At 41.7% G+C, this 286,523-nt stretch overlaps 13 protein-coding genes across 29 annotated transcripts; 6 read left to right on the top strand and 7 right to left on the bottom strand.

Annotated features, from left to right (window-relative positions):
* The first annotated feature begins 10,623 nt into the window (after window positions 1-10,623).
* Window positions 10,624-20,836, top strand: cmtr1 (cap methyltransferase 1). The gene is made up of 24 exons (XM_072361775.1): window positions 10,624-10,994; window positions 12,120-12,221; window positions 12,996-13,156; window positions 13,330-13,488; window positions 13,576-13,668; window positions 13,749-13,820; window positions 14,022-14,116; window positions 14,266-14,338; window positions 14,440-14,638; window positions 14,730-14,848; window positions 14,959-15,055; window positions 15,162-15,294; window positions 16,049-16,228; window positions 16,314-16,370; window positions 16,452-16,509; window positions 16,597-16,665; window positions 16,912-17,043; window positions 17,359-17,484; window positions 17,615-17,706; window positions 18,024-18,092; window positions 19,035-19,082; window positions 19,252-19,364; window positions 19,465-19,573; window positions 19,753-20,836. The coding sequence occupies exons 2-24, from the start codon at window positions 12,125-12,127 to the stop codon at window positions 19,886-19,888; spliced, it is 2,487 nt and encodes an 828-aa protein (XP_072217876.1). The 5' UTR covers window positions 10,624-10,994; window positions 12,120-12,124; the 3' UTR covers window positions 19,889-20,836.
* A 695-nt stretch (window positions 20,837-21,531) lies between these two features.
* Window positions 21,532-24,326, top strand: hebp2 (heme binding protein 2). Its single transcript, XM_072362506.1, has 5 exons — window positions 21,532-21,592; window positions 21,740-21,879; window positions 22,548-22,686; window positions 23,306-23,486; window positions 23,647-24,326. The coding sequence occupies exons 1-5, from the start codon at window positions 21,535-21,537 to the stop codon at window positions 23,831-23,833; spliced, it is 705 nt and encodes a 234-aa protein (XP_072218607.1). The 5' UTR covers window positions 21,532-21,534; the 3' UTR covers window positions 23,834-24,326.
* Window positions 24,327-26,835: 2,509 nt separating this feature from the next.
* On the bottom strand, window positions 26,836-121,314 carry nhsl1b (NHS-like 1b). 10 transcript variants are annotated; one of them, XM_072361776.1, is made up of 9 exons: window positions 120,768-121,314; window positions 46,236-46,388; window positions 42,693-42,820; window positions 40,474-40,678; window positions 38,177-38,308; window positions 33,267-36,581; window positions 32,080-32,212; window positions 30,216-30,254; window positions 26,836-28,791 (listed from the first exon to the last, which is right to left on the bottom strand). In XM_072361776.1, exons 1-9 carry the CDS (start codon window positions 121,084-121,086, stop codon window positions 28,116-28,118), a joined length of 5,100 nt encoding a protein of 1,699 aa, XP_072217877.1. In that variant the 5' UTR covers window positions 121,087-121,314; the 3' UTR covers window positions 26,836-28,115. The 10 variants fall into 10 exon arrangements, with proteins under 10 accessions (XP_072217877.1, XP_072217880.1, XP_072217883.1 ...); XM_072361779.1 differs by lacking the exon at window positions 120,768-121,314 and adding an exon at window positions 81,775-82,077; XM_072361782.1 differs by lacking the exon at window positions 120,768-121,314 and adding an exon at window positions 73,406-73,613.
* A 1,651-nt stretch (window positions 121,315-122,965) lies between these two features.
* Window positions 122,966-130,195, bottom strand: acbd3 (acyl-Coenzyme A binding domain containing 3). Of its 2 annotated transcripts, none has more exons than XM_072361787.1 (8): window positions 129,888-130,195; window positions 128,483-128,624; window positions 128,026-128,166; window positions 127,769-127,927; window positions 127,303-127,477; window positions 126,573-126,816; window positions 125,621-125,905; window positions 122,966-125,459 (listed from the first exon to the last, which is right to left on the bottom strand). In XM_072361787.1, exons 1-8 carry the CDS (start codon window positions 130,153-130,155, stop codon window positions 125,245-125,247), a joined length of 1,629 nt encoding a protein of 542 aa, XP_072217888.1. In that variant the 5' UTR covers window positions 130,156-130,195; the 3' UTR covers window positions 122,966-125,244. The 2 variants fall into 2 exon arrangements, with proteins under 2 accessions (XP_072217888.1, XP_072217887.1); XM_072361786.1 differs by having other exon boundaries at window positions 125,621-125,908; window positions 129,888-130,194.
* A 3,522-nt stretch (window positions 130,196-133,717) lies between these two features.
* mixl1 (Mix paired-like homeobox) lies at window positions 133,718-135,316 on the top strand. Its single transcript, XM_072361790.1, has 4 exons — window positions 133,718-133,874; window positions 134,010-134,230; window positions 134,357-134,483; window positions 134,717-135,316. Exons 1-4 carry the CDS (start codon window positions 133,778-133,780, stop codon window positions 135,292-135,294), a joined length of 1,023 nt encoding a protein of 340 aa, XP_072217891.1. The 5' UTR covers window positions 133,718-133,777; the 3' UTR covers window positions 135,295-135,316.
* A 138-nt stretch (window positions 135,317-135,454) lies between these two features.
* On the bottom strand, window positions 135,455-143,349 carry lin9 (lin-9 DREAM MuvB core complex component). Its single transcript, XM_072361789.1, has 15 exons — window positions 143,301-143,349; window positions 142,366-142,398; window positions 141,816-141,907; window positions 140,874-140,987; window positions 139,769-139,899; window positions 139,355-139,480; window positions 139,020-139,177; window positions 138,462-138,595; window positions 138,185-138,313; window positions 137,613-137,714; window positions 137,441-137,521; window positions 137,216-137,341; window positions 136,905-137,087; window positions 136,603-136,700; window positions 135,455-136,470 (listed from the first exon to the last, which is right to left on the bottom strand). Exons 1-15 carry the CDS (start codon window positions 143,329-143,331, stop codon window positions 136,365-136,367), a joined length of 1,644 nt encoding a protein of 547 aa, XP_072217890.1. The 5' UTR covers window positions 143,332-143,349; the 3' UTR covers window positions 135,455-136,364.
* Window positions 143,350-144,245: 896 nt separating this feature from the next.
* parp1 (poly (ADP-ribose) polymerase 1) lies at window positions 144,246-154,701 on the bottom strand. The gene is made up of 23 exons (XM_072361788.1): window positions 154,474-154,701; window positions 152,721-152,886; window positions 152,276-152,391; window positions 151,969-152,183; window positions 150,134-150,224; window positions 149,899-150,015; window positions 149,481-149,657; window positions 149,163-149,325; window positions 148,907-149,047; window positions 148,580-148,819; window positions 148,413-148,478; window positions 148,190-148,322; window positions 147,842-148,037; window positions 147,636-147,764; window positions 147,301-147,384; window positions 146,922-147,044; window positions 146,690-146,818; window positions 146,511-146,609; window positions 146,202-146,354; window positions 145,921-146,048; window positions 145,763-145,824; window positions 145,372-145,486; window positions 144,246-144,926 (listed from the first exon to the last, which is right to left on the bottom strand). Exons 1-23 carry the CDS (start codon window positions 154,594-154,596, stop codon window positions 144,845-144,847), a joined length of 3,048 nt encoding a protein of 1,015 aa, XP_072217889.1. The 5' UTR covers window positions 154,597-154,701; the 3' UTR covers window positions 144,246-144,844.
* On the top strand, window positions 150,409-151,892 carry adorb1a (adenosine receptor B1a). Its single transcript, XM_072362871.1, has 3 exons — window positions 150,409-150,549; window positions 150,725-150,738; window positions 150,818-151,892. Exons 1-3 carry the CDS (start codon window positions 150,409-150,411, stop codon window positions 151,890-151,892), a joined length of 1,230 nt encoding a protein of 409 aa, XP_072218972.1.
* Window positions 154,702-156,661: 1,960 nt separating the features above from the next.
* LOC140266892 (adenylate cyclase type 8) lies at window positions 156,662-168,424 on the bottom strand. The gene is made up of 20 exons (XM_072362018.1): window positions 168,269-168,424; window positions 167,330-168,058; window positions 164,993-165,142; window positions 164,598-164,728; window positions 163,736-163,847; window positions 163,503-163,636; window positions 163,127-163,279; window positions 162,598-162,829; window positions 162,290-162,460; window positions 162,073-162,173; window positions 161,108-161,309; window positions 159,771-159,863; window positions 159,494-159,654; window positions 159,245-159,326; window positions 158,954-159,112; window positions 158,560-158,706; window positions 158,314-158,406; window positions 157,892-158,006; window positions 157,584-157,786; window positions 156,662-157,450 (listed from the first exon to the last, which is right to left on the bottom strand). Exons 1-20 carry the CDS (start codon window positions 168,422-168,424, stop codon window positions 157,235-157,237), a joined length of 3,540 nt encoding a protein of 1,179 aa, XP_072218119.1. The 3' UTR covers window positions 156,662-157,234.
* Window positions 168,425-173,504: 5,080 nt separating this feature from the next.
* Window positions 173,505-198,080, top strand: LOC140266708 (protein EFR3 homolog B). Of its 6 annotated transcripts, none has more exons than XM_072361795.1 (24): window positions 173,505-173,685; window positions 174,118-174,259; window positions 182,325-182,401; window positions 184,332-184,459; window positions 184,898-185,048; window positions 186,923-187,044; window positions 187,342-187,491; window positions 190,391-190,525; window positions 191,747-191,825; window positions 192,056-192,191; window positions 192,288-192,449; window positions 192,603-192,714; window positions 192,874-192,925; window positions 193,174-193,346; window positions 193,441-193,516; window positions 193,710-193,871; window positions 194,033-194,164; window positions 194,259-194,326; window positions 194,475-194,602; window positions 194,748-194,839; window positions 194,951-194,999; window positions 195,315-195,421; window positions 195,511-195,560; window positions 195,715-198,080. In XM_072361795.1, the coding sequence occupies exons 2-24, from the start codon at window positions 174,253-174,255 to the stop codon at window positions 195,818-195,820; spliced, it is 2,454 nt and encodes an 817-aa protein (XP_072217896.1). In that variant the 5' UTR covers window positions 173,505-173,685; window positions 174,118-174,252; the 3' UTR covers window positions 195,821-198,080. The 6 variants fall into 6 exon arrangements, with proteins under 6 accessions (XP_072217896.1, XP_072217895.1, XP_072217894.1 ...); XM_072361794.1 differs by lacking the exon at window positions 173,505-173,685 and adding an exon at window positions 173,701-173,719; XM_072361793.1 differs by lacking the exon at window positions 173,505-173,685 and adding an exon at window positions 173,707-173,916 and having other exon boundaries at window positions 174,121-174,259.
* Window positions 198,081-199,604: 1,524 nt separating this feature from the next.
* Window positions 199,605-206,584, bottom strand: LOC140266875 (pro-opiomelanocortin-like). Of its 2 annotated transcripts, none has more exons than XM_072361999.1 (3): window positions 206,164-206,584; window positions 200,906-201,032; window positions 199,605-200,516 (listed from the first exon to the last, which is right to left on the bottom strand). In XM_072361999.1, the coding sequence occupies exons 2-3, from the start codon at window positions 201,023-201,025 to the stop codon at window positions 199,950-199,952; spliced, it is 687 nt and encodes a 228-aa protein (XP_072218100.1). In that variant the 5' UTR covers window positions 201,026-201,032; window positions 206,164-206,584; the 3' UTR covers window positions 199,605-199,949. The 2 variants fall into 2 exon arrangements, with proteins under 2 accessions (XP_072218100.1, XP_072218099.1); XM_072361998.1 differs by having other exon boundaries at window positions 199,605-200,549; window positions 206,164-206,580.
* Window positions 206,585-216,102: 9,518 nt separating this feature from the next.
* Window positions 216,103-255,213, top strand: LOC140266711 (tyrosine-protein phosphatase non-receptor type 14-like). Its single transcript, XM_072361798.1, has 20 exons — window positions 216,103-216,333; window positions 229,043-229,452; window positions 231,450-231,625; window positions 240,381-240,478; window positions 241,972-242,039; window positions 242,719-242,789; window positions 242,886-242,973; window positions 243,057-243,145; window positions 243,316-243,403; window positions 243,599-243,681; window positions 243,914-243,974; window positions 245,421-245,499; window positions 246,342-246,811; window positions 246,890-248,167; window positions 249,745-249,885; window positions 250,861-251,079; window positions 252,671-252,799; window positions 253,013-253,247; window positions 253,363-253,526; window positions 253,839-255,213. The coding sequence occupies exons 2-20, from the start codon at window positions 229,279-229,281 to the stop codon at window positions 253,965-253,967; spliced, it is 3,840 nt and encodes a 1,279-aa protein (XP_072217899.1). The 5' UTR covers window positions 216,103-216,333; window positions 229,043-229,278; the 3' UTR covers window positions 253,968-255,213.
* A 369-nt stretch (window positions 255,214-255,582) lies between these two features.
* Window positions 255,583-263,863, bottom strand: LOC140266712 (N-lysine methyltransferase SMYD2-like). The gene is made up of 12 exons (XM_072361799.1): window positions 263,653-263,863; window positions 261,881-261,944; window positions 261,091-261,201; window positions 260,950-261,010; window positions 259,536-259,657; window positions 259,356-259,423; window positions 258,776-258,878; window positions 257,893-258,003; window positions 257,663-257,783; window positions 257,123-257,297; window positions 256,659-256,767; window positions 255,583-256,387 (listed from the first exon to the last, which is right to left on the bottom strand). The coding sequence occupies exons 1-12, from the start codon at window positions 263,820-263,822 to the stop codon at window positions 256,307-256,309; spliced, it is 1,296 nt and encodes a 431-aa protein (XP_072217900.1). The 5' UTR covers window positions 263,823-263,863; the 3' UTR covers window positions 255,583-256,306.
* Between the last annotated feature and the right edge of the window lie 22,660 nt (window positions 263,864-286,523).

Consider the following 286,523-nt stretch of genomic DNA (forward strand, 5'->3'; position numbering starts at 1 on the left):
AAACTGCACATATCCTTAAACAATATAATTGAAACCAATTGTTATTAGCAATTAGTCATTACTCACCTCTTTTTTCTAGTTTCACTATGATTTCTTGTCCTGTCTTTTTCTTTTAGCGTTCCCTGTTTGTTTGAATTTTTTCTGTGTCATCTTGAAATTATTCATTAGTTTCCTTTTGACTCCATGACTGTTTTCATTTGACGTTTTTTCCTGTACCCTCCTGGTTTGTTTGCCTCTCTGACTGCCTGCCCATGCTTGACGTCTGCTGATTTAATAAACTTTGGACTTTGGACTCCAACCTGTCTGGTGTCCTGTGTTTGGGTACTTTTCCAAGAAAAACTCATACTGTATTTTATTAAGGTGACCAAAGGAAACGTTACGGTTGGAAACAATTGCATTATAATCCATAAATATCTTTATGCTACTTATAAATGCTAAATAGCTTAGATTTAAAGTAATACGTTTCCATCATCACAAACATGAGTCAAGAGGGGCTAAAAATCTATCTTCACCATGAGGCTGTACCGAGGTCTAATCTGACCGATTCAGCAATTACAGCTTGTCACAGTATACTGTATGTGTGTAGGCTTGTTCTGAAGGTGTGTTGCTGAGGACACATTAGTGACTCTTACATCAACCGGTCTGGTCTTTGACACAGCAGGACAGGTCTGACGGGGTCAAATCATCACGGAGGGACACAGCTTGGATTACTCAGCCTGCTTCTACAGTCTCACTCAGACACAGATGTACTGCACAGCTTAAACAGCTGATCTGAGCCTCCACACATGTCTGGGACACCGTCTGTTGTTCTTCTGCAGCTGGGTTAATCACATAAATACCCAATTGTGACTCACCAAGCTGTTCAAGTAATTATTTGGTTAAAAAAGAGGGGAATGCAGCTATAAGGTTGATTATCCTTTTTTTTTTCTCCCAACTCCACCACTTTTAAAAATGGACTTTCTCTACAGAATTATTTTCGTTTCCAGTGGCACAAAAAAACACAACTGAAATTGTGCCAGTGGACTGAAACTAATAGATTAAGCTTTGGTGACTACGTTAGGTTTTGCGGTGAGACTCGGTGGCTCTGGCACCGAATGTCTTACATAGTAAAACATAAGTGGCTAAACAGCTTAATGTTTTCTGGAATTATTGGTGGACACAAAAAACTGTTTGCTGCCAAGAAGTGTGAGTTCAAACGAGCAAGTGTTGCATCAGTAATGCTGTTTTCAAACTTCCAAATCCTAACCCAAAAATAAAAATGCATATCAGTTTCATGTTAACAACTGGTTATTGCTGCTCATAAGTAACCACAATTAAGTTACTGTAGGCTACGTGAATCCCATCAGCAGTCTGAATCAGCTTGGCTTTTTGGGGTTTTTTTACATATTACTCTCTATAACAGTTAACGTTCCTGTTGATGTCACACAGCAAACAGAGAGCGCCAGCTAAGATTAAGTGTGACGTGGTCTGATGAGATACACAGGTCATCACATCAGGACTTGTTAGCCAGGAACAAAGATTAAAGCTTTAATTATGTTCTCTGGCAAACTCACAAAGATGTTCCCTGGAGGCTCTGCTGAGTTGTAATGAACAATTTGTATCTGAGCAGCACTCTATGTCATTCTCCACGCATGACACACAACTTTTTGTATCTCTTTGATTCAGATTTGAGGTAAATTTACAAAACACACATGAAAATCAAGTTTAGTAGTCACAAAGATATTCTCTAATAGATTATAAAGTAGACAGAGACATGATAAGCCTGTATCTTACAACACTTAGAGATTACTCTTGAACCCTTTAACAATGGCACAGAAAATTTTAAATAGATGTATATATATATACATTTTATATATATATATATATATAGAGAGAGAGAGAGAGAGAGAGAGAGAGAGAGAAAGAGAGAGAGAGAGAGAGATACATTTTTGCCTTTAACATTTCACTCAGTTTACTCTGAATAATAAAATGTGTCTCTTAGTAGATTCAACATTGTATCTCCTTTTCCTCCTTTCTTTGAATTTCAATGGCCCTCCCCAGTTTTTCACAGAAGAGCTCATTAAACTGCTCTCTATCGTAGCCGTAGATAGGAAAATGACAAAAGGTCAGACACAGAAAGTGTGTGTGTGTGTGTGGGGGGGGGGGGGGGGGGGGGGGTGGTTGCAACAGTGCACCTTAAGCCAAGAAACCTGGAAAATACGTGCCCTTTTTACACATTTAGGCAGGCTTGAAAGTAAATGTGACACTATCCACAATTCCATTGGTCACTGAGGTAATTGGACACATTGTTCTGTAAGTCCTTTATTGCTTTAGTTTTATGTCCACCAGAGAAGATTTTAAGCAAGTAATACCAAAGACTTGTAATTACCTGGTTGAGCACAGTAAGAGGTACCATTTACAACAAGGTACATTTCTGTCACACCTCATCAATTGTGCACAAAGGACCTAAAATAGATTAGATGTGTCTTTGCATATAGACCTCCTCTTAGTGTTTGGGGACAAGCTACCAGGCAGGATCACACATCAACACAGTTGCTATTTCTCCTATTAGTTTAAGAATAAGACCAAGTCATGCAAAATTACATCCATAACGCAGCAGATGTAACTGATTGTTATAACTGTTTTTACAACATGTAATTACTTTTGCTTGCACGACGGTGTACTGAAAAAGATAATTAGCCACTGTGTCTTAATGAGCTCACGGTAGAGCACACATTTAAGACAAGACTAAGCTCTTCCGCTGTGGATGAAGAAGCATTTTAAAGGAGGAAGAATGAGAGCACGCACATACATATATATATATATATATATATATATATATATATATATATATATATATATATATATATATATATACACCCAAACAAACAAATCCACCTGGTTAAAAAAGTAACTAGACTTGAAATCAAGTCTTCCAGCTGAAGTCCTAAGAGTCCATCCATCCAATCCATACACACTTTATCCAATCCAGAGTAACAGGGCAAACCAAGTACAAGCAGGCAAAGCGGGGCATTTGTGGGGCTCACAATATACCCACAAGGCACAAATTGTGGGGCACATTTGGGCCACACATAATTGGGCCCAGGTGGGGCCTCGACTTGGACAATTTGGGGCCATGCTGGGTAGCCTACTACTGTGGCCCTTATTACCTTTGTGAAATGCGGGGAACATGTGGGGCCAAATTCTGCTTAATTAGGCTGTCCACTTTCAGCCCACACATTGGACTGTCCCACTTAGGCTAAATCTGGGCCCAACATCACAGGGCCCACATGTGCCCTGCATTTCACACCTCCAGCAGGGTCGACAGTGGGCTGCTCGTGCGGACTCAATTTTCTACCTACAGTGGACCCACAAGGGCCCAAAAGGGGTGATTTTCCTGGTTTTCTTGGTTACACATAAACACAACACGTTAAGATGAACATTTGTGCTTTCTTTAAACATTAACATCACTTGGTTAGGGTTACGGGAAATCATAGACGTCATTTTTAATCCTTATCCTGCAGATGCTCTCTGGACCACTAAAGATCGCATTATTCTTTGAATGTAATTATTGGCTCTATCTCCTGGCATGAACAAACACCTCAGGGACATGTTTTGGTTGTTTTTCTCTTTAATGTTCTATTCTTCAAAGCCTCATTAAAACAAACAACTGTTTAAGCAACGTTACATCAAATAAATCTTTCCAAAAGCTAAAAATCCCTTTTTTTAAGAATAGACTGGATTTCTATAACGCTGTTTAACCTTAGGAAAGTTTTACAAAGTATTTCATAATGTGTCTGCCATCGACTCATTCACACACTCCAGCTGCTGTAAATGTACCATGCAAAGTGTTAAACTATGGGAGCAACATATGGTTCAGTGTTTTGCCCAAGAGAGGGACTGGGATCAGACTTGTGGGGCAATGTTCAGTTAGTGAAGGGCTCACTTTTTAAAAATCATTATTAGAGATTAGAGTTTTTATTAGAGTAAGGGCCATCCCCAGAAGATACAGTAATCTTAAACATAGTAAAAATAAGGTATTTAAGACACTAGACTAAAAATGGGGGAAGCTAGAATAATAGCAGCTACAGCACCTCAAGCTAGGTAGAGCTGTAGAGTTTAATATAACAGCAAAACCTGTCAGAGATCAAGGGTCAAGTTCTGCGATGGAAGAGCCTCCCTGGTGCTGACAGAGGTTCAGTTTCTTGCTCAGGGACATCTCACCTTCTCTAAGATGGTTACTCGATGCTTGTTAGCTAGAACCTGAGACTTTGCAGATAATAGTGACACATGAGAGGAAAACTTACCTTTCTATGTGAATGGTATTCTATCCTGTTGCAGATCTAGTGCGCTTTATATGGTCATGTTTCTTATACTGTAGCTTAATGCAGCCTGCTGATTATTCCCGCTTGTCTTAAGTTGTGGTCTTAAACAAATTTTGTGATGACATGTTAGTTCATTTATGGAATGATTCTTCAGGCTTGAATCACCCTAGAAAATGTACAGTCTACCGCAGGTTCAGTCGTGGACCATACACTGGTAGATCTGAGTATTTTCTATCACTCGATACAAGTATGGATCTGTAAGGTCAGAATAACAAAGAGACTGGAAATACTTTTAGGACATATAAGTTGCATGAACACACACACTCACACACACATCTCCCTGGTTGAAAAGACATTCAGCTCTTTGTTGTTGCCTCTAAGGCACTGTAACAAGAGCCTCTTGAGGAGGCAGCTCTGAAACAGACTCACAAAGGACCTCTGTTTGTTGTGTGTTTGCATTTGTGAATATGGAGAGAGTGAAGCAAAGCAAGAAACACAGTTTGTCTGTGACTCCTCTCTTACCTGCGGCTGGGAACTTGATCCAAAAAAAAAAGAAAAAGCCCAGATCAACAGGTGTGTTCGCCTGTACAAAACGTCTTTGACGAGTAGTCATATGTAAGTATGTGTGTCAGGAAGTGTTAAACCACAGGCCAAATCCAGTCTTAATCACTTTAAGTGTAACTTTTCAGTATATTTCCACTCATTTTCTCTGTAAAGCTCTATTCTAATCTGTAAGTGGCATAACTGTGGCACCTGATAGGCTGCTACTTGGACACATTTGACCTTTTTTCCAAAGCAGCTTACATCTGTAATTGGGTCGAAACCCTGCGCCTAAGCCTTCACCAACAGGTGCTTGCAGCTAACAGGCAACACTCCAGGTGACTGATGAGCAGATCAGCTTGCCTGAGCTGAACGATGATGAATCAGCAAGAGGCTACTGTTATTTCCAATCAGCGATTAATAAACCACAAAAGTGATATACAGAAACTAACAAATTTGATTTAAGCACATATTCAGAGAATATTTGCCTTTTGGACTAAAACTGCAACATGCCAACTCTGTACAGAAAGGTTTCTGCAAAGATTCAAATCAAGAACCTTCAAGAACCAAAACACTCTCATGCAGTCTCTTGCTGCCTCAGTGTAAGAATAATGGCTGAAAGCCTATGCTGACATCTAGTGCATATAGAAGGTGTTCCCTTCCTCTTTTTATTAGAGACAGAAAGGTGTTATTCGTCACAATATTTGCCAGAAGGTCTAAGGAGACACAAACCAAAGCTTGTCTTAGATTTGACTGATTTATTAATATATAGAGAGCTGTTACATGACAGAAAATAAATCATGTATGTTTAAATGTGCTATGCGCCGCATTCAAAGTGCAATAACAACACAATTACAGTATCTTATGCCCACTATTTGTAAGCACTCACATGTCACCTCATGTAATTAAATCACAGCATAAAATCTTGACATTTTGAGTTCATTCTCACACAATTGGCATAAATATACACAACTCTCATTACAAAGTCCCAATGCATAGGTTTTTTGGTTTTTTTACAGCTGTAACGAAGACATTTTATGCCTTAGACCACAAAGGTCTAACCAAACACAAACATCATCCAGACAAATGGCTTTAAGATATGAAACTGCAACAACATTGAGTGATAGCAACAACACAATGTGTTCAACATCATCCTGATGTTAAGAGTATCCTGCATCCATTGAAACTCCTCAGTCATGCTCATGTCCCACATGTCTTTCAAGAGTAAGCTGGTCTTAAAAAAGACTTTTATCTTAAGAGGATCTTGAGGGCTCACTAATCTTACGGCATGCCTACTTGCTTCTCTTTCTTATTAATTCAAACCGCCATCATAACTTTTGATTACTTTAGCGACGAGGTTACGACCCAAGCGTCTTTACATTTACAGCTTAACTGCTTCTTTTCATCTACTTTCCTGATACATTCATAGGCTGTCAAAGTTAGTTTTCTCCATTTAAAAGCATTGTGCACAGCAAAAACATACAGCCACAATAATCTACTTATTTTAAGAGACCTTAGTGGTCATTCATCTACATTCATTTTATGAATGTTTGACAGTTGTGTGCAACTGGGGGAGATCCTGGTGGATTCACATGTTGGTTCAGGTGGTGTCCAGGGTGGCTGACCTGGTCCCTTTGCCTGGCAACAGCACAGAATTTCTGCTGGATGTCGCCCAGTCCAGCTCACAGCACAAGCTGGTAGCACTCCATGTCCTGTACTATTAATCTCATTTAGCATCCATTTGCAAGTGCATGACATGTGCATGACTATTTACAAGTTATATACACAAAAAGTGCAAAAAGTAGCATTGTTAACACTTCTGTTAGAATTTTTCCTGCTGTTTGTTTGTCTGTGAATTTTAGATGAATCGAGTGCAGCTTAACTGATTTTACTTGCTCTTGGGCTTTTGCTTCAAAGGAAAGATATATCAGAAAGTCATGCTAACTCTCTGAGATGCAGTTAATTCTGTCTCTTACTGTTTTTCTGTGATTTAAAAAACCCTGAAATAATAAATAATCTGATAAATCACAATGGTAGATTTTCACCGATAGGGGAGGAAATTGAGACGTCTGCGTTACATCATAGAAATTGCAAAAATGCCAGGAATGAAGCAGGGATGATTAAAAGACTGGATTGTGGAGGAGATTTCTCAAGACTGGCTCAGCTCTGTTTACTATATTCAAAGACTACTGATGTATTTAGGAAAATTACTTTAAAATACATTAGCAATTTCGCCTGTGAATCAGTTTTGACTAAATACTCCCATGATAAGGCACGGGAAAAGGGAGGGGCAGGGACTGTGGTCCAAGTGCAACATCAGCCAAGTTCAAAAGAAAAAAAACATTAGCTGCCTTTTTGTTAAACTGTATCAGTCATATTCAATAATAACACTGCACTGTGCTTATTTAAAGAGGTAGCTTTTTTGTGCTCTTTTTTAAGCAGACCTATAAGGCAATCATTACATTTTGTCAGTTCAAACACAATGAAATTATCATATATTAAGAACTCGGTTGATGTTGAACCCAAACCACATGGAGGGGATTAATAATGGTGAAGCACAGAATAAAACAAACAACTCAATGTGGTAGTGTCACTTCAGTCATTTCTGTTGTTTTTCACATTTCCTATGCAACATTTAGTTTGATATTTTTGGGAAATATTCTTATTTACTTCTGACAAAAAGCTGCCAAAGGGTAACAAAATCCCCCAACAGTATCTCTAAACTTCACTAGCTTGCTAGTATTCTATCTAAAAAGTGTTTACAAAAAATTACATTTTCAGGGAGTGCATCTTAATGGCAACCAGCAGCAAACTGGAATTGACTGGCAACTGCTAAGCAACTATCAGAATAAGCATATTTCCCAAAATGATAGGAATAGAAAAACCGTGCGTTTCGTCCATCCATCTTATCTGAAGAGATGACTCGATGGCTTGTGGTGCAGTGTGAGTTGGCGAGAGCTATAGCCAGACACGCTGATACCCATGAGACCAAGCAGGTAAGCCATTCCTGTCGTGGCAGGGCCCTCCCGGCTCTGCAGCATTGTCTGGGCTGCCTGAGTCTGAAAAAGAGAACAAGGGTCACCACCACCAACAAAGCCATGACAAGCATCACCGGGCACCATCATCACCAGAGAGGATGGCGACCGAGGCATAGGGTTAGCAATGTGTCTTCTGGCTCTGGAAGCAGTAGAATCCGTAAAGAAGAGACCTTGGTCACACACCTGCCTCATCCCAGCAATAGTTTTACCACAAGGGAACAGACGTACAAGAGTCTCCATTTTTGTAAAGTTTGGATTTACACTCAACCAACCCATACAGCTTTTGGCTTTGTTTCAGTCCTCTGATTGGTTTGAAATTATTCTCAGAATTATGAGCCAATCCAAGATATACCCTAAAGTCAGTTATTTTCTGAGCTCATAGCTGTTCTGTTAGTCACTGTTGAGTTGAAAGTATCTTTAATTTTTTTTCACATCAAAGAAAGAATCAAGGGTTCCCTTATGAACATCAATAAATATTAAAAATTCTAAAGATAATCTGTTAGATTTTCTAAATCTGCATTGCCTCAAAGCTAAATGCAAAACCACAATTTGTAACCTAATGAAAATGTGACATTTGTTTTAGATGAATGGGCCTCACCGGAGAGCAGCAATTGTCTTCTAGGTTTAAAAAATAAGAATGCTTCACAGTCTAACCTTTGTTTACAGAAACAAACCAAGAGACCTTTGTGGAATCCTATTAGAAACTTGAACATGAACTCAGAGACACAGTTTTAAATAAGCTGGTGTTTCCTATTCTTTTAAACCTCTTTAGATTTCTAAAGACACCAGCAGCAGGTGTCTGAAATACTTACCAGGGTGACTGGGTCCTTGGATTTTGTGCTGTTGCTGTGGAGATCCAATAAGAGTCTATCTACCTGACCTGGGGAGCTAAGACAGCTTAATTTCAAATCCTTTTAGACATGCTGCGGATGTCCTATACCCTGAATCCTGCTATGACTAACACAGGTAGCTATGAGTGCATAGCGCTCAGTGATAAGTCAGTGATATGATTTGAATTCCTCTTTTGGGAAGTTGAATAAAGTTAAAAAATGTATTTTCTACAAAACAACATCAAATTTTAAGTGCAGCATAGAGAGATGTGCAGGTTCTGGACTCAAGAGCTCAGAGGTTGTTATTAGAGGCTCTGGTGGAATTTCCTCCACTGTTGCGCCACTGCAGATCTCCTGTGATGTTAAAGACTAATCAGTAATCTATCTAAATGGAAAAAAATATTACCCTAAAGCATCTTACGCACCTGGAGGTATCTAATATATCCAGGGGTCAGTCGAGGGATGCGGAAAAACATTGTTGTTCACTCTGGTGCTTCACTGCTGAGATTTTAAAAAAAACCTCAGCAACAGGCCCTCAGGACTTCCTGCTAGGCAACCTCTGCTTCTTTGGCCTCTGTCTTCTCCACCAAAACGAATGTGGCAGCAGCTCTCCCCCTGTGTCCACACACACACTTCACTCACTCAGGTACATGTAACTGTACTGTGATGATCTCCCCTGTGGGCACCTGCTCTCTGCTGGTAGTATATAAAGCCTGGGCTTCCTTATGTAAGCTGGTCACATGGTGAGTTCGTGAGTGTCTTTGTTTGTAACTGCATCTGTGTCAGTGATGGATTAGCAGAGCCACTGGAGGTACAGTAGCTAATTATACTTGGGAGATGTTCTGTTGGCTACCAATAATTGTAACCCCATCAAGGGATGACAATGCAATACTGTTGTGACGTCTGGTAGGTCACTCTAAAGTAGTTTTAACAATTAGGAACAATTAAAGGTTATCCTCATCGCTACAGTGGTACAGAGAATTCTGGCACAGGTGTCACGCATACCAAAGGTAAATACAAATATTTAGCCATGACATTTATGCCATCAGACCAGATATTCAAACTGTACAATCATTCAAAAATTGCTTGAGAAGTATGGTGACGAAACAATGCTTAGCTGCCTCCACCGCTTGTTGGATCTCATGTAAACATAAGAGTATCTTCCAAAAGAGATTTTGCAAACCCATTGTCATTGTCATTTTTCAATTTTCCGGTTTGTTTCAAGCAGCATTAGAAAAGAATGAGCATCTGGTGAAAAGTTAAATAACCCAACAGTACTTATGTACCTTGTTGTGTTAACTTGTGTTAACTCTTAAAAAATAGACAGAGGGGAAAAGAATTTTCTAGGGAAAAGTACATTTAAGGTTTCGTATTAATTTGTTTCAGCTAATGTTGTCTTATGCACGGTCCGAAAATGCAAGTTCCCTGCACCAAATACTTCCACCAAATACTCTGGTTTACACTAAAGTAAAAATGTCATCTCTAGCATTAATTACTTTTATCTATGCTCTTAAAACATTGTGATGGCAGAAAAATCCATTTTTACATGGTACACAGAGGTGCACGTTGAACTGTCAAACCAGGCATAACTTCTCCATACAATTTTTTAGAGCACACCATAGACTGTAACAAAGATATGGACATGTCTTTTGTATATCTTTTTTGCAGCCTATGAACACACTGATGCTGTTTCAAATCAATTTTCTTTTTAATATTAATATTTGTAAGACAACAGCATAAATGGGTTGCAATTGCCTGGTTATGCTACAATAAAACTGAGAGTAATCCATTTAGTTAAGACTTATACAAAGTGTACAACAAAAACACAACGATGGTGACAAGCGTCACGAAACATTTTTAAACGGCAATCTTCTGGACAGGCCTGACGTCAATTACATCATTACTGTGCGTCGTCAGATAAAGAAGGACCGTTGTACGTTCTAAAAACAGAACGCGGGCTAATGTTAACTTCAGAAACAGTTTATGTATCACAAATTTCCCTACTAATAAAACTGTAATAGGAAAGTTTTGAAACACATGTTGAAGTACCGTTCTATCGATGTTGTCTTAGGCGAGTGAAGTTTTTCCTCCGAGCTGGTAAAAAACTTGCTGGCTATCGTAGCACGCTAATAGCTAACTTTAGCTACGTAGTTTCGTTTTTCCCGAAAACACCGACACCACCAACGGTTGGAGTCTGGTTACTCTTGTTGGTTTTACTGCAGAAATGTATCTCGGAGACTGACATGGGCCTGTCTTCAAGATATTTACAACATAACCAATAGGTAACTGTTCATATACACGAGTGTTTTCATATTGTAACGGTGCAACTGCGGTTCTGGCAGTGCGCTCACAGGTCATCACATTTTAGGTTGTGAAACCACTTTACAGTTCTTTGGCTTTAATGTAGTTACATGAAAGGCACTGACTGGGACTAGATGTTCAAAAATAATCAACTGAGTCGTTTATCTGTGTTGTAATACAAAGCCTTGTTGGTGATTTTCTTTTCTTTTGGAGGCAGTGGTGCTTTGCTCGAAATGTGACATCACGATTGAAAACAATTCACAAAACACCTCATTCAGATTTTATTAACCTGGAATAATACCCATTTACCAATAATAGTGCAAAACATGTTAATAGTTTTTACCTACTCTGTTTAGCTTAACATTGCAGATAATTGGTCATGATTTTTTCTAGTCTTTCATATTGAATATCCACGGTTCACATATTTATTATTTCAGTGCCTTAAACCTCTTACCAAGCAGCCACTACAACTGCAAACAAAAGTTGATTTTAAATATGTGTTTTTTAGGCGTTCAAAATGGATTAATTAAAACAGTATTTTCAGAAACACTTTACAAATGTTAGGTATTTGTAGTCATGTCTGTTTGATACATTTTGATTGTCAGTTCATCCTCATCAGTCTCTTACTGTTATATATTGTGCTGAAAACTCAGCTCATTGGCGTTGGCTGCACAGCTGTCATTGTATGGCTGCTGGTGTGTACTATTGTTTTGATGTGTACTTGAATATTGGTTCTTTGATACATCAGGTCTGTTTAAAATGACCTTAACGCACATATGTGGTATATCTGTCGCCTTCTTTGATTTTCTTCTGTATCCACTCTGGACTTTCTCACTTCATCCACCACATGTACACTATGATTTCTGCCACCAAGGAAGCTGCGTAGTTGGTTTGGTTTGTTTGTTTGTCTGTTTGGGAACATCCTTAATTCCAGAGATGAGGCATGGCCAAACTCAGAAGTGACTAACTTTTGATGTCTCTCTGAACTCACGTTGGATCTGGTTTCAGGATTTTATTTTATATTTTATATCTTAAGTAAGCCTTTGTGTAGATGTGCTGTCTTAAGATTTACTCTCCCTCTAATCGTCTTCTCTGCTTTTTTTCAGCCATAATGAAGAGAAGAAACGATGGAGTGTTTACGCCCCTGCAGGGGGCGAAAAGGCGGCGTGATGACAGCAGTTCAGGTGAAGAGTCGCAATCCAGACAAGGTAGATTAACTAGTTTCTTCATTTAAACAGCAACTGGCATGCTTTTGGGTAAAATTTAATGTTCTTATATGAAAACAAATTCATAAAATATTGTCAAACTCGAGCTACATTGAACACTTCATAATAATAGCATGACATTGCAAGTGCATGACATTTGTTCAGTTTCAGATATAAAAAATGAATGTCAGCACATTTATACCTCTATGCTGGTTGCAGTATACCCAGCTGGACAGGTTGCTGTTTGTATGAAGGTGATTAGTTATATAAGATAAGAAACTCGTGATAAGGTCATTGATCACTGGGCTGATTGCTTGTGCCATGAGGGAATTCGATGTCCTCTGTTCAGTTGGTAATACTTTAGTCACAACACACCGATACCTCAAATTCCTTTTTTTTTTATCCATAATTCCTGCAAAATGCAAAAGTTCTTCTTGTAGGTGGAGTTCAATGACGAAAGAGACATTTGCCGGTGGATGATCATAAATGTAAACAAAAGTCAAAGAATGCAGACTCACTCCAGGGAAACGCTGGTCTTCGTCTCTTGGTTATTTCTATACCTTTTGGTTGTATTGTTGTTGCCTTAAGACAAGTCAATCCTCCAAGTTTTTTCATATCGTTAAATTGGTCACACTCAAGTTTTGAAGTCGTGGTGTGTTCGCACTTCACGGCTAATCTCATCAAGTTGATGGCATCGAGGTTGTTTACTCTTGTTTACCCGCGCTTGTTTTAAATGACAGGTTTGTACATATGTATCTGGGGTTTTGTTCTGTGCAGACTCCAGTCAGAATGACTCCCTCAGTGACCAGGAGGATCACAGACCAGGGTTCTCCATGCCCTCCATATCGTCACCATCCTTTGATGCAGAAGACGCTGATGGCTCTAATCAGGCTGCCTCAAATTTCTCGATGTACAACAGTGTGTCGCAGAAGCTCATGGTAATGTAATCCAATCCGATCCACACCTGGCCGGAAACTTTCACGGTTAACTGTGTAGAAGTTTGTATTTCTATTAGTTTCTCTGTGTCGTGGGATTTTATTCAGAAGAAGCAAAGGCTTTTCTACTGTGTTTTATCAACTCACTTGTTTTCTTTTCACTCTTAAACCTCCAGGCCAAGATGGGCTTTAGAGAGGGCGAGGGTCTGGGTAAGTTTGGCCAGGGACGCAAAGAGATTGTGGAAGCCTCTACCCAGCGGGGTCGAAGGGGTCTCGGTCTCACCTTGCAGGGTTTCCAGGGAGAGCTCAATGTTGACTGGCGTGATGAACCAGAGGTCAGTGAAAGCTAATAACCACCATTTATTGTTTTCAGAAATGCCCCAAGGTGATTTTTTTTCCTCTGTGACTGTTTGTCTACACAGCCCAGTGCTGTAGAGAAAATCACCTGGTTCCCAGAATGCACCACAGAGATCCCGGATGCAGATGAGCTGAGGGACTGGATGATTCTGGGACCGGTAAAAACATCAGCCTGTGCACTCATTCAATGCTACACCTATGCACGGTCTTCATATGCATTTATATCTCTTGCTTACAGAGAAAACTTAAGATTGAAGACGAAACAGAGTTTTGCACAGAGGATCTTCTGCACACTGTGCTACGGTGCAAGGTTAGCTGCAACATGAATCATTTTCAAAGCAGTGAAGGTTCAAGAAATGCAAAAATGATGATGGATAGTTCTAACGTTACAATTAACTGTGTCTAATCAGCAAAACTGCAAACATGTTCTTATTTACCATCATTTTTTGAATGGCCAAATCGATAAACATGCTTTTTGTTAGTCTTAAAACTACTTTTTCATGATGCTTAGACGGTGTTCGATAACCTGGAGGGCGAGGAGATGAGGAGAGCACGAACACGCTCCAACCCTTACGAGACGATTAGAGGAGGTATCTTTCTCAACAGGTCAGTTTTTATGCTGTAAATTACAGACAGGACCAGTAATCACTGATTAATGTTCGCATAATGTGCTATTTTAGAATTGATTTGGCATCATGAGTTCTCCTCTTCTCCTATTCCTGTTTCTTGAAAACTCTTCTGCCTTTTGTATTCAGAGCAGCTATGAAAATGGCCAACATTGACCAGTGCTTCGACTTCATGTTCACAAACCCGAAGGATTCCGAAGGGGTGAGAGTTGAACGTCTGAAATGTGCCGTCCTGCACTTTGGCTGGATCACGACACACGGTCCTGTATGAACGGGTGCTGATTCAAAACCTCTCATTTTTAGAAACCTCTGACGAAGGACCGCGAGGGTGAGCTTCTGTACTTTGGTGACGTCTGCGCAGGGCCTGGAGGCTTTTCAGAGTACATCCTGTGGAAGAGGCGTTGGCATGCCAAGGGCTTTGGTATGACACTCAGAGGACCCTGTGACTTCAAATTGGAAGATTTCTACGCAGCCCCGAGCGAGCTGTTTGAGCCTTATTACGGTGTGTTAATAAAACCTGCCCATCGCAGCCTGGGGAGAAGAGAGACAGGTGATGAATCAGTCAGTCAAAGCTTGACCTCTGTGTGTCTCAGGTGAGGGTGGAGTGGATGGCGATGGTGACATAACTCGGCCTGAAAACATGACTGCGTTCCGTAACTTTGTCATGGAGAATACAGAGAGAAGAGGGCTGCACTTTCTCATGGCGGATGGGGTAAGAGCTCTTCTGGAGAGTGTGTTTAATTCAATTGTTTTCGGAAGGAAGAATTCTCAGTGTGGGTTAATTAATTGGAGGGAGTTTGGTGTGACCTCTGGCTCTGGTAGGGTTTTTCTGTGGAAGGTCAAGAGAACATCCAGGAAATCCTCTCCAAACAACTGCTGCTCTGCCAGTTCCTCACTGCTATCTCTACACTCAGGACAGGTATGTGCATGTGTGTAATTGAGTCATAGACAGTCAACAAACCTGTCAAACATGTATGGGCACATGCACTCGCTCAGTTAATTTAGTCTCTCTTTGTCTTCTTCAGGTGGCCACTTTGTCTGTAAGACATTTGATCTTTTCACTCCCTTCAGTGTGGGTTTAGTCTACCTCCTCTACCTCTGCTTTGACAGGATCTCACTCTTCAAACCCGTCACCAGCAGGCCTGCTAATTCCGAGAGGTGTGCTGCATTGATTTGTCTGTGTATTTGTGTGAATATGGTCAACATACAAGATGACTAGTTAGTATGAAGATATGTATTCGGGTCCAAGTAGAGTTAACAAAAGTTTATGATGTGTTAAAACTGCACTATAAAGCTCTGAGCGCTGGCCTTATAAAATGCTCTAAAATGTTGTTTTATATGACACTCGAGAGGTCATGTGACAAACAGCAGGTGGAGTGCTGGTTGCTCCGGTATCTTTGAATGTATCCTGTTTAAGTTAAACCCCAAACAACCAGCTCTGCACTGGTCGGCCAGCTGCAGTCACTCACTGCCCACCGTTACACAAGTTAGCATGTAGATTTTAAAAAATGAGCTCGTAACCAAAGCAAAACCATTCTAAAGTCGAGGAAATGGATGCAGAGATGGTATCCAGCTCCAAGTGCAGGGCGATTCCTCAGAATCGTAAAAGTTTTTTGGCAGTGGCAGCAACAGACGTTAGTGGCAAACACAAATGATCACAGGATGTGACCGGGAAGAAAGTTTCTATGTTCAGTTTTACTCTTCACTGCCAGCTAGAATGAGAGAAACTTTTTCCACTTTCAGATTTAGATTTGTCCTTATTAAAGATTTAAAGACTAAAGTTAAGTACTAACATTACTCAATGCTGTTCTCAAAGTTTCACACCAAATAAATTGCTCTGTGGATCCAGTTTGGGATTCAGATGATGATAAAGAAGCCGTGGAATGAAATTCTCTCACGTGGTCATCAACAGGTACATTGTGTGCCGGGGTCTGAAACCTGGTTCAGACGCAGTCAGGGAGTACATGTTCAAAATCAACCTGAAGCTGAACCAACTCAGAAACAAGGACACAGATGTTACAGAGGTGGTTCCGCTGAGTATCATTAAGGAGGATGCTGACTTCTATCAGTTTATGGTCAACTCTAATGAGAGGTAGAAACACAGTTTTCACAAAGTCTTCACCATGTCTTCTTCGAACAATGTGGCTGATAAAGACTGAATTGTATCGTCTCCGTAGCCTCTGTGCAGTCCAGATTAAGGCCTTGGCTAAGATCCACGCTTTTGTGGTTGACCCGTAAGTAAGCACTGCTGCACCTGTCTTATTATCACGGGGTGGTGTTTTTGTCTCAAACTAAATGTGTGGTGGTATCGTTAGGGCACTCTCAGAGCCAAGGCAAGCTGATATCAGGAAGGAGTGCCTGAAGCTTTGGGGGGTGAGTAGAAAAACTCCAACTGAAACTGATACTGCAATGTCGTCACACTTTGCTGTTTCAGTTTATACATTTTATGTCTACTTCCAGGTCCCAGACAAGGCCAGAGTCGCTCCATCTTCATCAGACCCAAAGTCGAAATTCTACGAACTGGTTAAGGTCAGATAAAGAAACTTAATTTGTGTTTTCAGCTTTCCTTTTAAAGCAATTACGTTCAAACAAAAATGCACCACTGAATCAGGGCTTTAAACCTTTAATGTAAATATTCTTAAACTACTAAATTCCTGAGTATGGGTAAATCGGTTTCTTCTTAGTAGCGACTTTTCCAGTGATGATTGTTGTTAGTTGTCTCGTGTCTCCGCCTGGTCCCCATCCCTGACCCCAACTTCTCCTCTTGTGCCGCAGAATTCAGACGTGGAGTCCTTCCAGTGTAAGCTGACCCCACTGAGCTCCAGCACACTAGAGAAGCTGCGCCACATATTTGACCACCGGTGCATTGTGGGAGGTGGAGAGCAGATCTTTCTTCTTGCGCTGGGAGTGAGTTGGTCTCAAGCTTTTTTTTGTTGTTTTTTTTTTACCACAAACAGAGAAAATGACTTTGTTAGTAAGACTGGTGGATGCTGAGGTCTGAGATTCAGGTGAGCAGTTGATCATTTGGAGGGTTAGATGGAAGGTTGCTGGGTGCTACCCAACACGAGTGTTGTGGGATGAGCTGTTTTGGCGGCATGCTAATAACCAGCAGCACTAGTATGGGGTTGGTGATGATCATATTATAAACACTACAACTGAAACTTCATCGACTGTGGGCACTGAGTCTGTTTTTTCATGCTGCGTTTGTGTTTCATCTTGTAGAAGTCTCAGATATACACGTGGGATGGGAAGCAGCCTGTGCGCTGGAAGAAAATGGAGTATTTCAAGCTGGAGTTGCCAAGAGACACACTTCTAAGCGTGGAGATTGTCCAAGAGCTGAAAGGCGAGGTGAGAGGAGGGACTGAAAAAATGGACCTTTGTCTTGACAGTTACAATTAAAAGTGTGAGCTGCGTTTCGCTGGAGATGCACTCGGATGGGACAGTGTTTAAACTTTGGGACTATCTGCTTGGTTCTCAGGGCAAAGCTCAACGCCGAATCAACGCAGTTCATGTGGTGGATGCACTAATTCTTAATGGCACTGACGTAAGAGATCGGCACTTCAACCAGCGGTAGGATGCTGTCACCTTCACTCTCTACCAGGAGTTACCTGACTTCTTTTTTTGAGTAGTTTCCCAAAGACAACTAAAGGAGGAGATAAATATTACATTACGATAGATTTATAAATACTCTCTAAATTAGAGAAATTATAATGATCCTTTAGGGGATCCCAACCACCAGACTGGAAATCACTGTATATCTACTTAAACTTTCAAGTCATGCCTGTCTTTATAAATGTAACACTTCGTTGTAGATGTGTCTGCATGAACACAGCAGTGAAAATCTTTCAAACAGTTTTCCTATATTGAAACACTCTCTATATGTCCAGGATCCAGATGGCTGAGAAGTTTGTGAAGGCTGTGGCTAAACCCAGCAGACCGGATATGAACCCAATCAGGTACTAACTTTCACGCATTTATCCAGTTTGGATGCTGCTGCGTGACTTGTCGGCAGGTATTTCAGTCTCTCAGAAAGCACCGGATGGCTACAGGGTAAGAAGTGGAAAAGCCCTGAGATAACCCAAACTAAGAGTGGCACATTCCCAGCGGTCAACGGGACATTTGAAACAGCGCCGACAACAACTTTAGTGGGAGCTGTGACACACTAACGGACATGCATACACATAGAAAATCTTTTTTTTGTTATCATATTTGGATAAAGACTTGCTGCAGGCATTAGGCTGTCGTTCCCAGCTTATAAATACAGCTACAGTCATCTGTTAATGTCAGTTGGTAAATAGGTTTGAACATCTGTTACTGAGTACCAGTTATACTTGAAGTGATCCTTAATGTCTGTAAAAAGGATTTTGAGTGTCCCCTCTCATAAGAACCCAAATGAATTTGTCCAAATGGTTTTAGAGCAACTCTCCGTGGTGAAAAAGACGCTTTCTGTAACTGTTCATTCCTTGGATTTATCTGCGCTCTCTGGCCCCAGGTATTATCAGGGCTCCGACTCGTCTCGCTTTGGCTCACATACTATCTAAAACCACCATGACCTCGGCACGAACTCGACAGCATGAATGACTGCTTCCCTATCTTTTCCTTCCATACTGTCAGCCTCGTCGGTGTCAGAATGCTCCCCGATAAGGTCTTTGTCAGAGTAACAGACAAGCGTTACATTTTCCAGTCACTTCATACATCTTCTCTGTGGAGTCTGAGTCAGTTTCCACAACATTTTCCATCCGCTTTGTCTACGGCTTGGACAGGTGTCGGTTTGCTGTCGTGGTTTATCAGACAGGAGGTAAAACAAGAGACTCTGTGACAAAATAAGGGACATGTAAATGCCCCCTTGAAGTTGTATGATGAAACATTTGAATGCATCGCTGTCTTTTTCCAAACAGAGTGAAGGAAGTTTACAGGCTGGAGGAAATGGAGAAAATCTTTGTCAGGTATGACAAAACAGCACTCGCATTAGATACCGTGTACTGTTAACAATAAGGCTGAGGTACCTGTTGTTATTCTGACAGTGTGATTAAGTACTTAGAGATCAGATCAAGGGTATTTTGTCTCTTATAAGAAAATAGTATATTGAAAGCTTCTGATTTATCTGATGTCCAGACTAGAGATGAAGATTACAAAGAGTTCAGGAGGTGTTCCTCGTCTGTCTTACACGGGAAGAGATGACCGACACTTCCTTCCCACCGGCCTCTACATCATTAAGACTGTCAATGGTTTGTATATGAGTTGCACATCTTTTCTGTGGTGTAACTGCAATTTTTTTTGAAAAAGTGCAGAATTTCTTTGACAGATTCTTCTCTCGTCACCCTTCAGAGCCGTGGACGATGGCGTTCAGCAAAAACTCCAAAAAGAAGTTCTTCTATAACAAGTTAACAAAGGAATCGACATATGAAATGCCACCAAACTCCGCTGCTCCCTTCCAGTATGTTTCCTCCTTTCTGTTCAATGATATGCGCACTACTACTGTGTCAGAACAGTTTTGTTACAGGTGTGGACGACTTAGATTGGTCATTAAGGGTCGTTAAGAGGACAGCGCTTAAGTATTTGTTGTGAAATGTTGTGATTTTTATGAACAAAGTGCATTGTGATTGTCTTCTTTAGTGTTTGCCACTCTGAGCGGCTGTTCTGGGCCTGGGTGGACGGGGTCATAGTTCACGATTCTCAGACACGGGTGGACCCTGAGAAGCTGTCCAAGGACGAGTTCCTGTCCTTCATCCACCGGAATTACCAGCTCTGAATGGGTGACCGAGTCCCCACGCTTCTGCGACCTGTACACAGGATAAAGGATATATTGCGGTTTCACGATCAATGTTTAATTTCACAGTGAAAGGAGGATTATCAAGACTTCACAGCCTTTTTTTTTTTCTTTTTTTTAAAAACACTTTTTATTGTCTGGTTGAGTGTTAATAAACAGCTAAATGACAATTATCAAGGTCCTTTATATGACGTTCAGATGAGTTCAAATGAGTCCTCGGCAGGTTGGGACGAGAGTGTTGCAGTTGAAATAATGAAACCATGTTTATGGCCATTTGTAGCAGTGACATGTGGACAAACCAGTTTTCCTCCTTGCCTTTTCCCCTTCCCTTTGCTCTGTAAACTGTAATGAATAGGACAGGCCTCATACGTCAGTATGGAGACAAAGAAAATGCTGCTGTTGTTTCTGCTATGCCTTGCATCTCCCTGTGGATCCAGACTCCCTCACTCGTTTCTATGCTCGGTTGTGTGTTTGTGTGTATCGATCACAATAGCCAAGGTAGAGGGGTTTAAAATAGTTATTCAGCTATGCATCCGTGCCCACAATGCAGCTCGCTTTAAACCTGCTAAAAGGACGACTCTTCACAGAGGCACGAGGGTCTGTTCGCTCAGCCTCTCAACACACATGGGAAGATATGTAACTGGATCCCCCAAAACAGCTACAAACATGCTCATAATCTGCTATCCTCGCCATCATTTCAATTCACCATACCAGATGTAGCAGCTTTCTCCCGTGCATACTTACAAGTTTGTAAAGTTTTTCCTGTTTTTCGGTGGTTTGTATACCAACATCTTCCTTCTCATTGTGCCTTGTTTGTTCTGACGTTTGTTTTAAATGCTGCACAGATGTCATAATTCTCTTGTAAAGTGAACTCTCAAGCATTGGGTGTAAATAACAACAGGAAATAAATGGGAGATGCTGATCCAACAATGTGCTTTCAACTTCTTGGTTAAAGCTGATGTAAGGTATAGTTTGGAAAGCAACCATGGTGCCTTTCAAGTATTCCAAGTAAAATGCACAAAGCATGTTACAGCTTCATGATATAATGTCTTTTACACATTAAAATGTGGGAAATATTTTTTTTTTGGTCAGTTTAGAGTAATTTGAATAAGGCAAAAGGCAGGATGGGGAAAATCTATTTACTTTGTGGTTGCATAATAATACAGGACGGTAGGACGTTTCTGGTATTTGTTTTGGTCAGTCTCCACCTGTCTGATGTCTCATTACAGACTTGTGGAAGGACGACATCAAATAGATATTTAAATTATTTCAGTGCTCTACCAAATAAATGCAAACTAGCACATTTTGCGCTTTTACGAAATAAATAAAAGAAAACTTAGAGGAATGTTGCTAAATCCGTAAACGGGAAGGTGTCATTGAGAAATCTTATCTTATAATTCTCTTTGCCGTTTGCTTGAACGTAAATCTTACGTCAACTGGGCTTTTCTGCATATTTTAATTTAATTTATCCTCTTCTTGTACTGTTGTAGTATTAAATGGGCGGTTGGGGAAAATACACTAAAAATGATTTAAAGATTGAAATTGAACTTTTTAGTGTTCACGGTGAGTCATTCTGAAGATTACGTCACTGAACCAATCAGATTTCATACATTTTGTGACCGGAAACGATGTTACGAAAACTCGCTACACGCCCTGTCACAGAGGAGCTAACGTGCGCATCCCGAGGTAATTGTGTCTGATTTTATTATTTTCTATTAAAATTTGAGTGAATCCCTCACCGAGTACCGGAACTGAATATACAATTATTAGAGTAGTAAGATGCGTTGACGTAACATTTGTGCGTGAACTTATTCTCTATCTGTTTGGATACAGACACCACAGCAGAAGTTCAAAAATATTTTTATAGTTGGAGGAATCTCACCAGCTGCTCGTCAGTCATGCTGAAAGCCATCGGACAAGCTTTGTTCTCAACTGGACTGCAGAATCCTAAATTTACAGCAGAGCAGAAAAAGGTAAATATTTCCCAGTTATCTCGTAAAAAACTGCAGACCTTTGGTCTGCTGTGAACTGCTCTGCTTGGCTAAATATCATGGGACCAAACACCAAAGTGTAGAGTTGGATCTCACATCGCGTTAGATTAGAGCTCAGTTATTCTGTGTACTGGTTTATCAGAAATACCAGATACTGGCCTACTTCAGATTTTCAGACCCAAATTTTGGGTTTTCTGTGTCTCTTTGCTTTGTGCGATTAATTCAACAGGTGTCTGCTCACATTTATGTGACCTTTGTTATTGCTCCATCCGCAGAACATCACATGACAACCAGTCCTCATGTCATTCACCCATAAATGGATTGTTTTAGCTTTGTTGAACATTACAATTTAGTTGATTAAAATGGTAACTGGATCCTACTTTTCTTGCCTAGTTGACCATCTAAAGTATGCCGTATGTGAATTTGTGACATTTGCCATTTAGACTGTATGAAAATATATGTTTTGCCTAAAAGTTTTACAGTCACAGTCATACCTGTGTCTTAAGTACTATAAATATATATGTTTTGTATTAGACATTTTCTGGCTCCTTTTTTGAGGATTTGAAAATAGATTAGTCAGAAATAATGATTAAAAAAATAAATAAAAATACAGTCAGCTGGAGCCATATTGAGTGTGTGTCTGTGTTTAGGAAGGACAAGATTATGAGATCCGCACCTACCAAACTACTAAGTGGGTGAGCACCACCCTGAGTGGGATGCAGTGGGAAGAATCCGCAAAGGCCGGCTTCCGCAGGCTATTTAGCTACATTCAAGGCAACAATGAAAACAGTGAGTTTTGTCCAAATTTCTTCATGCAACCTTTAAGCAGCAGGTGATTCGCTTTATTTTGTACCACTGATGCATTTTCTTTCATTTCCTATTTATTTATTTTTTTCAGCCTTTTGTTTTGTGGGAAAAAAAACTGTGGGCCTATTAAAATGAAATGACACTTAATTAGAAGTAGCCAGTCAGGTGAGTTAATGTTACAGCATCATTTCCGTTCAAGGTGCAGGAGTTGATGAATAAATGCAAGAGAAAGTGTTCTTTAGTTCCTGCTCAGCAGTTTGTAACAGCACCACTGCCTTTGTCTTACTCAGCAGTTCCCAGCGGCATTATTGATGAGAATATATATTGTCTGTAATGTTGACTACTGAGGTCTGCAGTGGAAGGAAAGCGCAATCTATAAACGCGATGTTCAATCCTCGTGGTTAATATGTCCACCATCTGTTCAGGTATCATTGTTTGCCTAAGTTTTGATCCACCAGCTGGCAACTGATTGTTTGTTTCAGAAAATCTGATATCTGAGCCTCTTACACAAGCCGGTCACATGACCCGTCCCTTCTTTTTATTTATGTGCTGTCAGCCCTTTGTTTTCTAAGCGCGCATTTGTTGCTGGGGTTTGTTTTAGAGGTCAAAGTGGAGATGACGGCACCCGTCACGTGCCGTGTGGTCCCCGGAGCCGGCCCCGCCTGCGAGTCTCAGTTCACAATATCCTTCTACATCCCCGAGGAGCATCAGGCCACCCCACCACCGCCGAGTGACTCGGATGTGTTTGTGGAGGAAAGGAGGGAGTTCACAGCATATGTCAGGTAGAGGACAACCCGATCAGGCTGATATTGGGCAACGGTTTTCAGACAGATAAAAGCTTGACACGTTTATGCTTTTACGAAGAAAACTGAGTGAATTAGGTCTGTAAATGCCCTGGCTGCAAATTTTGGTCCAACTTCTTCTCTCATCCTTTCAATTCAGGACATACGGTGGTTTTGCCAATGAAAATACGAGGCGGGAAGAGCTCCAGAAACTTCTGGAGAGCCTGAAGAGGGACGGCGTCGAATTCGTCGACCAACCGTATTACACCGCTGGGTATGACAGCCCCTTCAAACTGACCAATCGCAGGAACGAAGTCTGGGTCCTCAAGAAAGCAATGGAGCAGTAGAGAATCCAAAGGTCCCATCCTGACTGACCAACTGCAGCTAAAAAAAAAATGTGTTCAAATGTGATCATTTTATAAAGTCCACGGCTTATCAGAACCTATTAACGCTAAAAGGAAAATGGTACTTTTCTTTGCTTTGACAACAAGACCAAACACATCATTGCAAAAGCTCTAACAGACAAGTGTGGGTCACAATGAAGCAATATGTCCAGCAGGTGGAGCCAAGTGGTCAACGTGTTCCTCTCACTTGCTGTGCCTTCAGAAAAACCAAAAGTGCCTATTGATTTTTAAATTTTTTTTTTTAATGATTGACATGATGAAATTACACTAATTGTAAGCTTTTGTGCACCAAAAAAGTCATTTTGATAATGTAATAAACTTTTATTCACACGCAAATCTTAATACAGGCTGAAGGAAATGGTTCAGATTTTCTTTCTCGGCAGTCTTGTAGCAGCCATCTGCAGTGCTGTGTTTTATTAAACAGCAGTCACTGAAATTGATTCAGGTGTCCATGAACTGACCAAGAGACGGGGGACGGAGTCGTCATCGTCAGATAAATTCTTCATGAGTCTGTGCCAGGAAAAAGCCTTACTCAACATGAGTAATCGTTGAAATACTTTGGGAGTAAATATTCATACGGATTGTGTACATGTGTTCTGTTAGAATGAAATGTCGTGCTGCTTGAGTTAAATTAATAAAAAATTAATCTTGTACAAAATGTTGAGAAGGCTAAAATGATACGTTCGAGAAGGCTCTCTTTAGGTGCAGTCTGACCAGAATGATCAATTTCAGTGACAGCGTTTAGTGTCAGTCTTTTAACTTTGAAGGTTTACAGCTGTTTTTTTTTTTTTCTTACTTCTAAAGGTGTCCAGCAGTCTGTGACAAATCATCTGCTTTCAGATCCTTTGTGATTTATAACAGTAAATCGCATCTGTCAGGTCTCATCTATCATTTTTGTCTCAAACAAACGATGAATTAATGAGTGTGAAGATTAATGTACCTTTTTATTTAGGAGTTTAATAATGCTGTGTCGTAGGGGAATGCCACAACGTAGTTGAAGAGAAATGTAAGCACTGCACATATGGGATAACGGGAGATGGTACTTGCCTGTGAATGATGATATAGAAAGTAAAATGTATGACTATTCAATAAAAAAATGATCGGTTACTCTGAGAATTTATTGTCTCCATCTCATTTGACTTAGGTCACCTGATTGGTGATGGGAAACGTGACCTTAAGTTTGCCAAAGTGACATCCTCTCTCCAGTTTGCTTCGCCCTTGATCCCATCACCCCTCCTCCTCCTCCTCCTCTCTCTGCTGAGTCATTTATTTTATTTGTGGCAGGATTGTTCCCAATATCATGTTCAGACACTCAGCAGAAATGACATCTTTCCCAGCTATACAGCATGCACTCCGTCCAACATTCATCAGTCAGTTGGATGTGCTCGGTGAGGCCAAACATTGCTGCAAACAAGAAATGTATAATGAGGTTCCCAGTTTTAATCTCAACACCACAGTCGTGTATTTTAATCTAACTCCCTGCAGCCTGAGTGGATGTGGAGGATAGGGTGTGAAAGTTATTGCATACAGATAATTTTAACTGCAAAGTCTCACTGCACAGCATGCTGTGGCACCTTGTAATGCAAATTTACAGGTCGTGTGATTAATTCCTTTTCAGTTGCACTTATTCCCCCCCCACACACATTCAGATGCAATGGTTTGTTCTTATTTGCTTGTTGTTACATCTATATTTTTGGGAGTTTTTAGACATCTGCGTTACAGTCTCCCATGCTGCCTCTTCTTTCCAATTTTTGAGGTGATGGCTGGACAGCTGCAGCAGCACCTGTTGATAAGGCTCACACAGGTGGTCACTATTTCTGGCTTTTCCACTCAGGTCAATACACTTGATTTTTGCATTTGTTGTGCCTTGTAAAGATACTGCGTGGATGTACTTTAAAAACAAGAGAACACAGGAGCAGTGAAGTGTCAATAGTGTGATTATAGCTGGGAGGAGCTGACAGCCAGATGGAGGCTGTTTTTCATGGAGCGTTAAAGGACCGGTGACTGCTGAGTCGGGTGAAAACACCAGGAGGTGGTCTTCATTCTTGGTCAATTGAGAAATGGTGCGACAGTAAATTTTAAGCGGTTGCTGCAGAGCTGTAGAGAGTGTTGAGAAGCGGCAGTCAGGATGGTTCAGTGGTGCTTTGGAGGGGATATTAGTGGCCAAAGGCTGTAATTCAGTCCAAGTCCTAATAGGATGTCCTGAAGGAGACATAACTGATGACCCAAAAGGAGGGGGAGGGGTTAAAGATGGCCTCTGGAGCTTTCCAGGTGACAGACAAATGTGGGTGCCATGGCGACAGTGATAATGAGGCTATGATTTGGGGTGTTAGGCAGGCAGATGGCCGTGAATCACACACTGAGACGCGCTCTTTAAATATCACCTTATTTTTATTACACATACTTCCACAAGAGCGTTAGGAGCTTGCCTTGAGCTCCACTCTCCCTTCTTCTTCTTCTTCTATCCCCTCATCTAGTCACACTTTCCGGGATTGAGATGCTTCCCATCATGAGACGTGCCTGGACCCAGTGCCGAGTCGCGGAGGGGCAGGAGGCAGAGGGGTACACTTCGGTCACAGGTAATTGACCACCTGCCTGTCACCTTGGACTAAAGAGACCACATTTACTCAACTGTCAGCACCAGAGTGGGATTTACATGACTCAAGATTAAGGACAGTAGAAGGCTTGAGCATAAATATTGACATTATTGCATTTTTTTTTGAGCACCATGAAAATAATATTGGCCTGGTGAAGTGAAGCTGGTAAATATGGCCCTTTGATTTCTCTGCTTATGCACCCCATCCTTTTTTCTTTTATCCTCCACCCACTCCGAGCAGTTTACCAAACTTACACCAGCTATGTGAAAAATAAATAGTCTATAAAAAGAAACGAGTCCCTTCTGCAAACACAGGGCTCTAAAAGAAAGAGGCTGAAAATAAGCCACGTTACTTAAAACTCCTTTGTATTTACAAACAGAATCATAAAACCGCAAAAGAATCAACTCAGCAGAAATAAACAGTATTAAAAGAAATCATTCAAGTTCTTAAAAAAAAGAAAGGAAAAAAAAAGGTCTAGTAGAGCTCAGCAAACGCAACATCAGATGGACCAAATGCAGCAGGTGTAAGTCAGTCAGTCAGTCACACACTCGGATTGTTTTCAGATTAACATCCAGTTCTGTTTAATTTTTTAACTCTTTGGTTACCCACATGAAAACTAAAAGACCTGGACAATAAAATAAACTTTTCTGGCTTTACATTTATAGGTTTATAACAACTCATGACATAACCCATTAATTAAAACGATCTTTAAAACATACTTTTAAAGTCACAAACAACAACAAAAAAGACCTATGCACAGTGCAAAATCTACAAACAAAACAGATTTTTAACCAGACTTTAAATTCTCGTTGTTGAGTAAATTTTGCCGTTGGGTTCAGCCTTCGTGTCGCCCACTCTGATCCTATCACTAGGTGGCAGCACTGAGCCCTCCGCACTTCCAATGGACCTTTAAACACACCAGCTCCGCAAGCAAAACCACTGACGTACGAGCAGAAAGCAAAAGCCTGGTGATAACGCAGCTGAAGTGGTACCGTGGAGCTGACTGTCTGATGTACCACGTCCTCAAGATCTTCCCACTTTATGATGACGTCTGCAGACCACGGTGCTCTCAAACACTTTCCAAAGCCAACAGGTGAAAAGCAGAAACTGAAATTTCCTGAATGAGTGAAAAGCACTCTTTTACATTCCACTCTTTCCAACTACTTCAGCCACGCGTCACCACGGCAGAGAAGCTAACAGTTTGTGACTTTGCAATTCCTTCAAGTCACCTTAATTTGCCATCATAACTTTGTCCTTCAAAGAAACTAAAAGGATGATTTTTGTTTTTTAAAATGAAAGCAAAACAAACTAAAAAACACCAAATGTTAAAGAATCATTTTTAACAAAAAAGGGTGAATCACCAAATGGAAGGAGAATGAAATCGTGGGAGTCTTGAAAACTGGAGCAGAACCAGTTCTCCACCTCAGAACGCTTTCCACCTGGTCTGCGACGAGGCGAATGCTGAACTCGCATCAGGACCCGACATGTCCACTCCTACAGAGGCAGCGCCGAGGGGGCTGGGCTCAGGAAGGTGTGTCTGGGGGGCCTCCATCAGCCCCTCTTCCAGCCCCCTGCCTAGTTAAGACGTGCAAGTTCAACTCTACAAATCTAAGGAGAGTCTTGCTCTTTTAACCTCTGCTTTCCTCAGATAAAGTGCCATTGGAGTCTTTGAGCACATGGAGAGTCTGAACTGCTGGTCCAGAGCGACTTTCTGCAATGTCTCCATACTCGCTCTCAGCCAACTCCCCCTCGCGCTCGCAGATCACCGTCATTGGACTGCTGAGGATTCGGCAGCGAGCGTTGTACTTGCTGCTGGCAGCAGAGGGAGGCGTGCGAGAGCGCCCGTACTTTGTCCCGCTCATCGAGTAGGGCGATGAGGTCGGAGAGGACAGAGGTAAGGCGTCGTAGCGGCTCCACTCATCTGTCTCTCTCCTAAAACGGCCGGGGGAGCCGGAGGGGCTGTGTGGCGCTGTCGGTGAGGAGGGTGAAGTTGCGGGGGAGTCTAACGCCGACTCAGAGCGCGTTCGCTGGAAGCGTGGGTCAGTAGAGCGAAGCATCTCGGTGGCAGACATCCTGAAACTGGTTTCAGAGCGGCTTCCCTTTTTCAGGAGGAGGGCCTTGAAGGTGTCGCTGCTGGTAGAGGACTTGCGGAGGTTTCGCTGGATGGAGCCCGACTGGCGGGGCAGTGATGACACTGACCCCGGAGACAACTCGGTGGGGGTTGAGGGTGGCGACTGCGGATGGCTACCAGCCCGAGACTTCTCTTCGTCTGACTCTTTACGACCCAGGACCTTTCGCTTCGACCTGTAGATGGCAAAATGTGGACAACCAGCTTAATTACGACTTTGGAGTGACTCAGCAGCGTGAGTGAGTTCAAGCAGTGTTAGATAAGCTGTGGGCAGAAGAAGATAATACATTTCAAGAAGAAAAGCAACAGATGGGAGACGTAATATCAGCAAACAAGGACATCAAATTGAATAACTCAAATCAAAATGATAATTCTTCACATAGGATTTTATAAAAGTGAACCAAAAAAAAAAAAAAAAAGGCCGTTTTGTTAATGTTTGTGTTGCATCTTTGAGACTTCAGACAATAAGGAGCCCCGAGTGGTGGTAGTTCAGAAAAAATAATAAGAGGGGAAAAAAAACAAAACAGAAATGAGATGAAGCATTACAACGTTTGGCTTAAAAGAATTCTGTGTTTAGTCGTGGCTTCAGACATGGACTCTGGCAACTCTGCAAGAGAAGCTCAGATGGGGCATAAGACCTAAAGCAAAATTTTAATCACACAAGCACAACTCAACTTCCTGTAAGGTGATCAATCTCAGCCTGCACTCTCTGCAAGTCCTGCATCAAAGCGCGGCAATAAAGCTGCAGCTGTCACATAGGGAGTATTAACTGCCAGCAGAGAATCAGCCTTATTAATCTGTGATATATACAAGAGTTGCACAGAGGAATTTTATTGCTACCAAGCCCAAGATAACATCAGTCAGCACAGTTACATGCACAGTTGTGTCGAGCTACAATTACGGCTCAAATTGACCATTTAATTGGACCGCCGTTCTTGTCCCAGTGTACATGCAGGGGAGGGGAGTCCAGTTATTAACCGAAGTATGTCCAATGCTGCCACGTTGGTAAAGTGCTGTAAAAAAACTTGACAAAAGACATTCTGCCGCTCGGAACTTTCACTCTTCGCTGCACAATCTTTTAAGTTACCAGAATGGTGATTTTGTCAGATGGTTATTAAAAAAATAAAAAAATTCAGGATTTTATCAGAGCAGACTGGAAATGGGGCAAGCAACCATCAGTTGACACAAAGTCTTAATGGGGCTCATTTTCAGTCACAATTTCTGACTCGTTTAGCCGCCCGACAAAAGAAGTTCCAATAGAACTGCTCCCATTCACACATTTTCCTTTGTCAACGTACACTTACGCTTTACTGCTTCTACACAAAGATGCAAAAAAGATTTTACTTTTTCCATTTGAGTCTAGTTGAGCATTAACATGCACATGTGACTCGAACCCCAACTGCATTAATCTGTTTCTGTTAGTCCCGTTTCGAGACGCTTGATTTTGATTGGATGATAGGACACATGGCTGCATTTGAAAAGTTTTATTTTGGTACGACTCAAACAATTAGTTTCTTCAAGTGGCATGTAAATGTCCTCACTGAGATTGTGCAAACAAGGCTTGGTAAGTAAAGGGAAGGGGCTACTTGCCACTTCACACCTCTTTAGACAGGTTGCACCCGCCCACTGAACGCCCCCTCTGCGCATTTGAGAGAGGAGAAACATGATTAAAGGCAAGTAAACCACAAACATTACATACTCTGAGATAAGGGATGGCTGATGCTCAAGGTGAAGACACAAGTGAAGGAGAAATAATCTATTATCCTCAAGTTAGATTGACAAAAATTCTTCCACAAGAGTCAAACAAGCTGTGTAAAAATAAAGAACTGGGGAGGGCATGAGAAGTTTATGTGAGCATCATTGTTTTCTCTCTTGTTTAAGACTGAAATGTGTCTGTGGCCTAGATTCAACCTCCATTGAGTAGCAACCCCCCCATGCCACATTAGAATTACATAAGACCTTTTTCCACACACACGTGAATATAGTCACACACCTGAATTCAGTCAACCATGACGACTCCACACCGAGCTCGCTGCGCCAAACACAAATACCAAAACTAAGGGCAGCAAAACCAATCTCAGTTACAGAGGTGAACACGGCTGCAATATGAGACGCGGCTCGGAACACTTGATCGATTTCTTGCTCTTGGCTGTATTACATTTGCTGCGGAGGATCACCCTCGAGATAAGTTGTGTTTTCTGCTGCAGCTGTGAAGGCTTTTCATTCAAGCTTTTCACCAGTTTGTTAACCCAGGGAAAGAGGGGAGACGGGGGATATGGAGGCAAAAAATAAAAGGAGTGAATTAGATGCCTTTGATGCTTCTCAGGGTTTTGATACTTTAAAAAAAAAAAAATAATAAAATTCCATGAAGTGCATTTAAATTTAATGCCAGATATGATTTCAGTGTTCCACTTATTGTAGATCAAATCTCACCATGTGCTTATTATGCAAGATCACACTCTCCTCCTCTTTACATGCGTAGATTTCTTTCATGTCAACAGCCCCGCCGGGAATCCATCATCACGTTCCAAATCTTTAAAATCATTCTCCATACTGCCGAGATTCTATGGAGGGGGACCACTGCCAGCAAGGAGTACACAATCTTCACATCTAATTAGACCGCACCATAAATCATACTTGCACACGTGACGTGGGCAACAAAAATACACTGAAAACCTGTTCCAGGCAGAGATCCCGTAAAATGAAATCCTGCGATGCTCATGAGAACTCGGACTGCTTGTGCACGTGACCGTGAAACACAAACTGTTGGGCTGCATGAGAAATTTATGCGTTCTCTGTTCACAGCGTTGCAGCACGCATGCAATATGTCAGAGAACGTGGAGCGGGAGAGCAGTAAGTACAGGAGGGAGAAGCAGAAAACCGAGAGACACCAGATGAGAACATCTCCAGTGGCCGCTAACCTAGATCAGGACCAGAGGGTGTTGAGTAGTTAAATAATAAATGATTCAACAGCCTTTTTTCTCCTGCTGAGAATGACAGACGCGTAATGCCTCGACAAATGTATGATAACAACTCGTTCCACTTTCTGAGTTGTTGCTGCCTATCCCTTCCCTGGCCAGCAGCAGAGAGACTTCAGAGATGTGATAAATGTGTTTGCTTCCATATGGGACAGCGCTGGGTAAAGTTATGACTGAGGGGTGCAGAGCAGAGAGGAGGAGGAGGAGGGGGGAATGGAGATGGAGGAAGAGAAATCATGGGTTAACAGAGCTGACAGAGGGAAGGAACAGAGTTCAGGCTGACAGGGTTTATGAGGAGGGTGAGAAAGGGGAAATTAGATTTTGACAGAGAAAGAGAGAGAGTGGGGTGGGATAAACAAATAAAACACAATGACAGAGTGGGCCTAGCCCAGAAGAATACATTTCAAATCAATAGCTGGAGTCGGAGAATGTAGTTGTACTCAAACGAGTGACATGAGACAGAAAACAGAGGTGCGCATCTAGTACCTGTGAATGGCAGCGAAGAGGTCCTCAGTGGTTCGGGGCCGTGCAGAAGTCGGGGTCACCATGTTCTTCTTGGATGCCCCGCTGGCAGACGGGGCCGGAGTCAGTTCAGCCGTATTTGATTCAAAAACCTCACCTGAGACAGATTGACAAACTATTTACATCCGCACAGTTGCTAGAAAGTCAAACTAACACATACACTTTAGGCTGAAGACACTCGTGTATTCATCCTGTCGCATTAACCTGGCTGCCTATGAGATCTGAAGTGCACCCGAGGAGGTGCTGGACTGTCCTTTTTACATTCCCTTTCTGCTTACAGATCTCCTCTACTCTCTTCTCTGGTTGAACTCCTTTTCTCCTCCTCCTCTCAACCTCTGCACTCACGTTTGAGCTTCAACTGCCTGAGACTCTGCAGGCAGCTACACTTTAAGCTCGCCCCATCCTCCACTTCATCCTCTTACCAGATCAGTTCCCCTCCCTCCCCTCCGATATGATGGAGCCCCTCCCCCATCTCCCTCCCACCACAAAAAAGGAAAAAAAAAACAAACATCTCCCCTGGGACATATGCCCCCTCCCTCACCCTCAGAGAGAGAAGATTGGATGGAGAAAGAGCAGGACAGAAGGAAAGAGGCAGAGTTGGGAAGACTGAGGATGAGAGATTAACCCAAAAAAAGAAGAAAAAGCGGCGATAAAAATGGATATTTGAACAGAAGGATGGATGATGATGAAGAGCCTAGCAAAAAGTGGAGGCTGAAGAGTGTCGGAGGGAGGGGAAATGAGCAATGTAGGACAGAATGAAGGGACAGTGTCCACGAAAGCACTCTGCATATAAAATCCACAACCATGGGTAGAGGAGAGTAAGAGAGGAGGATTTCTTGTGGCTGCAGCACTACTGTCCCAGTGATAAGCTGCCTCCACTGCTCTGGTTTCACAGTTTTCAAATCCTTAAAAGCTCCTTGCATCAAGTTTGGTTTCTTTGCTTTGGAGGAAAAAATTAATTTCACAGCTGCCCGAGAAACTGGCCACATAAATAGCAGGCTCCATCCCTGCTTCTAACCAAATAAGCTTATAGTAATGGCTTAACTAATAAGAAAATAAAGATATTGACTGACGGCATTTTAAAAAAAGTGATCTCCATTTAAGTCTGTACCCTTCAAAGTCAGAAAATAAAAAAAATAATTTAGACTTACTTGTGTCGTCCTCCTTGGAGCTGATGGACTCAGTGGTGCTGCTTGTTCCATCTCCCTCCACCTCTTCCTCTTCATGCGCCTCTCCATTCGTGTAAGCTTCATAGTCAAAATCTGATTTGTAGTTATCAGAAATGGAAATAATGGACTCGTCCTGGATTTCAGCTGATGTCTCACTGCTTTCTGTTAATGGCTCTGAGCTCTCTGAGGTCTCCTCCTCTTGTTGCTCATTTTTCTTCTCGTTTACGTTCTCTTTTATCTGTCTTTGCAGTGCATCTACTTGGTCTTCTATTTGGGACAGACTGGTTGTATCCTCATGCTGAGATGGAACTTGTTCGTCGATTGGCTGGGGGTTAAATGGCGGGAAAAGCAAAAGCTTGGGTTTCTTGGAGACTGCTGGGGGCTTCTGTTTGATGGGAGAGCTTTCACAGCTTTGTGGGGGACTGGGCAAAGCTGGCCCTTCCTCATTTTCTTTCCCATTTAAAAGACCATAACTCAGATCCTCAGCTTTTCCATTACTTACAGCACTATCTGGTGTTAGATCTCCGATAATGCAGTCTAATGACAAGTCTTCTAAGAGCTTTGTCACAGGAGATGGTGAGGACTGACGCAAATCGTCTTCTGGACAACTGTTCACAGTGGAATGATCTTGAATGAGAGATGAATTCTGGGACTGAGGCTTTAGACCCCAAAGGAGGTCCATACCAGTTTCCTGAGCTTTGATGTGGTCTGATTTACCATTCACCTCCTTCTCTGGCAATTTGACTGAACGGAGCTGGACACTCTGCAGTGCAAATGGGGTGATCAGGGGCTTAGGTGACTTTGTAGGGCTGTTGGAAGGAGCTGGTTTAGGAGCATCCTTTGCTGTCTTCTTAACATATGGGGTTGAGGAAGTTAGGGCAAAAGCAGGCAGTGGAGGAGGTGGAGGAGGTGGAGGGGGCCCTATAGAGGGGACAGGTGGAGGAGGCGGAGGGGGTGGACTGAAGCTCCCATTGAAAGACAAACTGTGGTGGATTAGCATGTCAGGGGATGGAGGAGGAGGGAATTCTGGGGAAGTGGAACAAGCAGGGAGGGGGCTCAGAGAAGTACCCGGAGAGGGAGGAGGAGAGGAGGAAGCTGCAGTAGAAGTTGGTGGTAAAGGGGGAGGGAAGGGTGGTGGTGGGTTGAGAGGGGTGTTGGGAGCAGAGGAGGAGAGTGGCAGGGGTGCAGGTGGTGGTGGAGGAGGAGCACCAGAGCTCTTAAGTGAATCCGAAGTGTTGGAGGAAAGGGAGGTAGAGGAGGAGGAGATGGAAACTGAAGAGAGGAGAGATGACTTCCTCTCCGGCACTTTGGGTTTGGGTCGACCGCCCGAGGGAGACATGGACCTGATGAAGGCAGGCACAGGAGTTCCAGCTGTGGGGGTGTTGGACTGGCTGGAGTAGCCACTTGATGGGGAGGTGAGTCTATGCACCCTGTCTGGTGAGGAGTTGGAAGGTTTGGGCTTTACTGACACCCCTCTCTCCTGGCCTGGAGCCCCAGGGGCCTGACTATTGTTGTGAATATCTCCTCCATTCTGTAAGACTCCAGGATGAACACCAGCTGACACGTTATCTGCGGTTTGCGCCGGAGGGGTCGGCACCCTCTGGTCTCCATGGTTACGAGGGTAGTCCATGTAGTATCCCCAGGACTCTGCATAGTCAGAACGTAAGCTGCTGGTGTCACTGTGGGCAGGTGTGACTTGACATAACGAGTACACATTAGACACACCGCCACAGTTCATGTTTGCCGCTAGCGATGCTGCAGAGCTACCTGCACTGATGCTACTCTGACTCCGTGGCCGTAGCATCCAAGGGTCTTCATAGTCGCTGCTCGGACTATGAGAAGGTGAAGACGGTGTGGCACCCTTTCCCTTCCCTCCTCTCAGTCCCAGATGTAGGCTCTGCTGCAAGCTAGCGATGAGGGTTTCATTGAGCAAGGTGCTGTTCGGCTCATTAGCACCACTGAAGGCATTAACACCTCCAAGAGGCTTTTTCAACCCAGGCTTGCGTCTAAGAGAATCGGTACGAGCTGGGGGTGGCGGAGGCTTCTTAGACTTCCGAAGGGAGATGCTGCGGGACAGAGAGCGGTCACTGTACAGGCTTCCAGAGTCTTCCTGACTGGCCATTTCACGGCACTCGTACATGCTGTGTCTGGTGGCCCGTCCAGCTGCTGCCCCATGCCCACTGCCATGACTTCGAGAGCGCAGCCCTGAATCCAGGTGCATAGAGGTGTAGTATCCATCGTTATCCTGTGAGTAGAGGGAGCTTGAATCAGTTGTGGTCCTGGAGGAGAGGTCCAGGCTGCTATACATCTGGTTGATGGGAGTGGAGCAGCTTGAGGTCAGACTGCGATGCTGAGCCACCACATTTTCTGGCGTGTCATATATCCACTGTTCCTCTGGTAGACAGGATGGTGGAGTGGGGGCCAAAGTGCTGTGGCTGTGGGTGCTGCCATCTGAGTGACCCGATTCACTTGCAGACCCTGTAATTATCAAAACACCCTCATGCAGTGTGTGTGTAGGGGTAGAAGTGGCCAAAGCTGGACAGGTGGAACTGTGGGTAAAGGCTGTGGGACTGGAGGTCAGGGGGTCAGTGTTGGTGGAGGAAGCATGACTGAGTGGTCGAGCTGTGGTATAAGCAGAAACTACCGATTGGGGTATCTGACCTGACATGTTCAGGGTAATGACCTCAGCAGAGCTAGACAGGGTGGCATTAGGAATATAAGAGGTGGAATAGGCAGCGTGAGGGGATACCACACAGGCTGGACCACCACCCCACTCACTGGACTGTGTCCGCCTCACCTCCTGAGACTTGGGCCTGGGCAAGGTGCTCGTCGTCCTTGGGGCGTTTCTCATGTGTACCGCTGTATCGTCAACCTGTAGCTTTCCAATCTGCCTCTGAGCCTGATCGTCTGACCTAATGGGCGTGCTGCTATAGATGGGATCAGCACTGAGAGACACCCTGGCACCCTGTCGGGGTAGACTGTGAAAACGCGAAGGGTCTCCGTTAAATTGATGTGGCAGAATCAAGATCCCAGAGCTGTCACTGCTGGATATGGAGATACTTCCTGTTGAGGAGGAAGCGGATATGCCAGCCATCTGAGCAGCAATTCCCTGTCCTCTCTGTGCCCGAATTCTCCTCATGGACGGGGGTACAACCTTCACTTCCTCTGTCTGGCAGCTCGAGTCTCTCGTCTCCGAACGTCGGAGTGTTGAGTTGACACTCCCAACTCGGCCTAAAGTGGAGTACTGTCCCGGAATGAACATGGAATGCGGCCGAAGCTCTCCGCCTTTTCCTTTTGCTGTTGTAAAAGAAACAGAGAAAATAAGATAAACATAAATGTGTAACATCTTTTCCCCTTTTGCTCCACTACACCTTATCTTCCTCTTGATAACTTCTTCCTCCACCAAGCCTTCTGCTGTGCCGTCATAAACTGGTCACTGGAAAGCTTATCAATTTGATTCAGTGTAACCCTGTCACATGCGTTAATTACCTCTGGTCTTCTTCATTAAGGAGGAAATGATATGAGGGGAGACAGAGAGAAGAGAAACAGACTCGACTATGCTTCCCCTCCAACTCTGGCTTTTGCTCATTCTGACAGAGAAGCAAATTAGACTCTTGGGGTCCAGAACAGGCAGCTGGTGAAGCACTTGGTGGCAAAAATGACTTGGATACATGCATCTACAAAGACGCATGAGCATACATACATAATGCTGACATGCTCAAGCACAATCACAAACAACAAAAACATGCACCATATGCAGGCGAAAGAACACACAGAAGTGCAGATATCTCAAACACACACATACTGATCCTACCAGCTGATAAACAATTTGAAGGATGAGTAAAACGAGAGAGGATGTCTAATGTGTCTCAATTGTGATGGCTCTCCTGTTGATGCCCGTATTCCAAAACATACACACTCTTGGATCCTTTCCTTTCTCATCCCTCCATCTTTAAAGCACACATACACCCTCCTCTTCCTTTGCTAAAAGCTAGACTGACAGCTTAGCTGCTGCTGCTGCTGCGATAGATTAAGCTGCAGGTCTACTTTGCAGGCAGCTCCAGTGCAAGAAGAGGGAGGGATGAATCGTAGGGACAATTACCCCAGTCCAGCAATCATGACATTCAGGCACTGTAGTCTACAGGGCACGAACCAGACTTTAAAGCTCTTTTCTTATCAGCCGTGGTGATCTTGGTGCTGGCACGGAGAAATGACGTTCTCCCGAAATGCTGCTCCCATCTGACAGCTCGGTGACATGTAAATAAACATTACTCATGCTGCGCTGTCAGAGCACAGTCAGCTTATTGAGCTTAGTTTTCATTGAACACCCGACTCTGCAGAGTAAATAAAGTTAGGTTGCTCTGAATTTTTATATACTGTTCTGACAGTTGAGGATCATATGCTCATATCATCAGTCTCAAGATTAAGGCACGCACACACACACAAATCACAAAAAAAGAAGTACAAAAAGTTGACCCAGATGATTATTATATAATATTATATATATATATATATATATATATGTGTGTGCGTGTGTGAACCTGCATCTAACAGTCTGCATACGAAAGCCCCAAAGCAATTGGAAAGATCTTTAATAACTGTTTCTTGGTAGTAGATTAAGTTCAACTGGGTGGAGAACAAATATATATAAAATATAGTAGAACTGAAACTGTGCTGAACATCTGCAGCGCCTTGATCCAACAGTGAACTTGCATGAGTCATGGTTCTCCCTCCCAATATGGCTTAACATTGTGTGCAGCTGTGTTGGATAAAATTACACATCAACAGAAAACCAGGTTGGAAGAAATGACAGAATGAGAGGTGCTCATGCAGAGTGATGGTACAGGTCTGTGGACAGTAGAGGGCGACGTATAGCTCCGCAGTGATCATACCTAGCTCCAGGTTGATGTTGTCAGGCAGCCCTGATATAGTCTTTCTGCGTTTGACCTTCTTGGGCCGACGGGACACGGTGTCAGTGTTAATGAGGGAGCGCCGGATGCTTGCCTGGCGGTCAAACACTGCCCCTGGTGGCCGGGAGGTTGAGAGCATAGGCAGGCAGACACACAGGCAAACGGCAGTCGGTTAGTCGGAAAGGAACAAACTCATTAACATGCAGAGGGTTTTTTTTTTTTTTTTTAGCTGAACATGCAACAACACGGCAGGGAGCATATGGGTCAGTTCAACCGTATCACATGAAAACATTTTCTCACCTCTCTCTTGTAGTGCAGAGTTTTGAGAAGCGTCTAAACAGGTACAAACACGTAATGAAAACTTTGACATCACTGCCTCACAGGAGATTAAAAGAAAAACCTGGTTTTGCATTTCTGTACTGTATGAACACATCGGAAAGCAACTAATATCAACCGCTAAAAATATATCGGTTTCTTAGCACTTAAATTCAAATCCATGTAATTTATTGCATTGCATTTATTACCAGCAAACATTTAAATAGCAGGTATGTAACAGAGTATAATGGGATTGAGAAATTAAAGTAACATTTATCTATGTATTCATTCATAAATGTTGGACACCCATAAAGGCAAACTATTGTTGACAAATACTATACAGTGAGGAGCTATATGAGTTCAAACACTCCAATAGCTAAATATATTAAAAAGTTTGTTATATCTAAAGGGTTTAAAAAGTCTTGCAGCATTTCTACTAAAACCTGCTGACAGTGATCTCTGCATGGTCATCTTTCTAGAACTGCAGTTAAATGTTTTAACACTTGGAGTTCAACAAAGAAGAATCTTTTAAAAATTTATATCTACACTCGAGTGAACACGACAAACATTTGCATTGCTCAACAATTAGAGGTGAGAGAGAAAATGCTTCATGTGATTTGCTTTAACTGCACCTTTAATTTTTTTCCAACCACCAGCCAAAGTTCATAAAACCAATCATTTCATCGGCCATTTTTCATGTGAAGAGCCAAGCTCAGAAGTTTTTTGTGAATAGAAAATTGTAATAAAGGTTATAAATCATTCGTCATTTTTGGCTGGGGGTTTAAGTTAATATTCAACATTTGCATGCTCTTGGTACACACATGCATAGGACATGTACAGTATGAGGTAACACACAAAAACAGTATTTCATGCTACTCAATGCCCCTCTCGTACTCTTCTTTGCCTGCAGGAAAATGTTTCATCTCACTAAAAAACTGCTCCTCCTTGAGCTATCTGGCTCACTGATGATAGGCCGCAGGCATCAGGGAAGCAGAAATTGATATGATGCAGATAGTGCCCATCACACTCCCGCTAAAAGCGACAGAAAGTCCCCACTTTCCTCTCTCTGTCTGCTTGTTTTCTTTCTTTTTACATGCTCGATGAGTAACTTACAATGACAGCAAATGGAGTTAATGCTTCTTGTGTGAAGTGGGGCCACATTAAGCACTCACTGTCCAAAGGATGAGGAGAGTGCAGTTAAAGTTGCCTCGACACAAGCCTAAAGTGTCGATAGTGAACAGGGATTAATGGACTCTTGGCAACATTGGTCTCATTCCAAAATGAATTCATGACTGAATCTTATGGTGAGCTGGCATTCAATATTTCAAGCACCATACCTTGCAGGATAAGATGTTATATCTATGTGTGCATGTGGCTCATGAACACTGGAAAGCAGTGAAAACAGGCATACTAACAAGGGAATTGGATCGACACGTTTTGCTGTGCACGCGTGTTCATCTGTCAACCGGTCGCTGATCTGACATAAAGTCAGTGAGAAGCCTTGACCCCTGGATAAGCTGTCAGACAATTTTAACACACAAATGCTCGCTCACACATGCGTAAAGGAAGGTGAAGGTCAGGGAGATGGTAGCAGAGAGGTGGTAGATATTCATGACTGACTTTTTCCCTGTACATGACTTACGACTGTGGTTATTTAGCCTGTGTCCAATTAGCTTCAGAGCATTGATTAAAGAACAAAAATCTGACATGATTCAAACTAAGTTTGGATGATTTCCACTCAAATACTATCCTTGTATAAAACCTGATAAGAAGGAATGTCAGAAAATTCCTTTAAGAGTGTGACTGTCTAATGAGAGGTTAGTAAGAAAGAACAGACGGAGGTTGAATGAGGCCACACTGAACTCCTCAAAGTGGGACTAAAGGAGCGGGGACATTTGTTCTCAGATACTATCGAATCGGGACTCTCTAGTGGTGGAAAGAAGTTGTCTGTAGGTGTGACATACCTGTGACGTTGATGGCAACGATATCTGTTGGCACGGCCTTAGCTGCCAGCCTCATCTTCTCCTCCGGGGTGGGGAGGCCTGCCATCTTGTTCCATACCACCTGTCCATCAACTTCTGACATCTCCCCTTCCTCACCTCCTCCCTGTGGTGTCTGGGACCTCACGGAGAGCTGAGATTTGTCATCCTCCACTGATGAAGCTGTGGACTAGAAAAGCAAAGGAAAATGATTTAATGTGGTGAAAACAAACCAAAAAAAAAAAAACCATGAAGTCCAAAAGAGGAAAACAGACAGGGTGGAGGGGAGAGGAGATGAAACAGACAAAATAGAAAGAGGAGAGTGTGATGTGATACACAGGTGACAGGTAAGTGATGAAAGTTAAGTAACAAAAAAAATATTTATTCAGGTTAGAGCACACACAAATAAAATAGAACTCAAACAAAACCATGTCCATAACCATAACTGACTGACTGTTCAGGATATACAGAGGGATACTTCAATATATCACACTGCTGTGACCTTTCGATGCTTGTGATGCTATAAACATGTTTCATGATCCAAACAGTCACACAAACGCCAATTGAGTGAGCTGACCGAGCGGTTGAAGATGGAAGAATAAAAGCTCTGGTGGAACAGGGAGGAGAGAGACCGAGAACCACTCATGCATTAAACTGTTCTGACGCACTCAGTCCTCAATTGTGATATAGGAGAGAGCAACAGACAGTGGTGTTTCACTGCTGCCTCCAGACTTGAGACCGAGCCATTGGTGCTTATATAAGTTCTTAAATGTTCTTGTATAATCCTGAAAGTAAATAATCCATTACCTGATGATCTTCAGCCTTTATTTTTAGACTCTCACCAAAATGATAGTTGGTAAAACACATTTGTGGATAATAGTTGTCCAGAATTACTAGCAAATGCCAACAGTTATTCCTTGTGTCCAGTATTTTTTATCCAGACAAATCCATCAGAATTACCAGGAAAGAGGGCCGTAGTGCATTTACAGAAATGCAAAGATAGATGGGGGGGGGGGGGGGGGGGGGAGTGGAGGGTCAGTGTAAAGAAAGAATAGCAGCAATAATTTGGTGCCAAACATGGACTGTTATTCGAATTACTGTGGCTCAACCAGGAGCCCAGTCACTCCTTTTGAAATTGCTGTCAGTAACAGTTGAGCTCAACAGCATCAGGACAGCGAGAAGTGACGAAAGAGAGTCGAAGGGGGACAAAAAACTGAGGAGAGGACAAGACGGCAGAGCAGAGAGGGAAAAACCGGGGGAGTGGAGAGGAGGTTAGTATGCAGATATAGAAATAAATAGTAGGTGACGGTTCAGAACAGTAACGGTGCAGTATGAAGGTCAAGGGTCAGAGCAGGCATAAATGGGCATCTAGAATCACAAAGCTCATTGGAGACCCCAATAACAACAGTGCAACCGATTGACCCTTCCAGGACCCCTTATGTGACACTGTGTGACGAGTGGAAGAGACAGGTCTTACCCTTAAACTTTTTACACCTCAGACTAATGGTCTGTTAGATAAAAAGAGCAGTAAATATACAGTTTTTCTGTACCTCTGTCTGTAAATGTACTATTCTGATAAACAGCAAAGCGTGAAGGAAAAGAGCGTTTCTCTCTGTATAGTCATCCCCGTTTGAAAAAGAATGATCAGCGAGAATCTCAGACAAAAAAATAAAATCCACGTAATTAATAAGCCCGATGTCAACAGAGAACGTGTAACAACTTGGTTGAATAAAGTGGACTGATCCTGTGCCAAAATGTAACGTTTTCATTTCCAACCACTAGAGGGCAGATGGACACCATTTCCTTCACATTTTAGGAGACAATCATTTATCATACAAATAATTGCAATGAACAATTTAATTGTCCGAAAACACAGGCGCTCACACACTTTGCCTTTAAGGCTTTCGAAACATAAATATCACATGGCAAATATGACAAGCGTGCAATGGAAACTGTAATCTGTCAGTTCTGGTGGAAAACATGAAAATATGACATTTTGCCAGTTTCACCAAGCTGTTTTCAAACAGGTGGAATTAATTAATAGAAATTATCACAAATACGTCAATTTTTGCAAGTACATTGATAACTGTGACAGAGATACCTGTATGTAGTCAGAATGTTAAGACTGCTCCACCTGGACGGTAATGTGCTTGTCAGGTAGTTATATGCATCTGTGTTTTTCTGCTCGCTGTTCACATACATACCTTCTTATCATTTTCATCATCTTCATCATCTTGCAGGCTGCTGGTGGACTGTATGGGGTCAGAGAAGGTGGGACCCTGAGAGTAGTACTGGGAGCTCCGGAAACCATCCTTCCTCAGTTTGTCACATTCTAGAGAACAAAGACAGAAACGGGTCCTAAACAGGTGGCATTGATTTCTCTAATGAGAGTGTAATTTTCAGAGTAGATGCAGCTTCGTTAAACCTTTCTGCCATTAAAGTCTTTTAATATGACCATGTTTGTCTTAAGAGAGGGGTTCATACAGCTCTAAAGAACATTTTGTAGATTGCAGATGAACAGTGAGGATATTGTGATATTCAACCAACCCAAAAATAAATAAAAGCCGGCTTAAAAGGCTGTTTATTACTTATCAACTGTGCATCGTAGAACATACCATAAGTTGAGTGTGTGTGTCTACTATCAGTCATGTGAGAGGGGTCTCTTTTGGACTCTGCCAAGCACTGCTCACGCCTCTTCTCGTCACCACCTGCTGTGATGGGGACGTGGCATGTGTGTGTGCTAAAGTGTGATAAGAGAAATTTGTGTGCAGCGAGAAGAGGGGGTATCAGTTTCAGTCTGTCGCTCGCAGATGGCAAAACTGTCCCTTTTCTTTTCTCCATCCCCCTCCTCTCTCAAGGGACACTTAGCTCATCGTTTCTCTCTGTGTCTCTGCAAGTTTTACTAGTGTCTCATAGACGAAAATTAATATTCAGACAGTTTCTTTTGCATTTAAAGATTAAAAATCTGAAATTCGAGCATGTCTGTCCTGGTGCCTGTAAGCTTAATGACTGAACTTTCCCTATTTTCTCTTTTTATGGAACATATAGTGGCAGCGACATGTTTCCTTTTAGCCGATATTGTTTTCTGTGTGGTTTTCCTGATTTACCCAAATGTATAGAACCTCCAGTTCAGTTTTTTTCCATCTTGGCGTGCGTCACTAAATCTGCTTTGATTAAATATACACATGTATCAAAGCACACTCACATTACTATTACCCTGGTGCTTCAAAGATGCTGCTTTTGATCCCTTTTATGTTCAATTTATCTCCCCAACTAATTACAGCCCATCTCTATGGAGAGACACACTGATGCATGTATAATTCTGTCAACTAATGGATCCTGATTGCTCACAAACTAATGTTACAACAGGCTGATGAGGCAGTGGTGTGGAAGAGGGGAATTAGGAAGCATGATGATAATTAGGGTGATGACACTGAGTGGAACTGTTGACGTTGATAAGGTTGATTAAAATAAATAAGTCTTAATGAGAGGAATGTGGCTTGTTGCTAGGCAGAATTGGAGGGAGGGGACCAGGGAAGATGAGATGATAAAATGCCTTTGAGAGTTCCGTTGCGTTTCTCACGATCCGCTGCGTTTCCAACACTAAAACCAGTGGCTATAAGAATTACCTGGTAGATACTTTATCATAAATAGTAAAAGCAATAGTAATAGTACCACAGAAAAAGTCTTTACCATTTGTAACCTTAAACTAGACCATCTTGAGCAAAATAAGCAGCAACACATAAGAGAGAACATTAACCTCTGTCTTCATGTGAAGCTGATGGCAGATATGATAAACTGATGATAATACAGATGAAAACCCTCAATGCATCTCTCAATATCACTGTTCACTGTACCGATAATTAAGTCTTGGCATTGTATTCACAACCACTCCCATGTTGTGTAACTTTTTTACGATTACATTGATCAGTGGGCACATTTACAGGAACTCACAAGCAGCCTCGAAAGACCTCACCAGCAAACACGCACTGGAACCCGTGTGAGTGTCAAAGGGACAGAGAGAGGACGTGGGCCGCCATCTGAATGGTTATTGATTGCTTGGCAGTGTAGAGCTCAGAGCAGACTCACTCAACATGCCACGCTCATCCTAGTGTCTCTGGGTATCATACTGTAGCTGGTTTAATGTGCAGGAAACTGGGGCTGACCCGTGTTTGATCGCCTGATCCCCTTGGTTGCTGTAACTCTATAGTTATTTTCACATATGCCTTCATATTTATGTCTGTGCGAACAATGAGGATGGACAGTAGTGGGTAAAGAGGACACCTTTTTTCACCTTTAAGGTGCAGCTGATATGTAAAAGAGCACTATTATTTACTTTGGATCAGATTCCACTGAGATGGACGGCACATTGTAGACCACTGTAGGCCATACTAATCTAAAAATGACTTCTGTCTAATATAAATGCATTTAGAGATACCACTAAACTGTAACTGATGAGTGACCATCAGTCTCCCACACTTCTGGGAGTGGACAAAGAGCTCTAACAGAGTGAGGCTCAAATGTACAGCACAGGTGCTCTCGTTCAAAACACCAGTTGTCTCAAGTAGGACCCCTGGGGCTGGGTGGTGATGGCTGGATGGAATTGGTGACAAGTTGGGGTGGGGGGGAGCTGAAATAATCCCACCTCCCAGGTGGTGTTTGTGCATTTGTGTACCAAAGAACATCAATATTGCAGGAAGTGATATGCAACAGCAACAGCGCAGGGGTCAAACAATGGGAAATTCAGTCGGAGCAAGTGACTCATAAACCATCAGCATCGTGTTACAACCACCTACTACCCATTTATCTCATTCTCTCCCATTAACTCTTTTTTTTTTTGCAATCCACAGGCACACAAGGCCAGTCAAGAGTACAAATACGGGTTTTATCGTATCTCACACTGTTATCTGAGAACTGAGTGAAAAATACACCAGAAACTCTCTGCGAAACTAGTGTCAGCATTTACTAGTATTCACACTTCCTGCTCTGGGAAAATTGTGGGAATGTTAAATACGGAGTTATCAGTCTGCGGTAACTTAACTCCTCGTGTTTGTGTTTAAGCCTTTCCTCTAATCGTACGAGACGAACAGGAAGATGATGATCCCACACTTTTGCGCTGTTGGAACACAGATTTTATCTTTGGACATTTTCACGATGTTGAAGACAAACATGACATTCCGGTTCTTTTACCTTGGTGCAATGAGAAATGGGACATCTGGCAAGATTGTCTCTGTCAACAGTTTCTGTTTTAGCTGATATGGTGGCATATAGAATGTTGTAGTTAGATGTGTGCATCATTCAGAGGCTGAAGAGCCTTCTGTTTTATATTTGGACTATTGGTCTTATAAAAAGGAAGTTGGGTACCTATTGTTCTTTTGAAAAACAACTCAATGGTTTTCTCTTTTCTGGCATTTTATGATCAATGCCAGACAACTAACACATTGAACTGTACTTTAGTCAATTATAAAGACTGATTATAGTTGCAGTCTTGCCACTCTTGTTAAAATTTAGGTAAAAGTGAGTAGGAGAAACATATCCGAGTCTGTTTCTTGAATAGTCAAATGTTTGTTTTTTTTTCAGAAGATGTACTAGTTTAACCATCACCAAATACTAAATACTAGCACTGGATTCCCTGAATTCACAAACAGGGCAAGGGACTTCTCCAAATGTTGAGGACTGTTATGTCTTCTTGATATGCTGTTCATGTCATCACACTCTGAAATGCTTTTCTACAAAGTAATCTTTACCTCGCAGGGCAGTCTTGAGGTTGACTTTGGCCTGGCGGTGGAGGTCCTCTACGCAGGGCGGCCTGCTGCCTGGTAGGAAGACGTTCTCCTGCTGATGCCATGGAGCCGTGTAGTGAACTGTCCACTTGCTCTCCTCATCCAGGTTAGACACAGCTGCAGAGACAACACGGTGATAAGGAACTTTATGTTGCGTTATCCTAGCAGTTTTATTGGCCACAGTAGACATATCGCACCATAAATACTATCGATACCAAGCCAAACCAGCCAAGAACAGTTCTCTAGGGAACAAATTAGATGTTGCAAGGAAAAAAAGATTGTGTTAGTAATTTCTTGTATCAGCTTGCTAATTCTAACTGAGTAAACTGTTCGAATTTGTGAGTCAGAAAATGCCCCCTCAGAGGGTTTGTTTACATGTGCAGAAGAAGAGGAAAGGGAGGAGTTTGAAGTGTTTTGTAACAAGGTGCCAGTCTCCACACCTTCAACATCACACTCATCTGAGACATCACAGAGTCAGCAGGCCACACAAGTTAGAGGGGGAGGGATAAACCTACGAGGACAAGTTGGAGGGAACTGACGAGTCGACATCCAGCTCAAAAATTCAAACAGACAACTGGAGAAAGCTACCTCATCTTCAAGAAAAGAACTTCTTCCGTGAAGATTTTAACTCTGCTAACACACGAGCTACACTTCATTTCTTTGCATGATTACTATTAACATTAGACTTCTTAACGTGCACTCAAAAATACACTAAAAGTCTGCTTTGACAAATGTCATTAACTCAGATTTCATTGAATTTTTTAAGCTCACCCAGTGAACGAAGCCAGGCCAAAGTTGGTGATCGTGGATGAAAAATTATCTCCATTTCAGCAGAAAAATATTAAGGGAAGACTACTATCCTTTTGTTCCTTTCATGACCATCACAACATCTAACTGGGAGAGAGGCAGAAGCCTGGATTAAGCAGGAGGAAGGGGGACGGATAATGGCAATGAATAAGGGTGTGGGGAGTGTTTTTGTTGGAGGGTTTTTTTTTTTTTCTTTTTGCAGGTGCAAATGAGCTGTGGTAGGACGCATAGCGTGTGACGGGGGAGGATGGAGCAAATAGTGGTTTAGGGCAGCAGCCAGCATCTGCAAATGGGTTGTTAAAGAATGTGTCACTGCTTTGATACACAGTTACATGTAAATACGTCTCAACGTTGACCGTTTGGAAAGTGCATCTTTCACCTAACAAGTATGTTAAAGACAGTAGTTAATGTATTATCACAGCTGAAAATAGATTTTTACAACGGGCACCTGAATGTCTCAACAGCCTAATCTTAAATGGAACAGTTTTGTCAGCAGAGGAGAAATTTTAATACTTTTCTTTGTGTCCCATCCTTATAACCTTTTTTTATTAGCTCCTTCTTTGCTCCTCCCACTTTCAAACATGCACATCTGTTGCATAACAAACAGCCCACAGGGGCAGAAAGTCTTTGTCCAACTGTCCAAAATGTTTGTATGATAATTACATGGATGAGTTCTGTTACCCATGAACAATCCATGCTGCAGAAATTCAGGGATCCACTTGCTTGGACTTATCGGTTACCACCTCAGATGAAATGGCCAGCTGAAATCCTACATGAGTTTAAGCTCAGGAGACTAACCAAGACAGACAAAAAAAACAAACAGACACCAAAAATACCAGCTTGCCTTCCAAAAAGATGTCACCCACTCCATTTCTTTCCTGCTCTCCCTTATACACAGAGCACAGGTAGCCCCTCCCCCATGCTCCTTTCTAACTATGGGCTTTCAATAGACCTCAGAGACTATGAGCAGACCAAGGACATGGGGACTAAAGGCACAAAGCCCGTATTGTCCCTCTGCATCAGTCTCCACATCAGGCCTTTCAGTGCCACAATAACCCCTCGCTCCTCAACACACACACTCTCACACTCACTGGTTTGGCGCGCAAGTCTCTTTAAAAGTCGACTAATCCCTCTGTCCATTGATATTGCAGCTCTCCTCATGCTCTTTAACAAACACAAACTGAGTAAGCAGGCTATCAAAACTTTAAATGACAGGGCACCAGAGCTAAAACTGCAAAGGCTGCATAGAGAAATCCCTGGGCGACACATTAGCATGCATACGCACAGCACAGCTGCAGCGTAAGCTGAGATCAAGTAATATTGATGATATCTACATTAATCCTGAGCCGAGTCCCTGATTACCTGCAAACCAATACTGAGCGGAGACTTTCAAACATGACAAAGCTCTCTGGGTTTTTTTACTCTGTGTCAGCAAACAACAATTAGTATTCCTCTGCTTATAAGAAAGCAAGACTAAAATTATTATAGTTTTTTATTACAGAACAATATTCTGAAAGTTTACTTCAACTGTCATATTCATTTCTACTTGGTCATAAACTAACAAACGTTCCTCTGAAGACAGGTTAATGACCACCAAAGACCCTCTGGGGGACCACATTGCAGGTGTTCAGCTGAAGAGCAAAGTGCAGGCATGTGTGTGCATGAGAAACGTGAAGTACAGAAAAGCTGAGGTAATCATTAACAGTAACACCTCAGACTCAGCTTCAACGCACAAACACAAGCTATAAATAAATAAACCTCAAGATAGTCTTCGCAAGCAGCTTGTCCTGCGTCAACCAGGTCTTTAAGTCCTCACGTGCTTAACAGAAACCCATTGATAAAACACCCGTGCAACATTAACTTAATAGTCTTAACCATAATCTACTGTATACACGTGGCGCGGAGGCCTTTAATACGAAAAGATTCCCTTCAAAATAAAAAGAACAAAACCTCTACATTGTCCAGGACTGACAAAGAAGAGTTAGCTATTTCTAATAAAGAAGCTGTTCTGAAGTTCCTCCCGCCGTCACCTTTACAAGCGGCACAGCCATTTAGAGCCTGGACCGGTGGTTACCTGGTTACCGGATGCAACACACAGAGGTGCTCAGCCAAGGCCGCAGTGAAGAAGCAGTACGACTATTAGTTGAAATAAAACTGTGTAAAAACGCCAAGGAGGATGCATTTGATACAAGGCTTTGCAAAATAGATCAACTTTAACGAGCTGTCAAGAATTTGAGTAAGTTAAAATAAATGGAAAGCTACTGGAAATCCGCGCACAGCTCATGCAAACAATTCCTTTAGAATTTATACAAAACAACAATTTTCAGTAACTGCTTATAATTTCTCATAGTTTTTGATACAGACAAAAGGTTCAAATCACTTGAGACACGTCTGTGATCAGTATTCAGAAAAAGAAAAGTATCTTACCCTTCTTTTTGAAGTACTTAATTATGGACTTTAACGAGGTTCCAATAAACACCATTATTCCGGTTAAGTGCAGATGTATCCTAATAAGAAAAAAAGTGCCTCAGTGAGGCACAAAAAAAAAAAAAACCTGACAAACCCTGGCAAAAAGGGAAAAAAATAAGACTGTGGACACCCCTCGGCTCACATTCTCACTACAGGTTTGAGTGCATGCGAGCGTCTATTATGCTGACAATACGTCTCTACCCCTATGTTTCTCTACAGACGCACACAAGGTCCACCACTCCCCCATCGCCGCTACAACTCCTCCCTCAGGCAGTCCAGTCCTCGGAAGCACACACACAAACACAGCAGGAGTGGTGTAGGACCGGCCCCTCTGTTCCTCTGTGCTTTGGTTACCAAGGAGCTCCGGCTGCCTAACCTTTTATGTCTCATCACTATTTATTCTATCTTGCTGACTTTATCTCTAAAAACTCTATTGCATGCTGCCAGAAGAATATAAACCCAAACTTTTTTTTTTTTTTTATATAAGAGTGAAAAGGCGGTGATTGCCGACACGCTTTTTCATTCCATCACTTTCAGTTTTTCCTCTTTTTCCACAATTTCCAACCCGCTCTGCTCTCAGCGTGCTGCCTCTTTCACCTCTTCAACAGACTCATCTAGGGGAATATTTATGCATCTCATTAAACCATTGGCCACCCTTGCAAAAGTACAGCCTTGGAAAAAAAGAAAATAAAACTGCACTGTCTGAATAATTATTCTCAAGAGAATGCAGCCTCTATGCAAAGCAACCAGGAAACAAAACACCAATACCCTCACAATTTTGTACCATTTTATAGTTTCTAAAACAACATTTACTCTTAATTTAGCTCATATGGATGAATCAAGCCGTCCGATCATCGTCAGTCTGCTGTGTGTGCACTTGGCCATTGGAACTGTGCCGCATAAATATAGACCACATACAATCCTCCCATTGTCCAATCCGTTCACAATCTATTACGCACACACTCCAGCACGCACCCATTCAAACACACACCCCTAAAGTGCAGGACAGCCCCTCCTTTTGCCGTATTTAATTTCAAGCAAAATGGTGAATACATTCACTCTGAATACATTCAACAGTTGTTACTGAAATTGTGAAGTGGTCATCCCAAACCTGGTGGGCGATGTTCATCTTTTCATACCGTTTAATTAACTTCAATGTTGAATGTTGCCTTACAACTACAGCCTTAAGTCTGGTACGTTTGTCACCATTCTTACATAACAGGCAGATTTCAATGAATCAAGCAGTCTGTGAGCATTTAGCATCTTTGGGGGAGCATGCTGATTAAAGTCAAAGAGGCGATTTGTTGGATTTAAAAGGTTGCAGTCAAGGCACCAACGCTCCCTAAGCTGAAACCGTCGGAAGGATGAAATCAACAGAAAAAAGACAACTATATCTTCCAAATTAATTGTCAACTTAAATCTTGCCAAATCAATTACTTTTTGAATTTTTCCAATTAAGCCTTAGTTACTGTGATCAGCCACCAAAATATTGATATAAGTTCTACTTTGACATGTTTTATAATACTATAAATACAATTTTGAGCAGTCCAGGTGGCCCAAAAACAGAGAAATTACAAAACAAAGATGCTTCCTTGAGCTTTAAACAACTTCTTTACATGCTGTAGACTAAATAACTGAATGACAAACGGAACTGAGAAATAATTAAATAAACCATATTTTAAAAGCCATCTTAAAATTAGATCAGGAGTAATAATTTGTGACAAACAGCTACCGTACCAGCAAAAACAGTCTGACTAGCTGCATCTCGTTCTGCTCGGCACGCGTGCCGTATTAGTATAAGTTATGCAGACGCAAGTTTAAGTAGGGTGCCTCATTAAAAAGCCCATTGTTCTCCAGTCGATGTTAACAAGCACGCACATACGCACAGTCTGACAGTCAGGTCAACATCTATCTGCTAAAGGAGGGCTTCAAATCTAGGCCACCTCTTGGATTAGAGATATCCATTCAGGCATACGTTCATCCACCCTTCCACACTGAAAAATGGACGCCCTCCCGCCTCTTCCCCAGCCCAAACACTATCAATCTTTCATCTGTTCATCCTCTAAGCTGCATATGCAGCAATTGTACAGACTCAGTGGGTGAAGCCTAGACCGGGGGAAACCTTCCTATTTAGAAGAGCAAACATAAGAGATTATTATGATAAAATTGAAAAAACAATCCCACCAGTATTAGCCCTCATTTAATAAACATACTGCAGATTATTCATAGTTGTAATCCTTCAAAAAATTTTTCACATTGTTTTTTCTTACAGTTTATCAGTTTAGTGGCTAAAGTGCTGACAAATTATGAAAACTAGTCATTACAAATTCATATATTTACAAGGCGAAATCCTCCAGACGTTCAAATCAATCCAATAGAAGGTTCAACAACTGGAAAATATTCACATCTGTAAAACCAGTGCCTGTATGTTTTTGTCACCCATGTTTATCAGTTAATACTGGCAGCTTTACAGTACTCATGGAAGCCTGTGCCTTCAGCTTTGGTGCAAATTATACACTTAGATCCTTAGAAGATAAAACTAAAAACAACTCCTTTTATCCTAAATCGCCTTGAACGTGTGGATGCCTGTCAAATTCTTTCAACAGCAGCTCAAATTAATGATGCCATCAATCAATTCTGTTCACGTTCATTGGCTTTATGACAACACAGCAGTTTTTTTCTTCTTGTGGTACTTGTAACACAACCATGTCTGAAGGTGAAGGTGTAAAGGAAAGGAAGAAATCAAAGGATGATGCGACTGAGAGGCTGTAATTAAGTCTGAGTGATGAATGAGGTGATGAGGGACTGCTGCTCTTCCTCCTGTCACTAGACTCCTGGTGTCTTTGTCTTCCCAGTCCTGTTTTCACACCCCATTTGGATCTCCCCATCAACCTGGCAGAGGCAGCTGCACAATCTCTCCCACATATAAACCCGGCTTTTTTTCCCCTTTTTTTTTTCAAAATTATGCCAGATTTCTGAATGTAACTTGTTTCCATGCAGACCCAGTTCTATCACTTGATGTGCCAACTGAAAGTTTGCTGGTTCAGTTCCTGCCTTCCCTTGTCCATTATGTCAAAGTGTTCTTGGGCAGATTCCCATATTCCTGGTGTGTGACTGTGTACTGTATGATGAAAGAAAACAAGAAGAAGAGTAAAAAACGTACTAAAAAGTCCACGTAAATGCAGTCCATTTACCATTTTTTTCTGTTCAAATACCAAAAGCTGCACACATGAACTCACACATGCCCCCCTTCATCTGACAGGTCTCAGCTACAGTTTTTCTAATTGGACTTATGACGAGGGAGCTAAGCCGGCCCTCTAAACCCTTTCAGCTCCACCTGATCAGCTAATGTCAAATCTCTCTTCTCCCCCTCCCTCTCACAAACCTTTTTTACTCTTCTTTCTCGCTTTTCATTTAGACACCTTCATGATGGCTAATGTAATCAAACCTCTATTGATTTTACTCTCCCCTCTTCCTGCCATTTTTTTTCCCCCCTTTCTTGTGCACTCTTGTTTCAGCTCTCACGTCTCAAGCCTTCCGTACCGGGTGTCGAAAACATGAAGTGAAGACAAGCAGGACAACGTCAGATCAAGCATCTGTTTAACGCACGTTTTGCATCAATGCGTGCAGGAAACTGGAGCGCACAAAGTCGTAGAGCTGTTGTGAAGTTGGGGACCAAAAGTGCTCATCTTTCCTTGTAACAATCAAGCGTGAGATGCCTTTGAGCAAGGCACTAAACCTGTGCAGCAGAAACAGGTGACATCCTTGAAATGATTTCACAAACGGTTAAGTCTGTTGAATTCTAGTTGATGAAATGCTCGTCAAATCTGCACAACTCAAACAGGAAATGAACCACAAACCCTGAAAGATACAGAGTGCTTCAGATATCTTATGCCCCTGCATCTCTGTGACTGAAAGCGTAACATCACGGCTCAATGGCAGCTGGATCGCTTTTGTCTTCTTTTGGTCGACAGAGGAGGACATGAATAAAATATCAGCAATGAGTGAGATGCACTGAAGAGCTAGTGTGTCATGATTAAGGTGGAGGGGTTGAAATAGGAAACCTGTTATGATCAATTAAAACTGAAAGGCAGAACACTTGTTCAAAATGTGTGTGTGTGAGAGAAATCTGAGCAGGATTTTAAAAATCAACAACATAAGAAGGTAAAAAATTTCTATATCACTTGCTATTTTACGTCCACTGTTAATGTATAACAGAAGGAAAAGAGGCAAAAGTCAGTGCACCCAGCTGAGGCACTATTTGTGTAGTAACACCAACTTTGACCAAGCTTGAAGAGCTCAAGAATCTGTCAGATTTTTCACTCATTCTTCTCGTAAAAAAGCATCTAGTTCTTTGAGACTCTTTGGTTGTTTTTTTTTTAAAAAAGACCGATCCACAAATTGTCAGTGATTTAAATCGAGGTTAAGGGACATGTCAATGTTAAACGGTGCACCTCTTGACCACCATTATGGATTTTGAGGTGTGTTTGGGATCATTATTGTGAAGCTTCATCTTCAGTAGAAATGGGAATAATTCTTCCTGATATTTTCCTAAATTCATTTTTCTTTCGACCAGCGACCACTGAATCTTCCTGAAAGTCTTTTGCAGTCAAACAGAAGTCTGAACAAGAAATGAGACCTGTAGACTAGCACCAACTGTGTTGTTCAGCTGTAGAGACACCCGTCTCTAAAAAGGCAATTAAACCAAGTTAAACTCTGAACTCTCTCCTGAATAAACACCAACTCTCACTCAAACATAATACACACACACACACACACACACACACTGAAGCCAAGGTGACGGAGAGGCTTGCCTGAAAAAACAAGCAGTGACTGCCGTTTTTTCTGGCACTAATGACTTTAACATAGGGTAAAGTTCCCGTGCTTTGCACACACTTTAACTTCATAAACTCCCATACTTTCTGAATGACCTCTCCCTGACACAGCAAACGCTCCGTCTCCTATCGGTCCTCCTGTCTGCCTCGTCCTTTATGGGGTTTTTTGCAGCTCTCTCCGTTCAGACAGAGGTTACTGGGTTATTCCAGTCCTTCACACCCCCCACAACTCTTTTGGTCTTTCTGTCTGACCTCCTCCATTGAAACAGCTGGGCTTCCATCACACATGCAATCACTCACAACATACACTTACACAGCCTGTCCAACCCACCACTGCCCTCAAAAATAGATATAAGGACGAAAGATTTCAGACCAACACTCCGTTGACCCCACAGTCCAGTCTGAACAGATAGTTGTCAGAGCAGACACCAAACATCTCACTATCCGCCCACAAATAGTCCATGGCTACAAGGCTTTTGTTTTTCCTGGTTGTAAATGTGCCACTGGATAGTGTATTTGCACGATTGGGGGTAAAAAAACATGCCAAACTGAAGTGGCTCTACTTGAATTTTATGGGCAAATGTACCTCAAGGTTCCTCAAGTCATCTTAGTGAAAAGATGTACTGTGTGTGTGTTTGACTGGACTGAAAGCACACCATTTGCTCCAGTAACTTCTAAATTCCCACCAAAGTCCACTGGGAGTTTATGCGTGAACATTTTACACCAAAGCGTAACATCTCAGCAGCCTCTTACAGCTTTAACTGGATATTTGATCTTTCTCTAAAACGTGAAATCAAGCCAGCATTGTGTGAGTGTTTGTGTGTTCCCTGAATGAAAGGCAGAGGGGCCTCCCTTTATGGGCTGCTCCTCCTTTGTAATCCATGAGAAAAAACCTCCAAGTCAGGGTGACACCCTGCTAACTACGCCCTGCACTCACACAGAACATCACAAACATCATCGGACTTAGTTCTTAGAGTTTGCTGTTTCACGACCACATGCAGGTGCATACACCAGTCTTGATGTGGTGGCAGATACTTAGCTACGTTTTCTCTTCAAACACCACATATGTGTGTGAATGTGCATATAGCAGAGAGATGACTTTGAATGAGCCGGACAATAGTGATGTGGGGGAAAAAAGGAAGATGGTACAAAAGTCACAAAGACTTTCAAACTATAAAGCGAAGGAGAATAAGAGATAAGCCAAAGAAGCATACGCATGACGATGTTGGATTGTTTGATGTGGCAGGGGCTGACATGCAAGGCTGAAGGAGGTAAAAAATAAAAGAAAGAGGAGACAAAGTGAGTCGAGAGAAGTTGGCTGCGGAGCGCAGAGGAAAACATGAAGACTGATAAGAGAGGTAGATGTGTGAATGTAAAATATCCACATGTAGGCCTGGATTCAATAAAGAGAAATATATACTCAGGAAGACAGAGACGCAAACATACACCAAAGCCCAGCAGGCTTGGCAGTCATGCCTAATTTTCTCTCCCCCAGAGTCTGACCTTGGTGCACTCTACCAAACTCCTTTGAAATTCAAGCCAGGATAAAAGAGAAAGAAAGACAGAGCGGGCAGACAGAGGATGCATGCATCTCTCTTTGAGCATGTGGATAGAAAAAACAAAGTGCAGTTATTATCACACATTGAAAACAAAGAGGACGAGAAAAACCTAGAAACGAATAGTCTGGAAAAGCCCCAAATGACAGGGAGATGTGGAACCGTTACACATTTATTGAACAAGGATACTTTTGTCGTCCAATGTTGATTCTAATAAAGGCAGATCACTCTTAAAATGTTCACGCCTACTGAGCGAGTAGTTAAATTGCAGTTTTACAAGCAGGCTGATTTGTATGGATGGCTTTTTAGGCCTTAACAGAAGCCGGCAGATTAGTTGCAACTCAAGACCTTTCATGCCCCCATCTGAGTGGATTTGTAGCTAACCGTCCGTTTCCTCCTTGGCAACGCCATTTTAAATCTAATGCAACCCGACCCCACTGGGCTGTCACAGCCTCTTAAAGCTGACAGGACAATAAGCAACAACTGCAACAGGCCTGTGAAGGGCTGCAAAGTTTGTCATTTCTTTTTTCAGTTGTTTGGATGGGCTCGAGAATGCTGGAATCGAGGGTCCGTCTTGGTGCTACGGATGGCAATGACGGATTGCTGGTCACATTATTTTGTTTGTGATGCTGAACCCCAGTCTGAGCAGGGGATGATGTCACCCGTGAGTTTTCCACATTCAAGTACAAGTAGTTTTTAGAAGCTGTTACCAACAGCAGTCGATAACGAGGCAGTCCAAAACTGACTTAGTGACACAAACGGTCCTACATTTTGAAAAGGATAAACAGAATTAACCACTTTTTGAAGGATGAAACCTCTTGGATTTTCAGGTTGAGGTTTGTGAGCCGCATTCATCTTTCCGAGCTTGAAAGCTTGCATTTTAATGAAGAATCTCACTTAAAGTGAGTTTAAACCACTCACCTGAGCCACTCTCCTGTATTCTGGCAAGACAGGTGCAGCACACGTCTGACTTTATACTAAAAAAAATCATTCCTGTGGAAACCCTATCTCCCCTCACAGGTACAGTAACATAAAGACAGTCCCTTGACAGGCCACTCATTACAAAGAGGTCCATTAGCATCGAGTCATGCCGTCTCCACTCATATTGACTCCTGGCCCTTCACACTCTCGAGTGGCCCCCTCTGAGGACCAGCCATATCAATAACCGCAAGACCTAAGTGTGTACCCATGAGTAATGTTTATGCATATCCCAGGCATATGATGTCTCACTGGCCTGCATTACAGGGGATAAAGCAAGATGCATGGAACTGTATGCAAGAGTGTACGTGTTATTGTGCACGTGTGAATATGTGCCTGCAGCTGTTTTTACATCTGACTGCATTTAAACAAACATGGAGACACAAAACTGGATGATAAAAAGGTCAATATTGCTCTGCATCACTATTATGCTACATCCTTCATCTCTTTGTCTTCTACTTTAAACACACACACGCATATGCTGTTGCACATATGGACCATAAGGCAATGCATGTGAGAGCACCTAAAGTCCACTGTGTATGCAAGTTAGCATGTAGGCACACAGAGATGCCTACACAGTGAAAATTATGTTGGCCGCCACCCTGGTTTACTGACCTACATTTCCAACACCAGCTCTGTCTGCTCCTCTCTCCTGAGGGGTTTGTATATGTGTGTTTCCGCTCTCTTATTTCATAGTGGCACACTATCATTAATCCAATTTCATAATTAACTTCACACGTGAAATGCCGTAAATCTGACCTCAGACACAGATACAGTAAATCATGAAGTGTAGTGCGCTGTGGTCCACTGTGTATATGAGTGTGCACGTGTGTTGCCACAAATCTGGATTTTTAACATGGCTGCTTGATTAAGAAAGTGCTATGGATGATGGCCAAGCTGGAATAATGCCAGTGATCAATTGAAGAAAGCTGGAAATTTTATATTCCAGCTGTTCAGCCTATTGACTGCTGCCAGTAGTTTGTTATAATAAGATTTATTGATATCAGTATTTTTCACGACATAATTTACACTTCAGTCAATCTAATTATTGGTGACATATCAAGACAACAGAAGTAATAATTACACCTTGAAATAATCAACAGTGTACACCTGAGCTTGCTGTTACCATGACTCCCATGCTCGGCTCCTGCTGCTGAGGCGAGGGTCATGTCTGATTTAGGCACAGAAACACGCAGCTAATTTAGGTTAAGTGTCTCCAGTAGCTCAAGGGCACGAAGTAACAAGCCACCTGGGGCTAGCCCGTATCACGCAGAGGAAAGCCGAGCATGAGTGTGTATCAGAGAAACAGGAGGACCGCGGTGAGAAGTGGTTTAAAGCTGCATCAGCTAAAATGTCAGCATGAATGTTTATCCACAGGAGCACAATGAACACTGTACTGCTGGACTCTTTTCATGACAGCAATAACAGGGAGACATTTGTGGAGAGTGAAAAAAGATGCAAGAAAACAACAACTGACCAACGACCACAGAGATGAGGAAGACACATCAGGCTTGTGGCAGGAGCACAACTCGAGGGCTGGATAGGAAATCGGAAGTGAGCCGTGGTGGCTGGCATTGATTGCTGCTCTCTACCAATATATATTTACAATGCATGACTACATTTGGCTGCACTCATTAGACCTATAACATTGATCCAGTCTGCACTGCCTCACTGTGGGTTTTGACATATGCCTTTACAGATACCAAACTCGGGCTACAGTCGGGAGTCTTGCTTGAGTCGGGCTACGGTTAAAGCTCATCTTGGCCAGGTAATTGGAGCACCATCTTTGTCCATGTATATAGCATGGGAGGGGAATCGAGTTGTTAGCCAAAGTGTGTCCGAAACTGCAACACTGGACTGTGTGAGAAAACAAATTAACAGCATTCTGCTGCTCCTAACTTTCTCTGTGGGAGATCACTGTGCATGTAGATACAGCTGAATTCGCCACACAGACGTCATCTTTAAGTTATTTAAACCGTGACTTTGTTCGATGAGATGTTTTGGCTTATCTAATTAAAAACTTCATTTTAGGGTCACTATTGTTACCCTCTGTGCCCCAAAAGTGACGACATAATAGCTGGTATCCAGTGGGCCTTAGCATAGCTTTGGCTGAAACCGAATTCCCCCCTGAAGCGTCTGCACTCATGCTATGGATAAACAGGCCCTCTTCTTTTGTGTTGCTTTATAGCCAGTAAGTTCAAAAGCAAAAGTTCTGCCTCCTCAAACACATGTAATACCAAGCCACCAATGCATTTGCGTATGAATGATGCACTTTCAGCACAACTCCTATTGCTATTTCAGCGGTGTGAGCAGTGTTGTTTTCTTGTGAGGGACACCTACTGTTTAGCATAAAGACTGCAGCGAGCAGAGGGTGAGTCAACTGGAGTGGAAATGGTAATGGTGCTGTGTTCGTGTCACATTTCGTCCGTGCAATAACAAACGCATAAAAAAGAAACGGCATTAAGCATGAGTTTGATTTCACCAGCTGGCTCCGATCCATTTGATAACTTGAAAGACAGATTATGCATCCAATTGAAAGCGACTGCCCTTTTACAAACAGTTCATCGGTACTTCCCAGATGGTTCTGTGAAACAAACCATCTGGCACATCAGGTTAGCCATCTAAGGGGACATCTGATTGTACACAACAGGCTTAAAACACTTGTAAATTGGCTCCTTCTCGTGGTCATATCTTTGTCACTGTCACATCCCTTTTGACAGTCTTGAGTCAGGGTCAACCAAGGCCATATGCTGCATGCAAAGTACCAGGACTCTGAAACTAAAGCAGCTGAAAGATAATGGTTTATTAACCATTATCTTTTAACTATAATTAACTGTATCCTCCACAGCTCCATTTTCCCCACTGTGACATGTCAGCAGAGCATTCTGGAAACGCTCTTTAACAGGCTAAACGTAACAGGTCTATGTCATATAAAGAAAATATAGCTTTTTAATTAGTGTCACATTGGATTATCAGTTTTAAATGCTTTGAGATAATAATGCTTGCCTGTTTGACTCTGATAGGTAGCAAACATGTTTTATTCTTTAATGCTGAGAAAATAAAATATGAATCCATAAAAGTTCCCACCCTTAGATATAAGATGATTAAGTATAGATGATAACTGCATATCCTGTGTATAGCCCAGGGGAAGGCAAGCTAATCACCATCACTAAATACAGATTCTGTATTTACTACAGGTACTGAACCATTGTCTTCAGGAAAGATGTAAAGCAAATGGTTATCTTTATGTGGTACAGTGATTTTCTGCCAACACAAGATGTACGATCAAATTTTATTATCACGTTTCAGTGCATCTGTACCACCGACTGAGGCTGAATGTTTTGTGATCTCTGTGGGTGGGATACGTCTCAGCATCTGTAAAACACTTTCACATATAAGTGTTCTGAATGTATTACACAGAGGTGTGTCTGCGAGTGGGCATGCATGTGTTAAGCCTGAGTTCTAGCAATGATAATCCCGTTTAGACCTTGTCTGGGGAAAAAGGCCTGACCCCCCCCAAACTACTTAATCTGGCCTTGCCTCCCTCTCTCCCCTCATCAAGCCTTCTTTTACTTTGCCCTCCCTCATCCCGTCTATCTTTGTATCCCGCCCCTTGTGTCCCATCTGGGCAATAACAGATGTAGAAGTGGAGGCTTTAATAGAGAGCGTGGACCTCTCTAGGATGCAATGAGTGTGTCCTCCTAATGGGTCTCGAGGGAAACATGTGCAGCTCCCTAATCAAATACTCCCAAAATTTAAGGCCAGCGTGATTCAAAATTAAATTCCTCGTGAGACCTCGTGTCTCTTTTTGGTGTTGATAAATGACTACATAGAGTCCGATAGTGATAGCCTGAATCATTCAATCCTAATTCTACATTGTAATTAACATAATTTCAATTAAAGCTTCTTTTATGGTGGTTTGAAACTGGCACAATTCATTTTAAAACTAAGGATAAACACAGTGCATTCATCTCCTGCCTGGCTGTATTCTTATGCCATCTTGTGGTGAATACAGGCAATAACTGAAAATTCCATCAATCCCAGTGATTTAAAAAAATGATTAACCACAATCAAGGAATTCAGCTTTTGGTAAAAAAAAAAAAAAAAAATAACAAATACAGCAGTAAATGTTCCCCTGTGATTTCACAAGTATAGAAATGGCTCTAACTTTATTTTCTCTATATTCTTTTTTGGTCTTTTGATCAACTCCAGGCACAAAAAACCCTCAGGGGAAAAAAAGAGGAGAAAAAAAACGTTGCCATGGTGAGGACAACTCATTAACAAGAGAGATTTAAAGAGACTCTTAAAATCACTTTCTCTGCCCCGTCTCCTTTCCCTCTCTCCTTTTCTAATCAGTCTCTATGGGGGGACATGAGCCCTTCAGAGGCTTGGCTGTGCTTTCAAAAAGCTTAATGGAACCTCCAGCAGACTAGGATGTAGCCGGTGTCCGAGGCTGAGGACAAGGCAAGGGGAGGGACACGGGGGTTTACACAATGGAGGAGTGAAAGGTCCACGGATGAAATTCAAAAGTAATGTAAAAGTAAAAGAAAAGACAAATGGGTCAAATGGGTCCTGTCAAAATTCTCTTACAGTCACTGGAATTGATATAAATTCACATGATCGTATTTGTTTTGATTTCCTCATAAAAGGAGTTTGTTCAAAAGCAGATGTGCACTACAGTAGAAACTTAAGGGCTAGTCCTGATCACTTAAAATGAATGTCTTTGATGTGATAAAAATAGGACATTATTAATTGTGCATGAAGTAGCTACTAACAGAAAGAGAAATGCCTTTCTTGGGTTACAATAGGCTGGGCACTTTTTGTGAACCATGCAGAGGAAGTAAGGAATGCAGCCCCGTGTGCAGATGGAGGGCAGGCAGTGGGCAGGGCGTACAGGGCCACAAACCTCAGAGGACCAGACTTAAAGCAGCATGAGGTGGAAAAAAGCTCCCTCTTATAGCAGCTTTGATTAAAGAAATGAGCTGTGACTGAGGGCTGTGCAGCCAGGGAGTGCTTAAACACACTTATCCTGCACTACGGCTCAGTTAGATTTTTCAATTATTAATGTCAAGAATAATGTATGATTTTTAAAATGGGAGGGAAAAGGCTGTCCAGATAAAGATTATGAAACCTCTACATTTATAACAGAAAGGTTTTGTCTGAGCAGATGTATTTTAGCTCATCACAAGTTGAAGTTGTCAGTGTGCGCACACAAAGAAATGTGTTTGAATGGGATTTACACCAACAGACACTTCACCAAGATTAATAATAGGCTGTCCAACAACTAGTTTGGAGACTACCTAACCAGACTTATTGCTTCAGCAAAGCCAGCAACAATCTTCTCATCGTGTCTCATACCAATCTGCACCAATGCCAACATACAATTAATGCACATGTTGTCAAACCTGAATCAGGCAAGAGATACCAGGAGGATGAGATGAGAGAGACAGATACTACAGACGCGCTGAAGGACTAAAGATCTGTATTTCATCTCAAGAGCAAGACTTCTAGCGTCTTAGTACCACACGGTGCAGTACACATACCCAACCACCAGGAGGCCTCATATATCAACACAGAGAAGTCAGCAGGGAGACAGCGGCACCAAGAGAGGAACTGAGGGGACAACATGGATAATGGAACAAACACTAGAGATCAATGAAAAATATGTTCTGCAAAAAGTTTTATTCTTGGCAGACATAAGATATATTTAATTAAGTCCAACCAGTCAGCAGCTATGTCACAGCTTGCCCCTGTTTTTCTCCTCTGTCACATTTGATCAATGACTGGATAAGTGTCTCTACAGATTCCAGCGATTATCTGGCTGCCATGTCCTGATGTGATAATAAAGCCAATAAGTAGAACTGAGTTTTGCACATAAGGGAACGTGAGGCTCTCCAACACCTGATCCCTTCTCTGCGCCCACTCCTCCTCCTTCATCACTACCAGTCCCCTAAAAGATAAGCCAGCTGAGCCCAGATCCACTCTATTATTCTAAACAGATTATAGTACAAAACTGGATCTGTGGAAAATCCAATCACAAACAAGTTTGGACTGCTGGGTGGTCTGATCTTAAAGAAGCCACATTTAGGGATTTTTTTTAATGATATATCATTTAACAAATGTTACTTAGTGAGGTTAAAAGAATTAAACAAAAATGGGTTTATGGAGAAAAACTTGCAAGTGTTCATTGATGTATTTTGTTAAACTCAAAGTGGAGGCTGATGTACGAACCAGCAGGGGAAAGCTGACAAATTATTCAAAATGTTTAAAGGCTTTTGATATATTTAAGTGCCACGTGTTTCTATCACAGCAGATATTTAGAAAGGGGAAATTAATTAAGTAGACTTTTCCAATGATAAGTTAGAGGAGGTGCGCTTTACTTTTCAAGAAGCAACTGCAGTTCATCAGTAATGAACAGAGGATCTGAGCAGCTACAAAGAGACGAAACCACTGAAAAACTGAACACGGCTGAAAGAAACTAATTTGTGTTCTCCCCACAAGAGGTGATACACCCGCTATGAAATAATGAGCATGCATTCGATGGAGAAATGCACACAAAGACACAGAAATGAACGCTCATTCAAAGTGAACTCACACCAACTTGATTGCATCCCAATATTGTCACCGACTATTTCATCATCCCTTGTTGGTCACGAAAGATGTAAGAGAGTGAGTTTATCCAACCACTAACCAGTCTTTATAAATCACTTCTTTAACAAGCTGATAGAGCTCCGTCTGTTAGATTCACTTCCAGCTTTTACCCACTGATGACCCCCTTTAGTTTGTGTGTGAAAGGGAAATATGCCAACACGATGGATGCAGCTTGTATATACAGAATGGATAAATAAGAAGAAAAGGTGCAGGCATGGACCCATTCAGTTCAGGATCTATTAAAGAAATTAAAACAAAATGAGTTTGCTTTGAAGAAAAACGGAGCCTTCACCCATTTCACAGATGAATGATCCTCACCAACCCCTGACCCTCAAATCCTGAAAGTGTGTGAGTGAGCAGTGAAATACCCTTTTTTTTCTCCCCCCGATCTCATTAAGCTGTGTGTTATGCTCTTTACTCCATTGTTCTCCACCTCAAACCTGCCATTGGGGGGAGGTTTGTGCACATTGAGGGTAAGTGTGTACTTGTCAGTATTCATCAGTCTGGGTGTGAATGTGCTTTGAAAAGGCGTTTCGACAGCAATCCCCAAATCAGGAAAAAACAAGCTACTTTTAATGAATATCTTTTCTTGAAGTTTTCCTCTGGCTTGGTGCATTAAAGGTGACAATGAATAAGAAAAAAAGAAACTTGAGCACTTGTAAACTCATTTTTTTAATTTGTCTCTTGGCTCAACCTGTGCACAGAAGAGCACAGAAAGGATCACAAAAATCTATTTTCCTATATCTCCTCCCCCTGCCACATACACCATTCCTGATTTCTTAAGCTTAAATTCCGAAGTGCCACCAAGTGAACCTGCAAAACTCTGTCATTAGCTCTGCCGATCATAGTTCACGGGTTTTTATTGCAGAAAAATTATAAGAAAAGTGGTTAAGGGAAAAAGAACTGAGACTGAGATCAAACCCCTTCCCAATTCCCAAAATTATATTACTCTAACTGAGTTTCTGTAGGGCTTCCTCTAGTAAATTGAGTCAATTCATTTCATTTGGCTTCATCTAGTTACTCTACAAGCTTGCTCTCCCTCAGGTGCTTTTCCCTTGGGTGCAATGGGCTCTTATTGAACCTGCAAACCCACCAAGGGATTATGCAGGATCCGGTCAAACACCTGCTCCATCTCTGCCCTGATATGAAAGGAGGGTTGAGGGAGAAGCTGAAGGAAGATACTTACTCGGCTGTCATTTCAAATACATAATAGTCATAAAGGACGGCACAATCAAGTAATAAAAACTTTTCACGAGGACAACACAGGGCACTAAAAACAGCAAAAACAACTTGAATACTCGGGCAAAGAAGCAAAAGGCACACAAAGGATGCATTAGCCAAATTCCAATCAGAGTGTGTTTGTCTGTATGGGGTCGTCTGTTCAGCGGTGCACTAATAGAGAGTGACTGGGACGCTGATTCAACCTACAGAGCCGGGACAATACTGTACCAATGGCAGCAACATCTTGAGCTGTCACGGCATGTTAGCCAAAGTAGGCGTGAGGATGGGCCACGGTCGTCTGGCAGCATATTGTTAGGCTGCTCAGGCAGTAATTGGGGTTTCTGTTTTAGCTAAGTATACATGCAGTTTAAGGAGTTAGTCGTAGTGAACGGACAGAAAAAAAAAGGTTAAAAATGGGACAGAAAAAACTGAAGTTGTATTGTTGGGAGACCCCCCCCCCCCCTTTCTCTAAATACTTTTTCACATCTGAAACGCTTCACTAAGCAATGACATGAGCCGGCAGTGATTTGCAGTTCATTGTAATGTTGTGAGTTTTATGAACAGTGTACAAAAGAAATCTGGACACAGCTCAAAGACAACTCTTTTAGCCTCTCCTTCAACATTCTCTCTTATCTCCCCTGATGACTCTTTTATGTTGTGGCAGAGGTGAAAGTGGGTCACCTCAATAACCCGAGCAGTGTCAGCTCCATCACCCCCATACTGTCAGCTCTCTTACACTTCCCTGCAGGCCGTGTCCATCACCTCCAGCTGCTAGCTATTATGCCCCATTCCCAGGGGTGGACACCCAGTGGAGCATCCGCAGCTATGTGTCCCAAATGAATGCGAACATGCATGCAAAGGAATATCTAGACGCTATACCCTAACAAACTGGAAGCAAAAAATTTCAACATACATAGGAGAACCAGTCTCACTGACAGTAACTAATATGCAGTTTGACAGGTTACATACCTTGTGTTTGGGACAGTAACTATAAAGCCTTTTCTCAGGGTTATTGAGTTTATGCCTGGAAAATCCCTATCATCACCAAAGGCCAAAGGGGTCTAAGGTCACCAAGCCACGCAAATGGGACGCCCAGCAAAACACACACACACACACAGATTTACGCCCATATTGACAGACGGCACAGATCACTTAAGTTACAGGGGGATGGAAATCACCTAATAAGAGAAGGAGACAAACAACGGCTTGGGGAAAGCTTCCACCTCATGTGTCGTGACTCTCTGGCACTGAGACAAACAGCATATAAGTATTACACACAAACAGCTGAGGTGACTTGAGAACACTCTGAAGCAGGAGCTTGTTTCCTCGCCAAGACAAATGTCTGATCATTACTGCAGAAAAGCAGCAATTTGGTGTTGTGTTAAGTCTCCTAAGTCTTGCTAAGAGGCTAACAGAGCCCGCTACCTAGGTCTGGTGGAAGAAAGCAGACCCATGTAATCACAATATATTTTAGCTAAAAATGTTTACTGGCATCTAATGAAAGAGGACAGAGGTAGTGCTACATGCAGTCAGTTTAGGGAACACAGTTATGACACTGACACTTTAAATCCCTATAACCTAAACCACAGCTTGTCCTTTTCTACCCACTTTGCACAATTGAAACTGTCCTCTCTTTAGGCTTTACCTTTGCCATCAAGGTGGGTTTGCGTTTTCCCTGTCGACCCCTCAGCCACAGGTCCAAGCATCGGTTTGGGCGTCCAGAGGGAGTCCCGTTTCTGGTGCACCTTTGACACAGAGAGCAGACGCTTGCGAAGGCAGCCCTCAGGCCTGGGGCTGGGGAGGGCCTGAGCCTTGAGGCTATTCCCCATGTTGTTGCCGGGCTTGAAGGAGCAAAGAGTTTGTTTCTCACCAGGGGGGTCCTCATAGCAAGCCTTGTGCCAGCAACTGACCACCGGCTCCGAGGAGAGGCAGTGCACGTATGCGATCATCCCTGGCTAAGACCTAAACCCCCGCCACCTGCCCTCCCCTGCTCTTTGCGGGACCAAAGCCCCTCCAACTCCACCCCCCTCTTGCGCGGCCCTCCTTCTCAGGACCCTCCGCTTGAGGTGATGGGATGGAGGGGTGACTAAAGACCGTTTGTGTGAGAGGACGACCTCCCCCGTACTCTCAAACCCTCAATGACTCCCCCCTCTGTATTTCTGGGAAGATAGGATGGAGGTTTGGAGGTTTCTGCAACCCACACGGGACCTTATCCCCCCTCTGTCTCCTCCTACTGATTTTTTCTTTCCTCGCCTTCTCTCAGGGGATGCTATTGACTTGCATTGATTCGCCTGACAAAAGAGGGCTTTGCTCCGTGTTCAATTTCAAGATTTAACTCCAGAACAAATACTTTGCAGAACTATTTCAGCAAAGACCTATTAAAATTTTGCACGACTGTCAGTTGGCTGTCTGGTAGAAATCCAAATATGACCACAGCAAATTTCTTGAATTCTCCAAAGATGTGAAACAAAGGTTTAAAAACAACGGGCAATGCCTTATTGGAAATACCTGTGGTTAAGGCATGTTTTTCCTCTGAGTGCTATGCTGTCCATTGCAACGAAAACATCCCCACAAATCGTACAGAAAAGGAGCCAAAAAATAAAAAAAATAAAATAATAAATCAAGAAACCAGTTCATGTCCAAAGATGGTGAGTACTTCCTTTGGTGCATTAGCAAAATCATAAAAATCTGAACTTCCAAAAGAGTGTTCAGAGAAGCAACTGTGAGCACCCTCCTCCCTCCTCTTTCCATTTGAGAGAGCACCAGCATTGTCCAGTGGCGTCCACATGGTCTTTCCTCTTGGCTCCTCCTCTCGCTTTCCTCTGCTCCTAAATGCCGCATTTCTAATCTGTAAAACCAGATTATCCAGCCTCCAACCCCTAGACTCTGATTGTGACAGACACAGAACGCATATGGGCACCAGGCTGCAATTAACAGCGCATCACCTCCACTTCACAAAAGTGTGGAAGTTCAGCAATACCGGGCGAGCGATGTGTCAGCAGGTTAAGTCAGACGATGCAAACTAAAGACATTTTCATGTGGGCCAAATACCAACCTGCTGCTTCAGACTTATCTTCACATGACTGATCAAAAAAGCAAACACACACAATCAGTGAAACAATCACTGATTAATGTAAAAGTGGTTTAAATCAGTTGGAAGCTACACAGAAGCACAGAACGAGGAGACCAGATGGACTGAGTGTAATTACCTGACCGTCTAACACAAACAGATGTAAGCACAGTAGACACCAGATAAAAAGATAAGTGTTACACAAAAAGACACCGACGGATTAACGGACAGGTTGAGTAGCCACAACCGGAGCAAACGTCCTGCCAGGTGACACAATGATGAAGCACCAACCTTTGGACAGAAACTAAGACATTGAAGTGTTTTGTTTTGTTTTGTTTTAAAAGAGATTAAATGAGAACACTGTAGACAAACACCTCCCTCTGGTGGTGGCTATCGCCTGACCCCGGGAACTGAATTGTCTTCTTTTTTTTTTTTGTTGCTGCATTTTTATTCAATAAATGGCAACTTGAAAATTAATCAATTAACCCAGTATAACCAGGCTACTTCTGAGCTTAAATTTTGATTTTAAACAGTTGGGTATCTTTCTTCTGATGGTTGTTTAAAAGCTTCAAATTGTCCAGTTCTGTTTCCCAGGTTCTTGATTGTTTTTTGGTTTTTCAGAGAAAACCCATTGTCAGATTTTGGGTTTCAGATGGTAAATCAGTGATGGTGATGGCTAGCAGCAACTTTTGAGCATAAACCTCCCACAACTTTGGGGAAACGGGGAGTGATTTGGTGAGTGGCTGTTATCCTGCCAAAGCCTCAGCAGATAGCTCGAGGCTAAAACAGCCATTACCAACAGTTATAATTTCCACAGCATGGTGAGTCAGCCAACACACAAGCTGATTACAAAAACCAAAACCGCTGTGCACGCACAGATGTACAGACCGCAGAGTACAATTTACACACACACACACCTCCCAGAAAAAACAGAGTGTGGCCACATATAGTTCAGTGGGCAAGCCAAAAGATTCTGGCTGTGGCCTCAATTGCACTTAACACTGTTGTTGCCCTCAATCCATATCTGCACAGACACAGTGGATCATCCAGTTCACTCAGAACAAAATGGGGGGGGGGGGGGGGGCAAAAGCAAGCAGAATAGCACCATCGTTCTGTTTGGCAAACAGGTATACACACGCGTACAGTTTAAATGTCATGTATACTCGTTGGCTCTGGATATGAAGGTCTCGCCTTGGCCCGAGATGCATGGTGGTCAGACTTTCACAGTTCGCTGCCTGTGAATGGCAATTATTAATGGTCAGGACATGTGTGTTTGTTCCAGTTCTTGAGTAATGCCACAGCCATTCAGAGTTCAAGTTGGGACAGTGTGTATGTACATAATTGCATGCCTTTACACTTTAGTGCGTCCACAAACTTTAACATGCATCGAGGCAAACACACACACACTTGTACTTCGACTACTAGGCGTGTGCATGTTTGTGTGGTGGGAAGCGGAAGTCTTTGGAAAAGAGACAATGGTTACCACGGATACACATAGGTCTGAATGGAGCAAGAGAAGCACCTGCATGCTGAGTTAGTCCTCTGTCTGGAAAAGTCATCCACTCATCAGCAGGGAGTCAGCCATTGTCTTCTAAGACGTCACCCACAACAAAACTTTCCCACATTCTCTGCAGAAACACCACATTTACATTTGCCTCTTAAGAGACTTTTTTCTGCATTATCATTGTCTCGATCTAAAAGTACAGCAAGAACTCATTACTGGCTTGAACGTCCTTATAAACCATTAAAGTTTCCACAATGCCATTGTTCTTTAAACTCTTTTCAAAACACAAAAAGGTTCCCTGGAGTCCCAGAGGATCCCATTCACAGGCGACTGGAACTTCACCAGCTATTGTTTACTTATCAAGACCAGAAATCTCCTCCTCTTTTGGGGTTTCACTTATTTACAGAGGTCAACATCTCATATAGTCCCACATAAAATTGCCATAGTGCATGATTATATAACATCTACTGCCAAAAATATGCGAGGATTGCTAACTTCCAGCGTCAACTGTCCAAAAAGTTATATATGACATATCGTGCTTCTAACCATTTAAATCCCAGCAGCTTGAATGAAAGCCATATCTTAAAATTGTGGACTAATACTCATCAAATCCAAGAATTTTTGCATTGATGAATATGAAATATACACTTCTCCAGGCAGGTCCAAAATAGCTGGGGTTCAGTTTTGGTTCAAGGTGACGACAACATTTTTAGTCTCACTAGTTGGATCTAAATGTTGGCAGGAACACGAGGAGACAGTGTGCATTACATTTAGATGACCCAGCCTCTAATTTCATTGTGATGTCTGCAAAGTTTTTTGTTTTTTGTTTAAAAAGAAAAGAAAAAAGCAGAGCACTTTACTCCTTCACCTGAATTCAATGTAGACTCTGCGGTCTACATGTCAGCACCTCCTTCCTGTCCACCGCTCTTCCCCTCTACTGGAGATAAGCAGCCTGCCACATTCAATGTGAGAACATCCATCAACACTGCTACCCACAAGGCCACAGGGCAGGTAATGAGTCAGTCCCAGGTCAGCAGGTCACAGTCTCGCCAGACACACACAGCACAGGTGCTTTGATTATTGGAGGACAAGTTCAAATAGGTCAGTGTTTAACGGGGCTGCAAAATAAAGGTTACAGACAATGATGTCGGCATGCATCTCTGCTTTTGGGTTTTTATTACATCGCCCAGCAAGAGGAAATGTTAATTACAGCCAATCAGGCAACTGCTCTTTGAGAATGTATACTACTGCGCAGCTTACTTTCAAGAGTTAAATAATAATCCTAGAACTGGTGAGCACTTTCATAGCAGCCAATATGGAAACACTGAGAACAGAGCAGAAACAGAAACAGACATATTTTCAAAACATAATAAAGAACACACGTCTGCACGCCAACAACAAGGCGCAATGAGGGATACCGTCTCCTCACTTTTAGCTGGAGTCGACAGGACTGCAGCGCTTCCAATGACGAGCATCACCAGCAGCAGATTACATCAACTGTCTTTAAAAAGTTCGAACTGTAAATCTACCATTATTTATCTGATGCTCTGTGCAAGGCTTTATCTGAACTCTTTTAAAAAGAATATTAATTGACTGATTCTTTTAGTTATTTACTAATTCAGTAAACCAAATTAACATTAAAAGTCACTTTGTAAGCCACTTAGATACTGACTAATTGACTTGTTAATGTTCAACATTTCAGTTGAAATATTTAAAGAGGCAAAAAGTATCTACCGTAATGCCTATAATGAACTATGGTTTAGTCTATGATGTATTAATACTGTATATAACACATGAAATGAAGGCACAGATTCAATTAGTTTTACATGTGAACAGCATGATAGTTCAGGTTACTTGATGTAGTCTAAGAAAAACACTAAACTACTATAAATGCATCTGTAGGCTCTCAGTTGACCAAGTTGCACTCAGCCAAAAATATGTTCTTCCAGACTGGACAGGGCCCAAGATGGCCTTGAGTGACTCTAAGCAAGCGAAGGAGGTCAGATGAAGTCTCTGCAATATATTTGCACTTGGCACGACTTCGATTCACAAGCACGGACAGAGTTGTTGAATTTCTTCAGTCATCACACGGCAGGAAAACTTCAATCCGAGTGACATCAACGTCTCCAAGTCCAACAAATCTCTTCTCACATCTCAGCTAATGTCCACTCTCTGGACTGACAACTGCACGAGGGCTCAAGTGCAGAAATAACTTATGTAACGTACCAAAAGCCACTCCAAGTAAGGGAACATAAATCTGGCTTCGCACAGGGCTTATGTGATAATACAAGGTTTTACTGCAGGGTTGGTTTTGGTGGTGAAAGCACGTTCTGGCCACAGCTGGATGCAGAGAAACATGGACTGAAATGTGTCACATCTGTCCACAGGCTGGAAACCCCAACCAAGGGGGCTTGTTTAAATCATAACATAAGCAGATACTCTGCAGCTGGCAACCAGTGCAGAGTAATCTACTGGTTGGATCGCAGAATTTAATATGAAGCAAAGTATTTGGGTCAGTATGTTAAGTGTTATCAAGCTGAAAACCCAGAGGAACTCCGATCTCTGCTTTTGTCTTCAACTTCAGCTGAGGGAGGGTGTCAATGTTCATAAAGCGATCAGAGTAACTTAAAAACATTTTGCATAAGTACTCCTCCTGCCATACATTTTGCAAAGGCAGTGAAACATAAGCCTGGATATCTTGTACAGAAACAGAGAATTACTTCCTCAAACATTAAGTTACCATCTGTTTCTGTCCATATTCTAGGTCTGACTACAGAGTTGCATTGTGTGGACTGTACTTGACAGCAGAAATTATTGCATACAGCTGATAAACTGAGACACTGCCCAGTTGACGTGTTCATTTTATATTACCTCATTTCTAGAAGCAATAAATCTATCTAATAAATCAGAAATGCTCTGATTTCGCAAGAAGCACAATTTCCTAATTTCGCAAATAGAAGCCGATTTGAGCTTTATCCAAAATGCAAGTGAGGGGTTAATGCAACTATAGGTTTGGTTCCAACACATTTATCATCTGAGGTTATTCTTGCACTGGAAGTGTTTGTTTGTTGGTTGCTAAGTATGATGACTAAATATTGCTCAGCCATACTTAACACTTTAAAAAGTAGGACAAACAACACTATCAGTGCACTGGAATGAGCCTAAATGTTTTCCAGAACTATTCTACGAGCAATAAACTTCCCAAGACTGTGGCCTCATTTCTTTGGCTGCACGAGATCCCTGAGCAGAATATAGTTGAAAAATAAACTGCATTCTTACACTGATAAAACTACACGTAGTTGTCAGCAAAAAGGTGCTGAAGTGATGAAATAGCTTCACGTCGAAAACACAAGGCATGCCTGCGAGTGTGTGTCTGAAAGTAACAGGAAAGGTTCTACAGTATAGTGTAACATAGCTCTGAAAACTGCAAGAGAAGAGAGAAAACTGTACGAGACTGCTGGTAAAAGAGGAGCCGGTTTTCCCGTATCTCATTTTAACTGGTCAGGCGACTAATAGCCAACACATGGCCTCACTCTGCAGGACAGCAGCCCAACAACTGCTGCTTCGCCAGCTGTTGCTGTGGACAACGCACACAAACACACAACTCATACGGCCACTCAAATACACCGAAAAGTTTGAAAAAGGCAAAGTGATTTTCGGCATTAATGATTAGGTGCGTGTACTGAGGGTTTCCTTGAAGTCAAGAATGAGAATAATCCGAGGGAAGAGTGATCAAAAGACAGGGAGAGAAAAAAAAAAAAAAAAAAGGAGGTAGGATTAAAGTCAGGGAACCTGAATGAATCAGAGTTCAGAAAGAAGGAACAAAAGAAGAAATGATAAAAGGGCTAAATTGGAAGGTTTCCTTTACAAAAGCAAATCACATAAGGAAGGATGTGTTGTACGGGAAACAAGGATTACTTTGCACACAATGAAAAAGATGGAGTGTAACTTTTCTTTGTCTCACAGAGTCGAGGAGTAAAGCCCAGGCTCACACTGGTGTAATAAAGCCCGTTTGTGTCATGCACAGACGCACATTTACTTACCTCCCAGACAGAACATGGCTCTTCACCTATTCCCAGACTTAGCCACAATACACCAATCTCAGTTGCTTCTGTGTTGTCTCTACCTATTTCCTCACAATCATCTCCCTTCTCCTCGCCGCTCGCTCAAACTGTTCACACACCGACACACACATCCTGACACATACACTCTTCTCTCCATCTCCCTCCCTCTCTTTCTCCCCTCACACACATGCACACGCTCCGAGTGGCAGCAAGCCAACTTCTACACCGCAGGAAACTGCTCAGTGACCCCCCCCCTACACACACACACTCTGCTTCCCCTCTCTCACTCCTCATATCCCTCAATATCTCTCTACCCCAATGACAACCTCTCCGTTTCCCCGCCCCATCAGCATTAGGAGGCAGAGAGCTGGAAGCTCAGCCTCAATCTAAAACTCTTAAACCGGATGTCACGAGCAAGCTTGATTGGTCTCCTTAATGCGGTTTATATATATAGATATAAGATATATAAACGCACATAGCATTTATTTGGTAGTTTAAATAGGAACCGCGCTGTTTGACAGTAAGCAACAAAAAATAAAAAGCTACACACAGTGCAAGTGGATGGTGACTGCAGAGAATCTGGGCTGTCAGCAGTTCATAGAGAGACGGGGGCCCAGCCTGAGGCCGATCCATTGTTCACTGATCAAATGTAATCGCTTTAATCCCCACAATTCAACTGTTTATTATCATATGCAGCAGCGACCACAGTGCATCACAAACCCTCCGCACCGGGTGCTCGGAATTACCTGCAGCGTCACAAAGACTATGGAAACACGAAGAAGGCCAATTACCGTTTGCATTTGAATGTCAAGCTTACGCTTCCACCGTGTTCAGCTACAAGGATGACAGCAGTAACAGCGGCAAACAAAAGTGAAGTGGACTGGGTCTTAGGGCTATATTATGACAACGATTAAATTACAGTAAAAGCAGAGATCAGACAGAAAGCTGTGCAAAGCCACCAGGTGAGAAAAGCTGTTGTGCGAGATAGGAAATCTTGACCAGAAACAATAACGCTCATTTAAATTATCTATAATTATAATAAAATCAATGCATAACAGTTTAAATGTTGAACAAGTTGCAAAAATCTAATTAAAATATTAGTTACCAGTCATGCCCTGCAATGGCTTTCTCTTACCCAGAGAAGGAGGTTTGGGGTTGTGTAGCCGCTTCACAAAAGCTGTGATGTAGGGTTAGGTAATCAGCTTAAATTTTACAAGTATTCAGGCTTCAGTCTTTAATCCATCATGTAAAGATTACACTGATTATACATAACTTTAATCAACAATAATCAGAGAAGTTATAGTTTGTGCACTGCAGAGAGGGCAGTGCTCCAGAAAAGGATAAAAAAAAGGAAGTCAGAGTTACAATAATCACAAAGCTGCCTTGTAGTGTTCAAGTGGGAGTACACTGTGTACATGTGTGTTATGAATGTGTTAATCCCCCTCCAAGACGACTCGGATTGGACCTGATGTCACCAATTAAAATAGCTGATTGCGGTGTGAGTGTCCAAGTGACGTAAAGGCATACTGCAAGCATGAGAGGCTAAAACAAGAATGCCACATAAACATGGCCCTGGACATAATCCACAACTAAAGAGACACACCAATCACTGAATAAATACGACCTAGGCAGACAATAAACTCCCACCTCGTTATGCTGCTTCACCCATAATGGCTTTATTTTTAACCTTCTCCATAAAACCCGCAGCTCGGAGGCAACACTCTGAGGCAGAGCTAATCACCACTCTCACAATACTGAGGCTGTAAAAGCAGAGGGGTGGATTTCCTTCACTCCGCAACAAACCAGTCACTTTAACATTATTGGTACCTTTTCAAATTGCTTTTAGAGGGCAGTGTGATTCCTATAAACGTGTTAGCACCACTATCCACTTCGTGAAGATATATTTAACCTTCAGTTTGTGACTCTGCCATTCTAAACCCACAATTAACTCAATTCTAAGACGGAAAAGAAAATCATACTGGCTTTGTAGAGCAAATTACTTTAAACAATATGGAAATACAACTACCAAACATCACACAGAGGGACACAAACGGACACTAACTGGACTTGAAATCTGCCAAAGGGCCCATGTTAGACACTTATCTGAAAAGTACCTCAGAGTGCTGCACATTCTCAGTCATATTTCAGGCAGCACAAGCGTGCCATGGTGTTACTGTGCGCTGTGTGCTCTGCGTAAGTGCCAGATAAGACTAAAACACGCAAGCAGATAAAAACTAAGCTTGTTGAAGAAAACAAAGCTTCCACAACAATCAGACAAGAGGGAACCTGCAATTGGGGAAAATCTAAGCCTACCAGGCCTGTCCGTTTAAACAGATGTCCCAGTTAAACACACGCCATACGAGAGGAAAATTGGATTTTTTGCTTTAAAAACATTGACACTGTAACAGCTCTGATGTACGAGATGAGGAGGCTTTTAAACCTCTGGATTGTGTTGAGACAACATTGGTGTATGCTGTCGAAATAAACCCCATTCACTATATCTCCTTCAGAGCTGAAACCCAATTCAACAAATATGATCGCATGTGTTACTCGAAATGCACTTTTGATATCGAGTCAGGTCATTCAAGGGCTATAACTCAATAATCATCTGACACTATGTGATGCAAACAGTTGGGTAAATGGAAACAATTAAAGTGAAATAAAGTGTTTCGAGCTACAAATTCCAGGTAAAGGATAAAACTGAACTGAGGAATGTGGCAAGCTTTGTGGGGCATGTCATGAAGTACTGGATCTGATCTGGGGTCAGATGATAGAGACAAAAAGAAGGAAATGAGTGTCAGAGAGAAAGATCCTAGAGATCATCACATCATGGTCAGCATATAGGGAAAAAACAAAGCATTAGAAACAGTTGTAGGCCAGCAATTTTTATACATATACACTTTATATACTTTTTCTAAGATTAAGTAGGAAAGTTTGCTGCGCTAAGCATATACTTCTATGTACAACTGGAGTGTGTACATGTCCTGGGCTGCGGGCCACATCCCCAGATTTTCTTGTCTGTGTTTTAATGAGGCCTAGCTGCTTTATTCATCTCATCTCCTCGCAGCAGCAAATAATCATCTGCTAATCTGGATTTATATATGGACTACACAGTGGGTTTTCAGTGTGTGAAGATGTGCGTCAAATGCCAAAAAAGACGGTTACGCAAGAGTTCGGTCTCATCTGAATCCTCTCAAATATCACTAAGCATCTAACACAGACCAAAGGCCTTTTCATACAGCCTAAACTCATAAACACTTCCTCAATATAAACGTGTTTTATAATGCGAGACCTAATTCTGGTTCTGGCTTGCTGCGCCACCGCTGTACCAAAGTGTGGTGAATATTTAGGTCAATATGGCTCACGAAGCACCACTGTGACAAACTGCAGAAAACACATCACTCACAATTCTACCAAATACCACTAATCTCGAAATCTTCCAACTTTCATGTTAACATGGTTTGCATTTGCAAAAGGCAAAAAAAATCAACCAGAATCACTCACGTCTTTCATTTTCTTTAATAACTTGACGTACTGTAAACAGCAAACACCCAATAAGAGGCAGTTACATAAACGCAAGGCCAGACAAGAAGCTGGGTGGTCTGCTGGTTGGCTCCACCAATCGGATAAAATTAAGTGCTTCTTTCATTATGCACATTCCCGGGCCTGGTGCTCGCCTCGAGTGCCTGAGGGCTGGAATACAGCAGTTCGCGACTACTTTGCAGTCGTGTTCCACACTGTTTTGCTTTACGGTCGCTTGACATTTTTTTGGGCTTTTGATGGCGACTTTGTAGCCTGTTCAACATGACAGCAAATCAATGTGTGTAATGGATGTCACCCCTGCACATCTGCAGGGCTGACATGGAAATGAGTTAGTGAAATAATAGTGGTCTCACATCCCACTACAGCAGGGGGAACCAAAAAATGGATTAGTTTTGAGTTTTAGACTGTTTTATCTCACATAAATGCACAGTAGAGTTCAATGTAAGGCAATTTATGGCAGGAATTATTCAAATTATTCAAATTTTTTTCTGTTTATTCCGTATATGAAAAAGCTAATTTTTTTGCAGCTTTCCAAAGTCACAATGTGTAAAAGTGCAGTGCATACAGAATGCTTGTGACAGCTGCCGTGACTAAGCAGGTAACAGATTGAGCAATTCATTATTAATTAACCCTCGAAGCCTTTTTAAAGCCAAACGCAATAATCATAACACAGTTCCAGATAATTGCTCGTGAGAAGTTTCTGGTTCCCTCAGTTTGATGAGTTGGGAAATGCTTTTCAGTTTGGACTGTAACAGTCGATCTTCTGCTTATCTGACAACAGACATTTAGGAGGACTACAAATTAATCTCTGAATCATAGAAAAAAAAAAAAACAACCTTTGATTGAAAATATTCATTACATACTCTGATTTTCAATGCTGTGCCCCCGTTGTTTTCAGCTGTGTCCCTTGTGCAGAACACTGATCTTATATTTCAGTGATATAGATATAGATATAATCTCCACATTTTTTGCAAGTTAATGCTGGGAAAAGAAAAAAAAATCAATTCTTAAATTATTTAAACAGACGGCTCTATTTCTGACAAACTTCCCAAAAATGGAAGTCAAAATTCACCTGCTGCCACTTAACCTAATTAGCTGCGATATGTTCCACCAGGTGCTCCTTTATTAGCATCATACAAATTCCCCACTCTTTGGTGCCCTCTGTCTGTCAGGGGGCCCCTTGTCATTATTAATGCGTCCCATTTTAAGCTATATTTTAGACAGTGTAGAGGCTTTTTTCTGGAATCAAAACTACATTTAGTTTGCAGTTTGGATTTGAAATGTATACCTAAAGTATCAATTTAAAAAAAAGTAAAGTCTATATTTTTGTTGGAAAATTACAATGAAAATTTAGGATTATACCACCCCCAGCTGCAGAAGTTGGGACACTTTGTAAAATGGGACATTTTTTGTATGTCAAAGAAGAAAAAAAAGTGCTCATCTTGAATTTGCGGGCAGTAACACACCTAAAGAATTTAAGAAAGCTAATAAAGCATGACAAGGAAGATCCAGGACTGCGGAGAAGCTTAAAATCCTCTATGAGACCAGAATAGGACAACATTCCTCTCCCAAAGGCTCAGAAGCTGGTCTCCTCAGCTCCCAGATGTTTACAGATGAAGAAGAAGTACAAGAAGAAGACAGGTTCCTACATAGTGATAGACATGGCACATGGTGGTAGACTCACACAGTGTAGCAACTTTTTTGGAATCGGCCATGGTTTTCTTTATATGGTTAATAATTTTCTCTTGTTAAAGCTTCAGCAAACAACTGACAACTTGGTCCAACAGGAATCAAAAAGAAAACGCTTATCTAACAAGTTTTGCCCTGTTTCGAATTGCATGATCACAGAAGTTCATTTTGCTGTCAATCCACCTCGAGTAAATTCAAGTTCACCGGACAGCCAATCGCAGCTTGTGTACCAGACGGCTCTCTTACACATGATTGGTTCCATGTTGCTCCAATTGGAAGGTCAAACTGAAGACCAGGAAACACAAATCTACACACCCGTTACCCTGACAACCAAGGCAAACACCCAAAAAGTCAAGCTCGAGGCTGCATCAAAATTGCAGGTTGTGGATTTCCAGACACTCATTTTAGAGCTATATTTACAGACCGGCAGTGTGCGTGGCTGCTTATGTGTCCTGTATTGGGTCCTGGCAAGCTCCAGATGTTATAAATACTCAAAGTTCAAACTGGATACTTACTCCTGTGAGATGTTTCCTTTGCTTGGTGCACAGTGTGTTTCTATACAGTATACATATGTGTGCACTCTGGATGGGACAGTTTTATTCTGACCTGTCTATGACACTGCCTCCGGTCTGGTATTATCTATAAAAAGATACACACTGTGTGTACGGCAGACAGGGAAAGAAAAAAGAAGGAAAAAAAAGGGTGTGTGACGAAAAAGAGGAAAGAGCAATGAGAGCTTGAGTCTGAGAAACAACGGTCTTATGGTCAAAAAATGTTTCTTTTTTAACAGTTCAACTTAACACTTTATCCTGTCGTGATACAGTTAAAAGTAATTTCATTCTCTCTATACCCAAACTTTTTTGTTGGCCAATATGAGCCAATCAATACACAGACCTGAATTTGGTCTCTGGTGATTTAATAAGTAAATGATTTGTGTTGTTATCATACGAGGGAAGAGATCATTTTGGTTTTGCATGATTATGCAATATGTGCCAATATGCCAATGACTGATTCTGAAGTCATCTGAAGATCTGACAAGAAGTCAAGTGGAAGAGCTTTTCTCAGAGCTACGTGAGCAGCAAACACGGACTACACAGGCAGATTGCAAATAAACTGGGATGATCTTCTTATGTAAGACCGATCAAAAAGAGGCATTACATGAAGTACAGTACACTAAGATAAACATCTAGCTTAGAAACAAAGACGTTTTTGCCCGTATACTCAGCCATTGACTTGGACATCTAAAATACGTCACTGTAACATGTTATTTAACTGCACATGCAGTGGTAAATGCTATAACACTGCAACAGTGCATTCTCCACCAAGTTTAACTGATCAATATGCACATCTTTTCTTTAAAGGCACAAGTGACGAAAGACATAGGAAGATGCACTTAATCCTTCCATTTCACGCCTCATAATAGCATCGTCCCAAATATGAAACAATGTGTAAAATTTGCTTAACTGATACTTTGACTTAGAGAAAAATGTCAGGCACTCACATCATTCAAGGTATGTACTTCTCTGAGCTGTTCTAGGAAGAGACAGGTTCAGATGCAACAGAGTCACTTGAAAAGAGACATGCAGTAAATAACAAAAATTCCATCAAGCTTCACATTCCCATGAAGCAATTTACAAGCAAAAAAAAAAACCCCACCATGACCTGTTAGGTGCAAATAGTCTATCCAACGTGTTGGTTGCAGCCATTTTAGAAACGTTCAGCTGCACTGAAAAGTGAAGTGAAAAGCCCAGGCGTCACGTAGAAGTGGGATTGTTTGAACATGAAAATGACAGTGAACATTTTTCAGATGGTCTCCTCTCACCCGCAGCAATGCTGTCTAATGACAGCCTAAAGCAGGTGTGAACGTCAAACTGTCTGTTTCAAGGTTTTTATTACAGCACCTGTCAAATGACATCGCCATCAGAGAGCGATGGGAGGGGATTCCAGATGCTCGACTTCTTTGACATCCTCTTTGCTTAGTTCCAACTTCAAAGCCTGTCACTTGCCCATGTACCAGTTGTTGAGTTTTCATCCAGCAAACGCCATTCATTTAAAGCAAACTTTTGAAGTACCTCTTTTTTAGAAAGTATACTTTAGTATCATTACCATTAACATGCACAGAGCTAATAAACGAGGCTGCAAAGCATCGTCAGTATAAATTGGGAGTAAGCCATGTTGCAAATAGCCGTAAAGAATAGAAAAAAGACAATAAATAGTCAAATATAAGGCCTTTACCTTATATGAGAGTCAGTCATTTTAAAGCAAAAAATTATAAGGGTGAGTTACGTTATGGTTGTCAAACGACCAAATGCCGATAAGACTCGAGTTAATGAGGTAACTCTTGTTGCTATGGCGCAGCGTCAGTGTCTTTTTCCACTCCTGGGTAAAGGCTAGGCTACAGTTACAACCATTGTCCCCCCAAGTCTTTCTGACACCCCTGACTGAGAATACACACATCCGTGCATCGAGATCCTACAACTAATGAACTGATCCAAAAGCAATGAGGAAAATACCATAATGCACCTAACATGTGCTGGGAGAAGTAGAAATGCCAATCTTACCTCCGGTGAGATGTCCAAATTTAAAGAAGAAGCTGATAAATTAAAGTTATCACTTGTTCCCAGTGATGAGCTATCCAAGACTCTACACACACAAACACACCCCCTCCCTGGCACCAAATCACGCACTCACATTGGTACCAGTCTGTGACATCACCGTGCCTGTGACATCACCTGCTTCCGGTCTGAAGCATCATTGTTTACCTATCACTCGTACACAGTGCCCTTTGACCACCTTCCTTATGTGGTCGCACTGACCAGGCACAGCTTCCACCCGCTCCCTATGTCAACCAGGAAGTGCGAGTCGTGGACACGGCGAACAAGGGGCAATAAAAAGACATGGACACACTTGTTGCTTTGCTTGCGCCTGTAAACAATTAATCTACTGTCTTCCTGCTAGAGATCGAGAACAAGAATCAACTCATATGAGCCCAGAAGAGTGCGGAAAGTTGTGACGTAGCCAGTCCAAGCACACTGTGTGGTTTGGTGGCTCTGCATTGAGAGTCACATAAACAGTCAACCAGCAGTGACGCGAAACAATCCTTTCTCCACTCTTACCTATTCTGTGTTGAGGCTTGTACACCCAGTTGTCGTCATCCTCGTCCTCGTCTCTGTGTGCCGCATTAAGATGAGTGTGAGACTGCGAGTGCGTATAGCGGTGGTGAACCACATTGAGCTCGTTTTGGCTGTGGAAGATGCGTCTCCTATTGCGGGAGAGGGTGGACACGCTGAGCCAGCTAAGAGCCCGGGAAAGGCCCGCCGGCTTCTCCTTGTGAAAGGAAGCGGATCTCCTGTCTCCCCTCATCCTCACTCAGGTAAGCAATGTCTAGTACGGACTAAGTTTTATCTAAAAAAAAAAAAGAAGATCCTCAGATTCCAAATATTGTGAGTCCACCATCCAGATTTCACGTGCTGAAATGCTTCTAATCAGACTAAATCTTACAAAGTAAATTAGTTCCAGAAAGAAGTTCAAACTTGAGACAGTGTTTTGTCCCTTTACTCGAACATTTTAACATCACGACTGACCCAGTCAGCCTCATCTTCCAGCCTCTTTCACATCATCTGTGTGCCACGAGCCAGACTCCTGTCTTTAAATCATCCCCTCTCTTTCCTTCTCCCCGTTGTGCTTTTACGATTCCAGGTTTGATTACCCAACCCAAAGGAGTAATTTAACAATCCAGTCTTGAAAACCGCCACCCCTCTACACACACTGATGCCTAACAGGGTGGAGAGAAGTTTCCAAATTACAATTAAAAAAAATGAAAAAAAGAAATCTTCAATCACAGCAAATTAGCGGTTGCCGTTTACGACCATGCGTGGCGGTGTGTGCCGTTATCTCCAGTTGTTAGCTCACACCAGCAGACGAGAAGGTTACGAGGTTTCAGACTCCCCGGGTCTGTTCCCAGCCTGATGAAGTTAGCTGCATGCTCACATGCCCGTAAAAACACTCACATGAGATACCCTCCTGCCAAACAGAGGTCCCTCCTTGTCCGTTTCTTTATTCTCCTGTTTTTCCTTCCAGGATTGCCGTCGCCGCTGGTTGTGGGAGGGGGAAAAAAAAGAAGCTACAGGTGTCTGTCGGCAGCCACCTTGCACTGGACTTCCAATCAGCTGATCAGCACCGGTGATAAAGCAAGAATCAAGAACGACGGCACACCTGCTGCACACTCGCAGCACAGCCAGGTGAAAAAGAAAGTGTCCGCAGGTAAAAGGTCCCTGAACTCCGGTGCTGGCGAGTCCTCCCGAGTGTGTGGCTACAAGAGTGGGTAATTTGTGCAGTGAGTACAGAGTTAGGATTACACCCAACCCAAGTACACACGAAGCTGAAATATGAGTCAGCCCGTCCCTTCTTCCCTATTTCCTGCCTCTCTGTTTTCAGTGATCTCTGCCCCTCCCCTCCATTCGTTTGCCAGCATAGCAACCACTCCTCACTCCCTCTTTCCTTCCTTTCGATTCTTTCACACCTTTCCCCCCCACTCTTGTCTGTTTACCCTCTACATTACTCACATCCCTCGGGCTCTGTTTTGTTTTCTGACATTTACCTCCATCTCTTTCAGCCATTGGCTGTAAAATTCAAAGTCTCACATTTCCTCTTATAGAAGTTTTTTCTTAAGCCAAAAAACTAAACTTCTGTTTCAAGGCGCGACACCGTACATTTAAATGCCCCATAAAGATTCTTGTGGACGCAGGCATAGTGTATCACGTAACTGCCATTTAAATGCCCGAGGAGTGGGAAGCAACCGGAAAATCAGGAAAAAGACATATAGGGTATAGTTTAAGGAAAGGCTCAAACTTTAAAGTCACTAAAGTAAGTCGAGGCTTCACACTATTCATTTGAAAAGTCCAAAACAAAACGTCCAAGTTTGTTAAGGAGGTGGAGTTTTCCCACCCTAGTGTAACTGCCGAGGGCGCATGTGACCACCAAGGTGTGACAATAATGTGACTGTGTGTGTGTGTGTGTGTGTTTGTGCATGCACATATCACAACAACCCCATAAATCGATTCATCCCACAGTCTCGTATTCACTTGCAGAATCTTTATCAAACTTGAGGAAACAACATTAAAGGACGTTCCGCCTAGACAATGATCTGAAGCTCCTACACCACGGAAAGCCGATCCCATATTTGTGGCCGTGATGTGGTGTAAACCTAAACCCAAACCCCCATTGCTCCTTCAGGTCCCTGACCTCAATTCCTTTCCCTTCAGAGGAAATATACTCATAATTGTTGTTTACACAAAAGGTACAAGTGCCGGGGCCTAAATTCCTGGCCTAACTTATAAACAGAGGCAATAATTTCACTGACACACACATATACAGATACATATATATTTTTAAGACCTTTGTCCATAGTGATGACACATGAGGCCAAGTCCTTTAATAATTAACCAGCATTACTTTCAACAGGGCAGGGATAGAGGGATCATTTTGACATATGAAAAAGAAAATAAAGCACAGGGCTGGGTGTTGATGAGCAGAATAATTCATTTGATTCAAACCTTCGAGCCAACATGAAGGTCAGCAAATAATTTAAGGGCAAAACATACACAGTCATAGCTATTTTTCCCCATATAGCACAATCCCCTAAATGGACAAAGAAGTCAATCACTGACCATAAAAAAGGTCAACATCCTGGTTCAACCCCCCACTTCATTTCTATTTCATGAATGGGTCACGAATTGCCAATAATCAATAGAAACAACTGGATCCCTGCAGCGGACATCTAAAAGCACTGGGCTTCCTCATTCTTCTCAGACGTAATTATCCCTTTCTCTGTAGGTCTTACCTTTAATCTGATGGATGATTATGTGCAAACACTGAGATCAAAACCTGCTCAAACTTGAGTTTTCGTATGTTTTGAACTGAGAGAATACAAACTCTACCTTGAACCTATTTAGACAAAAAGCTTAGTTTTAGCTTTCAAAAGCTTGAGTTTTCTCAAAAAAAAGGAATTTTTTTTAGATGTCTGGGAATATCTGAGATATAACATCTAATAAAGCAAGAGTTTTTTGTTTGCAAGCTGCAAACAGCTGGTGGGTAAAGTAATTTCATTATTTGCCAGGTCAGACGCAGCACACAAGTCTTCCCCCTAAAGTGTCTCAAGTTTAGTTCATAGCAGGCAAAAAAAAAGTGAGCATGTACATTTTCTGTGTATTAGTTTAAGTTTTTTCTTTCTTTGTTTTTTTACAGTTTCCATTCAACTTTTGTCTCAAAATGTCAATGACCTGACTAGTGTTTCAATCTAATGTATATCACCAGATGCACCAGCTCACATGCTGCTTGGTTTTCTCCTGGGTAATGGCATCAAATACGGAATGGATTTACTCATCCAGACCAATTTACGTTCACAGTAATTTAAGCATCAACTTTATCTACAGCTGCATCATTTCATCACTAACGCTGCAAGTACCAAGAAACTCATAGTGTGAAGGAACTGTGCAAGTTCTTATAAATGTTGCCTCATTGTCACAGATGTAATCGTGATTTTATCAGCTCTGAGTTGAGTCTATGGTTAGCAGAGCGAAAACACAGAGTCTATTTGAGCAGGAAATACAGGTCAGAGCTATCAGTTTGCGCCATTCCTCTAAATCATGAAAAAAATGGAGGCAAAGTTAACCTGAGACCAGACAGTGAAGAAGTACACTTAAGCTACTGGGTAATTAAGCTTAATTACATGAAATCAGTGAAGATTAAAGGATATCTGAGGATCAACTGGATTCAAACATCCATACTTAAAAGAGACATGCAGTATAAAGTCAAACGGCAGACACCTATGATTGAGTTACACTCTGACAGGTGATGAAAAGAGAGTAAAGAGTACATTTGTTGACACTGAATGGTGATGATAGATGGTCCTTTGAATCCATTTTTTCTTGAGATAACACAGAAAAATCCTTTAATTTCAGTCAAAACACGAAAATGCCAAAATGATATACCAGCAAAGATCAAACATACACATTTCTCTTGGCGTGCTTTCCACCGTGGCACGATAGGAGACGGTAACACGAAGGCGACCTGGTTGCCAGGTAACCCAATCCGGCATCAGAGGCCAGCAACGCTTGACACTGATACACCCTGACCAGACAGCGTCACACAAACTGAGATAACAACCCTACTTGGACATCATGGGTAGCCAACACACACGCGAAGTGCATCCACCAGTCCACAATTGTCTCGTTCACGTGAAAGCCTTGGCTGAGCTTCTGTGCCAAGCGTGTCTCACAACGGTAACACACTCACAGAGCCAGTAAAACACAGGGTCAGCTACACCACAGAGGAAGGCTTTTATTACCCCAAAGCACCCCACATTTACTGGGACGGTTACATGGCAGTTGGTGCTTGTGTGTCTTTATTTGTCAAAGAACCACATGCGGGAACAAATTCTAGGCAAAAACAGGGTTTGACACCAGTTGATTGAATGTCTTTTTTTTTTTGGGATGCAACCGTTTGCTCAACTTGGTTTCACTGCAGTCATTCAGCACAATATTAAATGAATTCCTTTTAAGAAACACGGTTTAAAGTAGGGTGCGCCTCCAGGGACATAATGTAAGTGAATGCCTGACATGTGAGTGTCTGAGAGTCTATACGCACTATATTGGGCTACTCCAAGACGTGTTGGAATCTCTACCAGAGGGTAAAGGAGGAGGGCCTCCTCTTTAAATACATGTGTCAGATGTATGAATGCACCGTCTACTTTGCACAAGAAAAACATCTACGGTACAAATGTTATTTCTAATCATACTTTGTCGACATTCACTCCTAACTATGCAGTCTCAGAATTCTTATCGGTTTTTTTTAGATACACACATTTTCAGACCGATCTGCGTGGTTGAAGGCAGACTGAAAGCTGTACAGTATTGTATATCACACATATTACATTTGGGTTTACACAACGGAGTCAGGAGCCAGATGATACTGTAACAGTGTGTGAATGGAAGCTACTATTGTCTACTGTCTTCCTCCAAGTTCAAGAAGTGGGGAAAAGGCAGAGTACAGACACATGATTCATCATCACAACTTCCACTGACTGGATTGAGTCCTCGTCTCAAAGGCAACGTTGTCTGCTCTCACCTCCTGACTGGTTTGACCTGTGCTGCTCCCCTCCCTGAACTTTGACCTCTTTCTTTTTTTTCTAACCTCACGTCAGCGTGTCCTCACTGCCTCATCTATCATGCCTTTTATTTTAGACCAAACCCCACATGTCATTCTTGCAGGAGGGAAGCTGACAGGTAAAACAAGTCGGCCTGACAGAATTATCGTTCTGTTTGAGATTAAGCTGAGAAAAAACTAATTCTGAGTCATTGTTCTGAGGCAACGTGACAACTGGCATGACAACAGCATTTATATCATGTCATGCCACAGCAATTTTCAGATAAAAAAAAGCTTCCGTGAAGACTGAGTTATCGCTATAGGGACCGTGAATGTGGATTTTCAGTTTTAACCTTGATAGACCTGTATATGCTTTCACACCTAAGCAGCAGTTAGCCTCAACACAGTTAAATACATTGACTGGGAGTTATTGAAAATGAGATATTTCAGAATTTAGACAGATTTTAATACAAAGCTACCCTTGTTTTTCAGTACTTCACAAATCGTTTGGATAACTAACACCACGAATGTACGGGTGATGTGTCGAGTCAATAGAGGGCGTCAATAGCGGTCGATACACTGACCTCATATGCTGGAACGATGCACTTAAGCTGTCACCAAGAATGATGGGAGGCTGACCTTAATCATTACTGTTGCTGCCTTTATTTGATGGAGGTGCAACACACACTCACGTAGAAACACATGTCCCTCCACACACATAGCCCATGAATGCAAATGAAGAAATTACCTTCAGATGAAACTGAACCGGGATCAAACTATTGTTTGTGTTCGGAAAAGTACGGGGGGGGAGTGATTAATACACATGACAATAGACTAGAAGGAAGAGGAAAATATGATACATTCTGTATGAATGTGAGCTGCTGAGCAACTTAAGGCCTCCAGGGGGCGGGGTAGGCCTGGTAGCCTAGCAACAGCCCTCTAGCGTCAAGGGATAGAAGGTCCTTGGCTCCCTCTGGAGTTTTGAAACTTGACTGTTCATTACATTTCTTCCCCCAACCCGAGCAAAGGGAATTACTACAGGAAATTATTTAGTGAAACATTTATTCTAAATTTTCAGGCCGTCTACTTCGCAATATCTGTACATTCATATGTTCCGTGTGTTCAAAAGTTTCGGCAGTTCATTAATCAATCAACACAAAGCTTAGCTGGTGATGTCATTGAAACTATTTAGTTATTTTTGTGGGGAAAAAAAATGGGTGAAAAACTATTTCAGCTTTTCCAATGTGAGGATTTATTTATTCTTTGTACCTTGTTTACACAAGTCAAGTTAATCTTTGCACGGATATCAAGACTAAAACATTTATCTCAAGGATATCACCTTTGGTTTATAGAGATTTTTTCCCAACCATCTGATACGGACAGAAATTTATTTGCGTAAACAAAATCAACAGAATCACAAATCACAAAATCAACATTGTTGTGGTCTTATGTTTCAGTTTTGTTTCAACTTTTTCATACTACTACTAATAATAATAACAATATAATTCTTGTATGCATGTCAAAGTATAAAGTTTCAAACAATACTGTCTCACATATTTAATGATTTAAAAATTTGTTGTTGTTTTTTTTTAAATCCTCTGCATGTAATTACCATTTCCAGCCACATGGGGACACCATCAGACTAATTTCCCTCTAAGCTGGTCACGAGTAACACTGGACAGGTTAAATGGGCCAGAAAATGCGTGTCTGTTCATTTGTGCATGCTAACACTTTACTACACAGCTTTGGTCTATAAACAACACGACCACATGGCCCGGAGGGAATGAAGTCTGTGTGTGTCTACAAAGATAGCAATCTTTAGTTTGTGATAACAAAGCTATTTCAAACAGTCAAGGCTTATCTTTGGCCTCAGTGGAGTAGCCCATTTGAGGACACACATAGGAAACACACACACAGGGTCCTAATGAGCTGTTAGACAGCGACTAAGCTGGTGCTAACCCCTGCAGTCAACTCTCATCACCCTGGTTCGAAAGACAAATCCCTCATTCCTTTGGCCATGTGTTTCATAATTCCATCCACACTGCAAACCTCTGAAAAATCGCAGTGAGCAATACTCTGACTTTTTACGGTTACACCGTGTCATACTGGAAATAACAATGCACTGAGGGCACTTGCTGACAAACTTGTCACCAGCATTATGTTGTAAACTTACAAGAACACATCAATGAACTGTGAACAGATATAATTCTAAATTACAGTTACAGAAACTGTAAAAGCTTCCACGCTTTGATGGCAAAGCTGCTCTCGGTAAATTACAGCAAATTCAAAGTTTAACAGAGTGTAATTCCAAGTGGAAGCGCTCCTGTGTGTCTGGGTGTGTGTGGTTTGCCACTTAATTCTGAAGTTCACTGGTAAAAGCTGCAGACTTCGCCGGGAGCACCATTCTTAAAGTCTTTCCCTGCGTGTGTGCCTTTAAAACACGACTGTTTGAAAGAGTCACGTGCGGGTGCAGTTTAGCCTCAAAACATGGAAAAAAAAAAGAGTAAAGCAGGTATTGACCTTTGAGCTTTCACCTCTGACCCTTGAGCAGCAGCTGACTGAAAGCTGCAGCTCAAAGTATGGGTGACTGTGCCTATTTCAACATTTGTTCCCCAAACCAGAGTTCTGCGTGCAAACACATACATCCGTCATCAAGACAAAGAACAAAGAGGCCCAGACTGTGTGAGCATCTGAGCCACATCTGTGAAAGTCCAGCATGAGAGGCTGAGCCGCGGGGTGATGATATGTGCGCCTCCCTGAATCCATGTTTTAGATTTATGAGAAGATGTTCTTTTTAACAAAATACTCAAAATGGTGGAGAGAGAAAAAAAAAAAAAAACAGAATGAAAGTTAGAGAGAGGAGGAGAAAAGAGCAATGAGGTAATCCCATGCATTGAAAAGAATAAAAGTTTGAGAAAGGAGTGGCGCCATAGGTTAAAAGCCCAAACGAATTCAGGTAATCTGAGAAGGGCATTCACACGCTCGATCGCACACAAACACACCCAGCAGGGCCGCGTCCAGCGGCTGAAGGAGAGAAAGGGTGCGGTCGACTACACATTCCTGATCAGTCATGCCTGAGTGGAGGAGTTAGTCCAGCAGACCTGAGGGCCAGATGTGGTTTGCATATGCATTGTGCTTCCACACATCATAAAATAATGAAAGGGTTATGCCTTTCCAAGGAGAAGAAAAGGCATGTCGGTAACGTGTGAACATTTGCAGGGTTGACGGTGAAGACTTAAGTCAAATGATACACTGTGTTCGCACACATAAAGAGAATCCATTAAACTTCTCGGAATTAAGAGCACACAGTGTCGTGATTTATGATGACTGTCCCAAAAGGGTTCCCTGTTGAACTATGAGCTGCAGGAAAGCCTGTTTGTCTTTTGCTACAGTCGTAGCTTGTGTAATTCTGGCATGTGGTTGAACCCGTTTTGAAATCTCACAGGTAGGACTGTGCGCTCAGCAGAGTGCGCCTGAGCGTGTGCACCTGACAGGTGACAGCAGATTCACAACTGCTGTTTGGGGGGGGGGGGGAGAAATGTATTCAGTTTTACAGCACATGCTCACACATGAATTAACACCAACTGTGGATCCACAAGCATGTGCACTCACTCTGCCACGTACCTGGATAGAAGCTCTTTGACCTTTACTTTCTTATGACAGTTATTTGACACGAAACACAAGAGTTCAGCAGGTCGTTTCCGTAGGTGTGAGTGTATGTGTGGGAGCAAATATGATTGTGCGAGTATCTGTAAATAGGAATCGCAGCAAAATCCTCCTTGCTATCAAAACCTCCAAATGTAGCTGGTTTGCAAAATCTCAGACACAATGCGGAGGAAAATTTATTTCATCTCTACAATATCACATCATATCTAGGAAGATGCTGATCAGTCACGTGAGTTTGTTGACAGGAAACAGCTGGGGACTCGCATTGCCACAATCTTGGCCGGGTCAGATGCAACTCGAAAATTTGTTCCCATGCGTATCAATAAGCCTTTGAAATGGGCAGAGAGCACTTCAAGCACTATCAGTGTTTTTGTGCAGTCATGGAAGGTTTTCCATTTATCTTTTCCTATTCACATGTTTTAAATACATATCAAAAACGTCAATGGAAGCCCAGCCATGGAGGCTTTACATACATATTACAGGATTACTTTAGTTACAAAGGACCTAGAGCTGAATTCAGACCATTTGCTTTATCTTTACTTATTAGCTCAAAAGCCATAACGGCCTCCAGTAATCCTGAATAGCAATAGGTGGGAATGAACAATGAAAAGCTAAACACTTTTTTAATGTCTGCTGCTCACGGTGTATTATGGTTTCAGTATCTATCCACACAAATGGAAAAAAAATGGCCTGGACTCTCATGAGAGAGACCTGCATAATCTAAGGGTGTCAGTTGGATAGTCAGACAGGGGTTAAGAAAAAGTTCAGCTCATGTGCTGACAGCCAATCTGGCAAGCCACCAGGAGTCCAATCTGGCAACAAGCCCATCAAACCCCATCGGGGCCTGCTTAGAGGAGAGTCTGACAGGGAGTGTAAGGGGGGAAGAAAAAAGAAAAAAAAAGACACATGGCAGCACATTTGAACAAATAAACAAGAAGAATGGAGGGGAGAAAAACACTGAAGGAAAAAAAAAAGGAATGACAGCAAAGGTGCTTTTTTAATCAGCATGTGAGATTTACAGCGCAGAGGTGTGACTATTATTTGCCATGTGTTTACATGCATAAAGCATTTTTAACAAGCACACAAGTGGAACAACAGTGAGAGGAAAACTCTAATAAAAGCCAGGATGTGTGAAATAACAGTAGCAGGAGAGTGGCAACGCAGTCGTGTGGAGTTTGTGTGGCCCTCACCCACATTGTGACTGTGTGTGTGCGTGTGTGTAAATGTGTTTCCTGTGGACAAACACCACCCAGAAAAACTCTGCACTGGCATTAACACTGATTTAGAGAGAAAGGCAAAGCGGGGGGTGGGGGGTGTTGAAAGAAGAAGTGAGAGATTTCGGGAATAGAGACAGAGAATGAAAGACAAAAAAAGACAGCAAGAATGAAGGAGAATTATGCTGATTAAGCAGACGGCAGGCCGACCGTTACCGTGACAAAAGAGGTTAACTTTGGGTCTGGCTTTCTGCCCTCTACAGCTGTGAGCTGTCTGATATACACACACACACATACAGAGAGACAAAATTGTCCGTTATTCTGAGTTCATCCCTCTTATACAGGCTCCTCGCCATAAATCAACCCAGTACAAACCTCCTCTAAATGCAGGACTCAAACCAGCTTTCATTTACAAACAGACACAAGCACCCGTGCAGATTCTTGCCTGCAACCTCTTTCCACCGCGTTGGCTAGCTTCCCTTCCCTCCCGATCCAAGAACAGCCCCAAAAGCGAGTCAGCCTGTTAGAGAGGGATTTAAGAGCAGAATCCAGATCAGCACTTGCTGGCCAGACCTGCTGGCAGCGCTGTCTTCAAGCCGTTACATGTTGGGATTTCAAGGCACATTACAGACAAACCATGGGTGTAATGGGGAGCGTGCACACAGGGTAACACAATAGAGCGACTCAAGATAGTGTCTGTGAGGAGCATTTCGACACAGAGAAATATAGACAAAGAGGGAGTTCATATTTGCAGAACAATGATTCACTATTCAACACGGCAAGACTGTCAAAACACAAACACACCAAACAGAATCAGAGTTCCCGAAAGAAATTCCTTCCACAAAATGACAAAAGTTTCAAACTGGCCTCCCTCCATTTCTCCCCATATTTCTTTCTTCACCCCCCCTTAACTGTGTCATCTCTCTCCCAGTGTCAGGCTCACACTCTTCTGTCTTTGTCCATCTCAAATCTCTCAAACACATAGCAAAAAAAAAGAAAAAGAATCACAGTTTCAATATTTTTCTCACAATATCTGAACCCCTCTCCTTCTTATCATACCTCCTCTTGTTTCTCAAACAAAGCCTTTCTTTGTGCCTCTCCGTTAGGGGGAGGAACACAAACTCTCAGCCCACCTCAGACTCAAAGCCAAAGGCCACTGGTCATGGCCACCCACCCACAGTGCATTAGCACAGTAGGGACTTTCCTTGTGTGTGTGTGTGTGTGTGTGTGTGTGTGTGTGTACAGCTGGTCTTCAAGTCTATCTGCAAGCATGTGTCTGCTTACAGGTGCGTGCCTATATCTGCATATAGGCGTCCATGTGTCTGGATACTCATTCCACAGTGAGATTTCTGTCCATTTGTTTACTCACGCTGCTCATTCATCATAACAGCACACATGCATGTGAGACTGCTGCTACAGTTAATACAAAGAAGATTGATTTCCTAAAGAAAAGAAGGTGTAAACTTAAACTACAGCCCCACCTGAAGACGGGCACAGTGTATTTTTCATTGATATCTCAAGTTCCATGGTACGCTCGTCTCCTCCAGGGCACCTCACTGTTTCCAAATCGGCTTATATTTCGGAGAAGAAAACCTCTGTTTTAACTAGGTTTTAACCTTTGCCTCTATAAGAGTGCTCCTCGTACTCCTGCCTTCAACAGATAAAACGTTTTAAGCCGTTTTCACACACGCAGTGCAGGCCCTAAATCTTCCAGAGATAGTCCAGAGATAAAGGCGTGTGAGAACACATCTTTTGCAGAGGTTTTATGGAGAATTTTCACCCAGTAAAAAGTCTGAAAGATCAGCCAGCATTTCCTGCGAGTAAACAAATGTGCATGCTGGTATGACCTGTATGCTGCTTGCAACTCTTTTATTGCTGTTGTGAAAATGCACAGGTAAATGTGTTTGTTCTACATGTGAACAGCAACTGCAGAAGCGTTCATTTGTGCGAACGGCTTGAAGACAGGCCGGCGGTTTTTTGTTCTCATGCTGGTGCAAGTGTGAAAAGAGCAAAACAAGAATGAATTTTCCTTAGGAATATGTATTGTTCACGAATCCAAATGAAGACACGGCCCGTTCATCTGCATCAGAGCGCTCCATGGCTGTCGGAAAACTATGAACAACAAAAAATTGGTCTCCAATGTTGTCCACGGGAACAGGTTTCTTTCATTAGGACACATTTACCGTTTTAGTGCTTTTGTTGGATTTATCTACACTGACTAAAATACAGAAAATGTCTGGCTTTGTACTATATCGGTTGTTATATGGCTAATTCTTCATTATAAATCAGTCATGTGTATCTTTCTAGCTGTTAGATACTACAGTAGGGGCCAAGAAATCAACTGTAAGTGCTTCATATGGGTCAAATTCCTAAAATACTTGATCTAGATGTTACACTTTCTCACTGTTGAGTTCTGGCTCTGCAGTTGGATAACACAAGATGAGGCAGAGAGAAACGAATGTGCATACTGGCAGCCCATGAAAGAGAAAGCATACACAAGCAAAGTCCTCAAAGCTCATAAAAAACAGAAGAAATTAAAAACAGCAGTATTTATACTGTTCAGGAAAGAGTGGGAAGACTTCAAGTTATTTTTTTTCTTCTCCGTGAGGGGAGTCTGACCGCTGATGTTTTTACCAACTCCGGTGTAATTCGGGCTCCAGTAGCCTTCACAGTCTCCAGAACCTTAATAAAAGTCCAGTCATAAAGTCAGTAGACCAAACTCTAACACTGAGTCACACAGCTAAGTGTAGGGTGCAGCTTTTCTCAAGCAAACAGCGTAAGTATAGTTATCTGTGGCGTGGGTGCCATGCGTTGTGTAGCTGCGAGGGTGATCTCTCCCACTTGTCTAGACAACACAGTCACTCATTAAAGCTCCAGTTAACAGGTGTAGATGTCCAAAGTTACGCAACTACTGCTTCACAACTGGCTTTGCCTCAAAATAACTCCTCGGATTAATGACTTTTGTAATCTACAACGCTAACTTTGGAATGACAGAATTTAGTGAGAAGAGTTATGGTCCAGCATGTGTTAACAGCTGCTCCTATTGGCCACAGTATAAAGTGAAGTGAAAGGCCAGCCATGAATGAAAGACGGACACCCATTAGCCAGGTTCCTACTCACTGGTGAAGCAACTCTGAAGCGGTCTTTTGAAAAGCAGCAAAAAAGAAATGCAAATCAGACACGTTTCCATAGACTGGTTTGAGGGTAATAAACATGGCTGCGTGGCGTGGCGTCACCAGAGGGGCATTGGTATAAGCCGAGTTCCTTTTAGTTGTAATTCAGCAGGAAAATGTAGTTATTTTAACCGGAAATAACCTCAAGCAGGAAACAACAACAACCGTGACGAACACGAAGGCAAAATGAAGACAGCTCTCCTTCGGGAATTGTTCTCATCTCTGGTAAATCACATCATTTCAAACTTTTCCTGGACAGATATAATTCACAAGCGTACAAGATCTTCTTTGAAATAAGCAAAAAACCACTTCAAGTGAGTGTCTGAACCTTTTTTGTGCATTAGGGATAGTGTTTATCTTTTTATCTTTACCATTTCCATTTCATTTTGACTAATTTCACTCTATGAGTGTGAATCGAAACCACAAAAAAAATGGAATGAATAAATGTGCATTTCTTCTCACTTACACTCAGCCAGCGAAACAAAAGACAGCTAATGTTTCCTCGCTTTGCTGAGATAGATACACGTTCATCTGAGTAGCAGTTATGAGGCAAAACAAAACCCACTTCTAAAGCTACTTACTAGCCCTGTCAATAAAACCCCACCAAGACAAGCACAGATCAAACAGATAAGCTGGGATCTCCACATTAAACTTTAAAATAATCAAATCCGTTACAATGTAAAATGTATGGAATGATACAGAGAAATACTTAGCCATATTTATAATATATTAAGTTATTAGGGCTTTATGATTCACTGATTTCCATTTGTCGATAAGCTGAATGTTGAAGAGACAAAGAGACTTTCAAGAGTCAAGAACTTATATTCCTACAAGAGAAGAAAGGAAGAGAGAACAGAGAGTTCGTCTTCTTATGGCTCAAAGGCTCATTTAATGAGTTGAGAACAGAGGAGTTCATAACCTGTAAAAGACACAGATACGTTCCAATTTAGCCTCCAGCGCTGCAGAATGCATGTAGACATGATTGCGTGCGCACACACACACACACACACACACAACCTAATTTCAAAGGGAGCAAGCCTAAACACACACCGATGAAAGATCCATATCTGGATACACAGCCAGTCCCCTTCCACTGGAAATCAGTCGTGGGCTCATATCTGCTGAACATGAAGCATCTTAACATATAAACTGAAACTGTTTTGTTTATTGCTTATAAGCTTTATTCATCTATTTTGTTCCAACGGCCCACTGTGCCAAGCTGAAAAGAAATCAAGTGAACAGCTCGACTGTGGAGTCGAGAAAGGTTTAAACACTCCTCCATATATCATCGGTGGCATGAAAACACTTGAAAGTTAGCCTTTTGGTTTAACACCGTAGCATTCAAAGAGACTTGTCCCTCAAACAAAAAAACAACTAAACACACGACTGCAGCAACAATGAACTGTGTGGAAAAAGACAGGATGAATATTCTCAACACCTTTCTGACCTTTTGTCCACTTCCCAAACCTTTAAGCTCCCAGAAGTGGAGGTTCCACTTCCTTACGATAACATTCTTTTCCATGTGAAAATATTGGAAATGCTTGTAAATCTTCAGATCTAAGTGGCCGATCGGACTGGTTGGATCTGTTAGCTGCAGGCTGTCGGCAGGACAGAGGGGACCAGTGTGGGGAGTGATGTGGGTCAGAGGGGTGTGAGAGGAGGTCAGCACAGCAAGGAAATGTTTTATGGCTGGGCTGAAACAACTGGAGTGGGTGGTTACCAAAGGCGCTCGGAGTGTGCTCGACTATGGATTTGTGTATGGGGAAAACAGAACGGCGCCTGCGGGCTATGCATGGTATAGCACTGACAAAACACAGAGGAAGATGATCTCACTCGCACATAACAGGCATTATTTCCCTTTCTGTTCCCACATCAATGAGGACACCCTTTAGGTCATTTCCAGTTCTTGAGAAAAACACACACGCAGGCACCAACTCCAAACACACAACTCACTTCCCATCACTTTACTACATTCCTCAAGGTAAATCTCCCAGCTCCCCAGGCACCTCTGTCTGTAAATCACCGAAATATTTGAGAAATTACCTTTACAGCCACTATGGAAGCATCTGGGGAGCTCAAAGCATAAATTGTTGAAGTAGATTAAGACAGAGAGGGTTAAAAGTTTCTAGCATTGCATTAACATCTGGACTCTTCCAAAAACAGCTTAATCCTGAGAGAAAACTGCACAGCGGTGTAAATCTGTGAATATAAGAGTCACACGAGGCTACAGTGTGTCAAATAAATAAAGCACTTACCTGTTGAGTTGTGGAGGAAGGGTTGTAGAGTGGTTGGATAGATGGCGAGTGGCGGTCATGGGGAAAAAGAGAGAAACAAAAAGCTGCTTTAGATCCATTTAGCAGATGTTTCTGTCTGCAGATATTGACTGCACGTGTGGTCTAACTCGATAAACTAAGCATAATTGACCAGATGCAGAAGATCTTTTTGTAGTTGAAAAAAAATGTGACTCAAAAGGCAGAGGACAACAGGAGTGGTCCTCAGGAGTGTGTTCTGCTATTTTTAGTGGGTATTTCATTCCACCGCCATAACACCTTTGCCGAGAAGAGACTGAGAGGAGTAACCACAGACAGCTTGGAGTGGCAGTGTCTCCAAGCAGCACAATAACTTATCAATGTAGATACGGCTTTAGTCTAAATGAATGGGTCTCTGTCAGTATCAGCAGGGTAGAAGCCAAATATGAAGCAAGATAGCTGCACAATGCATTTAACATTTTTAAAAATACGATATTTCAAGAAACGCTTATAGCTTTATCTTCTGTGTCAATATTCCGCACAGACACTTACTACAAAGGATGTGAGCTATCCACTTCACATTTATCTTTGTCATAAGTCGTCAAATTCAGCAGGGTCACTAGCACAGCCTGTTCAAAGCAGGACTGTAGGGGGACAAAAAGGGCAGAGGTCGGTGCAAAACTGAGCTGGGAGACGAGAAACTCCAAGAGTCAAATGGACGTCTGTTTGAAAGGAAGAATAACAGGGCAGCATATGACACGCTGAGCACTTTTTCAGGCTTATCAACCACTCAAAGCTCTTTGTAGGCCACACAAACCAAGTAACACACACTTTTACCGCTCATTTTTATTCTATACATTAGGTGATACATCAGAGCTAATTGGTGTGAGGTTAAGTGTCTTACCCAAGGACTGCTTGACACGCAGGAAGGAGAATCCAAAGATCAAACCACAGAAATATCAGTTAATGACAACCCACTCTTAACTCCTGAGTAACAGCTACAGTGTTAAAAAAGATTTGTTAACAGATTGAAGAAAAACTGAATATCTAAACATTTCATTTGTCAGACAGCTAAACAAGCCTGAAATTGTGACTGAAAATCAGTTTATGTGTGAACTGTGTGAACTCGCGGTCACTTGAAGTATTCGCTCTGCTCTAATAAAATCCTGATTGAACAAGCGCGCAGTCGTCTGAGAAAAAATCATTCAAGTGACTTAAATGCAACATCTGTGCAGCGACTATGTCTTTCCTTACATGTATGATAATCCCCCACAGAGAAAGTTTGACGAGGCAACATGTCTTGAACATTTTCTTTCCCATTCCACAGCATTACTGGGACGGTGGTCTAATTAAATGGCCACGTCTAGCTGCAACTATAACTGGAGTTAACGCACCATCCGCAACGACAGTGTGTGACTCATTACTTAGCGAGGCCATTAAGACCGATGTGCAGAGGAGGAATTGAAACAGGATCAGAGAGGGCAACATAGGGTGTGGGAGATGAGGAGCAAAGTTTCACAATGTAGCAAATCTTCAGAAGAACATGTCTTTTAGCCATGAGCAAAACTGATTAAGAAACGAGAGATTGAGTTAAATGACAGAGGTTCAGCTGATGTCTGTCGTTGGAACTTTTTTTTTGGAACAAACTGTATGTGATAAACATTTTTAAATCCAGCTGATCAATAAAAGCCATCATTCCCACTCATTTTTCCATAGGGGAGATGAAATGATGAAGACAGTTAAAAGAAGGTGTGAATATCAACATGTGTTAACAGAGAAATTAAACCAACTAATTGTGTACTTTAAAAAGAAAAGCTAACAAAAATGGAACTAATAATATGGGTTAAAATAGAGGAACATAGAACAGAGATACGTGAGAGGCTGAAAGAAGAAATGCTGATCCATACGGCTGCAGCGCCGCTAATAACAAAGTTGCACCTCGGTTGTGTAGTTTGCTGGGTGGTGAACGGCGTTATGGCTTCATGAGTTGTTGTTGGTTTTTTTTGTGTGTGTGAGAGAAAAATGCCCCGCTGTGTGCTACAGAGCCGTGAAAACTCCCCCGCTGCTAAATAAAAAATGACCGGGCAGTCACTAATGCTCATTCAAGTTGTCCTTAAAAGTGATTGTAGATCAACAGTGGTGCTAATTAAATGATAAAAAAAAAATTAAGTGAAAACGTCAAGAAGGTTACTTAGTTTTGTTATGGACTGCTGTACATTAGTGGTTATTCATCTTCATGGTAAATGTGGAGGATGTCGTTTTCAGAGCTGTGAAACTGGATCAAAGTGGAGGCATTTTTGTTGTTTAGGTGGACCTCAATTCACTGAAACCTTCAAAAATACAAGTTTCTTGCAGGATTTCTTGTGAGATTGTTCTATTGATACATTTTCTCCTGAGCCTACAACGTCTTTTCAAAGTGGGAAGAGAGTGTGCCATCTGAGAAACTAGCGCATGTGCAAACATGTAAACGAGACGGCATTCAACACCATATGTTTAACTGGACAGAGAACCTTTGGCAATGAGGCAACACAAAAATCGCAAATATGGCAAACTCATGCCACAGGCAGGGAACCAATTGTTCACAACTAAAGGCGTGAGCTGGCTGCATCCTTTCTGCACTCTGCCCTGTAGCCATGCAGCAGCGAGAGCACATCTGAAACACACAATCCCCCGTTGTAAGGTTAAGGTTAAGTCTTACTGAAGACAGCACCGGACTCCTCGTTATCAGACTACACTAGTTTTTGACAAATAATTATAGTCTTTATGTATGATTCTTTATTTTTTTTTTTAACAGTAAAGCTAACTTTTCGGAACAAAAACAGGCCAATTTTGTCCAAACCAAACGCTCAAGAATATCACATTTTTCTAAGGTTTATCACAGGTAAAAGTAAGCAAACCCCAAACTACAACTCACCACTACAAACATCACCAGTGTTCAACAATGAGTATTATATCATTTTCAAAGATTTTATTCATTGCTGATGTGCTGGATCACTTCGGCTTTATCGTTAACAATGATCCACTAACTGTCGGTGCACAACATCTTCTAAATGAGAAAACTTTAGAAAAAAAAAAGTTTAAAAAAAAAATCACCTGCACTGAAATGTCCGTCTCTCCGTCCATCAGCTTCCATTTACTCTTCTGTACCTGTAAACCCAGTCTCTTTACCTTCTCATGCCAGCCCTTCATCCGTCTGAACGCAGCAGGCTCAGAGCCTCTACTGCAGCATGTGCTGATTACCACCGGCTCTCTATTTGCCACCCCCTCCTTTTGTTTTCCAATTCACACTGTTCGCACTTTTATCCTTCTAATTTTGATTGTGAGAACTCAGTTGGAGAAATCAAAGACAACTCCATTTTTAGACGTTAAACTCTGCTGGTTTTATTTACCACCTGGAAAACACACACACACACACACTCACACAAAGACATTCACTCACACACATCAGGAGACAAACAATTCAAACACACCTACCTGCATAGGGGTTCCTCCTCTGCTTTCGGGACAAAATCCTCATCCCTTTCAGAGGCATGTTGTTTTTTTTATATAACTATACTGCTACAAACATGCTCCTGTGTTTCCAACAAAAGAACTATTTTACTCTTAATATCAATTGAAAGACTACACATGCTGATAGACACACACACACGAATCAGTCTGCAACCTCCTGCACCACCTCACTGCACGTGTGAGGAGCCCCCCCCCCTCAACACACACACACACTTTGACCAATCAAAAACCTGTCATGAGTGAACAAAAAAAAAAAAAAGGGTGTGGGTGTGAGGGGAAGAGGTGCATTGAAGGGAGCCCCTTAATGGTGACCCCCCAAACCCTGAGGTTGCTACGGTGATGCGGTCGCTATCTGCCATAGGTTGTTGTTGCCGGGGCAATGTAGCATGGCTCGTACTCTTTTATAACAGGTCCTCAGGCCCCTTTGAGTTATCAAGTTGGGGGTCATTAGCACACACTTCAGAAATAGGGTTCTTTGTGGCGCGCTAAGCTCCACTCTGAAGAATGGGCAGGTTTTATATGATGTGATGCAGTTTGATAAAGGAAAACCTGGCCTGCGGTTGAGCACCTCAGCTCTATTTGGAAACTGAAAAATATGAGCTCACAGGTAAATCTTGGCATTTTGTTTTTTTTTCTCTGGCGTATAACTGCCTCCTTTTGTCATCAGCTTTCTATCTCCCCTCATTCTTTCACTTTTTTTATCTTCTACTACTTGGCCCTTTTCAGCCCTCCAGCTTTCGTCTGTGATGTCATCTTCTCTCTAATACTGAAGCAGACTGATGCGATTGCAGGAGGCTTTCCCAAACACTCCTCAACCCTCCATAAAACAAAAGTCTGTGGTCTCCTTAACATGTGGCTGGCTCGTGAAACCTCTCATCAGTCTTTCTGTCCGTCTTGTGCTCATCATTTTAGGTTGGTCTCTGTATAAACATCAACTCTGTCCTACATTTAAAGCTTATTATGCATGAGCACTCCTTCCAACACCATAGTTGTTTATTGTTTGCTTTAATCATAACCTGCAAAGCATGCGGAAACCTTTTGGCTAACCCTTTCCGCAGACAAATTCATCACTGCTGTTCTACTTTTCCAATCCAGCAGGAAACAACTGCGAGAGACGTGTCACATCCTGTTGCTGGACAGGGGGACAATCACAAATCGGAGAGAGGCGATTGGATGAGACAGCTGTCCGATTAAGAGCATTTTTCCTCTGAGGTCTGAGCATGGTGTCCAAGCTCTGGGGAGTAAGGAGGATGGCGGCAGGAGTAGGAAATAGAACAGGATGTAGTTGACAGCGCCATCTCCCACAGGATGCTGGGACATGCCAGGTTGACAAAGGGTTAGTTCATGGTTAATAGACTCAAGTGTGTAGAGGCAGGAGGTTTACCTAAATAAAAAGACAAGCGAGACCAGCAAGAGATTAAGAAAAATGAAGCGGACGAGGTGGTATTAAAAAGAAGAAAGGTACATGTACAGTTTCTAGCAAAAGACTTTAAACTTTATCTGAAAAGTTACACTACCACGGTCTCATTCTTTCATCTTTTATCACTAACAAAATAAGCAACCTTATGAAGGGTTGTTCTGCAGGAACCTTTTTTAAATTAAGTTAGCCAATTCACACTGCAGCCTTTGTTGGCTCTACTGTTGATTTTTCTTGTTCCGTCTTCCCATAAAGTTTACCCATTTCTGATTAACCTAATCTTGTCAAGTCTCATGTCTAATTTTCTTCACAGCGCCATCCTTTCCTCGCTCCAACAATCTCTAAATGCATCTTTTTTCTTCTCTTTCACACCACCGCAAACTCTGTCTGCCAGAGTTTGACAACAATCTGATATGCGCTGAAGGCCAGAGAGCTGTTGCCACAACTGTGAACATCTGGGCACTCGCAAAAGAAATAAGTAATGCACATACAAAAATGACACTCCACGCTTTTCCTTTTTCTTTTATTGCATCTTCACTTGTTCACACACAAAAAAGAAACCCTTTCTCGCTGACAGTGGTAGATGCATACCAGAAAATAAGCATGACAACAAAATGAAAACACATATTCTTGCACACTCTGGTTCAGTGGCTTGAAAATGCTGCCGCATTCACACAGTTCGCGTGTGTGTGATCAGACATCTTCTCACACTCCACAGCATTTGATGTCAAATTCACACTCATTAGCAGCATGAGAAAAAATCAACCAGGCCTTCAATCAGAGCCCCATAAACACTGCGGTGGACACAAACACACACATATTTGCATAGAGGCACAAAACGCACACACACACACACACACACACACAGCGAACAGCATCGACTTTCTGGCACCAGAGTTTGAACCAGCCGTTAAACATGTGATCCCGCTGAATTACATGACTCCTGAGGCACAAACAAAGGGAAAGGCACAGGGATGAAGGGACAAAAACAAGTGACAACAAGCAATAAGCAGAGGAGCGTTAAGAGTTGGGACTGACTGCACCATGAGGCGGCAGTTTGTGTGTGTCAAAGTGTACAATGTGTCTGGGTAGTATCAGTTGGGGAATACAGCTGAGAAAAGACAGCAAAGGAGAGCCTTTTTAAATGTCACTGCCACACAGTGCAGCCACACAGCGTGGTACACTGACCAGACATGTAAAGACAGACAGGACTGAGTCCTGGTGGCAGAGTGGGTCTGTGTCCATTAACGAATTAAACCTTTTAACTTGCAATGTTCAGTGTGTCCCGCAGAGAGAAGGCTGTGGGGCATATCCTTCCTAAAGGAAAGTTGTGGTATTTTCCAAGCAGGGTCTTGTTCTTGATAGATTCTGGAACAGCAGAATTAAAACCTTTGTCCGAGAGGAAGAATCCTATGGTGAAGTAAAAGAGCCATTCAGAGAATAACTCGACTTAAAATCTGGCTTTACATAAACAGAAGGATCTATATTAAACTGAAATGATACACGTCACGCATGATTTGACCCCAAAAAGCCGGTTTTCAGTAATCTGTGCCACACAAATCTCAAAAATTAATTTATGATGAGCCAATGTTAGAACAGTCACAATAGACAGATAACATGAATAAAATGAATGATGACTGACTCTATTCAGCGGCTTCAGTTTCAAGGTCCTACTATTGTGAACGTTGGCTCACTCTCAGTGTCACGGTTTTCCCAACTACGACAAATCTGAAATGTCTTCTATGGGGAAAAAAAAATAAATAAAAACATAAGAAGAATCCCTCCAGCCACTTTCTGCAGCTTATCTGGCTCTGGGTCAGAGGGGCAACAGTCCAGAGTTCAGACTTCCCTCTTCCCACCACCTCCTCCAATTCCTGTTATATTGAGGCGTTCCCATTCCAGAGTCAAGACAAGCTCTCAGACAAGCTCTCCGACGTGTTCTGGGTCCGTTTGCTGGGTGCATCTCACCTGTTACACGTCCAACAGGCACCCAGCTTAGACCTACCACAAGTTTCTCACCCTTTAAGGGTGAGCCAAGAAGAAGGGTGTGTGCACGCTCTTATTCTTTTGGTCATTACACAGAGCTTGTGACTATATGTAAGGGAAGGAAAGTAACTCAACAGCCTCATCTTTTCCTTAAGCTTTCTCTTTACCATGGCAGACTATTAAAAGTCAGTATTAATATGTATTAAGTATATCTCAGTGTCAAAATACGTCAGTTACTCTTTAAATGTCGATTCCTCATTGGCTGAGGACACTTGTGGACAGCCATGTTTCATTTAAGCTGTGTGATGCATTGTTAAAAAGGGGATGACACTCCCACCACTGATTAGTTTCTCATGGATCCGTTTGTTTTGAATCAGGCGCCAGTTCATTTGCTCCGATATTTCATGTTATTAGTTTTCGCTAAGCTTTGCTCAGGGGAACAGTAAACTGTGTTGCCATAAAGCAATCAATCACTCAGACAAGATCAGAGCCACAACCATAACTAATCTAAAAGGGTATCCAGTTATATGGTTATCAATCAGCTCCATGTCATGCCTGGAATTGCAAACAATGGCAATAAAATGGCCAAATTAGCAAAATAGGATGGTGAAACTTCCTACTAACTGATATTATCTGCTTAACAAGGAACCAGTTTAGGAACAAATTCTGCTTGAGTGACCAGACAAAGAGAAAACTTGTACACCCACCTGATGGAAGGGATTTAGTCCTTACTCAGAAACAAGATATTTCTGTTCAGTTATTCCAGGTTTGGAAATCTAACACTGCGTTTGCTGCATTGACACGGTTTTCACTTCATGGAAGTGTTTATAAAAGGTGTTCAGAAGGGACATGATTAATTCCAGAGCGAGATAATGCCTGTCCACACACATTGCATCAGTGTGGGCAAAAAAAAAAAAAAAAAAAAAAAAAGCCTTTCATAAAGTATTGGGGTGCGACCTTTAATTGCTTCACCGCACATGTGGCAAAACTTAGGCAACTACACGCAAAGCACTCCACCCAGACTCTGGCAGCAAACTGGAAACTATCAGGGCCGAGTCCAAACCACAAATCACTCTGCTGCTGCAAACTCTTTATAAATAATATGGACCCCAACTTGTGCAAGAATTTAGCTAAAACAAAGGGATGGGACATGGAAGAGCAGAGAGGAGAGCAGCTTCGAGCTTGAGTGTTACCTCCCTATTCCTGAAATTGCACCCCCACCCCAATGCCATGTCCAGCCCAGAACCACATGAAAGACCAACTGGGTTGGGTTCCCATATGGGGAGGAGACAGGGAAGTGTGTGTGTGTGTGTGTGTGTGTGTTTTCAGACAGCTTATGTGGTTAAGGGGGGCTGCCTCTGACCTATTGCCCCACCGCCTTAAGAAGCCACGCAGACAGCTGTTTTCAGTGAAGACCTCACTCTCTTTCTCCAACACACACACAATCATCCCTGACCAATTAGGACACCTAGTTATGTCATTAGTGGCTGTTTACCATAAACTCCCTGCTCCCGGCTTCCCGCTCTGCTTTCGTCCTCTTCCCTCCCTCTCTGACCTCTCCACTTTTATGTGCCTCTTCTCATTTGAAATGCAGGAATCTTAAACAGATTACTGCCACCAAGAAACATCTATCAGCCAATGATACATTTATACTCGTATGAGAAAAACTGATGAAATACAGCAGTACCCAAAGCAAGAGATGTCCCAAATAACAGTTTACTTCAGCTGAGCTTCCTTTTTAAACAAGATGCACCGACTGCGATTTCTTCTCTCATGAAAAATTCTGCTGCATTGTTCATAATAAAATGAAAAACTAACCAATCCTCCCAAAAGGCCCCGGGGCTGAGGGACCTTATCTTGATCTCGGTCTAACATTTCCCGTACAACTTCTAACTGCACAGAGCTGTCGCTGTTGCCCGCCTTTGCTTATTTACACTGACCAAAGAGTCCCAGTAAGCACAAGATGTGATATCAACAATGCTTTAAGTCGTGACCCTCATTTACCCATCGATATCTCCAGCTAAATTTAGATCCCTGTTAGCCAAAGCATCTTTTCAACCAAACAAATGTAGGTAGGGTAGGTAACAACGGCATCAATGTCTAAAGTGCTAGATTTTGCCGCGCTTGACTCTCCTTCAAGACCATTTGACATCAGGATTACCGCTGGTAATGACTCGGATCAGCATCAGCTTTCATCCTCCAATGTCACCTGCATCCCTCACAAACAGCACAATGAGATACGGTGAATGTCCAAACTTCCCTGCCTTGAAAGGCGGCTTTTGCTAAACAAAACTTTTTTTAAAAATGCATCATTTCCTGTGTTTTGTGTTTTTGAGATACAAAACAGACAGAGACCATAGACGGTTAACATGTCTAATTAAATGTTGAATGTCCTAACCAAGAAAATCAGCAAAATACCCTCATTTTCACTATTTTCCTCATCTCTTATCAAGCAGATCTCACACTTTATCCTCTCACTTCTGCTCACTCCTTGTCCGTCTATTGAGCAGACGATTTGGAGCCGTAGCGGAGCGGTCAGCATGCTGAGAGGCTGCCAGTTTGTGTGCCGGTGTGTGATTTTAAGAGTGTAACTGTGCTGGTCTGCCAGAGGGAATTAGCATCTATTTTCCTCTGTTGTGCGCTCCCTTGTATGACTCGTCAGGCTCAACGGCATACAGATCAGTCCAAGGGCCGCTCAAAGAAAAGGCAGACAAAATGAGAAAAAGGGGGAGAGGAGGAGGGAGGATGAAGAAAAGGAAGTGAGATTTACTTAATACCACAGTTTGGACCAACTGGTTTGGAAGTTGAGTCAAAGAGAGTGAACAAAAGGCAAAGCACTCGACATCGCAGTAAACTGTACCAATGTATTCTGTGTGAGAACTACAATGGAGCGCTTATTGATATCAGGAAGCTACCTTTAGAATTTTGCTGTGGATATGCGTGATACACGGCTGCATTCACACGCCCAAGATTACAGTTTGTATTCATGCACGTCTGCATCTGCAGGAAGGGTTGGTCTCGACGCGTTTTCTTGTTTTTTACGTTACATAACAGCAACAGTTCGGTAGAAATAAAAGGGAAATAAAGGCAGAGCGAAGGGATGAGATATAGCAAACAAAACTGCAACATGGGTCATAAAAGTGCCGAATGTCGAACAAAGACCAGACTTATCCATAAATGATTGATAAAAGAGAAAGATTGATGGATTTCTCTTTTCCTCTCCGCCCTGGGGGATCTGACATTTCCATCCAAACCACTCATCACTGCCACAGTTTTCCCACAACAAAGACCTTCAGTCTATCTCCAGACTTCCCAGGTCCCAGGGGCACAGTGAACTGCTCCCCCAAGGCCAAGAGTTCTCATTGGGCTCATTAACCTGCCTCGCTACCCCTACTTCATTCAGGATCCTTTGAGGCTCCAGACCAAGTTTTTCCAACGGTCCCTCGAGGTTGAAAATGGAGTGGGGTGGTGGTGAAGCCCATACAGGAGGAGACGCAGCTGATCGGGTGAATTCAGTGCAGTTCTTGCAGACAGTAGGGGTACACTGTTGTTAACTGAAGAGGGGGCACAGAGGGGGAGTTCTTTTATGTGGTGCCGCCTTGTTAGCTGCCGAGGGCCCCACTCAGGCTAACGGATCAAACGAAGGAGGAATGTTTGTTTGTGTGTGTGTGTGTGTGTGTGTGTGTGTGTAGGAGATAGACAAAGTTAAGAATCAGAGGAGACAGGCAGGCAGACAGTGTTAAAAAACAAAAAGGATTGTAAAGAAAGGTCCAAATCTGACATATACTAATGCATGGATTTGCTCTTTTTTTTATTTTAACTAATAAATCCATTAACTGCCTTTATTGTTTCAGCTCCATCAATGAAAAACAGTTTTCTTCATCTCATCTATGATAAAACCAGCTGCAGCCTGGACCAGAAACATAACTCTGACCAAATAAAGCAAAGCAACTTTGAATATAATTACACCCTAAAACCACAACCTGAAACTCATACCAGAAAACGGGTCAAAATCACTCTGAGCCAAGAACCGGATCCGTCACAACAGGTGGCGGTGAATCCACGACAAGTGAAACTGCCCCAACGATTTCAGCCCAGAACTGATAGGTGCACAACAATAAGTTACCTGATACACTAGTGTGAGACTGCGTCATGTCCTCCAGCCAGAAACCATCGCCACTAATAGCTTCAGGTGGGATGTTCTAAGTGACTAATTTTCCAGTCTATTGAACCAGTAAGAACTGCAACAAAATGAGATTTCAAATCAAAATAATTACATAAAAACACGATTTATCTCAACTACTTCAGGGAAAATGGTCCAAACAAATGTAGTTATCATTACAGGCAGGCAGATGAAACTGAATTAACACGACAGACATACATTTTAATCTGATACTGTTAAAGCTGCGTGTGCTCTAACAGCTGGAGAAACTATTGGTGTAAGTTGGTAGCAGGTAGCAGTGCCTACACCAGGAACGCTTTGTTGTATCAACCTTTGTTGGGCATCTGAAACTTTTGTTATATAAAGGAAATTAGAAAAAAAACACACCTGTAAGAGAGAGAACGCCCAATCAAATAGCTATAATGGTAATAGCCTGTCCCACTCAGTTTCCTTCCACACACAGCTGAGTCAATACACCGGGACATTCGTTGGCAGTAGCCTCAAGGCTGCACACACACGTGCACAACGTGCACACTAAAATTCACACCTCGATCAAGATATTCACATCTGAGATGGGGTTGTTGTTAGGCATGAGAAATTTGGTTTCCATTTATTATCCTGCCCCCGTGCGACGCTGCAGACCAGCGCAGACCTCAATGTGTAAGACCGAGAGAAGAAAAACGAAAGCCAACAACAGCAAGAGCTAAATGCCAGTGTAGCCAGAGTGTATTCAGAGGATTTTGATTTGTATTAGAAAGGAAGCTCAGAAGTCAACATTTAACAAGGTCTAAAGTAACATACAATTACTGATATCCATAATTGCAGGCCTCCACCCATATTTCCTTTAAACCAACAGGTAAGACAGCTTTACACATCCCGTTTCCTATGGTCCGCGTTCTCCTGCTGCCGCCGTTAATGGGCTGGTACATGCATGGGTGTGCAGACTCCAGCTGGGCTTAAGGAGATTAACCATTCTGTAGCCATATGAAATAATATTCCACATAATCCCCATCACTGACTCCTAAGATCCAGTCTCACTGTGTGGCATGAGAGGGCCTCTCTCAATGTGCTCTCTTGTTCTTTTGAACACACCCACACATGCACACACACACACACGTGCACACAGAGCTGTATTTTTAGAAGTACACTCAAGTGTGGAGATATGTGGTATGACAGAATGATTGAGTTAATCTGTGTAACCTTACTAGTGAACATTCACATCACTCAATACGCAGAGCACACCACTAAGGACAGCTCAGTTTATATACATATACCTCCTGTAAGTTCTTATTACGTTATTTGATAACATTGAGTTTGTGTATTGCCTCTTTTTTTCCGATTTATTTTGAGGATTTATTTTTTTAGCATTTTTCAAGCTTGTGGCTCTTTAACATTTGGATGACAACATACGTGCACGTGCTCCTGTGCATGTCCATCCCCTGCCGAGACGTTACTGCAAGTTTGTGCAAAGTATATTATGCTTTGCCTCTCAGTAAGTCACGTACACGTTTATCACCCGGTCATCTGTGTGTGACCCCATCGCACAGAAACGTCAATATCACATCCATTTATCAAGTCTGAATGCTCTCGAACGCCTAATGGAGATGCTTCCTCGAGTTTACAATTTAGACATTAGATCTGCCGCCAGCTTCTTGTTGGGCAAGAAGCCAGATTTACTGGCTTTAAATTCAAAAGTAATTCAACATCCACATTAATTAAGCTGGCCTAATTAATCTTCTCAACGTGCAGCCACAACTTGAAGAGGCAGAGGATATTAAATGCTGCTGGATGCCAACTGTTCTGACATGTTGCAGAGTTACAGACTGCAACCATCTGACCACCCACTGCCTCACCTTCCCCTTACAAGCATGAAGGAGAAACTGAAAAGAGCCTCTTATGAACCAGTACTGGGTTGGTTTGTTTGCTCTGGGCTAAGTTAATGAAAACATAATGTTTCTTATTGTGATCAAACTAAAATAAAACGGGTAAGTTATGAATATCACATTGTGTTCCTGACAAAAAGAGCCCGCCCCGTCGCACCTATTACATTCAGGAATTTTAAATTACCAACACACTGCCCACAAAAGAAAACAATCTGACAGTTTCCTAAATGCTTGCGGAACTGCTGAACCAGAACCACCTTGATAATTTCCGCTGATTAGAGTCTTGTGGTCACAGAGTAATGACACAAAGTGATTCACTTACAGACCAATTTAGTCAAGGAAATCTTATAGAGAGCACGTCGAGCAAGTATCACAAGCATCTGTGTATCAGCATCAACTTTCCATCAATGTCCACGTTTCCACTTTGCATGGGAAACAAAGACCCAGCAAAAATGATGCTGATCATTAAAACCTGTGAAAGCAACAGTCAGCGCTCACTGACTGTAAATAAGAACACTACTGCAATGTGTTGAATGTCAGCTCCGGCCTCTGCAAAGACCTGAGAGAGATTCCTTCACTCAAACTGAATTGAACGCAGTCATTCGTTATGTTTGCTATGATGCAGAAACCCAGCGTACAGAGAAGCAGAATTATGATCTCGCAGCTTCACCTCCCGGCTATTAACTCGTTGTTTATGTATGTTTATCCAAGTTAATGTTCCGTTTCTGCGTCGACAGATGTGTGCACATGCTGAAACATTCCCCAAACATCACTCTTTCCCCCCTTGGGCAACTTAATGACGTGCTGTCGTGATTAATAGACCACATCGTAACAATAAAAATAACTCCTTCTACCTTTGCAGCACTGTGTGAGTGTTCAGCATTGCTTAGAGGAGATTCAAATGTCCACATGCATCCACCAAAGCCAGTGTGGGGAAGAAGAGGAGGAGGTTAGGAGGGGAAAATGGTGAAAAACAAAGTAATTCAATCTTTTGCTTTTTTTTTTAATTCACAGGCTTTACAAAGGTTGACCAAAATGGTAACACCGTAAGACCAAACTTATGGACACAACGCCTCATGTAATACAACAACAGGCCATGTCAGCGGCAGCTGTAGTGGTAGCCTTTGTATCGGGGAAAACACTGATAGATGGACGCTTTGAAAGGCACAAGTGCTCATGCAGGCACAATGAGGTCTCTGTAGATACGGCAGACAGCTAAAGCTGCTCCAGGAAAATTCAGTAGTCAATGGGGATTCCAGCAGGCAGTATGTCATATTTCAGAGTGACAGACACACACATGCACTCGCAGGGCTCCGGGGGGAACAGTAAGATGGATGAAGAGCCGGGGATCTGCTTTGGGTAAGAGGCAGAGAGACACAAGCGTCACATTATGGCCAACTTCTTTTGAGTCGTTAATAAACAAATTAGCAGAGTGAATGAAGTGACTCTCACTCTCTGCATGAATGAATGTGTTTGTGTGTGTTCTTGTCAAAGTGTTGAGTGGTGAGGCTGAGACGCCCGGTCCCAATCCTGCGTGGTCATCTCGTTACAACAAGGGATGGCAGTCCAAAGTTTGGACATCCTTTCCCGTTCATTTTGGTTTGGGGGGTCGTGCACGAAGCAGCGCAGATGATAGGAGAAGGGAGAGGGACAAGCAGCCCTCTATTCTAAGTCCCCGAGATACCACAGCAGACAAAGTCAGACAGGTCTGATGAATTTGCGGGTTGTTGGAATGAAGCCAATAAAAATCGTTTGGGTTTTTGGTGAGCCCAGACATAAATAACTGTAAACCAGAGAAAGTCCAGGTTTCTGCAAAGACCCGAGGGAGTTCAGCTTTGACAGCATTCGGTCGCCACAGAGAAAAGTGAAATACGGCCATAACTTCAACCAAATGAGATGCAGATGCAGGTCAGAATTCACCACGCAACCCTTCACATTTTACCGATTTATCATTTATTCTAAATACTTAGGTTTGAAGGTTGAGGGCGGCTGAGGTTGCCTTCGGACCGAAACAACTTTTTCATGGGTCCAATGACTGCTGTAAAAGAAACGGATTGATGTCTTATTGCCCTGGTTTCACACCTTTCTTGCCACAGAAGCCATCCTCTTCTCGTTCACTCCTGAGCTCGTCGGTCCACTCCATCCTGCATGAATGGCTGAATGCTGTGTCTGCAAACAGCATCACAATATCAAACCTGAAGTCTGAGAAGATGGAATAAAACGATGGGAATGCTTAGAAATCTTAAGCACTAAAAGTACTACCTCTCCACCGGGGCAGTTTTTGATTGGTGAAACCCCCCCCAAAGGACCCGTGCAGGGTGTACCCCGCCTTTCACCCGATGGCAGCTGGGATATGGCTCCAGCCTTGAGAATAAAACTGTCAGTCGTGTATTTTCTTTTTTTAAAATCAGTTTGGCGTGTGGTTTGAGCTCTCAGGCTATTGTACTACTACTGTATGCTCTCGTACCATAATAGCGCCGAGTACTATAGATCTCAAAAGAGGCAGACTCTGAGAAAGAGAGGGGTGGAGTAGAGTCGAGTGGGTAACTCAGCACCCTCTAAAATGAGCCACTTGAACAGAGGTGCAAATCAGTGGAAGAAAACAGTGTTATTTCAACCAAAGCATGTCATAGACATTGCATCACAAGCTCGGGACATTGTGTCAGCTGGTGAAAAAAAAAGGACTTTGTACAGTAAAGACCAGATCTTTTCCTCCTCATTTCACTGTGCTCCGTCACTAATTACATGTCTCATAGTGGCAAACATGACTCCAAATATAGCCTTTAAGTCGGATGTAAATCTTTTAGGCACAACGTGCAAAGAGTGATACTATAATCAAAACTGGAAGTTCTTCAGAATGGGGTGAGGTGTGTGCATAATAACCTCGATCAACATGATGACAATGAACTCTTTGACCATTGGCAGGAACTGAGGACAACAGATTGTGTTGCCATTCTTTGAAACAAATAGAGGGCAGGGTGGTGACCAAGACAGGAAGTCAACTTTTTTTTTTTTCCCCCTTTCTTTTTTTTTTTCCGATCATGAAGATTTACAGGGGGCTAAAAAAATGAGTGGAATAGCAGACTGAACAGCAATGTATGGCGCGTTTCCCCTCATTCTAATGGGAATTCTCCTATTTACAGACTCACTGCAGCAGCAACAGTAAACACAGTTCAGCCCAACACCACCCTGCCCTTCACCACCATCATCTCCTCAAATTACTGACAGTTGATACAAATGTCTTGCAGACTGAAATCCTGGATTTTTTTTCCCCTTACAGAGCTTTGGAAAGCCATCTGCTAAAATCCAAGCTCATTGCTAATTCGCAGCACATTTCAGAAATTCACTACATCTGTCTAGTGTTATAAACACTAATAGTGGAAGAAATCAATTGGCAGTGCTGAAAGTTGTTCAATGCAAAAATACCACGCTGTCCCCCAAGTATTAAAATATGTCTGCTTGTGAGAACCAAAAAAAAAAAAACCTTAATGACCCTCTTGTTGATCTACTTGTATATTCAGCTGAGGAAATTCAAGTTGTGCAATGTCGCCAGTGTTTAGAAGACTAAATTTATGCCTGAAAAGAGCAAGCCAGCAGCTGTTTCTTAGGACTTATCTGCCAATCCAAATATAGCCAAGACTCCACCTCAATTTCTCCACTCCCCGTGGCCAGTCTTTAACAGTCAGCCTCTCCTCAAATAATTGGATTTAATCTACCCAGATTCGGCAGAAGTCCTGGCACGTGGACGTTTTTCTGCAGATATGCAGATATTTGCTCGAAAAAAAGGGCCAATTACAACGAATTTTTCTTCTAATACGATTCATGTGAATGGGTACAGTACGCGCCGCTCAGAAGTGGCCGTGTGATTCCATGCGTGTGCTGGGGAGGCAGCACAAGTGACAGATGTGGTAGAGAATCCTTGTTTGTTTTTCCTGGAGCGATCAGAGAGTCAGAGCGTATGATGAGTGCGTGCATAGAGTCTCTGGGCTTTGAGTGCAGATGCAGGATAACAATAGCCTTTATGTTCCTGTTAGATGAGCTCCCACCTGCTGCAGCATGTCATTATGTAGCGTATGGATGTGTGTTTGCCTGCCTGCCTCTTCTACATGTCACCGCTAAGACTATAATATTACACAGGATGTAGTGCATCCTTTATTGTGCTGCCATCAGACGTGGCTGTTGAGCAGCTTTCTGTTATTATTTCATCATTCTTTAACCTTATAAAAATGTGTGAAACGGTACGACGGCTTTACTGTAATACAGCTTTCGTTGTCATAAAAATATCGAGCAGCGCAGGGTGCTTTAAAAGCTCACGTTGAGGACAGGGTGGCCCGCTCTGAAACCTAAACTTGGGTTTTTCCCCCGAGATGTTGCTTTGAATTAAGGGGACATTATACACAGTCGCTGCCATTGTGCTGTCGGATCAGTGAAAATGCCACAAGAAGTAAAGACATAACATACATTAAAAGAGAGAAGAAATCCAAGCATGCAAGCATCCGAGTCCATAAAAAGTGGTTATAAGTAGGAGGCTGTGAGTGACGGAGGCATATGCTCGACTTTAGACGGTAACTTTACGTCAAGAATCACTGGATCTTTTTCCTTTTATTTACATTTTTGAGTAACGCTTTTTCAACAATTACAAATGCCATAAAAAAAAATGTTTTAGAAATACAGATATACTGTTTGTGTGATAATTGCATCATACTTTGTTGAGCCTCTCCTTGGACGGGAAAGACAGAAGACATAAACACTTTTAAATCACAGTGAAAGCACAGAAGAAAATGCGCAAAAATAAGAATGATTAAAAATGTTTTTAAAAAAAAAAAACATATTTGAAAGAAGTTTTGTCCTAAATTACAGCAAAAGCAAGTACGCCACAATCATTCACATTCCCAAAGTCCAACAAGAGCTCCCTCAGTCCTTAATTCTCCATGCTCATCCAAAAACTGAAAAGAATCCAAGCGACAATCGAATCCTCTATGATGCCTTTTCTATCGTGCAAGCATTAATTACTGGGTTTGAAGAGATTTTCCAATATTTCAACATAAAACCATTAGCTGTGATCTACACCGTTGTGTCAACAGAGAAAAAGAGCCTTTTTATACATCTGGTATTTGACAACAGTCACATAACAGACACGATGATCCTTTTTTTTCCTTCTGGCACCGCACACAATAACTCCAACGAATGAATCCGACTTCCATTACACATACATGTTCGATCTCTCTCGCATCGCAATGCGTTGTCCACATGCTGCTGGAGGCTCATTGAGGCCCTTGCGGTCTCCCAGAATTTTAGGCAAACTCGAGAGCAACATGGCTGTGGATCACTTTACTCACGACTGTGACGCTAATCTGAAGGCTGCCGCTCATTTTTCAAAACATTGGAAAGTGGATTCAGAGTGTCAGTCACACACAATATACTGATTCATGATAAAGCAAAGATAAAATGTGTCAAAGTACAGTTCTCTACCCATAATCAGGACAGTGACAGTCTATTAGTAAACAAGCATGAATATCAAGCACCGTCGAAAAGAGATTAAAAGAAATATGGAGGACGAGATAAAGAAAAAAGAATGTAATGGAGCGAGACAATAAACTGATAAGAAAAGAGACAACCAACAAAAGATGAAGGATGAGTCGGGGCTCTGTCTATGTTGCGGTCGGCGTGGCAAAATGAGGCCTGACATCAAAGGAAAGGACAAGCAGAGATGAGAGAGGAAAGGCCTGGAAACCATATGAAAGAACAGGAAGAGAGAAAGAAGGAGATATAGGGCAGGGGAGCCAGGGAGAGGAGAGAGGAAGAGACTCTCAAACAGAGGAAGGAAAGAGGGAAAGCTGAGGCAGAAAAGGAGTGACTGACAACGGAACATGCTGAGGCATCATGTCACATCTGTGCAGGAACCCACAAAAACAAGCTGTGGAAAGGGCTTCGCTGAGTGTGTCAGAGAATGAATCGTCTTTCTGAAAAAACACACTTTCGTTTCTTTGTCTTTAGCTTGACAAAAGCCGGGGAGCAAAGCCCCTCCCACAGAGCGTCATCCGTCATCAAGAGATTCCACCTGAGTTCTGCTGGCAGTGCAGCTCCCGTTTGTCTCTCAAGGAAGCACATGTGCAAATGAACATCTGGATCTATGTGGTATTTCTCCTTGACAACAACAGATGTATAAAACCTGGGCTTTGAACTCTTCGACTGCACTCCAAATATACAACAACACTGCAATAAAAGGTCTTCAATTTGAAAAAATAATAATACATTATTCAAGTTTGTTTTTCTCCTGAAGTGGACGAAAAGCTAAGGTGATGAAGAGACCTTTTACAAATGTCCTTTTTCACATTTGTAGTTCCAGCATTGAAGTATTACTCTGATATCAATATGACAATAATGACAATTCTTTAGGTAAAAATCAGGCTCGTCCTAAACTCTGGACAGTCTGACTCAGGCTCAGAGAGGGGAACCAAGCGTTCAACAGAGCCATGAACAAATCGTGGACTGTGGAAGCAGCTCAGCCCCATCATCACATGCTGGCGTGAGATAAGTGACGAAAAATGGAGAGCGATCCAGTTAATACTGCCACTTCATATCAGGGCTCACACAGCAATCCAGCCCGTTCCCAGAAACGTCTTCCAATATTCCCCTCACTTTTTTCTCTCCCTGGGCCTCTGTCCCGATCCAATCCTTTTGTTCCTCATGGGAGCAGGTCGACCTCTAGAACCGGGCCGCGCTCCCTTCTCAGGAGCGAGCCCTGTGGGAACTGACTTGTGGATTCTGACTGCGTAATGACCGCTCTCTGTCTATGAATGGAGGAGACCCCAGCGGGCCTGGGTGAATAGTGACGAGAGGAAATGAAGGTAGGATAAACGGAAGAGTGTGAAAACAGGAGGAAAATAAGCTCAAAAACCATAAACAGCTATCAGTTAAACCAGGCATGACTGCGATTTCCATGGGACACAACTTGGATCTTACTCAAGCGGTTTAGCTCCACTGTCATTATCTGCATAACAGAGTAGCAGTGTTTGACATTCACAAGCAGTTCAGTCTCAGCCTGAGCCACAAACGTCCATCAACCGACATGCCAAGAGTCCAAGTTCCCACACACACACACACACACACACACACACACACACAAAGGTCTTTGGGAAACACTTGAAAATAGCAACACACCCTAAATTTGATAGCATGCAGCAGATGAAAGATCAGGCAAACACATACGCCTATAAATATCTGAAGGATAGAGGGGTGGAATGCTCAATGCCCTGTGTATGTGTGAGAGATAAGATGGACTATTGACATTAGCAGGTCAGCTGGAAACATGTTTATTTGCTCAGTGTTTGCGAGTGAGTGTGTGTGTGTGTGTGTGTGTGTGTGTGTGTGTGTGTGTGTGTGTGTGTGTGTGTGTGTGTGTGTGTGTGTGTGTGTGTGTGTTTCAAAGATCCTGCTGATGGGCATCAAGATATCGGAAGGGGAGGGCTTAAGGCTCTCCTAACTGCAATTAACCTTCACTTGTTTGACCTACTTTCAAAATGAAAATAGCAACTCCCAGTTCAACACTGGGCTACATTTGGCAGAAGAGACTTAAGTGTAAGACATTTGAGTTAAACCCACCCTTCAGAAAAGCAGAGATTCTCTACACAGGGAAAATGTGTGGATGCGGGTGTGTAGATACGGTAAAGTGTGTGTTATTATACAGCGTTTCTGCACAAGTCATCAAAAAACAGCACTCAAAATAAAAAAAAATTTTAAAAAGTCGCCGGTCTACTCATTTGTTGTAAAACAAAAGGGAAAAAAAAAGCGTATTCCCCACGCGTGGAACTTTTTTGGGCTTCAAACCCGACTGGACGCAAAGATCTGCAAGCTTTAGCATCGTCACATCGCTGCAAGGTAACAGAACCAAGGCACCAAACATTACCTCAAAATGCAATACAAGACAGCCATGAAGGACAAATAAGACACTTCCGAAAACACCAGCTGGAGGACAACACAAACATCCATGAGTCTGACGTTACACGTACATCATCACACCCTCTAAGCTCCCAGCGGGCCAAAGATATAACAGACGCCATCACCGAGCTAAAGACCCGGCTCAAATGGACATAGGTGAAAACTAGGGATTTAAGTTAACTTGAAAGCTTCATCTACGAAAAGGACTGGAGATCAAATGCACGCCTTTGTTCTTTTAGTTTGCATGGTGGTAAGATGGTCTACAACTCTAAAACTATTTCATGTTAATCAAATGTCTAATTGATAATTTACTGACTAAAATAAAAGAAGAGAAACAGGCAGAACTCTCTTTCAGTCCCACAACATCATATCCTATTTATCTGGCCCTCAAGGACACTATCCAGGAGTAAGCTGAGAGTTATTTACCTTTCTCATGGGTTAGAGGCACCAGATTATCTAACCATTTCTAACAGATTAACAGATCTACATGCTCTACAAGAAGAGCTCGACGCGTCCAACCGCCTGATGTTGCTGGAATCTTTTCTAATGTTTGAACTAAACTCTCCTCGCCCGGTTCTCTTTGTATCATTTATACATCTCATACGCCAGGGTGTGGTGTAGAGATTTGCGTCGCCAAACACAGTTGAATTGGCCCCTGTTGGCCTCCGGCAGAAATCCAAGCCAGTCAATCTCGACTTTGTTTAGTTTCTTGACTCTTCGGGTCAGGTGTTCCCTGCCGAGGCTCGAAGGAATGACCTCTGAACTTGGCTTAAAGCAGGCAAAATACACACAAGCAGGAAATCCCATTCGCCCATTATGTCCCTGTTCAAACTGACCCTGGTTACTTTGAGTGGATGGGCAAGACAGGCATGCACTCGCTCCACCCTTCTCTCAATGGCAGCCTTCCAGCATGAAGGGCCCCTCTTGTTGGCCCTCACCTGTAATATGATCCGTCTCTGAGCCGAGGTCAACCCCACAGTAGTAGAAGACAACAGAGTGGCCAGCTGCTGTTAGACATTGACAGGAAAACTACAAGCAGATAAATGATGCAAGGCGGCGCGTTTATCACAGCTGGGGAGCCAGCAGTATAGAAATAGGCGGCATGAGATGCAGAATTTCATGTCAAAAGCCAGTAACTGCACACCTCTGCAATACTACAACATGTTACACAAGTTAAACAGTAGCTTTCAGTCAAACATCCACCCAAAACATCCCCACCAGCTGTTCTGTTTGACATATTCAAATCAAAAACTCCCGTCCTGGAGAAATGCCAGAGGGCCCTTCAGAAAGCAGGGATTTTTTCTATGTGAGGAAGTAAGAGTCAGGCTGACAGGACTGCGTTGGAATAGATTTAAAGGCAGTGCTTCTATACGCCCAGTGTGGTGTTTGGGGCCATGTGTGAGCTGGCAACTGCAGATCACGACATAACACACTGCATTCCTGTCTGCTTTCTCACACCTCGTCTTCAGCTATGATAGAGTGGACGACTTTAATGGAACAAACCGCAGTCCTGCATCAAAACTTCAACAGCGACAGATAGCAGAAGTAGCAGAGCCCTGATGTGTGATAACCCAGAGGTTTGGTTAAATGTCTGGAAGCTGTCATGAAGAGGGTGACCCCTGAACGCAGCTTTAAATCGGCCCGCGTTCGTCTCCGTCTTCAATCACACTCACTTATGTTTGGGATCTGTCTGCTCAGCTTATCCTTTCCCCGCAAGTCTCTGAGTCTGCGTGCGTGAGCCACAGTCAGACCAAAAACCGGGTGAACAGAGGCAGATCAAATGTAGAAAAGAACCACGCCAGTGAGTCAGAACTGAATCACTTCTTCTTTCAACAATGTTCTGTGGAATTTGGGCTGGTCTGTAACCCTCCTTTGGAACATACTTCCGGGGACAATTAAATAACAAAAGGAGCCGTGCAGGATATCAACAGAGAATATGATACCTTAACAACTGTGTTTATGAGCATTAGCACTAAACAACCTGTGTGACGGGAAGCGGGGGCCTTTAGAGCCTCTGCTACAGATGGGTATCGCAGCAGATAACATGACAGGCCTATCTTAAGTCTTAATGTTGCTGGCTCAGCTGTTACAGCAGGAGTCAATGTCGAAGTCAATATACAAGCACTGTGTGTGAGATTACAGGAAGCCGCTTTACAATGGCAAACCAAACATTAAAAAATCATCACGTGAGGAAATTGATTTTCCATCTATTCTTTGCCTTGACCAACTTTGTTTAGAAGTTTATGACAGCAAGAAGAAACACTTTCTGTGATCTCATTCTGGTTTGAAGACCCAAACACAGATGGTCAATATGTTGAGAGGAGATCCATCATTTCTGACAGGACACAATGTCCCTATTAGCATTTCACTGAATGGAGACAAGCAAAAGCCATGTGCTGAGGAGACACCGACCACTCCTCCCAGGGTCTGTCAAAGGACAAAACATGACAGTCACCTTGGATCTGACCAGCAACTCTCATCACCACCGACTATGTCATTAAATGAGAACAGCCCAGAGGAAAGTGGCACCTGCCTCAAACCAATGCACTTTCAAGTCCCCAAAAATAGCTATTTAATGCACACTCGAGTCTACTCTCCCCATAACAATTAAGCATGTGGAAATATGACGTTGCAATGAATGGAAACTCCTAATTTGCATAATCACAGAGGTCAGTGAAAGGTTAATAGCGACCTCCTGGATTTTAGCACGCAACTAAAGTGAAGTTGGCACAAAAAGAGTTGGTTTGTTTGTTTTAAACTTACGGATTTTGACTTTCTTGGGGTCTAACCTGCAGACTTCATTCTGCAGAATGTGCAGCCTCCCCTGAATCCTGCAGGACCTCCTGAACACCATCCCCGCCTCCACCTCGATGCCCAGGAAGATGTCGCTGGCATGTCGAGAGAGCTCGGAAAGTTGGTGAATTATGCTGGTCAGCGTGTGACAGCTAACCTCGTCCAAAGACGAGAATAAAACTGGTCTCCGCAGTCTGCGCCGGCCGCTCTCTTCCCTCGGTTTCCAGCCATCCCTCGCAGACAATCGGCTCACGAGCCGCGGCTCAACAGTCCTCTGATGGAAAGGCATAATCAAATCATACCAATAACTTCAGCGGGGCCGAAAACTAATCCGCGAAACCAAAGTCGCCACTTTGAAACAAACCCAAGTAAAACTGCTTTGCTACGATCGCTGCGATATTCGGGATGGTGTGTGCTCCCTCAGTCCCGCCATATTTTCCTGTTTTTCAAAGGATGAGACTTTGAGCCGCTGTACGCCGGAGACGTTGCCTCTCAAAGTCTATTCAAATTCAACCAGACACAGAGCAGGCTGGAGGAAAAAAAACACACACATACACACACCAGGAAAAGTAGGAGGAGGAGGGGGGTGCAAATAAAAGCCCGGAAAGTATTTTCAAACCACCTGTAGCGACTGGAGCGGGAGCCAGTGGCAGAGGAGCGTTTACCTGCTGTCCTCCCACAAAACCAGGGCCGGATTCCTCAGGAACTGGAGGCGGAGTGACATCGAGCAGACTTAGCAGGAAACACAACCCGAGGGTTTAAAAGTGCCTTTGTTTCGTTCGTGTTCTGTCATTTAAACGTGACTCAGAACCAGTTGTGTTTTTCCATTTTTTCTGCTCTACTGTGTCGCCTCTGTTCCGAATTTGAATCAAGTTTATTTATGCAGCACATTTTCACGTACAAAACCATTCAAAGTGCTTTAGATAAAATAAAAGCATTGCAGCGGGGAGTGCAAGAAGCATTAAAAATAGTTTATGTATTTAGTTACTGAAAGATTCAAAAAGTACGTGGAAAGTTTGCTTGCTATGTTTTTTGCCTGACAGCAAACGTGCGGCCAGGTTAATGCGAGGTATTTTTCGGATATTTAAGCAGTAACTGCCGAACATGCAAACGGTATTTAGCAGCGTATACAAATTATATCGCCAAAAAAAGTGAATAAAACATACATTTCCAATTGCGCGTTCATTTTAATACAGTGTTGGCCCAGTCTCTACAATGACTGGATAATGAAGCTGGTTGTTCATACCCTTTTAAAAGCATCCTCAGGACACTTGTCTCTATGAGCGTTTGTCCACGTCCTCTGCTCTGTCCACCAGTTGACTTTCCCCAGTGCTGCTCTTTAAACTACAAAATAAACCTATTTTCTTTCATTTTGGCTCCAAATGTGCTTTCCCTGCAAGAACTCGATGAAAACAATGCATGGGCCTCAATTTCAGTAGGTACTCTTAACAAAGTATGGATGCCCAGGTGTTAAACGCTGTAGTACCTGATGCGCCCCCTGGTGTCTGTATGGGAACATAGCAACATGCTCAAATGTGACCCCAGTATTTACCATCAGTTCTCCCATTACTCAACAAACTGCGAGCCTTCAAAATTCCTTCCCAGCAAGAATGCGATCTGTGGCAATAGTTTAACGGATTACTCAATATGAGACCGTAAAAGGGTGATGCAACAGTTCTTTGGAGCGCTGACTGAAATAGAAACCGGTGTACTGTACGCAACACCCTATTAATGGGAAACAGTAAAGGCAGAGTTGTGCATCCTGTTAAACACCAATAATTTTCCTTTCACTGTGTTCTTTTGTTCCAAGGCCATTACAGGTGTCCTTATATTCCCAAGTTTGCCTGCTATACTCATTTGAAATCAAACTTCTTATACTTTGATGAATAGGAAAAGGCTTGAAGAAAACTCAGCTCCAATAAAAGCCGCTGATTAAGGCTGAACCCTTCGCTTACTAAATGGAACTGATCCATTGTTAGTTTCATTATATTCACCTGTTCCTTTTTTTTCTCCTTCTCCCTGTCGGGGTCAAAAAGTCTTCTGTTCACAACCGGAATCCCATTTATTGTCACATCAAGTGATTTCCTTGGAGCACGAAGGACAGAAACCAGAGCTTAAAAACACATGTTTAAGGCTCGACCACAAGCAAGAATAGACCAACCATACAGTTCTGGAGATGAAGATAAGTTTAATCAAGATTAAATATATGCCCAAAACGATTTTGCAACGTATAAGAGATTCAAACAAGTCAAATACAAAAAAAAGAAAAGAAAAAAAAAAAAAAAAAAAAAAAAAAGATGAGCGTTTCCGTCTTTCATGTCGATAAAGAGTTGTACAGTTTCACACTTTTTAAACAAGTTATGGACTTGGGGCAATTTGGGGCAAAACGGACATCTCATTCACCTTATTATACAGTGCATTGATTTGCAAAACCATAGCCTTCCTTCCACATCTAAAAACCCATACATAGACTCATTTATAGAATTATTTACATACGAGGCTTGAACAACTCAAACCCTTTGGTGAGCAATAAGAAAGTTGGAAATGGTGTCGAACTCTATGGCTCGGTTAAGCCATAAGGTAGCGAGGGTTTGATACACGAAAAAGAAAAATCACCGAATGGATTCGAAACAGGTGGATCTAATTCATGTGACAAACTGACACTCAAAGACCCCCGGAGGACCGAGCAACTTGCAAGATAATCCGCCGTAGTCTTTTATTTTTTTAAAGTTTGCCTGCAGACTCGCACACACACACACACACACACACACAGAAACAAAACAAAGTGTGTTAAAGGGGGAAAAAAGTGTCTTCAACACCCACTGAGCACATTCCACATTGAACAGCCTTTCAGAGTGCAGTTCAAACAGCACAGTTAGCAAAAGCAACGTGTGAGCAAATGAAGAGAATCGAGGTGAAAAAGAAAGCAAAAATACCTGCGCGTCACAATTCAGCGAGCAAACAACAACCATGTCATCCAGGACAAGTTTAAAGTCATCTCGGTTCACTCGCAATACTTGAGATGACGAGCACGTAGCAATTTGTGACTGCAGACAACAATGCAGAACAGCATTTTGCGTTCAGGACCTCGGAACGTTGCACGGATGTAACGGTGTCGTGACCTGCAACAGAGATGGTGAGTGGATTTCTTTTATTGTCAATTTGTCCCCTCGCGTGGCGGAACTCAATACAGCAAGTCTGAGAATACAACGGAAAGAACCGTCCCAGCCAACGTGAACAACGCTAGCTCCTCTTTTTGTGATCCTTCAGCAAAGAACTGATGAGCAAAAGATCAGAACGTTTACGCAGCCTGGTGTAGCGTTAGAAACGGACTGGAAATGCGACCTTATCGGATGGCGAAACAAACTGAAACACATTCATATTAAAGTATTTGCAGACGAGTTTCATAATAAATTGTTATTTTTTTCCTAAACTTGCTCTGCAGTATATACCGAGACGCTCGTGTTCACAAAGTTAGAAGACCCGAGACCAGATTTCATCACATGCATGTTATTTTGTACTCCTTCCCTTAACACCCATGTGACTGAATGACTTCTTGCACATCCTTCATTAATTATGGCAGTAAACTTGACTGAAAAAACCTACTCCTGGTGCATTCTGTCTGTCAGATTGTATCAAGTCGTGACGGTGGAGAAAATGTCTGTGTCGAGGAATAAAACAAAAAAGATTACTACTTCTGCAAAGCAATCCTCTCGCATCTCCCCATTTGCAGGGTGGCCGTGCGAGAAATAACTCACTACTCTTTTACAAGAAAAAGAATGATTAAGTCGTGTACACTGGTGTCTTTAATGTGTAATTCAGCAAAGATCAGAGGACCTCTGTGTCGAAGGCATAGTGTTATGAAGCACATTTGCAATATAACAGGATTTCCAACATTTACCGTGTTCTTGTGGGATAAACAACCACCATTTTCCACCAAACCGGAAACGTTGGCTCACAGTGTTGGACTTGCCGAGTTTCCATTCATGGTTATGAGAGTCAGTTAGAGGGCAGAGGGCAGCCACAAGGCCACGCTGGACTGTGCTGGGCTGAGGTGGTCGTGGAGAAGGAGCCCAGAGGGGAAAACATGGTCAAATACAAATTGAGAGCACAGTCCTACAGCTTGGTGTATGTGAGCGCAGCAAGGACAGGTGGTGGCTTTACACCAGGAGTTTCTCGGGCTCAATGACAGGATGTAGCATGGGTACAACTTGGGTCACACATACACACACAAAGGACATACACCATAGTCCAATCTCCACATTAGGGCTCCAGATGTGTCTCTTTGTCACCCTCTGGTGGATTTTGTCCAGAATGAATCACTTCTTCCTTCACACACACATACATCCATCCATACAAATACAGACTACCTTCACACACATCTCCACAAACACACGCACATATGAGCAAACACTCTTCTTAGCTCCCCCCGTGTCTGTATTCAGGCTTATCTGGTGTAGTAGACTCTGTAGTAAACACTCTTGGAGCGCCAGAGTGAATAGGAGTTGTCGAACTTGAGCAGGTACACTCCGCGGCCGGGGTACTGGTGGCTGCCGGCATACACCTCCTCGTGACAGTCCCGCCGGTAAACCGGCACAATCTCATCCACCTGGGGCTTCCCTGCCTCCTTTTTTGCCTTCTCCTCTTCAGTGGGAGGATCACCTGTGTGCACGAGATCAATTTCACACATCGGTTTAAAGAAAAAAAACACATTTTTCTAGATTTTTCATTATTAATCTGGCTGGAAACTCCCATAGACACGCAAGCGCAGTTACTTCTGTCCCAGAAGACTTTAACACACATCCCTCGAGGAAACCTCTTACCTTCATCATCGTCGTCGTCATCACTGGACTCTGACACGTGCACGCTGACCGAGGCAGTGGCAGCGTCTGTCCACTCAAAGAACACCCCGAAGCCGATGTCATAATAGTCTGTAGCGAACTCCCAGAACAGGTAAGCTCCCTCCTCGTGCGTAGGAACACGCACCGTCACCACCTCGCCGCGCCCTACCGTGATCACACTGTCTGCATCCTGGCGGATCTTCTCCTTGAAGTCCTTGATCTGTGGCCGCGTCCACATGGAGGGAGCGGCTATCACTGGCGGGGAGTCTGCTGTGATCAAGAAGCAAATAATATTCTGAAATCGGTTGGAGAAATCTGCCGACGCGCTCAACAAATTAAGTTCTCCCTTCAGTAAATACATCTTACATTTGGTTATAAATCATTTCCAACAAGTATTTACAGACTGAATGCCAAACGAGTTCGACAAATCGGCTACTGATGTCATCCGTTAATGCAGTGACTGTGATCAAAGAAAGGCAGCACACGAGTAACGTTACAAATGGCAATGATCCGTTTTCCAAACACATTTCTCTGCACTGTATTTTGTTAGAAACAGTCAGGTTCAGTGTCTTTCCCAAATGGATGCACTGGAGATCAAACCACCAACCTTCCAGTTGGAAGATGACCACTCTACCATCTGAGCTATAGCCAAAGTGTATACACTTCTTACAATTTTGTGAGCAGAGCGTGTGGCTGGATTCTAATTAAACCAGCACCTTATCATGTGTCACTTGTTCCAGCTCTTCTCCCTGCACTCAAGGTCACATCAACAAGGCCACAGCAGATAAGTGTCAGCTTTCAGGTTTGTTTGACAGAGAGTTCTCCCCTTCTGCCCCAGAAGCTGCACAACAACCCAAAAACATGGATCTTTCTTGCACAATATCAACTCCAGAACTTGCTTTCTACGAAACAAACACAGCTGCAGCTCACCAACCTAATAAAGGCCCATTCTCTGAAACCTCCTCTGCCGGCTCGGGCTCGGGCTCCCGGTCCATGCTCTCCGAGTAGGAATCTGACTGGCCTCCGTTGACTGTGGGAGCTTCTTCGCTACCAAGTGGTGAAGCAGAACACAGCAGTGGTGCTGCCGAGGCAGGGATGGGTTCCCCACTGTTGAAGCTGCTCGATTCCAAGGTGGCCTGCACCACTGAATCAGCCTGCTGCTGCTTCTGTAAGGCCGCCTAGGACGAGAGGAGGATGGCACGAGATCAACATGAGCTGAAATAAGGACATCAAGCAAGTTGTTTATAACGTTAAGACAGAGGAGCATACGGCTTCTGCAAAAACCAAGTCATGGCACCAATATTGTAAAATTGTACGATATCAATATTGCACTCAAAATTTCCATTTTAATATAGAGGGTAAAAAAAAATGAATGATAAAAAAAATTACACAGCCTGGCCAAAACAAAAGAAGGTTTTAAATTATGGGTAAAGCTCTAGCTTCAATTACAGGACATGTTAGAACCATTTGGTCTTTTGGCTCGAGCCCTCATGAAAGATGCCAAACCGTTCAGCCTAACTGATGTCTTACTTGTTGCCTTAGTTTCAGTTTGCCTTTTCGCTGCGAACACAGAGTGGCAGCAGCAGCATCTAAAAAACGCCTCAGTTAACAACCTAAAAGGAGGAAACAACGAGCATCCACGCTGCTGCAGCTCCGCGTCCCACCTGTTGCTGGGCCAGCTGGACCTGGTAGAGCTGCTGCATGTACTGCTGGTAGTGCTGCTCCTGGAGCTGACGGATGAGGCCCAGCTGTTGCTCTGGACTGTTGGGGTACTGCTGCGCGGCGTACTGCTGAAACTGCACTGCTGTCTGGGCATTCAACGCCGCCATGATCTGTTGCCTGGTTAGAGTCACAGAGAAGTCCAATTAGCGAGCACGGACACGCGGGCAGCCAAGAGGAGAAAATAAACAGCTGGAGGTCTGTAACATGAAGAGACTGTGGTCAGATTTTCCTCTTAGGCTGAGGTTTCGGCCTCACAGACCACCCTGAAGTGCACTGCTTGACAGTAATTGTCAAGAGTTTCAAAACTGAAAAATAAAACAGTGACTCAGTAAATATCAGCGATGATAATACAGACTCAACGCAGAAGACTAAACCAAATATTGCGCAGGCAGTCACACCGACACATACTTCTGCTGCTCAATCCGTAATCTCTCCTCCTCAGCCTGTCTCCTCTCCTCTTCCTCTCTTCTAAGCCTTTCCTCCTCCTCGAGCCTTCGTCTCTCTTCCTCCTGCCTTTGTCGCTCCCTCTCCTCTTCCTCGAGCCTCAGGCGCTCCTCTTCTTCTTGCCTGAAGAAGGGAGAAGGCATATGGACAAAAAAAACTTTAACCTAGAAATTAAAGTGAAATATGTACAAATATTCAGCAATCAAGAAAGGTCACCTTACCTCTTTCTCTCCTGCTCCTCTCTTTCAATCTTGTGTGATGTAACAAAGGGGGCAAAGAGATTACAGCACTTGTTGAGTAGCTTGACAAACTCCACCATAGCCTCCTCCTTCTCCATGTTGCCAAGGGAGGCCCATTCTTTCCTGCAAACAGAAGAAGTTTAAGGTGTAGTTCGCCAATACAGTTCGACTATAATGAATTCAAATCCATTAGAACGTCCTGATTAGTAATAGTTGAAAATGAACAAGCCTCGAGTGCGGTGCGGTTAAACAGGCCAGTGTCCATTAAGAGTTTTCATCGATTTAAGTTCATGGACATTAGAAGCACTCCTTACAAGTCCCAAGAGTTTGGTGCTTGAAAAGCAGTGAGGGGTTTTTTCTTCCCTTGAACATAGCAACAAAAACCTAAGGTATATAATCTACATTCACACAGGAAAGGAAAGTTGATTGCTGGGTTTACCTGCGGTCGTTTCCGAGGACGTCAAAGAAGCCGACCTCTGGTGAAGCATCAGGATTATAGGGTCCAAGTAACACCTGTTTGTGCAAAGCCACCAGCCGAAGCTTCTCTTCATAAGTTGGGTGGAAGGCTTTGCCATCTTTGTCTTGGAGCAGGAATGTGGGAGAAAGTAGTTTAGCATTTTGTTTGTTGTTTTTTTTTTTTTTCACCTTATCAATTTATCCCCAACTTTTATATAAAACGTGCCTCTGAACACTGGTAAAACAGCAACAACAGAAGCATAGAATGCATGTTGTTCCAACATGACAAACAAGGGGTACAAAACTAACTCTCGATAATGATTTTTGAACATTTCAAAACCTCTCTGAACATTCTCTGAGCCCAAAATCAGCAACAATTACACGCAGAGAGCAGTTCAGTCACACTGCACTACTTCAGCTATGATGAGACAAGAGCCACATTCATGTACAGTACAGAAGTTAAACAAGTAGGCCTAACCCTAAATGACACACCGACAAAAAATACAAAGGTGAGATTACGATCCCATTAAGTAGCAATCAGGTACAAACCTGTTTGCACAGTCACCGCACATGCTCTGGTCTAACAAAAAGCACCACAACCATTGGTCCTATAAACATTAAGGAAGTTAAATAGAAAATTACAAACTTATCGAAACAGCGTGCGTTTTAACTGTCCTTTTCTTTTTTTCTAATTATGGAGAACAATCAAACAAGTTGCAGAATCGTAGGTGTGGTGTTAATTTGAAGATTAAGTTGGGCTGTGGAATAAGCCGAGCAGTGACACAACCCTTAAATGCTGCTTAAAATTGGTCTAAACGCAAGCTGACTTTACTGTAGCTGGACTGAAACTATGTAACGGTTTTGTCCCTAGAAGTAATTGCTCCAGCACAGCGGGGTCATTTACTTGATCAAGGAAAAACTTTGCAACCAAGCAGGCTCCCTTCAGCTGCAGCAGTGGCAGGGCGTGTTTAAAGCTCCCAAACAAATCATTGTAAGCCACCACAGTCAGTTAGCATGACTAGCTTTTCGCTTCACTTGATGAAGAGGTAGCAGTTATTCTACTTTAAACCCACAGAATCGGAAAAAATACCAGAAAATCATACGACCATTAACGTCCTCAAACCAAATACAGGCCCAAACGGACAACTTAGAAGTGTCGTGCTTCTTTAACCGCTTAACGGCCAGCTAACAGGCTCGTTAGCACTGTCGGCTACTGATTAGCCAGGAAGCTAATATAATATTGCGGCTGACAGCAGTAGACCTGGCTGTGACAGCTAGCAGCTAATACTAGCAACCTGCTAACTGCAACCAAGGCGCGACTGGTCTGAGAATCTCGAACGAGTCTTTTTCTGCTTAAAAGCTGTTAAGTCGCGGCAAATGTACAATACCTTTGAAAAATTTAAGGGCCAATCCGTACAGCTCCTGCAAAGGAAAGCCCCAATTCTTCTCTATCGCAGATTTGGCAGTCTCTCCATCTTCGCCCCCAGCGACACCCGGCTTATCGGTCCCAGGTTCCGATGGTACGGGGTCCAGCTCTGCAACCGGGCTCTGCTCGCCCTCCGGATCTGGACTTAGGGTGAGGCCATCGATGGAAACTTCGAGCCGGCTGGACGTAGCGCTGTCGAGGTCGCCGCTCTGAACCTCTGTCGCCATCATGTAGACTGTCAGCTGAAGCAGCCACGTACCTACTTCCGTTCAAATTTACAGGAAGTTCCGTTTTCCTTTCTTTTTTTTTTCCTCATCTCGATGTAAATAATGACGAAGCTTTAACCTACGTATAAAATAAATACTTCAGTAAAGACGGATTCAAACTAACGCCTTTATGCATCTACGATGTATTTTAATGTTATGGCAACTGCTACATGTTAAAGAACAGTTCAAATAACGAAGAAAATGAGAGAATTAGAAACATTAAATTGAATTAAAAACTAAATATAAAGACCTTCCAGAACCATGGGCCGAGTTAGATTGAGGGTGAAGGGTCCCCTGGTCTTAGGAAGAAAACACCCAAATAAAATACAGAAATTATATAAATGAAAAGATGTAGAATTTCCACAAAGAGAAAGACCAAAAAAGTAACCAAACAAGTAACAAAGCAACACAGATCACCATAGAAAGACAAATGATGGCTACATAGAGGCACAAAATTAAAAGGATTTGATGTAAAAACAAACATTTAACTGATAGCAAAAGTGACATGAAACAAACTAACCACAAAAAGAGACTGAGTTAAACATGTTAAGATGACAAAGTGGCCACAATATATAAGATCTGACACAAGAAACAATAGAAACAGTTAAAACTATGCCACTAAACAACCACATAGAGAAGATAAATGACAAAACAAGGATGTAAAACCACACAAGAGAATCTGAAAGTTAAATTCCCAAAGGCACAAAACACAGAAATCCTATATGTGTGTGTGTGTGTGTGTGTGTGTGTGTGTGTGTGTGTAGTTTCTGGTATTTTGGTCCTATGTTGGAGGAGAGGGGGGGTGCCTTTACCCAGAGGCTCACCATCACTAAATGTGTAACAAATGTGTGTAATGTGTGTATTCCTTTGATAGAGTTCCACAAATATGCTGAAGAAGCCACTAATTATTCAGTGTTCAACATGATGTCGATACGACCATTGAAATGATGAACAAATCAACAGATGCACACAAACGAGCATCTTGATTTTGTCACAGGACATGTTGTACCTTTCACTCAGTTTTATTAACCGCACAGATACACTTTTTAACTGTGTAATTATAATTGGCTTTCTTCTTTGGCATTATGCCCTCATATTCTGTATTTCCTAAATAAGCCATGTTCCTAGTTTGTACTTTTCCACTCTGCTCATACCACACCATAGATGACCTTAAACGGTCCAAGACTTTAAGATGACACAACGGGACAAAATAACTGGGTCAGATAAAGCGTCTCGATCAGGTCAGATAAGTCTGGTACATTAGATACACGCCTAAAACAACACACACACAAACACACACACACACGTTGTTTATCGCATCCAAAGAACATGACAAGCTCCAGCTTGTTCTTGGACTTCCAATGAAAGAAGTCACACACATTTTATTCTCATTCTTAAAATCAATGTTCTAAAAGAGAAGATATTTAAAGAAAAGGTGCACACACACACACACACACACACACACACACATCAACATGTATCTTGTTTAATTTCCTCTTAGTATACAGTCACGTTAGGAAAGTTGAAATGCATTTAAGCTTCTTTAAATGCCATTCAAATACACAAAGATAGCATCAAATACGAAGACCTTTAAGACTACTGACATTTTAACATATCTCTGCAAACTTGTGAGGATAATTTACGCGTCTGTCTCTGGAATAAATGCATAGTGGCTGGGTCAAACTGTCGCTTGCCTGGTCTTTAAAGGTGTGAACATGCTTTTGTTTCTGGATCCAGACACAGTTCCCCACTGGAAATGGCTACTATGAAATCCCCGAGTGTCTTTACTGCTTGAAGTGCAGCTGATTTAGCTGTCCACAGTGCATCAGAAGTGTCCTGACCTTTCTCCACGGATCACTATACGAGTAGCATATTTTCCCTTTTATGAGCCATATGCTCTCAGAGGAACCGTCAGTCACTAAAGAGCAGGAACTCCCTAATTTGAGTTTCTGAGCAATATCCAATTAGGACCCCTCAGACAAAGTATCCTATGAACTGTGAATGTCCGAACAAACAAGCACATCCTACCTGAACAAAGCTGCAAGTGTCAAAATACAGATACCAATGAGAGCTAATGTTGATGTGAAACGATGCAAGCAGCTATCACGTAAATTCTCAACATCGTCAACCTACGTGCCACAGATGAGCACCGGCGCTCTATTTTCTCATTAAACAAGTTTCTCTCCCATGAAAGTTCAATGTTCACCAGATAAATCAAATATTCCCCTGCAGCCATAAGCCCCTCGTGAGCTGTTTCCTAAAGACTGGAAATCCTTTGGAGATGTTCTGCTGATATGAGGAGATGAAGTCAAACGCACCCAGAGAAGATAAACGCAGGGCACAAAACATGGCGTGTTACCATCCAAGTAAGTTCACAGCTGTATCAAAAAGCGTTAAGAATGGTTATCAAATGTCTCTCTGACCAAAACAAAGCTAATTCGCGCAAATCCTGTCCAAACACATTGAAACAAATTAGTCTGTCTGGAGTGCTACCTGACCTCTTGACTTGATCCCCCTCTGACTCAAATACCAGCGGCCCATTTAATCATAAGTACCCACACACCTACAGTACTTTTGAACTAAGGTTTGTGTATTGAGGTTGACTTTGTTGCCACTGAGAGGTGACAGGAAGCATTTTTTTTCTCCTCCAAATCGTAGATCAGAGATGAGAATCATGTCTTGGAAAATATATTTTTTTTATTTTTCCCCCAAACATAACTGACTGACAGATATATTAATATCATTACAAACATCAAATCTACTACATGCCAACACTACAACCAATATGAATGTGCATTATTTGTTCAAATCCTTTTTTTTTTTTTTTTTTTTAAATGCAGCACATCATCTATTTCCACATTCTGCAGTGTTGGGACTGATGGTGTTCGTGGCATCTTTTGTGGCGGCAAACTCGGCATAGGCTGGCTGACTAACTGGTTTCAGACATTTTACCCTGACAGCAGAATTATTCTGGTATATTTCTGACTCATGCGCCCATCTGTGTTTAATCAAAACTCAACCAAATGATTGGGTCTGTTGCCTCTGACTAGGGGAGTTATATATATATATATTAGAATAAAGCTGTGAATAAATTAGAATAAAATGTATATATACATACATTTTATTCTAATTTTTAAGTCATGCACATTCCATAAAATACATTATTTCTTTTGTGCTGCAGGAGCACACTTAAAGCCTTTGAACCTCTGCCCTCATGTTGAGAAAATTTCCGTTGAGACAGTTTCCGACTGCCTCTCTTTGAAGGCCACCGGTCCATTATTGCTTCCTTTATCCCAAAGCGGATAAATGTTTTCTCTGTCGATGTGTATTGAGCCTGCAGCTTCCATTAAAACCCCTTTCAAACAGACCTGCGGCCGCTCCACCGTCCCAGGTGTGATGGCTTCACACCTCCACGGGCCCGCAGACGTCTGAAGTTGCTGCACGGCTGCTGCAGTGCCAGCCGACAGCGATGGTTGGCCCATTCACACGTACACCCGGCATCACCTTTGATCGCGGGAGGATTTAATCCCGACGAGCAAACCGGTCTCAAACTCAGTCGGCCGCTGGGGATAAAACGTAGAGGATCATGTCTGCAGTTCATGGGAATATGCGCGTCGGGGATCTGAGTCCCTTCCAGATGTATCACGAAGTTCCTCCACAAACGAGCGGAGTGGTGAATACAGGTTAGTGGTTGGCGTTCAGTTCCTCTAAGACTGGTCTCCGCAGTAACGCTGCTGGACATGTGCGTAATTTACGCATCGGCCCAGTGCCATGTTCGACTCCTAACTTTGCAAAATCTCCTCGCCTTTTGTTTTTAGATTACGGCGCCTCGGATGTTACGAACTTCTTCAGCTCTGCTAACTCTGTTCCGAGGACGGACAAATGTGTGTCGATTCTAACCCACAGAAGAAAGAGGACCAATTTCACCCAGCAGCAAATTGAGGTGCTGGAGAAAGTTTACTCCGACACCAAATATCCTGACATCTACCTCAGAGAGAGACTGGAGGCTCTAACTGGGCTGCCAGAGTCCAGGATTCAGGTAATGACCGGTTTAGTTTGCAGCTTTTGGATCGTTTATCGATACAGTTATTATCAAGAGGAACAACATATGACCTATGTTTACGCCAGATAAAATGTAGTCATTTTCTTGATTTTCTTCATTTAGGTGTGGTTTCAGAACAGAAGGGCCAAGTCTCGTCGCCAAGTTGGTTCCTCGGCGTCCATGAAGTTCTCCAACACGCCAGCAGGTGGCCCCTTTGGCCAACACCAGACCCTGATGGGTCCTGAGAAAGGTAGGTACTGGTCATACTTTTCTTCTTTTTTTTTTTTGCCCCCCCTTTAGTTTTACTTTTCCTTAACCAACTCATTCTATGGCTGTTCCCAAACCGAACTTCAGCCCTTCTCGTTAGTTCAATTTCGCATGGAAACCTGGTTTTTCCAAAGATGTGGAAGAAAAAAAACAAAAACAAAACTTGTCTCAGTGTTTCTTGCATAACAACCAATAAAACGTTTTTTTTCCTTTCAGTTTATGACAACAGCCATGGCGCCGATGTACACCGGATGGGAACTTTAGGACTAGAGGATAGTTTCAGGTCCACACTACACCAAAGCATCAAGGACCCTCACAGGACTGCGGTTCCAACCAAACTCAGCAGCTATGACCAAACATCTTCCTCCTGCATATACGAAGAGAAGGGAACCAGAGCGATGGCTGAGCAGCTGCAGCGACACAAGCCCGGCGTGACCACCCCGAGCTGTAACATCCAGCTCTATGCCCACGAGAGCGAGCATCGCGCCAAGATTGAAGGCAACATGTCTGGCAACCAGGGTCCAAAAGTTCTGGTGGAGTATGACAATTTTCCACCAAATAAAACCATCGGACCGGAGATGAAAGTTGTCATTCCTCCCATCCCAACACAGAACAACTTCAACAGGTCGTCACCAAAGGATAACGGATGCCAAATGCAGTACCTACAGCTGAGGGCCACAGGGGAGAGGTTCCGTCACTTCTCTCCGATCCACCCCACAGACGCACAAGATGTCACCGACTCCGATTCCGACTGGGAAAACGAGGCGATGGCTGGCTTCGGTGGCTTCATGTGACGCGTAACAAGAGCTGATGTACAGACGCTACGTGTATAATATGAGTTGTTCGACTTTGTATTTATTGTAAAATAGTAATAAAAATCACTGATTGTCTGAAAGAACAAAGCAAACTGTTTATTGGCATCATCTGAACCGAACAAAAATGGATGACCAAAAACCGTGTTGTAATATTATGTTTAATATAAAAAAAGGAGGGAAACATTTATATACAACCGCCCTGAGGCACTCTCATATACAACTTTACAAAACTGAAAAAGGAGATTCTCTAGGAAAGAACCGACGACTTGAGTATTTCAGGACCGCACCAGTGATGCAGGCTTTGTGTGAGGAGGAGGGGGGAGGGGGGGGTGCAGCAACAGCCATGCCAAATGTGGAAATGCTAAGATCGTAGGGGAGTAAAAGGCATCACAACTCCAGAGTTCTCCTTTATAAAAATACCAAAATCTCTTTTCAGTGCACAGAAAATTACAAAAGCCACTTCCGAGTACACGGAAAGGTTAACAATATTCCTAATAATCAGAGGTATTGTACAATTATCTACAATAAACAATTTTATAAAACATTCTTCAGCGTCCCCTGTTCTTACCATCAGTGGAGCAACAGAACATAACACTTACAGGGGGGGGGGGGGGGGGGGGGGGGGAGTTAGAGAAAACTAAATTCTTCTTCCATAACCATACACACCTACGCAAAAAAATAAATAAATATGGACTATAAAAACTGTTAGAATCGATGTTTGGCACGTGAAACCAATAAATAACTAATTGAGAGTTTTGAGATGTGGACTGTGGCAATGGCGAAAGACTTTGGGGGTTTATGTTCGGTGGGTTTGCGCAAACATTTTTCTGACTATAAAACGCGTGGCTAAAATTCCTCACTTCAGATCCGAACCTCAGGAATCTGGGCGGAGGCGATCCACAGCGTGGGCATGAACATCGTTTTGGTGGCCTCGGACAGTTCGGGTGAAGGTGGCGTTTCAAAAGACACCGGTAATGTTCCACGCCTCTGTGAGTGCGTGTGTGTGTGCGTGTGCACCTGCGCGTGGAGGGGAGGGGCGCTGCAGGTGCTCACACTGCGTTGGTGTTATTGGCAGCAAAGGCGTGCAGATTGCCCAGCTGACTCAGACCACTCTGGATGTGTGCCACGTGGATCTCAACGTTATTCTGAAAGCAACTGGAAACACGGGAAAGAGAGAAGGGGCCACGGTGAATGCTTTTAGGTGGATTAAAGATAGAAAAGTCACGCTCTTGTCCTTCGGTTCAGCTGTAGCGTAACTGCAAAGAGTCGATGGAAATGATGATTTACCTGAGGTTGGAGGGATCAATCGATGCTTTGATGTCATTAAGGGAGTCTGTTAGAGATTTAAATTCAAATGAATTCAGATCTCCACCATCTGCCAGACACTGAAACAAATCACAAGATTTGACATATGAGAGGTAATCAAATAATAAATACAACTAAAAAAGGTTCTAAAGGACACATTATTGCTGCCAGACTCTAAATTTTCTGCCTAAAACGGTATTGATTGTGTATTTCCTTTTTAATTTTTTTTTAAATAAACTGCCACAGGTCTGCAAAACAAGCACCATGTTTCATTTATCCTCTACCTTTATCTGTAGGAGCAGGGCCGTAAGGCGCGAGATGAGGTGCGTGAGGCTGGAATTCGTCACACTCTGCTGTCCGTCCCTCTGGGAGTTAGTCAGCTGCACCATCTGCTGGGCCTCTTCCTCACAGCGCCGCCGCAGCTCTGTGGGATGGTCGGCTGGAACCATGCCCTGATCCGGAGCAAGCTGGACAGACGAGCACGTGTGATCGACACAACAAGGCGCAAACTACTGTTGCTTTGGGGGGTTTTTTCCCTCTCACCTGGTCAAAACTGAAAAAGGCAGTAAGAAAATAAGAGCATCCTTGGACTTACTTCACAGCAGAACTGCTGAACTTCGTGAAGCACCTTGTTCAGATCTTTATTGAGCTGCTCCAGTTCAAGCACGATGGTGGCGTACCGCTTCTGGAAGTCTAAGTCGATGGGCATCGAGTACGACTTCTGAACACAAGAAACACACGAATGTAATTACGTTAGGCTGAACACATGCATCTCTGAATAATTCACTGAGCTTTGATTAACTTTTAACCACGACTGTACCAGTTTCTCAGCCTCCGTGTTCATTTCCTTCAAGTGCTTGATGTGCTCTTTTTTGATCATGAGGATTTTTGACAACCTCGTCTAGAAGTAGAAAAAAAAAAACATTTGTTGGAACAACTGTTTAGTTTTAGCAGGGAATCTTTCAGCATCCCAGTTAACGGGAATAACTTACAACTTGAACCAGGAATTTAACAGGAAATCCTCCCAGTGTTTCTCCCTCGGAGCCGGGCAGTTTGTTCCTCCACGGCGATTGGTTCATAAGAGGGTCGTTGTCCTGTTGTTAGAAAGAAGAAGGGCCGATCATAAGCAATCCAGAACATATGGACTTGTCTTCAAGTGTCCCCCCCCCCCCCCATTTAGTTTTATGCATTATTTTCAGCACAGAAATGTTGCTTTTAGGCACAATTGCAAAGATGAGACATTCAAGGTCCAGCTGTTCAAATCATCACAACCTGTACATATTCTAAAACACAAACTTAAAGAAAATATCTTTGCTGTGATCCCAGTAGTGACTGCCATGTATGAAAATTGTTTTTACGCTTACATAAAGAGTCCATTTGACCAGTGTACTAAAATATCATGTTGAATAAAAGCATTTTTGCATAAATGGCTGCCCTGAGAGCCTTTAACCTCCTTGTAGTCAAAGGAGAAATAAACCTAAGAAAATCATTTACAGCTGTTTGTACAGGGGCAGATATGACAGGACAGCTCTTGCATCTATCATTAGATGGAGGTTTATAGTACCATGTGGACAGGAGTGGTAGCAGCTGGGTAGGGCGCTCTAGTTGGAGTCATGAGGTTCTGTATGTAGCGCGTTGACCGATGCTTCTGAGCGAATGCTGAGATGGGCATGGTCTCATTCGGTTCATTGCTCTGGAAAATTAGAGATTTAAATTAGAGATTTAAGAAAGTGACCTGAAATCCATTTGGCACTTCCGCCGACGTTCTATTTGCCAAAGCAGCTGAATCACGCAGACATGTGAGATACAACAGCATCAGAGCAAGTTAACAGTGGACATACCAAGACTTCATAATCAGGCACAGTGTGAGTTCCCAGGCCACTGCGGTCAAAGGTGACACGATAAGTGGCGGCGCTGGTGTCAACTGCATCAATCTGCCCTGTAAACAGCCCATCGTGGACACCTCGGAGTCGAGCTGTTGGACAAAAAGAAGAGACGCGATCCTTCCCTTTTCTGCATTCAACTTTAACGATTTTTAAAAATAGGACTGAGAAAAAAGAAAAAAAAAAAAAAAAGAAGCCAACTGTGCATCTAATCCTCATTGCATAGTTCAGAAGTTCTATAAATATGTTTTTAAAACTTTGAGCAAATCAGAAAATAGAAAGGCATTTCTATGCATATAGACTTCTGTGGTACATCAAAACATGGCAGCAGTCGCCGTGGTTACAGATACCATCTTTCCTCACTACAAAGCTAAGACAATTTGACCCTTATTTTGGGTTACGGGGTAAAAACAACAGCAGGTAAAGACTCAAAAGAAAAACGACTTTGTCTGCAACGGTAACAACCTCCTCGCTAGGTCTGCTGAGAATGACGGATGTTCATCTCAGAGATCGTACCAGTGACTTTGGTTCCTATGATGAGAGGCAAAGGGATTTCATCAGGAAGGTCTTTGCAGTTCGAAACGTCAGACAGTTTTCTCTGCTGCAGCAGACGCATTTTCATTCGCTTCAGTCTCAGCGCCGTTCGCTCTTCAGCAAAGAATGCCGATGAGCACCTGGGTGGGATAACAGATGGTTTTTCTGGTTCCTACACGTCAAAGTTTCCAAGGAAAACTGGAACTAAAACTAAATAATAACCACAAATGAATGAAATCAAATTCAAACCAAGGAGAAAAAAAAATTCGCCGACGAATAAATATTTACAAATTAAGTTTAAAGATCATATTATATACCGTCGCGGTTTCCCCATGAGTCTCCTGATGGTTCCCCACTCAACTCTCGTCAGTTTTCTAGTTTTCAGGTTGGGGAAAGACTCCTTGAGGCACAGGCAGAATTCATTGTCACCCTCAAAAAGAGGCCTGGAAGAAGATAAAGAAGACAAAATTGAAAAATTTAATCAAATCCATTTTTAGCAAATAAGCTCATTGAACCTGAACATCCAGATAAATGGAATATTAATAAGGTGACCCTTAAAATAATAAAGAGACGGTTAACTGAGGGATTGGGTATGTGTGTAAATTCTAAGTCAAGTTAAGTACGTGGCAGTAATTACACCCAAAACAGAGAGAAGCAGAACTCAGACCTCTTAAGCAAAGGTCACTTTATTTGTGACCGATTTGTTTATGGTGGTGAAAGTGAAACTTTACCTGTCAATGTTGGAATAGAACCATTCATAGATGCACCATTTGTGAGCTTTGGGTAGCTTAAGGAGATTTCTTAACCTCAGTCCAATTTTCTGCGACGCCTTCTTATCTGGTGTCACGACATTGGAAAACTTCTGCAAAGACACAACAGCAATTCCACATATTTATATTCTAAAAACAGTAAATAAAAACCCCTTTTCAACAGGGTATATGGTCATTCTGATGTATTTCACTCGACAGGGCAACTGTAAAGATGCCAATGTCCACAAGTTATCACCGACATCTTCAGTGGGCAAGCTATAAAATCATTATATAACTGAGGAGGTTAAAAGGCTTTTCAAAAGTAACTCATTGGCTTTGAAGAGCTTTTCTGAAATAAGCTCTAATAGTTATAATTAGCTCTAAGCTATAATTGTAGAGTTATTCCATTCCAAAACGGTAACTTATATCTAACCATTTAGCAGCCTTTAGGTTTTCCCAAATAAACTATGTTTTGATGCATTTTGAAGCCGGCATTTCTTCTGCCCACGCAAATTAAACAATTTGCCCTGTTGCCTCTAAGCAAACCGCTGACCAGCTGCTGTAGTCACTAACCAACATGTCAACATCATAACATGGCTATAGTTAGTTGGATAAACAAGGAGGATTGTTCAGCATTAAGCAGACATAGCAAAGGTATAGAACACCTTATCTTTTCCCTTGAAAAAAACAGTGGCAACAGTGGTTCTGAAGAACGACAGAATAGGGAATGAGGAACGCAACAAATGGCCAATATAAGACCTGGAGTTAATTAATGGCTCTCGTCAATATCCGGGAATAAAACACACAAAGTAAAACATTTCCTCTGGTGTAAAGATAATGAGATATAAAGCTGCTGAACAAGTTTTATCACCACTGCTGAACGCTTCCTTAAAAAAAAAAGACACACCCTAAACAGCTGTGGTGTAATCAGAGATGACTTATTGGACCAAAAAAGAAGCCCCTAGAAAATGATGTAGCGTTCATCTCTCTGCAATTTCCACATCATTCTCAAAAGCAATATGAGAAGGAAGCACATATCCCCACCCTATGTTCCCCATGTAACAGTTTCATGGCTTGCAGTTTTCACCTGTGGTGTAGTGGTGACCCTCTGGCTCCTCCGAGGGGATCTGGAAGACAGACGCTGCTGGGGTGGCTCATCTTCATCCCGAAACAAACGGCTCCTCTTTGAGCTCCGTGTGGGCTGAAGGAACAAATGTAGGGCTTCTTAGCTTCAACCCATTCAAACCACAGAGATGTATAACCAAAATATTATAAAACAGCTTTCCAAAACCGGAGGGTTTTCCCAGCCTTTATGAATAAAATACACAATACAGGGAAACCTGGCAGGAGCTCAACTGATGGAATGTGGCCATGCTTGTTTCTACTGTTACATTTCAGTATAACATACCAAAATAGCTACTGTGAAAAGCTTTATAATGCACTATAAACAGGCACATATGCGTTGCATTTGTGCAGTGTAGAAATCAGAAACATCAAATAGTTAAGCTATTGGATCACACCAACAAAACCATACATCAGAACTAATGAGATAGTGGATCTCAAAAAACCCCCATCCAAATCAAATCCTTTCATTTGTTCTGATTTGCTGACTCCACATCTTCAAATGTGTACATAAATATAAATCCCATGCAAGAGGATGTCAACTTTATTTTTTCCCCCATCCTAAAGACAATAGCTTTTAAAGAGGTAAGATTGCCACCTTGCATGTAGGTGACCTGGGTTCAAATCCCCTGCATGAAAGGTACTACCTCCAGTAGGGGTCCTAAGACAAGACCCCCTTACCCTACCTGTAAGTTGCTAAGGATAAAAGCGTCTGCCAAATGCATTGACACTACTTTCTGAAGCTAGAATTGCAATTTTCCCCCTACATTTACATTTTAGTGCTTACGTTGCTTACGTAACTAAATTATTTTCTCATGTTTAAGCTACATATTGAAAATATAAACAGAAGATCTTCTATTGCATCCTCACCACAAACTTGTAATCTGACAATCGTCGTGCTTCTTACCGTGTCCATTGTGACAGAGGAATGCCGTCCCCTGGTGTTGTGAGCTCTTGGGAAGCTGTTCTTTTCATTCAGAGTGTTGGACAAACTGCCCTCTATAAGATAACCAAAGGATTTGTACAAAATCATGTCAGCACAGAAGATACAAGAACCAATGTGTCAACTCACAGAAAATGTACATCACTTTCCCACTAAGTCTAAGTATCACGAAAAATAAAATATCTTTTAATACAGGCATAATACAAGACATTTTTGTTCCTTTGTAACTACATATTACACAAATCTTCAGACAATGCAGCAGTAAGCTGTCATTACAGGTGTAATACACACATATTTAATCCTGTGAAGGACTTAAGAGTGCTGGCTACTTTTAAACCATAAACCAGTAGCACATGTGATCCAACACACATGGAGACAGGGTGAAAAATCAGACGAATTGACAGTAACAAAGTATGATCAAGCATAAAATTAATTCAAGTCAAGTTTACAGTACACACTTCTTGTGTTTGCGAAAAGTAAAAAAAAAAAGAAAAAAAAGAAATTGCCCACATACCTTTAAGACTGACGAGTGCCTCGGCTGAGGAGCCTAAGGAAGAGGACAAATTGACTGCATCAATATACGATATGGAATTAATGGCAAAAGATAAAAAAAAAACAAGATGCAAAAAAATTCATTAAAAAGCATTTCACTGCAACAGTAAACGTAACAGTCAAAATTAACTGAAATTCTGCGTTTATTTCAGCTATCAAAGGACACGATGAACGGTCCTTTTAACAGTGACAGCAGCCAGACAGGTTGGAGAAAGCTAACCAAGTCGACGAGGCCTTTACCCCAAGTTTGAGCTGTCAAGCTCGGGTGTAACACAAGCCTGACATATAATACGAAAGACACGCGCTAAACCGGCTAACGTTTCAATACGTTACAACCAAAATATTATATCTACTTCAGTTAGTTAAGCTCCGATCGACAATTTCAGGTGTTAACTGTCAACTAACTTTGATGGTTTCCCCTTCACCAGCTTGTCTTGTCAAAACCATACACAAAGCGTAACCATGTAACAATAACCAGCGCTTACAAACCTTAAACCTAAGAAGTGTCAAAAATAAACTATGCACAAATAAACTGAGAAACACCTAGTAGCTAGCAACGTTGGGCGCCAGTCCTTTTGTTATTGTTGCACACGACCGGAGGTTAGCAGACGTTAGCTCATAGCTAAGCTAACGGCATTTGTTTACCCAGTTGAGCTAAAGTAACTTGTTCAACTCCATCATTAGCTATGGTTAGCCTCTCCTGCTAACAAGCGTTAGCTGACTTGGGCAAACCGGTGTCTCTTTGCGTCTAAAAATGGCTTTAAGGAGTCAACCGAAGATGTACAATATCGATAACATGAACAGTGGTCTCGGTTTTTCACTCGTTGTTCATGTTATTACTAGAGGACCGCTGCTGGTTTAGACAGTAAAACTCATTGAATTTGTGTTGTTACTCACTCTCGTCTAACAGCTGGTCCATCTCCGCCATCTTGAATTAGCCGCGCCGCTTTTCAAAGACCTTGTCAAAATGCATTCTGGGTCGGAAATCTGTCTGGAGGGCGATTTGAGAAATAAACTCTCTATAAATTACCAAACCAATGATCGCTGAGACGTATCTGTTATATATATTGAGCTTTTTCATGGTAAATGTGTCAGGAAGTGCTTGGAAAAAGTGTTTGGTGTCAAAAACCGCATTCATCATTCAGCAACCGCCCTGTTACAGGTGTAACGCAATTTATGACCCATTCAATTTCTGACCCAATTTATTCTTGGTTCAAAACTTTTAATACTATTTTACACGTTTCAATTGTTGTATAATAATCAGACTTTGCAAAGGATCATGTCAGCTATTATAACAAATGTTTTGTCAAACAATATTTCTGCCAGTGTCTGGTCTTGATTGACAAATCTGGAAACAGCAATAAAAATAAACGCATTTTGATATTTTAAGATATTTGTAGTTGCTGACAACCCTTCTCAGGTCACAAAATGTGATGGGTCTAAGGTGGTCCATTGCACCTAAATTTGTCCCATATTCAAGCCACTTCATTGTTTTTTATGCAAGAAATACTATGCTTTATTCAAGTATTTTCCATTCATTTTAACTCAGGCATCCTGCTTGGCACCCACCTAGTACATAATATAAATGTGAATTAAAAAAAAGAATAGTCCTGTTGTGTTAACACAGCCAGAGAGTTTATAATAACTACACAACTCAAAAGTTCCAATTTAGGTCCCAAGCAGAGCCCTGGACCACTTATGAGAATCTTAGTTCTTCCTAACAAGGTGAAAGAATAAAAAGCCAATAGTTAGATACATAGTTTGGAAAGCTTGTTATGCAAACCTGCAAAACCTTTAAAGTAAACCCGACACGTAGAGCAAGAAATCAAAACGACACAAATATTTCAGGATGCCCCTTGTTTTATTGTGTTTGAGGTACTCAAGAAAAAAAGACTAAGAAAAAGATGGCATAGCATGGCAGGTCCTTTTTTTCTTGAAAGAACACTTTGCAAACATTTTTCCCCAAAACTTCAGTGAGGAAGAAGACGGCTCGAGACAGAAAAAAACAAAACAAATATATACATGTCAAACCTTGTACAGTATCTTCATACCTATCAGTCTAAAAAAAAACAAACAAAAAAAAAAACGTGCATCTTAGTGGCTATTTCACGGAGGACCCTAATAAGATATAAACAGTGGTATGTGTATGTCTGCAGGCTGGTTGCTCACAACTCAAGACTCCTAAACTTGTAGTACTATGTCCTATCAACTACAGGTTTATTAAAGAATGATGAAGAATCGTATTTCACTAACAAAGTCTGTCTGCCAGGGAACCTGATGAAAATGCAGTAAAGTGACGAAACAATTTCAAATGACCGCTGTAAAGCGCAGTATAGCATCACCCCTGTTCACATCTTTCGTTGCAGAGAATGAAGCGCGGCCATTTGGAGGCAACAACGGTCTTCTTCTGTCTTCTGTACAGGGCTCGGATGCAGCCGTTTTCACCACAGGGATGTTTGGTAGTTAAACTTGATCTTCAAGAGATATTTCATGTTTATCTGTGCTACATCATACACGATGTATCTGGGGGGAGCAGCAGTTAAGGAAAACACACAGTATGACCAATGCAGGGAAAATATGTGATCCAATTAGAGATTTGCTAATACCAACGGTCCAGTAGTAAGTGATCTGGTTATAAATCACCACTAAACATCACACAGTGATGTAATTCGCTAACACCAGCCTAAATGAGCATTTCAAAGGCACCTTTGGATTAAATCATCCAAAGGATGTCCAAATAATTCGTTTAATCCATGCACCAGTGATACATGATGCAAATCAGAAAGTTAAAAAACAGCATTTCACTTGGGACCAAATAGGCTCGGCAGAGTCTTTCGGTGTCAATAATCTAATTGTGAAATCAAGAAGAGCAGTATAATAAGTCGATCAATGTAGCCAAGCGTTAAAAAACGTTAAGCATAACATTATAAGCATATACATAAATGAGGGGAGAAATAATAAAGGATACTCGTTGTACAGTAGACTTGTGTCATCGATGTTGGTGTGGGTTCCTTTTCCCAGAGGCACTTGCACCCCGTTCAGAGTGACGGTAGCCCCTGGATCAGGGGCGGTTCTACCCAAACCTAGCAAGGAAAAAAACAAAACAAAAGACCGGTGAAATACCACAAATGAAACAGGCAACTGGGCTCCATATAGCTGCCACAATAATAATGTGTTTAGATCATCATCTATATGCATTATGTTAATCAAAGAAAGTAGGAACTTAAATATTCATGCAGCACAGACAGAACTACTGAAATATTCAACTTTTAACACAAGGTTCACATTTAAAACGGTTTCCATCAAAATCTTATAAAAATGATCCCAACAAAACCGGTGAGAGCGATTCAGTTCCTCACCTTTAACGCTGTGCTTGCCCTTTGGTAATTTTGTAACGTGAGAAGCCTTTTTTAGTTCATGCCTGCATTCAAAACACAAATTATGATACATTCATTTACACAATCCAAACAACATTCTGAAGGTTTATGTCCATTTTGAAAAAAAAATAACCACTCACATGTTGCCAAGGGCAACCTCTGCCAGCAGTATCAAGCCCACCGGGTCCGACTGGGAGGTGTGACAATAGTTGGCACTCTTGGACACCATATCGGCAAAGTACACACCTTTGCCGAACATGTAACCAGTCTAAAGATAGATAGAAAGAAAGAAATCAGCAAATGCAGGATAAAGACAATTAAAAACACTCCTGTATGGGTGTTTGTTAAACTAGTGAAGGTTAATTCCACTGTTACATGCTACAAATAGCTCAAACTTAACCAGGCGGTGAACAACACTCACCACTGGGGCCTCTGGAGGTGCAATACGAAGACCCTGAGACAGAATACCAGCGTAGTTGGTGGCGCGAGAGCCGTGCCACAATAACTGACGATTGTGAAGCTCCTCGAAGGGACGGTACCGCTGATGCTCTCCCTCTCGGACAATTTTGAAGATCTAAATGTCAGAGAAAAAGTGCAGTGAGGAATGAGTCTCTCTAAATAAAGATTTATCCAAAGTGGGCTGAATAGAAGGAGCACAACCAGAAAGAACCAGAAAAACAGAATAAAAAGCAGCGGGTGTTTAAAGCAGCCGTTCTAAATGACGCCTCACCTCTTGCACTTCCAGTGTGTACGTGTTGTGTGTAGCAGCGTGGGTGTTCTTAACGTACTGCTGAATGATCTCAGCCTCCTGCGAGCTCTTGTCAACAACCTGCCAAATAACAAACACACCTTTTAGACATCCATATGTTAGATATCCACAACATTTGTTACAGAAGATGGACACCTTACCTCAATCCTGGTTTTGAGTTTCTCATAGTTGATGTCGATGGGATCGTTCTCGTTGTCCTGCGCTCCTCCTCTCAGCAAACTGTACGCCACTTCGATGTCCAACAGGTTGTCCAACATCTGAACTTTAGCCTAGACGGCGACGTATGTGACGCATTTAGATCTCGATATTTTGAAGAGGTTTAAAAAAAAAAAAAAAGGACGCTGCACGGTAAGAAAATAACTAAGGGCTTACTTGAATGTAATCCAGACTGCTGAGGAGCGGAGGTTTCTTCATGCCGAAGTCATGAGGTATCAGGGTGTAGAAGTGATTGGAGAGATCCAGTATCCGACTTTCAGGCACGCAATCTGACACGGCCTAGAATCAAACATGAGTAGCATTATAAAAAAAGCATACGATCAGGGGAGAAATCTGATCCAACCATAAAGAACACAAGAGGGGGGGAAAATAGGTGGGTGTAATTTAGAGATGGAGTCATCACACTAAGTCTACACTGTCTGCAGCAGAGATCGCAGCTTGTTGGAAATGTTTTATTATGTCAGTTTTAAGGCATCACAGAATTCTACAACAAGGAGGAATCCCAACAGAGAGAGAAACACTGACAGCGGCCCACCTGCTGAACTTCGGTGAGGAGAGCGTAGGCACTCTGGATTTGTCTCTTACTCAGCTTACCGAGAGGCATCTTCTGGAGGTCAATCTGGAGGAGAAAAGATCATTCTCGCTAAATTAATCTTATTATTTCTAAAGTCATTCAAAAAGGAAATTGTAATACAGCTAGCCAAAGCTTATGTGATTTTTTTTCTAATAATTTCTTTTTTTAATTACGCTAAATCCCCCAAAAACTGACGCAGATGTGACACGAAAACTTTGCTTTTGCTCAGAAAAAGGTAAAACCACAAAGAGGAACTAGACTAAAACACCTGTCGCAGCAATGAAAAGATGCCTTACCTCAAACTCCACCATGGCCTTCTTCATGCTCTCTACATCAAAGATCATCTTGATCAGCTCCTGGACAGGTTTGGCCAGCTTGGACTTGGTGCCAGCAGATGCCGTCAGCTGCCTCACTGCCTCCTCGTCCTACCAACAAAATAACACATGACACAGTGTGGGATGTGTACTTTCCCTTTTCTTTCTTTTCTTTTTAATTTCTTTACCTGTCCATAGTCAATCTCTAATGGGTAGAACTTATTTGGATATTTAGTGAAGTTAGAGGAGTTCCACTCATTTCCCGTCTTGTCCTTGTAAACGCTCAGGAAATTATCCAGCGCCGAGTTCTTGTCATGGAATTTATCCAACTTGTTGCCTCCAATGGTGGTGCCCACTCTTCCCCATGACCTGAACACCCAATACCTACAAGTGCATGAAAGATACACGAGTTAGTCTATGAATACAAATAACGTACAAATCTAAACGAGTGGCTCAAACGCACTGCATTCGGCTAATTCATGCACCCCTGTAAAGACGTTCATTATCTGCTGGGGAAAAATAAGAAAAGAGATCACCGTTTCTGCACATCGTCCTCCAGCAGCTGCAGTTTATAGTACGAGTTTGTTCCTCTCACAATATCCACAAGACCCAGAGTGGCACTGTACATCTTCCCACTCTGCTCCAGGACATGGGCACTGTTCTCCAGGCCTGCAGAAATAAGAGAGCATCGATCCAAGTCAGGGGGGGAGTTTGAAGGGAGACGAGTCATGCTTTCAGTCTTAGGAAGGGGATGGCTACCTGAGTCTGGGTCCACAGCAGCTCCACCTTTGACTGTGAGTTTCATCTTCTTGGATTTGCTCCCACCTGTAATGGTTTGTCAATGAGTGTCCTCTTTTGATCTGATTGCAACACAGTATCAAAATAACTATCTGTAACCAACGATCAGCGTAACATGTGTCCCTTACCTTCCTCTTCCTTCACTTTCCCGGTGCTCTTGGCAGGCAGCGCTCCAGACTTGGGGGCCGCGGATGGAGCCTGAGGTTCGACTTTGACTTCCGCACCCCAGGGTGAGATGGCGTGCAGAGAGACCAGTTCTTGAAGAGCTTTGCCCGACGACTTGATGTCCGTGAGGAAATCCTCAGAGACCACACGCACGCCAGCGTCCCTTACTTCCTCCATCTTCTTACTCAACTTCTCCACCTCCTCTGAAAAGATGAGGACAAAGAATGTGTTCGAAAATGTCCCCGATTGGCCCCCCATTTGAATTGTGGCTTATTCAAACTGTTCCTCACTCTTAGTGCTGAGGCAGAGAGAGGCCTTGTTGGCTGTGCCGGTTATCTTTCCGCCCAGCTCCTCCACAGCAGCCTTGAGATCATCTTTGTTCTTGGTCAACTTGCCAACAGCCAGCAGTTTCATACCAGTCAGAGGTTTGTCTGAAGGACAGAAACGGTGGAACAGTGCACTTTTTTTACAAAGATATTTTACTTGGATACGTGTAAGAATGAATCAAATCGGAATTATCAGAATAGGCCTTCAGGCTTATCTCACCTGGAGGTGCAGTCTCTGGCAGTCGCTCAGTCGGGGAGCCGGATGCACTTGCCAGGGACTCGGCTTTGACCGCTTTAAGGGTTTGGGGGGGAGCCTCCTTGGGGTAAACCCTGTCCTGCCGCTTGAACTTGAATTTTTTCAGAAAAGGTACTTCGTGGAATTCCTGAAATTAATTTTTGGGGTGAGATTTCGACAGAAGTGGACTAATTTAATGAAAAATCACAGCCCCTAGAACTGGTTACACACCAAGCAGCTTGTGATATGTGCAAGAGCCCCCTAAAAGGATCCAATAAGGGTTACTGAAACGAAGTGACCCACCTTAGGGGTGACCCAGTCTTTGCGTGCCGGTGTTGTGGTTTTGAACACACACTTTGTCCAGGCTGAAATATCACCTTTGCAGTAATAAGCATCGCCCTTAAACACCAGCTGCCCACTGCACTCCTTGCAGGCCTCAAGAGCACCAAAGGCCATGCCGTCGGCCAGGCTGTCGACCACCTGTGTTTAAACGACATTTAGACAAACAGGAAAACTGGAACACTCAGTCATCTGGATGAAGTGGGAAACATACAACAGCATACAATGTGAAACGCTCGTTTAATTCAGCTTATTATCACAGAGCTAACATAAAACTGTCACCGCAGTGACTTGAAGAGTCGTCTTTAAGGTGTTTGAATCACATTCAGGCAACAGAACGAGCGCGTTTACAGTCACAGAAGAGAAGCTGAGGTGGTCATACATTGGACTCTCCGGAGGGAACCTCCTGGCCATTTGCAATCAGCAGCTCCTTCATGTCGTTGGTTGAACAATATTTCTTCAGCTTGTCCTTGAGTCCCCAAATCAGCTGGCTCTGGTTCTATGGATGCATTCGGTCACAACACACAAAAACAGACCAGTAAAACAGATTAAGATCATGGCTGCTTAACATCGCACAGGTTTCCTCCAAAAACGTGAGCTTAAGGGAATAAATCTACCTTCAACTGCTCCTCAAGCTTTTTCTTCTCATCCTCTTCCTCTTTCTTCTGCTTCTTAGATATTCCATCCACCTCGTCGGCTTTGCGTTTTCTGCAAGAGCGGAAAAGTTTAGTTACAAACTTTTTATTTGGACTTCAGCAAGGACAAACAAGAAGAAAACCTTCACAATAATTTCCTACATGAGGCTCAAAGGGTCACCGGGTGATGAGGGACAAACAAGCTCGATTCTGACACCTTTATTCATTAAAGAAATCCAACGGGGCCCTTTCAGGAAATGGACATGCACAAACACAAGTTGGCACATGCCTTTACAGTCCCTGAGGACACCGATGATACCCTTCCACTCTGCCCAGACAAGAAAAATCCAACCCCCCTGAGCCCACACACACCATTAATGACCACCCCGGATCACCCGGTCTGATCCATTTACGTGTCGAGGGAAAAACAAACAATAAAACAAGACAAACCTCCTTCATTAGACCACAGCTGATGTATAAAACATTGTCCCAATCCAAATTTGCTCAAGCCGCAGTGTGTGATTTTCTGTGTTACGATGGCTGCTGGTGACTTTTAAATCCGTTTACTGACAGATCGCTGCCGACCGGTGAGTAGTTTAACCGCTGCAGTGCATTCCATCGCCACCGAATCATGCAGCTTCACTTGAATCCTGCTTCTCTCTTTAGGACAGCGATGGAGAACAGCACTGCATCGCTGAACCATCACACTCTCCAACCATCTAGCCACTCCTTTCACCCATCCTCCCCTTTCCTACAGCAACGGCTGAACCTTCTAACTTCGCCGTCACCTCCGACGGTGGCCATTTCCCCAAACATGCCTTACATGGCGGCCGAGCTCGTCATCGCCTTTCTCTCCACTGCGGGCAATCTACTGGTTTGCGGCGCAGTGGGTCTCAACCGCAAACTACGCACCGTCACCAACTATTTCCTGGTCTCACTCGCGGTTGCTGACATCTGTGTCGGAGCCATTGCCATTCCCTGCGCCATCCTGACTGACGTCGGTTTACCGCACCACAACCTCTACTTGTGCCTGCTCATGCTCAGCGTTTTGATCATGTTCACGCAGAGCTCCATCTTCAGCCTGCTGGCGGTGGCTGTGGAGCGCTACATCGCCATCTTCATGCCTTTCCGTTACCAGGTCCTGATGACGTCTCGAAACGCTTTGCTGGTGATCCTCGCCACGTGGCTGCTGGCGTTCCTCATCGGGCTTGTGCCCCTGATGGGCTGGCACAAGACGCCGCCTGACTCCGGCTACTGTTTCTTTGTCCCCGTGGTGGACATGACCTACATGGTCTACTTCAACTTCTTTGCCTGCGTTCTCACGCCCCTGCTCATCATGTTTCTCATCTACGCCAAGATCTTTGCCGCAGTCAAGCAGCAGGTGCGGCGCATCGCATCCGAGCGCCAAAGCAGGGCTGCGGCCAGCGTGCGAAAGGAGATGAAGATGGCCACGTCTCTGTTCCTCGTTGTTTTTCTCTTCACAGTCTGCTGGATCCCGCTGCACATAATCAACTGCTTCCTGCTGCTCTGTCCACGCTGCCCTGTGCCGCTCGAGCTGCTGCTAACCGCCATCATCCTGTCTCACGCAAACTCCGCTGTCAACCCCTTCCTATATGCATACACCATGACAGCTTTCAGGGACACATTTAAGGCAATTTTCTTGTGCTGCAGGACGAACGGAGACAGAGAGGCGACAAACAGGTCCAACAGCGGTGCAGAAACGAACAGCAGATCCGACTAAACCGCTTCGTGAGCAACTTGAATCTTTTAAATAGTTCTTCTAAAAATACATTTGGAAACCTGCTTCTTTGTCTCACCCTTCAGCCTTAACAGCAGGGAGCCTCTTCTTAAGCTCCTCCTTGTCTTCTGCCCGCAGCACGTTGAATCCCTTTAACTGGGCGGCGCTGTATTCAGGCTTGAAGACCAGTTCTTCCCTGCGGCTCACGAAGCACGCCGTGTGGTACCAGCGGTCGATCAAACCCAGCTGGGGCTTCTCGCTGTCCACAGTTTTCTTGGAGACACGAATCTGATCCTGAGGGAGAGGCCAGAGGATAAAAAAAAAATGTAATCGACCGAGCTTCCACACTTGACTGTTAAATCTGAACAAGACGAGTGGCTGCAAACCTTCTCTATTTTCTGCTCGCAGCCTTTGCATTTGCTGCGGTTTGACTTGGCGTATTCCACCGCAAAGTCATTCAGCGTCTTCTCTGCTTTAGAAGCGCTCTTCTGGTCGCCTTTTCCTGCGAGACAGAAATCCAGTTTTCCCTTTCAAGTGAAACTGAACTCGATCCTTCAATAACAAAACGTGGAAAAATACTCACTGTAACAAACACGCTTGCTTCTACTCTGTACTGAAGGACGGTGTTGAACCACTCTGCATTTGTTTGACAAGATTATGTTTATCCAGTCGCCATTATGGTCTTTACTTAGATTTTGAATGAGTTTGCTTAAGTTTGTTTGCTTATACGGCTCCAGTAGCCCGATAAGAAGCGCAGCTAATTAAATTGCTGTTTCCATGAACAGACCTTACAGAGACCAACAAGTCAAACCCACAAAGTGGAGCACTAACCTGCCCCAGTAGCTCCGCCACTTTCAATGGCCTTTTTGACCTTTTCCTGGTCGTCCCAGCGGAGATCAGAAAACCCGGCGATGTCAGCTGTGGCTTCAGCCGACGCTCGGTGCCAGAAGCAGGAGAAGTGGTGCCAGTGGGGGACTTTCCCATCAAACATGGGTGACTGGAGGACAAAGAACACACGGCAGGTTTACAGCGAAGCTGCAGCCAGCGGCAGACCTGAGGTCAAAGCTGAAGGGTTCATGAAAGGAATTGTTTTGCAATATCACTGAAAGTTGAACTGATTCTTTTTTCTGCTCATCACAAAATGTCTTAAATTTCCAGCATCGGAGACGATATCTGTACAGCGACACGTATACTGGAAGCAATTAAAATCCCCCGACTTCACACATCCCCACAAAAGTGGCTACAAAAACGTTAAAGTTTTCTATGTTTGGTCTCTAAAGCAACATGGTGAAGGACCTGTGGTGCTTGGACATAAGCTGCTCATTCTAAGGTAAAATCATCATTGTTCTTTTCGCTCAGAGGCCGATTTATTCGACATAGGCTGTCTTTAACAATATCATCTTACTTCTGAGGCATTCAATGCCATTAAAGTTAAGTGAAATGAAAAAAGTTTTTCTCTTTAAAAGGGGCACCGTTTGGTAGTAACGCATTACTACCAATAGAAATAGCGACAGAAACTATAAAGAAACAACAGAACACACTTGCAGATATTTACAAGTATGCCGGGTACATTTTACTGTGTGACAAAGTGAGATTCTCCTCTCAGGTTGCCAGTTTTGTTCAACCGTAACTCCACAAAAAACAGTGGCGGATGGATAACAACCGGTCACGGAAGATTTCAGGCTCGTGCGTTTGCATTTGAAAATGGAAGGTGAGCACTCTGAGAAAGTGTTCACGAGCAAAGTCCTGCCAACAAGAAACAAGAAACTGTAGAATCAACACAGTAAACTGGTAGAGGTAACATCATTTGACCATCTGCAAATACTGAACATGCAAAATGCCAATTATGATGATTTTTTTTTTTTTTTTTTAAATTGCAAAACTTCAAATTTTGTGGCTCCATCCATTTTTTCTTTTTTTTTTGTTAAATCGAAAATCAATCAAAAGCATTTGAGACTCACTGTGTGTACAACACAGCTATTCCACTGGTGCAGCTGAGATGGGGGGTCATTCATAAAAAGGGTGTAATCTGCAAAGTGCGCAAACCTGCTGACTGCTGCTGAGGGCAGGGAAGTTTAAAGGGAAAAGTCAAGCGATCGCAAACCTGGAGCTGCTCCACGGGCCGTGAATAAGGAGGCAGCCTCATAAGCAGGTCTGAGACTCTCAGATAATTAATCCCCCCCCCCCTTCCGCGCGGTGTAGCAGATTGCACTGATCGACAGAGCTACTGTTGTGATTTTTGTCCCCCGGCGCCTGCCTTCTGATATAATATCAGTGGTTTCAGACTTCAAGCAAACACCCATCGTCCACAGTCGCTGCTCATTTCCACGAATCTGCGCGATGCAACGTTTCTAAATCTTCAGCGGTTCTTTGTGAGCTGGAGTCAGCAGACAATGTCAGCCATTTAAATGCTAACTAGGGCCTAACTTCGCAAAACTGAAACTAATCTAAAAAAAAAAAAATCCTTATTCTGAAGTCATAATGTTTCTTTCATATGTGCACAACAGACCATTCCAAACATAAATTCTGGGGCAATAAGTTTGCTTATTCCTTGGATAACGTGCCCCAGACGACGCTGCCTTACCTGCACCATGATGGCCATCCTTAGTGAGTCTTTCGCGATGTTTTCTTTGCATTTCTTGCACGACGCACGGCCGCTTTTGGCGTATTCTGCTCTGTACAGCTTGTCCTCTTGGGAGTCAGCCATAGTTATTTGATATTTGAGGCAAACAAAACGACGTGACAGCGAGGCCAACTTTCTCCCGGTGACAAGGAGCCACAACAATTACAGGGGGAGAGTCTAGCGAAGCCCGCGTGCTTACACGGCATCCCATAGAGAGGCAACTGCAGTGAAGAGCTCTCACTCCGACGCTGTTTCCAAGCGTCAGCAAGGCAACAAAAGCAACCCCAACTAAGAAATATCACTGAGCTTGGATGTTTTTTTCTAAAGTTATCTCCAAATTGATATTTTCCACAGAAATGGACCAGTGTGACAACAAGCTGTTGACTGAGCTTTGTCAGTATTGTTTTGTGTGTCCTATTGGTACATGTTTCATTTGTGTATGGGAGTTTGCATTTAATTTGGGGCCGTTCAGTTTCCCAATTTGGTCATTTTTCGTCTCTTTGTCACCATTTTGTTTGTTATCCATCCATCCACTTTTTATATTCACTTAATCCAGTTCAGGGTCATGGAGCCTATCCCAGCTGCCACTGTGCACCCTGGACAGTTCAGGCCATCACTGGGTCGCACAGAGACAAATGAGACTAACAGCCATACACTTGCACACTGATTCCTAGGATCACAGCCGAGGTGGAAGGAAGCTAGCGTATTCTGAGAGAACCCAAGCATGTTCTCCCCAAGCACGTGTGGATTCTCTCAGGTTTCCTCCCACCACCCAAAAACTGCATGTTAGGTGAATTGGTGATTCTGAATTGACCGTAGGAGTGAGTGTGCATGGTTGTTCGTCTCATTGACCCTCCTGTCTAGGGTGTACTCTGCCTTTCACCTCAAAGGCTGGCCGCTAAGAACGGCTTCATCCATTTTACTTTATATCTCTGCATTAAGACCGGGGGTCACTTGACTCCCATATGGAAATCTGTCCATGATTTTGTTTATTCTTTATAATCTGCCAGTAAAGATCATTTCAAAACACAAACATATTTTTAAGTTCACCGAGTAAGTCATCTTACAGAATAGAAGATCAATGAACCGACCTGGAACTCGTCACTGAATACCCGCGCGAGCTGCAGCCATAACTAATGGAGAGAAGATAAATCGACCTCACAGTCTCACAGGAAGGACAATCCTTCCATTAAAAGATTTTAATTTAACAGAGAATGTTTTTTTAAATAGATTTTTGTTGTTGTTGTCATTGTTGCTGAAACCTAACACTACCCTCTCCCAGAAGAAAAGTTTTTTCATTGTAACCCTGTATTGCTTTATGTGTATTTATGTTCCTATTTCAAACATTTCCTAAAACATGTCTAAAATTCTTTGTTGTGGTTTTGTTACTTAATTCTGCTGCAGTGTAGGAAGGGACATGCTAACTCCTACGCCTTATCTAACCTCCTGGTTACAAATCTGCAGTTGCTGGTCAGTAAAAGTGACTGCTCTTCTGTGTTACTGCTGGCAGGGGACGTGCTCTTCCGTTGGACACATATTTTATTCTGTCCAGTTACCTATCCCTGTCACCTAAATACTTTTAAATCACATGAACGTAAGGCCTCACTTTATCTTGGAAGACTGATATTGCAGACACTTTTCTTTTCATTGTTATGCATGTTGCCTGGACTGAGTTAATATAACTCTGATATAAGCATCATGTTAAATTGAATAAAAAAAGAAAAACCTCTGCTTCATAGCTTTTATTTATTTATCTTCTTAGCAGAAATCACACCATTATAATTTTCTGTAAAAAATATGTATAAAAAAATTAAACACAATGTCCGTAGTTACTGTAAAATGAGCTGTGCAGTCTTCCATTTTGTTGACACAAACTCCCAGAATACCAAGTTTTTTAGAAGAGATTACCTGATCACAAACACCCTGTTTGTAGTTGTCAGGTCATAAAAAGATCAGGTACATTGCATACACTGATGACGACTTTCATTCATCTCTTTTTTCTTACAGTTTTGATCATGTACATAGTAACAACATAACTGCCTTGACTGAAGGTGAACACATTAAGGTTTTAAAATGATCATGCCACTCGCATCAAGTCTATAATATGAAATATTACATAAAAAAACAACAGTCTTTTGGTTAACAAAGAAGAAGAATGTCACCAGAGCTGATGATAAATACTGCCTCAATGAGACTCAAACATAGCTGAAAATGTATAATCTGTATAAAATGAAAATAAACAGCAGTCACTTAATAGATAATGGAACTTTAACTGTAAATAACACTAAAATGATGCAAGACAATTCTGTATAAACACTAGTCAGTGCTGCATAGGCCATTTGAGCTGTTTCATCGAGGTATTCAGTGTTTTGGCTCAGTGGGTCTGACGTCTTGCTGAGGATCGTCCCAGCGAACAAGACGACCTGTTGGCTTTTTTTAAACAGTAAAATGGCATTTCGAAAATAGAAAGAAAACAGGGCTCTCAAGATGAGAGGACAGGCAGGTCCTTTTCACACTACTCTAAACCACTGCTCCATGACTTGAGAGATCCAGTGGGTGATTTGCTCAGTATGCTGTCTGGCATATATTATTTTTTGGAGATATCTGGGGAAGTGAGCAGGACATGGACGAATAAGGAACAAGGGCTTTGGTGGGAGTGAATCCAACCTGTAAACCTGTAGGAAAAATGCTGCTGGACCTCGACGTTGTCTGCTTGCAGCTCTCAGCACTGCAGGCTGCAGGGAGTTATACCAAAATTACCATTGTTCTCTCTTATCTTCTCTTTGTGTCTGGCCTGGACGAGACCAAACACCACTCCAGCCAGCGTCATGCGTCCCCCTGACCGCCCCCCTGGGCGCACATCCGATCCAACGTTGGCCCTCTTGCTGCGCTTGGTGCTGATGAAATATGTGCGGACTTTTCCCTGGCACTCGCTTACCTACAATACGACAACATGCGTTGTTAGAGTGGATTAATACCAGCATTTCATGCCCCAATTTTTCCTCTTTCTGAACAGGAATGCAACACTGGCCAAATACCAAGCTTTTTATCTTCAGTTATCTTCAGCTCACCCCCTTGATGAATATTTCTCCACGTAGCTCCAGGACAAAACCCCACTCTGACAGGATCCTGCGGGTGGCCTCAGGTACCTGGATACATCCGCTCACACCTGTGGTGTCCATGCGACTCGCCATGTTCACTGTTGATCCCCAAATATCATACTGTGGTTTGGTGGCACCGATTACCCCTGCAACCACTGGCCCATGCGCAATACCTGGAGGGTTCCAACGTCAGACATTAAACAGTCACTGGTGCTTTGCTTGTGTCTGTCTGTGTGTGTGTGTGTGTGTGTGTGTGTGTGTGGAGGTCAGCCACGTACCCACACGCAGCTCAAAGTTTTGGGCAGAGTGCCTGTTAATCTCTTTCAAGGTCTCCTGCATTGCTAACGCAAACAAAACCAGCTCACTCAGATGATTCCACTCATCCAACGATGTCTGAAAGAGAAAAAGATCAATGAAGAGTTTGATACAGCCAAAGGGTGTCAGTGCCAAGAATGGAGGCAAGAAAAGGGAAAGTATAATGATGCAGACCGTGTACAACCTTATGGACAAAATAAACCCCAGTATGCTTTGTAAGCTACAAGTAAAAACTGAATGTAGTTATTTTCTAATCTATCAAACACCATTTTTAATTGAAAAAAGTACAGCAAATGTAGATGAAAGTGAAAAATAAAATAAATAGGATTTTCAGTGTTATTTTACTTCTTCATGGACATTGGAATTGTACAGGAAAATCTCCTACCTGTCTTTTAGGAGCTAAACCAGAAGCAGCCATGTAGCAGCTCCCGATAGTCTTGATCTTCTCCACATAGTGGAAGTATGACTCCTCCAGCAACTTGTTAGGAGAGGGTAAAAAAAATCATGCATCACACCTAATGGACTGAACCACAATGTCTTTGAATTATTTATTTCTTCTCAGATAGACAGTAATGATGATGATAATTAGCCCAAGAGGCAGCTATGCTTCAACGTTCAATCCCACACTCACCTCGTCGAAGCCGGCAATGATCTCATTGAGCAGTCGAAGGCAGTCCACGCCTTCATGTTTAATCTCTTTCTGTTCAAAGTACTCGTTGAACCCAGCAATGGAGGCAAACATAACACCCACTTCATCATAGGAGTGGGAGTAAAGCTCCTATAAAAAAACAGTTGTGTCATACACCATGACGAGGAGGGGGTGTCCTTTAAACCTCTTTGCATGATTCATTAACAAGCTGCTTGATTCAGTGCTACATTAACTTGCGATATAATGATGTCAGCCTATGCAGACCTTTGAATGAATGTCAAAACATAATTTCAGAAGCAACAAAAGGTCACAGAATGCAGCATCAGAAACTATGTTGACCTGATAGTCTGACTCTGGGACGAGGGGTTTTCAGTACCTCATCATTTCTACTCCGCTCCAGAAAATGTTGCGCTACATGCACGGGCAGGATGTTGTGCAACAAACACTCATTGTGTTCCCGCAGCTCCCTCATGTCTTCCACCTCTTGCTGGGCCTGCAGACGCCACAGGAAGTCCAGTCTGGCTGTAGCCTCCCACTTGAGGCACATAGACGGAAAGATGCAACATCACCAGCATGTGACACTCCAATTAGCCATCCAAATAGTTTGGCTCTCAGCAGATTTGCTGAGACAGGTACTACGAGCTAAACAAAGTAAATTCCTAAGTACCTGCCGTCCATTGTAGAAGACAGCAACGATGAACATTGCCATCAGAAGGATGGAAATTCCTTTTCTCCTGACATAGTGAGACCTGTGATTACATGAAGTCATACAAGTTATTGTGTATAAGTATCTGTAAATATGACATAGAAACATTTTAAGATTTACTAACTTCATTTGTACACAAATGAAAATCTAAAATCAACAGTAACATCAACTAATAAGTTGTTCATCTTTAAATCTGCATTATATACCGACCTGTGCAGCATATCGTGGCGTGCAAGAGTAACAAAGGCTAGATGGATGATGTACGAGTACACGGCCACCACCACCAGCAACACCGCCAGCTTGAGCAGGGAGTTTAGTCGCAGAAACACAGCACACGTCACCATGGCAACCACGCCACTCAACACAAAGATCTGAAGGTACAAAGAGATGACTTGACTTTGACTGACTTAATTCTTTTATAACAGACTGAATTTACAAGACACCAGCAGAAGATTAAAAACTGAAATGTAAACTTCTCCATCCTTACCTCTGGGTAAGTGCAGACTGTGAGTGAACGGGAGCCTGTGCTCATCATTTCCGCTGTATCAGCCTCTCCTGTGACTGTGAAGACACACCACACCTACACATGGCGCAAGACACCCAAAAACAAGTCCTGAGAGATGGAAATCTTCTTTGGAAATATGAAAGGTTTAAGATGTGCTGTTTTTTGCTTTATTTTCCACATTTTTAGATTGATATGGCAGGTAGGTTTCTCTTTTCTTTCAGCGATGTAAACAAACCATTTTTAGAATAAAAAAATCATTGCAAACAATAAAAAAAAAAAGCTCTCTTTCAACTTCAGGCAGAGCTTCTTACTTTGAATTATAAAAACCCAACCAACAAACAATAAAAAACTAATTGTTAGTCTAAAAAAGGAAGTGGCCTTCATCATTTATCAAAGGACAGTGTAGAGTTTGTAAAAAAATTCTAAAATGCCTTTATTTTGTAGGGCATTACAAATCAAAATTGACCTAAACATTTCGACCCAACTGGGTCTTCATCAGGGTCACTCCCAGGAAGGTGTTAGCCTACTGGTTTTCAAATAGGCCGAAAGTTTTATTTTAATAATTTCTTCATACAAAACTGACTAAAATCCAAATTAGTCCAGTTCATACAGTTAGTAAAAACGTTGCCTTGCTACGGAAACCAACGGATCGCACTGAAACTTCTCTTTGGTTCAGTCTGACAATTGATTTTTGGTGGCAAGATAACATCAACTTACCTTTTTTTCATAGAACAACCGCATTATCATTAAGGATGTTTAACACTCGCACTCGTGATTATTACTTCAGTAGCAAAGTCTGTCAGACGCTTAACATATCGTGTTCAGTGGGTTTGAAAGCTTTGAAAACTGTTGATATTGCCACAAAGCAACAATGAAAAAGAAATGACAGTGAACCAAAACAGTAAAAATTCATGGCAGACGGCCTAATTAATGAGCTGAAATTTGCAATAAATCTCCAGAAAGGAATGAGGGCCCTACAGATGAAGAATTGTAGGTGTTAACACGACAGATTCAGTTCAGATTCTCACATATTCACAATCATATGTGACATCTTATCACAAAGTTGCTAGCTCTCGTTGTTGATATGGCCCGTTTGCTGTCATCTCAAGCTCAAGCACAAGCAGGGGAGTATAACTTTACTTTATATGCTTTTCACGGGGGAATGTGCAAATAACTGCTCTTGGCCAGACTGACACTGACCTAGTTTACAAGGTTAAGTTACACAAGGAAAGTAGAACAGGTGCAAAACTGCAGATGGACGAAAAAGAAAAGTTGTGGTTAAAGTTTTTAGTCGGTCACTGTGTTGTTCTCACTCTCACCATGTCAGTAGAGGTCAAGCCAAAGTTGATGACAATGGCAGTGAGGGTGAGGAGGTTACGGGCGCTGTTGTTTTCATGGATCCAGCAGCAGAAGTGCTGCAGTGCCGCAGGAGTCCACCTGAACTCCTCAGCGAGGGCGATTAGCAGCAGCAGCATGTAGGGAATCAGAAAGACTGAAAACTGGAGGACGGCAGGGTACTGCCTGCAGATGAACGACAAGCAAAGATACGATCAGTAAGGACGTGGGGAAATGAAGGAAAACACCCATCGGGCAAAGAAAAGATTGAGAGTGTGACTGACATTCTAAAAATAAGTGACTTGAAGGCTTGTGTCGATTATGTATTATGATGAGCTCCTGGGCACAGATGGGTCTCCTACTCATCTTACTGAGGATCAGAAACCCACTGTGAACACAAAATCCTTCAAGATACAATTCATGGATGTTCTGTGTGACCAGATGTTTGTGTATCTTAAAAAGCCTTTGCAGAATAAGCACTGCTGTGTGGTCATTTTCCATCTCTTCATGGTCATTTTGTATTAATTATAGTCTATTTGAGCCTAATGTTGGTTGTGCTGTGTGTTGTTTAGACCATTATATAGTTTGCTTTACATTCGTCATACATGTTTGATATCATTGTGATCTTTTCTACGTCATATATATCTTTTCTACAGATATAAATATATACAGATTACTGTGAGCAGCACATATATATATATATATACTGCTCACAGTAATCTCTGGATCATTTACGTGGATAGAAAAAGAAGTGTCCTATTTCTTGCTTGCTGTTTGAATTTCATTCTCGATACTGCCTATAGATGGCACCAAAGTAGAAAAAAAGTTCATTACCACACACGGTGGAAAGCGAAAAGAATAGTGTTGGAAATTCCTGCGGTTGAAATATGAACTGAACTGAGTTTTAAAATGCATGAAGTCTGAGTGTTGATCGCTTGCATCTTCCCACCTGGGTGCAGGGATGACAGTCTGGGCAGCCATGAGGAAGTTGAGCACGATGAAGGAACAGACCATGTTGGAGTTGAACATTTCATCTCTTATCTGGGAGAACTGGACCAACCAAAAGGAATCTGACATTTCAGTGTCCTTGTGTATTGATGTCTTTGCTAATCTTAAAACATGTTGCTTTTATGGACTCTTTCTGACCTGCAGCTATACTGGCGTACCTTATCCTCAATGTGTGAGTCTTTGAACACCAGAGACAGAGGGGTGATGTGCTCCTTTCGCATGCGTTCACTGCTTCGAACCTCAATAGCATGTTTAATGCGTTTGTTAACCTCTCTGGAGGTTGACTGCCATATGCTGGGCAGTGAGCCGTTAGTAAAGGAGGCCAGGATCTGCAGGGGAAGAACATGAATGATTGAACAGGTCCGTGCAGGTAAATTGTTTCATATATGCATTAAGACTGAAAGCTTCACACAAGGCACATAATGTAAATGGCACCTTCCTCTCTGTTTTGTATCCCTGCACTTACACTATTCATGTCAATGACAGGCCCAAAAGGGATCTCTGGGTTCCAGGTTCGAACATTCTTCTGGACTTTGGCAGGCTCGGCATGGTCTTCGTTCCTCTCCTCCGGTGGGCAGATGAGGAAAGTGTCGATGTTGTGTTTTCGTAGAAACTCATTCCTGTCACGCCCGTGACCATCCTCTGTCTTGTAGGTACCTTCTAGACAATCCAGTGTCGCCTTTGAGATGTGGATGCGTCTGAATGGTTTAGAGAGACCAAATACAATTATAAACTTTCCTCAATGAAGGTCAAAATATCAAATGAAATAAGCACAAGTTTAGAGCTTCTGATCCCATGCAGGAGTTAAAAATCTTGCATCACCAGTTCAATGTATAGTACATGGAGAACAAGACAAAACTGCCATAACCTTTTCATTATGTGAAATCAAATTGCTTTGATCTTAAAAAAGCCTGGCCGTGGAGAGCCTGGAAATCAGCGAGGCACATTTTTGCAGCACAGATCAAACACATCAGGTGATTCCCTGCTCTACTCACCCCGGTATACCTCCGGCTTCCAGCATGTTGGCGATGCCCACATCCCAGGACCAGACATCAAACTGCCACTTCTGCAGGCCCAGCACGCCGCAGAGGACCGATCCGGAGTGGATGCCGATCCTCATGTTTATGTCAAATTTTAGTTGCTTCAGTCTGGGGTTGAGAATGTGACAATGTTAAAATGTTACAACACCCTACCCCTCTTAATCCTATTAATGTGTAATAGAGGTAGAATTTAGTGGTCAAATGCAATTTGCTCTGTAGCTAAACTTGCATCAAACTTTCCCAGATTGTTGGAAGGCGTGCTTCTATTTTTGACTGTTTTGACCGAACAACATCATTCTGCTGCTGCCCTCCAGCTGTCTGCCAAGTCAGCACTAACCGTATAGTGCTGATCATAGCCAGGCCCATCTCCACGCAGTAACGCGCATGGCCACGCTGTGGCTCAGGGACCCCAGACACGCAATAGTAACAGTCTCCCAGAAACTTTATCCGCAAACAGTGGTGGTCCTGTGATGAGAGATGAAATAAGAGATCTGATGATCTCCTGAAGGCTTTGTAAGGATCATCTGTCATATTTATTAGAAAATAAAAGGCTTGGGTTCTCACCTCAGCCAGACGGTCAAAGCGTCCAAAGAGCTCATTGAGGGTTCGAACCAACTCCTGGGCTGAAAGGTTCATTGACAACTGAGTGAAGCCTTTGATATCTGCAAAAAGGATGCTGTAGAGAGAAAATAAATTGTGGGGGGGGGGGAATTTTGCGCACAGACCTCTTAACATAAAGGCAAGAAGCTTCCAAAATTATGCCATTCAAAAGTGACGACACCTTTGAGAAACTTTTTTCCCCAAAGATCCTCTAAAAACAGCCTGGTAATATTAACTCTGAGCCTAGGACATCATCTGTCACACTCACATCCTCTCTCCTCCTGAGTAATACTCTCCTCCCTGTGTCTGTGTGTCTTTGATTGCGGGAGCTTAGAGAGATGTGTTAATTCTGAGAAAAGCCTTGTCAGCTGCACCTCAAATCAATTAACAATCCTTCCAGATTGGAGAATCTTATCTAAGCTTATTCACTTCTGCTGCTTTTCAGCTTTCAATGTTTCCCTGCATTTGCACATGCCCTGCTCTCCATCTCCCCTGAACATGGCTGGCTTTTTCAGTCCAGCTCTGCTTTGAACCTGGCCTCAACTGTTCTTCCATCCAGTCCATTTCCACACTCCACAACCCTGCACACTTCAGCTAAACCTGCAGGTCTGTTCAATCTGTAAAGTCAGCAGCAGTCATCAGTCAGTCTGTCCATACCGCTGTCTGTACTCATGCTAAACAGTTTGGGTTTTAATAGACAATCCCACTTATATATCTATCTGTTCTACTTAATATTTGAACATTTTGAGGGGCCATGTGGTGATTCAGGGGCTTAAAACAACACAGGCCACAAATACAAGCCTTGTAAATACTAATGTGTGTGTACCTGACATTTTTGTACTGGTGGATATAGATCTTGTGAAACTCCTGGGGATTGAGTTCATCTTCCAAAGAGCTCATGTCAGCAATCATTTCCAAGGCAACAAAGCGAGGCAGGATTGACAACACCAGGCGCTCCTGTGACAGTCAGGTAATCAGTGAATTGTATGACCAGGATAATGTGAATTTATACTTGTATTTAGACTTTAAGAAAAAAATTAATAAAAATTTAGGATTGATAGCTTGGCATAAACAGAATAACTGTTGACCATTTAAGAGGTTGTAGAAAAACTGAAAAAGATGTTTGTTATTTTCTGATGGTGATGACTGTGGGGAGATTATATCACCACCCGACAATTCCTCCAGCTCAATATAACTGGACAGTGGCAGCCTTCAGCGTACCTGTCTCTGGTTCTCTTGTTCTAGTTTGAGACGACCCTCGATGCAGCGCCGCGTCTCCAGGAAAACCTGTCTCTGGGCATGGTCTGTCAAGTAATGGATGAACAAGCCAGCTGTGTTCATACCCAGATACAGCAGGCCTTTGGCAAACACCTGCATCCAAAGAGTTTACACTGTTATTATTATCATATCCTTTTTGGACCAAGAAAATCCAGAGCACATGGGTCAGAAAAAGGTCAGAAGGGAAACTTCATATGTATGGTATGCCTTTGTGTAATATATTGATAATCAGTGGCAGAAAACAACTAAAAATCACATACTGTATTTCAGTTTGTGAACCCAGGCAATGGATCAGGAAAATCCAATACAAATCTTTTTCACCACAAAGCTCAAACTCGCTCATACAGGCTCATGCTCTTTCTTGAACATTGTGCTCTGGCTCTGCTATCCCTATGCACAACGCAGTCTCAGTCCAGATGGTTATCATCTGTAGTTCCGCAGTGGTTGAACAAGCTATCAATCACTATTAGAGCAGAGATGTACGTCTCTACCTTTACAAACCACTAGACATCTTTCCTGAGAACACCTCTTCTCCTAATACTCTAACACCCTAACAGGCCTACCTCGCATTACTTTGCACTTCTTTATCTCTTCAACTTGCACTCTGTCTTAAATAGACTCAGTACTTAATGCTTATGCCATGGTTTCTTAATGTAGCGCAGTATCCGCTAAATTACGTCATGTAACATCGGAGAGCAAAATCCTTGAGCTTGACAGGATAACCATGCCTTCCTCTGCAAAATAAACGTTCAAAATGCTGATCCGTTGAAAAATTCAAAAGTTCTTTACAAACATTTTTTAAACATTTTGAAATTTTATATAGGGACAAATAACTATTTACTATGTGAAGATACAGCGAATTTAATGTCTCTCTGCTCTATGTTTTGGTAGCCAGTCTGAAAGTGACTGAGACAGTGATGTCACACACAGTGTAAAAGTGAGATGGCAAAGTACAGTCTGGAGTTCTCAGCAGAAAGACGACTTGTAAATTTTTGTTCACTAAAGAAACTTCAGTCTCTTCAAGGTGCTATGTGCAGCATTCAACACCATTTCTGGAGAACTAGAATGGAATACTAAAACAGCATCCCGAAACAGAGGAGTAAAGGCAGAGTTATCGCTGGTCAGCCTTTCTCGATGTTAAAAGTCTAACAACCAAAGGCCTTCAGAGGCTCATTTCATTTGTCCGATTTCAGCCTCCCCGTCTCCTCTGTTCTCTGTCCTCTTACCTGTGAGCCAGCAATCATTTTACAGTTAATGACTTTTAAGGATGTCTCCATTTCTGAAGTGCACCTTGGAGGAGAGAGAAGTGAGGAGGCTTGCAGATGGATCTACTTTAAGCGAGGATGCACAAAGGTGTAGTTTCAACTGCACCATCAACTTCTGAAGAGGGTGTGGCATATTAGTTCTGTACTGTATGTTACATTAAAACTAAACATGTACTTTGTCACAAAGAGATTCAATGCTCATGTGACAGGAAGAAAGAAATAGACCTCTGTGCTGTCATAAATAAATAGTCAGATGATTGAGTTGAGTCATATGTCATATTCAAGTGACGTTAGAATAAAATTATCGCTCTGAAACCAGGTTTTTCAATGCTGTACATAGCACCTTTAAGAGCGTTACAAATAGGAAATGTAAATATAAAGCAAAGGTGCAGAACAGAACAAAGACTATCATCATTACATGTTTTGTAAAGCCTCAGAATGATGGACAGGTGCACATTGTTTTTGGTCAAATTAAGGAGCCTATATTATGTTAATTAACTAACCCATTCTTTTATTTTAGGGATAAAAAAGAAATAGATTTACATTGTTCAAAGTTCAATAAAGACATTTCGTTACTCATTGCAGAGGCGCCTCATGTCACATTCTGTCACTTTTAGCTCCTGTGTCTTTAACACCCTCCTCCCAGAAAGACCAGTCTACTCTGATTGGTCCGAAATAGTGGAGTTGCAGTGGCATATTCTTTGTTTGATGTGTGCTAAAGAAGTCACAAGGCAGGCTTTGTGTACATGTATTTCATGTTGACGTCATGAAATAAAGAAAACAGAACAAGAATTACAAATGAGGTGACTACTTACAGCACAAATTTATATTTGAAACTAGTAATGTTTTCAATGAAGTAGTAGGATAAAGGAATGTTAACCATTAAAAGGAAGCTTGATTTAGTATTAAATCAGAAGTAAAACTTAGGTAAGGTAAGAGGTAAGGTAAGAAGGTAACAGAATGATTTCAAGATCTGACACAAAATAATAAAAGGGAAGCCAGATGATTTTCTCACCTTTTTAAAAAGCACAGTGTCATTGTTGTAGTGCCCTATCTCCACCAGAAGATGCAGAATTGAGGTGAGGGAGCCGGCACACATGGCCCACAGCAGAGGCAATGGCAGCAGAGTGTATGTTGCAAAAAGTGTGAACAAAACATACCATGATGGGTCTTTTTCTAATCCATACCCCAGTCCCCCCAGGACCTGTGTGGTCTGCGAAAACCAGCTCACGAGGCCAGCAAAGTGAAGCCACTCTGGGGACATGGAGTCTTTGCATGTTAACACCCCGACACACAGTGCTCCAGCTAAAACCATGAAAATGCCGGTTAGGCAGCCATGCAGAGTGTCTGTTATGGCGTCCGGGGCCAGTGCCAGGTACAGAACCAAGACATGCAGCTTGGCCACCGCATCAATCACATTGGTGACGGCTAGAGAATTGCGTCTCTGGTGAGAGGAGTATTCCTGGTAGAGTTTTTCCAGATCACGTGACTTGAAAGTGTGTCTCAGGGTGGGTATGTAAACACTACGAATAGTTTTACCCCAGTGCACAAAGAAATCCGCATCACTGGTGTAGTCCTGTGCCGGACCGCTGCCATGTGTGCTTGTGGAACCACGGGCCTGGACTCTGAATGTGGACGAGCGACGTTTCGTGACCCCACGTGAGCCCTTGCTGCGGATTTGCCTGTTGATTTCGTCTATATAGGTGTCCGTCACAAAGATTTTGCTTGCTGGTTCCACACCCACCTGTCAAAATAGGGAACCAGGGAGAAATTAAGAAGTGTCTTCACACTGTGGTTCACAGTTAATGATCACTAGTGACAAATCAAATATGAGTTTGTTAGTTTTTCTTATCATGAACACAGTAGCCACATAATCTTGGAAAGGAATGTATAAAAGACAAGGAGACAAAGCAATGGAAACAATCCTGGATGTAACAAATCTACTGATCATCACCTGAGCGCTGAGCTCCTGCTGGATGATGATGTGTTTCACTGCGTTCTGCCACAGCATCTTTTTCCGCCTGAGCCCTGGAGACAGGGAAGTGCTCAGGCAGGGAGGCTCATGCAGCTCCATGGGGGAGATCTGGGTTGTGTCAGAAAAGGTCACCATGGCGATGACCTCAGCTGACATTACCTGCTGGTCTCAGTTCAGGAGAAAGCAATAGGCTGGAACATGAAGGAGAGGGAGACAGAAGAGAGAAATCAGATCATGACGAGGCTTTCATTTAGTTTTTCTAAATATCATGTCATTGTGATTGACATGTTCTCCTGTTATGACAGTCTGCACACCCAATGATTAATGCCTAAGGAAAACTAAATTATATTATGATTAATATACCATCTAACATCTTTTAAACTCATTTCAACTTTTTGAACTCTATCCATCTGATATAAATTGGTGTTACAGTTGTGATTTAAAGTCTGTGAAGTCTTTGGGAGGTTGTAAATGTAAATACACTTCAAAATGTCCCAGAATGTCTGTGCTATGATACATCGCCACAAAAACACAGACTTTAATGAGCCTCGATCTTTACATTAAACAAGGCTCCCAGTAACATGTAATTGTCATCCCTTTGATTAGGAAACACTAATTTTGTGGATATGAACGCAAAACATGAACACTATGTTGTAGACTTTATGCTAGGTACTAAATATGCACAAATAGCAAATAGAACATAGAAAATAACACATAGCAAACAATAGCATTTAATGTGTGAAATATGTAGTTATAACAGAAAAAAATGTATTGGTCTTTTTGTCATAAATGTCTCATTTGCTTTCTGATAAACACTCTCTGGAGCTTTTAGTCTACCAACCTTAAAGCCACACAACAAAATTATTATTCTTTCCACACTAAAGCCATTGTTATATGTCATGATTTCAAATTTCTGAAGGATCTTTGTCATTTTGTGTGGGACGACTCCATGGAAAGTCATTTTAGCTACTCATAAAGATCTATCCAAAGAAATGTAACAATTTCTTTCAACGATAGATTAAATTAATGATCAATATTTCATGTTTACATCCATCTGAGGTTCCAGATTCATGCTGACAGACGCGGTTATGTAGCACACTCTCAAGATGCCACCTGACTGGCTCCACATGTTGACACAGTCGGTGCCAGAAGAATGGCAGCTTTCAAGTGAATTATCTGGTGGCCAGATTTAGCCCTGAGCTGGTTAATGCTCTGGGTTAAACTCCTCCAGGTCCTTCTGGCTCTTCATGCTGCCGTCCAAGCCTCAAGCAGCCCACTGCCAGCAGCCTCTTTCTCACTTAGATTATGTACCCACACTTGACAGACTGGATATGAAAAAAACTTCACAGTTAAAAGCCTAATTTTTCTTCACATCTGTCATTGTGGCAGTTTGATCAAACGTGCACTGTGAGTTGTTTTGGGAGCATCAAACACAAATTCCCTCATAGGAAAAATCCCTTTGTTATGGCCCTAAGCCTGTGCACCGTTAATTTCAATCATCAAGAGTATGCCACATCTAAATTTGTCCATGCACAACAGGCTACAACTACCCTGGTTTAGCATCAATACAATACTGACCAGTACTGTTTTACATTTTGTGTCTCTTCTCCTCTTGTGCTGCTTTTGTCAAAGGATGAAAGCAGCCAGTTTGTCACAATCCACTTCTGCGGATTCCATTCCGCGGCAATTGCAAACGGATACGAAAACAAAGACATAAGTCATATGAGGATAAAAAAGGAAAGAAATCCCAACCGAGCAAGTTATACGTCCACCAAAAGTGTTTGAACTCCTTCTGGCAGGATTGTAGGTCACCACCTGAACACTTTAGAAATGAAGTCAACAACTACCACAAAGTGGAGCTGCAGGAGTGAAGAATGCAAAGAGGATTAATTAGTCAGCAGCCACTCTCACTGGCCAGTAAAGCTGACTTCACTGGCCTCAAGACAACTCCAGGATAAATGCAGTGCTCTTGTCTTTTTAAACAAGGGTTGACACACAAATTAAATACCAATAAGATAAGAGCTTATTTACATTTCTCCCCGATGCACAGTTTAAAAAAACCCAACTTTTCTCCCATTCTGATGTCATCACAGACGCTTTGCCTCTTTGCTATGTTTGTGCTCTTGGCTACTTTAGAATCTGCCAGAGCAATTACAGACGCAGGTGTGACAAGTTCCTTTAAGGCTGTGCATAATTATAAACAGTATCTAAAAGGCCTACAAAATATGGCTGTGCAAAAGCAAGGAGGCTGAGTCACCGCCCATCTTCACAGGACCTGGAGGAGATTCAGTGCTAAACAGCAAGAACTAAAAAGCCCTTTTCTAGACCTTTAAAGTGATGTGTTGTAGTCGTAATAGACCACCGCACATTTAACTTTTAATTATTGTTTTTCTCAAGGATAAAAACAATAATATCAAGGATAAAAACAATAAAAACAATAATTTGCACGTTTTTAATTGAGTTTCATACAACTACATACATCGCTACTGTTTAAGCTTTCTGTAATTATTAGACAACATCACTAATATCTTAATTTAAACTACCAAAGCAAAGAAGTAAATATAATCAAGAAGAACTGACCTGTGAGAATTGAGGAATATGTTTTCCTGACAGCTTTATCAGGTCTTTGGTCTGCATGGTGGTAAGTTGGTTTTAAGTTTTTGCGACTTGCTAATGGTTTCCAAGCATAATTTAAAGCCCTTAAAGCTGATCTAATGAGTCCCCATCTGTTCCCAAGTGACTGGGTAGCTTAGACCTTTCACACTGATTACTGGACATCTAAATATAGCCCTCAGGTCTGAGGGATGTAGTTTTACAATAACTGATACCACATCAGCATAGAGCTCTGATACTTACCAAGTAACGACTTGTAAATCGACTTTGAATATTATATGTTTATGCATTTGACAGATGCTTTTATCCAAAGCGACTTACAGGTAGGCAGATAGGGTAAGAGGGTCTTGCCTAAGGACCCCTACTGGAGGTAGTACCTTTCATGCAGGGGGTTTGAACCCAGGTCTCCCACAGGGAAAGTGGCAATCATACCACTACACTATCCAGTCCCATTATCTATGTGATATCGCACCAGGTTGCAACGAAGGATAAGGAGAAAGTCAGTGGAGATCATTATGGAATAATAAGCTTATGCCTGGGACTAGGACCCAATTAGTTCCACCTGAAAGAGAGGTCAGCTATGGTCAAACCAAAGAAACTAATTAGCATTAAGGCTGACTACTTATGGCCCATGCTTACATGCCAGAAATGTCACCTACGCCAAAGACAGAGATCTGTTTGTGTCTCCTGGTGTGCATCGGTAATGCGCTCTGGTAACTTGTATGTGAGGCGTACGACTGCTGTCGGACAGTGCTAGCTATTGTTGGCAGTTGCACAAAGCTCTTTTGTAGTGAAAGTGTGCACAGGTCAGTTAAGGATAGAGTAGAGACTTTCGTAGTGACGCTCCACCTGAGTGGCCCTCAAGCCCATTTTCTGGAATAAATAGATCATTTATATAATAATTTATAATAATATATCATTTATAAATAAATATAAATATTCACAGTTGTAGCTCGAAATGACAACCTCTTGAACCACATTATAGAAATATAAACCCTCAAAAGAAACCTAGACTGAGAGAGTTTTAAAGGAATCATCAATGATATGAATGAGTTTAGATTCTCTCCGTGGCCGTTGTGGGTCCTTGGCCATTTTGAGATTATTTGCTGTTTTTTTTTTTTAGTTTTTCTTAATAAAATTAGTTTATTTTGTAGTCAAATAATTTTCTAGCTGTTTTGATAGAATTTGTGCTGGGTCGATTGGAGCTTATTTGTGGTTCTTTTGAGTCAATTTCAAGTCATATTAAGCTTTTGCCATTGTTTTGAGCCTCCAATAGGAATCTTAACCATTTTATTATTAGCTCTATATTGTTATTTGATGTTTTTTTATTTTATTTACTGAGTAAAAAAAGTTAAAAGTAACAGCAAAGGCTCTGGTCCAGGAGTCTCGTGACATCTTGGGTGCCCTGGAAATGTATGGATTCCTTCATTCAACAGATCAGGAAATTGGAACGTGCTCCCGGCTAATTCCTCCGACTAAAAGAGAAGCATCTCTACCAAACTGGATCCCAAACTGTGAATGTACTAAAGTTGTGATACTTTGTAAAATGTAAATAAAAACACAATGCGATGATTTCTCATAAACCAAGACTTTATTCATAATAGAACACAGAAAACAAATGAAATGTTAAAGATTGGACATTTTATTATGCCGTGAAAACTGTTACATTTTTGTTGTATTTGATGGCAGCAACATGCCTCAAAAAGGTTTGGACATAGCCATGTTTACCACCATGGAGCATCTCCTGTTTTTTCTAACAATAATCTGTCAGTATCCAGCAACTGAGGGGACCAGTTGTCGGACATTGGGAGATGAATGTTGTCTCTGATTTTTGTCTAATATATGACTGCATAACATTACTAGGTCTTCTTTGTTGTATTTTGTGCTGTTGTAATGGATCTCCTCTTCAGTCCAAAGCACGTGGCTTCCACGATTTCCAAAAAGAGTTTCAAGTTAGATTTGCTACAGAATAAAGTTTAAAGCAATAACTGGCATAACAGTTTATAATGAAAGCTTAATAAAGTAATGAAAAATAAAGTAATTTAATTTCATTCTGATTTCTGCCATCAATTTCAAGATGAGCTAATATTTTTGATGAAAAATTAAAGTGTCTCACTTTCAACATTTAATATGTTTTCTATGTCCGATTGCGAATATGATATTGGGTCGTGGGATTTGCAAATAACTGCAATCTGTTTTCATGTACATTTTACTCAGCATCCCGACTTTTTTGGAAGTGGGGCAGTAGGCGCACAGCATGACGTGAGATCGAAACCATATACAGTATAAATATATATTTGAACTACTTTGGAAACAGGATTACAACCAGTTTAGTGTCCGAAAGGCAACTTTACATAAATTGATATTGTTGATTTTTTTCTGTATATCATTAACAGTTACTACAATTAATCTAAATTAGGCGATTTAGATTCTAATTTCCATACGGCAATATTGTATATTTATTATTATACGGTAAAATTATTTGACTTTCCAGCCCTGTCTGCATGACATTTCGTTTTCTGTTTAACATTCATCAAATGTACACATTCACACGGACATATCCGGTGGAAACTGATTATGTTCAAACATGCTCACAATAAAGTGGTGTCCAAGGTGTCCAGTGGTGGGCTCTGCCACTGTTAGCTAGCCAGTACATCAGGTGGCAAGGGGAATAGTAACACTGGCTTTACCAAATTAATGGTTTCCTGGCATGGATGAACTTTAGGCAAGGCTCCGTACGTCAACCTATCGTTTTTTTTTTTTTTTTACCCTTTCTGTTCATGGTAAGCAACGGGTGCTGACAATTACAGATAAGAGGTACCACTAGGCAGTTAGCATGCTACGTTAGCATTGCTAACTACATTAACTCTCAGCATAAATTAATGCTAGATTAACTCAACACACTGCTGTTCACATTTATTAAGGATGAGTTAGCGCTGTTAGATTAATTTGTTGTTAGTACGTTACCGTCTAAACCTCGTCAAAACTAAAGGAGAGTAGTGGGAGATATTATGGTGACATCTAGCATTTGTAACGTTTATCAATTTGTAGTAACAACCATAATTTAACATTTCTGTCCAGATGACGCTAACTTTGCCAATAACTTGTCACTTCATGGGGGGAAAAAAAGCAATTTTTTTGTTAAATTGACTCAAACATACGTAGACCCCAACAATTGTTTGAAGCTTTGGCTAATTTGAGCATACCAACTTTAGCAGGCCAGAGACCAGCCAGCGGTTTTCCTGATTCGCGAAGCCCCGGCGGAGGTTCAGTTGAGCGCTGAAGTGCGACCCACCTCCCCATCTCTTTGAAGCTGGAGTAGCAACGCCTCCTTGTGACTAACATTCAGCATGACAGGTGAGTAACACCAAGCTACTTTACACCTGCTGCATACCTTCCCATGAGGGAAGATTCCTGTCTTCCAAAAGCTGGAGAGAAGAAGTAGTGGTGGTAGTTTTCTAAAAATATATGAGCTAGCCAGACTTCATGGCAAAGCACTTCTAACGGGGAACAGAAACGGGTGTTGCGGGAGAAGCTTTGCTTTAGTTTTCTTAGTTTGTGTGTGCGTGTGGGATGAGTGAACTTACACAGAAACTACTCAGCAGATATTTTGCCTGCAGTTGCACCCTCTGACATCCACAGTTGCATTCCCTGAACTTCAAGCCCACTGACTGAATCGCTGTACCACGGTGCCCCTCTTTCCCAGCTTCTCTCCACCCTCTTCTGTGTGCGGTTGGATAGTGAGTTCTATTGTCAGTGAGATGTTTATTAATGAGAGGGATGCACACGGAGAGCAGAGCTTCTATTGAAGGACTTATCGCTAATCTCTTGGTTAATGCGGGCAACTTGCCTTTGCACTAACAGAAATTACTAAGAAGCCTCGGGACTGGGACACATAAGTTTCTGTACAGAAGGGACTCGTGTTTGTGAGCAAGGTTTTAAAACTTCATGCAGAAGTTGGTATTCCTGTTCTGACTTGGTGCAAGTTTATGTTGTGTGTGTCTGTGTGTGGATGGAGTTGGTTTCGACTAATTTTCGACTGGTTTTCTCCTTGATTTAAATTTTTGAATAACCAAACGGTTGCACACATTTTGTCTGCTGGTTGTTCGGAAGCCTGCTGTGTCTATGACAGGAGTGGTGTGTGTCTGAGTGTGTGTGTGTGTGTGTGTATGTTTTTTGCTCGCTATGCCTTTGCCTGCAACCGATGCACCAGCCACTCAGAGGCTGGCACTAGACTGTCGTACCCTTCTGGACCACCGCGTTGGCAAGGGTAAGTGACAACACCACCTCCTTTGTTCTCCTTCTGTGCCCTCTCCATTTCTAAGTCCCATGGACAGAGAAGGCTTTCACCAAAAGTTGCTTTCCATATTGCTCCATGATACCTGATCATGCTGCAAATGGGAATCTGTATGGAGGGGGGGGGGACTCCTGTCTTGTGGAGTTGTTTGTCGTGCACAGCCAAGTGCCTTTGACGCACTCTAAGTGAATTGGCACAAGCCGCTGTTGTGTGGAGTCACTAAATTAATCTCGTGTGTTTTTTGTCAGAGAAATACTTGTTTTTTCTTCAGAAAGTGAGTCATGTACGCTGTAGGGATTGGTTGGAACTGTTGGCATGCACAAACATAGAAAAAAAGTGATGGCATGCTAGTGTGATTCCTAAGTACTAAAAAAATAAATGTCTTTTCAAGACATTTAAAGTATGCAGTAATCTATCTGATGTAGTTGCAGTGTTTTAAAAAAAAAAAAAAGCTTATTCAATTGAGATAATTTCACCACAATCTTCAATTCGTTGGTGTTGTTTTCTATGTTCATTCAGCGCGGAAAGGCACACTTAGTGATTGCTAGTTTAGGCTTTATGATAGGTGTTTCCATTGTTTCTCTCTTTAATTCCTGCTGATCAGTTTTAAAGGCTCAGGTTTTACTCTGGACTGATATTTGGAACATTGGATAGTTGTAAGCAGAAGAGACCGAGTTCAAAATAAGTTACATTAACGCACCCATTTATGCTTTTACAAGGACAAAGCAGCATCTTGAGGCGCCTGGTGTCCAATGCAGATTTGTGCATTAGAGGCAGTCGTTTCATCATCACCTCTTCCCGTTTTTAATGCTTGTCACAGTTGAGGCTTTGTGGTTGTACGCGTGTAATCATTGACTGATCAGGAAGCTTTACAATGTGAGCTTTACAATGTGAGCTTGTGAGTGATTGTATTTTTGTATGCACTGTGTTTTGAGGAAATTAAACATGAAAGAGGGTGAGCAAGCTCTCTCTTTTTCTTTCTCTGCAAATGTATAAATACACGTTCCTTCAAAACGTACGAGGATATGTGTCCATACGTTGGAGCAGTTCACATAAAAATGCACAGTGGGCACATGATGACGTAATCCCACGTTTTCTACAATTCGCCCCCATTGAAAAGGTGACTAATCAAACTTGAATGTCTTAAGTGTCCGCCACGCAACATCGTAGCTATTACTGTCAAAGTTATGTTCCTAAAATGTCAGAAAACGGGGGGTGGGGGGAAGAAAATAGACATTTGATTGTGGGGTATAAAATGCAACAAAGTGTGGCACAAAGTTTCAAACACAGTTGGAGGCTAGAACTGACAAATCAGGAGCTAAGGGAAGAATAATGATGGACGGGAGGAAAGCGTGACAATGATAGAGGAGGATGTTGCGTGTGGGGGGGTGTCTTCTCCCTTTTTATCCCGTTGGCGCATATTTTCGTCCTCCTCCTGTCTCCCCTCTTTCCCTGTTTTCTTTTTCGTTTTCCTGCTTCTGATTAATTAGAAGGGGGGTGGGTGCGTTTGCCTGTATGTGCTGCACTGCCCCGTTGACGAGGAGCGCTGTTGCAGAAGAATAGGGGAAAATCCAAGGTCATCACAGCATGCCTCGCTCTGACGTTGTCTTCCAGCCACATTTGTGCGCAAGTGTGTAAATGCCTGTATGTGTGTCTTCATGGCACGGAGAGAGAGAGCGTGTGTGCAATTCATAGTGTCGGGCCAGGCTCTGCACCAATCACAGCGCACATTCATATGCCTTTTAGCTCCGAGCACACGTGCAGGCATTTATCCCAGAGTGAGCACTGTGTGCGTGTGCGCATTTTCAGTGCCTGTCGGCACAGCACTTTGTCTGAATGAGGAACTGAGGCTGCATTAAGGAAACATAAGCGTCTGTAGTGAGAGACTCCCACACCACGATCGATGTATGGTAAGAATAACAATCATTTTTCCACTGCATATCGACGTGCGTGTGTTCTAAGATGTGTAAGCATGTGAGTAATGACAGGCATTTTGCGTTGGGCAGGTTTTCCTACATTCTCCAAACACATTTCCTGCTAAGATGTCTTATGGTAGACTGCCGCTCAGTCCAGAGTGGAACGTCTCCTGAAACTGTGTTATGGGCACTTGGACTCCTATGGGGATAGTCTGTTAGATTACAGTATTGGATCACAAGGAGGTGAAAGATGTTTATTTTCGGTAATGGACACTTATTTGCTTGAAATCTTTTTACTTGTATTGCTCCTCCTGTCTTAGTTGTGCTGGTAACATTGTGTTCACTGCAAGTGCAGTATATGTTTTTGCTAACTTGTATGTAGGCCAGCCCGTGAAAGAGGTTTTGATGTTTTCTTTCACTTCTTGAATGATATTCCTAATCCTTCAGTAATCTGGGCTGCATAAAGTGGGTTTATGCTTTCTTGAAAATAGGAATAGTTGTACATGTGGGCCGGTGTTTCCAGGTCATAAGAAAATGTCCTGGATGAATGTTTTTCTGTAGCTGTGGTGTTTGATATGTATTTGATTGATGCGTGCCAATTAAAAATGTAGCCAGCTTTGCTTTGAGGATATTGATGGCAAAAGACTTTGGTTTGTAGGTTAATGAATAATCAACTCTGTGCGTAGTCGAGAGTTTGGATAGATGTGCAGTGTGCCGCATGTATAGAAATGACGCTCTGGATATGATCCCCCATAGCCCAGTTTTAGTGCCTGTATGACACTGATTTATAGTGTGCCTGAATGGCTTTGTGTCACGAGGATTTGTTGGCAGCTGGGTCTGACATCAGTATGTTTGTCTCTTTTATGCTAGCCATGCTTGCAGCCACCCACACAGAGTCAAATATGTGCTTTGAATTTGACTTGTTTTGTCATGACTTATTGCCTGAAAGAAGATGCATACTGTTTGTGCCTCTGCAAAAGCGAGTGCACAGGCTATACGTTTGTTATTACCCACAAGATTCCCTCTTAATAGGTAGGGCTCATTGTAATAGATAATTGACTTGGTAGATTAATGCTGTGCTTATATTCATATGTAGGGAAGACATTTGAATATCTGCTGTCCTCTCTATTTGCCTTAGAGACTAATAAAAGACAAATAAAAATCCCATTTCCCACTCTGTCACACTCCCGTAACGCTGTCTTCCTCGTCCCTATAATACTCCTCCCATCTCCTCATCTCCTGTACAGCTTTCTGAAACTCACTGAGTGACAGTTCATGAGCGTCTTGGTAGGCTTTTGAATAAGCCTGGCTCATTATTTGCATTCTGATCTCATCATATCTTTCTCTTTCAGTGTCTGTCGATTTGTTCTTGTGCTTAAATTCAGTGTTTTTTTTGAAGATGTTTGCGGATGTAAAAATAGCAGGACTTTGTGCCTCCCCTCCTCCCTCTTACGTAATGATAACCCCTGGAGAGCAGCATGCTCTGTAACATTTGTGTGAATGTGTCTTGGACAGGTATATGTCTGTCCATCACGACAGTGGTCCCACTGTGTACTCTCTGCTGCTGTGTGTTTCTCCACAGGAGTGTGGCCTGCAAAACCAGTGCTTTGCATGCACGTAGGCGAACGTCTAAACATCTACTGAAAGCTCTTTTTTCTCTTTCTAACAAATGCACGCAAGCATGCATTTGATATTAACGTTGGTTCTGTATGTGGGTGGACATTTTTTTTAAATATTTAATGCACATTTCATGTCCTGAAATGAAATTTTTGTTTGCCTCTTTTTCTCACTTCAGCATGCAGTTTTTTTTTTTTCCTTTCCTTGCTGTCTCTCCCCCTAATGTGGAAATGTTAAGCTGACGTTGTGTAATCTGTTAATGTACCAGCCCGTTTTTTTAAGGATATAAATAGATCTGTGATTAGCTGGCTCCTTGTTATGATGATTTGATGGACGGAGACCCCCCCCTCACATGCACACATACACTCATCCAAGCTGGAAAGTTCCCCAAGCCTGTTGCTTTAGGCTGCAGAGAAGTCCACCCTCTAATTTTATTGTCTTGTTGCATCAACCAGTGACTCATTGCTTTTTCCCTACCAAGCCCCCCCAAAGTGTGTGCGCCCGTGTGTTATGTGGGTTTATTATTGTGTGTATGAGTGTGTTTGGAGGCGTGGAGGAGCTCGGTGTCTAGCCTCTAAATGTGTCGGTCAGCTTGTGGTCAGAGTGGGTGGATGTCGTGATACCCCCTGCTATATGTGCTTTTCACCGCTGTCATGCAAATCCTTGTCCACCCACCTTATTGTGCTTGCTTCTACGCCAACCCATCATTACCAAGAACACAACACCGCTCGCTTTCCTTATTTCTTTTTTACACCAGCTTGAACACGGCACACATGATTTTCTCTGCCAGTGACTCAGACTGAGTTTCTAGCAAAAACAGGGTAATGCAGCACATTTTGAAGTTGCAGATTGTACTGGACGTCTGTTACGAGACTGTTTTTTTAAGTCCACATGATGGTGCCACATTACTTGAGATGAAACGAATTTTATGCTTTTAGCTCAATTGGCTTTTGTTAGAAAAACTGTTCAAATGCATTGTGCAGTTAGCCCACAGCTGGCCTTGAATAAGCACTCGTTGGTCACGTTATAAGATGGAAAAATATAAAACATTTCCACAGAAAATGGGGAAATGCAGATCTTTGCAGTGCTCCACTGGAATGCTGACTATCATGTAAATTGCCACACCCACTGTTACCCACTGGACTGTTAAAATTTCATGCCAGTTGTACTAGAGCTAAAGTTTTCCTTCTGAATAAACTCTCTGTGTATCACTCTTTCCAAAACATCTATTTCCTTTGCAGCTAACAGAGAGGACAGGATAGATTTGTACTGGACAGAGAAGATGCAATAAGTAGCTCTAATCTGTGACTCATTCAGTGCATCTAAATCCACCTCCCCATCACCATCTCAGTATCTGTTTTTCCATTCTGGTCTCTGTCACTCTGCCTTTCATCCCCCGCCTTTTTGTCTCTACACTGGGGACCTGCTGTGTTTTCATTAATTCATCAGTGACTCTTACATTTAGGCTATGGGCCAGTAAGGCAAGGATGAGTGAGGGAGGTGGAGGAAGTAGGTGCAGCAGCCAGAGCGGGAGGGGTGCAGAGGGTTCATTAGTGTTTGAAGTGATGGAGGAGAAATTCTGTGAATTCACACCCGGCACAGAGATGAGCGCTATTGCAGCTCTTGCTGCAGCATTCAGGTGATCTTTTTGAAAGCAAAGAAGCCTCTCAGACTGAGGCGCCTTTAAGTATTTAAGATTGTAAATAAATTTAAAAAAACAACAACTTTATTTAGATATTCAAAGACCTGCAACTGCTGCCCTTATGTATCGTTTTACGGTTTTCAAATATTTGAAGTGAACCAAGCAAAATGCATGTATGTAATTCTTCTTTTAATCTTTGTAAAACTTGGATATATTTTCATGGACGACAGTATAATGTCCATTATGTTACTGGAACCCTAATGTTGAATATTGTGTCAGTCCTTTGCGTCCCCCTGCTGCTCTTACACCTTTTCTAATGCAAGCACTGTATGTGATATTTGAAATATGCAAAGTTTGCTGTGGTTTGTGGTGGTCTGGTCTGTGATTTTGTCTCTGTAGGAGTCTGGTTGTTCTTCACGAGGCATAAGACTTCCAGCCTGTGCTGGTTAAAGATTTGTTGAACATTTCTGGTTGCGCTTTAAAAAGAGAAGTTTGCCGCGTTGGTCGAGTCCAAAGAGAAAATGAACATTGTTGTATAGGAATGGCAACTGGGCAGCTGGTAATCTTATTAATGTCGGGTCAGTGTGTTCTCACAATGAGGTTCTAGTGTCACATCAGTGAAAAGTGCTTAGGTCTGTGGAACAGCAGCTGTGATAATGCAGAATGACACATTCTTTTCAATCTGGAGAATGAAAAGAAGGAAAATGTTTCGAGAGAGGAAGGACAGAAGAAAGCCTGATTGTTTTGCAAAATTTCCGCTTTCTCGGTTTGAAGTGTCAGACCTTCATACCATTCATGACTTGGCAGCCCAGCTGGCAGCGTTTGACCTACTTTTTTCCTTAGCTTTTGGGACCATGAAACTCACCTGCTGAGGGTTTGATGAAGAAAGTCTAATATTGTTATGCAGAGCTACAGGAAGGTTGACAGATTCATTTTGTTTTTTTCTTTTCTCATATCTTCGCTCTCCCAGGGTCCTCTTATGACTCACCACTGCTGAATTGACTCAGCCAATCAGAATTCAGCTCTCTGGCTGGGCTATGCCTCAATGCAAAGTCAGAAAAATCACGGTTTATATTGTGTTGCTCTTTTGTCTTCGAGGCTGTCTTGATTGAGAGGACGGGAAATGAAGCGCATGTGTTCTGAGTACTGACATCGTGGTGGAAATAACTACATACTTTCCACATATTTTTATTTCCTCAAATGTTTTTATGTGGCAAAATAAAGACTCATGTGCTATAAAAGTGCAGGAAGATACTCCTGGAGGCACAACCTGAACATTGTGCACCTGTGCTTGTGTACTGACTATTTTTTTTTTTTGGCATAAATTCTTTTGTGTATAGTTTTTTTTTTTTTTTTTTTTTTTTTTTTTTCTTATTCTTTTCTTTTGGTACAGCTTTGGATAGACCTATGTCAGTCTGGTCTGTCAGCCTAACAGCTGTTGTGGCTATCTTCAGAAGCTGCAGAGCTTACTCATTGTTTTTTCATTTGCTGCAGCTGTGTTTTCCTTGTCGAGAGGTCAGTTGGACTGTCTGGCTTTTAAGCAGTTTTCCGCAAACGCCTGTTCATGAGACGAGACTTCGCAGACGCCATCAGGACACCTTGTAGTTAATGTAAATGACTGCTGCGCTATACTCGCCGTAAATCAGGTTGTTGATATTAGTGAAGCAGTTACTGCATCAGCACCTCAACTCTTGCTCACTACGTAGTGATTTTAAGGACACTTGCAGTTTGTAACGTCTCCAACTTTGTATTTCGAACGTTTGGCTGATTTTCAGTTATTTCATCACTTTGTATTTAAAAACACTGAGAGACGGAAAAGTGCTTTTGTGGAAAAGCTATCAAGAAAGACTGCATTGCTTTGATTTTATTGCATTTCTCATTCATACTGTACTGTCTAATGGGCCATTTCTGTCTGTCTTTTGTTTTTCTTCCATTTGTCTTCATCGACAGGGGTTTGTGGTTGTTGCGGGGCGCTCAGGCCTCGATACAAGAGACTGGTGGACAACATCTTCCCAGAAGATCCAGAGGTGAGAAGCTCAGGCGACACTCTTGTGTTTCTTCACTAAAACCTGCTCTTGATGTCTTTAATGTTGCAGGTCTGTACTATTTCCCCTTTCTGCTGCACAAGCTCACATAGAAATGATGCGGAACTATCCAAGGTGGATCTGAGCTGTGAATAAAAACAGTAGTTATCTTAATGTGAGGCTATAACTTGCATTGCATCGGGTTTAACAGCTACGCAGTTGCCCTCCTCAAAGCTGCTGGTGTCAAACGACAGACTTCAGTTTTGCTGCAATTTTCAATGATTAACTGAGATCTGACTGAGATGACTCGTAAAGAGAATTGATTTGGGTGGAGATAAAAAGCTGATGCTGCAGAGGAAACTATTCATTAGAGCTGTTGCGTTACTACAGTAACTCATTTTACTTTTTATAGATCTGTCGCCGGATTTCATTACAGGGACATTCACAATTTATTTGACCAGTTTAGTGTGTGTGTGTGTGTGAATATGCACCAGTACATTTCATACCCCCAGAAAAGGTTTCTTAGTCTGGCTTCAAGCTGCTGTGTGTGAGCCTGCTGGTGAAGGTGCCCCAGTAGCTCTGGAACAATGAAGCCACCCAAGCAAGTCTATTCACTATCCACACATGTAGTTACATGTAAATATGTTTATGGTATTTCAGTGTTTCTATCAAATAATTGGTGGCAAGGTGGTTAATTATAGGCTTAGTTTTTGTATGCACAAAATGTTCTGACAAGGTTCATCAGTCATTTCAGTGACATGTTTCAAGCAGCAGTAATCCGGTGGTGTAATTGTTTACAGATTACAGCTTTTAGGTGTTTTAGAGAATCAACCAGAAGCAAAGCTGATTGCCAGACCTTCTCATTATAGGAAGCTATCATTTAGCAACAGATGTTTTGAGCTGTGCTAGCAGGAAGCGCACAGGTGCAGCTAATGACACTAACGAGCCTCCTGTAATTTGATTGTTTCAGAAAGACGAACTGAACCAGATAAGCTGTAAAATAGGTCCTTTTTTTATCGTTCAGCAACCTTTTTTTTGCTACAGCTTGGCAAGGTACCTGCAGTGAAAAGCTATTAGATTCTATAGCCTCTTTGCTGTTGACCCTACGCATAATGCTCAGCAAATTAATGGCGTTTAACAAAATTCCTCAAGTTTTCAGACAGAAGTGCCTCTATTGCTCCTCTGCATGTTTGCCATTACAGTATCTGAAAAGCACAGGTGTCCATGGGGAAAAATACAACTTAAACACTTTCTGGCCTGCTGTCAAACTACTGAACAGAGCCATTGTTAATGTTATAAGCACAACATCTTTTAGTTTGTTTTTTAACGTTTCATATAATGAGTGTTATCCTCCTTCTGCATCATACTAGTGCTTAACAACTCTTTCTATTTTCCACAAAGTAACGTGTTTATGGTGGATATTTGGGCATATTTCTTTTATCTGGGGTGCTGCTTTGGCTTGTTTAGGGTCTGGACTGAATGCAAATGGATTCTCAGTGGACCACAGATGTTTTTAGCACCGACCAAAGTGAAGAAGTGTGAAGTAGGTCAAGGGGAAACGTAGGAGGAGAAACTTAGTGATCCAGTTATCCGCTTGAAGGGTTTTAGATTGGGGAGAAATGCTTACTTTTGAATAAACATGATTAAATTAGCTCATAAATATCCGTGGGAGAGTTGATGAATAACACATTGATAAATTACTGACCTTTTACCCTGGTGTTATTTCAAATATCAGTGAAGGTTTTCCAACTCTAAGCAGTGTCTGACCACCAGTAGATACACCAACCTCATGAATATCTGCTCTGACTTATTTTATCATAGGTCATCTGCATCTTTACCGTACTAAAACATCAGCGAGAAGAACACCCTTGGGTTTCTTTTATTGAAATGGATTCAATCCTTCTCATTATATCTTTAACCATCACCCCTCTAGGATGGGCTGGTCAAGGCCAACATGGAGAAGCTGACGTTCTACGCCTTGTCGGCTCCAGAGAAGCTGGACCGTATCGGAGCCTACCTGTCGGAGAGGCTATCGAGGGATGTGGCTCGGCATAGATACGGGTGAGCTTCAGCTGTTGCCATTGCATCACTGTTTTTCAGCACATTAATTGGTTTGATTTCAGAACAACTAAAACGTAAACTTTGATATTCTAGGAGGAATTTTAGGCCGTTGAAGAGTTGTTCTGCTTTTATCAAAGAGCTCGTCTTTGTGCTTGATAGATCCACTTCATGTTATATATGTTTGGTCTTTATACTTTTCTTTCATCTTATAAAAGAGTTATTTGTAATTTACAATTTCAGTCAAAAGCCTGCCCAGTCTGTTCATTCTGTAAATGAAAGCTGGTTGTTTTTCTATACTCGTGTCTATGATCCTCTGATGATTCTCATCGTTCCAAATAGTAAAGATCACAGCCGAAACATGTTTAATATGATCACATTTCTTTCTTATCTTTGCCTACAGCGTTAAAGTTGTCCCTCTGTTTTTCTTTTCCAAATCAGGTATGTGTGTATAGCAATGGAAGCGCTGGACCAGCTGCTGATGGCCTGTCACTGTCAGAGCATCAACCTGTTCGTAGAGAGCTTTTTAAAGATGGTGCGCAAGCTGCTGGAGTCTGACAAACCCAACCTTCAGATCCTCGGAACCAACTCGGTGAGTTTTCCTGGATGGTATTAATATTTAAAGAGTCGAGCCTTTGTTTTGTGTTTTTACTGTGTTAGAGCAACTTTGTTGTGCCATTCCTCCTGTATGATGAGCATTTTTGGTTTGGTTTGGCTCGATTTTTGGCTTTAGAAAAAGTCAGTATTTCTTTTTTTTTTGGTAAACATAAAAATGGAACGAGGCAGTGCAATGTTGTGAGAAGTTAATGAGGATCATTTTGTACTGTAAATGTAAGTTAGTAAGCATAGAAGCATGCTTGGTGATATGATTGTGTGTCATTTCTATCCCGAGTGTCTTCAAACCAGCCAAACAGCTTTTTTTTTGTGGCTCTAGATATCTACACACTCAAACTGTTCACTAATGTGTTTTAGTTCTACAAATTCTACCCATCTTAGCAGATTTAGAGGCATTATCCAATCAAAAGATTTTTGATTTGATGGCACAGAGTAAGAGATGCACACATGGAGAGAATTGCTGTATTAATATTTTAGTAAGATCAGAGCTCGGAAAGAGGGTGGAAGGCAAAGAGAGTGATGAGTATCCTCCGATATGGAAAGCAGCTATCAGTGCGGTCACCAGAGGACACATAAAGGAAATCAGATTAGCTGCAGACTACAAGGGTAAAGCCTTGCAGTCATTAATACAAACTGACAAGACAAAGCAGTTCACACTCGTAATGTCCGGCTATCACTCTCTCACACATAGTAATGATTTTGAGAGAATTGGAAGGTCATTTACTGATGAACTCTGTGCTGTCCATGTTTTTTTGCATATGCATTTATTTAGTATTTTACAGCTGAAGGATACGTATTGTTCTCTTTAATTTCTCCATATTTTCTAATGGTTGGAAAGTGTTTTAATTTCACAGCCTCTGATAGAAGGTTCTTATCTGTGTACAAATGGACCACAGCACAAAAGTGACACCTTGTGCACAAATTGTAAACTGCTTTAGTTTACCTCCTATTACTATATGACTTGTACAGATGCATTCGGTATGTACCTTAATAGATGGCTTTGTGATGGAGAATACTTGAGGCAGGTGGTTCTTGTGCTCTTGTCTGTGATTAAAACATAAGCCTTTATAGTCTCCAATCTCTATAGCCTGTGGTCTTGGCTACTATTCTTTAAGCTGTCAGTCAAATATTAAGTCTTCTTCAGCAGACAAAGAGCTGATACATTAATACATGGAAGCTGCCCAGTAATACTTGCAGCAGGACAGCTTCCAAGTATGAACAGCGGCAGTGTATTGGTGCTGCAGCTTAGCAACCTCACAGGAGCGGTTATAAGCTCACTTCATTAAATTAGCTTAAGGACACTTCATTTAATTTGAAAACCTATCCAAACACAGTCATATTCATCCACAGTGGACCAGCTATTTCTTTGGATATTAATTTTCTACTGGAACTCTTCTCTTTTGTGTCACTGAGCTTACCCAGAATGTGTGATTGTATGAGCAAATTTTAGCTACAATTACTATCTCCCTCATTGACTACAGCTAATATGATTATTGCTTCAGGTAATGTTGTGATCTAACTTCATTCTGAAGAAATTCATTATTATTAGAATTATTAACAGGAGTGTGGTTTGAAGCTGAATGTCAACCGGATTACTCATATGACATTTGCTGGACCTGTTGGAGAGCCCCCCCCCCCCCCGCTCTGTTTTATTTTTTCTCACTCCTTATAAAATGTCAGGTCGCTACAGTTTGATTTGTATTTGGAAGATAATTAGCTAAATAGCATTTTAACAAATCGTCATAAATTTGGGCTTTTGAGGAGCTTTAAATCTTGTCGTATCGTCTGTCTTGTTTGACATGAAACTGAACTTGTTTTTCTTTCTTCCTCTCACTCTTCCTGTGTTGTCAGTTTGTAAAGTTTGCTAATATAGAAGAGGACACGCCGTCGTACCATCGCAGTTATGACTTCTTTGTGTCACGCTTCAGCGAGATGTGCCATTCAAACTACGAGGACCCCGACATTCGCACCAAGTAAGTGTTGTTTTTGGACTACTTTGGAGAAGTGTTTATTTTAGATTAAGGCCTCTATTGGACCTTTCTTTTATAGAATATTTTTAAAGGAATCTTTTCATCTTAACTCCTTTGTTTCTGCTGAAAATAGACAAACTGACATCCCTGACAAGTGAAGTTGGACTTTGGTGACATGGAAAAAAAAAACCCAAGCAGAAGAAATTAAAAATACACGTTGCTAAATACAGATTTGTCTTTATTGTGTGGGGTATTTGTGTTAGATGATTTCTGACATGTCTCTGTTTTTGTGGCCATTAGGATCCGGATGGCAGGTATTAAGGGTCTGCAGGGTGTGGTGAGGAAGACTGTGAATGATGAGCTGCAGGCTAATATCTGGGACCCTCAGCACATGGACAAGATTGTCCCCTCTCTGCTGTTCAACCTGCAGAGTGGAGAGCGTACAGAGAGGTGAGTGCTTAGTATGATCTTTGTTATTTTGTTTTTTTTAAATTCAGAATAGATCAGACTTGTTGAGAAATGAAAATGGCATGGAACAAAAGCATTTGAGACCCATGGCTTTATATTTTGCAGCACATCCTTTTGAAGCAAGAACTGCAACCAAGTATTATTTATAGCTTTTGATAAAACTTGTACATTGGGGGGGCATCTCACTAGGTTTTTTGCAGGACTTTCCTTTGAGGTTAAGCTGGTTCAAGATCAGAACACAACCTTGGCCACTTCAGTTTTTAATTTTCAGCTGTGATGTGTGACTGATTTCAACATATCTGTGCAGATTCTGATGTACAGTGCAGTATAGTGGGGGGTGGAGTTATTTTGTCTGTGTATTTATTCTGTGACCATAAGGTTTTTAAGAACTGGCACATGTCTAACATTCAGTTTTATCTATCAGGAAACAATCTCCCAGAAGCATCGACATGTATTTTAACAAACCCCTGCTAAGCATTCATTTCACAAGGTTTAATCTCACACTTGCTGGATATCTGAACACAGCATGTTTCATGACATTAGAAACAACGGCGGACTGTTAAGCTGCATATAAACTTGTTAGTCCTACTAACACACATAGTAAGAGCAGTAAAGCTAAATGCCCAATAAAGTTTCTCTGATTTTCATAGTTTTTTCATTTGTGAGATGTCTAAATGCGTCAGAAATTGTGATAGAGAGTCGGTCCATTAAGAGTACTTGTGACTTTTCTGTTGCTGCAACACGTGTAGCTCTGAGCCTCGTATGACACGTTATCATGTGATGTGTCTATAATGGTGTTGAAACAGATTAAACAATGCCATGTCTAACACGTGGGGGTGAAGTTGTGAGAGCTCAGTGTTGACCTGGCCTGCCTGAGTCATTCAGCCCAGAGCCATTTTGCTGTAACCCACTGATACTGTTGTCTCACATTTGACCAAATTTGTCCCGGCAGTCTAGAAAGCCATCATCCCATGTCATGCGTCATTGCTGTCAAGATTTAGTGAACCATCTGTTCTCCCTATGGATATCTATTATCCCACAAATATCATCTTTTAGCAAACGAACTGGGACATGAGAAGTACTGTTGTGCCATGAAAGGGGGAAGCCTGAACAGAAATAGTGCAGTGGGTGGAAAATAAAAGCTCACAGACTCAAAGAGGATGCCAGAATATTAGGGAGTGTGCAGAGTCTGGAGCCTTTTTCTGTTGGCAGCACTCCACATACTGAAATCCACTTTGACGTCAATGCTGAGATCTGAGGGTTATGGGAGCAAAGGGGGAGGGCGGCATCCAGAAGACTAAGAGATTGGGAGGAAGATGGATAATAGAAAACTGAGCAATAGAAATGGGGAGGTTATTGACAGAGAGATTCGTAGACAGACTGGCACAATCCACCGGAGAGTCATATTTCCTTCTCAGCTTCCTTTCTCTCTGTTTATGTTCTGAGGCCTGTCCCTGCTGTGCATCCTTATTTCCCATCTCACACTGAGTCTAGCTTGTCATTACTGACAGCAGTCCACACAGAATCTAATTATCTCACAGTGGTGCTTTCTTCTCAGCTTTAATCCCTGTGCACTTGTTCCACCTTATTTAAAGATCAAAAAGTTCAGACTAACTTTAGTAGAAAGTTAATAACAGAAGCCTTTTGCAGAGTCCCTTTGGTATGTTACACTTAAAGAACCAGAGCCTGCACGCTTGTGTTTAATGTGTTGGAGGTGCCTCCAGACACTTTTTGCTCCCCAAGCAGTAGTTCTTCACAAAGTCTGTTTACAATCTGGTGTGAACATCCACCTCAACTGATCTGATCGTAAGTGGACAGCTCTACTAGCATCACCTGGTATTGCTGTGTATCTCCACATACCCGTATTATATCCCCGCACTATTTATGCCCCTCAAATGACCAAATTAGAGGTGAAAATATGCACAGCTCAGCTCTGAAAATGGGGTGCAAGGAGTGAAATGCCAGGACCTGCAGGACAGAATGAACCTTTGTTGCTGCGCTCGCAGCTATTTTGTTAATTGTCAATTCAGAAATCTACACAAAGGAGAGCCAGGAGGTGATCTGAGAGTGATGCACCCTCTGCATTTTTACAATACTAGATAACAGAAAAATTCAATCATCAGACCTGAATTTGTCACGAGTGTTTGGCTGGCATATAGTACACCTTATTAAGATATTTAATGTTGATGTTTCTTGTAATTTGTCACCATTCTGAATGTCAGGAAGTAGACTGCTGTGTTTTAGATGTATCTGACTGGCTTTGTAAACATCCTTTGTCCCTGCTCAACACATCAGTTGACTCAATTCAATGCATCTGTCTTAATTTAGCTGTTTTTGGAATTGAGGAGCCACTCAGAGGCAGGATTTCACATTTCCTCCTTCACAGCAGCAGCAGGCAAGATGAAAGAGTGAGGCTCTTAATAAATAATGTTATCATTGGTTACCGGAGGCTAGTCATGAAAAGTAACGTCGGCGGTGGATGTTTTTAACTATGCATGAGGAAAAACCCACATGCACATCTGCAGACTCGGACACAGACATGTCCCCCATGGTCAAAATAGATGTGTGATACACGGCTGCCTGCACACGCAAACACACACTCGGTGGCTAACGCTGTAGCTAATTTTCACTCCAGTCGAACTGCAGCTGGAGAAGTCTCCCCAGGAGCTGCAGCGATACAATGACTCTCAGTGTTGATCTGCAAGAAACTGTGTCTTTGTTGCAATGTTTGTGTTCCAGAATAAATCTGATTCGTAATCCTCGCCTCTTCTGTGTTTGTTTCTCCTGCTCTCCGCACCCCTCCCTCTCCTCACGTCCTCCCTGCCCTTTCCCTCTCCCCTGCTTCTCTTTCTGCTTCCTCACCTGCGCCGCTGCCGACCAGCCGCTCTCCCTCTCCGCTGCAGGCGTCGGAGAAGGAGAAGGAAAGCCCGGTGGAGCTGACGGAGCGCTGCTTCAGGGAGCTGCTGGGACGAGCCGCCTATGGCAACATCAAGAATGCTGTCACGCCAGTCCTGATGTGAGACGGCCTCGCCAACTCTTATCCCTATAATTCTACCCTCCGTTTGTGATTTTGTGCTTTTTTTTAAATTTTAGATATTGACCGAACACGAAAGAAAACTGCATCTCAGGGCTCTCTTGCAGCATTTTTATCTTTACCCACGATTGGCCCATGGGGGCGTGGCAAGGGCATTGCAAGGTTTCTTAGTTGTTGTTGAGGAGATTTGAGGGTGTGTTTGCAGATGGAACATTGAAATTGTATGTTGCTGTGCTTATGTTGAGTTTAGCCTGTAAAATGTGCTTCTTTTCTGGTCGGACACTGCAGGTTCCCTTGTTTTTGTCAGCGCTATCATGCTTTTGGCGTCGTCTCTGCTGTTATCACTGAACAAATCTTTTAGTTTGTCGTTTTCTTTATCTGTCTCCATCTTTTTCTTTTTCCTTTAGTTTCCCTAATTCAGTTAGCCAGCTTTTCCTCTGTCTCTAGAATGTAGTATTCTACCTGTCTCAGCCTTATCCTTTGAATGCATGCATCTGTTTATCCTTCCTTTGTATGTCCATCTGTGTTTTGCTCCTCTTGGCTTCAGGCTTTGCTCATGAGCTAGAGTCTGTGGTTGTTTCTGGTCTATTTTGGATTAAACACTGGAAGTGGTCGCTGAATTTGCCCTTTTTCTTCTATTGAAGCCGAACGAGTTTGTAGATGCAGAGTGATGCTGTACATGAAATATACTGTGAAACCACAGTTAAATGTTACATTTGTTTTGCATATCAGCACAAGAGTGCAGGTAACGTACGTGATCTTAATGCATCAAATCAGGAAATAGATTTTGGAAATGGGCAGTTTCAGATACTTTTAAGTCTATATCTGTTTTTTACCGTTTACTTGTGCAGTTGCATCTGAAATGATTGTTTCTTCTGAAGCGCCTTGATTGATCCATCCATCCTTTAGTTATTTATTTTTTAACCAGCTGTTCAGGATTAGTAATTACTTTGATCAAGGCTGCAGGATGTTGTGATACTGATCATTACAGATCTTGAGTTTTTGTGCTGTTTTTATCACTCTGTTGCAACATGATTCTGCGATATTATTAACTGTAACAGTTATGAGGTATTCTTTGCCCTGGCCATGTCCATCATTAGAAATGAAATAAAACATGCAGTCTTAATGTTGGGCCTCTGTAAAAGTTATCTCTCCTGTCACTTTATAATCCCATCCTCTGCTTCCTGCTGTTTGTTCCCACAGGCACTTAGATAACCACTCTCTATGGGAGGGAAAGACCTTTGCAGTGCGTTGTTTCAAAATCATCATGTACTCCATCCAGGTGAGAGATGGAGTCTACGACCCTTCTATTTCTCTCTCTTCCTCTCACTTTGCTGACTGCCTTTCCATGTCCAAGTAGTCTCATTGAAGCACCATATTTTTCTCTTTTATTTTACTGCCAACATTTCTCTTCAACCTCCACTTTTTAATTTGCTCTCTGCTTGAATTTACCAGCTTTTTAAACATTTTTAATTCAGTCACACCATCTGTGCTTTCCCCCCCCCCCCCCAGTCCCAACACTCTCATTTGGTAATCCAGCAACTTCTCGGTCACCTGGACGCTAACAGCAAGAACTCGGCCACAGTGCGAGCTGGGATAGTGGAGGTATTGCTGGAGGCAGCTGCCATTGCAGCCAGCGGCTCTGTAGGTGCGTCACACACATGCAACGCGCCGCCTGGCTAACTGAAAAGCGGTTTGGCTGTCGGATGGTTTCCGCTTTTAACTGCTCACTGTGCATTTGCAGGTCCCACAGTGTTGGAGGTGTTCAACACCCTGCTGAGGCAGCTCCGTCTGAGCGTGGACTACGAGTTGACGGGCTCGTACGACGGCAGCACCAACATCGGCACCAAGATTATCAAAGCACACGAAGAGAGGCAGCTGCAGGAGGCTGTCATCAGGACCATTGGTGAGTCTGTGGGTAGCGTTTGTTTTGTGATGGATTTCGTTTGTATCGAGGAGGTTAGTTCTTGTCTGCTCTCTGTGTTTGTACCATGTATGTGTTTTCTTTTAGCAAATATTAGTTTGATGTACATCTGTTCCTTTTTTTTTTTTCTCTCAGGCTCATTTGCTAACACCCTGCCCACCTACCAGAGATCAGAGGTCATGCTGTTCATCATGGGCAAGATCCCTGTCCCTGGAGTACATCTAACTCTGCCCTCCACCGGTTCTGGGTATATTACACAGCATGCACTTTGTATCCATTATTTTCCGAGGACACCAACAAATGCACAGCAGCTTGTGGCACAGTTCTTTGTAAACAAGTGTTTTCAGAGCTGAGTGTGTTTGTGAATTTTAAGGTTCCATCTGAATCTTTCCATTTTCATCCCCAGGCCTGAGGGTACTAGGATGATTCAAGTTATGTTACTCAAGTCCTTGGTTCAGGTAGGTGCTCATTTCTTTCTGAATGATCGTTCAGTTGCAGGAAAAAAGTGGGTCTTTATAGAATTTTACAAGACAAGAAAAAGCTAAATGTGTACAATAATGAAAAATGTGAAGGAATTATTGGTTGTTGGATGACAAAAAAAATCAGCTACTAGAGAGTTTAGTTTAATTCCTCAGTCTGACCAACTGCAGTTTTCATTCCATGCTCTACCATAACACGCGTGTCCTTTTTCTAATCGATCTCTCAGGTGACTGCAGGCTTTCAAACTACAAACATGCTCACAGCGCTGCCCAGCTCTTTCCTGGAGCCACTGCTGTCCTTCTCTCTAACCGAGGATCCAGAAATTCGACTGCTTGTCCTTCAAATCCTTCTCAGCCTCATCGACAGGCATGACAACAGGCCTAAGTTTTCTGAAATAAGGTGCGTAATTGTGAGCATTGGAACGTGGAAAGGCAGAAGCTCTAGTGCTCTGGAGTTGACCGTCTGTGTTGTATTTGGCCTCCCTTCTGTGTAGCATCATCTCTGACATCTCTGTGCTGAAGCTGAAAGTTGACAAGTGCTCCAGACAGGACAATTTATTCATGAAGAAGGTAAGTCTTAATAATGCATCAGCATTTTTCAGGCTTTTATCAGATTTTCTTCTCACACTTTTGAGCACGATTGGATCATTTCTCACCGAACACTAACCAGAATTAGTTACAGGGGAAAAACAAAGCAAATTGATGTACATATATGTATAAAGAATGTCAGAGAAACATCTCCTTGCACATCACTCACTCACAGCACGGCCAGCATCTGTACCGACACATCTACCTGGGCTGTAAGGAAGAGAGCAGCGGTCGGCAGCACTATGAGACCCTCTTTGCCCTGTTGGGTCTTCTCAGCGTGGAGCTGGCCAATGAAGAGGTGGTGGTGGACCTCATTCGCCTGGCACTTGCCCTGCAGGTAAAGATGCATTCTGTCTGGGAAGAAGAATTGACACCCCAGTATGACTCCCAAATGTTTTAAAATGAAATGAAAATAATTTAGAAGGCATAAAAGCAGATAACTTTACAGACTGAACAAGTATGCATCCTGTTTCTGAAGCCTCTTTGTATCCCGTGCAGGACCTGGCTCTGTCCACGGACGAGGCTATGCCCGTTTATAACCGCTGTGCTGTTCATGCCCTCGCTGCTGCCTACCTCAACCTCATCTGCCAGCTCACCACTGTCCCAGCCTTCTGCCAGCACATACATGAGGTGTGGGGTCAGGATCCTTTAAGTGAAAGCGTGTGTTTGTATACCAACTGTTAATGAACTGCTTTCTTTCTTTTCCTTTCCCTCTGCCCTTCAGGTAATTGAGGTGAGACAGAAAGAAACCTCTTACCTTTTGCCTGAGGACATCTTCATTGAGAATCCCAAGTATGTGTAAGCTGCTTTCAAAACTCCTTTTTTTTTTTTTTTTTCTCCCCAAACTACACCAGTGTTGACTTTGATATTTAAGTATGCGCTACTCACGTGGAATTTCTGTTTGCTACATAAACATTCAGCTCTCCCTCTTTATTCCTAGGCTGCCCTCTTCCATAGAGAAGGTGGAAGGAGATGTTCTGTTCCTCCAGTCTAAGATCACTGAGGTTCTTGGAGGCAGTGGTTATAACACAGAGAGACTGGCTACACCTTATGTCCCACAGTATACTGGTACGGAGCCCAAAATATCTCAACAGAAATGGAAACTTGAATAGGAATATAGTAGTTGTTGAATATTATCAAAATGTATTCCTGCTTGAATGGCCCATTCCTTCAATAAACGAATGAAAGTAAAATATTTACGCTCTTCTTTCAGATGAGGACCGGCTCTCCAAGAGAAAGAGCATCGGGGAGACTATCTCGCTCCAGGTGGAGGTCGAGTCTCGAAACAGTCCAGAGAAAGAGGAGGTAAATACTCAAATATTCCCTCTATAAGGACATTTAATCCTGGACATTTCAGGACAGAGCTCTTCATGCTCATCGCCACGTCATATTTTTTCTGTTTGTTCTGTTCTCCAGAGGACACCAGCAGAGGAGATTACCTTTGAAACCCTGAAAAATGCCATCGGTATGACTTTTTTCTTACTTCTGTGGCTAGAGGATGAGACGTCTTGCTCTTCAACTTTATTTGTCGTGCTTGAGCAGAATGAAAAACATTTTTATGATACTTATTGGCCCCTATAGACTTTTTCGGCCAATAAGTATTGTATGATAAGTATTACTTGTTGTACATAAGTAAGCAATTGCATCTATTTTTGGGGGGAAATCATGAAAGCGGTATGAAAAGTTGAGGTTTTGCTCCACCTCTAGCAGCAGAGACCACACACAGCTGCTTTCATTGGGAGTGCATATAGTGCTTTATGCTGTTTCTGTCGCCATCTAGTGGACAGCGTGGGTATGGAGGAGCAGGAGAGAGAGAGGAGGAGACAAGTGGTGGAGAAGTTCCAAAAGGCCCCCTTTGAGGAGATAGCTGCCCACTGCGGTGCCAGGGTACAGTAAAATACATTTTCAACACACATATTTGTTTCTTTCAGCTTGTGACTGTTTTCTTAGGTGGATGTTTTTTTTGTCCCTTCTAGGCCACGCAGCTGCAGAGCAAACTAAATCAAATCTTTGAGATTACAATCAGGTAAGTGACAGAGCTTTTAGATGTTTACATTGTGTTTCTAAAGGTCAGCAATGACATGGATGGCGATGATCCTGACTAACAACATGATACACATGATGATAACGTTGAATCATGGCGATGACCACTGTTTTGTTTTGTTCCTCCTCCTGTCCAGACCCCCTCCCAGCCCATCTGGAACCATTTCGTCAGGTTACGGCCAAAGCCAGAGCCGATCTGTTCCCATTTACGAGATGAAGTTTCCTGACCTTTGTGTGTATTAAACCACAAAGGGTGCAGCTACGTGACAGAACTGATTAACCTTCCAGGACTGGGAAAGGATCTGGGGTGGTGGGGGGACCATTTCTCACTGTAAAATCATCCTGACCGTGGAATCAAAAGGCCACAGTGCATGTGGGAGAGAAGGAGTTGCAACTAAAGAGCAAATCGATTGTTGTTTAACTTAGCTGTCTGAGATGTCCTTTTACCCCTCGATTGGAGCCAAAACAAGCTGACTAATGTCAGTAAATGCAGCAGTCAACAAGCTTCATTTACTCCTGATTAGATGTGTGTAGAGACTCTGCTGGTTGATTATTTTTTGTTTTTTTGCCAAGAATTGTGTATTTCTGATTGGGTTAATGGTTGTTCTGTCACTGGAAATTTTACTGGCACTGCAATGTTTTTTCTTCTGACCTTTTATTGTTCGTCCGTCACAGGGTGCCATACGACCTTTGATCACAAAATTAGTTTGACGAGTCTCGCTCATTTCTGACAGCATTTTATATTTGTTTTTATAGACTTGATGACTAGAGTGTATGAGAGATGGAGGCATTTAATTTACTCAACAGTGTTTTTTCTTTATTTGTGTGTGTTTGATGGATGGATGGATAGATGTACCGTTACTCCTTCCATGTCCCATGTTACTCAGCACTTAAACACCCGTCTCCACTGTTGCTTTTCTGTAGTTTTTGCCTAGCCAGAAGTGCTTTCTTTTCTTTTACATTGGGCATTTATTTCCTAACTCATGCTCTATTTATTATTTGGGTTTTTAGCTGCTTTTGACTGAAAGATAACCGCCAACTAATACATACATGAAAACACACACACACACACACACACAGCACCAGTCATGCCCACACTAACCCCTGAAGTGTTTACTGCAATGTTTACCACACTGAACACTAGAAGAACAATTATTTTTTTCTTCCCATATATATGTGTACATACAGAGAAATATATAAATCTTTAAGAGGATGTACAGAGTAGGGATGTTTTTTGTGACTGTGTGTGTATATATGTATACTGTATATTCTAATTTTAAACTGCCACCGCATTGGTTGTGTCCTCAGTTAAGGTAGAAATCTGTATCCAGAAACCTGTTGTTGAAATCAACAACCAGTGACACATGAGTTTTAAAGTCCACCATAGCAAAGTGCATCATCTTGAGGCCATGAAGTATGAAGGAACCCGTCCTTTAAGAAAGTACTAGTTAGAAGATTCTTTCCTTTTTCTTTTTAGCCACAGAAACGGGTTTCCAGTGCCATCATCCTGACCTGCATTGTTGCCATTACATCCATAAACCTACAGAATTGGGTTTGCAAACGGCTTCCCAGCAGCGCACCCGTCTCATCAAGCTCTGTAAAAGCCATTCTGTGTGCACATGTGCGCACGCACAGGTAGAAAAACAAAGTATAATGGCAATAATTTGGCACGAGCCCGAACAACATGGTCCAGCTGTAGCTAGCAGATCTTCTTGTGCGTTTTTGAATTGTGCCTCCTGTCACTGTGGTGCTGTGATGGTTCAGTTTTGTGACGTTTTAAGGCACCAGCCCTCCCCTACGCTTTGACTGAGCTGCATCCTTTTTCTTTTTTTTGTTAAATTCAGACTGTGGTGTCCGGTTTGTCCCTGATTGTCTGGTGTTGAAGTCCAGCTGGCTGTGTTTCCTTTCCGATGTTCTGTCTAAAGTCTGTGTATTCATGTCCACGCACGTCAGTGTGCCGTATCGTCTGTTCATTTGAACCTTTTTTTATTTTGTGTGTGTTTGTTCACGTTTCTGTGCGTGCCCTCGCACAGATGTGTCTTTTATCATCATAACCTGAAACCAAACTCTACAGACACGGTTTAGTTTTGTTCAGTGACTCTTACAAACATGTTGATGAAGAACAAGCTATCGAAGAGCAACGCGCAACAGTCTTAATCCTCCAGTGACACATTGTAAAATTGTCTTTTCAGCATCTTGAACTTGGAAGTGAAGATTTGTAAATCTATCAGTCTGCGTGCTGTCATTGCATCGTGTAATGTAATATTAACCAACGTAAATCCAAATTTATTTTTGTCATCACATGTCTAGTTAGTAGATCTGTTTACGATGTAGTGCTGTAGGTCAAATCTATTCATTCTGTGGACTTTGCACTTTAAAAACTGGATTATCTAGTGACGAAGGCAGCTTTTACATGGAGGAAATGCCTTATGCGTGTCATACCTGACTTTGCATGCTAGTGATGTTGCTGTGTTGTACAATAAATGTATCTTGAATCATGAAAGAGCTGAACTGTCTGATTATTATTTTTTTTTTCTCGCTATTAATGGGTGTGAAAGCCACAGAATTTTTGTTTTAACAGGATTTTGCTGAGAGAACTTGGGAAAGTCATCACATAGGAATGTGGAAAACAAAAATAGAGATGCCTAGGAACAGATTCCAACCTCGATTATTAAGTCAGCTGCTGCGCTCAGTGCGGTTTGTCTGCCTGTTTGGGGCAGTGTTTACTGATGTGCAGGTCATCTGATCAAAGCTCTGAATCTCTGTTCAGCTTATGATCGTGTTGTTCATTATGTAGTTGCATCTTTCTGTCACACAGAAGACTCGCATTTCAAAGTGCTCCACAGCGGCTTTGTTTCGGTTCAGCCTGACAAATACAAGCATTTGAATTTCTGTCTGAAGTCGCACAAATTTGCTAAAATGCGCACACATTGCAGTATGAGCAGATGTATGTTTTATGAGAACAATCATGAATAATTCCATAGAACTAGTCCGACTGTGTGAAATGTGGGATAAAAGGAATTTAAAATTAAACCCCTATCCATTTAACTAAAAGTATTAGAAAGACCAGAAATATAAAAGTAGAACCGGTATTAACTGCGCTGCATGGGTGCAGGAACTCCTTAAAACCACTTAAACTCAAGCAAAGAAACGGATAATAAGACGAAGATGACTTGTTTGGATCTTACTGAAGATGGTCTGAGGTTACACTGAAACCCGACCTGTGGTCCGACGAAACATTTATTTAAAAATAAAAGCCCTGGCAAAAAATGATTTCATTGTGACACTTAGTGGACGTTCATTCAGTTGTCCTATCTTGTGAGACAGTTAACAAATCAGTTATGATACAAATGATACAAAACAATTTAATTCCGGCTTTGATGAAGTGATTTCAGCATTTTTTTTCTAAAATTTGAACAAAACTGTCTTCTGTTGTGTCCTTTTCCCTCTAGATTGTAGAGTGCTGACCTGGGGAGCTGGTTTTTAAAATAGAGCCATGAACCATCATGTTTTATTTTCGTCTGCCTCGTACAAAAATCTCCTTTCTTTGATTATCTGAACGCCACCACCAGTGTGATGCCATTTTAGAGGCGAAATGTCTCTGAGAACCAAGGAACAGAAGGATTACCAAGACCTCAGTGACTGAGAATCTAACAGACGTTTGGCACATTATAAGCAAGCAATATGACAACACCACCAGCTGCTGAGCTGCTGAAATCCTATTGTGAGCAGGAATGGGGCACATTTTGCTTTCAAACCTATAGTTGCAGAATGAGTTCTGTTCCAAAAATGTGAGGCAAGATGCCATTTAAAAAAAAAAAAAATGGTGAAAACTCATAAGAAGCATATTTTAAAAGAAAATGTAATGTAATGTAAGATGTTTCATCAAGCTGCTGTATGTAAGACCTTCTAGTTTCAGTCTGTCACTGTCCAGCAGTTTTCAGTCACATCTCATTGCTTTTTTCAAATAGCTCTTTTAAAAGTCAAGCTTATCATACAAGAAGTAAGACTTCACTCTTATGTTTGCAGCAGACACAATATTTAATGTCATAGTTTACAAAAAGTGATTACAATTCGTCCATAAACTGGCTGATTCGACACACACAAACAAAGCGCACTCCTCACACTCACCAATAACTTTGTTTCTCCTAAGATAAAATGTATTCTTAGAAAGCTGTCAGGTCAAGGAAATTCCAATTTTTTTAAAATATTTTTCCACCTTAGGGTTTTAATGAAAGAAACAGTTGGCCCAGGAAAACACTCAACAACACGCTAAAGATAGCAAGACGCTTCTGTAATTTGAATCAAGACATCTTTGAACTGACAAGCAATGGCTCCTTTAACTATCATCCTCCCCTGATCAATCTTCCATTCATCCAATTATCCTCTGCACATCTTTCACTATAATGTTCTTGAGGAACTTTGCCAGCTGCCCCTGAGGTTTCTCCTCCCTCAGCTTAATTAAGCTGCCATTTCGTTTAGATGCAGGTGGGCTGCCCCATCTGAAGTGACTCATCCGGTAGGTCCCATCTTTTCTCTCCTGCTGATTCGCTGCCGCGTGTGCTCTTGAGCTGACTCTGGACATCAGCAAACCCTCATTTTGATTACTTCTTTTTTGAACAGCCACCTTTGCCTCATCCTTGCCACTGCTCAGATGTCTACGAGCCCGAAAGGGGAAGCTCCCCTCAGAGGAGTCCCCTCCCTCCAGAGAAGAGGCAAAGACTTTAACAGGTCTGCGTTTACGGCCAGAAGGCTTCCCCCAGCGGAAATGCTCCATTGAGTAAGAACGACGCTTGTCGCTGTGGGCTTTCAGATCTGACTCTGACATGTCTGAGAGTTTGTCCTCAGAAGCCAGAGTGGCTAGAATGATGTTGAGTAAGAGGTCATCGTCATCATGATTAAGCTGCTGGGCCGATGCACCGGGCTCTGGGATTTCGGTCTGGATCACAGACATGCAGAAGTGAACACAGTCCTGCATGCATGCAAAAAAAAAATCCCAGACAGTAGCAACATTTAAAACACATCATACATTTTAGGCATTTGAAGACATAATAAGCAGCTGAGTGTGTATTATCACTGTGAGAGCTTCTCAGATTAAACCGCACTTGTTGTGATTATAATTATGCAAAATAGATAACACTTGAGGTTCCATCTCTGAAAAGGAGAGTTAGAGTATCCTTTCATAACATGAGGAACATTAAAGTTACTAAATTATCCACTCCTGTCTTATTTAAAACACTCAGAGATTTAAAGAATAGTCTTTCCTTGCCCAATGATGACAGGAAATGAAAAGTGACAACAGATTACTGAGGTGACAGATTGACTTACCAGTATCCTCTCCTCGCTGCTCAAGTTGTTGCATATAGAGCTGTCCAAACACATCGACCCAAACCCAGGGACGCACATGAATGCCATCACAACCACAACAAAACGGCATAGACACATCATCTTTAGCCTGGTGAAGGGGATACAAACTTAGGTTAGGTTTTGAGCTGGAAAAAGAAAAGTGATGGTGAAGAAATTCTCCTCAGAGCACGGAAAAAGACTTCGGTCCCGACAGAATAAAAAGCTTCACTTGATCATCCCTAAATGAGAAGAAATGGCCAATTATTTGAAAAGATACAGTTGGTGTCTCTTGATCATTGCACCTACGTCACACCTTTCTCTCTTATATAAGCAGATTTGTTTCCCTACTGTCTTCTGAGATGGTGACTTTGGAGGATATGTAGCTATGCGTCATGATTGAATAATGATTTAGCTCAAATGCTGGTGGTCATCATTCCTCCTTCAGCCAACATTACACGTATTGTAACAGATGGTCATGTTAATCAGCAGATCATGTATCTAATCTGTTTATGAAAAACTTCTTCTGTTAGGGTTACCAAAGCAGGGACACGGCACTAAGCATTTGTGTGACAAACTAAAGCAATCAGCTGGAGTTCAAAAAGGAAGCGTGTTACAGTTTGTGCTCGTGCTTTGTTACAGAATAGTGATATTTCTTCTGCTATTACTTGCTGTTTTTCATGTGAGGTTTCGATTGCATTGCACAAGATCCATGGTAAAGATATCAGTCACTGACATTTCTACAAGTCCTCCAGTCAAAATAACCAATAGACCGTTTATTCATACCCTTAAATATAAACAATATTGGCATCCTCATAAACAAATACCTTTACGGTGATGTAATTTTGTCAATAACAGGGTAGCATTTTTCTAAAACATTGATGTCACATCTTGACAGGTCATAACATCACTTGTTTATGGTTAAAAAAGAAAAACCCATCACAAATGAGACTATAATACACCACGGCCACCTTAATTGACTCTATTTTGACACTTCACATGCAGTTGTTCTAATGACCACTAGAAGTCACATATTCTTTGGCCACTATTCTAAATCACTGTTTCCTTCTTGAACACAAAACCTATGGTGTTGCTTTTGGGAAGAGGACAGCCTCCTTTTAGTGCAGTTTATTTACCCATAGTACAGTATTTTTCACTATACCTCTCTGCAGCCTCGATTATAGTAAATCATCCCATCCTGCTATCTGTGCTCTCTGGTTATTATTTTTTTTAATTAACCTTTATTTAACCAGGCAAGTAGGAACAAGTTCTTATTTACAATGACGGTTGGGCAAAAGGCAAAATAAAAATACCACAGCACATTAAAAAAACTGTTAAAAACACCCACTGCTTGCATACCATCGTACTAGGCTTAGTAGGTGATAGGAAACAGTTCCAACAATACAGCAAACACAAGCATGCATGAAGCAGCAGCAAACATAAGAGATATCTGCGGGTGAGAAACAGCTGCATGTGTTAGTGAGAATACCCATAATAATGTCCTTAAAAAGATAAAAATCCTTAAAAAAAAACAAAGAACAGCCCATTGCTGCAGCAGCTTGAATTGATGGCCTTCAAAACGTGGTATTTGTTTGTGAAATCGCTGATTACAGAGGTGGGGATCTCAGGCATGGCACTCCCTTAGTTGACTTTGTACCTGGCTATGTGTTCTTGTAAAGTGTCACAGCAAAGGCTTCATCACCTCTCCTCTGGTATGCCACAAGGTTCGGTACTGGGACCTCTTCTCTTTGGGCAAGGTCATCCACTTGCATGGCTTCTCATATCACTGCTTTGCAGGTGATACCCAATTGTACCATAATTTCCACAAGATGACCCCCACGGTCTCAGTAAGATTCTTTATTTGGTTCTCTGACATCCACATGAACAAAGGAGTGCTACCTTAAGATTAACCTCTGCAAAATGAGCTTTTGGTAACTTCAGAGAATTGTTCCATCCATCATAATGTAAACATAAAAACTGGCTCTTCACAAGAACAGTTGGTGTCATAATTGATGACCAGCTGTCTCTCTCTGACCATGGTGCATCCATCTCTCAGTCATGTTGTTTTTAACTTTACAACATGAGCAAAACCAGGCCGTCTCTGACTCAGTATGCCACCCAGCTCTTGGTACAATTCATGGTTATCTCCTGCTTCAACTACTCCCTGTTTACACAGCAACACAGCAGCACCTTTGGTGATAAATCAATCTAAAGGGACAAATGCCACTCCATTGCTCATTGAACTACTCTGGCTGCCCATTGCTACCCGCATCAAATTCAAGCCACAATTACAGTGTCTGCACCCAGCTATCTAAACTCAGTATCACAGTCTCATGATCCAAATTGACCTGTTAGCTCCCAACACGCTTAACCTGCACGTACTTGCACTTTTATACTTAATTTCATCAATATCAACTGCACTTCTTACAATTACAGAGCTTTATCAACTTAATGCCAAACCAAATATGTGCTCCTGCTGCTTCTTCACACTAAATTAACTGGGGAAACATCAGCCTCAAAGTTATCAAGCAAAGAAGCATATCATGCTTATTTATGGGTGTACTGCGGGTGATGATCTTTACAGGAGGTCTACCAAAGGAGGTTTTCATGCCCACATTTGCACTTGTATACATTGCAGCAACAGCTCCTGTCAGCTTGTGTCTGAAACACTTTGATAGAGCTCCAGTCTCTTCCCAAAACGGCCTAGTGTGTTCGGAATTTTTTCATCTGATTAGACAAAAATGTAAATGTTCAGGAAGCTGAACATTTACATTTACAAAAAAGGACAAGGACATTTTTGCAACGTGCCCTGTGAGTTTTTGCTATCACACATTGTTCTGGAGTGAGAATGGGCTGCTTCTTCGATGACATGAATAAGATTCCATATTTAGTCCTCTCTTTTGTCGGTTTAAAAAAAAAAGAAGAAGAAATGAATAAAAAGGAAAACATTTAGGCTCCCTAATAATCACTATTTATCATCAGCCCACAGCTTGTAAACATGTAGGATACTCATTTCTGAGCCTTTCGACCCTTGGCTTGGGGTTTCTTCTAATACTCCTGCTAAATTATTATTTTTTTCACATTTGGCATTAGTCCAGTGTGGATTTGAGAAGTCTGAAAGATACTTTTGGTGCTGTGGTTGCCAACCTGTTATCACCTTCAGCTTTATTTGTTCATTTTTGCTCCAGACATGTCCTGTTTATTTCAAGAGAGCGTTTATTATCAAAAGGATATCTATTTCTTATTGTTTAGGTGAGCCTCCAGGAAGTATTTTTTAGTAGTCAGCAGCGAATATCACGTCTGACTTTCAAGCCGGGAAAGTCAAACCTTAAAAGTTTTATAGTGGTTTATATTTACACGATATTGTGGAATTTCACACTTTTCCACAAGACAGTTACACTGACTGGGACTGCATGTTGAGAAACTGTGCTGCCACCTGGACCGTATTGTGCTGTCTGATGCAGAAGTGACACATTGTCAAAGTCCTCTATGTTGTTCTCGCTTGAACCGCTATGAAAATGTTTTAGATGGTGAAAAATTCTCTCTTCCCATCTAACTCCTGTTAGCTCACCTGTCAGGATTATTTTCTAGATTTAACTAAATCAAAAGCACTCTGATCACTGTCTGTTGCAGGTAAGATGGTCCTGTGCTCAATAAATGATTTGAACTGAATCCATTGGTACCGATCCACTGAACTGCCAACAGCTGCAACACAAGCCCAAAGCGTGATTTATCTGCTCCTGTGCATTTAATGAAATCTGTTCAAGGATAGCTTTCCTGATTTCAGCCTAAAAGTTTAATTTGAACTTTATTTGTGTGCAGGGTTTGTGTCCAAGAATATCAGGCTTGTTTAAATATCTATTAGCAAATACTGACAGCTGACTGCTCTGTGTTCATGGTTTACACACACTTTTTGTATGGTACTCTTTTTCTTTCCTCACTGTATTGCACAGACAAATATAATGCCCTCATAATGTTGAAGTGAAAGGAACATTTCATGTTTAACTTCAACTTAATCAGTTATTTTTCTTCTCACTGAACTATCGTTTGAAACAGAAACTTTAGATTTGCTGCTGTGTTTGGGATCATTGTCCTGTTGTATGACTCAATTTCAGCCAAGCTTTTGCTGTCAGACAGATGGCTTCACTTCGAGAATACTTTGGTATGCAGTGGAGCTCATGGTCGACTCAGTGACTGAAAGATTTCCAGATCCTGTGGCTGCAAAACAAGCCCAAATCATCAACCCTCCACCACCGTGCTTGACAGTTGGTTATGAGGTGTTTGGTTTTCACCAAACGTGGTGCTGGGAACTATAGCCACACATTTCCACTTTGGTCATGTGGGGAGCCACATTGTTTCATGTCTTGTGGTTTGTTCAGATGAAACTTTGCAAACCTAAGCTGTGCTTCCATGTTCCTTTTCAAGAGAAGAGACCTTCTCTTGGCAATCATTCCAAATAAGTCATACTCGTTCAGTGTTTTTTTTTTTAAATGTTACTGAGATAGACTTTAACATTTTCATGCTAACAGAGATGTGCAGAGTCTGAGTTGTAGCTATTGGGTTGCATTATCATCTCTTTGTTATAATGATAGTTTCACTCCTGCTTCTCCTATATATTCTTATTCTTCCGCGGTCTTCAGCGGGGTTATTTTTTAGAGGCTAGTCAACAGATATTAGAATTTCAGATTTATCTGACACACTGCTGGTCATCATATTTCACTCTTTTGATAGATGTGAACATTTTAAAACTCTCCCCATGCTTTTTTAAAAGCTTTTAATTGTGGGTGAATGGAACGTTCAACAGGGGGATGAGTTAATTTCCTTTCCTTTGATGGGAAATTGCAAACCATTGTTTCTTTCTCCCTCCTCCATTATTCTAAGAACTGACTCCTTGGTGGGCCATTGTCTTTCTAACTCTGGCAGAGGCTCATCTCTTCCCACAGTATGACTCACTCAGCTGAGCTTCGAACAGATATACTCTGATGAAAGAACCTTTGGAGCTTCTACTAAAATGGACTGAATTCTAGTATCATGTGGAGGTTTTGTAAGATGGATTTATATTTCATTGGTTAGGGTTACAAATCATTGTATTGCCTTAAAACTTTACAAAGCAAGTACAGCTTCACATACAATCCATCAAATACAAGTAAACTGTAAGTACATCAAATCTGTAAACTGCAAACTATCTGACACAATTTTCACTCATGCCAGACAAATAAGTTGAGGATGAAATTGATTTTTACCTTGTTCCAACGCTTATCCTCTTGTTTTTCTCCCAGCTTTTCTCCACAGATCATCCAGACTGGTAACACTCAACTGTGGTCCCTCTCCTTCTCTCCTGCTTTCTCTCCGCTTGGTAACTAAATGCTCAGTAGGAAATGGGTTTGCTGTTGCTTTCTCAGAGGAAGAAAGCTCTTTTTATAGATGCAAGAAGTAAAGAGTGCCGAGTCTCAAGGCCTTTTAGTGTGATTGAGGTGAAGCGTCACCTATTCCTCTCTTGATGGGAAGGAGTGTGTGTGGTTTTGTATATGACCACTCACACGGCTCCTAATCAGTGGTGCAGGCAAGATCATGGAATTGATGATTTATAGTTAAATGTCGCCCTCTTTGTAAACCTTCTCTATTTGGAAAACACTCTTAAAAGCCTTCAAATGTCCCGAGAGGGTGATTATTAGTATATTTCTGTATCTAAGGTAGATTTATTCATGTGCTTGTTCACTTTATGATATGGTGATCACAACAGCAGCTGTTTATTCATGGACCTTTGTCTGTCCTGGGTCTTAATCCCTCAAAGGTCAGTCCTAATCACTTGCGTCTTAGCACTGAGAGCCTCATCCTTTCAACAAGGATGTGTGTGAAATCAATTTGACAGATTCGATTGTTTTCCTGCCGTCCTTGTTTTCCAAGGTGTACATGCCTCCCTGTGTGGAAACTTCATTATGAGGACCTGACTCACTGGGTAGACGTCATCATTACACCTTAAGATGAAGAGGATACACACACACAAAGGAAGACGCGCAGTGCTTTATGACAGGAAACATTACGCTGTAGAAAAGAGTCAATTTTCATTGACCTGTTCAATGCCAGCGTCATACACCTTTACCTGCTAGCTCTAGTCAAGTACGTTATTCTGTTTTTCTATAATATACAGGGTGTAAGGACATATATAAGGACAGGGTGTAGCTTGTGCATGAGAAAAGAACATATATTTGCAACAAGAGGCACTGATTGATGTGTTTTCTATCACATTACTTATTTTGTTTGTGCCTCTCCTTCTAGCCTTATTGCAATGTCCTCACAATATCTCCATCCACTGTGTCTTTAACCCATTAAGACCCATAATATCATTCATAGGGTCAAAGGGAATAAGGTCCCTAACAAGCTGGTCATGCAAATATCAAGAGAAATTAAATATGCATGAAATATCCACACCACTGCAGCTCTGACTCCTCCCTTTCGGGGGTGCACTTATCTTGAAAATGAATTTCACCCACTTTCACCAACCCAAGGTGTAAGTTTACTCTTTGATCAAGGTGTAATTCAAGTCCTTTGCCTTTTTGTTCAGCTTCGTTTTCACCAATAAAGCAGAGAACAGTGACCACATCACTAAGGATGCTGCAACCAGTCTATTGCTGATTTAATGGTCCTTTTTCCCATTGATTGTGAGCACGACCTTGAGATGCTTAAACTCCTTTTCTGGGCGATAACCCTAGCCTCAGATCTAAGTACATCTAAGATCTCTAGATCTTTTTTTATAAATAATTAGAACACTTGTCATCATAGTACACTCAAAATGTTTGGCCTTGTTTTCCAAGTTATTTTGACTCCTCTATTTGTGTTGTACCACTATGGTATTTAGCAAATTCTGTGTCTGTGAGGTTACTTTTTTCTATCACAGTGAACAGAGCTTGATATATTGATCCGCTTGTTTTAGTGTTTCATGCACTGCTTGCCCTCTTAGATAATCAAATCTAATTTGATGGTGATGTCATGTTTCCCATGACATCAGCAGTGCTTTGTACCTAGTCAGGTGTGTGAATCCGATTTATCAACTCTTCATTGTACATACCATGATTTCTGGTGTCTTTAAATGTTTCAAAATCAGACTTACTGAATATTTCTATTTTACAGGATACTTACACCATAGTACCATATTAAGCAAATATGCTGTCAGAGTTTATGACCGCACTGTAAGTATAAAGAGTAAATACAGTCTTTTACTGTTTGATATAATGTTGATCTCTTGACATCAATGACAACACACATACTACTGTTTTCAGGTGCTATTGGCGAAGGAGTTTATCTTCCCAGAAAACTGTTCTGATTGGTCAACCCTTTCTCTCTAGGTGAGCTTGTGTTACACAAGCTGGCTTAAATACAGTGAAGATGTGAATTGCTCACCTTATATAGACTATCTTAACTGCCATTTATGGGAGTGCTATTATCTTAATAGCTTAACATTTTAAAATTCATTCAAAGGAAACATATCATAGCTTATTTCCTGTAGATGTTGATAATGAACCAGGATTTGTCTCACATTGTGGCACACAGGAATCCATACACATTTATTTGATATACACATTGTTAAAGAGATAATCTTATGAGCACTTCTTAGTTACTCTTTGGACTGCCAACCCAAGACATCAACTTCTGCCCCATTGTCAAAGCCGTTGAAAGCTCAGAATTGTATAAAAAGATGCCCTTCGGCTTTGGTATTATCAGGCAACAATGTTGACCCCCTTATGCAAACAGCAAGGATGAGGGTTTGGGTTTGAGTAGGGTCAGTTATCTCAAGCTTTTATGGTAGGGAAGGGAGGGATTCTGTGTGGGTTTGAGACTTCTGCATGATACAGGCCATTTGGTGAATGCTTTTTCAATCCACCTGCATTGCTGCAGCAGATTGCAACAGTGGCTACAATTTAAAATGTAACAAAGGCAATCCACTGCAGAGTGTGAAGTAGTAGCTGAATTCACCAGGTCCCAAAGGCCCAACCCTAACTGCAGAATGAACACAAAGCAACATTTTTAAAGATGTGAAATTCATAGCAGTGATGGTATCTGTTGCTATTATTACCGTTGACACATTTTAGCATAAAGCCTTCCGTATTTTCATATTCTGTTTCTGTATCTATTACCATTTCAAAACATTAACTGCTCGCATTAATTTGAGATGGAGCAAATTTCCAATGTTTTTATGTATTGTCATTATCATAGAATAATCTATTCTCTTTATTTTATCTTTAATCAATAAAGTGTTTACATTGGAAATCGCACCAAACACACAGAGAAAGACTCTTGAGTTTAAATTTGATATTGAAGAAAACAAGCAAAAGCAAATTCAAGTTTGACAAGCTTGAATCATGAATTCTTTATATGGACTTCCTGTTGTACAAACAAAAACTTTAAAAAAATCACCAAACTGACAAGAAAACCGATTTTTGTCAGCTGAGATAAAATCATGATATTGTTACACTTGTCTTATGAACACAAAGTTGCTATTTTATTTTTCAGTTAATAAAGATGGATATCGTTAGTGGTATTTTGAGACATCCACAGTTTATAGCACAACATTAACAGCTCAGCATGTGTTTCAAGTATAGGATTTAAATGTCTAAAAACTTCAGTATCTCCCACTGAAATTTCATAAGGAAAAACTATAAAGGTTGTGTGAAAAAACGTAACAGATAATTAAGATTGTACTTAATGGACACTACAAAACAAGAAAGATGATGCTACTGAACAAATGTTTTGCCAATGTCCAAAGAAAAAATAATCTAGCAGAAGTGTATGGAGAGTGAAATGAATTATTTCATAACCATGACCACGCAGACATATCAGCAGTATGGTTTAGTTTACACCCTCGTGTGAAGAGATATCAGGCGGAGGAGTAATATTTCTTTAAAACCTAACACCAAAGCCAAACAATATTTTACAAACATCTCACTCTCCACCAACCCCATCCACGACCCAGCCCGTGTTTTTATTCACACGCTGTTAGAAATGCATCCCATAGTTCAGCTCAGGGTGTCTTCACCCTTATCAGATGCTCCTGTTGTTTAAACAGAAACTTTCATTACTTGTCAGGAAATTCTCACGAATTCCTGATCAGTGGCTGTTATGTAGAGTGATATCATGAAGGAAATGGAAGAAATAACTTGATGCAGACACTTGACCGTATTATTTCATTTATATGTTCAGACTGAACCGCTCACAACATTTTTATGACTTTGTAAGTATCTGTGTGTAAGTACACATGCTGTTATACAGCTCTTCTTATTCATTCAGGGAAAAACTAACTGGGTTTCCGTATATTGTGTTATTTTCTAAGGAAACAAATAATAGATTCTATTCATAGCCTCTATGGGCATTATTTCTAGGTGCAGCCAAGGGTCATAAGGTTTCCAGTTTGTTCATCTTAGGACTGGATCTTAGTTTTTTAGCAGATCATATGGTACTCTTGGCTTCATATAGCGGAGACCTCCAGCAGAAAATTAGACGATTTGCCATGGAGTGAGAAGCAGCAGGGCTCAGAATCAGCACCTCCAAATTTGAAGCCGTGGTCCTCATTTGCAAAAGGGTAGATTACGCGCTCAAGGTTGGGGTTTAGTCACTACCTTAAGTGGAGGAGCTTAAATATACTGGGGTCTTGTACACAAGTACAGGCAGAAAGGAGGGGGAGATTGACAAGCAGATTGAGTCTGCAGCATCTACAGTGGTGTGAATGTTGTACTGATATGTTGTGGAGAAGAGAGAGCTTGATTTACCAGTTCATCTATGTTCAAACTCTCACCTATGGCCATGAGCTGTGGGTATAACCGAAAGAATGAGATCACAAATACACGCAGCAGAACTGAAATTCCTCTGAGGAGTGTCTGGACTCTCTCCTTGGAACATGGTAACAAGCTCTTCAATCCTCTGTAAAAAAAAAGAAGCCAGTTGAGGCGGTACGGCATCTGGTCAGAATACCTAATGGACGGCTCCAAGGGGAGGTGGAGGCCTCGGAGCAGACCCAGGACCTGCTGGTAGGACCATATCTCTCAGATGGTTTGGGGACAACGTGTCCATAAAAACCATTGACTTGTGTTTCAAAAGCATGTTGCAGAATCTGATAGTAAAAGTTATTCTAGTCTTTGATCCCGCAGAACTCCTTTCAGTTGGGTCTTAAAGTTCTGTGTACTCACTGCTCATTCCTCTATCGATCAAAGTTTTCTCCATGAGGTTTTCTGCAGCTGTTTGGGAATCTTCATCTTCACTGACTGCGTGCCAGCCTCTAACCCAGATATTGATTAGTTTCCACTGTCTCTGTGAATGGTACAAGCATCTGAATGGATCGTGGAACAGAAGAGCTCTGAACTCAGACTTTGATGAAAATTCCCCCTCCAGGAAGCTGCTGATGAAAAACTATTTCACTGATATTTTGCATTCCCTCTGCAGATTAGTAATGATGAGTGTTCTTAATTGTACAAGACTGAGTACCCTTCAGATAATGGTACTTAAACATCCAGTTTCTTTGCCTAGTAAGGAATGGTAATATGATAAAGGCTACAACACTCCGTATAAATCATTTTATGCCTTCACAAGCTCATATAATCTGAATTATTACTTTTTTTTGTGGGAAAAACAATAGGTTTTAATTATGCTTTTAGACTATTTTTTGTCTTAAAGATGTTTTCTTTAGTGTTGAAATGTGTGAATTTATTTCAATGTCACTATCCTACATATAAGGTGATAAAAATTATAGAACATTAATACATTTAGAGTAAAAACTATGTTTTGGGCTAAGCTAAGACATCTCTCTTTAGCACAGTTCCATTACCAACAATATGCTCACTATTCTCTGCTCAGTATAAGCACAACAATATAACAAATAAGTTTATCTAATGAGGCCTGTCTGGAGAAGATGACAATGTGGCTGATGCAGATAGAAAACAAGGTCAATTTTCAGTTCATGAAGGAACCTTTGTTTGCTTTTCGGGAACAACAGAAATTGGAGAAGAAGACTAAATTGATTTTTGCCAGAAAGCTCTAAAGCAACACTCGAGAAGTTTATGAACCTTGAAATTGTGTTGCTTCTGACACACCAGCCTTTGTTGTGCATATTCCCGGACCGGATACTGCAGTTCATAACGTTGGTTTCCAGTCCCCCACCGCACCGTTTTGCTTTACGGTCACAGCAAATTCACGTCTATGGCCTTACACATGGTAATTTGTTTTTATTACAGTGGTGTCACATCCCACCACTGTGGAGGGAAGCAAAGAGCAAAATTTTCTCAAGTGTTCCTTTAAGAAGTCAGGAGAGATGCTATGATGCAGAACAAACTAATAAATGATCGGGCTGTGATCTTAATGAATATGCAAGTGCACAAACCACTGGGATACTTGGGTTGTACTGCTGCTTGTTGACCTGACTTTTTGAATGAATTTTTATTCCTATTCCTATTATTTGTAGTAGTAGTAGTACTTTCATATTGTTATTATTTTCAGTTCTTGGTTTTATTTGGCTCAGACAACAAAACTACTTTGGTTTTGGAGAAAATCCTGGCCATAATGACAGCTGTTAGACAGCTTTTTCTGGCAGGAAACATCAAGAGCACATTTTTCCCACAACAAAACTGCACAATAAAACCAACCTGGAGCTGAAGAGTCAAATTTGGCCTATAATATCTAATCTTCCATTCCTTCTTTGCTTTGGAGCTGGAACAAACTGATGTTAAAAGGAATATTTTCATGAAAAATGAAGTTACAAGTCATGTTTACATGTTGGACAAAGTTGGAAGATGTCAGCATTTTTGAAAAACTTCATATTCTACAACAAGTTCGCCCCTTTGAATCACAGTGTAGAATAGACGTGTTTTTGTGTGGGTGGGGTTACACAGACTTAGAGGTTTCAGATATACTAGAAGGTGCAGCAGCAGTGAATGCAACTCTAAAGATGTCAGGTACACTATCATTTCAAAGGTTAAAAAAAACCCAGGAACACTGGCATTCGCTGATCACCCAATTCACTGTGGGGAAGGAAACAAAAGTGTTTTAGCTGTAAGTCATCATTAGTGTGTCTCGCTTTCTATTTTGAATACATCCATTTACTGTGGATGTACTGTGGCTTAGCTTGTGTATAAAATTTGCTTCCTGTCATGATTCAGGACATCCAAAGCGATGTCTTTTACTGAAGAAACCACAGGTTCAGCAAAGCTTAATGGTTTTCTACATGGTTTTTTTGTCCCTGGCTTTGAGCCAGACACGAGGCTGCCTCTGGCAAACTGATGGACCTGCTTCATCTCAGAGCAGGAAAACACTTGGAAGCCATGACAAGTGTAGATGTGTGGAGCCAAAAACTAGATCTGTCTGGTGTCTTAGTTATTACTTTTTCTGAAAGAAATGATGTGTGGTGCTCCATTGGTTATGTTTGGTATTGTTTTTGTCTTTTGATTTTTTTCTTCCTTTTTCCCAAACTCCCACAGCGCCACGGTAACAAAAAGCAAACAAACAAGAATGAACCTTCCCTTTTCATGGTAATCAGCAGGTAACAAAACAGGTACATTCCATACACTGAAAAAAAAAGGGACTGCTAATCTTCATCTCAAGAGCACACAGCACTCCATGTGATACTGATAAAGCGTTTCTAGTTCCTACGCCTATCAGATGAGCCCCCTTTAACAAATCCCAGGAAGCTGCCCATATTTCAGGGAATTTTAACATAGCCTCTTTCACTTAATCTGCCAATATCGCATATGAAGGCGGAATGTCATGAGTTAGCTTCAGTTCTTTTAACTTAGATGTGCTTGTGTTTTTCCACTCCCTCACTATAACTCTTGCTACATTAAAAAAAGTCTGCAGCATCCAACCCAAACTGACCCTTCACATCAAGCTGGAAGGACATATTTGTCTCAAAGAGAGCAGAAAGTAGAAAAAACAACCCCAAAATGTGGTATGCTTTGCAAAGGCTTCTTAACAACTTTGACTACTTGGATTCAAAATAGGGATCACATAATCATACCGTCTATTTTGTCTAACATTCAGAAATGAGTTTAAAACTATTTTCCTTTTGTTTTTTCTCAGTATTACTTCATAAATGTCCTCTAAGGGCCTTTGTGATTGTTACCATGCTGGCTCTGTGCTGATTGCTTGCTGCTGTGAATTTGCCGAGAGCCACAAGAGGCTGCAATTTGTTCACAAATAACACAACCCTGTCTTCATTGCCCCTAAGTTTCCCAGCATTCTCTACAAACCAGTCATCATTAAACTCATTGAAAAGTGGCAGAAATTAAGGAGGCTGAGTGTGTGTCATTTCTTTGTGTGTAAGAACATATTTGAGGAATCAGAACAACTGTCAGTTACTCACATTCTGTTCTTAAGCCTTACACTCATCCCAAACAGCTCAGTTTAGCTCTATTGAATTTGTAATTTATGTTATTGGTGATAAGTCTGTATTTTCTGTTTTTTTTTTTCTTTCATGTGGTCAATTCTTTGTTCTCATCACTGATGGGAAAATGAACCATTGTTTGTAACAATGTCAGAGTTCTCTTTGAAAATGTGATGAGAGTACCCTTAATTCCTCTTAAAGAGAATTTTAACATGACGGCAAGTAGGAAAACAATCTAATTTGCTGACACTGGTTAAAGATAATGTACATCAGGGTATAAACAATAGATCATAACATTTATGATAACTGATACTGTTCTGATAACTTTCCTAGTCTGTTGTTAAAGAGTATTCGATCAAACTCATGTCAACCATAGAAACCGATGTCATAAAATGATGTCCAAATTTGCATATGACTGCATTTAAAATGTAGGTTATGCAAATAAATCGCTCCAGAGACGCTGTAACTCATTTCTTGCCAAAAGACAGAGAAAGGGGGACATGAATATGTGAGGGGACTCCTTTGTTCGACGTTTAGTCTTCTCTGCGGCCCCTGGAAAACCATTAAACCAAGAGGACTTCTCCCAGGAGCTCTGCATTCCTTAGATTCCTCCGGTCTGATGTCAGAGGAGAGGGGACGGCGCTCTGCAGGCGTCTGGACCATTTGAGGCGTTCACGGACCTCACCCAGGCTGAGACCTCAGAAGTCTGCTAACGTGGAGAAAAGGAAAAACTCAAAACTTTGTCTTTATTCGTTTTCTGTGGACTATCAATGTGCAAGGATTTCACGTGTCAGAGAAGAGAAAAGAGCAGGCAAAGGTTGCAAATGAAAAGCGATTCATCACCAACTACTGGACTTTGTTTTTTATTTTTCTTACCATGACTCAAAAGCTGCTTGCAGCCTCCACTTTCTTGTAAAAAAAAAGCTACAACTACAGGTGGAGGGCGACCCTGTACCCTGTTGTGAAATTACAGCAGCTTTAGCCTACAGTGACGCAAATACACCAATTTATAAAAACCCAACTATGGATCCATATAACAGTTTGAGTAGCAGAGTTAAAACAACTGATTTAGCAGAGTTCATCCATTAGGTAAGCTTTTATAATTAGTGTTGCATTGAGGGCAAACAGTACCTTTATGTCATCTTGCCCTGCTCAGGTTCATCTGAGCAGTTTGATCGTCTGACGTTGGGAAATCTAATCCGTAAAATGCCATAAATTTTAATTATATTTTTCAAATGAAAAAAACCAAGCAAATTTGTAAACCTCTCAAGTTTCACTGGTATTTCATACCTCAAATAAAAAAAAGGATATCTCAGTTTTAAAAAGTAGGCCTATAATATTTGTGTCTGAAAGGTACAAATGACTGTTGATTCACAACACCCCAGTACACACACTACTATAATATAGTAGTAGTGGTATAGAAGATAACTGATAATCGCCTCAGAATACATCTTTTACTGAATATAGCTGAATCATTTTAGTGTTAAATGCCAAAAAAAGAGAGTAACTTAAGGCAAATCAGAGATGCCATCCAGCCCAGTCTTGCATTTGCCCTGCTACAGTTGTTGAGGCTGGGTCGCACAAGATCAAACTCTATTTGAATTCCGATGTTTCCTGTGGCCCCCGAATGCGCCATTTGCTCCTCTCCCCGCCTGCCCCAAACGCCTCCATTGGACAAGAGGTACCACTACTATAAACATACTGAGTCGCAGCGAGAGAAGACCACATCGCTGTTATCAAAGATGCAGAAGTTTTGTGAATAGTTTTATCCTTTTTTTTTTTACTTTATTAAAAAACAAATTTACAAACAAACAAACAAACAAAAAAACACACAGACATTTTTAGGACTTCCGACTGCCTTTGCAAGTTTTTTTTTGTTCCAAAATTTGCGCTCACCTTATGTGATAAGAGGCTATCGACATTTTTTCTGTTGCCCACAGAGGATTGTAAACTTTTTTAAATGACCGTATGAGGATTATCCCACCGTCGTCGAGCAAAGAAGAGTTTCCCTAACTAGGAGCAGAAATCGGCATGTAACGCAGGATCAAGGGTGAGTTGGTTTTCAGAAATGACTAGAAAAAGATTATTTCTCTGCTCTCGACTGTTTCCGTCGGGTCTGGATACTTTGGAAAAAAGGGCAAAAGTCGATAAGAGTGTGCATAGACATGTAGGCCAAATGGCTCGGCCACGTAGGGCAGAGAGCAGATCCCAATTATTTTCATGCCAAGCCCCCAACCCCTCCTCCATCAGATAAACGTTCGTTAAATCACAGACAAACGTACGGTGTTGGGTCTGTTTAAATATAGAAAACTGATGAACTAATGAACTCAGAGCCGGTGGTTAAAACTGGAGGCGGAGTAATCAGGACAGCCTGCTGGAGTCCGCAGAGTTAATGGGGTAATCATGAAATTACATTAGAGCACTAAGAGACCTCATGGAACCCGTTATTGGATCCAGTTTGGCTTTGAGCCAGGTGGAGTCTGCAACGCCTGGACTATGTTTTTTTTTTTGATAGTTCTTTTTACTGTGTCTGACGCTTCATTGAAATATTCACGTGGGTGGCGTCTTGTGTTTGTACACCTGACGATGACGCTCCTCCTTGCCCTCCTCACCCTGACGTTCAGTCTCTACAAGCATGTTTGTTTGTTGAAGATGCGTTTAGACATGTTTTTCTCTGAACTTGCTACCATTACTGTAAACAGGTTGGAACTCTAATGGCAAATATAGCATAGCTCCCAGAGGTGTAGGCTGCACACACACACACTCTCTCACACACACACACTCACACATCTGGCTATCTTTATATGCTCAAAGGCATGCTATGTAAATTATATGCTGCAAGTGGCTTGGGAATACACCCTGGTGGAGAATTTAAAGGACCAAGACTTATTAGAGTTGAAGCCTTCATCCACGCTTCCTGTTCCAGAGTGGAGACACAAGGGATGGTGTTTAAATGGCCAATGTGTTTCAGTGCCATTTTTGTCAGGCGGTGTCAAAGGAAAATAGCTGAAATGTGTTGTCCCAGAGGCGTGTTTGGTTCAAGGTCAGCATGGTAAGACTATAAATAGGTGTTTACTGCAAAATGGGAGCCTGCGTTTAAAAGGAAAAGTGACTATTGTTTGTATTGCCAGTGGTCATTTAAGTCTAAAGGCCATTTGATTACAATGTGGTTCAAACATACCTGTAATTTTGGTCAAGCGCTCATGCTGTTGCACAGGAAGAGAGGGCCAGAGGAAAAGCATAGGCATGAGCAGCTATTGTTATTATTGTTATAGCAGTTTAACCAAAGTCCAAAGAAATGCTTCCTTGGTAGCCATAAATGGTTTGGCCCAGGCCAGATGCGATAATTCTGAACAAGTACGGCATGAATGATGCCCCAGAATTGCTCCCATGCATGTATGCTCGAACCTGGGTGCGGAAACGGAAACATATCTTTATATGACCCTTATGAACGTCACCACACATGGTCCATTTTTGGTGTGAGTGTGTCTAAATCTGAGCCAAAACCGGCCCAAATCCATATTTCCATAGCCTGATCAAATTTGATAACCACTGCTGGGTCAAAGCTGCCAGAACAGGGCCGACTGCCCACAAGTTCGGCCTCGATCGGCCAGATTCAGCAGTCCACCTGGGAAGGAATTCCTTCAGTTTTTCCCTTGATGTTGCACAGCGAAGCAGCAACATCTGCATTTAATTGGAAGCTCGTTCATCTTGACGATTAAGACACAGAGATATTTTTAACATTTAAGTTTTTAAATGTCGCTGCAACTAATATTAATTTCATTGTAGATTAATCTTGCAGCTATTCGCTCGATTGATGCACTTTGATTATTGTAAAATGCCAAGATTACTTTTGATTCCTAACATGATAAGATCACATTGTGCAGGCAAGATCTCACTCAAAGTCACAAAATAATGACTCAACAACTATTGAAAAACAAAAGGAAAATGAAAAGGTAACAACTCAAGTTGGGATCTGTTTTTGTCTGAGATGAGAAGCTGATGGCCTCAGCACTTCCAGGGATAAACATATTTCTCCCAAGACAAATTGAACATACAGTTATAGACTTATTTTACACTATCATCCTTTACCCAATATTACCCAATATTATTTTCTATATTGATCAGTGTCGATATAGTGTTCGTTAGTAAGAGTTTGCTGTAAGACTCAACTGTGCAAATGTACTTAGAATCGGTAGAAGTTTTCTCCATTTGTAATTCAATTAAAACTATTAATGTAAAACCAAAATCTGTAACTGTAATCACAAATTCCAAATAAAAGTCTGGATCACAACACTCTTGTAGGCTACGTTTAAATAATATATATATATGTATTTGCTAGAAATATGAAACTACTGTTGTAATGTATTTGCTTTGTTTTGAATGCTTTTCATATGGGGTGGCAGCCACAAATGATGAGATGACGCTTTTCTGTTTGAACCCGCAAGAACTGGCGCACCGAGTCGCATCCGCTCGCATTTTCATGCTTTTTGCGAAGTCGTTGGGGGTAATACCTTTTCAGGTGACTAAACAAGTCGTGTTCTCCCGTTTTTGGCGTTTTTTTTTTTGTCATTTGCACTGAATCCAAACCACTTCCATATCACTGACGTACTGGGGCCTCTTTTTGTCAACTCCTGCGACAGTTTGGGAAGATTTAAGTGAGTTCAGAGCCAGCCTCGCTCCCACTGTTATGTCTCTGTTGTTGCACTCATTATTACTTCTGAGGTTCTACTCAGATTTCTTTCATAGTCCGCTGGTTGGTCATTATTTTTTTTTTTCCTTATGGCTTTTCTTGGCGGTTAGCAACCAGCATAGAGGTACATTGCCGCCAACTAGTGGACTGGAGCGTCCATGCAGCTGACTGTGCACAGATGCACTGAAAATGTCTTATGCTGATCACTGAGATCGACGTAAATGTAGTCGGTTAGGGTTAGTTAAAATAAGAGTTGACTCATTTTGCTGTCGTTTTATCGCTCAGCCCTTGGTCAGTAGTTGCTCTCAGATCGGGTGTATAAATGTATTCTGAATTAATGCAGTCAAAACTTAAAAGATTTTTGTTGGGATGTGTTTTTCTTTGGGTTTTAAGTTTCTGTTCACTGTAAGCCCAGCACACAACAACAGAGCTGAGGGCGTGCAGCAACCTGCCCAACTCTCCCACACTCCACCAGGTGTTTTGTGCGAGTTGTCAGTCACTGCTGGCCTCATCTACCACAGCACATCAGACCTCCTTCCCCCCCCCCATCAGCCCAGAACACGTGACTCTTCCACTGACTACTCTTAGGAGAAGATGTGAACATGAAGCAGAGACATTTTCCATTTGATCTCATCTTAAAATCGTCTGACTTTTCGCTCTCTTGTAGTCATTGCGGGTATGAGATACAGCCGGATGCAAACAGTAGCAAAGTAAAGAATTACTGCTTTCATGGGCCTGTAAAGTCAGTGCTGCTGACGTCAGTATTTGTGCTGGTGCCTGGGGGCTCAACCATGAGAGAAAAAAAACAAAAAAAAAACTTGATGGCTTTTGGGTGATTGAGCATGCATGTGTGTGGAGTTGTATTTGTGAGTGTGATGTGGTTCCCAGGAGGGAATGGTGGGTGGGGGTATGGAAAATGTGAAAAGAACTGTGGTTTGGCTGCAGCAGACACCGACGACTGATTGTCCCTCGTTTTTGTTGTTGAGCGTTTAGAGCTACTGTCTGAGTCGCCAACCTTGTTTACTCTCTTCTTCCCTCCACCCGCTCCTGACCAACTGTACCAACATGATAAGAGCCAGAGAGTTACCAGTGCCACATCCTCTCCGCTCTGTTTCCCACTCCCATGACTTATCTAAAGCCTTTTTTTTTTCTTTTTCTTATTGATGTGCTGGGAATCAACTAGAATTTGAGTGCATTTAAAGAACACACATAACACTTCCCCTCTAAACCCACCCTCTGTGCCTGTCAGTTGTACCTCTAAAGTATCTGGCTGCATGAGGTCAGTACCCCTGATCTCACCGCTGCAGGATAAGTCTGCAGAGCTGCGTCATTGCTGGTTTGGAAAATCAGAATCTGGCCAGTGTAAAGCATCCTACTTTGATCCTCCTCCTCCTCATGTTCTAGTAACAGTTTAGATGGCTGTGCTTGGCTGAAACACTAAGCATTCCCTATTGTTTACACTCAACTTTAACACAGCAGTACTTAGCTGAGCGTATACTTATAATGTTTTCATGCAGTTTCTTTAGTTATATGGTCATTATGGAATTTCCCCACGTGGGAGGAAGAAAGGTCGATCTTATCTTATTACAGTTGCTAAAATCTCTAGAAATGCAGTGCGGCATTCATTTAGTAAATTGTGGCTTAAAAATGAATAATCTACATGGAGCGCAAGCAGAGTTTGTTTCTTTGCCTATCGAAAAAAATACATTGTCTCAAATTGAAATTAGTTCCATACTGCGTGACAGCATATTTGTAGATTTTAGTTTATTCTGTATGTTGTGACAGTTGTTCCTTTTCACTCTTTTCTAGGATCATGATCCAGTCCAGACAATGCCAACACCCACAGTAGATATTGAAAATGTATGTAGATCTACTTTCTATTCTAAAAAAAAAAAAAGAAAACCCACAGGCACATATAGCACATTTTATTAGTTATAAATCCCAAGCATATGAAAAGTTGGTGCAGTCACATGTTATGCACAAGCAGTATTTGCAGAAAAAAAACAAAATATTTTGCAAGTGTGTGCACATTGGAGCATAGAGCTCCACCCTGCCTATAATTACACATGTATGGAGTTGAGTTTTGAGGCAATGACATTGTCTTTGTTCATTTTATTGCTCATCATTAGCTTAATTCATATTAAGGAATCATTGAACTGTGGTTGCTTTCCAATAGAATACTTTTTCTGTCTGTCATGTTAAAGTTTGAAAGTTTCATGTGCAAACAGATTCAGTTATAACTGAGTTCAGCTGCATTTCCACCACAGGAACCTTTCCTAGAACCGGAGTCTTATAGGGCATCCTTTTCTCAGTCCTCTTAGTTTTGACCGCAGGAATTGGGGACCAAAAAGAGTTCTGGGGGAGGAATTTCAGTCCCAAAAAGGGCCCTAGTGTGGAGGTTGCACTTTAGAGACTACCCCGAGCCTTCAGATTGGGGCTTGCAGCACTGAACATTTCTGAAGTACTCTGAGCATTTTATTTTGCAGCTTTCTGTTTCAGTCATCAGTTTGATAACCACATTAGCCTTTAAAATCTGTTCAAGTTAAGCTGTACCATGGGAATACTTTTTACTGTTTCTAAACAACATTTAAACTGAGAAATTCATTGAGAGCTTCAGAAAAAATTAGGAGCAAAATTAGAATAATAAAAAACATTTTTATCATCGATTGTTACACTATGGCTTTTCTCTAAGAAACTAATAAGAACACCTAAACCCCAGAGAAATTTGTAACATTAGTGGATTTCAAGGGAGAAGCACTTCCTGTTGTTTCTGCCACTAAAATCATCTTTTAGCTCCTGGAAAAAAACGCCCCAGTTTGATCAAAGTGCATCCATAGAGATAGAGGTATAAGTTTCTATTTCAAGCAGTACCTCCTAATTTGATGTGGCAGATGTTCTGTTACACAGAACCCGTTCGGAAGGCCTTACTGAAAAACATTTTTTTTAAATGGAGGCACTTTAAAAAAATATGGAGGAAGCGAATGGAGGAAACATCTGTATACCCTTTATCACGTGCAAACTTAACCCTTAGATGAACAAGTGGAGTGAGAGCATTATCATATAACATAATCTTCCAAAAACACATACAGAAATAGATGATTTCTGATGGTTTTTAGCGGTTTAGCGGAAAAAATTCTGATTTGTCATTTAGTGCACCACCAGCACAGCATCGGTAGCAGCTGTTTCGAAAACAAACACTGGTGAAATATTGCCCATAAAAACAGTAATTCTTAAGCTTTGGTGCTAAAACTTAAAAACACAGAGAAATGACAGTGACAGTAAAGTCCAGAGCTGATATATGACAGAGGAATTATGATGTCAGTTTTCAATTGTGCAATAACTGGCCAGCTGCTGTTACATTCTCCAACGTGTCTTTTAACAACTTGGGCCAATTCAACACATGACTCACGACGAGCGTCGTGTGCCTAAAGGAGGGATCAGTAGCCCACCAGCTGATCACTCGACACCCTAAAATGATCCTCAGGAATAGAACTGGAAATTAATGGAAGAAAAAGAAGCTGATGTATTGTATCTATCTTTTGACCAAAGCATGTAAAAAAAAAAAAAAAATGTCATTACAACCTCAGGAAATTTGGCAGCTTGTGAAAAATCAACACGTGTCTCATTTAAGCTAAGTAATTTGCCTTGTCATTGCAGTACTTATGAGCTCAGTGTAAATACAGAAAACCTAGTTCGAAAGGAACTTTTTAATCCTTTTGACAAAAAAAAAAAAAAGTAGAGCGAGCCTGTACTGTCCTCACGAGGATGGCTCTCGCTATTCTGAGCAGTTCCATTCCTATAATGATGTTGAGACTAATTCAATGCCTTACACGTGTATTTTAATGTTTGCAATAGTACAAGGAATTTGCAATACACAACATGAGTATGTACAAATCTTTCAATGTAGAGTAGAATGAATCTTTTTAGACTGACCCTAGTCACGGGCAATTTCAAAACAGGGGCTCATCTTAGAAGTTTTTTCGTAGAAGTATGAAGTTTTCTATTCAAACGTACTTCTAGTGTTGATATCCTGTCTTTTCTGAAAATAACTGTCATGTCAAAAATATCGTTGGTGGGAGCCTGCTCTCTGCTCTCTCTGGATGGAGGGTGTGCGATTGTGTTAAGCTACAGATGAAGCTCCTTCACTGTCTGGATGTCACCTCTGTGTGAACACTCTGCCCTATGTGTTTGTCACTGTGTTCTCATACAGCAGACAGAATGTGCAGTGTGTGCGTCTTTTGTCTCAGAGGTGGAGCTGGAGAAGAAAAAAAAAAAAAAAGAAAAAGAAAAAGACAGCTGGAAAGTGAGAAAGCAGATGCGCTTGTTAGAAACACACTGTCTGGCTGCATGGCTCCACCATCTGTTTGCAGCTGCTAATATTTGTGTGTGCCAGACAGTGTGTTTGTGTGTATGCATGAGAACTATGCCTGTGGCCTTTGTGCAACAATAAGTATATGTACAATGTATAGTGTGGAGTGTATACTTATGTTTAGTCTTTAAGAAAATATTTTTTCAAGCATGAAAGTGCACATACATTCACACATGCATGGTTTTCTGGGTCAGATGGACACAAACACACGATCAGTGTCAGATGACAAAGAGAAGCCCCAGTTTCCCACTGTCCCACTATAGCCTTGTTAGTAGTGTGTACATGTGTCTTTATAGCAAGTTTTAGTGTCTACAGCAGGGGCATAATGTCTGATCCAGGGTCAGCTCCCAGGAGCTGCTGTTGTCCAGGCAGACTTTGGCTGAATGTGTCCTGAAATGCATGTGTACTTCAGAGCTGTAAAAAACATATTTTTACTCAATCTGGGTTAAAGCCAGTAGAGTACAAGAGGATCAGTGTCCTAAGAAGATTTTGGGAATATCACACCAAATCTGGCTTTTCAAATTCTTTTGTTTCAGTTCAGTTTGGAGTAACAGATGGCTTATTTTCCAGATAGGACAATACAACAAGTGACAGAGTTTTTATATAGACTAGTGTAGGTGAAGTGAGTCGTAAATGAGGCTGCTAAATGTCAGTATTTGCTGGGATTTAATTAGCTAAATCGAGCAGTTTACTAAGTTGATTTAGAGAATATTCTGCAGATGAATTAAGATGAGATTAAATGGAAGATTCATCAAATGCTATTTGGTAATAGTGTTTGCATTGTTACACAAATCCTCTAAATACTGCCTGATTTGCAGTCCTTTTTTTTGTTCTAGGTCTGGTTTAGGTTCACAGATCTAACTGTAAAAAGAGTATGCAAGAGGAAGCGTAGTTATGAGCTGTGAAGCACTTACCCCATTTGTTTTGCTACAGCGCTCATGTGTAACAGGAGGGGAGTGGGATGGGGCAGAGTTGGTATTTCAGACAGAGACGAGCAACAGGGATCAGATTGATTGAGTTACGCATGCTACACTTACTTCCTCAGCTCTAGATGGCCTGCGTCTAGTGGTTTTAGCAGTAGGTGACAAAGTGCTGTTTTGTTCCCACTATTGTGTGGATGTGAATGGAGCATGGCGACAGAAGGGCTGCCCTGAACCTGAGCAGAGATAGAGCATCAGACACAAGAACATCAGCTGCAGTGGTTCTGATCAGATCCTTCAAAGTAGTCTGCAACACATCTTTCTGACAGTAATGTCAAAGTTTTATTTACACCCTACCAAATAATTAACTTTCAAAATCATGAATAGTTGAACATTTGAGCAGTTTAGCAGCTACTTTGTACCATTTTTTTCCCCCCTTTTGCATTGCTGCCTGGCTGGCCTGCAGTGTTTGTCGGAGCATGTTTTGAATGGTTTATTCTCAGGTGGTACCCGTAAGCAGAATCAACACCTGAGCGTGTAAAGCGATGACTGGCAGGAAAACATTGAGCCCAGAGGCGGAAACCTGTGTCAACATTGTTTATTAGCTCATTTTATAACCTTCTTTTGTCAGCTGTTTACTAAACCCCACCTACCTTAGTTACTGTTGCACACCTGCCGTGCTCGTCTGTTCCAGAACAGTGCATCACCCATTTTACAAGGATAGCTTAGTACTTCTGTGATATTTTCTTCTTTTCTTCTTTTTCAGGCAGTAGACAAAAGCAGGCTTCTGAGCTGGCTGGTGGTTGAGGCTTAGGTTTGGTTTTGATCAGGCATTTTGGACGTGAATGCTTTTGAGTCTCGGTTGTATTTGTAATTTTTTTGGCTCCAAAAGATGCCTCATAGCTGCATATTGCTTAAAGACTGATGCTGAAACTACATGTCCCAAACAAAAAGTCACTATTCTCGAGCCGAAGACCCATACAGAAGGCCTGGGAATTAAAACGGCCATGCACCTAAAGAAACTATATGGACAAATGTAAGGGCAGAAGGTTGTTTAATTCTTTGTGCTGTCTCTATTGACTTTTAGCACAAAAACCTTACTTATGTCTTCTTCTGAAGACAATCCAAGAACTAATCTAAGATCTAAATCCATTTGGTACAATGTGCATCAGTGTGATTCAGTACAGACTGATACAGTTCTTTATATTTCTTTCATGTACATATGTATTTTCTAATGTAAATGAGAACAAGCCATCTCTATATATGTGGCTTGACATCAATATTTTGATATACAATTCTACAGACAGTTGTTGGTGAAATAATGCCCAGTTGGTATATTGTACCAACGTCTCGACTGTATCTATCGAATCGAAAATCTTTAAAAATAACCCTTACAATAGATGCTGTAATTATCTTGGACCCTGGTAAGCCTTGGTTGGAAAAAAGTTTTCAATATCTATGTATGTATAGGTATCATTAGCTGTATCAGGATCCAGGGACTCAATGTAATATCCCACCATGTCAGAATTCAGGTGTATCGTGCTGCCATTGTATTTTATCAATACTCTACAGACTTTTGTCCAGAGTTCCTTCTTTCTTACTAAATCCAACCATTTTTCAGTTGTCAAATTTGATGATGCATTGTGAACTCTATCAGCCATGGCCGTCTGAAATGCTGTAATGCTTAATGGTGTAGCATACAAGTTGCTTTGTCTGCTAGATGTTAGCGAGGCATCTGTCATGTGGGCTTGCTGGTAGGCTTTTTGAGTGGTGTGCGGACTCTGCCCACTTGGTGCACTGTGATTGTAATCTAAAAGTTCCAATCAAGCCATATGGTACATTATGGTACATTTTATTCAGTGCACAAATCTGCACTGATGCGGTTGCATCTTTAATGTTGAAAAAGGCTCCAGATTTGCACTGGTTAATCTTTACACTCTTGTCTTTAGAAATTGTAACACAATTGCACCCAGCCTTGCTGGAGCTGCTGGATTTCAAACATCTTGTCCAATACGGAGAAGGACAGAGCTGCTGTCCTCTGAGACTTGGACTTTGGCCTCCAGAACAACATTGCAGGTGCAGGTGTGTCACTTTGTGTACACCAGGGAGAATCTACAGCATTTAATGAAACAGCAGTAAATTATGACTTTGGAATTATAGAAGTGTGTGAGGTCTAATCTCCTCTAATTAGCTTTTTGATCACTGTTTGCAACTACAGTTAGGAAAAACCCTATATATTTGTGTGGTGATGTGGTTTAAGAGCACAGTGAAAATGAGTTTGCTCCTTGCCATATCAGTTTGGGGTAGACAAAAAAAACAAAACACAACAAAAGATGGGAATGGTTTCATGTATATTTAGCCAAACTCACAACTCTAAAAAATAAAAACAACCCTGCTCGCTTAGTTTTCCCCCTCGGTTTCTCCACACCACAAAATTACAATGTGCAAATTCATAAGGGTTATGGGCTGTTTTTGCACGCTGGAAATAAACACGACGGTCAGGAGAAAATGCTGTGCAGCATTGCTGCAGCATTTTATTTTTTTGCATCGAGGAGTTGGTTTGATTGCACACTATTGTCTGTCTGTCTGTCTGCTTCACTCAACCACACACTCCCAAACCATGCCACTGATTACTAGTTTAGAGTTTCACCAAATGCTGTCGGGTCCTTTGGCTAACCTCCTAAGAACCCGGTGTGTGATCTTGGTGTATGTGTTTGCGGTGTGTCCTGTTCATGCATGTCTATGTTTGTACACTACGCAGTGAAAGTATGTGCCTTTATTTGTGTCTCTGTGTGTTTGTCTGCGTCCGTCTATTTGTTGACAGTGATCTTGCTGATTTGTGTGCTTGGGAACAAGTTTTACCATGTGATGTCACTTCCTTCAAATCAGATCCAGAGGGGGGAGGGTCAGATGATGACGGGGGTCATGATGGGCTCGTATCCCAAAGCGAGGCTGATTTATTCACCAAGTGTAACCTAATTGCTCACTTGTGATAGCTTTCTCACTTGATGTTTGTGTGTTGCCTTGAACACTCAATAACACACACAAATTAGATGTTGCCACATTACTGTGTGCCGTCTCGAAGGGATTCAGATGTTACGAATGTGCTATGACTCGCTAGATGAGTGAGAAGCAAGCGTGGTTCAAACTGTAACAAACAAGGAGGCTGTGCAGCTTCTTGACAGAAGCTGCCTCTGCTGTGTCTTTCTCCTGCTCAGCCTTATCACACACACACACACACACACACACACACATGCTCTGTCCCTCCTTGTGGTGCATATTTCTGTCAGGTGTGCTCTGTTTTTCCAGTCAGGGTTAAAAAGGAATCTAGGCTGGGATCCAAGCTGACTATCAGGAGCACATTGCTCGAGCACAGGACAAGAATGAACACATCCCCTCCATCTTTACTCCTCCTCCTACTTCTCCCTTTCTGCCCCATATTTCCCACCCCTTTTCTTTCTTTCTCCTCTGCTTGTCACTGGAGCTTTGTTGTGTTGTATTTCGGGACTTTAACATATTCTATTCAAACATTTATCTTAATTAATGTTATTCACCTGTTGTTTAGCCCCCTTTTCACACTTCCCCTTGCTATCTCTTTTCTTGAATTTGTGTTCTTTACGTGCTCAGGTGGTGCAGAGCTTTTTAAAAAAAGTCTAGTTCTTCTTTAACAAAGTTAACAAGTAGCTACCACCCTTAAAATGACACTGCTTTTAGCTATGTGAACTGATTCCATTGGGATTACCAGGATCTTTTGTAATTACCTGCTGATTCATGGTGAAATTGCGCAGTTTTAAGCCCCTACTTTTTTTGTGTTGTGTTTTTGTGGCATGTGTGTACAGTTGATTTTCTAAAGGTGTGGTTATACTGAATACTTCTCTTTGTGCTTGTTTGTGTGTTAGGCGTCCTGCCTCACTTCAAAGGTCTTTCCTCATTACAGACAAAAGCTAAGAAATTGATGATTTATCTAGAGATGTGTTCAAAGAGTTTCCCGAAGACCTTGCTTAACTTTGAAACCTCAACTATGTGTGTGTGTGTGTGTGTGTATCTTGTTTTTCATGTGATGGTTGCACTTAAGTTTGAAGAGTTTCTTACTTGGGAATTTTTGTGTTTATGTTTTTGAATAGTAGTTGGCAAAAAGTGTGTCTTTGGAAGCACATAGGTCACCACTGCATGCGTGTAATCTTAAACACTGCTACGGTACAATGTGTGGCACTGTGCTGCTGTGGGGTAGAGAGAGGGGGAGAGGGGAGATAAAAAGGAAAGGGAAGGCCTCCCACACAGACAGATATGAGTATTAGACTTAGAAGCTCCATTAGTTCTTCAGAGCCAGCTGCCGAGTTCAACTGGATGTCTGCGCTGTGCTGTTTGATCTCCATTCATCCATAGCCTTACATCTCTGCCTCTGTCTCCCAGCTTGTCCCGACGCTGGGCCTCATGGGGCTAGAGAGAGCACAGCTGCCGAACTATAGGGTAAATCTGTCTGCTGCTGTACCACTCTAGCCTCTGTTCGCGTCAGAGCCCCACCGCTGCTTCTGTTATTGCTGGTAAACATACTGGCCAGCTCAGTATGTGTCTTTCTTTCTGCTTGTTTATGGGAGATAGGCAGGATGATGAGACTCGGAAATATGTAGTGGGAGGTTTGATGAAGACTGTTAACTGATCAGAGCACTGTGTAGTTGCCACAGTCTTTTGGGAACAAACGGGAAAGGAAATTGAAACAAATCTGGAGTTTTTCATGGTATTGATTCATTGTTCTCTCTTTAATCTCTCTTTATAGGACCCGGTCATCCTCCACTTCCTCATCCTCCTCCTCCGTCTTCTCTCCGGACAACTTTGGGAATGGGCCAGCGCCTTGCCTGGGTGCATCTCTCCTCCCAGTGGTGTGGCTGGCGTCGCGCGAGAGTGAGGAGGGCAGCAACCAGGTCATAGAGCCAGCCCACCCCTCTTATCGCTCGCTTGCTCTCAAGTGACTTTTGACCCCTTGACTCAGCCGTGACCCTGCCTAGACTAGCCATGCCGTTCCGGCTGAAGCTACGGCGCACACGGCGCTACAATGTCCTGAGCAAGAACTACTTTGTAACAAGGATTCGCCTGCTGGACAGCAATGTGATTGAATGCACCCTGTCAGTGGAGAGTACGGGACAGGAATGTCTGGAGGCGGTGGCCCAAAGGCTGGAGCTACGGGAGGTTAGTCTTGTACTTTGTCACACTGCTACATGCTACTATTAATATGTCAGATGTTTTTTGGCTCTTTTTAAAAATATGTCTGGATATTTCTCTTTGACTAAAGCATTTAGCAGCCATCCTGAATCCCCAGCTGTGGGTTAGATAGGATATTGGACATTTGTTTGCTTCTGTGATTGCCACGCGTTGTCTCCTGACACCTTGTGCGTGTCTCCCTGCCCGCTGCTGTCGGTCTCCTGCAGGGTCCTTGTTTGTCTCTAACGAAGCGTGGCTACCTCTGTCCTCTTTTCACAGCATAAGAAAGAGTTGCTGCTCATCCCCTTGGCTCAATTAACCCCTACTGTCTGCTCTCTCTGACTGCTTCCTCCCTTCAGTCTCCTCTTTTTTTAAATTTTAAATTTTTTTTTTAACCATTCATAGAGATGTATGTGCTCATTAACTGTAAGGAACGCATTCAATTTTCTATTTTGTGACATTCATAGGTGCTAGTGGCCTATATTTGAAAATGGAGGGATGAGAAAGCAGTTAGAAATGGGGGTGGAGCTGCTGTCATTACGTTAAACACAGACAAGACGTTTGTAGCTTTGAAATGTGTCTATTGTCTTTACCATTGCTTTTGAAAATGTGCGTGAAAGGCATACTGGATTTGTGAATTTTCACCTGAAGACAGATCGAGTTGACAAATGTGTGTTCAGTGTGTGTGTGTGTGTGTGCGCTTGTTGGAGCTGCTGACAATGCGACGTAGAAACGGGCGGTGTCGTGCATACTCGCATAGTGTTGTGGTATTTGGCAGGTGTCGGCGATGTTATAAATAAGGTGGTGTCACACCACAACTTTAGCGGCTGTCTGCCTCATCAGTGCACACCACCTCAGGGCTTTGTTTACGTGTCCATGTCTGCAGCGTGTCCGTGAGACGGTCTTTACGTTTGTGAGTGCTGTGTGTTGCAGCTCAACCTGGAGCCATGCCATTTTCATTATAGATGAATGAAATCATGCAGAGGAAACAGGTGTGCTTACCCCTCTGTAATAACAGTAACACACACATGTCAAACTCTCAAAAAGCCAATGAATTGTCAGCTTTTTAGTCTAAAGTATAGCGATGTGTCATCTGGTGTTTAAGGTTACAAAGTTTGACAAAATCTTTCTGGAACACACCAGCTATGATACAGGTCAGGCCTCTGTTTTATAAAAGTCATCAGCAATCGCCGTCTTGTAGCTGTCTGATCTTTCTTAAAGGTCGCCCGCATTTTGCAGAGAAATACCCTTTCAAGGTTACCTGTTCTTGTCTGTTTTGATCAGTGAAATATGTAAAACAAAATCTGTGATGGGGAATGATCTCATAACAACACGCTGACACCTGCCTCACAGCTGAGACATCACAAGTGCCAAAGGTTAAGAAAATGAATTAAGTCAGAGTTGCTCCTTTGCAGTTGTTGTTTTGACCTTTATGATAACCAAAGCCATTTTTTTTTTTCAAAGACCAGATTTATTCTCTCTGAATGCAGTTTTAATCTTTATCGACTATCTTTCACTTTAACTTTGAACACACGTCTCCTTATAGAATAACCAGCCACAGTTGTGTGCTCATTTGGATTTTTTCAAACTTGTCATCCTACTGTTATGGATCTACTTTAGTGTTTATGTTAAATCTTATCTTGCTGATACCAAAAGTTTGACCAGATTTGATGATGAAATGCATGTTCATTAAGATCACTTCTCTGATTCTTTATTATGTATATCCCAATGTATTTCTCAACTCTATTCCTGTTTCTCAGCTCAATCAATTTCTCTCCATGCCTACAAACCCCTTAACACTTTGTACCTTATCCACTTTCCATTTCCCTTATCTTTCTTTAGTTTATTTAGATCCATTTATTTGAGCTTTATTTCTCCTTTTGGTTCCCAGAACTCATCTTTGTTTAATTTCCTCTCCTATATTTCCTTTTCTTCCATTGGACTGCACCACTATAACACCTTCTCTCTTTCTCTATCCTCTGCAGACCCATTACTTTGGGCTTTGGTTCCAAGGGAAGACCCAGGCCCCGGCTCAACGCTGGGTGGAACTTGAGAAACCCCTCAAGAAGCAGCTGGATAAATTTGGCAATGAGCCGTTGCTATTTTTTGGAGTCATGTTCTATGTTCCAAATGTTTCCCGGTTGGAGCAAGAAGCCACCAGGTAGAGTCTCCAAAAATTACTTTTTTTTAATCTTATTTTTGCTTCTTAATAAAAAACTGTCTACACAGAAGGTAGATGTTTTAAGTCTCTAAAAGTAACCGCTTTCTGTTTCATGGGTGCAGACATTTTAAGAAATGTGAAATGGAGTAAAATATAGGAATGGGAAAAGAAGTGAGGCGTGTTCATGCAAAGTGAAAATTTGATTATTTAGTACTGTGTGATTGCTACATAAACATTGTAACAATTTTCAATGGTTTTCAATGTTGTCACTGTATAGCAACACTGAAGATAGATTTTCTTTTCTTAAAATTAAAAGAAACAGTCTGATCATTTTGGACAAACGCACAGGTCACCATGAAGTGACGGCCCACAGTTGGTTAGCTTAGCTTGGTTTGCAAAGACAGAGGCACGTTTAAGCTTTATGAACCCCTTCATATGTAAATGTGTTTACAGATAGACACAAGAGTCGTGTTTTCATTCAAATGGTAAGTTTTAGCTGAATGGTTTAAATGTCACAAAAAAAGAAAAAAAATAGATGAATAAATATGATGGGGTTTTTTTTTTTTGGTTTATTTCCTGGTTTGGAGGAAATAAACCAGACTGTGCAGCGTTGTCGGAAGGTGTCGGTTGTAGGCTATTTTGTATGCTTGGCTATGCAATATATAACGATGATAAATAGTGTTGCCAGCTATTTCCAGTTAAGTGTAGAAAAAACTTAACTGAAAAAGTCACTAAATGTCGTTGGATCGCATTATACACTAATCAGCATAGTCATGACATCGTGGTGTCACATTTGCATTTTTACTTTTTCCTCTGCTCTTCACATCTGTTTGCTTTTGCTTTTGACTCTAAAGACAACATCTGAGCAGTGATTAATGCTATACTTACATATACGATTATGCTTCAGACAGAACATTAGAAATGTCAGAGTGTCACGAGTGATTTTTGCTAAGTGATAAATGTCTGTCAGCTGCGGTATTGCGGCAGCTGCTTCTTCACTTCCTCCACTCTGTTTTGTCTTTTGGCTCTGCGGCTGCACGAGTGAGCTTCTCAATCACTTGACCACACAGTGTACAGATAATGGACAACTAAATCGTTAAATTTCTCACCATTCACTTTTTTGAAAGAAATAAAAAGCTGATCGTGTGTAAAAAGTAGCTAAATTTAACTCCAAATCCACCAAGACGGCAGCAATGATAATAAAGCTGGGATGGCCTTGCCTATGCACTGATTATAACAGAGCTTCTCTGGATTTTTTTTCGTTCAATTGAACGCATTGTAATTATTTTCCTTTTTGTTGGTATGTTTCTTCTTTAGAGTCAGAAACAGTTTATCAGGCTTGTAATATGATGTCATTTACTTAACCCAACCTTAGCCCAAAGGGTGTTTCCCAGCATTTCCCATTAATGGCTTTGTTGTGTAATTGTTCGTGGAAAAAGGCCAAAAAAAAACCGGGCGGGAAGAAAAACAAAAGCAAGTGAATGCAAAAACTTTTTTTTTGAATATTTGTGAAAGTTTTTTTTTTTTTTTTTTCCCAATTGCGATTTTTCGTAACTAGAGTACAAGTCAAACAACTGATGTTATCTACAGCAGCCATCGCTTTCTTATACCACAGTGTGTAGTCTGCAAGAGTGTGTTCATTTGAGTGAATGAGCAAGTTTGGTAGCTGTGAGGAGTGCATGGAGGGGTCAGTGTGTAGCGGACAGCCAGGCATCTCAGTCACACTCCGACTCGCACACTGCAGGTCTGCCTCGCACTAAGATGCTGAATTTGTGGCCTTTGCCTCGCTGGATGTGAGAAAGGTCGATTGCAGGTCGCAGCTTGATATTTTGTGTGTGTATGTATCAGTCTTTTTTCTTTCTTTTTTTTTCAGTCATTTCAGCTGTTGAATTCCTTGGTACTTTTGAAAGGCAGGACCAGACATGAGTTTGTATGCTTAGACTGGAAGCAATGAAATCATCCTGTTTGTGAACAACCTGTGTCTGATAGCGGCAGACTGGAGAGTTTAGAGAGTGAGTCTGCATGTTTGTTATATGGAAACCAGGATCTAGTCTGGTTAAAGGGTGGTATTCCAGGAATCCCTATGGGCTTTTATGATGTGTATGTGTGTGTGAATGTGTATGAGGGTTATTGAGTTGCAGAGGTTATGATGGGGGCAATTTAGAGAACAATGGTCATCTCTTTTACTCAAGCCCCCTCTTTCTTTCTCACAATCCCTGTACATGGTGTCACCTTTGCTCCTTTTTATCAAAAGCAGATCTCCTCATCTTTAAGGCTGCACATTTTCACTCTCTTTCTGAGTGTCCCTTCATCCTCCTCCTAGATCTCCCCCTCTTCTCTTTTTCTCTTTGTCAGGAATGTTGGCACAGCCGTCCAGCGTAGGAGGCGGACCACACATTCCTCCTTGCAGAAGTGCTGGGGGTAAAGGGAGAGGGGGGGGATGTCTGGTTTACAAAACATATGCACACAGACACACTCACACACTCCCCCAAGAATCCTCTCAGAAGCCAGCTGCAACCCTGTCAGAAGAGTTGGTTACAATACAACACATTGTAAGGCCATACAGAATCCCTGAGGCAACTTTTCTAAAAGCCTCATCCCACATGAAGTTGAAAACAATCTCCACAACCTTTTTGAGGAGGTTCAAACATTTTATGTTGCCAAGGTTTTTTTTAATAAACCCTAATGTCCCATCTCTCTTATGGTGTCAGGGGTTTCCTTTTTACGACAGACAGTCATCTTTTAAAAATGTTTATAATTTACTGTCTGCTGGTGGATCTGGATTGGATCCAGTGAGGCAGATATTTTTCTACACACCTGGTTTAATGAGACAAGGACCGCAGGATTCAGAGGGAGGGGAACAGGTAGAGATTAAGACAAGTGGGGACAGAGAAAGTAAAAGTTTGGCAGCAAGTCTTGGCTTTGGGTTTCTTTACCTTGTCATTCATGTGGTCTGAGCTGCTGTGAACGTGTTTTTTAACACTCCACTACATATTTGCAGTTTTTATTTTTATTTTTAAATTTTTTTTATTAATGTACAATGTCTAATGTACAATACAAAGAAAATCTTATAGTTTCTTCAGTAGTGTTGACTTAGAAATTTGCAGATAAAACTTTGTAACAATATATGTTGCCAATAACTAGAAAGGCAGAACACTGACTATCTCTTTGTAAATTTACTGAGTAATATGAGCTTTTTTCATGTGGTCAGGTCTTTGAAGTTCAGTGTTTGACTGATCTGTAACCTGATACTGATTCTCACCCTCTTCCTGTCCATCCATTCATCTGTTTTTCCTTCTTTCTCTTCCTCTCTCCTTGCAGCTGTGAAAACTAACACAGCGGGGGCTCATCAATCTCTGTATGCTTTTTTCTTACAGTCGCTGTACACTATCATAAAAGCACCGTAATCAGTGTTTTAACATGTTTTACATTAAATTTGCTCCAGTTATCTTTGAATTAAATGCATATCAAAGAAAATTTCTTTTGTTCACTTTTCCTTAATTGTTTTCTGATTTATATTCTGTAACAAAAAAAACAACTCTGGACTGAATACCTCTTTTTGGAATCTGAGTGATTTGTTGTAATTTAGAGTAAATACTGTTGACAGCTTCAAAGATCACTAAATGTATTGCAATTAAAAAAAAAAAAAAAAAAAAAAATACTGAAGGAATCTAAAAAGTCCTTAAATCCAGCAAGGTGTGTTGAAATGTGACTTTTGTAAACAGAAGGATGTTAGCCATGCAAGCTGACATGGTATATAGTTATACATGTAGGAGAATATTTTCCAACCTCTTCAAGGTGCAAGATCATGATTGAATTAAATCCATCCTTATGAGGTGAGCCTGTGCACTTGTGGCAAAAGCATTGTAGTACAAATCAATCAACAAGTTACTCTTGGAATTTATGGGTGAATTGTGGGTATGAAATCGGGCAGTGGGAGCACAAGTTATCAAAACTGGTTTAAAAAAAAAATCTTTTATTGATGGACAATAGAAGAAAAAGGCTAAAACCCTTATCATTCTCTTCAATCTTGGACACTTTAACTATCAGTTTTATTGTTATACAGTACCATCAAGGAACTTACTTTTTGGAAGTATTTGGGGAGAACCTACACTCTCACAAAATATGCTCATCAGAGTGGAGTCTAATGGAAGAGGATGACAAATATCTTTTCTACTGTCAAAGGTTGTCAGAGTTGTCTTTTGCTCCTCTTTCAATAAAGAAATGCTCTCCAATTCTTATCTTACTGATGCTGTAGCAGCATCTACACTCGCCTCTCTTGGAGACTCCAATGTTTTCGACGGTCCCTTGTTTTCTCCTGTCACTAAAACACATTATCATGTGCCAATGCTGATGGCTGCACCAAAACAGCTTGCCTCTGCCAAAAAAAAAAAAAAAAAAATAGAATTCAGCTGCATCTGAATGCAGCATTCAGCTGTATGCTGAAACAGTTAAAGGATTAACTTCGGTCCCATGTTGACAGATTGATTGTTGATCTTTTAATCAAGCTGATTTCTGTACTACCTCCTATTTGTTACTCACTTGTAACTAGATATCATGCACTCATGCGCGGCAGATCTCACAGAGTTGTGTGTGGTCGAAGTCTTCTGTTCCAGGGTGTCATTGATATGAAGGAGGAGAAAACTGTCTCAGTGAGAGAAAGTGAGGAACCTAAACGAGAGCTGTTGACCGGAGCGAGGCCAGCTGGCCTTAGCAGCCCCCAAGGCTACCACCATTGGCCTTGAAATCCTAGCTTTGTTCAGCTAGTTATCACCAACACACACACACAGCTGTACACTGCTGTGCCCCTTGCTGATTCAACAAATTTCAAAGTGAAATCCTCCTGCCTCCCACACAAACCGTCTGGACCCATCACAGGGCTGACGGGGTGTTCAGGGTCACACCACTGCAGAGGTGGTGGGAGTGGAGAAGGGGGAGCGTCCATATGCACACACATACTCGCATTCATGCATGCATGCACATATGCTCACAGGCTTGTTGTCCAGGCCACTCGGACATCTGGCAGCATGTCTTTGAGTGGGGCTTGAACATGCGTGGGCATAAGGGGCTCTTTGTGCCTGTGAGGCTGCCTGGACTGCCAGCAGAGCACTCTGCAATGATAGAAGTCACAAGAATCTCCCAGTAAGGAGCGTTCTACTTCACGTCTAAGTATGCATATTCACCAGCTGTTACAGCATTGTGATGTCACTCTGACACACACCACACGTTTTTTTTGTTTTTTTTTGGTGCACACATGCAAGTTAGGAATATGGTAAAAAAGTTTGGATTGCTGCTTTTAAGGGAATTTTCTGCATTTGTTAAATGACAAACAAAACAAATTGATTTTGTGACAGATTTTCCTTTTTAACATTTAGGCTGTTCCCCTCCTTCATTTCCCATCAATGGAACTGTAAAGGTTGGAAATTATGATTACACACTCTGTGACGGCCACATAAATAGTAAGTGTTCTCCATTGAAGCTACATTACAAGCATAGATGGTTGAAAACAAAGTGAAACCAACTCTTTGGGTTCCGTTCCTCTCTTGCAGTCTGCGGACAGACTCCTCAGTTAATGATTTCCAATTTATTCCAATTTATTTCCAGACAACCAGGCCAAGACTTCCTGTTCTGTGAATAGAAATACATTTATATAAGTTTATATATCAAATATTTTGTCATAGAAACATGTATGCTCTATTTTAAATAAGCGCATTAATAAATATGTAAATTTGAACCAAGTTTATCTCCAGCGCTCGTAGGCTCATCGTAGACTTTCTACCAAACACAGTTAATAATGTGTTGATATTAACGAGAGAAGTCCAACCTTACAGACCATGCTTTTGTATGGTCATGGTGTTTAGCACCTATTTTACTCATGATATGTACTTTTAGTGTAAAATCTTTATTTTCCTTGGAGTTTTTTTTTAAAAACATCAGGCAAGATCAAGTTTTTCTGTGAACTTTTTGTTTTACTTTGTAGATATGTTCAGCTTGTATACAGTGGTGAAAAGAAGCTAGGTCAGTAGGTTTGCTTTGTGAGTTAAAAGTTAGAATGATGGGAACCGCTGTTCCAAGATGTGTTTTGTGAAAAAAGCACTCTCCCATTTGGAGTGTTTTACTGCTTTTTACTGTCACGCTTTCACTTGTTCAGAGTTATTTCAACAGTTTACCGTCCATCTCACCACCGCTGGCCTCGCATGTGTATAAACACCACCATGTTGTTACCATTTAACCTCACAATGAGAACCAACCACTGCTAACCTCAACATTTCCCCAGACCCCATACAGAGATTGCTGGGAAAACATGGAGAGTTTGTAAAAACAAAGTCCACAATCATTTTAAAGGTTTTATGTCCCACAAGGCTCCTCCCCTCTTGACCACATCAGGCCCCGCCTCTTGCTGCAGTCTCTGTGGTTGGGGTTGACTAATTAGAGGGTTGCCACGGGAACGGAATGGCATCTTAGCCAACGGGCGTAATGACAGGGTGAGGGGAGGAGGGCGGGGTCCGATTATAGGCCCGGGAGTATGCAGAGAGGAGCTCAAAAAAGAAAAGAACAGGATGAAGTGGGGGAGAGATTGTGGAAGAAAATGTGAAACACTGAAAGATGTGAGGTGGTAGAGGAAAAGTAAAGAAGAGTCTGAATTGTTCTGGATGACTGAGAGCAAGTTTTTGCCTGTGTCTGAGAGGAGGAATGGGTGAATGACTAAGCGTGTAACTGTGGTGTCCAAATGGATGTTTGATTACTCTGGCACGGCCTGTTGGTGTATTAACTTGTGTGTGAGTGTACATCATAAAAGGTGTCTCACTGTTCACATTGGAAAGACTTGGCCTCTGGTCACCATGGCAGCAAACAGGAAACGGCGTGCAAGTTTTTATTCAGCTGAGCCCGGTCACCCTGACAGTTCTCTCTTTCCTCCTGTGTGGCCACCCTCATTCTTCAAAAGACAAACATCCAGCTGGACCATGGCTAAAAGTGGACAAAAGGGAGCTTAGAAAACTTAGGAGCTTGGTGTATTTCAGCCTCTTGGTTTTGGGACATTTACCACATTTTTTGAAGATTGCAAGCGGGCTCAACAATTTGAGCACCGTCATCGTATCAGCTTACATTTGGCGAAACCACCACTGCCCAAAACCACAGTGAAATGAGTCCCAGTTTGCTTCACATTTGCACAGCAATTTCAAAGCTCCTCTCTTGTGTTGATCCAACCTAAGATTATACCCAGTACTTGATGTGTCAGCTTCATGTAACATGCTTTCAGTTCCTTGAAAAATTACAGACCTATACAGTCATATTGTTTAGTTCTTACTGGTATACATTTGGCATTCCACTCAAGTCAAAAATGAGTCACTGGTATTTCAAATAGAGGTGATTCACTCATTCCTCACTTCTGCAACAGGCCTCTCTGGCTTTGTTCAAACCGGCCATTGCTGTTGCCAGCACAGTCTTGACGCACACGTTCTGCTGTACAGACCAGAAACGGAATAATATGTCTCTGTGTGGTGTCACCATGTTTGCAATCTTTCAGTTGCTAATGCGCAAGCTCCTCCTGCTCTCTTTGGATAAATGTGTCAAGCATAAGGCCATCACGTTTTCCAACTCGATTTTGTGTAATTGGGGTATGGAGACAGTGTGGCTGGTTGAAAAAATAACATCAACCACCAACGAAATTCTGTTGAGTTTCTGAAAGCTAAGAAGAGTGCTCTGCTGCCACCCACCAAGTCAGATTTTTCTGTAGAGCCAGACTAATCCTATTCTAGCTTTTTGGGGGCAATGCCAGTACCAGGGTCATTGTTTATTAACTGACACCTCTTCTTCAACAGGACAGCTTGGAGAAACTATTTTGTAATTTATTAGCTTAACTTGCTGGAATAAACTTTAAAGACATCAAAAACACAATTTGGACTAGTCACAATTATATGGTGACTAATTTTGATTTTTTTATTTTTTTTTCAAGATATGCTTAACTCCACTCTGAGGTCTGTAATTCAGTTTTAACAAGTCATCGTAATGGAAGCAGATCTCTCAAGTGCCGTTGTGACCATTCTGAATTGTTACTCATGCAAAACTTGCCATAAGGTATTGGATCAGCAAAGCATTTAAACCACAATAGCAACAGTTAGGAATAAACACTGAAAAGCTGCTATTAGTTTTTATGCACCACCTATGTGGCACGAACTTTCAGAGAACTGCAGGTCCACGTCAGCTTTTCCTTCTTTAAAATCAAATTTTCAATCTTTCCTTTATCCCACAACATTTTTAAACTGGTGTGCAATGACAATAAAGTCTGTTCTATTCTATTGATTTAATGAATTGAATTCAATTGAAGTACTGTGATTTATTATTCTCACGACACTTTCCAATTTCCCGTTTTTCCCCTTTTTTTTCCTTACTTTGGAATTTAACATTTTGTTTTATTGCATTTCTCTGTAAAGTGCCTTGAATTGCTGAATTGTGCTACATAAGTAATTTGCCTTGTTTTGCTTTGACTAGCTGAGTCAATAGTAGTAACTATTGTGGCTACAATTGTGAGAAAATGCTGTGAAATATAAAGAGTTTTTTCTTGCTGATGGTTCCTGTTATTTTCAACCCCTCCCCCCCTCCAAAACAAAAAAGGATCTCTGTCTGATTCTTCACTTCAACTGTAATGGTTTGCAACACTGGTGTCACCCTTAAAAGATAAGATCTGATGTCCCTTTTATGTCTTCTTACTAGAGTCTTTCTTCTTACCCCACTGCCTTTCTTTTTTTTGTAGGTATCAGTATTACCTGCAGGTGAAAAAGGAAGTGCTGGATGGACGCCTACAATGCACTGAAGAGCAGTGCATCAGACTAGCTGGCCTAGCAGTACAAGGTAAGACACACACACGAACAAACATTTCAAGTGAATAATCTACCAGAGAGACGGTCAGCACCACAGAGAGCACAAACCCACGCTTCCTCAGGTCATCTTGACTCCACTACCTTATATGGCTGCATACCACAGGGAGAACCCAGTCCACTTGAGTTCCTATGGTATCACTCTTAACGCTCTTAACACATGCACCTACACACACAAGCCCACTACGGTCTCTCTGTTTTGTTCCTGGGTGCTGTCTGTGTCCCAAGGGGAATGTAAACAGACAGTTAGCTTATCAGCAGCTCCAAGGTTAGGCTCAGCTGCATCAGGAAGACACTTATCTGACGGGAGGCAAGGATCCTCCGTTCGGCCCCCTTTTGTACAACAAGCCGCTTTTAGCGCTCAGTACAAGCCATATCTGAGGAATGAGCGTGTTATGGAGATGGTTTGTGGTGGGGGTTTTATTATGTGCAAGCCAATGTTTTATAATCTTAAACAGTAAAGTAGATACACAAATTCCCACATAGTAGTTAACTCTCAACTTATTAGTAATGACTCTACATAAAGCTGACATCTTAAGGGCCAAAATGATTAGGAAGAGTGCTCAGAATATTTTATGGACAAAATCTATCTAAATTTTGTATTATTAACTATGCAGCTGAAGCCTTTTAGATATAAGCTTATCTAAAACATATTAATAAATAATAAATGCCTTCTTAGTTGATACTCTATGGGAACAATTAATGATATTGTAACCTATTGAATTTATCTAGATTAATTTCATTATCAGATACATACTTAAATCTGAAATGTCATTGAATCTCCCACAATATTTTGTCTTGTAAAGCGGAGGTGAGTCTTTTTTCCCTCTCTGGGAATATCTAACTGTGCATAATTCTCCTCCTTCTCTCGTTAATATCAATACTTCCTCTGAAGCAGCAACCATGGCCTTTCTAATGATGTTCATATAAGTGTTTAGTCTTCATTCAGTGCAAACCTAATGCTTGAGAATGAACCACAAGTCCTGTGGGATGAAAGTCAGGTGAAAAAGGGGTTCACGCCTTTACTCTCTCATCTGTAAGACCTCTGCTGGAGAGCCAAGCAGTGCAGTGCCTAGTTGCATATGGAGCATTGTCCTGCATGAGGTTCATGACCTTCTCAAATGCTGTGAACTTTCTGTATAACTGCTTAAAGAAAGTATATTCCAGAAACTATCAGGACGTTGGGGAGTAGATTGTTTTTAGGCTCCTTTTCAACACAGAAAAGTCTACCAAGCTCAGTTTAGCCATCTTTCTCTTGGATATGTCTTTTAGCACCTTAACCTCTGGTCTTTCGGGACACTCCGCGTAGGTTACAGTTCTGGAATATCGTAGCACCGTAGGAAGATCGATTATTTGGCAGCAAATGTGTTTCAAAACTTCAGCTATGTCATACAAACCACATAACATGAGATTTTTGCATTCAATGTGAATGATGACGAATCTGAGTGAGTGTTTCTTGATTTTTAGCTGACTTTGGAGACTTCAATCACTACGCGTCTCAGGACTTCCTCAGGGAGTACGTGCTCTTCCCAGTGGTAAGTCCTCAAACCTTCACTGTTCAACTTGTGAGTGTATAACCCCTTTCACACATGCAGTGCTTTCCATTAAGCTGCGGGAAACTGAAAAAGTCAATGTCATATGCACGTTACCCTGCTGATGCTCTTCTGTAACATTTTGAGATGGAAGTCTGAGTTTGTCGGCCCTGTTAGCATATCACTTGCAGAGTGGCACAATCGTGAACTGCAGCTGTTACATTCATGAAGCAGACACTACGAGTGCTTTTTTGTTTAACACAATGCTTGTACTTGCAAGCTTGATGTGGATTTAAAATCTGTGCCTTCTGGCAGCACATTCATGTGTCATCTGTGAACCTCCTCTTGCATATCTGGTTGACAGGTAGAAAGAACACACTCGTACGGGATGAGAGTTTGGAGCGAGATTAAAATCAAGTGCAATAGATTTATTAAGTTTACAGATTCATGATGTTTTACATCACCATCGGTTTACAGTTTAGGTGTAAACTGTGCGACAGACAACTTAAGCATGCGTTTTAATGCTTCTCTTTGAGATTAAGTAGTTGGCTTTTCCTTCCTTTCTCTCTATCACTAATTCTCCATCATGTGATTCTGATCTTCCCTGTTTTGTAGTCTGGACCATTCATCTCTCTCATATATGCTCTTTGCTGTTTTGCTCGTCCCTGTGTTTCTCTCCCAGAACTGGCCTAATGGAGAGGAGGTGCTGGAGGAGTGGACTAAGAAGGTTGCAGAGGAGCACAAGAGTCACTGGTACTCTCAGCTAGATTGTGTACTGCTTGTACATCAGTCCTCATGTGAGCAATGAGATTGCCTGTTGCTTATGCTAAGTTTGTCTGTACTTTATAGTCGAATGCAGGCTGCTGAAGCAGAACTGCTGTATATTAAGGAGGTGGAAAAACTGGATGGCTTTGGCCAGGAGAGCTTTCCTGCAAAGGTAGAGTAATAGCGTCAGCACGAGCCTCCTCACAGCTGTACGCGGTAAACAAATTCTTTAAGCTGTTCTCTCTTATTCCACAGGATAACTACACAAATGATATTTTCATTGGTGTGTCTTTTATTGGAGTGTTTGTCAAACACAGAAATGGCAGATCCATCATGCTCCATAAGTAAGTCTCTCCGATGTGCCAGTATGCTCATTTTTCTCTTAATTCAGAACCCACCTGTTATTATGAGGTTGTGGGACTAGTACAAATGAATGAGAGTTGGGTGGGAAAATTCAATATTTGTATGTTTTTTTTTTTTTTTTTGTTTGCGTGTGTTTTCGTGTTTGTCACAGGTGGAAGGACATTGGTACCATAGCGCACAACAAGTCAGCCATCACAGTGGAGATAACAAGCAGAGACGACACCATCATTTTTCACATGGTGAGTGTTGTGTCTGCAGGTGGTCTCTGCGCATTCACACACACTTTCTACAAGGTTTATAGTGGAAGGTTACATCCACAGATTCCCCTCCAGAGGGACAAATATGGAGGCAAATTCAGGCTCAGTTTTCTATGAATAGAACTGCTGTTTTACTTAAGAATGTCAATATTTTTCTCACTGTATCTGTTTCTGCAGGAGGACATGGAAATGGCCAAGTACATTGCTCGTCTTTTCACTTCCAGACACAAATTCTACAAACAGAACAAGATCTGTGCAGAGTGAGTCTCGAGGCTGCTCAGAGAGGCCAGCTGAAGGCCATTTGCTTGCTAATGTTTCTACTATTGTCTGTCATTTAACTTTTACACTTGAGTTCAGCAACACATTGAAGGTTATGTAATAGCAACCCTGATTTGATAAGTCTGGTTATATAGAATTCAGAGCGCTAGCATTTGTGCAAATCATCATTTGGCTTGTCTTGAATCTCCTTTGTGTTGCCACTTTTCTCCGTAGGCCCACTCACTCACCTGCGCCAATCAGGAGGAGACCCACTTGGACCCACCGCCTGTCCTTGGTACAGTTTGCAAGCATTTGTTTGCTTTGAAGTGCATCAGTACAGTCATTTAGGGCTGCTTCTTTAGTGTTGTAGTCAAGACCACCAAAATCAAAACCAAAACCAAATCGATACAAGACAAGACCAAGACTTTGGGTTGAGAACATGTCAAGACCACGACCAGACCAGTCAAATGCTGAACTTGGAAACCATAGGACCTTATCAAACTCATCATAGAGCTCTGTATTGCGATGAGTAATAAAGTCAAGAGTACTTTCTCCACATGCCCTGTGTCAGTTTCATGGTATGTTTTTTCCCTTGTTGCGGGGGTGTGTGAAACACTTACTAGTATTTACTGTCTTACCTGCACTAATCAGCGGGCAAACACACTCAGCTTGGAAAACCAGGGTCGAAGGCTGACAGGAACCTCAGTTAACTGCTGCTCTAAACAGTAACAGGGGTAGAGCAAACTTTCACCTTATAACTCAGACTTAGTAAACTTAGAGCTAAAGCAATTTTTACATCCGTTCACTTTGGCATCAGATGGTTGTTTTCTTTGGCAGAACATTTTCTCAAACAAAGAACATCAGTGCTGCGCCACCAGTCAATGATTGCTTCTACAGTAGTTGCACCCTACTGGTGCAACGCTGTCTGCTGCAGTAGACAGTCACTGATTTGTCATAAGTAGAGACACAACCCCACTGAAATTAAAGAAGTAAATACATATCTCATGTGTAACACCATGTGATGCACGGGTCACTCAATATTTAGTAAAGCAGGTCACTGAAAGCAGTCAACTATGCATGAAAGATGAACTAAAAACACCTTGTGGTATGCAACCTCTCTGTAAGTTCTGGACAACTTAGTTAGGCCGTTATATTTGTTTTGATCACAATGAGACTTTTGACAGGCAGTTTGGTGACCACAGTCGTGGTCTGACCACGCTGTCTGAGACTAGGTCCAGTAAAAATGCGGTTGATTGAGAGACGAGCCCTCAAAAAAGTAGTCTTGAGGCCAAGCAGTCTCAAGCTTCTGGCCTGGATAAGTGAGACAATTAGACAGGAGAGAAATTTTGAGTCCGATGCCACACTCCCACTCAGGGCAGCTCCCAGTTATGTCACGGAGCCTGGTTTGAACATGTGTTGGAGATGGTGGAAAATTAGCAAGGGCGTTTCTTCCGGTGCGACAATGAAGGCAGTGAATTCTGACTCTCCCATCCAGCAGGCCGGACAATGGCTTGGCTAAATGTGGCACAATAGATGTTCAGTCACTCCACTGGAGTCTTCAGATGACTGTGTGAAAAACTGCAAGCTCTAACCCAAGTGTACTACCTGAGTGTCATATTTACCCGCTTTAAAGATGGGATGATGACTCTTTTGTAATGCAAAGAAACTGAAATGTTGCTATTTAGTCAGAAACAGTTACAGTGCTTCCCTCTAACTGTGTTACATTTATTTCTTTATTTAGCCACGGCCCCAGTCCTGTAACTTCCAGTCAGTGCATTCCCAGTATGCAGAGCATTATCAGGACACACAAAGCTCTCAAGGTATGTATAAACCACAAACACAAAGAGACAGATTTAGAAGTTTCACCCCTACCATCTCACCACTTAAACCACAGTGCGATTTGAAACTTTTGCCGCCCCGACAATACCATCTGAATTGGCTAATTGTGTCTTTCCCATCAAGCGTGTGACTCACAGCCCACTTATATTTTAACAACCTCCCAGCCAATTAGAGCCCAACGTTTGGGGGGCACAGCAGTGACCTTATTTGTGCTTCACTCTTTCATTGACTGTTTCACACACTCAGACCGCCTTGTAATCCGAAGAACTTCACTCATGTCGGCTTGACAATAAAACAGGAATGGAAAAAAACACACTGGGTGTGCTAGAATGTGTGGGTGTGAGATAATTCCACAGTGCGACTTCAACTATCACAAGATAATGTCTATGCTTTACTTTTCCAGTCACTGTATACAGGAAGTCTTTGATTTATCATGTAGAAATATTTACTACTGTAGCTATTTTTAACATTATTGTTTTGTAAAACCTCATCACATGTTGAATGTGAGACATTTCACCATTTCATGAAAAATATTTTTCTAGATTCTGATAACAGCAACATGTCACAGAGGGTTGAAAATGTAAGTGGAACTTAAAAAAAATAAACAGCTGGAGGAACATGTTGCAGCTAACTATTGACCTTGATGATGCATGTGCCTCTTTGAGAGTGAGCATAGTTCTTGCTTTTCCTATCGAGTAATGTTCCCTCTTTTGATTTGGTTTAGCTGCTGCTGCTCACAGTTGTTTCTTAAGGCTGTATATAACCTCTTTAAACTTGTCTGGAACACAGATTTTATTATGCTTCTGTTTTGTTTGCACTATAGACAGCATCTTCCATGAAGACCCTTACTACAAGTCGGAAACCAGTCTGGATCGCTGTCCGGTGGACTTTGCCTTCCGAAACGGTACTGTGCCTAATGGAAGCATGTACAGCAGCCCCAGCCTCAGCTCCCTCAACCGTTCCCAGACTTTTGTCCCTCCTTCACCCATGTCCTCCAACCTCAGTATTCCTGGCAGTGAGATCATGCGTCCTGACTACATCCCCAGCCACCGCCACAGTGCCATCATTGCTCCATCCTACCGGCCCACGCCGGAGTATGATGCTGTCATGCGGCAGAAGCGACGCATGCTCCCTGCTCATCATGACCTCCATAGCCAGTCACTGCGCAGTCTGAACATCAGCAATGCCTGTGCTTACCGCCAGCCTGAGCCTCTGGTGTACAGCCAGCCAGAGATGAGGGAAAGGGGCCTTTATCACGTCCCTGGCCCCAGCCCAGGGCCTTACACACCACAGGTACTAGTGGATTCTTTGTGTTTAATTAAATTTTTTTCTTTGTTCCTTTCATCTCACATTGTTTTGTCTGTTTTACAGATCAGTTATAGTAAGCCAGTGTCCCACGGCCCCCATCAAGGAGGACCAGCCAGCAGCCAGGGTCCTTGTCACTCACCCTGTGTTAATGGAGGTGGAGGTAACGATGGAGGTGTTGGAAGTTCCATCTCCCATACTGTCAGCACACCTGAGCTAGCAAACACCAAACAGCAGGGAACCAACATGGGAAGCTATGCAGCTACAGCTAACATGTTGAGAAACCACATGTCACGCCCTCCTCCACCTTACCCCTCTACCTCCTTCCGCCCAGCCACCAGCACGCCAGACCTTGCCAGCCACCGTCATCGTTGCATTGGAGGCAGCAGTCCAGAGCTCCTTCCCCGCATGGTGCAGCTGTTAGTCAAGACCTTCCAGCCGGATAGCTCCGCAGTGGTGCACCAGTCCCTGCAGGAAGTTAGTGAACCTCTAACTGCAGCTGCTAAACACCGGTCCAACCTCGGAAAGAGACACAGCATGGAGGTCATCAGCAGCATGAGAAGTGGCGGTGGGATGGAGGGCCTGGTGATGAAGGGCATAAACGCCCCGCTTCATCGGAGGAATACTCTCAGAGAACATGCTATGCCATCTCAGCCTCAGACCATTCCTCAGCCCCAGCCGCAAACCCCTCAGTTGCAACCTCAACCCCAACCACCACCTCAGCAGCCAAAGGAGGTGCCCATGCAGAAGCCTGCCCAGAATGCACCTGAGACCCCTGTAGCACCTCCTTCAACAGTTGCTTACCAGCATCAAAAGACTCTTTCTAATGCTACAATGCTTATACACAGCAGTGAGAGTGAAGAGGAGGAAGAAGAGGAAGAGGAGAGGCCTGAACTGGATGTTCAGATCCCAGGTCTGAATGAGGACATTAGCATCAGTGCTCAGCTCCAGGCTGCTCTGGCAAAACTGCCAAACAAACCCCCTCCAGAGTATCCTGGCCCTCCTAGACCTCCTGCCAATGCTCAGATTCGCTCTCACAATCACAACCACACTCACCACCACAACAACAATCAAGGACCACATTGCAGCCAGGGACCAATGGACCCCAATCAAGCACTCAAAACTGTGCAGGCCCAGAGTGCTGGTACGCCTGGTGGTAGTGGAGGGACTCTGACCAGAGGGGATCAGAGTGGGGTGAATGGGGCAGTTTTAGGTCCATCTATTTCAGAACCAGACCTGACCAGTGTAAAGGAGAGGGTGAGGAAGGAGCCAGTCAAAGAGAGGCCGGTCTCAGAGATGTTCTCTTTGGAGGACAGCATAGTCGAGAGGGAAATTGCTCAGAGGGTAAGATGACAACTTTTGTATCTACATATATTGTTCAGTGAAACAATTAATCATTTTTTTAATGGAAACAAACATTTTGATAACCTTCACTTTTGAGTTCAATCATCAAAAGTACATTTTTCACAGCATTTGAACTGATTTGGATGGAAAACTTAAGAAAAAAAAATTATGTTCGTATGCCATTATACAAAATCTCAATTAATGGTGTGGTGTAGTTATCTGACAAAGCTAGTATACACCTTCATTCTAGTCAGCTTGACCACAAGAAAATAACATCTAGAGATAACAGGATGTTTAAATCGCACCAGGCAACTAATTCCTTTTGTTAAAAATACACACTATATATTATTGCTGAAATGGCATAGTGGCACTGCTTTTCTCTATGATTTCACACTATTATTGCAATCTGTGTAGAAATAGTTTTGGTTAATTAGAAAAGAGGAAATTGGGATGGTAATGAGGATATACAATTTGATTGACTACTGATTGCTTATTTAATCTGAGAAACACAGGAATAATGAACAATGTATATGCATTAATCGTGGTGTTTATGCACACAAACATATTTTATGTCAATAACAGGCTTATTGATACATTATTAAATAAGATTCCTCATAGTCACATATGGGAGGTAAGTATTTATGATTCCACAGAAATATCAAGGCAAAATATCCTGTCCTGGACAAAACCCACCATACTGCTACTGTTTTAATGGCTGCTGTTTGCTTGCTAGTTTCTCAGCTTCTTATCTGCAGCAATCTGGGTTTCAGCACATAAGAGGGTAGCTCTAGGCTCTGAATTCCCCATGGCAGCTAAAAGCCGTACAAATCCCATTAGATTGTTCCTTTAGTTGGTGTTCTTTTATGTTTTGGCTTTCTGTTCAGTCTCAAAAAGTTGACATGACACCAGAGTCCAGGTATGGGTCCAATCATATTATGACCTGGTAGTGACAAACCTCTGTCCATGACTGACCTGAATTTGTGTTTTTAGCCCATGAATCTCCAAAATTATTTACTTCTGTCCAAAACCCCTATGTCTACCAGCTGCTTTATCTTATAGGGTGCTCTTATTGACCTTCAAGCTGTTGTTTTGACTGTCCCACAGGGGATGAAGGAGGCGGAGCTTTATTGGAGGTTTAATAGCATCGCAGATTAGCAGAGGTAATCCTTGGAAGAAGGAGGGGCTGTGCAATCTGGGTTGGCTTTTGGCAGTGAGAAAAACAGTCTGTATGGCAGAAAGAATATGGGCTTTGTACAGAAAAGAAGGCTGGAGAGGTAGGTGGGCATAAACAAAGAGATGAGGTATTCAAAAATGTGTGAGGAAGGATAAAACGAGGGTAAAAGGAAACTGAAGGCAATGAGATCGATAAGATGGTGCAAGTCTCTCTTAATAGGCTTTGTATTCCGGGCTTGTTATTTCACACCTGTGGGCTAGGGTGGCCGGATTTGCTCTAGAAAAAGGAAACACATGCACGTCAAAACTCCCCGCCCAGTTTGTTTGTGCGCATGCACACAGAGCCACTTTCATCACTGCCAGTACCTGTAAACATGACACCAAGATTTTCCTCTCTCTTCAAGACGCTGGAAAGACAGAAGATGTCTGTGGACTCCATGAAGAGACCTCTGATGATGGCTGCCCTTAATGGACTCTGTGTGGCCCGAATGCCTGTCCCTGAGAGTACAGCAGAGGAGGGCGCCAAGTCAGCTACAGACGAAAGGGTGAGATGCTTGCTCTCTACAAAATATGGTTAATTTCTTTAAGGTTTTATGACTTTATCTATATCAGGAAAACATTTTGTATGTCCTTGATGCTGTTTTTCTTTTAGTGAGACATAATAGTCTATTGATTGACAGGCATCTTAAAAGAAATTTGACCAGGAAACTATTTTATGCTTCTGTTTTGGTGCTGCTATTTAACAGGGAGTTCTTAATGTACTAACTAACTGATAGGCTGTTACAATTACAACTAACTGTTGTTAGTGCTAGAAAAACAAGCTATTTTTATATCTTCTTTTTTAGCTCCCAATTATAAGTATTATTTTCCTAACAAATAACAAAAGAAGACTTTTTGATCAAATTTAAAGCGTGTCACCAGTTTCCAGTGGTCGTTGAAATTAAACAGAGAGAATCTGACTCATAATCACATGAACTTAATTAATTCCACTTCCCAGATAGTCTGTTTGCTCCCTTTTGAGTGGGATGTGTGAAACCCTGTCTTTGTCCCTGGCTGTTGCTACGCTAATGGGGGCAAACCCCTAAGTGGGCTGTGGAACGCGTGGCATGGTGGTGCTTATCGCCTCTAGGCCCGCTGGTATGTTAAGAATGTGACCCGAGAGAGCTTGAGCGAGCCACAGAGAAAGAGGGGTAGAAAGATATTCTGCCCTCCCAAACATGACTGGCCTAATAAAACATGTACCCCCACCAGAATGAGTGCCCACTGCTAGTGCATTTTTAAAAATCTTTTAAAGCTGTGTTAATTAAGTACAAATGCTTTGAGTTCTTTGATACTGGAGTGAGCAGGGTCTTTAGTTGAGAGCTTGGAAATATGGACCTATATCTAAACAAGAATTCTCATGGTCAGAATAACCTTTTGGGTTTGGTGAAATGTAAATAAATTAAAGTCTTTTTGGGGCTCACAGAGAAACTAACTTGATGGCTGACCTCTGTCATTTCTTTATTTCTCCGCCACTGTAGTGTAAGACTTTGGAGTTGAAGCTTGAGGAAGAGCGGGTCTTCACTGAGTACGAACAGGTGCCTAAGAGGAGGGCAGACTCTGTTCTCACAACTGCAACTTTGCCCGAAAACGCTGAGCGCAACCGTTTCCGTGACGTTGTCCCTTATGAGGAGAATCGAGTGGAGCTTGTACCCAACAAGGAGAACAACACAGGCTACATTAATGCCTCCCACATCAAGGTGTGTTTGAATGTTAAAGGCTTAAAATGTGAAAAAGTCACAGTTGCAGGTAACAGTTTGGATATGATCTTGCAAAATGAAAAAGAACCCAATTAAACACAAAAAAAATAGACGCGAGTATAATATCAAATATACTTCAGTTAAAAAAATCCAATATAACATATTTATGAGTTGCAAAAACATCACTTTAAGTTTTTCCACAACAGTTTTATTGGATTAGAAATAGGACTTCAACATTCTTCTTCTTTCTCATTTGGAATAGTGAGAGAAGCAAGAAGAAACATTATGAAAAACACCACCCTAGCCAGTCTTTAAATAAACCAGGGCACCCACTCATGCTTTATTTTCATTCTATTTATTGAAAAAACCTGACTTCATGTCCACATACCTTTGCCAGTCAGATATGCAATTTTGGATTATTTTCTTACATAAATGAATGAGTAAATAGAACAACATACAGTATGTCTAACTTGTTTTGACGTACAGGTCTTCCAGATTTGAAAAAAATGCAACCGTATGTACCATATAAAACCATATTTTGACAGATAACACGATATATGTGTGGTTTCTGCTGTTGACTTATAGTGTATATGTGCTTGGTGAAGAAGAAGACAATCCTATCAGTTCTCTATGTCCATTAATGTACAGAAATACAAACAGAGCAATAATACCACTTGGGGAAAAAAAGCCAACATTTTCTGAATATGGCTATTAAAACAAAGTTACAGACTCAAAGTTCTCTGCAACACATATCATGCAGCCTAAATTAAAACAGAGTATGGACTTAATGAATTGAGTTTTCTTTTAGGCTCTTGTTGTGGCTGTTTCTAAGTGAGTAATGGCTTGGAGGAGTGGATGAAAGGCAGCTATTGAGGCTTGTTTGGGCCTTTAAGCTCTCAGAGCTCTTGGAATTCCCAAAGAATGTTTTCCAAACTCCAACCCTCTTAAGCAACCTGAGTTGCTCTCACTGGCTCTCTGTTCATGTTGAAAACAATGTGTGAGCACCAGCTTGTGGGTACAGATGAGTTTACTATGTATGCCTAATTGATGATCTGGTGTGATCGTCAAAGTGTCACTGTATCATTGCTAATCCAGGTGTAATCGTCTTACCACTGTGTCTTCTAAGGTTTTTGCAGCAGAACAAAAGGTCTTATTTATTCGCCATTCATCTCTTAATACTGTGTTTACAGTCACGAGGTGGCTTGAGGAATCAGCTGAGACATGCTCATTATGTAATGCCAGTGAGGTTTGGAGTGTGTTGAAGAAAGTGTTTCAAGCTGTGAGCGGCTTCATGATTATCAATGAGGGAAAACCAAAGAAAGCTAAAAAAAAAAAAAGAGCAGGCAGTGGGCAAAAGGCTGTAAATTGAAATTAGAGCCCCTTATACTGCCACCTAGTGGTGAATGAGACAAATGTCAAAACGTCTCATATGATAACAGTATATATATGTTGGTATTTGTGTTATATTTGTTGCTGTTACACATTTTATTGTTGAGCAATTTTTTTTGTTTACCGGTTCTAAGGTTGACTTGTCGTTTTGCTCTGCGTCCACGATAATCCCCACTAATTGAGCCTGCGTGTGTTTTCCCAGGTTATGATTAGAGGGGAGGAGTGGCACTACATTGCTACCCAGGGCCCACTAGCCAACACCTGCGCTGACTTCTGGCAGATGGTCTGGGAGCAGGGGGTCAACGTCATCGCCATGGTTACTGCAGAGGAGGTACACACACACATGCACACGCAGATGTGGATCATTTTCAGTGGCTGACAGCTGGCTGTCTCTGTGAGGAATAGGATGATGGTAAAACTGTCACTGTCCCCGTGTGTTTATGCATAACTTGTCGCTTCTGTCTAACTTGCCTCATCTTATTTTTCCCCCCTCCTTTCACCCATTAATTACCTCTCATCCTGCTCTCGTCAATCTCTCTTCCAGGAGGGTGGGAGGTCCAAGAGTCACCGCTACTGGCCCAAACTGGGCTCTAAACACAACTCAGCCACTCATGGCAAGTTCAAGGTGACCACCAAATTCCGCACAGACTCTGGCTGTTATGCCACCACGGGGTTAAAGGTCAAACACTTGTTATCTGGCCAGGAGAGGACAGTCTGGCACCTGCAGTACACTGACTGGCCTGAGCAGGGCTGTCCTGAATATGTTCCCGGATTTCTCTGTGAGTGGCAATTTAATGTCATGAAGCCAGACATCAGAAGTATTTCTTGAATCATATTCTCTCTTCAGCCAGAAATCTCCTATCTAACTGTTTTCTCCTTCTTATTTCCCTGCAGCGTACTTGGAGGAGATCCAGTCTGTGAGGAGACACACTAATTCCATGTTGGACACGTCAAAGAGCCTAAATCCACCTGTAGTGGTGCATTGCAGCGCTGGGGTGGGTCGCACTGGTGTGGTCATCCTGACTGAGCTCATGATCAGCTGCCTGGAGCACAATGAGGTGTGTAGATGGTGATGTTACTGGGCTGCAGCCAAGGCGGCGAGTTTGGCAGTTTCAGTAGGCTGTAAAAAGAAGAAGAAAAAAAATCTTTTGAAGTTTTGAGCATTAGGTTAATTTTTGTCAGTGAGGCTAGACATGTGTTACAGTAACGATTCAGCGGTAGAGCGAGAAAGCAGGTTAATGGACTTAATGTAACCCTTAATATAGTGATTTGTTTTGTAGCCAACATTCTGCACATGCATGTGTGGCACATATTAAGAGCTCAGCAGATTCTAATCATATTTTGTCTGTCTGCTCTTTGTTCCCTTTCAGCCAGTGGAGGTTCCTACCATGTTATCAGAGCTGAGGCAGCAGAGGATGTTGATGGTGCAGACCATATCCCAGTACAAATTTGTCTATCAGGTCCTCATCCAGTTCCTCAAGAACTCCCGCCTCATTTGAGCTGGGGCCCCTGATCGTTGATCATATGTGGCATAATGGCACGAGAACGGTACTTCAACTTAGCATGAGGACTCAAGAAAGTGTACTGACCGCTGGGGGAAAGCAGATGCAGAGGTCCATTTGAGTTTTCCTTTCGGCAGCTTTTGTAATTTGCAGTGGAGTTTCAAACAAAGTCACCTCAAGGGAGGAAAGAATAAGTGTATTCATGTGTAGAAATCAACCATTTCGCCCCCTCCGTGTATTCAGATTTAGCTCTTTATTTCATTTTAGGTCAGGTCAGGTGAATAAGCAGCTCGTCTTGGCTGCAGGTGTAAATGTTTTTCTAAATGTGGCCTATATGTCCTTGAGATGTCTTACGGAATATCTGGAGAAATCAAAACCCAGTTTCACATTATTAGAGATTACCTGCCTGCTGAATTTCTCTTTTTTTAAAATTTAGCCATTATTATGTATGGCATTATGCTGCATGAACAGTAGGTGGCAGCAGTATTATTACTTTGAGTTTGACAAACTAAAGTATTCCTCAAAATCACTGTTCTAAAAAAATACTTTAACAGTGTCGATTACAGCAAATATTGACTCCAACATTGTAATTAATGTTTTTATTTATTTTTCTTTTAAAGATTACGGTCACCTTCAGCTTTGGCTTCACGTTGATCTTCTGAACTGGTCCTAAAGTTTTTTTTTTAACTCTAGATTCCTCAAATTTTTCTTGTGAAGATACAGCAGCTAAAATGTTTGTAAGTTCCTTCTTTCTCTTACAAACACGCCCACAAAGTGTAACTAAAAAACTTGTTTTCCTCGAAATCGCAGTTTCTTGCAGTCACATGCGACTTGTCACATTTGTTACCCAAATGCATTTCAAAACATAAAAGTGTTTCTCCAAACTGAAAGTAATTTATAAAAATTATACAGTGAATGCTGTATATTATGTATTGTTGTGCCTTTCTGAAATATGAGAAGCGCAGAGAAGCTCTTCGTTCTTAATTGGTTTTTGGTGAATTAATGACTTTTATTACTAAAGGTCAAATCTTTGAGTCAGTATTTAATAGCTTGTTTTCGTTATCAGAACAACTTTAACTTTCAGATGTTTGACCTAACTCTTGAGTTAGGAATTGACCGAAAATGAAAAGTCACACCATAGACTTTGCTGTAAAAAGAAGAAAAAAAGTAAAAAAAAAAAAAAAATAGATAGCCATTTCTATCAAACCATTTCTATTTAACTAAGGTGTGTTGCCAGATCCTTCTTTTTTTTCTATAAAATTACACCCTGAGGAATAACCTTTTACGTGTTACATCAAATATACTTTTCTATTTTTCTGAATTGTAATGCAAAACCAACCGTGTCCAATCATAACTCTGTACATAATGGGCATGTGAAAGTGTTTTATATAGTGTCTTTTCTTGACTTGGTATCCATAAAATACCGCGACATAATAAACTATGCATGCATTTTTATATCTCACTGTATATATTTCAGTATATGTTCTCAGATAAGTATAAGCTTTATGCTCTTTTTACCTTTTTTTTGTTGCACTTCTGTTGTCTTAAACAGTATTTCGTCACATGGCATTCCACAGTTTGTTAATATTTAATTTTCCCCTTCAGCTTCGTGTTTTGGCAGAACTCCCACATACATTTCAAATTACGTGTACATATGTTTTGTATATGCATTTTGAGTGCATCAAGTCTTGTTTTCTCTCTGCAGACATGTATGACGCTGTTGTACTTGCTTATTATGCAATAAAAGCCTTATTTTCTTTAGGTTTGTGGTCTCAACAACATTTTATTTGTGAATATCTGATTTACTTTTGGCTGGTAATAATTTGTGCGTTTTGAGGACTCCTCCAACAGTATAAGAAACCATAATTGGCGCTGAACAGAAACACAAGGTGTAAATGCAAACAGTGCTCCACTCGTCTGTTGTGACAGGGGAACCTCGCAGGGCTTTAACAGCCCCCTTGTCATGAGGCAGCTGTCCAACTGGATGACATGGGTTTTGTTGCCCTGACCCCCTGCACACATTTGTAAACAACTTCAATCTAATAAAAAAAAGGTCCAGCTGACGTATCAATCACAAGACAAAATGTAACTGGTCATTTACAAAATAATTCTCTTTTTAAAAAAAAAAAAAGCACCTCTCACAGCTACACATTAAATGACTATTTACTACAAAAGTATTCATCAAAAATCCAAAAATAAATAATTGGCATGAAAACACAAGTGCTCTCTTCATACTTTAAGTTACAAAAAGAGAAGAAAAAAATCCAAGTAAAGCTCCTAGTCAAGGGAGTGTATGCAGTCAATAGGGATCGACCGTGTTCAGCTCTCTGCCGTCGTCATTTTTGTGCGATCTCTTTGCGCAACTCTTTTATGTAGTGGTGATCCTTCCCATGAGCCACCTCCATTATAGCCATTGCCTGTGCACATAGGAACAAACTACTTTTACAACATGCACATTATTTCTCTAGCAGTATATATTGAACCTGAAACCCTAAGTGCCAGCTAAAATACAGTATCATCCATTCCTTGATTAGACATTTACCCCCTTAGAATGTTGTGTTTTTAAAGAAGTTTTGCATGTAATCTTTAGAGGGTTAAAATAAATCCAACTTGTATATTTATAGTTTGCTGGTTAAACCTGTTTTGTATCTCATGTATTCAAGACTGACACAAACTTAGCACTTTTACCTTCTTGAGAGCGCTGATTCCTACTGAGTTTCTTTCAATCTGCATGTAGATTCTGCCCATCTTCAGGTACATGGAGGACACATTTAGGGAGTAGGGTGGATATAGAGTGCTGCATTGGACACAAACCATTAATTTCACAAACTTATATACTAAATATACTGTCTATGCTTAAAGTTTTGACAGTGAATTGGTTAAATATGTTTAAAAAAAAAACAGAAAACTACCACATGATTACCTTTAACTGCATTATCTAACTGAGAAAGTGCAGATTTCCAAGTGTGTGACACTACAAAACACTGAGGTGGGAACCCCTGGATGACTTGACATAGGCTAAAATGTTCCAAATATTCTAATATATAAAAGAACAAAGAACAAAATCTGTAATTCTACTGATATGGAACACTGTAATCTATCCAATAAGATGCTGCAGGTGAAATTGTGCTTCTTTTAAAATTTCTTAGTACCTGTATTTTTTGAGGATTTTCTCTCCATATCTGAGAGCCCCATCTGCATCTTGCATGTAAATGCAAACGCCCATGGCCTGGTACATCATGTGGAGCATGTACACATTGGAGTCATCAAAGACGGATCCCATTTCCTCCAAGCTCTGTTCACACATCTCCAGCAACTCACTGGGAGGTGCTAATGAGTCAAGGCTGCATCCAGAGCTGAGTTGAAGTTTGACTACATAAAAAGGCTTCTGATTATGAAGCCAAATACTAATAATTTAGAGTTTAGGAAGTTAGTCAAGGGAACATAGTTATGGAATATAATGAGCACTAATGATATAAAATATCATAAAGCATTTACCCAAACGGCCGAGGATGTAATAAAGCAGGTGAAATTAAGTTGAGCTGATCTATTATGAGTTCATAAACAAGCCTAATGAACGCTTTTTCTAGCAGACAAATCCTGCAGGTGTTTTTGATTTTCTTGTTCTTAAATAAAACTAGATGAATTGTAAAACACTAAAGATGATGATATCAGCTGGCAGTAAAGGATATTTTTAACTTGCTTGAGGGCCCGGAACTCTCTGATAGTTTTCCTGGCGTAACGCACCATGTTGCTGATGACCTGCGGCTCTATGGGGTCACTCTGCTTACGTACTTTCAACTTAGCCTTGTCCTATAGGTGGAAACAGAAGGCAGAGCATGTCAGTCGAGCAGTGAATGACAATTTATAGATAAACAACAGATACAATTGAATTAAACCTTCACCTTTTATTGGGTCTTACTTTGGACTTGTTTGTGCATTCTGGGCATTCGCAGGTGAAGTAATAGTACTCTCTCAGCCTGTTATTGCGATCATCTGTTGGATAGAGGAGGTCTATGTAGCTGATGAGCAACTAGAAATGGATTTAATACACACATAAATTAAAAATAAAGCACTCTATCCTTGATATTCTTCTTCTTGTTTCCTGCCAGAGAGTTTGTTAACACTGGACTGAAAATAACCCTGCCTAAATTAGCTGGTGTATCCCCATTTCAAACCACACACACACACACACACACACACACACGCACACACACACAGAGGCAACCTGCAGTCTTGACAAGCTCTTGATTAAACTGTGATTGACCCACTGCAGCACATCAGCAGTGCGGTGGTTCACTGCTCACATCTTCACATGCCCGTCTTTGCCTTTAAGTCACTCCATTCCAGTGTGAGGTCTCTCAATTATGTTCTTCTTCGAGTTTCTTTTTGAAAATCTGAAGCCTTTTAAAGGACTGATTCAACATCTGGGGCAGTGTTTGTGTGTTTGAATGGAATGTTTTTCTTTTTAATAATTACACATAAAAGCTATAGGATGTATATTAGGGATTTTTTAGAAGTAGTTTGTTCGTGGATTTTGCTCCTTTTGTCAGCTTATCATCTTCTTCGCTGAACATTATAAATAGTGGACATATAAGTGAATCACATATATGTTCTCATCTAGCAAAAATAATTAAAAAAAAGGATAAGCATATTACTTGACTTAAAATCAAACAGAACTCTCAAGGTCAATAACTTGATCAACCGCCACATGTTACTGGATAATAATAATAATAAGAAACTATTATCAGAAAATAAGAAACCAAGATCTAGCCCCCCCGATTCCTACTGTTTCTTTTCCTTACTTCATCTCCGGGTTTCATGTCCTGCACAGCCCGAACCTCAGCTGATGTCCCATTGTATGTGACAATAACACTGGGGAGACAGCTGTGGTTTATCAGTGCCACACTGTGGGGAAAGACAGATGTAAAGAGACAGGGAAGCAGTTAGACCAAAAATAACACTCTGTTTTGTAGGAGAAGTGGCCCAAAGCATTGCTAAAAATGGTAACAAAACTACTTTATGAGCTATTTACACTGCACTCAACAGAGACGTCTTGAGTGTCCCTGAAATAAGCTGGCAAGCCTCTTTTTTTAACCTGAGTGATGGCCAGAAATAGCTCAACAAAGAGGCAAGGGGGCAAACTCACCCTTTAATGTACAGCCTGCGCCACAGCACAGAGCCTATTTTACAACCAACTGATCTACTGCAAAAGCAAATGTTACGGTGCAAGAATTTAAAGTCTGGCTTCTCAGGATATCTGTCCTGATCTTTATAATACAAAACAACTCTGCTAATGGTAGCTCTCAGAGTAGTTGGGGTAGCTTGGCATGCCTGTGTCGTAATTTGTGCACCAAGTGTTTTTGCGTCCCTCTTCCTTCTTACTCTGGGTAGACTGCAGTTCCCAAGTGGGAAAGTTCATCATCCTCTATTGTGAAACCATTACAGGCAACCTGTTGAATAAAGCACAGGGGAGAAAGTTAAAAAACACAAGGTAGCTGAAAATGACTAATTTTGGGTAGCAATAAAAAATCTAAAATCCATCTGTGTGTTTGTGTGAGGTACCTGGGAGAAGAGTGTGAGCAGGTCTTTGTGGTCAGGCACCTCCAAATGTTTGAAGAAGCGATAAAGTCCAGAAATGTCTGCCTCAGTCCCCTCTTTTTTCTCATTATCTTCATCCTCCACATCTGTTACAGGCAGTGACACAGACATTTTGATCTTATTTCATTTTTCAAACATCTTTTTGTCATGAGGCCAGCATGCACACACACATGTCAGTTATGAGTGAGATAATGGCCCAGTCGATATTATCTGCCCAATATTGGCCAATCAAAAACATACATTATACCTCCTGTCTTCATAGTAATCTGGTTGCAGTTATTAATTTTCTCTTTCTGCCACATCCAGGCTGTGTAGCAATTGTACCTCTGCAATGATCACTTATCTTGACTTTCCTGGACCATTTTCTTGTCTTGAAGATGCAATGGTTTTTAACAATTTTGCTGCTAACTGTAAGCAGTGATTTCACAATAAATTGTTGATTAGATTGTGGAATATATTTCTGAATAGTCAACCTTCCTTTTTGAATGGATATGGAACAGTTTGGGTCCACTTATGTTCTCAGAGGGAAGAGTCACTGCTAATCAGTATCAGTATCAAAAATCAGTAATCAAAAGGTTGTTCTATGTTAGAAGTTTTATCTTTTCCTCTTCATACAGGGGGAGCTAAATAGTACCGAATGCTCAAACTATACAGACAGACTGACAGATTTATAACTAGCTTTCAGATTCCACTACCAGTCTGAGCAGCTTCCAATCAAAGATGGCCACAGAAGTCACATTTGTATTGCTGGTCTTGTCCTCTTGACCAGTTGTTCGCTGCTCTGCTGTATATTTCCCGTCTCTGATACTTTAAATCAGCATGAATAGTCAGCCCAGCTTCTTTCATAACGCACCAAGAGAGGAACATATGTGCCCATGTTTATATTGTTGCTCTACAGATTGTGTAGCCTATATATTGTTACTTGCCAGATTCTGTGTGAGTGTGTTATCCTTGACTTGTGACAAAGAATTTGCCCTCATGCTTCACTCACAGACACACAACTTTTCAATGAAATTAATAAATAATTCATTCCAATTCCAAATTACATTTCCAGATCATAAAAATGTAAATAAAATTTAGAGATAAAACACACCATTTATCTCTAACACACCCTAAGATAGCAATGAGCTCCTGTAAAGATGAACTTTATCCAAAATCGCTTGACTTTACATATATATATATATATATATATATACATATATATATATATATATATATAGAAGAGGCTGTGGGTGTTTCTGCCTGATCTCAAGGCCTTGTTTGTAAGGCATTTGAAGTCATGCAGGTCTGATAATGAAGCTACACAGACATATTCCATGCTGGTCTCTACAAATCACGCATGCTTTTATTCTTCTGCTATAAACTAGCAGGGACTCACGTGACTGCATCTCTCCTATGAGCAACATCTTCTCAGATTCACATCGCTCTTTCTGTATTTTCTGCAGAGAACAGGTATGCTTACCACAGCACATGCTTGGCAATGCTCCAGAAATACATGACCTCTCATTAAATGTCCAACCTTCTTAGCGAGAATCCGGGCCACCAGGCGGCTCGTCTCTGATGGGCTCCAGTTCTCTCCAAATGCATTCATGGCTGAACACTCCAGCTTGTGCATGGCCCAGTCTCCTTTCTTCATGCAAGCAAAGACACATAGAACATTGAAAAGAGTTATATTTCAGCTTATTGCCAGCGGAGACTTGAGCATCTTTAGTAGAGCCGGCTATTCACAGTTTATATCCAACAATAACTGAAGGACTAACAGTTGGCAGCTTGACACCAGCTGTCCTTAACCAGCAGTGTGAAACATCAACACTTTGATAATCTAATGTTACCCTCACCCCTTCAATATGCAATCTGGCCCATTTATTGATAGCTTAGTCCAAGTCTCACAGCTTTAAACCCCTTTACAATGCTACAGCATTTTACATTAACACATGTGATATGTTATACAGAACTGCATAGATCAACCAGTGGACATTTTGTAGTCATGAGTTCAGCTGAGCCACGTTATTTTGGCCTGGGAAGTAAACTGTAGTTTACTAGAGTCTGGAAGTGTCACCAGAGGAAAGGATTATCAACAAATCGCCACTATCATCAGAATCCCAACTATTGAGAAGGTGAAAGTCTTGGCTAAATTTAGTGATCAGACCGTCCACTTGTTGTTGAGCTATCTGAGTCAAAGACAAAGAGTTATACAAACTATAATCCTATAGTTTTGAACTGAGGTTCAATATATATTTTCATACTCTGTCCTTGTCTTTTAAAATTCACTCAGGATTTGATACCCACTGTATCCCTTAGTTTCCTACCTGGCACTTCACATTGCAGTAAAACGCTTTCTTGCACTTCCCACATCTTGCCAAGCTCTCTTTCCTATAAAATAAAACTTTCATCAGACTCTGGATGGCATGTTGCATATCATAAAAGAAACATCTTTGATAAATACCCCTTCATAGACAAAAATACTTAAATATCACACATCAGAACTCATTGAATGAGAACCTTGTTGCCAAGGATGTCTAACAATCTTCATTCTTGTCAATGTATCTGCATTGAAGTAGCTACATTTGTACATCTTGTTGTGTAACAGTATCTAGTTTTAGTTTTGTTGTGTGTATGGATATTTTAACATCCTGAGATCCAAGAAGCAGCAGTTGCTGGAGGTCTGCGGTAACTGATAGCAATGAAGGGCACTAAAACATTCTATGGTATTAATAGAGCTGATCATGTGACAGACCAGCTGTCTGTGTAAGACACTGAAACTGCAAAGTACTCCAAAGTACTCTGAGAAGCTTACTGTGTCAAGTAAATAAAAGTCAAAATTAGCTGCTCAGTGGTCAGCGTGAGAAAAGTGTGACAGGCTAGAAGTAGGAATACGCTATAATGTCCTGTTGTAATGAAAAGGTTACACTTATATGTCAAACTGTTCATAAAGGATTGCAGACAGGTGTCAGTTTAAGATGCAACTTCAAGTGTTTAATTGGAACAATTCTCCGCACTCTCAGCGAGTACAAAAATGATCTTGGACCATCTTCAGGTAGCTTTGCACAGGGCATAGACAAGGTCTTGCAACTGTGAACTTAATTGGGCTGGATAAACTGCACTGCTGGAAGTTCAAGGCTTGATGGTTTGTCGGATAAACAACAGCCTTTTGAGGCTCAAGACTCAAACTGAGAACTTGATTCACTTAACAGGCCGAACATGAGCATCACAGTGTCTTACCAAACAGACATCAGCTGAATACACAGTTTTGAAAGTTAATATCAACTATGCTTAAAATCTAACACGAAAATCATAAAAGTTAGAAACATTGTTACAAAAAGGACTTTTTCCCCCAATCACAATCCTTAAAATCTGGAAAATACTAACGAAAGTACTGTTTGACAATGCAAACTTGCAATCTGTAAGACAAAGATTAAAAGCAGGCATTACAATCAATTTTATCATGATATCAGCTAATAACACAAAAAAAATTTCAAATGAGAGGCAGAGAAAGCTTGACAAGGAAAACAAACTGAACGAGTCCTTTAATAAATGAGAGAGGCATGTTACATTGCAAGTTTTAAGGTTAATTATCAATACGAAAGCATATGAAATTATGTTTGCTGAACAAATGGACCTGCATTAACTCAACAATTAACTTTACTACATGATCACTCAAGAGATTAGGAGACTAGGTCACCTGCAGGCTATTGACTGCAGTGATTGAGCCCCCTAATTATCTGTATTTTCAGATAAAAAGAGAAGATAATATCACCACGAAGCCGATCATATTCTCCAACAGAGGGTAAGCTGGTACGTGAGAGGAGGTATCTGAGCATCACTCAGAAAGATGAGCCATGAGCACAACCGAAATAGATTAAACGGGCTCACATGTTTGAGCCATGTGTGACTCCTACATGATCCAAAATGATCACAATCAGATCTGGCTTCAGAGCAATATATTTTCATTATACTAATTCAATATTATGAAGCGGTACGTGATAATTAGCCACACTGCATCACTGAATCTGTCACAGACAATCACATTAGTAAAGCTGTCTCAGGATATTCTGACTAAACCTAAAGGGCTGTATTTGACCTGTTGAAGCAGAAGTCGCAGATGCAGCCTCTCTCTTTGACCGACAGCACGTAAGAATATGCCGGGCACGAAAACAGGAGCTGTCCCACTTTAAAAGGCTTGGTAACGCGGAGACCTCGTCCCTTTCCCAAACTGTCGAACCTCTCGAGTCCCTCGATGCTACCGGTCATTGTGCCGTCTCCGTGTTGTCTTCTTTCAGAATGAGTTTGGAAGCGGGATGTGGCGCAGCAGCTTCAAGTGTTGGGGCGTCACCCTCCCCCGTAATAGTTTGCAGCGACAGTCAAAGGCACGGAATGCGCTCACTTACAGTTTTGACACCCAATCCTATCCAATTATTGCTTTAGGGAGCCCTATAAACTGATTTTACAACTATTATAACTTTTGGGAGTCATTCTGAGAGAGTTGTGTGGGTTCCCATGGCAACAGGCTGCCAACTTCTCCTCCAACCTGCGTTTTAGTTTTAGCTTTTTTTTTGTTGTTGTTGTTGTCATGCATCTCAATCTTAAATACTTTTCCTAACCCTCTTATCGGTAACAAAAATAAGTCTTTGTTGCATCTCATGTTTCTTATCGAGTTCATTCAAATAGGCCCGTTTAAACGCTCGTGGCGCTGTGACACTGATGTCCTCAAATGAACCAAGGGAGGAGGAAGAAGAAGAAGAGGCGCCCCCGAGAGGCCAGTAAATGGTAACGGGACAACATGGTACTCAAACTTAAATAAAAATAAACAAAAGTATGGCCCCATTATCATCTATATTTCTACCAATAAAGAATTACAGATGCAGGGGGACTATCTGACCTGGATATTCACCACATGGCCTCAATGAAAGTATTTCTCTGAAGTCATAAGAAGTGAGTCAAAAACTGAGAAATACTTGCAATTTCTCTCACAATTTTTTTCTTCATGGCTTAGTATCTGTATTCACCTATATAGCTAGCAACTGCCGCGTTCCTGTTGCATTTGGGGAAGTTTTTTTTTTTTATGTTATTTTTTTTTGTACATTGTTGAACACCAAACTAGATTATGAACCATCCCTGAACACAGACTTGTAAAAAGGCCCCTTGAAGAAAACCTTTGCACCAAGACAGATTCAAAGTCAAATGACAAAGATGTATTTTAAATCCCTTTGGGGCTGGTATATGTGGTCATTTTGTGATCATTTTGATTCTTTCTTCATCCATGTATCTGTTCATTTACTGGCCATTATTCATAGTTTTGTGTTGTAGCATTTTGAGTCTGTTGTTGGTTTGGATTGATTTCAGGCAATGTAAAATCTCTTAGTAGTTGTTTTTTATTCTCTGTAATTGTTTGTTGTCATTTTGAAACTCTTTTGTTGTCAATTCGATTAATTGTGAGTCTCTCTTGTTGCTCTAAGTCTCATTTGAGCATTTGTGAATATCTTTGTAGTTGTTTTGAAGCATTTTGCTTCTCTGTTTTTTTCTTCTCTTCTTCTTTTGATTGACTAAAAAGAAAGGCTTACAGTCATTAAAACAGATGAAAGAGGAGATCCCCTTGATGGGTCCCTGGCCCTGAGCCCAATCGGCCCATTCAGTGCTTCCACTGACAGTCCCAGGACAGAACCTGCAGATCTCTAAGTCATTCTGAATTTTTCAGTTGTACAGTTGTGGGTTTATAAACTCAGGACTCAAGCAATACTTTTTAAAGGCCAATATCAAAAACAGTTGTAAGTTATTAAGAAAACCAATAATGATATTTTAAAATAGATATTTTTATTCATGTATTTAAATCTTGGTGTCAAGGTTTGACTAATAACTGCAGTGCAAAACATTTGTCACAAGTCTTTATTCATTTCTAATTTAGACATTCATGAATGAAAGTGTGAGCTGCGTGGTGGTGGAGTGGTTAGCACTGTCTGATCACAGCAAGAGGGCTCTACCCTCCACCACCACCACCCAAAAACATTCTTGTCAGGGTGTACCCTGCTTCTTGCCTAATGACAGCTGGGATAGGCCCACCCCCCCAGTGACCCTGGATTAAGTTACTATAGAAGATGGATGGATGAATAAAAGAGTCCTTTTTTATATTTAAAGCAAAAAGTGCAGGGAGTAAATATAAATTTGGACCTTTTCTGTGTTGAGGAAGCTGGCTATGCATCACATGACCTTTGCAATATCTGTCGCCTTATGTTCGAAACACAGCTCTGCTAACTTATCAGAGCCGCGAGAATCTGTAAATTCATTCCTCTGTAACCGCCTTTGGCACAATACTGTTCAGCTATTACTTGATACTCTGTATCAAGAAGTTGTTGGCAGAACAGTGATGGTGAGGAGCAAATAAGCTTAAACTGAGTCAAAGTAATGTATTGGTAAAATATTTTAGTCAAGGTAATCGATACAGTTGGGATATAGTTGGAAAAATACTGAATCTGAAAAGTTATGCTTTCATTTCACAGTTGTTAAGAAGCAGAGCAACATCAGTTGTCAAAATTGTTTGATCTGTTCATTCTTCTGTGAAATAAGTGTTGCAGCATTTTTGAATCGTGGTACTTTTGTAACTTTGATTGATTCGGACGGTAGCCATTGGAATGATCATGATCACATTAGCATTCATGTGTATCAAGATCATTTTGGAGGCACCTTTTTAGTCTCTTGAGGATGACAAAATACACTGGAACATTAAATGACAATAAAAGAAAGAAAGTCCTTAAGAACAATAGTTAACATCTTATGCCTACAAGAAAAAAACAGCAGCAAACTTGACTCACATACACACACAAAGAAAATCTGATAAAAGATGGAAGAACCAGATCTAATGAAGTGCTGTAACATGGCACCATATGAAATATGAAAATTAGTAGCAGAAATACAAACAAAATTGATATTAAAAATTTTTTTCCATCATTACAGGAATAAGGATTTCTGCACTGACATTAATTCTTCTTGTGTTTTCGGATTTTCTGTGGTGTCTGACGTGTCAGATGTTTTTCTAGTCACCCACCTCCCTTTTCCTCATTAATCTTTCAACTTTAACGGTTCTGATAGTTCTCTCTCTTTTGTGCAGCCACATTTCCACTGTGAAAGTCTTCTGTGTTCAGTTAAGGCTTTGATTGTGGAATTTAGAAACAAATGTCCCAATGTTCACATACTTCCTGTCTGAGAGCTGTATTAGGTTTGCCACTTATCACCACATACACGCTTCATTAGAAGCAGATAATGAGATGTTATGGAGGTGTTGTGATAGTGTCCACATACAGATGGTACTTTGGGTTTTTTATGTTTAGACTGATGAGCATTTCATGCATAATGCAGTGCCTGAACTTTGAAAACAATGGTGTAGTTTTTCTTTATGCAGTATTATTGTTATAAGGCCTCACAATGGATAATGGACATTTCTATTAAGATTTGTTCTGTATTTTTCTCATTTTCAATGCTTTTATTAGAGTATGGACAGCAAAGAGATTTGTGGGCAGTGAACAAGAACGATCTGCAACACTGTGGGTCATTCTCAGAATCCCCTTCTTTAAAGGACTTATAATAGAGAAATGCCTCTGACTGACAACATTCAAGCTGATGTATATGTCAAATAATACTTAGATTCTGTTCAAGTATATGATAGCCTGCAGTTCAGCCACAGTGTTTTAGTGCTTTTACTGCAGTTCAATAAGGCCATCTGGTGGTGAAGGCTATGAGTCTCATGATTGTTAATGCTCACTCTGGCAGCTGTTTTTGTGCATCAGTTAACTAAATACATTCATAAAATGGGAAGAATATTCATCTGGCTGTGTAAACAACACTGGCCTTGATTGCATTGTAACTGATTTAGTGTTTTTTAACTTTATCACAGAGAACAGACATGGTCAGGATAATAGAAAGAACCTTCAGTTTTCTAGCAGGTGTCCACTTTCATCATGTTGTGCCATCATGTGGGTGGTTATTGTAAGTGCGCTGTCAAATAATTCGAACCACATCCCTGAAGCATCCCAGTCTAGAAGTCACCTTAGAAACAGAGATTATCTGACATCACTGAGTGAGTTCTAGTCGGACAACTAGCACTGTTTTTTTTACACAGATGTAGACAGGGAGGGCTCAGGTCAGGGACTTGATCTTGAGTGAATTGAAATATTTTATAATCAACCAAGCAAACACATTACAGTACATCTGCCCGTGCCCGCGCTTTCTCACATGCATGCACACACACAAACAGAAGCACAAGCCACAGTGAAGATTTGTCCCTCATCTGTATCTGAAGGCTTTATCCAACCTTGCCCCAGTTTCCTGCGATTTATTATAATTCCATTTTTCCAGTCTTTCAATCTAAAGATTTGTTCCTCCTCATTTTTTAATAACGTGCAAGCAAGGGAGGCATGTCCCTGGGAGATTATGTCGTCGTCTCTGGCGTCTCGTCTTGATTACATCAGAGGAACTGGATGTGATTTGGAAGAAACCCCCTTGTTCCTGTACACGATCTCTTTGGACCTCCCCAGTGTGCTGATTTCTTGCTTTGTAACAGGGGATGATCTTGATGAATATGATCTGAATGAGAGGGAGGTACAGAGGGATTAGGTGAAAGGATTATGATTTTAAATGACTAGAAATAATAAGAAACAATAAATCCTAAGTAGATTTAGTTCTCAAGAAAACCCTGTTAGGGTAAATCAAGAGAATAAGAGATGGGACAGATATTAAATGGATACTAACAGTAGTCTGAGATCAGATCAGTTCTTATTTTTGTCTTGCAAACCAGAATTTCCTAAATTCCAATAATACATTATTTTGTTACTATTTATTTGAATGAATTTTATTTTAAAAATCTCCATCATACTTATTTCTTTGCTCTTAAAATGCTGACTAATTGTATTAACAGAACTAAGTCATTTCCTGTCTCTAAACAGCTCAAATAGTCTGGTTAACTTGTCAAATAAACACTGTCTTTCTGCAGCAGCTTTTTTAAAGTCACAAGTGAAAGCCTGTGTGGAGTTTGTGAGGACTTTTCTTGGCCCTGAGCTTCCTGAATTTAAAAAGAAAGTCACAACAGGTTGAAGAAGCAAAAAGTGGAACTGTCAAACAAAGCCAAAGCATTTGTTGGCTGTTCACCGACTTCCCTTTTCATGTCACTCAACTATGAACATTTTTTATTTTTATTTTATTTGTTTTTATTGTTTTATTACTTAGACAAACAAGCAGCTTAAAAACACCACCTTGGGTGGTAGGGAGTTGACAAAACTACTAGATAACGATCAAGAAAATAATTAACAGATTATAACATGCTGAAATTAATAGGTGACTGCCTCCAGGCTTATTCCAGATATACAGTTTGAACCCTACTATACTCCGAATGACTCAAATATGCTTTTGACCGGGAAGATTTCAAAATTTCTTCAAAGCAGAGGAATCAGAATCTTCTAGATTGCTAAATGACTAATTATTGGAATATTGAGTCTAATTACTGTGGATACTACAGAGTAATTTCTATTGTCCATAACTAAATTTCACGAGTCGAAGGTTAATGTAAGGTCAGGGTATAATACTCTGCCTCTTTTCCAGATCAAGGTGATATAATTTCGAGGTCCATTCTAGCTTGATGAAAAGACATTGAAAACAAACGGATACATTTTCAGTGCTTATTATAAAAGTTCTGAGCAGTTAAGAAGACGATCTTGTGTCTTGGTCAACAAGAACAAAGCAACAGGCTTGCCCCAAACTTCCATTTTTAATTTCTCATAATGTATCGTCTCCTATTCTGTTTTGCCCACCTTACCACTGTGGCTGTTTTTACATCCTTACGCGACACTGTATGTATAACTCATGACCACGCTGTTGATGGATACATGCAGTGCATTGTCACATTGGGGACCTCATAAAACTGCAGCTGCTAATACCTCCTTGCTAAGAGGTCACCGGCGAGGGTTGTGTGTGAAATCCTGTGTGTTTAAAGACCTTTGCTACTTTAAGACTTTGAGTTGCAACGGACCGAGGCCTCCTCACTCAATACTCGTGACCTTGTCATCGCAGACTGTTCTCAAGCTGCAGTGCTAACTAGGGGTCAACAGCATGGCATGGCTACAGAGATGGACAGTACCGCGTGTTTGCATCAAGGGAAGAGAGTGAAGAAAGAGTAATTGATAATTCTGGGCTTTGTTTAGGAGTGGATACATGCCAAGAGTGTATGTCATTTTCCTAATATTCTCATGAGAAGGGCTGAGGCAGTATAGTACACACATTCCACATTCTTCTTGATGAACTCAATGACTTGACTGAGACAATTTCTAGCATCTCGCCTTGTCCCTTGTCGGCTCGTTGGGGAGCCATGCCTTAAGCCTTAACCCCTCTGTCTCCACTCCTCGCTGGGGGGGAATGCGACGCTGGACGGTCGTCTTAGCCCTGTGGGCTTTGCAGGCGCGGAGCCTCATCTCCCACTGTTTATCCATGTGTCTTTGCTTTGGCCCAGGCCCTATGCTGTAGTCCTCAATGGACTGAGTGGGGTCCACTGCCCTGTGTAACCCACCTAAGCTCTGCTTTCACTGTAGGGCTTAGCGCCTCACCTCTCGGCTGCTTTATGAGCAGACAGCTGGGCTAATCTGTCTGCCTCTTCTGTCTTCCCTTTTCTCTTTTCTTGTATCTTGTTTTTGCTTCTCATAGCTCTGTTCTCTTTGTTGTCTAGTTTGCGCACTGTTTTTCATCAACAAACTCAAAGTCTCAAAAATACACATTTGAGTATGCTTTTTCCAATTGCTTTAATTCTGTCAGTACTCATAAGTCCACAGTAAGTATTTTTTAATTCAATGTATGAAAGTATGAATTCAATTCAATTCTGTTTTATTCATAAAGTGTCAAATTACAACAAATATCATCTTGAGGCACTTCAAAGATACAATCCAATTAAAGACATTAGAATCTGATTAATTACAGTTCATTACAATTACAATCATAATGCAATCACATCCAATGATTAATTTCCAAATTAGTCCAATTCATACATACAAAGCCTATTTAAAAAGAGTAGCCTAGCTAAGGAAACCAACAGATTGCACTGAAACGTTTCTTCAATACAGTCCCCGGTCCTGAGCAGGCACCAGGTGACTGTTGAAAGAAAAAAACTCCCTTTTAACAGGAAGAAACCTCTGGCAGCACCAGACTTGGGAAGTTGGGGTTTGAGAGGACAGGAAAGACGGGACAACAAACCCCATAACACCAGGCCAGGGATACCCGCTGAGAAAGAGAAATACAAGTTATTGACAATAATAATGTCATATGTACATGGATAAAAAAAGAGAACAGAATGAAGAAAGGTGCATCAAGTGAGGTCCCCCAGCAATTTAGGCCTCTGGCAGCATAACTATGGGTTGTTTTAGGGTCACCTGAGCCACCCCTAACAATAAGCTTTGTCAAAAAGGAACGTTTTACGCCTAATCTTAAAGTTAGAGAGGGTGTCCGATTGAATGACAGTTTTGTACGTACTTGATGCTTTTTGTAAATTCTTAACACACTTGCTAGGTTGACTAATTTGTGACTGGAATGTCCGAGTTGATCTTAAAGCAGTAAATATTTGTTATTTATGTGCAGCATATAACTTTAAGGATTGATTAGATAGTACACAGGAAATCAGACAATATTTTGGTAATATTTTCAAGGTCACCCACTTATACACTGCATTAGTTTGCTCAGCGAACGTGTGCAGAAAACAGCTGAATATCTTTAGATCTGATTATGTTTTTGTTGGTCAGCTGACAACTGACTGCATACCATAGCCTTTATGTTTATTTGAATGAGGGGGTAACTGAGATCCGATCACAAGTGGTAACACAGGACTCATGTGGGGATGCATTTTAACGCCAGGTGTGAATATAAGTACTTGGCACTGTCAACTTGTGATCGGATCACCCAGGACGCATGTCAGTACCAAATGTGATCAGGGCCTCCCCAAAGTCTTCCTGGGAGGGGCGTGTCCTGTAGCAGCTCATTTGGAACAGAAACTAAACTGGAGGTGACAGAGAAATGTAGAATGAACAATCTGTTTTGTTGGTGAAACTGAAGTTTTAAATGCACGTTCTGTGGACAATTGAGAGTTGCGTTAGCTGGTTTAAAAGAGTTCCAGCAAGTAACGTGACCTTAATGTTAAATCAGCACCTGTTGTTTGCAATGATTTACAAACGTTGCTCATTTCTCACTTAGTTTTAACTCATCCCTTCTTTTGTTCCCCTCCTTGACTTCCTTTTAAATCTCTTTGCATCCATTTAGTACTGTCCTGTGCTTCATTCCCGCTTCCTAACACCATCTCTTTGTTCTGTTTCTTCCTGCCCTTCCTCATCTTTCTCTTTTCCTTCACCCCTTCCTCTTCTTCCTTTTTCCCTCCTTCTACTCTTCACTGTCCCCTTCAGTCGTCCAGCTAAACTTAGAAGTGACAACAGTTGCAGGGTGACAGCAAAGGCTAAATAAGACCAGAACAATAGCTTCCCCCCTCTCTTCTCCTCATCTCCCCCTTTAATAGACTTCCATTGTTCTCTCCCTCTACTGTTGCTCTTTCAGGGAGTTTGTTAGCTATGCTAATGAAGGTTGGACTTGTGAGGGTTTAGCCAGTTGGGATTTGATGCTCTTTAACTGGGCACTTTTGAAAAGGAGAGGCGATCATAAGTGTGGCCGAACAGCTATTTACCACGAGTCAAATGTCACAAGTGTGTTGATGCGACACAGCAGTGAAAGCACATGAGAGATCTGTTACATTTCCTAAGCTCTTGCCTCTATCTAATATCCATAAAGTGAAAATGTCATAACCAAAATTGTCACAAAACAAATAAAAGAATGTGTCATCTACCACTTCCCCTCTAATGCACGTTGTACTGAATGCATCACCAGACTGAGTCCTTGCAGAGAATAAGAGTCGAGTAAGACAAGATGCAGAGACTACAGTTAAGTATAGTGCAGTCAGTCATCCAATCAGTCAGTAAAGTCTGTAAATAGCCTGGCCAATGGCTCCTTTGAGCTTTCCTCTAAGAGGAATTCTCTTTCTCCTTGGTGTATTAATAGTGCCTGTGCATTGTTTCCTACAGCAGCACTCTTCCAATCAAAGGAAGTTGCCCTGCCAAGTATACAGATATTTTCCTTTGTCCCTATGTTTAGCCGGCATGTAAGAGTCAGATATGTGTGTGAGTGATGGTGCATGGATGGAGGTACTGTGTGGTTTTATGAGTAAGTGCATGCATGCTCATGGGGATTATATTAGGATGTCTGTTTATTTATGCGTTATCATATATGTACAGTGATACATCCTTGAATTGTTTGTGTATGCCAATGTGAGTGTGTCTGTAAGACACTCATGGACAGCGTAAACTTCTATTAAAGAAGCTACAAGCCTTCCCAAATCTTTGGTGTATTGATGGGACATTTGTTAATCTATTATACAACCTGCAACCATTGTGTTTACAGTGCGATCTCCAAATATATGATATAAATCAGTAAATCTGAGGTGCAAGGAGCCTGTGTCTTTAAGATAGAGGACGTTATTGAAAGTAATTATTTCCTCCCTACATCTGTTCCGTTTGTACAGGGAGTTATGATTAGATTTGTCTAAATGCTTTATAAATACTTTTGATGAAAATGAGACTTTGCAATGTACCTCTCAATGCAGTGATTGGGTCTGTTTGAATGGAAACTATGACATGTTAATGTTCTTGGCGGTTCAACATATTCATTGTAATTGGTGGTATCTTGCCAAAATATGATGCCTGACATTTTAAAGTCACAGGGATTGATTCATTATTGCTGGAACTATGTTAATGGCTTAACCTGTGGATTGTCACTGGATTCAGTGTATGTAATTTTAAATAGATTAACTAATATGCCATTGAATCTACTCTCTACACTTTTGCAAATTGATTTAAAATAAGTGTTTAGACCCTCTTTTTCTTTAACTATCCTTAAAATGGGTTATGAAGCTTGATTGGACCTCATACAACTAATATAAATGGACATGTTTTAATTAAACTGTGTCACAAGTTACACTACAGGTCCGTGTAAAGAAAAAAAAACATTGAAGTCCAAGGAAAACTCTGTAGATCTCTGGTAAAATATGGCAATGGCATAGATAAGAGTCAGACATCGGTCAGAGAGCCTCAGACATTGTGAAAAGTAAGAAGTTTCCAGGCATCTCCAGAGATGGGACAGCCTGCAGGTACTGCAGTCTTCTACAGTCTTCTCCTTTATGGTTAATCAGACCAAAGCCATGCTTGAGTAACATTTTCCAGCCCACAGTGAGTTTTCCAAAAATATTTAAAGGATGGTGATGATGATTATCTGGTCTGATGTAAGCACAGCCCCATGCGCTATGTCTGATGAATATCAGGCATGGTGTATAGACAAATACAACCACATACTCATGCATACATTCACATACTCATACAGACATTACAATACACAGGTTGTTCACAGTCACACACACACAATATGTAAAACACATGCAGATACAGCCTGAGTATGACAGGTTGGTCATCGGGTGGCCAAGTGGTGGCGTTGAGGCATCATCAGTCACTTGAGTCTGCCAGTGACTCACCAAGGGCACAACGGAATTAGTGAGATTCTCTGCAATGTGACAGCTTGCTCTGGCTAAATGGTGTAATAATCTACCCCTCCTCTCACAAACCTCCAGCAGCACATGCACACATAAACACACTCATTCACTCCCCTACCCCTCCTGCCCGTTTGCCCTCCCCATACAAACTGGCACAGATAACATTGTCTTAAGCTATAAAAAAAGATTTTTTTCCCCCTCCCTCCATTGCGGTAATTATTGAATTAATGCAGATGGAGAGAGACATCTGCATGTTAAAGTGTTGGCCTCTCTCTTATGCACAGCAGATGTTCCCCTGTCATTTACTCAAATTACGCTGCTTAGATACAGGAGAGAGCGCGAGGGGGTGGGAATACAGGAGGGAGTGAGAAAGTTACTCGCCAAGGCGACATTGTCTTACAGCTCACAGAGTGTCAGCTACCAAATTCAGGCTGCATCCGTCCTTTAAATAAACTCCTACTTCCTCGTGATACATGTTAATTATTTTATTCATTTGAACAGAACATTTCACCAAACATGCAGTCCAAAGAGCTTACCATAATACGATAAGATTAATTAAAACAAAAAATCTGTATAATATAAGATATGATGTGAGTACAAATTGGACAAAAAAAAACAAAAAACAGTTTCAGTGTGTAATAAAATACCAAAAAATTTAAACAACACTTCAGTTGAGTGAAATAAAAATAAAAAAACCTCAAATATGGGGAATTATTTTTTCCTTTTACAGATGTTTTGAAATTATATGTTTCAGCATGCAAATGAGGTATTGTCTATGAAAATGTGCAGTAATTAGCATTGATTTCCAGAACAGAAATCTGAGCTGAATAAAGCCAGATTCAAAATTTACATACAAAATGTGTTGACATATTAGAGTCGAGTGATTTTGCAGAGGGGATCTCTTTGTTTCATTCCATATTTTAGAAAAATAAACTGGAAATATGAAAAAAAACATCTTTTATTTTGGCTCTAAGTGATATATGAACAAAATTTTAAGAAATAAATAAAAATATGAACTGCTTCTTAAACATCTGAGCTTCATGCTTTGTTTTAATGTATTCTTACATTTTAAATTCAGGCACACAATCAGTTCCAATATCTTGAATACAGAATCCAACAAGTAACCTTTTCAGTATCCATTTAATTCAGTATCATATCAAATATGCAATATGAATGTAAATATTCACATTGATAGCTTAACCGAGCAGCTGACCCCTGAATCTTATTACTGGCGAGGACATTATAATAAAGACCAGACTGAAGGGACAACATCCTCTTGAAGATTATCCGTCAATTATTTGAAGCAATGTTGAGACATGAAAAGGGAATGTGTATTAGTTTTACTTTGTAAGTGTGTATGGATGTGTGTCCCTGATGACAGATAAGCAGGGGACCTTCTCCTTGGGATTATATTCCAGGTTGGTTTGGCCTCATCTCTCTGGATTATAAAAACATTCTTGTATTATATTTCTGTGCTTATTGTATTAATACTCTCAGGCAGTTCCCAGAAAAAGCTCCGTCCCACGCTCGCTCTAAGGTAATCTTCTTCCACTTGAGCTTTTAAAATGTTTTTGGGGGGGGTGGCTATGTTTGTAATACCTATTCTCTCCCACTCTTAAGGTTATATTAAACATTGCTCTGTTGTGGCACACTGTAAACTATGCATCTTTTTACAGAAAGGTATATCAAAGTAGTATCTTATTGCACCAAACCTTCTGAAAGTTTTTCCTTAAAGGCATGATTTATGAAGAGAAAATGGCAGTCCTTTGACCAAAATGTGTCTCTAGGATGTCATATCAATTCGTTAGAGTGCCGTGGAATCTCTAACAAAAGCAAATCCTTTAAATTTAGGGGTTTTCCCTTAAGAGTAAATTACTTAAGCAATTCCCAAATTACCAAAAAAACTGCTGAGTTCATGTGTATTTAATTCTAGTGAGATAGGTCCATCCCTTTGTCATGCACAGTAGGTGATGCATTTTGATTTCCACACAGAAGTGCAGCTAAATGGCAAAATGCTGCCACCCAAGCTCACAAAAAATGGATTGATGATTTTCCTAAATATCCCAAATAATGCCATCACATGGTTTAGTTACAGAATGTGAATTGCGCACAAACATGTCAGTAGTATACAATGTTTTAAAGTCAGTGTTTTCATGTTTTAAGTTTAAAGTCATATTTCCTCAGTGCATTCCTAAGACCTTATTATGCTATAGAAATAAAAACACCTAAGTGTATCAGTTCAAGCAGTATTCTCTTTCTTTGTGCCTCATTTCTTTCAGCAGGTGATACTGGAATTTGTTTGACCTAAAGTCCTTTGCAAACTGTGAACATGGATTTGCAATGAATGCAGATGATGACTACATCTACTGAATGAGTCAAATGTATCTAGCTTTAGAGATCCAATATATGATACTAGAAACCACTGGATGTTGATACTTTAGCTACAACATCTTAATACAAACCAAACCCAAAGTCTGCCACTGTGAGTTGAAAAGTGGTGCGGACATAAACTGGATTAGGGCAAAGTAAGCTAATGGGTATATCAGTGTGAGGTTGGAGCAGATAATTATGGTAGGAAACAAATGCACATTAATGTCCTGTTATTGACTCTGGAGTATCCTCAAACAGTGTTTGGCAACTATAAAGGCTATTGTTGATTGATCAGAGTCATAAGTAATATGAAAATACTCCACACAGCAACATCAACTGCACAAGTAATACTCATGGCTATGCAGTACAGTACATCTACACCCGTAAATGTTGCGAAATGCACTAATTGGTGTTAAATAATGTAATTTCAAAAAGTTGTTGGGACATGTCATTAGACATCTATGATGAAACCTAAAGGGCCGATTGTGCAAGTGAATTGTGATGTCAGTACAGTGCCATAACCTTTTATATTGGTGCTTAAGGTGCGCCGGACTCACTGCAGTCCCCATCCTAAACAGTTGGTGTCTCATTCTGAGAAAATGATCTTGCTGCACTCCAGGAATAACACTCCTGGCCCGCCAACGTTTGTGACATCAGTTTTGGCTGACGCTGCATTTCATGACCATAAGAGTGATTTTTTTTCTTAGCTTAACTCTGAATGCTCAGTTGGTAGCTTTCTCTAACTTTCTCTGATTCAGAACAACATTCACTCTGGTCTTATCCCTCTCCATGTGGGAAACTTTTTTTTCAAAGAACATAGTTATTTAATTTTTCAGGACTGCAGGAGCTCATGTAGCAGACAGGCTGCCGCAGCACAAAACACATATCCTTGCATTGTGACACACATAGTGAAAGGGTGACTGCTCTCTTTGACGAGAAGGTAGTTGTTGTAGCCGCTGTGTCTTCACAAAATAAAGAATTGTTTTCTACTGTATTAAGGTAAAAATATTTAAGAATCAATCTTTAAGGATTTATTTAGTAATAATTTCAGTTTTGCACTGGATGTCTCACAGCCTTTATTGTGAAAATTATATTTGTTGAACTTTTCACACAAAACTAACCTTTTAGTTTGATGTCCACAAGAAAGACATTGTTTACTGTACTCACGGTTTACAAATTTATAGGCATGAATAACAAATATCTGCACATGGACTGGAAATTTGAAAGTGCTGTTTATTAACTCAGAGAATTAATTTTTTAGAAATGACTTGTTTTGGAGTAGTTGGGTTCTGTAGTGCAAATGAATAAGTCTAACACCTGTCTCAATATGACTGTGCAGACAGACAGAAAGCAGCAATTTCATCTCATCACTACATTTTTCCATCATCATATCAGTAATCTGTCATTAACTGGTGAATCAAAACATTTCTCAAAGAAGGAAGAAAAATCAAGAATCAAGAAAAATACAGACATCTTAAAACATCCTGCTTTATCTGCCTTTAAATATTACTCAACTGACAGAATACTTCATACTTCATCATCTTAAAACCCAGGACATAAAGAATTGCGCACATCATCAAAATTTACTGGACAAAAGTAGAAATACTGAAATATATTTACAGTAGAACCTAGGGCTAAACAGTAGCATCGGCTTATCATCAAGTGCTTTTTCCAATTTGCCCAGAGAACATTTGAAAAGAATAACGTTTTATGTCTGCTATCAGTAGGCACATGAATAGGTTTCTTCCACGATACTAGAGACTGTTCTCTGCAGTTACATGGTATTTTATGATCTCTGCATCTAAAGATATTGGCATATCGAGTAAATTCACCCTTCTACAGGTGACTGAGGGTCAGTTGAATCGGTCTTTTGTGGCTATTACTACTTTAACCCATTAGTGAAATGTAATAATAATGATATTCGATTTCTTCTAAAACATTTCCCTCAAATCTGAAAACTTTTGTATCTGTTTCTGTCAAAATTAATTAGGTTTTGATGCTGATCATACAAAAAGGCTTTCTGAACATTTAATTTTGCATTTTTTGGAAATTGTAATTGTGCTAAATGTTGTCATCTGCAAGATCTGTCTGGTAACATGAGTCTTTGTTTCTTGTTGAACACAGTGGACTTTGCTTACTCTCACATGTACAGATGGAACTTTCATTTTCCCTGAGAAGCACTCTATGAATCAGCCAATACACACACACACACATACATGTACTTACACTCACGTATACACACATGCAGTCTCTACCACTTAAAGCCCAAAGCCAACAATCCAATGGAGTCTGTACAACTTCCTTCTGTTCTCAAACCAAAAGCCTTAAGCCAACAGATGCTTTTTTTGCTATCATTGCCAGTTATCACTGTTAGCTGCCTCTGATAAGACTTTACTTTCTGACCCAGATGTTAAGGAGTTCAATTTATCAGATGCACCAGAAGAGCGGACGGGGAGGTGGAGGGATGAGCGAGCCTTTGAAAAATACCCTCAGGCTTGAGAGACGTAATATGCCTTTTTTTTTTCCCGGTCTGGTGTTGTTTCTGAATCGGCGTTAGTGCAGTAAGGAGCTCAGCGTCTAAAGAGGCTTTGGTGCAGGCAGAAAGATGGGCCATATTACGGCGAGGCTAGAAGCCTGCTTGATTAATGGGCCAGGATAATCACCTCATCAAATCACTCTCACTTATTAAATCTTGTTTAATATCGTAATGAGGGCCCTCCTGAGCTGCTTTGGTAAATTCCCCTCTCTCTGTCCAGCTCTCCATTGCTCTTGCTTTTCCCCTTGCTGCCTTTCCGTTTGAACAGGAAGATGTGAGATGATGCCAAGTTCCCCTCTGCCCTTGTCTGTCTCTCTTCCTTTGGTTGTCTTTTACTTCCTCTCTGCCTTCCCTTGCCTTTGCTCTGCTCCTTAACTTACAGGAAAGACTGAAGGATGCATGTCTCCTCTTTCCCATATTATCCTGGAATTTGTGTCTTAGCTTTATGCTTCTCAGAAACACTATACATAATTTCTTAGGTTGAACTGCTGTGCCCACAGTTTCTATTAATTCGATCCTCCTTATTTATGATGGCTGATGGGGTGGATTTTTGGATCATAAATAATTGTATGTGTGGGTCAGGGCCTGCAAGAAGACTGATACCACTTCCCAAGGCTTTGGTATACTGGAGTTCATAGAAACATTTCAGGTGAGGTAATATCGCTCCTGTCCCTTTCTACATGATTTGCGATCTCTATCTCTGGTATCACGACATTCCCTGGCTTACTCCTGCATGTTCATATATGTGTGTGAGGTTTCTGGAAAGGGCTTGCATCTCCTTCACTTGACCTCCAGGGACAGCAGATATGCCTCTTAAGAAAACAACATGCCATTGTCTTATTCATGGTCTTTTATGTGTCATTGTATAATCTTGGTTGCACAGCTGTCACTGTGTATTTCCTCCAAGGAAAGAAAAAATATTTCTCTTTCCCTCTTTTGCCCCATGTCTTTCTTTTGTGTCTTTCAATAGCCACCCCCTTCCACTACCCTCATCTCAAAGTTGGACCCAATCCTTTGTCGTCTCGGAAAGCAGGCAGGCAACAACTGGCTCAAGGTGACCAGTTCAGGCTTGAGAGAGAGGTTACGGCTGCATCTTCCCCCTGAGTGCCTTCCATTTTTTGCCTTTATTGTTAGGGAGCAGCTGTTGTGTACCTGGACCCCATGAGCGGCGCCTATGCTGGGTATCTTGGCAGCCAGGCTCCGTAGGCTTTGGATACCAGAGTGAATCAATTCTTAAAGATGACTGTCTGCATGCCGTGTCACATGGACAGGCCCAGAGTGAAGGGCTTAGGGGGCTCTGGAGCTGGAATGCTCTTTGATGGAAGGGCTGGAGAATGAGGTGGGAGGGGAGGAAAGGAAAATATGGGGGGGGGTATGGTCCTATTGTTGTGCCAAGGAATGCCCTTGACAGAGATAGAGGGGTATTGTTTTTATGTCCATGAACTCTTTTGGCCTTGGAGACTTGCTGGTGAAGGACCTGCAAGGGTGATGAACATCTTAGCATCTTTGTGGTTTTCATCGTTGTATTGAGAAGTATGGCTCAGTTCCTTCTTTTAACTGTTAAACACTTGCTAAAAGTTGCTCTTGTACACCGCATGTGTTAGCATCTTAATATTGAGGAGCCATGTGAATGTGTAAAGGTTGGCCAGTTACTTTGTGGCTCTGTATTAATACACAGAGATCCAACTCATTCTCGGCAGATGTTGACAGCAGCTGAGCAGGATGCTAATGACCTACCTGACTCATAAGCCTAAATTGCATAATGTACACTGAGAAACCTGTGAGAGTGAAAATCAAGACGAATAACCAAAATGGGCTGGCACATAGACTAACCTGTACTATTACTCTTTTTTTCTTTCTTTTCTACATCCTGTGATGAAAACAGAAACATTTTGGATCATCCCCTTACTGGCTCTCTACGTGGGTAAAGAGCAGGTTTATTAATAGTTTAGAGCAGGGTGCTTGGGGCAAGCTGCATGAGAAGGTAGAGGATGAAGCGAGTTTACACTCTGGGCTCAGCAGTCTCAGCAGCGGCAGCAGCAGTAGCAGTAGCAATGTCTTTTTTGGAGAAACAGCCTCATGGTCATCCCGTGTCCATATCCATTTCATGACAAATGAAATACCACAGGCCCAGGCCAGAGACAATGGCTTGTTTGGCTGGCTTGAGGCTGCAGTGGTGGAGTGGTGGTGGTGTGTGTGTGTGTGTGTGTGTATGTTGAAGGGTGGAGGCGGTGGGGTGGGGGCCTAAGACTGGCTTCCAACCCCTGCAGCTGTCCCGGTTGTCACTCCTTGTCTTAAGGCTCTCTACTGGCTCAATCCTCCAGCCCATGGATCAAGGGGATGTGTGTCAGCTAATTCGTGTGTGTATGTGCGTGCATCCCGAGCCCTGAGAGATACTGCGATGTGATTCTCGGTACTCAGCAGCGTCTGAAAAATGGCTCCATACACAAAAGGCAAGTTGAACGGTGTTAAGACCCCTTTAGCATGGAGCAGACCCCAGGCATGAGGTCATCAGTCTTGGTTTAGCAGCCTTTGTCCTTTTGCCTGATTGACAGGAAGGGTGGCTATCAAAGACAATTGTGGGATCAGTTACAGCTATGGATGTCACTCAAGATACAGCAGAACTTCAATAAGACTTGTGATAAATCTCTAAATTTACTGTGGAGTAGAAAAAAGTAGAGCACATGTGGGATAAACACAATTCTGCTGAAAACGTACAGTTTGATACATATCGGCACATAGACATTTAATCTTGGTAATGATTTTATCTCCCTACTCTGTGTGCCTCACCTTAATATGAATTATTAAACCTGTGAATCTTTTAATCTGTGCTAACAGGTGATCAACTTTAATTCACAGCTAATATTCCAAGCCTGTGTGTGTGTATTACAAAGAAAATGACAAATCTCCTCCCATCCCTCTCTCTTTCTGCCCCCTATGTCTCAGAGATTAGCCTTTGCTCAAACACCTCCTGTTCATCTAAGTAATTAAAACATTAGAATTACTGGATTATAAACTGCTTTTCATTTAATCCAGCACTCAATGCTCACATCATCTTGCCAAATAGGTCAAAAGGAAATATAATGGGCCTCTGTGATTTCTGATTCAGGGATCTGGAAGAGGCAAAGGATGCCAATAATGGCTATTAAAAGAGTGTGTGCGCGCACATGTGTGTGTATGTGAAGGAGAGAGAGAGAAAGAGGGAGATAGAAAAAGAGACAGAGAGCCCAGACTGGCGTTGCCCTGAGTGCCATCTGTCTTGGACCCACTGGACCCAGTTTAGACTGGAAGAAGCCAAACCAGCTCAGTTTTTATCTCTACCCCCAATGCACAGTTATGTACGCGCTTGTACACACACACACACACGCACACACACACACACACACACACACACACATGCTCCCACACTCATACACGCACACTCTCTATGACCTCTTACTCTTCTGTAGGGGATAAAAGAAAAAAGGAAAAGATTTGGGGGGAAAATGCATATGAAGGCACCTTAAGTTATTTTATCCATTTTTAAGTGGATTCAAGTGTCTCCATTTTTCAGTGAGGCTTGTCACGTGTTTTTAGATGTGTGAGTGTTGTGTGTGTGTGTGAGTCTGTTTCACCTTACTTAGGAGATCCAAAAATAGGAAGCCCATTACGTTTGACAGGTATGAGAGACTTTTTGTGACCATAATGGTGCATCACAGACGTTTCAATGTCAAAGTGGGTTTTAAAATGTGGTTTCTTAACTATTGTTATGAATGGATTTGGGAAGGGGGCTAGAGGCTGTGTTATGTCAATGGAAAGTCTTTATAAACATAGCAAAACTAAGTTGAGTGAGTGTGCGTTTGCTTCATAAAACTCCATAACAGGTGTTGCCCCTCTGGGCCCAGATTGCAAAGTGTCAGTGGATGTCCTGATATAATTCATATATCATTCTGTGTTGTCTACCTTCAGTACTTGCTCTCAGAAGTGCTCACATTCACAAATCTTTAGTTTTGATTCCCTTTCAAGGGGAGTTCCTCCCTTCTAACATTTCTTGGCAGTAAAAAGGAAGGTGTGCTGTGGGGATTCACAACTGCTGTTTTCTCACCTGTACTGTCTATATTCATTTGGAGAATCAGCATCCGCTTGGCATGCTGTCTTTGTGTGTGTGTGAGTTTATAAAGCCAATAGAAAGTTTTCGGACCCTTGCACACTTGTGGTTTTGCTTCAAACTTAAAATAGATTTTCTATTATTTTATCTACACCTTAACCTTGTCTAGGTTCTAGAGAGCTTCATATTGTTTCATTCACCCACTCACACAAACACACATAAACCGCATCTTATTGTATAAACATGCCCTAAATTTGCAACACTTATGCCTTAGAGTCAAATACTGATGATCGTTTTGGAGTCAGTGTGAGGTTGTATCTTGCCCAAGAAAACTTTAGCACAGAAGATTGATGATCCAATGATCTTTCCATTGGAAGATTGCCAATGTACCACCCGAGCCATGGCCACCACAGGACATTTGATGTGGGAGTCCAGGACAGAGTTTAGACGAAGCCCCATTGACAGCATGCTTCAGGCCCTTTTGTTTTGTTGAAATAGTTATCTTCAGCCCCACCTGAAATCCCAAGCCTTCTAAAAAAAGGTTTTCTCTCAGGGTTGCTTTCCACCTCTGTGCATCCATTATTTTCACTATCCCTCCTGCAAAAAAACCCCCTAAAAACCCCTCATCATACCGATGCTGCCATCACTATGTCTGACAGCAGAGATTGTTTTTATGTGGTGATACCCTGTGTCTGGTCTCAACATATTCTGTTGCTAACTGTGGCCAAAATGATCCAGTATAGGTTTCTTTAGATTGCAGGATTTTCCTGTTCAGGTCATTTTGGTGAACTCCCAATGGCTTGTCATCTTCTTTTCAGTGAAAAATCACTTCTGTTATTTATCTAGTTTTCTAATAAAGGCCTGATAGGCAGAGTGATGCACTGATGGTTGCCCACCTGTAAAGTTCTCCCATTTCCTCAAAGGAAATTGGGACTTCATTCATAATGACAATTGGTTAATTTGTTACCAAGGCTTCTTTTACTTTAGAATGACGAAGAATTGCAGAACTTTTCTTGTACCTTTCCTCAAATCTGTTCCTTGACACAGTCCTGTCTTGCAGGGACATCCAGTTCATTCAACCTAATGGCTTTGTTTTGACAGTCACAGAGCATGAATTCTTATAAAGACCAGTGTTTCTTCTCTATGTCCAAAGAATTGCATTTTTCATAGGTTGATTCCAGTTAAGTTAAAAATGCATCTTAAGGATCACTAACAGAATGCATCAGAGCTCAGCTGCTTGTGTCATAGCAAGGGTCTGAATAGATATATAATGTAGTTCAGTCTTGATTAACACAACCCTTCAGCAAGTTATATTCATACGTAGACTGATGAAAAATATAGGTTGAATCAATTTTAAGATTAGTCTAAAACACAGTAAAATGTAGAAAACTTCAGAGCCCGTGCCTTCATGTGGCCTTTTATGCGGGCATGCTGTCCTCTGCAGCATGTTTTCTGTCTGTGGGTGTATGTTTTGTGTGTGTGTTCTTTATGGTCTGTGTTCCTCGCAACAAGGGGTCCAAGTTGACACAGTGACAGTTCCTCGCAGAGCGACAGAGGGGCCCTGCCATCCAACAACAGAGGCTTTGTTGCTTTGCTCCTCTTGGCTTGTTACAGATTTCCTTCTCCCTCTCTTTCTCTTGCTTTCTCTCCCTTTTTTAGTGAGCCCATTTTCTTGTCTGAAGTCTTAATTTGGGGCGCTGGCCAGTAGGGAGAGGGAAGAGAGGGGGACCAAGGGAGGGAAGAATGGGGGAGAGAGGAGGCACAGAGTGGTGATTGCTGCAGACGGACGGCCCTTTGTTCCTTCTTTCCCAGGCTCCTCTCTTGAGCCTCCGAGGCTCCAATTGCGTTGGAGCCTTCCAGCAAGAGTGGCAGCGAGAGGGACGAAAAAGAGGGCACAATGAGCTGTCCAACTGGAATCTTCCAGTTCCACAGAACTGTATGCAGACATGCAAAAAGATTTGAAGGAGAGAGGGAGGCAGAGAGGAAATAGCCAAATATAAAAAGAACTAAATGTGTTGTGTAGAAAAACAAAAAGAGCAACTGGAGAGGATGAGGAGAAGATGAGGGGCATGTCAGAAAATCAACACAGTCAGGATAAGCAGTACATACTGACCACTAGGTGTCCCCATCACTGATGCCAAATGTGGTTAAGCCGGAGTTAATCCCGCAATGTGCCACTCGCTCTGGAGCAGACCGGTGCATTACTCCATCCACAATAGATGAAATCTAGTGTTAAATTACAGGAAAATCATCAGTCATCACTGTGCAAGTCTCCTTTCGTGGTTTTAGATTTCAAATAAATAATCATCATGTGAAATGTTTCATTTTTTGATGCTAATGAGCAAACAAAAGCACTCAAACTTAGATTTTATTTCTCTCTCTAAAAAGGATGATAAAAAAAAATCTACTGTTATTTTCAAGCCCACAGTCATTTTGGGAGTAGGTGTCAAAACGGTCCAAACGTCAGACAGCTCATTGTGGTTGCTGGTAGGAGGATCTCACAGAGTTGAAATCGAAATGAGGGCCTATGTCGTTTCTTTCTCACAAAAGTTTCCCAGCATGGTGAGTTATATCAGCTCTTGTGTGGGGTGATATTTACCAAAAAATATTTTGTTTGTAGTTGTGTTGGTGTTCTGCAATCAAGCTGTAAAATACACTTTCAAATAAAATTTTCTCAGGAAAACTTAGAGCAAACCTGTTCCAATAAACAAAACCCAAAAAAAAAGTGCTCTTAGCACCAAATTGAAAATGTTCTTGAACCTGAGTGTGTGATAACGACTGATCACGAAGGGAGGGTGGACTTGGAGAGGGACCTTGGGGACTGTGTCAACGTTTTGTGTGCCGGAGCAGGGACAAGCATTGGGCAAACATTGGGAAAGGCTGGCAGCCTTTGAGATAGTGGGCCGTTGATCTAAGACTGAGGAGCTAAAGTCCACTATCTCCTGTCTGATACAGCAGCCAAGGTCCTGCTGACACACAGAACAAACATGGATACCTGAAGACAATGACCCTTGAACCCTCAGTGGGAGAGATAGAAAAACAGGAAGTAGTGAAAGTGACTTCGGTGACTTCCTCCCTGCAGGCCAAGAATGAATCAGGTGTAATGATTGTAAGTACATGGGTCATTGTACATAAAAAGTGCACATGCACACATATTGTTCAAGACTGGGAAGCACAGATGTGGTGTGTGTGTGTGCCTGCGTTTGCGTGTGTTGTGTTGGGGGGGTGGGGGGTGTGTGTGTGTGTGTGTGTGTGTGATGGAGGAAGTGAGAGAGTGAGTCTTCAGATGTAGCGACAGATGGTATTTGATTACAGAGCAGACGGTCGGTGTTGTACAAAGATGCTGTCTCAGCC

This window comes from Leuresthes tenuis, unplaced genomic scaffold, assembly GCF_036924035.1.
Source record: "Leuresthes tenuis unplaced genomic scaffold, fLeuTen1.0.hap1 SCAF_13, whole genome shotgun sequence".
NCBI lineage: Eukaryota > Metazoa > Chordata > Actinopteri > Atheriniformes > Atherinopsidae > Leuresthes > Leuresthes tenuis.

Excerpts from the sequence above, each read along its gene's own strand:
- adorb1a (XM_072362871.1), top strand. The coding sequence starts at position 150,409 with ATGGACATGCACAAACACAAGTTGGCACATGCCTTTACAGTCCCTGAG.
- LOC140266712 (XM_072361799.1), bottom strand. The coding sequence starts at position 263,822 with ATGACCGGTAGCATCGAGGGACTCGAGAGGTTCGACAGTTTGGGAAAG. Across the intron at positions 258,004-258,775 it reads ACATGAAACCCGGAGATGAA|TTGCTCATCAGCTACATAGA; the intron begins GTAAGGAAAAGA and ends ATCCATTTCTAG. Across the intron at positions 256,388-256,658 it reads GAATCAGCGCTCTCAAGAAG|GCAATGGCTATAATGGAGGT; the intron begins GTAAAAGTGCTA and ends CTATGTGCACAG.
- lin9 (XM_072361789.1), bottom strand. The coding sequence starts at position 143,331 with ATGGCGGAGATGGACCAGCTGTTAGACGAGA. Across the intron at positions 140,988-141,815 it reads CCTCTGTCACAATGGACACG|CCCACACGGAGCTCAAAGAG; the intron begins GTAAGAAGCACG and ends TTGTTCCTTCAG. Across the intron at positions 138,314-138,461 it reads TGCCTGATTATGAAGTCTTG|AGCAATGAACCGAATGAGAC; the intron begins GTATGTCCACTG and ends CTAATTTTCCAG.
- hebp2 (XM_072362506.1), top strand. The coding sequence starts at position 21,535 with ATGTTACGAAAACTCGCTACACGCCCTGTCACAGAGGAGCTAACGTGC. Across the intron at positions 21,593-21,739 it reads GCTAACGTGCGCATCCCGAG|ACACCACAGCAGAAGTTCAA; the intron begins GTAATTGTGTCT and ends GTTTGGATACAG. Across the intron at positions 21,880-22,547 it reads TTACAGCAGAGCAGAAAAAG|GAAGGACAAGATTATGAGAT; the intron begins GTAAATATTTCC and ends GTCTGTGTTTAG.
- LOC140266711 (XM_072361798.1), top strand. The coding sequence starts at position 229,279 with ATGCCGTTCCGGCTGAAGCTACGGCGCACACGGCGCTACAATGTCCTG. Across the intron at positions 242,974-243,056 it reads AGGAGAGCTTTCCTGCAAAG|GATAACTACACAAATGATAT; the intron begins GTAGAGTAATAG and ends CTTATTCCACAG. Across the intron at positions 248,168-249,744 it reads AGAGGGAAATTGCTCAGAGG|ACGCTGGAAAGACAGAAGAT; the intron begins GTAAGATGACAA and ends TCTCTCTTCAAG.
- LOC140266892 (XM_072362018.1), bottom strand. The coding sequence starts at position 168,424 with ATGGTGACCTTTTCTGACACAACCCAGATCTCCCCCATGGAGCTGCAT. Across the intron at positions 165,143-167,329 it reads ACACTGTGCTTTTTAAAAAG|GTGTTTGCCAAAGGCCTGCT; the intron begins GTGAGAAAATCA and ends CTTTGGATGCAG. Across the intron at positions 163,848-164,597 it reads CACCAGTACAAAAATGTCAG|CATCCTTTTTGCAGATATCA; the intron begins GTACACACACAT and ends TTCTCTCTACAG.
- cmtr1 (XM_072361775.1), top strand. The coding sequence starts at position 12,125 with ATGAAGAGAAGAAACGATGGAGTGTTTACGCCCCTGCAGGGGGCGAAA. Across the intron at positions 13,821-14,021 it reads ACACTGTGCTACGGTGCAAG|ACGGTGTTCGATAACCTGGA; the intron begins GTTAGCTGCAAC and ends CATGATGCTTAG. Across the intron at positions 14,117-14,265 it reads GGAGGTATCTTTCTCAACAG|AGCAGCTATGAAAATGGCCA; the intron begins GTCAGTTTTTAT and ends TTTTGTATTCAG.
- nhsl1b (XM_072361776.1), bottom strand. The coding sequence starts at position 121,086 with ATGCCTTTCCATCAGAGGACTGTTGAGCCGCGGCTCGTGAGCCGATTG. Across the intron at positions 40,679-42,692 it reads ATGATGAAAATGATAAGAAG|TCCACAGCTTCATCAGTGGA; the intron begins GTATGTATGTGA and ends TTGCTTTTCTAG. Across the intron at positions 36,582-38,176 it reads CAACATCAACCTGGAGCTAG|CAAAAGGAAAAGGCGGAGAG; the intron begins GTATGATCACTG and ends CTTTTACAACAG.
- acbd3 (XM_072361786.1), bottom strand. The coding sequence starts at position 130,155 with ATGATGGCGACAGAGGTTCAGAGCGGCGACCTCGACAGCGCTACGTCC. Across the intron at positions 128,625-129,887 it reads GGCCCTTAAATTTTTCAAAG|ACAAAGATGGCAAAGCCTTC; the intron begins GTATTGTACATT and ends TCCTGCTCCAAG. Across the intron at positions 127,478-127,768 it reads TTACGGATTGAGCAGCAGAA|GCAACAGATCATGGCGGCGT; the intron begins GTATGTGTCGGT and ends GACTCTAACCAG.
- LOC140266875 (XM_072361998.1), bottom strand. The coding sequence starts at position 201,025 with ATGATGTGTCTATGCCGTTTTGTTGTGGTTGTGATGGCATTCATGTGC. Across the intron at positions 200,550-200,905 it reads GCAGCGAGGAGAGGATACTG|GACTGTGTTCACTTCTGCAT; the intron begins GTAAGTCAATCT and ends GCATGCATGCAG.
- parp1 (XM_072361788.1), bottom strand. The coding sequence starts at position 154,596 with ATGGCTGACTCCCAAGAGGACAAGCTGTACAGAGCAGAATACGCCAAA. Across the intron at positions 152,887-154,473 it reads GGATGGCCATCATGGTGCAG|TCACCCATGTTTGATGGGAA; the intron begins GTAAGGCAGCGT and ends TTTGTCCTCCAG. Across the intron at positions 152,184-152,275 it reads GCGAGCAGAAAATAGAGAAG|GATCAGATTCGTGTCTCCAA; the intron begins GTTTGCAGCCAC and ends CCTCTCCCTCAG.
- mixl1 (XM_072361790.1), top strand. The coding sequence starts at position 133,778 with ATGTCTGCAGTTCATGGGAATATGCGCGTCGGGGATCTGAGTCCCTTC. Across the intron at positions 134,231-134,356 it reads TGCCAGAGTCCAGGATTCAG|GTGTGGTTTCAGAACAGAAG; the intron begins GTAATGACCGGT and ends TTCTTCATTTAG. Across the intron at positions 134,484-134,716 it reads CCTGATGGGTCCTGAGAAAG|TTTATGACAACAGCCATGGC; the intron begins GTAGGTACTGGT and ends TTTTCCTTTCAG.
- LOC140266708 (XM_072361791.1), top strand. The coding sequence starts at position 175,088 with ATGCCTTTGCCTGCAACCGATGCACCAGCCACTCAGAGGCTGGCACTA. Across the intron at positions 192,926-193,173 it reads TACTCAAGTCCTTGGTTCAG|GTGACTGCAGGCTTTCAAAC; the intron begins GTAGGTGCTCAT and ends TCGATCTCTCAG. Across the intron at positions 195,561-195,714 it reads ATCTTTGAGATTACAATCAG|ACCCCCTCCCAGCCCATCTG; the intron begins GTAAGTGACAGA and ends CCTCCTGTCCAG.